The 288,358-nt window shown below is 40.0% G+C and overlaps 2 protein-coding genes and 1 pseudogene across 4 annotated transcripts; 1 reads left to right on the forward strand and 2 right to left on the reverse strand.

Annotated features, from left to right (window-relative positions):
* Positions 1 to 24,129: 24,129 nt before the first annotated feature.
* Positions 24,130 to 239,295, forward strand: Pdgfd (platelet derived growth factor D). Of its 2 annotated transcripts, none has more exons than XM_057768565.1 (8): positions 24,130 to 24,524; positions 144,890 to 145,094; positions 147,722 to 147,902; positions 205,383 to 205,445; positions 207,329 to 207,373; positions 209,939 to 210,137; positions 224,636 to 224,850; positions 237,125 to 239,295. In XM_057768565.1, the coding sequence occupies exons 1-8, from the start codon at positions 24,401 to 24,403 to the stop codon at positions 237,248 to 237,250; spliced, it is 1,158 nt and encodes a 385-aa protein (XP_057624548.1). In that variant the 5' UTR covers positions 24,130 to 24,400; the 3' UTR covers positions 237,251 to 239,295. The 2 variants fall into 2 exon arrangements, with proteins under 2 accessions (XP_057624548.1, XP_057624549.1); XM_057768566.1 differs by having other exon boundaries at positions 144,908 to 145,094.
* Positions 97,506 to 108,317, reverse strand: Ddi1 (DNA damage inducible 1 homolog 1). 2 transcript variants are annotated; one of them, XM_057768564.1, is made up of 4 exons: positions 107,175 to 108,317; positions 103,218 to 103,230; positions 102,828 to 102,850; positions 97,506 to 97,535 (listed from the first exon to the last, which is right to left on the reverse strand). In XM_057768564.1, exons 1-4 carry the CDS (start codon positions 108,315 to 108,317, stop codon positions 97,506 to 97,508), a joined length of 1,209 nt encoding a protein of 402 aa, XP_057624547.1. The 2 variants fall into 2 exon arrangements, with proteins under 2 accessions (XP_057624547.1, XP_057624546.1); XM_057768563.1 differs by lacking the exons at positions 97,506 to 97,535; positions 102,828 to 102,850; positions 103,218 to 103,230 and having other exon boundaries at positions 107,121 to 108,317.
* LOC130872591 (proteasome subunit alpha type-7-like) lies at positions 123,538 to 124,040 on the reverse strand (annotated as a pseudogene).
* Positions 239,296 to 288,358: the final 49,063 nt, after the last annotated feature.

The following is a 288,358-nucleotide window of genomic DNA, read 5'->3' on the forward strand; positions in this document are numbered from 1 at the left end:
CTGACATGTAGGAAGGCCATGGGCATCTTTCTTGGCCCATGTCTCTTTAAAGACCTGTAGACATAAGTCACAAAACAATCACACACCAGTTTGGAATTATAATTAATAAAAGGGTTATTTATTTAAGGGAAAAACTTACAGGTCACTGTCCTAGACAACAGCCCTCTGTGTGACCAAAAACAGAGTCTAGTAGCTGAAAGAGGAGCTGGAAGCAAGGGGGCGGGGAGCTACGTTGCTTTGTAAAGCAAAAGAGACCATACCCAAGTGGGCTGGTATCTTAAAGGCTATTGGCTGAAGGAACAGAAGGAGCTCCCACAGCAAAGATATTTGGTAAGATGGCTAAGTAGGTAAAAGTTTCTACAGTCTGTATCTAGCTCCCAGAAACAAAAGGTAAAGGGAAAAACCAACTATTCCAAGTTGTCTTTGGACCTCCACACTTATGACCACATTCATGCACAGACACATATATGCACACAAAATAAATAAATGAAATATAATAATTTGTAAAGGGCATTCGTCCTATTCTTAGCGATTCTATTCTCAAGGCCTATCACTTCTTCAAAGCTTGATTTCCTAAAATCATATTACATTAGAATTTACAATTCAATGTATCAATTCTGGGAAGACACAAATATTCACACCAGAAATCAGTTGTATTCTATCCAAATTATTCCATATATTTTCATTCAAATTGTTTTCTTTGTAGTGGTAATTATTCTTGGGATGTTTCTTTTTTGTTACTTATTTGAATATTTTATATTTCTCCTTTCAGTTCTTAGAAGATAAACTCTGTGAAGATATGACATCATTTGTTTTCTTCCAACATTCAGGATAATAGTCAAATTGTATGCAATGATGAATGCTTATTGGACGGATACAAGTTCCAGATATGTGATTAGGTGATAGAAAAATAAACACAGTAGGGGCAAGCATACCCAATCATACTTCTAGGATTTTATTGTGTTTTGCTTAGATATTATTTTTAACTATGTATATGAATGTGTGTCTGTACGGTGTGTGCATGCAAGTACAGGTGCCCATGGAAGTCAGACTAGGCCACCAGATCCTTAGGAGCTAAAGTTAAGTGCTGCCTAATGTGAATCCTGGGAACTGAGCACTCTTAATTGCTAAGCCATTACTCCAACCAAGCTAAAATATGTTTGGGACCAGTTGTAGATTTACAGCAAATCTAGGCAGAAAGCATAGATGAATCATTTTATATTCTCCACCATATGTATGGATAGCCTCACTCACTACTGACAACCTTCATGTATGCTCCAACCTGTAAGTATGATCTCCCAAAGACCACATCTTAAAATAGGCTTCTCCCAGGTAAATTCTATGTTTTGATATGTGCATATTGTTGTTATGTATTCACCATTATAGCAGTGTATGCAATGGCTCCACTGTCCTTTCTTCTGCTCTCTGTTAGCTATCATTCTGTGGACCACTGATGCCTATACCTTATCCAGAACAGTACCCAGGAGGAAATGGGTCCCTTGATGACTGGAGTACTCAGGTTACAAAGTTCTATGGGTGTGAAATGACCTGCCTCAGCTCAGACTTCATATCTTACTTTAACGTGTGGAATGGGTGGGTCGCTTTTCAATATGTGTTTATTTTAAGAAGTGATATACTGAAGTTTCATAGATACACAGTGACTGAGTTTGAATGCTTGTACATTTCTGAACTTCAGTGGTATCAGAGTTAGCTTACTCTACTTTGTGCAAATTTTTAACAAAAATCACATTCACCCAAAGGCATTTCTAAGCAGTGATTGGAAACACTGCAGCATATGAGTTGTGCAGCTTTAAGCAGGTCTATAAATCTTAATCACCGCATCTGTGGTGTAGGTATAATAGGCTTCTGTGGGGGTTCACTGAAATAAAATGTCTTAGTTCAGACCTGGGGCATAAAATTCACTCAAACATTACATTGCAAATTTCTACCATTGGTTGTGAAGTCAGACATGCCACAATTCTGCCACTTCCTATCCATCCAACCTGGGAGTGTTCCCAGCCTCTTAAGCATCATTTTCTTCATCAGTAAAGTAGAATCAGTAACATGCTGTGTTTACTCCTATGAGGACCAGGTGAGAATATGCGTGGATAACTAGTAACATGAGCTAGATCCACTTAAACTAGGACAATGACATCAATTTACCTCATTAGCAGCAGCCACATATAACAACAAATAGGGCCTTTGTGCTTTTCGTGTAACCTGTTAGCGGCAGCTGTCATTCCACACACATCAGCAAGTGCAGACTCCTGGGGAGGAAGGGTGTGTCTGCAATCAGAGCCGGCTCGGTAAGCTTGGGAAAAGGAGACTTCAATGACAGAACATTCATCTAGTTGATCAGGGACAGACACAGATATGGTAGTAGTCCCAGGTTCACTGTCTTCAATTTTCAGGAAGTAAATCAGATGAATGCAGTACATCAAAACAAACTCCAGAGCTGGAGGATAAAACAACAGAGAAATACAAAGCACAGACAAAAACAGCAGGTGAGCCGGGCGGTGGTGGCGCACGCCTTTAATCCCAGCACTCAGGAGGCAGAGGCAGGCAGATCTCTGGGAGTTCAAGGCCAACCTGGTCTACAAGAGCTAGTTCCAGGACAGGAACCAAAAGCTACGGAGAAACCCTGTCTCGGAAATCCAAAAAAACAAAAAACAAAAACAGCAGGTGAATGTTAAAGTTTGGAACTCAGAACTTTTCTAAAGAAACACAGAGAAGGGAAACAGAATAAAAGCTTAGCAAATAGAATTTGCTAAAAGTAACTTTCACAAAAAGGCTTATTCTCCCACCTGGCCTCATTCTCAGAGAAAATATAAATTATGTAATATATATATATATATATATATATATATATATATATACACACACTCAAAAGATTACTATGATTTATGCTTTTACTCTATTGTAACCTTTCCAACAAGTAAAGGAGAAACATCCAACACAGAATTTAACCACAAAATGTCTGTCGCCCATGTTAGCACCAGAGACCACACTGGATATCCAGGTCTGGACCCTAACCTATAGTCAGGAGGATGTCCAATGGTCATGCCTCTGTCAGGACCACACTGATTGAAGTGGCCTGCACTCTCACCTGGAGTCTTGGTATTATCAGGGCCAGAGCAGCTGCTGAGGGACATGTCTGGCTCCATGGCCCTACGGCAGCCAGGGTTTGAGTTGATATTCGTGGTACCACCAAGAGCTGTGAGAACGACCGGGTTCTGTTCAGTCACCTGAGAACATCTCAGTGTCTGAGGCCCATGCCATTGCTGACCTATACTGATCTGGGTAGCCTGTGCTGCCAACTACGGTCATGGAGACATCTGGGCCTGGAGCACTGTGTAGGGCCATGTCTGGGTCCATAGTCCTGCAGTGGCTATGATAAGGATGTCCATGGCCAGTGTGAACACAGGGGCTCATAGGAACCACACAAGCAGAAATTCAAAGATTGTCTTGAATCAGTCCTGCCCTTCAGTGATGCTGGGATAGCTGGCCTTGAGCCTCACTGGGCACTATAGCAGAAGCGTTGATCCTGACCCTCAAGGGAGAGCTACCTCTCCCAACCATCCCCAATCCAGATCTCCCCCACTTTTATCCCCCATCCCCCACTCTGGAAAAATGGCTCCACCCCTCACCATGGTTGTACAACTCACCTGGGCAGCACTCTAGAGCTTACCCTGTTGTTGCGTGTGCTGATGAGCCAGCCCTGAGAGCACGAGAGCAGGGGAGCTGGCCCTGCCTCCCCGTCCCTCATATGTCCCCTACAGTAATCAGGAGAGAGGGTCCTGTACCTCGACTAGGCAAAGCAGTAAACTGGCCCCAGGAGTGTGAGTGTGCCTGAGCCAGATCTGTGAACCTGAGAGCAGAACGGGCCCTGCTCCGTGCTGCTGCAGGCCGCCATTGGGTGAGCTAGCTGACGCAGTGTTGAAGAGCTCATCCGGTAGTGACAATGAGGGAAAGAAAGCTGGCAGGCTGACCAGCCCAGCTATCACCCAGGCCCAGAAACAGGGCGATGAGTTAACCCATTCCAACCTCATCTGTGAATTGTTGGAGCGTGTGAAGAAGACAAACCTATAAATCCAAAAGTTCAGGATCGCCACAACACCGGACAGCAACAGGATATCCAAGAGGATCCCTAGTGAAGATCCATTAATGACAATGCAACAGAAGCCAGAGGTCTTGAACCAGACCAATGGATCATACAACAAACACTTACTAGTGAAGATAAATGGTCTAAGGGGTACATTATATAACTCAATGGGCCACACTATAGCTTCCATCACAAGATTCTTCTTCCTTCTTAGTTTGTTTTCTTGGTTTGGTTTGGTTGGTTGGTTGGTTTTGTTTTTGGTTTAAATTAAAATTTGTTTTGTTTTATGGGTAGGTTGCATGGGCAGAGGGCAGATGAGAGTAGACAGGAAGATAAGCGGAATCAGGTTGCATGATGTGAAATCTACATAGAATCAATACAAGTTAAGTAAAATAAAATAAAAAGTTAATAAATGTTAAATTCAAAGAATTAATTAGAAAAATATTGAATTTCTGATCCAAAAGCCCCAATTCTAGTTGAGGAGCTACTGGCACTCAGTGGATTCTGAAGGAGGGGATGCTAATTTAGTTTGAAGATATGGCCGTTTGTAGGTTGATCGTGCCCCGGTGAATGGCCTCATACCTGTACACAATGGGCAATACTGATTGGAGTCAAGGGTAAATAATAATAACAATGATAATAATAAGTGGTAGGAGATAAATGGATTGGGATGTTTCAGGAGTTGGAAGGACATAATTGAGATGTATATGAAAGAAATATGATATTTTTCAAAGATAAAATATTTCTTAAAACATATTAAGTTCCTAGTATACTATAGGCAGGGTTTTTAATGGTGGAAAATAATACTGGAATACATAAGATATGGAAACTCCATTAAAGAAGCTCCCGTGAAGCAAATAAGAGGTATCTGCGTACATAATCTGTCACTGAAGTTTAAGGTACAAGAATAGAATGTGGTGACCAGACTACTTTTTTTTTTCATCTAGCAATTCATTGAAACTTCAGAGGTATCATGTCCTCATGGTTAATTTCCTTACTTCTTGTAAAGATAAAGATTCTTTACATGCACTTCCCCATGCTTGCTGTGTTAATCCTAAGAGATGTAACACTCTGCTTTGTAAGAGCAGGAACACAAAATTTCCAAGTGTAACACCAAAGTATAAAATAGACGGTACAATGAAAAATAAATCAAAGCAAAAACCAAAACACAAAAAATCACATGTCAACTCTCCACTGAAATAAAAATGAATTACAGGTTTTCCATTGATTTTCCTTGAGCAAGTAAGCATTGGCTTCTTTACAATAAGATGAGAGATAGAAGTCTGGAGAGACTGCTCAGAAAGTCAAGGCCTCAGCTGCCAACTTGAGTGGGAACATATGATGGGAAGTGGAAACATTTCCACAAATTTGTCCTTGGATCCACACACACATACCAAGGCACATGGTCCAACAGTCCCCCCCCCAGCATAATAATTAGATAGATAGATAGATAGATAGATAGATAGATAGATAGATAGATAGATATTTAAAGTGATGGGGACAAATACCTGACGATTAGAATTAAGTTAACATCATGAAACAACAAACTTCCAACATGGAGGACAATATTTGGAAGAAGAAGATAGAAAATGGACAATCAAGGTTTGCTGTAAATTTTTAGTGTCTAATGCATACACCATCTCCCCACCCCCACCCCCGCCACCGCCTTTATTTCTGCCATTCTTTCCAAACAGAAATCACTGAACTGGGACACACTTAATGTTTTTTCAAGTTTCCTAACCAAGTTTCACTTTTGTGGGCACTCACTGTTTGTAGACCAGCCCTGTACAATGAAGATCTGCTATGATGCTAAGGAGGAAGGAAAAGGCCTTGTCTGACAGGCAGACTGTTGGAGTGAATTTCCACTGGCGAGTGTGAAACCTTACATTTACAGCAATTGTTTGTATGTCAAAAATGTGAACGTGGAGCTGGAAAGACAGCTCAGTTGGTAAGCAGCTTGCCTTCAAGCATGAACCAAAGTGCTCTCCCTTCAGAAGAGGTGATAAAACAGAAAGTTGGATGCTGTTGTGTACACTTAGAATCCCAGTGAGGAAGCAGAAACAAAGGAATCCTCAGGTTTGTTGGCCAGCGAGGGACTCTGTCCCCAAAACTAACAAAGTGGATAGCACCTGAGAAATGTCACCCACAGTTGTGTACTGGCCTCCACGAGTGAACACACACACCTGAATGAACATTGCACACACATAAGTACTCACACTCACATACATACAAAAGTGTTTATGTGTGTGTGATGATTGCCAAAGAAAGCGATTTCTTCTGCAAAGCCGGATCCCTGAACCGATGCAGTAATGAACAGAGTAACGATGGTAACGCTGGCTCTACTGTGCTTGACAAAGTATGCTTCAGAGGCAGAGGTAAACCTACAGGAAGTCTTGCAAATTTCAGTTTTCAATTCCTTCCCCCACAGAGCATGCAAGTGAAATAGAAAATAAATGTTGTTAATTTGAGCTATTTAATAAATTTGGTAGAAAAGAATATTAAGTTCAAAAGTGAAGCAATCCGTTCCTCTGTAGGGTTATAATCGAATCTTGTTCTCTGTTGAAGATGCAAACCCTGTGTACACAAGCTAGCAGGTGCTGTTGCTAACTCTATCCACAGCTGCAGTGACTTATTTACGTGGAATGCTTGTCAACATGCTGGAGGATGGATACATTCCTTTCTTTTAGCTTGGAACAAAATGCTACTGATAGGTATATGAATCACCAGGGGAGTCTACCTAATCACAAGGTCTCACCTGGCATTAAAAGAAATTTACTTTGAGAATAGGTACTGTTATGAAAATCTCAGTAATTCTGCTGTGGGTGACCTTCACGAGGATATCTTGAGAAATGGCAGGACCCCAGTATTGATTTCTAAGGCCAAAGTTGTTCATATCATCTTTGCCTTAGACATTTTCCACTGAGACTCTATTTTCCTTGAAGTTTTAAAGGGGTAGTCTCTCTCTGACATCTCCTTCCTCTGCTTACATTATCTTTCCCATCCATGAAGCCTTGCATAAATCATCTCCATTTGGATAAACACATACTGGCCTGCTTTCTCTCTGCAATTGTATGACAGCCCAGGAAAGCCATTCCCCTCATGCCACTGTCTCCCACCTCTCAGTGCAATGTGGGCCGGACTCAGTCCTTGACTATGAAGCCCTCCCTTGTCCTTTCCTGACCTAAGTCAATCTCTGTGTCATCTTACTCATCTATGGGCTCAAATTGACATTGCCACAAGAAAGCTTAAAGAGCACCTCTGATTTTTATACCTCAACTGTAAGTCTGATATCCCCCAATCTAATTATCCTTCAGTCTCCTTCAATTTTCTGGTTAGTTATTTACAGCAAATTAGGTGCAATTCTAAGGATTAGAATCTTTTCATTTCCTGTCACATCTTTCACCAAATCGATTAACAAATTGGATTAGCTCTTCTTAACATGAGATTTGTAATCTAAATGTTGACAATATTATCATTTCCAAATCAGTCCCATGGGTCCAATTTCTCTCCTAGAAATCTGAAGCTTCCTCACTGATCTTCTTTCAGCTCATCATCCCTTCTGAGCTGGTCACACTGCAGTGAATGCATTAATCATACCACCCCTCAATGTACAGTGACATTTTTTACTCTTGGCCAAGACCAGATCTGTTCCATGGCCCCAAAGCCCTAAGGTTTCAAGGCCATCACCAAACTCTCTCCAAACCTTTCCTATTACTACCCCACTTATTCCTTCTGATGCAACTACACTAGTCCCAAACACAGACACATGCACTGTTCTGGAACATGCTGACACACTCCAAACACAGGCACTTTGCTAATGCTCTCACCTCTGCCTGGGATGCTGTTCTCTCAGATATATGCATGGTTTTCCTTAGATTTGTATCTATGGAAACATCAATGTCTGTAAGAACACTTTATTGGATAATTGATGTGGGAGTGTCATATCAATCTGCTGCTTTCATTTGGTTAATTAATAAGGAAACTGCTTGGCCTGATAGGTTAGAACATAGGTGGGTGGAGTAAACAGAACAGAATGCTGGGAGGAAGAGGAAGTGAGCTCAGACGCTATAGCTCTCCTCTCTGAGGCAGATGTGATGAAGCTCCGACTCAAGATGGACATAGGCTAGAATATCCCTGGTAAGTCACCACCTCGTGGTGCTATATACATTAATAGAAATGGGCCAAGCAGTGTTTATATGAATACAGTTTGTGTATTGTTATTCCGGGTATAATACTAGCTGTGTGAAGAGCCAGGCAGGACGAAAAGCAGGCCTGCCCACAGCTCCTTCTACAGATAATCTGCATAAAATCTTTACCTTCCCACACTTAGCTATAAGAAGTTCATATCCCCATGTCATTTACTTACTCTCCTCAGCTCTTATTCTACTTACACTGACTTTCTGGCCTCCTTACTATTTTAGTGCTTCCAGAAAGTCTTGTTCTACCTGCACTTCATTTTCTTCTGTATCTCTAGTACCCAACAGTACCTGACATATGGCAAGTATTTAACAAGTACAGGTTGAATGGTTCGGTCTGCAAATATTTCTCTCTGTAAACTCTGCAATCTACATAAGGATCCTCACATTTTTTTCCAGTTCTTGTTTTCACATTTGAAAAGATTATTTTTTACTTACAAGAATATATATATATATATACATTTTTATTTATTCTGAGAATTTTGTACATGCACAGCATGTATTTTGATCATATTTGTCCAACCACTTCCCCTTCAGCTCTTCCTGGATTTCTCCCATGATCCCTTCCCAACATCATGTCTTTTCTATTGTCTCTCTTTTGTTTTAAGAACCTGCTGAGGCTCTGTTCATATGCTCATATGCTAGGCTTCATTGAGCCTCCTTATTCCCCAGGGAAAGATGAATGCAGTGCACTATCCACCCATTCCCTCAGTCCCACAATTCAGGACAATCAGATGTGATAGGGAGTCGAGTCAAAGCAGGAACTCAGTTTATTTCTGTCAGTGTCTGCTTGTAAAGGTTATGTGACACCCTGTGATGTAAGGGTACCTCCAGCCAATGAGAGGCAGCAAAACCCTCCCCCTGGCTGGGGTGGGGGTGTATACCTAGATTTGCTGTCTCATCCTCACTTAAACTCAAGTCAGGCTTTTCTCTGTCCTACAGGCCTCGAAGTCTGGGCTCTGAACTCGAGCCAGGCTTTTTCCTGTCCTGTTGGCCCAACACACACACACGTGAGGTCATGTACTGGAGCATGGTCAACCTACCAGAGACCACACCCCTGAAGAAAGTTGACTCTTCCTGCCCTGGCAGCCACCAACTGTCAACAGCTTCTTTGCTAGGAGTGGAGATCAAGTGTTCATCTCCATGCTGAAATGTTGACTGCCTTTATCTTTGACAAATCTAATGCAGGAAATAACTCTTGGAGCCTCATGAGAGCAATGGTCCTATCAGATCCTGAAGATATTCTTTCTCCAAAGTCCTCTCTGATCTGGCTTCTACAATATCCCTCCCTCTCTTCTGAGATGTTTTCTAAACCTTTCAAGATAGAATATGGTATAGATAGTGGTCTCATTTGTGTCTGAGCACTCCACAGATATTTACTATCTGCCCTCTGTTCAGCAGAAAGTCTCTGTGTTAGCTGCCACCCACAGAGTAAAGAAGCATCTCTGATGACCTCAGAAAGCCACTTCTAATAGCAGGTATAAGAACACATATTTAGAAGGCAGTTGGCTACTATATCAATTCAAATTGATTTCAGTAGATTCTTTTGTAGTACCTAAAACTTTCTATTTACAGTACCAGGCATGGATTTCCTCTAGTGGAACACCCCTTAAATCTAATCACAAAGTGGTTTGTTACCTACATAACTGCTCTTCCTTCTGCTGTGGTGTTATTTAGTACAGTGTTATTTTCTGAAGAGAAAATAGTAGTTTTTGCTTTTGTGGTCCCTCCTTTGCAATAAGTCCTGGTGACATAAATCCCAAATTCAACACTACTCCCATGTTACATATGAGGAAAGTCTTTTTGAAGTGAGTTGCCTGACATCATTTTTGGCCACCATCATTGATCCTCTGGAGTCTGTTCTCAAAGTTGACCATTTTTCAAGCCTCACTCTTTCCTTCCAGCACCAAACCACATGGCTCTACATGCAACTGGCCCATGATAAATTTTCCCTGACCACAATGATACAGCACCAAGGATTTCTTTGTGAGGTCCACCTGTATTCTTTCATTTAATGGTACTATCTTAAAGTCCCATGTTTCCACTTCTCTGAAAGCCTTCCTGATAATGGGAGGAATTTAGGCACTGGCTGTGTCATTTTACTTAAAAAGATCTGCTATTTCAATCATGTTCTACTGATCTCAAGAGTTAAACAAAACTCAAATTACAACTTCATTCCTAAGATGCAGCAGAAGAGTGACTGTTAATAGTGATAGCCAAAGTCAGCAGAAAACTGGAAAGACCCTTTGCTTCAAAATGAAATTACAGGCTCGTTAATCTGGCATGGTTATCTGCACACAGAGATGCCATCATGTTTCAAGCTTTTTTCTGTAAATTCTATTTTATTGGAAAATATTCTAAAGACATGATTTTAAGGTGATTCCAAATTTGAAGGATACTGACATCTTAATCTTTATTATATCTTTGTTCCATTTTTAATCACAAAAGCTAAAGGTTAATGGGGAAATTAATTAACAGGGAAATGCTGTAAAAAGGAAAAACCCCTCTTGTTTTTATACTCTACAGATTACACATGCCATTCTTGCTGAGAGTACCTGAATTCAGACATTGCCCATGAAGGAATAGGACTGCCTAAATGGAAAGAGATCCGAATCAACAATTTTTGTGACTTTCAAATAAATGCCTCTGTCTATTTATAATTTGCAATGTATCTAACCTCACAACTCTGAGAAGCAGCCTGATCCTTTCGTGTTCTCTGAGCTTTTATTGGAGAAGGAAGAATAATAATAGATTGGCTTTATGAAGATACTTGTGTTAATTCATTGCTTTCCCTAGAGGTGATGATGGGTTTTAGAGGAATATTACACAGAAGCATAACTCCCTCAATATATCGTATGATTTTCATTCTTAATAACTTTTTGTAAAAAAGGTTAAAGATACTTACTTATAAAAAAGAAAATACATGTGATAAATTTAAAAAGAATGAATGGATAGTGGAAGTCATTATTTTCTACTAGTCTACTAGGCTATGTGTGACATAACCAAAAGTTAGTGGAAAAGCAGAAGATTAAGGTTGGTTATCTTTCAATATCACAAAGCTAAGAAGATAAGCAATCTTATCATAGTTTATAAAGGAAATTCACATATCTGATGTTCTTATATTTTTGGCAATGAGCCTTGCCATTAACAGATGAGTCATCTCTGCTGCCTGCATCTGATGTCCTAATGAGAATCTATCAGGTGATTTCAGCCACTAAGAATAGGGGTTCCTTAGCCTTCTTTTCAGTGTCATTGTAGTGGTGTTATGATCAGTACATGCCCATCACACACGACATGTACTGTTGAATAGTTCATAGTTTTGTATTTTTAAAAACGCATTTTTATTTATGTGTTTAGGCATGAATTTCTCTCTCTTTCTCGTGTATGTGTGTGTATGTGTGTGTGAGCATACGCATGTAGATATTCATGGTGTCCAGGAAAGAGGGTTGTATCTTCTGAAGCTGGAGTAATGGGTGATTGTGAGATTCATGGTCTGGCTGCTATCCACCATCTAGGGCTTCTGTAAAAGAGTAGCAATTGTAATTAAACACTGAGTCATCTCTTCTGCTCTGTTTTTCACTCTTGAAACTGAAGACATGTCAAATAGCCTTTACTCTGTTATCATCAGAAAGTTTAAGCTTCTTCAAAGAACTCTTACAACTTTATTCAATCATTGTTTTAAAATAATTTTCATGCCAAACAACCCAAAAGCTGAGGCTTGGTCCCCAGAGTGGTGATATTAGGAGACGATCGGAAGTTTAACAGGAAGGCCTAGTTTCAAAAGAATCATAGGCCATTGGAACCAACACTTGAAGAGGAGAGTGGGGTCTCTATTCTGCATTTTCCTCTTTCTTTGGTTTTGTAGACATAAGGCAAGTTATATAACTTTATTCCTTTTATGTTAATCATCTCAGGTATTTGTTAATAGTTATGGACTAACAAGATTGCCTTAAATATTAATGAAGTATCGTTTGATTAAAAATACAACACTCCAGAATCATTATTTTTGATTGAAAATAATTAAATTACACATTTTTCTATCTTCCAGTGTTACCTATACTTCAAAGATGCTGTGAAGGCAAGCATTCATTAAGAACGTTCCACTGTTAGAATAGAGGTAAGTATGCTGACTTCTTTTCTGGAAATCTTCATGCGTATGGTTTCTATATCTTACTTACTAATGGTGTCAAGTGACACCAACCAATACATGACTGTGACAGCCAACAGCATTTGAGAAGTGCAACCAATTATATGATTTATTCTTATTTCAGAGCTGTTTAAAATTACAGGAAATTGTGTCTTAGAATTGCTAACATGTGGCATTCCATTTTCCAAATATGCTTGGATGATTTTGTTTCTTCTATTCAAGAAAACAATTTCTGAACAATGAATTTATTCTCACACTTTTTTATTTTCTTTATTGTCCTGCATGCTGTTGCTTTGATATTTTTAGTTCCCTTATTCTTCTGGAAAATAAAGCTCAGTTCGTCAATGCCTTGTTCCAAATATTGATTATTGAATTCAAAATTGGGTTTCTTACTAGATTAGCACTTTTCAGGTAATTGTTTCGGGAAAAACTAGAGCAGATAAAATCAACGGGATTCATTAACATAACCATCTTCACATATAATATATGGATGCAAACTGTGTTGTACCAACAGTAGCAAATTACATAGCAATTCTAAACTATAGCTGATCACAGAAACTTTAAAAACAATTTAAAAGTTTTATTTTGAGGCACACTGTTTTGGAAGTTAAGGTTTTTTTCTTTTCTTTCTTTTTTGTGTTTTCTCTCTTTTGTATATAGTCCTATTGATTTCTGGAAGTCACTGGTTGATTGTACTTTTAATTTTAATAATAATTTATCTAATAGTATCCAAAAGTAAAATTTCCATACTGTAAACTCTAATATAATAGACTCTGATTTAAACACTTTATTTGTTGTCTATTTTACTCATAGTCACACATTTCTGTCACATGTATTTGTGTTTTGAGCTAATGTAAGTCAACACAGCCATAAGGCAAACACTATACTCTTGTTGTTATTAGATATTGGCAGTTCTGGCAGTGACTTGAGGTGGTTTCTAAATGTTCTTTATTCTGAAATTCAAAACCAGTTTCTATCTATCAATCTATGTATCTATGTATGTATTATCTATCTATCTATGTGTCTATCTACCCTTCTATCTATCATCTATCATTTATCTATCTAGTCATCTATCTATCTATCTATCTATCATCTATCAATCCATCTATCCATCTGTCTGTCTATCTATCTATCTATCTATCTATCTATCTATCTATCTATCTATCTATCTATTTCTTTATTTTGTTTTTTTGAGGAAGAGCACTGGCTGTCCTGGAACTCGTTCTGTAGACCAGAGTGGACTTACACTCATGGAGATCCTCCTGCCCCTGCCTCCAGAATACTAGAATTAAAAGAATACAGCACCACTACCTGGCAGCACCAGTTTTTGTAAGACATCACAAACATATATAAGCTACACAGAAATTTGACTAGTGGGCAATAAGAAATAGCCAGTTTTTTCTTTTAATATGTCCATTTTTCTGTATCTCTGTTTGTGTGTGTGCATGTGTATCTTTTGCACGTGTGCATGTTTATATCATGGCACGAGGTTGATGTCATGATAGCTCTTCCTTCTTATTCATTGGTGTGGGAAAGCTCATTCAGATTCGGAACTCTGTGCTAGCTCTTTCTGGTGATCTTTCTCTGATTTCCCAGGCTGGATACAGTCAGGTTATCACCACTCACAGTTAAGTGGGTCTATGGAGACCTTTGTCCTGGTTCTTGCCTGTGCACAGCTAACACTCTAACCAAGTGTTTGCAACACTTCTGGCACATCAGGCAATGTCTTCCGATTACATGTGTAGGACTGACACTAAACGTCAATGAGGCCCTTATCTATACTGTTTTGTGATGAAAGATATACATCAATCTTCTTTCCAAGTCAAATTGCTATATCTAATTTATTTAAGAACAGAGAGATTGGGGCTGGAGAGATGGCTCAGTTGTTAAGAACACATGATGCTCTTTCAGGAGACCTGGATTTGGCTGCCAAACCCATGTCTAGGAATTCACATATCCCTGTAATTCCAGTTCCAGAATGTCTGACATGTTCTTATGGCCTCCATTCGTACCTGTACACATGTGGTGCACAATGATTCAGTTGGGCTCACACATAAGTCTATAAAATAATAAAATAAATAAATATTTCTAATAAAAGATCAGAGGTATTATTCAATACTCCCTACTAAACATACGTTAATAACTTCCTTTCATTTCATATGTAGTATTGCCTATGAAACCAACAACATTCTCTTGTATATATTTTGATATAGCCATGTACAATGTTAAGAACACAATTTCTAGAGAGTTTGTCTCTGGCGAAGGTTCTTTCAACAAATCAAAACTTGTTTGTAGATGCATACATTTTTATCATATAGTTAGTTTGGAAACACTTTTCAAGTCAATTCATAGCTCAGAAGTCTAAAGCTTTGATGTATTAAAAGGTATATAACCAAAACTGGTAACAGTATTCTAACAACATATGTCAAGTGATGGACTAGTCAATGTCCACAACTCCAAAAGAGATATGCAATGTGTTTTAAAGTTTTATATAGTGCCAGGCAGCTAAGTTTAATATTTTCTTCTTTATATACATTAAAAATAATCTTTCTTTGACTCCCCCTAATTATCATCAACAATTCATCCCCGGTTTGCCTCACAGCTAACTGAATGAAGGCCTGCAAATTTTCTTTCTAGAAAAATCCTGACAAAATAAACATTGGTTGCTTAGAAACTGCTCCTCGCTTTTTTATTTCCTAGTTGTCCAATAGGTTATATCTAAAACTATGTTTAGAAAATTATACTAGTTAATTATTAACCTTAGTATTTACATGTATTCTGCATAATTCATCACATTTCCCATTACACATGAGTCTAACATCTTTTCAAGTTTGTTAAAGTTAAGAATGTCTATAACTACATAAGCTTTAATTCATTAGGAAAAAATAGATAATACTACTGTTAAAAATGTTTGCCAATAAGATGAAATGATCCCATATACTTTTCTATTATCAATATTTTATTTCTCTTGTATCTATCTTACGACCAAACAAAACATTCTGTAGATTTTATGTCAACTTAACACAAGCTATGGATGAAGGAATCTTGTTAGAGAAAATACCTTCATAGAATTTGGCAAGATTAGCTTGTAGGAAAGTCTGGACTGATGATTGATGTGAGAGGGCCCAGATGACTGTGGGTGGTGCCATCTTATGATTGGTGACCCAATATGATATAAGAAAACAGGTTGAGCAAGTCATGGACAAACAAGCAGGTAAGTTGTATTCCTCCATGGCCTCTGCTCAGTTCAGGCTCCCATACTTTCTACATTTAGTTCTTGTCCTGACCTTTGTGGATGAGGAACCCTAACCTGGAAGAGTGAGATGAAGAAACCCTTTCCTCTCCAAATTATTTTTAGTGGTGTTTTAACATGCCAATAAAATCCTAACTCAGAGAGAAGGAATCTATACTCTGTTACTTTTAGACAACTCTCTTAACAATTAAACATTTGAAAAACACTTCAAAAAGAACTCTTTACTTTCCCCTAGTTTTGCTATATGATAGGATCATCATCCAGTCTAAATAATATTAAGAAGATCTGATTAAGGAACTTCTAATCACAGAATTAGAATAAAGAAACATCTACAAATTTCTAAACTTTCCCTGAAAGAATTTGATTTTCAGAGTTATTGATATTTATACAATTACAGTTATCTAAAACTAAAACAAAAAATAGACAAATATATTCGGCTTTAAGATAAAAACTCCATGGTTTAATAGTTCAAGTTAGTTTTTTAAAGAATGCATTAATTGCAAAGTTCCTCTTAAGAAATGCTATCTACTATATATGTGTCAGAGGACTAACAGGTTCTGTGGGCTTCTTTGTAGCAGAGACTCTAATCTTCACATTTTTCATCGTTATTTTTACTGTTTCCCAACACCTGCCAATTACAGCCACATTTCCTTCCATTCACTTCTACTCACCTACTCAAGCCCAAATGTCATTATCTTGGTGGAGTGGGCTGCACACAGAAGCTTCACCGAGGTCATACATGGTCACTCACTCAAGCCCTACTGTCAAGACCCTGGTGGAGCAGTCTGCACACAGAAGCTCCACCGAGGTCACACATGGTCACTCACTCAAACCCAATTGTCTTTATCCTTGTGGAGTGGGCTGCACATACAAGCTCCACCGAGGTCACTCAAGCCCTACTGTCATGACCCTGGTGGAGCAGTCTGCACACAGAACCCCACTGAGGATTGATATGTTGCTTGGTTTTTGCACATTCTTCTTTTGAGGCAGTATCAAGGCAGATTGCAAGCATGAGCCTCTAAAGTAACTGAAAATTTTATTTTCTTTACTTGAAAGAAATGGCTTATTTCTTAATATTTCCAAAAACTTGGTTTTTGGTCCCACTCCCATTCTTTCCCACTTTGTTCAGACTATTCTTGAGATAATATCATTGATTATTCTGAATAAAGTCAATTAGCTTATTTTTTCAAGCTTATTTCCTGACATTTAGCATTGTAAATGGTTCCAAATGACCAGAGGTGACTCTTTATGGCTTTGAAAGTCACCTTTGCTAAATTAGAAAACACGTGATTATTAGGTATGTCAATACTTCCTTCTCTCCCACGATGCACCTAGGTCACTTTAAAAGACTTAGTACAAAGGCTGAAGAGATGACTCAGCCCATAAGAATGTGTGCTGCTCTTCCAGAGGACCTGGCTTTGAGTAAAAGCCTGGAGGTCAAGCAGTTCACAATGGTCTGTAACTCCAATTCCAGGCCATCAGACACCCTCTTCTGGACTCCTTGTGTTCATGCACACAGGGTACGTGTCTGCACACAAATATACACTCGCGCACGTGCACACACACATCATTGATTAAGTCAATAAGCAATGAATTAAATAAATTAAATAAATACATATATAGTGGATAAGATAAAAAATCGTGAGTAAATTAATAAATCTCTAAAGACCAAGTACAAAGACTTATAATCAACATTTTAGGAGACAAAAAGATAGAATCAACTTTAAACTCTTAAAGGTCATTCATTAATAGAGAAAAATTCACATCAGTAGAGTTAGCCAGAGAAGGAAAAGAATAGGTAATTAATAAAGGTTAAAAGCCACTGAAAATATAAATACCATATTACCAAAGGATTTAATCCCAGCTCAGCTGAAAGGAAAATGGACATGTATATATCAAAGGATGTAAACAAAAGAAAAAGATTCTCTTTACTGAATTAAAGTCCTCTCTTAAAGAAAGGAACATTTAAATACTTGAGTATTGATTTCTTGCTTTAAAAAACTGCAAGGTAAGACAGAAATTTAGATATAAAAGTAGCTGGATGTATGCCATTAAAAGGATAAAAGCACATCATTCTGAAGGGGTCTGGCAGATATCCCACACCAATTAAGGAAGAAATTTTGCAGAATGTGCAACATATCCATCTTTGAAATTCCAGATTTCAGTAATAGAGCTCAAGAATAGGTGAAGGAAAATGAAAAAGAACAAGAAGGCGAAGAGGAAAATGTTGACATTGGAATTCATTGGTGTGATGAGCTTACAGCTCAGTGACTCATTCCCTGAGGCTGATGTGCAGCACAGTAAAGAACCAGCGCTGAGGGAGCAGGACACTGGCTGGAAAGTAGGCTCTCAGACCTGCCAAGAGATCAAGGCTAGGCTCGCTGACCTGCCAATCAAGACTTCAAGGTAGCAGTGGAAATAGTTCCAAATGGTGTCATCTGGAGCATACATCCACTTTAGACCTTCTGAAATGTGTATGATGTTTGTTTATAAGCGTCTAGACAAAATGTACACTTGTGTCTACACTGTCAATAGTCCTGTGTAGAATGAATCAGACACCTGGTTTCTGACAGCACTGAGATGTCAGAACGGAGGAATAAATAGGTCTACAACTGAGCTCATAAGTTAGAAATTCTGCATCACTATCAAGTACTTTGTAAATTAAAAAAAAATTTATTTCTTGTGTTTGTGTTGGTGCATGAGTGTCTATATGTGTACCAAGTATCTGCATGTGTTTACAGAAGATCGGATGAGAGATTGCTTGGAGAAGATAACATTTTTAAGAACAGGTGGTTAAAGTATTCTATTCAATTTATTTTATTTTTAATAATAATGGTAATAAAGAAATGACTCTTCATATAGCAGAATAGTCAGTTAAAATATGGACAAATTTAACTCAAAGGTCAGTTAATGCTTTATTTTCCAGAGAAAATAATGAAATGAGTCAAAAGTGGTAGGCTATTTCCTGATCAGAAAATAAAATTTAATATTTCATTGGGCAAATATTGATATTTTCTACACATTTGAATAATTGATTTCTTTATTTTTTCAATGTTTTGACAATATATTTTCACAGTTGAAAGTGCTTAGAAATAGTTTTTTATTTATTTATTTTATTTGTTTATTTATTTAATTATTTGTTTATTATAGAGTTCTGCCTCCTCCCCGCTGCCACCTCCCATTTCCCTCCCCCTCCCCCAATCAACTTCTCCTCCCTCAGCAGCCCAAAGAACAGTCAGGGTTCCCTGTCTTGTGGGAAGTCCAAGCATCTCCCACCTCCTTCCAGGTCTAGGAAGGTGAGCATCCAGACAGCCTAGGCTCCCACAAAGCCAGTACGTGCAGTAGGATCAAAACCCAGTGCAATTGCTTTTGACTTCTCAGCAGCCCTCCTTGTCCGCTATGTTCAGCGAGTCCGGTTTTATCCCATGCTTTTTTTTAGACCCAGTTCAGCTGGCCTTGGTGAGTTCCTGATAGACCATCCCCATTTTCTCAGTGTGTGGGTGCACCCCTTGCAATCCTGAGTTCTTTGCTCGTGTTCTCTCTTTTTCTGCTCCTTATTTGGGCCTTGGGATTTCAGTCTCCAAAAACTCTACCAAAGAACTCCTACAGCTGATAAACACCTCTAGTAATGTGGCAGGATACAAGATCAACTCCAAAAAATCAGATGTCTTCCTATACACTAAGGAAAAGGAAGCTGAGAGGGAAATCAGAGAAGCATCACCTTTCACGATAGCCACAAATAGCATAAAATATCTTTGGGCAACTCTGACCAAGGAAGTGAAAGATCTATTTGACAAGAACTTTAAGTCTTTGAAGAAAGAAATTGAAGAGGACACCAGAAAATGGAAGGATCTCCCTTGCTCTTGGATTGGGAGGGTCAACATAGTAAAAATGGCAATTCTACCAAAAGCAATCTACTGATTCAATGCAATTCCCATCCAAATCCCATCAAAATTCTTCACAGACCTGGAGAAGACAATAATCAACTTTATATGGAAAAACAAAAAACCCAGGATAGCCAAAACAATCTTATACAATAAAGGATCGTCTGGGGGCATTACCATCCCTGACTTCAAACTCTATTACAGAGCTACAGTATTGAAAACAGCTTGGTATTGGCATAATAACAGAGAAGTAGATCAACGGAATCGAGTAGAAGACCCGGACTTTAACCCACAAACCTATGAACACCTGATTTTCAATAAAGGAGCTAAAAGTATACAATGGAAGAAAGAGAGCATCTTCAACAAATGGTGCTGGCAGAACTGGTTGTCAACCTGTAGAAGAATGAAAATAGATCCATATCTATTACCATGTACAAAACTCAAGTCCAAATGGATTAAAGACCTCAATATCAGTCTGAACACACTGTACCTGATAGAAGAGAAAGTGGGAAGTACTCTACAACATATGGGCACAGGAGACCACTTCCTATGTATAACCCAAGCAGCACAGACATTAAGGGCAACACTGAATAAATGGGACCTCCTGAAACTGAGAAGCTTCTGTAAAGCAAAGGACACTGTCACTAAGATAACTGATTTCTTTAAAAGGAGACAAATTTTGAAAGTAAAAATAACTGTCAAGACTGGTTGTAAAAATCCACATTTAGGCTGACACTTTATATTAATTATTAAAATTTCAAAACGTTGTTGATTATAATGTGCAGAAATATTTTATACATGTTAGTGTATGTGCTGGTTAGTTTTAACTGTCAGCTTGACACAATTTAGAATCAGATGAAAGAAAGTCACCATGGAGGAATTGCACATGTTAGACTGAGCTCTGGACATGGCCTTGGGTATTTTCTTGGTCTCCCAGCCCTTTGTGAGTGGCTTATGGACCACACAAGAGTAAAGCCTGCTTAATACTAAGTATACAACCCAGCAAGCAGCCAGGCAGCCTGGGGGCACTAACACCCACCACACCCCACTCCCCCAGCTCTTGACTGTCACATGCTGTGACAAGCTGTTTGATGGCCTGGCTTGGCTTCCCTGACCTGATGATTGCGGTGTGGCATTGTGAGGTAAAATAAATCCTTTATTCCTGACACTGTTGTTGATCTGAATATTTTTATCATACTAACAGAAATGAAGCTAAGGTAGAATACAACCAGACTTTGTGATGAAAATGATTCAAATATATGTGGTTTGAATGAGACTGCACATGTATCACAGACTTAAATCTATTTGTGAGGGCATGTTTTAAAAAAGGAAACTAGATGTTCGCACTCTGGAAGCAGTCTTCAGGGAGGTGTCATGGAAAGAACAGAGTAGAATCCAGGAGGCGATGTCTTGGATCCTTAGTTTTTTCTGAGAGCGACTGAGTGAAGGGTGCAGAGCGGAGGAGATCCTCTTCCAGCAAAGTGCTCATCCTAAAAACGGCAACAATTGTCAGGAGAATGGCCCTGCAGGAGTCACAATTTAAAGATTGGCAGAAGTTCAGTTTCATAAAAGTGGAACGGGGTGACCCACTTGTAGAGGTGAGAAGTCTTTCAAAAGGCCAGACCACATTTCATTCCTTTTCCACCGAGACTTTTACAAGCAGCAGAAGAAGCCAAGAATGTTTAAAAATAAAGCAGAAAACAGCATTCTTGGTTTCTATTATAAAGGAAAACGGCGCAGGATAAAAATAGGGTCACGTCCTAACTTCACCATATTACAGTCCCTTCTTAATACAATATTTGTTAGGGATAAACACCATTATGGCTAGACCTATTGTAAGAGGCTATTATTTCTTTCATTTTCTTAACAATACATGGAAATTTTAGCTATATGAATTTCACTGGGCAGTGGCTAAATATAGATTAGCTGATTTAAGTAGTTAATCATAATAATAATATTTATAAATGATTTCATTGTGTTGGCTCATTCTTTTTACTGGTTCACAGACATTTAAAAGCAGTGACTAATTCAGTGGGTATTTTTTTTAAGTTACTTTGAGACACATATAAAAGAAGAAATTGAAATAATCTTCCCTCTTATCTTTGTGCCAGAATTTTATCCATACCCAGAGTACTTTAAAATTTATGCTGTGCAAAATAATGCCTTAGTGGCCATAATTAACCTAATTTTGTAAAAGTTAGCTGTTAAGTATTGCTGAAGCAAGGTTCAAAATAGTTTGACTCAGGTGCCTGATTTCCTGGCTTATTCTAGCATTTAGCTATTTATTGCTATCAAAGATATGTTGACAGCTGATGCTTGTGAACACCCTCAGCCATATTATTTACTCCATTTATTAACTGTGACTTAAAAGGTTCAGTATCTTGGATAAAACTACTTTAAATAAATACTTTAAATGTAATGTTTTATATTGAGACAGATATTTTGACCACCTTGGTACCTATAATAATTACATAATCCACTGCACATTTTCTCCTTCCCCATGGTTGAACCTATGAATGCAATTAAATTTGCGTTTCTAGTTATGTCTAGAAAATGGGTTGGATAGCTCCCTGCACCGGCTCACCTGTCTCTGGCCCCTCTTTTCTTGTCAGTGCAGGTATATATCTATTTGCTATGGCCACTCTGCTCTACTAAACTGTACACCTCAGCAAACAATTGCTATCTCATTTTCAAGATATTTAGAAAAAAGAATGCAACAAAGAAAACCTAGTAATTGTCAAATAAATAAATGAGGAAATGCAAATCTATGGTTTTTTAAAATATCTGTGGTGTAGTACATATGTGAGTATGCACGGGCACGCAAGTTCATAAGTTGACACTGGATTTCCCTGTTGCTCCCCACCTTAGGTTTTAAGACAGTGTCTCTGGTTGAATCATGAGGTTGCCTAGATGGGATAACCAGTTAAAAGTCTGGGACCTGCCTGTCTCTGCCTTCCACAGCACTGGGGTTTCAGAAGTAAACCACGGTTCTCAGCTTTCACTGGAGCCTGAACCCAGGTCTCTATGCACTCTACTGACTACACCTCCTCCTGCAAACATACCTTTTATGTTTCTCTTAGCAACAGATTATATTTTGAAACAACAAAATCAGATTTTCCTCCCTCACGATTTTAAAGCTTTTTGATTGTAGCCCACAGAAATAATGTGTACGTTGCCATGCATGAGCCCCTACAATGATGATATTCATCAAGCAAGAGTGTGTTCAATGTACTCAACAGTGAACCTTCTTAGCTACCGTGTTTCCTTTTACTCAGTTAAATAGTGCTGGGATGGAGTGAGCCACATCATCATCCACTTAGTCTCAGCTGGTAGAGTAACAGAACAGCATGCCCGTCCTATATCCTAGACTTTCAGAACTGGAAGGTCTTAAAGAGCTGGGGACTTCTGATTCATAGATGTCACCGGTGAACAGTTGAGGAAATATGCCTGTTTCGATTTAGATTCAGCTACAAATTGCAATCACAGTCTAAAATCATTTCATCTAATCCTCCACACAGTCACATAAACTCAGAACTGCTACTTGCATGAGGTGTGTAATAAGAAAAGAGGGTTTGGGGTCTGGTACTTTCTTGCTTCCCTTGGTCCTGCTGGTTTTTGACCTTTACCCAAATACCTCCCCTTCATTTCCTGTATTGTATGTACATATTTGAAACAGAAAGCAAGCGATATTCTCAGGTTTTTGTTTTGTTTTATGTTAGGTAAGGTCTCCATTTAGCCCAGGCTGGTCTTGAAATGGAGTTCACTGTACAGTTTAGATGGCCTTTAACTCCTGATCCTCTTGCCCATGCACTGAGATCACAGGCATGCACTTGACTAATTTATTTATGCATTCATTTATTCTCTGTTGTTTGAGACAAAGTCCCACCATGTAGCCCTAGCTGACCAGTTGCTGGTAGTCCCTTCTGCCTCAGGGTCTGCAAACACCTGCTTCTTGCCCTGAATCTTACTATTTAAATTAACAGCATGGTGTTGGTTACTGCACTTACCGTAGGACAGATGACAAATACATCCAGGTGCCTAACAAAGCTGTCTGGCCTTGTTTATTATTCGAAATCCCCTGTGAATCAACTCAGGTCTTACTGACAGGGGCTCAAGGCAAGCTCAGCTTGTGATGGCATTTCCCATTGGGAAGTCTCTACACAGTAGACTGATTTGAGTTCTAGTACAATAAACCCTTCCATTCCAGCCCTACACCACAGACTCCACCATCACTAAGGCCCAGCACCTTAGCTGTCTGGCAGGAGGTCTTAACACTCACCTCTAGACAAGTTCTAACTACCCCAAACCACTCCTGACCTCCCAAAATAAAACAAAAACAAAAAACCCGGGAGATGGGAAGGGTCTGGCCGACCTTCAAACTGGGCATGCTCAGTGGCAGAACTGCTAAGTACTTCCAGCCAAGACTGGCATCCCTGCTCCCAGCTCCACTGCAGAGCAATTCCACAGCATCCGCGCCCTTGGAGAGCCAGAAGCAGCGCCTCCCGCCCCCTGCAGCCTGTGCTGCAGCGACCGGCCACCGGAGGGGGGCGAACCCACGTCAACCTGTTGTTTGTCCGGTCCCCATTGATCTAGCCAGCGCCACAAGGAAGTGCGGCACCCACACGCTCTTGGAAAGTTCAGCATGCAGGAAGTTTGGGAAGAGCGGGGCAAGTAGCTGGAGGGCACGGCAGCGCAGGGCAAAGCAGGCAGCGAAGGCGCGGAGCGGCACAGCAGAGGTCCACCGGCCCAACCCGGTGGGCTTTATTTATTTATATATTCATTTCTGGAGCGACGCTGTCCCTAGGTCGCTGATCCCAAATGCACCGACTCATTTTCATCTCCATTCTTGTGTGCGCGAACTTTTGTAGCTATCGGGACACTTTTGCGACTCCGCAGAGTGCATCCATCAAAACTTTACGCAATGCCAACCGGAGGAGAGAAGGTAAGAGACTCACTTTGCCTTCTTTATTGACAAGGTCACATTTGCTATTGTCCGGGTTCTTTGATCCATTCTCCCCACCCCCAACCCCTCCGTTTCTGAAAATTTCAAATGAACTCAGAGGGAAGGCATTGTTTAGGGGAGGGTGACTGCTGCTTCGCCCCCAGCTAAGGTAGCCCCTCCTTCCAGAACTGTACTAAAGAGTGTGAAGTGTGTTGGGGGCAATATGATGGGTCAAGTGGGCTTCACCCCTGCACCTTGGAAATCACATGGGTAGGTGTGTGTCCTGGAATAGTTGATACCAGGACGTGGGTGCCTCCTTCAGTGTTGAAAAGCTGCATGCTGTACCCACTTTGGGCTAGGCTAATCTGACAGTAGTAAAGACTGCATTGGTGGAGTCCAGTGGCCTTTACCGGATGACATAATTCTTATTTATTTATTTTAGGGATGAGAGTAGAAATGACACGTTTCAGCTTTGTGCTTATTTCTGCAGCAAACCGGCGATTTATTTGTCTTTTATTTTTAAGAGAAATCAGTGTTGCCCCTTCTGTCCCTCAAGTGACTTTCCCTTGAAGTTCAGAGAAACTGGGAAACTGGAATCTGGGAGGCATGGCTGCTGGAATTTCCTTGTACTGCAGGGGACCTGGCTTCTATTGTGGGTTTTTGTCCTGCTGAGGCTTTGCAAGTTCCTGAAATGGCTGTCTTAAGAAAGGTTCTAAGCAGACATTCTTATTTTTCTGCCTCTGCAAGACACATGGGTCACTAGGTCTCTGAGACTGCAAGTTGAGCTGTTGAAGCTGGGACTCACTTAGGTCCTCAGCTGAAGTTTTGGTCCCACTGGCATGTGGATGGAATGGCCCAAGGCTTTATTGCTTTTGTTTTCCTACATGAATCTCATTTTCTTTTACTTGCTTGAAGTTCCCCACAACCACCACTTTCTTCCATATCACCACCCGGCCTCCAAACACCAAAAACATCACCAAGATGTTCTTAGTGGCTACAGTGTTTGAACTGGCAACATGACCATCTTGGTAAATTCATAATAGACACCTTCATCACTTATGAATGTCTTACTTGATATGTTCTAAATTCAAACTTCCTTGAAAGACTCTGCGAATTTGAGGGGAAAATACATAATGCATTTCTATAGTTTTTGGTGACAGGTAGTCTTGGTGGCATCGTCTGTACCTTATCTGAAGTGTTAAGGTATATGGTCCCAGAACTCAAATTTCCCTACTAGACAGCAGTGTTTTGTGTAAACTATTTTAATAATTTATTGTGATGACCTTCAACTTACATTTTGCTCTCAACTGTAAAGCAAAGAAGCCCGAGTCTCAGTGCAGTTCCAGAGTTCATACTGCTAGGTGGTATCACCAGGATGGATAGATCTTCTTTGAGTTTTCAATTTTGCTAATACTTCTTTATTCACCTTATGGTCTTCTTAGAGTTAAGCATCATGTGGATGCATGACTTCATAGTCATAATTTTGTAATCCTCCAAAATATCAGTTTCAAGAAGTCAGAGACAGAAAATGAAAAGCATGCAACCACTGCTTATTAACCCAAGATTCTGACCCAAATCTATTCAGACAGCTCAGGGGATTTTTTTTACCCACTTCTTATGTTGAAGAACACACTGTCATGTTAATTTTCTTTATTAAAACTCTATATACATGAGAACTCTTGTCTGCATGGGACCTTCTCAAAATGCTAATGATTTCTCTAGATTCCTTTATAGTTTAGCTAAAGCTATTTCACAGTTACTCCAACACCACACACACACACACACACACACACACAAACACACACAAGATTGCTTAGTATTTTTCTCTTTAACAACCTTTTAAAATGGACTGGAAAGTGAGAAAAGTCCAGACACACTTAATGAAGAAAATACTAACATTCATACTGCATAGTGGGTTATTAATTTCTGGGAAACAATGGCTCAAAGAGATGAGATAGAATAGTAACTGTTGAAAGTTAAAAACTTAGGTATTACAGTAGTGTGTGTTCTTCCAAAGGCCCATTATCTATGGAACAGATGATTTAGCATATCTGCAATATTAAAATACTACAGGACAGGAGGGTGATCAGAAGGAAAAAGTCTAAAGATGTTCTTTGAAAGGATCTTGGTGATAATGGAAAACAAATGGTTGTGTGGCAGCCAGAAAGTTTGGTGGAGACAACCTTTGTACATTTTTTTTCAAGCCCTGACTGGCTCCCCTCTGTTGGGGTCAAGAAAGGAACCTTAAGGAGAGAGGCAGGTGTCACATACAAATGGTTTCCAGTGGTGTGTTGGAGTCTTCACAGACTGACTCAAAGGGTCTTTGGAGAAGTCTAAATATCACTGAAATTCCTAAGACAGATCGGGGAGAAATCCTTGCTCAGGGTCTGCACATCTTGAGCTTGCTTTTCTGCGTCTTCCCCCATGACTTGTTAAGGAAGAAGGTATCTTGGTGCTTTGACTCTCAGATGAAGAGAGCACAGACATCTGATGAGACATACATGAGAAATATGCTCAGGAGAAAGACAGAAAATAAAAACCAATGAGCACTAATATGCAGTTGAACACTAATATGCAGTCAACAGAAGATATGGTGTCAATAGCCACTGAAAATCCTAAATGGAGTGGGTAGGTATGTGGAAGCCATTATCTGGAGGTAAAACTACATTCATACTTGAATACCATGTTTTTGCTCTTTGAAATTGTTGGTTGCTGCCCAATTTTGGGGTTTAGAAAGGAACCACATGGGATGAAGGCAGAAGTTCCATGAAAAGCATGTGAGATGGGTATTTTGATTATTTCCAGCCTAACACAAAAAGCTTGGGATTAATCAACTGTGTCTCATAGCATATATTGAGGAAGTTATTGAAATGGTGTAGAGATATTAGTGTTGAAGATAATGGGCTCCATTTATTAGGCGACTGATCTTCTAGAATGTTCTATTGTAGAACAAGACTTCCAGATCATTTTGTTCAGAGTAGCTAAAGGTGGCCGTTGGAGGAAGGTGGCAGATTTGATCCAAATGAGATTTTATACCTAAGGAAGAATGCATTACAATTATTTTAAATACTTAATTCAGTGTTTATACTTCCTTATATCATAATATTAATCACTCTTGGTCAAGCTGATTTACTTTAATGCTATTTTTAAACATAGAAAAGTTTCTAATTTACGAGTCATACCTTATTTTAGTGTACATCGGTTGATGCTTTTGTGATAATGACTGTTCACACCACATGATGCTCTGACTGATACCATGAAAAAAATAGTCACAGTTAAATGACATTATTAATTATACTAACACCTACCTAGATACTACTTCCTGCCTAGAGACTTAAGAGTACAAATCCTTTTTCAAGTTTTGACCTTTTGTTATTTTCTGAAAGTACAAATGTTTCTGGTAAGCAAAAATTCTAGATTGCCCCAGTTGGCTATTGTACCAGCAATGGAGCTATCGCCAACTTTATTTATCACTTGCTAGGTTGAGGCCTATACAATCTGGATTGTGCTATTTTGGACTCAATAGCAGCAAGCGTGAGCCTTAAGCAATGTGACTTTCTAGAGGCACACAGATCTTGGTTAGAGATCAGAGATGAAAAGGGATGTCAACAAAACAAAAAATATATAAACTGTCTCATGTGGAAGTATCTGAAAGCTAAGGGCCACTGGAGTGTCTAAATTTTGCATTCATTTGTTTTTATATTTTCTGTTCAGTTCTAAGATTATTGAAGTTTCAAATCTCATAATGCATATCTGTGCCTACCTGTCTTAAATGCAGTTTATCTTTGCCTTTAACAACATGGGTAGATGTGACTAATTACTATTCCTTAAAAGGAGGATATGGAGCTGGGGAGATTTAGTGGGTGAAAAAACTCAAGTTGGAGTCCTCAGAATTTTCTTGGATATGCAGGTCTGCTCTCTTAGCACCTCTACAGGGAGATAGCAACAATATGAGAAGAATCTCCAGACATTTGTGGGGAGCAACCCTGCTACGTGCAAAAGGGACTGGGCTTTGTCTTTATATAAAAGTGGAAGGCAAGGGCCAAGGTTGTGTGATGGAAGAATCAAATATCAAGGTTGTACTATGACCTCCACAAGAGTGCCGTGGCATAGATGCCAAAAATTCATATGAATGAACACAAACAACATGCATATACACCACACATACATGCATATACAGACACACACACTAAGGTGTATGAACAGAAGTTCCTGGAAAAAAAGTCTCACCTCCAACTGAACCTTCCCCAAGGCTGGTTAACTGATTAGAACTCTGATGGTTGTGAAGTCGGAATGTTGCATGTCCAGAGCCATCATTAGCCTTGTTCATACTCATTTACTGCTTTGCTTTGGACCTGGCCTAAGTCTTTGTAAGCATTAGGCAAATCATTTAGAATTTACAGAGGCCTCCACCACAAATCAAAAGGCTGAGTGCCATCCAATTGCATCAATTGCATTGGAGTACTGTGGAAGAGGCACCTCTTCCACAGCCTTGATCCCCCACTTACCTTACACCAATGTGTTTTTAAAATGTCCTCATTCCTGATCTCCTTTATTCTGTTATTACGAAAACCCATGAAACTGCTTCCATGCTGGAGTGAGGAATTTGGGATGACATAAATACTGTTTCTTGGCCATAGTTATTTGGCTTCAGAATATATTCTTTCCTAGATCCTTTAAGCGAGAGTTATATTTTTAGGGGGTGGACTGGTGCCTGGCTGCTTTGCATTGTGGGGTCCTGAGATGTTTACAGGCTATGCATTGTAGGGGTCGCCCCAAGGTTCCTGCATGCTATGACTTGTAGGGTATCTTGGGGTGTCTGGTTGTTGTGCATTTTAAGGTGTCCTGGGGTGCCTACCTGCTATGCATTGTAGGGTATCCTGAGGTGCCTGCATGCCATACATTGTAGGGTGTCCTGAGGTGCCTGCATGCCATGCATTGTAGGATGTCCTGCATTGTAGGGTGTCCTGAGGTGCCTGCATGCCATGCATTGTAGGATGTCCTGGGGTGCCTGCCTGCTGTACAGCAGAGATTGGCCTGAGCTAGGTTGTGAGCTGAATTGACTGAAAGTGATTTTTATCTGAAGGAGTTTTTTCCTTTCAGTGACTAAAAATAAAACCAGATTGCTTCAGAATAGTTAGGCCAAACATGGAGCAGAATCTTCGGAGTCACTGCTCTCTTCCAGCCAGAAGCCTCAGCCTGTTGTCAGATAGGACTCCGAAAAGGTGTGCTCTCTGAACCCTGTCATTGTCATTCTGAAAGTCTGGAAGGATGTCAGAGCTTTGTGTATTTCTCCTTGAGAGGTGAGTCATATGCAAATGCTATTTCTTCTGAGACTTGAATTTTTCTTATTGAAACGGTCTGATTAGTACAGCAGAACAGTGTTTTGAAACCCTTCTCTTTGTTAAAATGGGAACACTTGTGAACGAGGTGTAGGATGTTTGTAACTCTTGGACACCTTAATATTCATTTCTTACAAGGATCTAGAAAGTTTTAGGTAGAAATGAGTTGTTGTAAGTTGGGACTCACTCAGTAACCTATTGATAAGCAATTCTTTACTTGAGCTCAACTGTCTTCTGAGGGTGAACGTGACACACCAACAGTTCTTATTGCAAATCCTTCACAGAGTTCCACTGTCACAGTCTTTATTTAATGACTGCTTTTCTTTCTTTCTTTCTTTCTTTCTTTCTTTCTTTCTTTCTTTCTTTCTTTCTTTCTTTCCTTCTTTCTTTCTTTCTTTTGTTGATTTTCGAGACAGGGTTTCTCCATAGCTTTTGGTTTCTGTCCTGGAACTAGCTCTTCCAGACCAGGCTGACCTCAAACTCACAGAGATCCTATGCTTTGCTTTCTTAATATCTATCATATCCTGTCCTGATGTTCAGTTCTCTAACAGGGTGTACTCTCTCCTTGAGCTTTTGATCCAATGGAGGATAGAAATGAATAGTTCCAGGCAACTTTCTCGTTCATATGGCAAAGTCAAGATTTGAGACTTGCTTTAAGGGTTGTGGGGCGTATAGTAAGACTGCTGGACACCCTCTGGGTGTTGTCAGCCAAATGAGCCAATATATATATCCCTGTTGTTCTGTTTTATATGGTGTTCGAGTGAAAGATTTTTTAATTGAGAGAAGTATATCTTACAGTTAAAGTGAAAAGTTAAAGCCTGAGAGGGGGAGGGCACAGATTGGTGTGCCAGGTGCTCTCATGGGAACTGTGTGATGAGTTCTAGAACATCACAAAGACTGAGAAAGGCTTTCTGTCTAGGAAAGATGGATAGGAGCTTAAAATGTGGCCAGTGTGAGGGAAGAGAGCGGAGTTCATCAGTGGAAAGGAAGCTCCTCTCAAGATTTATAATTATAAAAGCAATGCTAATACAATACAATAAAGGCTGGAAGATGACTCAGTGGATAAAGGTGCCAGCTGCACAAGCTTGGGTCCCTGATCTTGACCCCTGGAACCTATGTAGAGAGGGAAGGACAGGATAGACTTTCTGACCTGACATCCATAGAATGGCATGGGTGCCCCATCATGCACACTTACTTATGTTTACAAAGAAACAAAAAAATAACAGTAAAATAGAAGCAAAAATGCAGGAATGCACATGTCCACTAGTGGAGGACCTGGGAAGAAATGTGAGGGAGTTTGCCTGTAATTCTGAGGGTGAAGGGAAATCACCAGAAGACTTAACTGAGAAGGGGAATGTAGCTCAGTTGGCAGAGGGATTGATAACCCAGATGGCATGATGAGCTGGATTTGACCTTCACCACCATATCCAACTGAATATAGTTGGCTATAACTGTAACCCCGGCACTTAACAGGTAGAATCAGAAGGATCAGAATTCAAGGTCGTTCCTAGATACATAGGGAGTTCAAAGCTAGTTTCATGAGACACTGAAACCCCTCCAAAAATATAAATAAAGGAAAGAAGCAAAGAATGGAGGGAGAGGAAGAAGATTTTAATTGAGAGAGAATCATGGCTTCTCAGTTTTGAATGCAGAAAGAGTGTGTCCTAAGGAGTGAGCCAGGGCAAAGGTTTGGTGGCACCAAATTCCTTGTAAATCCATTGCCTGTATAACATCTACACAGTCTGTTAGTTAATTTTCAAGATGATAGAAGACATGAACAACTCCTACTTGTTGAAAATCTCCAGATACTAGTGCCCAAGGCTATCTGCTATTCTTATGTTCCCCTAACTCCAGAAGCTTTTCTGTCACTCAACATGGAAATATTGTATGCTTAACAGTGTCTTCCATCTCTGCAAAGGAATGTGGAGGGTCAGAAAAACTTGGACAGAGTTTTATAGCACTAAGTTATTGCAGATATCTGCTTTTCAGAATTAAATGCAATTTAAAAGCAGACACCATGACCAGGCCGTGGCGGCGCACATCTTTACACGGAGGTAGAGGCTGGCAGATCTCTGTGAGTTCGAGGCCAGTCTGGTCTACAGAGCTTTTAGTTCCAAATACTGTCTCAAAAACAAGTAAGCAAGCAAGCAAACAAGAACAAAAACACAAACCCGTTACAATAACTTTTGTGGGTAGTACAGTTTTAGCAGAAGCACAAAGGGAATCATATATAATAAAAAAACAAAACAAAACAGCATTCGAGACAGATGTAGTAGGAAGAAATGTTCTCTCTCCCTAGACAGTATTTCAGGACCAAGTAAATGTAAGTCATAAATAAAGGCACAGCTCACAATTCACATACAGGGAGCAGGATGTCCTTGTGTGGATTTTCTCTAGAACAAGAGTGAAGCATGCTTTCTTTTGTTTCTCTGCAAGCATTGATGATACACACCATAATATATTTCATTCCCAGCTTCACCCTGGTCTACTGACATCTATATACTATCTTTAATGTGTTCGCTCTTGCGATTCATGGGATCTATGGCTTGTTGATTTTCATATTGGCAACCGAGAACTTGATGGAGGCCCTATAGCTGAGCTTATGAGCTGTCTTTCATCACGGGGAGTGGCATTCTCTGAGATTTTATGGTTTTACCTCAGTACTTACTGTCTTGTAGAGTGGGTGCCTGAAGATAGTTTTGAACTCTTGTAGTGCTGTGCCAAATAGGATTTGAATTTTTTATGTTTTATTATAATTCTAATGTAAGTATAATAAAAAATTATAGTTTATATAATCTAAAAATTTTTATTAGCTTCTCCCCACCCCAAGACTGGGTTTCTTTGTCCTGAAACTTTCTTTGTAGACCAGGCTGGCCTTGAACTCAGAGATATACCTTCCTTTGCCTCCTGAGTGTTGGGATTAAAGGCGTATATCACCACTGCCCTAGCTATATATTTTTAATTGGCAGAAATTTATATATGTGTGTGCTACATGTTTTGAAAAATGTATTTATTTTGTAGTGCCTAAATAAAACACATTGGCATATATATCACTTCATACAATGTTTTGGTGGAAAGTACACTTAAAATCTTGACAGTTTTCAATCATGTAATATTTTGTCAGTAACTATAAATGTACATATCCTATATCATCACCTTGTGTACATTAAGATTCTTAGAGCTGTAAATGAGCTGTAGTATGGTTAAGCAAGGAGACAGTCACTGAGAGTGACTGAACAAAGTTGGACAACTCTTCACCTCATGTAAGAAGAGGCTCACAGTTCAGTATTTCACGGGAACATTTAATAAACAACGTAGCCATATCTCCATTTTAGGAAATGTTAATGAAGCACCCTTAATGGTGGGGAAAGCAACCAAATGAACCAATAAAGAGGCAACAAGTTTACTCAAAAGCTTAAATGACTGTCACAGTGTACATAAACAAGTCATTAAGGTTTGGGTAGATAATAAAGGGTCACCACTTGACTTTAATTACCATGCAGTTCTACCCTGGTTGCCTAGGTGATTTCCATCGGTTTATTTTCTAAATTTCTAACGATACCCCACTATATTTGCATTTCCCTACTAGAGTCTGAGTGGCAATGTGATAATTGTTTTATTAACCATATCATAAAATGTAGTGACAGCTCATTAAAGCACAAAGTATAATGATGTAAAAGTTACACCCACTTTCAAGCACATATAAAATGACAGCTACATTAAGTGATGGGAACAAGAAAGAGAAGGTCTAGAAGAGATGTTTGCGCATGTTAAAATTATTGGCATCTGGCAAGATCTCTCAGTGAGTAGAAAAGATGCCTGGTAGCAAGCTCACCATCTGAGTTCAATCCCCCGGATCCACAGAGTGGAAGTAGAGAAAGGACTCATCCCATTTGTCTTCTGACCTCCATATGTGTACTGTGGCACAACTGTAGGTACACACACACTCACATACACACGTACATACATACACACATGAACATATACATGTTCATACACTTGCTTATGCATACATCAAGTAAAAATAAAATTTAAAATGTAATTGTAAAAGAACTGGCATTTAGTGGTGCAAGACAGAAGAATGCCAAACATTCCAGTTGGGTTTTGGAGCTCAGGCACTTACCTGACATTGAATTCAACCTTTGCCAACTAGTGTTAATGAACTTCAAATCATTTAAGGGAAAAAAAAGATGAAATGTGGAAAATTCCTTTTAAAATATTTTATTTAAACCAATATTCATGCAAAAATTATTTTAGTGTGAAGTAAGTATTTTTTTTAATCATTAGGATTTTCTCTAGAATGATTTAGGTGATACCAAGTCTTCAGTCTACTGTGTAGTTTGTACTTAAAGCAATTTTAGACTCGCCACTGCTCTAATATCCAGTGCAGCAAGTTCTGGGTCATTACCAAGGTCAGCAAGGCTCTTAAGGTCATTTACTCAAACAAACATAGATTAGCCTAGCTTTATTTGCTACATAAAAAATAAAGCATGAAGCTGTGAATCTTTCTGTGGTGCATTGGATTAAAACCACCTGCAGAGAGTTATATTTTCAAGGGCAAAGATCTAAGTGCATAATTAAATAAACATAAAATATTAAATATGCATTTATAGAGATTAGTGGCAAAATCATTGAGATTGACAATTCAGCAAGCATATGTTTTCTATGGGTTATATTTTGTTTCAATCAGTCAATCATCAGCCTTAAAAGTAATAAGCAACAGTTATCCTTAAAAGTAATAAAGTCACAGTTATCCGGATGACAAAGTGGCATTCCAGATGCAAAAGTTAAGATATTTGAGATGGCTCTTATGAAGACACCAGTAATGACATTCATTTTCATTCCCAATGTAATTTGATGTAGGCAATGAGAATGCCTTCTCATTTGACTATTTTTAACAATTACTCTTTCTTGCTAACCAGTAACAGATGTTTGAAAAAGAAATCCTGCTGTCTGTCTGGGGGATTTAGCCATTATTTATTTACAGAGTTTTTTGTTTGTTTATTTTTTTTTTATTTTTTAACGAAGTAGTATATGTCTCCTCTGAATTAGAGGCTTTAGCAACATGCAATTGTAGCCGGTCATTTTTAGAAAAAAAAAATGCGATAAAACTGTTAAGACGTTTAACTAGTCAAATCCCCACTTACTACATGGCCCAAATTTTAAAGACAAAGATGCAACAGAAAATAACTCCTGTGTCTTTTCTAATTATTCTGTAAGTACCACCTTATGGCTGTGTTTATAATGGTATGGTCTTTAATGTAATTACACTTTCAATTTGTGCAAGCAGAAATAGTCTACCACATAAATTCCTTTAAATATTGTCTGATCTCTTGTTTCTCTTTAACTGAGTTCCACAGTATCTCTTTGGATTAGTTTTCCCAGAGAAGCTCATATGTATAACAATGTCCTAGGAAATTCACTTGGCTGTAGGATTCATTTAGTCTCTTTGTGAAGAACTCAAACAAATCACCCAGTTTGTAGCCTCATTGAATGAGGGAACACAGCATAAAACTGCAAGGTGAGATGGGAAAGTCCTTTTCTAAGCAAGAAATGCCTTCAGGAGCTCACCTTCTCTCCAACGGCCCGATGTGTGTCAGGACACAGCACGTTCCTGTGCTGCTGAGAACATTTCATTCCAAAGGCGCTTCCGTTTCTCAGCAGAGAAGTGAGTTTAGACACAGCCAGTTTTCAAATTTGCCTTGGTTTGGAGTATGCGCCATTCTCACTTCTTACCTGAAACCATTTCATTAATTTGTTTATGTTCTGCCATCCATTAAGAACATAAGTTCCATAATAACAAAGACATTGTATCTTTGTTTCCTGGCTGCTGGAGGATTGTGTGGGAAAAGGCGGCACTTAGTGAACATTTGCTGATTGACGGCATGCAATCCAGAAGAAGCTCAAGCCAGAACAAGGGAGAGAGGAATGTGGTGGGCAAAGACAGACCATCTTTGATACTAATATGTCTTAAACTTCAGGTCCTTTGATTGGCCTCTTACCTAAGGCCCTATGATATGATATAATTTTATAGTCCCAATTTGGTGTTCTTTTTTCTACAGAGACATCTCTGTTGTGTAAATCTTAGGCTTCACAAAATCCAGACCATTCCTTAGTCCTGGGTTAAAGTGTTCATCTTGTCAGTTGAGGTTTGGCTTGAAGTACTATGGAATGATAATTAAATGTGCTCTCACGGGTGAGCAAAGGTTTTGTTTCCCTAAAATTGAGATTTAAGTACATTATTATCTAACCTAAATTGGTCTCAGTGTCTGATGCCCTTAGCTATCACCGGACTTTCATGTGCTTTCCTGGTTCACACCTCTGTACTCTCAAAGACATGAAGACATGCTGCCTTTGTTTCCAAATGTATGTTACACAGATGTAGAACTTTGCTAAATATTTTCGTACACAGCAAAATATAAAGTAAGAGTTTTATCTGTATAAATATTTAATTCAATGTTTTATCTGATCCTGAGTGATGAATTGTTTAAGTAAAATTTACTGAGTCAGTAGAGCTGTCTATTTTGAGTGCCATAACAAAGCCCTACAGACTGATCAATTTCAACAGCAACCATTCATCCCTTGAGGCTGCCAAGGCCAAGGGAGAAGTCGGCAAATCTGGGTTTCTGGTGAGACACTTTTTCTGGCTAGCACAGGGTTATCTGCTTACTGTGTCCTTCACATAGCCTTTGTTTTTCACTCCTACAGAGAAAGGGGCCTTCTGATGTTCCTTTTTGTGAGGACACTCGCCCTACCTTCCGGATGAGAACCTTGCCCGAATGAACCCGCTTAACCGTAGTCACCTCTCCAGAGGTTCTGAGTTCAAGACTTCAGCAAAAGATCTGTGGGGTGTGTGACTCAGTTTATAATAGTTAGGTTTGAGCAGAAAAAATAATGGGAGAATTTATAGACAGAGAAAAGAAAGGAAAACAAAATAAATTATAAGACTGTAGGACGCCATTCAGACCTTGCTTCATCACTGTCTTCATAGTTTTTTTTTTTCATCTTTCAAGAGAGGGAGATTTAGAATGCATGGATAAGTTATGGATCTACCTTGTGTAATAATTATTGCAAAGCATTTATCACCATGAGATGTAATCAAAGAACTTTGTGCCTCGCCAGAACTCGGTAATAGGAATGCACACATATATTTTAAGCTGAAATAAATATGGCAAAAATCCCATTTCTACTTGTATTTTCAATAAACGAGCCTAATACTCTTTCAGTGGTGTTAAATAAGAGGGTTCAGGATTGCATTTGTGGGAGGAAAATGATGTATTAAAGAGATGCTTGTATTGTATGGTGTGGTGCCCAATTAATGAAATTCATTAACTTGAAAAGAAAACTTAACCTATGAAGACTGAACAGAGTACTGATTACAGGGTAAGAAAAGCTCGTCTCTGCCTCTCACTGGCAATAAATTCTTGCGAAGCTGCCCCTCTCCCATGTCAGGATGTATAGATGAAATACCATCAAGCTCAAACTTCAGTCTTGGGAAATGATTACTGTCAGTAAAATATCTAATACAATGAGAGGGAAACAACATACAATTATGATTTAATGAATACAGTTTCTGTGTGGTTATTTTGGGTGTATGCTAGCTGGGAGGCTGGGACCAACAAGCAGGCCCTCTCCTTACAACATGTGTGCGTGTGTGTGTCTGTCTGTCTGTGTGTGTACAAGCATGCAAGCACAAACACGTGTGTCAGTATTTACTTTTCACTCCATTTCTTTGTTAATCCCCCTTCCCTCCCTCTGGAATGTGTAGCAATAAGAAGAGCGAGAATTGGTCCTCCCTCTTCACTGCTGTGTCCTCAGGAGAGCACTGAGGACTTTATTTCATTTATGATATCAGCCCAGTATTTAAGGATCTTCTTTTGTTACTGACATTTTCAACAGATAAATTTAAAAATTCATATACTCTTTTAATACTGTTAAGGTCAATGCCACAATTATGATATTGTACTATTGCTTTGCAAGACATTACCACTGGGAACAACAGAACTTAGGCATATAAAAACTCTCTGGATTACTTTATATAACTACTTATAAATCTTAAATTTGAAATCTTAACTGTAAACATAATGCTATATTGTATGAGTTCTGTGATATGGGATTTCCTTCTGTATGCTGTGAATATGTAATTTTACTACCATTGGTTATTAAAGAAGCTACTTTGGCCTAGGGTAGGCTAGAATATAGATAGGTGAGAAAACTAAACTGAATGCAGGGAAAAGAAGGCTGTGTCAGGGAAACACCATGTAGCTGCCCAAGAAGCAAGAGGCAACAAACCACAAGCCTTGTTGTAGAATATAAAATAATAGAAATGGGTTAATTTAAGATGTAAGAGTTAGTTAATAAGGAGCTTGAGCTAATAGGCCAAAGAGTATATAACTAATATTAAGCCTGGGAGGGGTTATTTCATAAGCAGCTGCAGAAACTAGTGAGCAGAACCCTGTGGATGGAGAGAAACTGGTCCAGGGCACCATGGATGGAGAGTATTGGTAGCTACAGTGCTTTATTGGAGGACATACCAAAGCTGAAAAAATACTGGGTGAGTGGAACAATGAGTAAGAAGATTTAACCCAAGTTAAACTGTTGAGGAGTAAGTTGACTTCTAGCACATTCTGTACTATGGTAGTGTGTCTGTGTGTTTTTATAGTGAGACACTACTACTGACATTCTCAAGACCCTCTTCATTTCAAATTCTGTGAAAATGGATTGTAAAATATTATTTTCAGGATTTTTTATGGAGTTGACCCAAATGATTATTTCTTAATGAGGCATTGAGGAGCACTGTGACCATTTCGATTTTAGTAAAACATAAATGCAATGACTGGTTGGAGTGGGGGTGGGGAGAAACAGCTGGCAGAGCAAAGAGATGGAAACAGTATACCATGACCAGTTATTTATGCTGCTTGCTATTGGAAAGAGGATGTTTGTTAAACGTTCCATTTAAGCCGAATTTTATTCTCACTTCATGATGTCATTTATGAAGTATTTTTTCAGTTGTATATATATCTGAAAAAATATATATGCACATATATACATATATGCAAACACACACACACACATATCTCAACCATGACCCTTAGCCCTTCATAATTTAGAACATTGATCCGTATATTTCCTTCATAGACAGGAGTGTCGATTGTCAAAGACTGCATCTTTTTGCTTAATTGGCATTTGTTTTGTTCTTTTTTTTCTATATATGACAGTTCCTTTATTTTTTGAACTTAGACATTACACTCAGAGGTAATGACTTTTGGCTTTTGTGAGGAGAGGAAGGTAAACACTCATTGCATGAAGGATGCTTAAAAGAAATCCCACACTAGCTCAGACATGAGAATAATAGAGGGTTATTTATCTAGGAGTAGACTCACAAGTCACAGTCTTCTAATGGAACAGAGAACAGCAACCGAATCCTGTAGCCAGAAAAGAGGCCAGACGGGCACTTTACATTGGCATAAATAGTATAAGAGGTCATACCCAAGTAGGCAGGTAACTTAAAGGCTACTGGCAGTAGGAATTCCTACAGCACCTTCCCATTTTGTTTAAATAAGAGAGTTCTAAGCCTAATACAAAATTATATACAATAAGAACAAACATATCAAGCAAGAAACGAGATAAATATTTAATAATTATTCTATCCTAATGAGTTTAAATCTTGTATAATAAATACCTTGGCCAAGTCATGAGAGGAAAGTAAGTACAACTATCTGGTCTTCAACCCCATTGGATATCTGAGAAGGGAAATAATATTACTTGAGTAAGCAGGAAGTGCAATCAAGCATCTTCCAAAAATGTACAACAAATGACAGAGACAACTGGCTACCTGGGCAATCACTCAAAGTCTCATTTGCAACACTGAAGCAACCAACTTTTGCTAAGGCCTAGTGTAACTGACAGACCATTTTCAGAGGCAGAAAAGTCTTGACAGATTTTACAATCTTTTTCCTTGTGTTTTGCTTATCTATATTGGAATGTCATGTACCTTGTCAGTGGTTGAGGCATGGGAGGTTGCTTGCCCAAAGGCCAATGATACCAAGAAGAAAACAAGCTCCAAGTGGAATACCTTCAGTGCTCAACATTCTCTCAGGAATAGATCAGTGATGCCAGAGCAATTGTGTCTCACTTTAACAGAACCCTAAGTCACTTACATGCCGTTTTCTACAGCTCTTTGAAGTGGTTGAAGATTACCTATATACAAAGAATACAGTATCTATGTATCTAAAGAACCCGATTAGTTTAACTATAAGTGTGACAAACATAGATGACTATTTATCTATAATTCTTAATACCTATATAAATAAAAGACTAGGACCTCATATTAGAATATTATACAATAAACAACTGTGCAACAAATAAGGACAATGGCCTCAAAATGTAAATAATGTATAAATATCATGATAAAAGGTAGAAATTTACATTGCAATATGATATATATATATATATCCTAAAGAATGTTTTAAGCAGATGTAGAAGCATGCATGCATACAATATGATAAAATAACTTTGCCTAGATATACAAATATTATAGATGAAAATAGGAGCATATTCAGTATAATTTAAGTTTGTATCAATATACAAGAATCTATACCAATGTAGTAAGCTCACACTAATCTATTATCCCATTTAATTTCCCCCCTTTTTTCAAAGAGATTCCTGACGCTACATAATTTTTTCCCTAACCCCCAACCCTATACCAATTTTACTCAACCCCTAAATGATGTCCCTAACCCTAAGGACAAACTTTGTTGGGCAAGGGGACGTTGTCTTCTAGAATTATTTTCAGCTGTCATGGGGATGATGTTCATGGGATTCTGTGAAAGTAAAATGATGGTTAAATTCCAAGATTACTATCTGGTATAATTGCAAATAGTCTCTGAGTATTCAATAGGGTCTTTCTGAGGTTTCTATTTGGAGTTCTGGGTAGAACATTGTAAAAAGCAAAAGTGCACCATTTCAGCTGATCAAGTCACTGGGAGGTAACGACTTTTGGTTTTTGCGAGGAGAGGAAGGTAAACATTCATTGCATCTGCCACACATGGTGGAAAGCTGCAGATGTAATGTTAGAAATAAACTTCCATTGCCCTTCATAGTCTGCACAGGGAAGTAGCTAGATCATGAAGTCATAAGGCCTTAGTTGTCTTGTGTCCCTCCACCCCAGTCTCTGAGGATTGAATACCAAAGTAACTGCAAGGCCTATAATACCCACTTTCCAGATACCCAAGCTCAGATTTGTAGTCATATTGTGAGATCCCCATCTGAGAATGTCCTTCTGAGCTTCAGGCCTCATCTCACTTGCTTTTCTAGAGTCATTCTGCTTCTCCTTTCAGATTCCAAATCCAGTATTCTTTTCTCTGTGGATCCTTACCCTGAGCTCTGGAGAGCTAAGGACTCTGTTTCTCTGGTCTTGTAAGTTTGGGGATCAAATTTTTATTTTTCTTGATTCACCTAAATTCTCCATTTTGTGTTGACTCCCATCTTTTGATTTCAGGCCATTATATTTCATGTACCCTATATATAGATATCTCAGAACTCTCTTCAGGCACCTCACACCTGTTGAATACAGAACTAAGCTCACCCTCGCCTTTACTAAGTAGATGAATCTTCTGTGTGGTGAACGGCATTCTTATGAAATTCGTACTTTTTATGGTGATCCATTTACCTGGCCTGTGATGCCATCACCTATAGCAAGCAGCTGGGACATAGAGCAGACCACTCCTCCTGTTAAAAATTTTCAATTTCATCAAATCACCTTCTAGGTAAGTCCCAAGATCTGACACTTTCAAACTCCCCTTATGATATGTGGACCAGACTTTGCACAGATGTATGCTATGAGCTTTAGGTTTAGTTAGTGGTAAGGCATTTTTGGAAATCAGCATGCTCTGTCTCACTCTGGAGTTTCATATATTGTTTTCTTTTTGGACTACTCCCTTTTTCACGCTTCTACATGTCCTTAAACAGAACTATATGTCCCAGTACTGGCCAGTAGCTGGACTTCCTTATTAATTATGAATGTTTGGTCTTAGCTTACGTTGTTCCTACCTAGCTCTTAGAACTTAAATTAAACCATTTGTATTAATCTGCATTCTGTCACATGGTTCTTGTTCACTCCTCATTGCTGTATGTCTGACTTGCTCCATGTCTTACTAGCAACTTCTCCATGCCAGATTCTAACCCAGAGTTCTTATCTCTGCCCAGAAGTCCTGCCTTTCTTCTTCTACCTAGTTATTAGACATTCAGCACTTTATTAAACAAATCAGAATAAAAAAGTGACACATAGTCACACAGTGTGATCAAATATCCCTCAACACTGGCTGGTCCAGGATTTGTACTGAGTGTATAGCACCTACTGTTGTGTGGTGTTCTACCTTCTTGCAAATTAACCACCATTTATTAAGGTGTTTTTTTTTTTCTCCTGGTACTGTGCTGTTTTATAGATACCATGTCACCCAAATGTGATTGTCAACTTATTGACTAATTAAGCAAGCATGGTAGTTCATTTGTTTCCTTCATATCCACTGGTATTCTGCTGAGAGCATCTGAACCCATCTTCCATACATTGGCAAAGACAGACACTTCTTAGGTTAGATTGACCAATTTACCTTGAACAGATACTCATGTTTGGGCTCAGATTTGTTCTAAAAAGAAGGAAATACAAGTAGACCACTTCAGTTTAAAAGTTTACTGGAACAGGAAAATAATTCTAAGACTGGACTGTATTTCAGACCATAGCTGGTCTTCAAATGCAGATATTGTCATGTGATAAGATGCTCTTATAAAGGAAAATAATGTGGAGAATAGCACACAATTACCCAATTTCTGTCCTGTGCTCTTGGGGTTAACTAGAAATAATGTGGCAGTCTTTAGCCTGAGAGGTCAGCCTCTGTGACTAGCTGTGGCTTAGTTATAATAACATACTATTCGGCTTGATTACAGTGTATTGTGCATGAAGCCACTATGTGGATGTCCTTCTGTATATGTGTTGCTTTTATTGGATAATGAATAAAATTGTTTTGGAAAATGGCTTGGAAAAGTACAGTCAAGGAGGAAATCTGAACAGAAATATATAGAGAGAGTAGGCGGAGTCAGGGAGATGCCATGTAGCCATCAAAGGATGGAATATCGGAACTTTATGAACTTTACAAACCTTACCAGAGGCCACAGCCTCGTGGCAATATATACATTGAAAGAATTGGGTTAATTTAAGATGTAAGAACTAGCTAGGAATACACTAGAGTCATTGTCCAAGCAGTGTTAGAATTAATATAGTTTTTATGTGATTATTTTGGCTCTGGGTGGCCAGGAAATAAAGAAGCAGCCTCAGCCTACAAAGCTGTTTTTGTTAGTGATCCATAAAAACCCATTTTGACTCAACTCACAGTTCAGTTGCACAGATTATTCTGATTCAGATGGTTCTGCTATAGAAAGTCAGTGAAGAGATAAGTCAGGAGGAATCCTATTTTCTATTTGGATAGTAAATAGTGGTAGAAGGCAGTTGAGAAAAACAAAGAAAATGATATTTGTCAATCACGACATCTGAAAAGGTAAAATGTAGACTTCTGTTTTACAGTTTTATGATTGGACTTCAGACCCTCATGCAATCTGTCCCACAGAGCACATGTTCTGTTTCTTGCTAAGTGACTGAGTTTTGTTGCTTGAAAGTAAATAGTTCTTGATTATGGTGTTGGTTTTAATCGAAATACTGACTGTGAACTTACCAAGCACATGGAGAAGAGGCTCTCAGAGCATAGCACAGCCTGGTACACTGGAGTTTCCAAAGGATGGGTGACTGTGTGACTGTGTGAGTGGTTGAAGTAATCCAGCTTGTGGACTTGACACCTTCAGATACTTAAAACCAGTGTGACTGACTTCTAATCAGTGTTCCTGACATGCTGAACTAGTTGAGCTTTGGGAAAGTCGTATATTATAGTTTGGGATTACACTTTTTGTTTGTAAGAGTGTTTCTAATTCAACAAAATTCTTTATTTTAGAATGTTATTAGGAATTACCATGCTGATTTTTAGAGATGCTTAGTATCTGGAAAGAAATAAAGCTACAGGGCCATGCTCATGCTTTGCATGATAATGCATACGCTTTGCTGTAGTCACCTTGTGTGTAGCACCAGAGATGCTGTTGCTTGTGCTGAGTATACGTGTGTCTGTGTTTGGATGTGTACAGCACAGAAACATACACACAGCTGAGCTGATATCTACAAAAGCGTAAAGGAAATAAAACAGAACAATACAAAGTGGCTACACTTCCGCTTCTGATGTATTTCAGGAAGAATTGGTGTGGGTATCAGCTTCCTTAGATAGACAAAAAGTAGGCCGAGTGTGAACTACACAGATATCTGCTCTGACATGGATTCACGCCAGTCGCTAACATGTGACCACTAGGCATTTTCCATTTTGCCAGATCATGTCCCTAGAAAAGAAATTACATGGACCCTGGATGCAAGGCACATCACAAATTAGCGCTCTCCCTCACGATGGCATGTTATATAGGCCTGAGTTGCTTGTTCTTCTGATTTAAAAACTTTATAAAGATTTGAACTCATACCCCAGTATTTGTTCTAAGCATGCCTAACATGTAACACTTAGAAGTGTCACAATAACTTCTAATGCTTATAACAGCTGTTTAACTTTAGGAGTGATATTTAGTTGTGAATCAAAACATGACTGCGCATAGTGAAACATGCCAGTAGCATCCTAAATGGGAAACAGAGCACTGCTCACAAACATCATGTCACACCTGAGCACGTGGAATGTCACCGATAACATTAGGGTTCTCTTTGGGTATCTTTGCTGTCTTCCACAACATAGAAGCTGGAAATGTAATGAGAGTTTTGAAACTTTGCTCACCTCTATGACCTTCAAGCCATACCCATAAAATGTTAGGTGCAGTAGGTCCCCAGTCTTTAAGAACTGCAGTGACATATTAGCTTAGAAAATTGTGCTGAAATCTTAGTGAAATTTTTATAATTCCTGTTTCATTACCCATTTCATATGATTTTCCAGACTAAAGGTATTAATCAAAACTGGATTATGAAATTGTTAGCTTCCACCTTATTAGATGCTGACAGTCACATCATCTTCCTTCTAATGAGCATATACTTGAATGCTTACCATGGTGGCATGCATTATACTTGTCTCTTAATATATAGTTGTGACGAATGGAGTCACCTTTTTGTATGAAGAGAACTAATGAATGCTATTAAATGATAGGGATGATTTCTAGGAGTTAGAAGTGCTATGGAGAATTAAAACGTTAAATTGTGACCATGACCATAGTAGAGACAGGAATGACAAGTGAGAGAATATAGAAAACCTCAAAGTGATGTATGAAAGGAGGCCTAGGTGAAACTGAGAGGCTGAGTGAACACCAGAAAGGGCACGAAGGGAGCAAATACAAATACCTCAGGGCAGGATCAGCTCTCTGGAGCTAGGAGGGCACTGAATTGAGACATACTTTATGCAGACTGTGCAGTGCCTTATGAATTATATTTGTTTCATCTTTATAACAAACTCTAGAGAGTAGACAATAGTAGGAGAGAAAGTTGTGCATCTCAGGATAGGTAAAGAGTCACTATGCCCCTTCCATAGGTCTCTCATCCTAATGCAGTAGCCTGGAACATCCCCAGGTACACGAAGGTCACCAAGGAGCTTTAAATTACACCAAACCAAACAACACCCAGAGATAGGCAATTGCCAAGTCAGGGTTATTTTGTTATTTCAGCTTAGCCTATCTTATACTGATAAATCAATCAGCACTAGGCAGTCAGATTGCTCATCTATTAGTTCTCAGGATATCATGGAGAGGGAGATTTAGAATTGGGAAGGAAGCAGCTATCTGTGCTCTAAAAGAACTGTGGGAAATGGGCCACAGGGTAAAGGAGAAAGAAACCGATGTATGATAGCATCAATACAGTTTAAAGAAGTGAAATGGGGTCAGAGAGCGGCTCAGACAGAAACGCACAGCTGTCCACAAGCTGTGTCAGGAGACTCACGGCCACCTGTAACTCCTGTTTCAGGGTATCGAACACTCTTCTGGATGCCAGATGCAGCAGCATACTCACATGCACATGACACATAGAGATACACACATGTATACAAATAAGAATAAAATATGGGTGTGATAACACTTCTCTGTAACACTAGTTCAGATACCCCAGAAATGGGTGGGTCTCCAGAACTGGCTGTCTAGCTAGAGTAGCCAGCCGGTGAGCCTTGGATGGAGGGGGAGACCATATCTCAAAAGATAAGGGGCTGGAAAGGGTCGGGATGGAGAGAAAACACTTGGCATTTAAGAGCATCTTTTCTTCTTCCAGAGAAATGAATTTTGATTTCCAGCACCTATGCTGGGTGGCTCACAACTGCCAGCAACTCCAGCTTTGGGATCCAGTGCTCTTTCCTGCCCTTTATGGGCACACACATACATGGCATTCTTTCTCTTTCTCTTAACTCATATAGATGACTCTCTCTCTCTCTCTCTCTCTCTCTCTCTCTCACACACACACACACACACACACAATTTTTAAAATATTAGTTTTTTAAAAGATGGGACAAAAATTATTGAGGAAGTTTTAGTTGACCTCTAACACGTCCATACTTGTGTGCATACACACATACCAATATATACCAAGTGAAAAAATTAAATAAGGAAATACATTTTCTTTATTAGCACATCATGCCTCTCTCCTTGTGAATATTTTATCAGCTTGTTTTACTCGTGTTATATAGTATAACAGCAGATGATAACTGAGACTACAAAACTGCGCAGAGCGAGGAAGACACCACTGTAAATAGGGAACTTCAGAGAAAGGCTTGGGAATTGTGTGCCAAAGAGGCATCCTGGGGTAATGAGCAATGAGCAAAGTGGGCTAGTACACTGTTAGCATCCTGTCAGGGCTTACTGGCCTCCTGAAACACAGTAGTTATTCAAAAATATTTACTCAGGGAAGAAGATTTGTTCCCTCTCGGAGCTGGGCTTCTACCATGCAGACCAGAGACGATATCTGTGAAGGCAGTTGCTCTGTCAACTCCAGCACGTGGCTGTTCTGATTGACTGAGCCAGTAAGAAGAAATGCTTCCTACTATGCTTTTAGACTAAGATGTTGCCCCAGTGTTTCCCTTTAAATATCCTGGATACAATTAAACTATAACAGAATGGGGTGCTTGGTGTTCTGCTCTCAGCTGAGATAATTTCTTAGCTGAAATTCTCATTTGTAGAAGCTTGAGAGAGTGGAAATACCACTGTGGATGTAAGTGTCAAGAAATACAGTGAAAGAGAATCTTGAGATACTCTTGTCTGAGATTCATTCGGCACATGCATGACAACACTATGCTATTTGGGCAGAATTTTTTAAAAAATCCATGGATTTAATTGGCTTTTATTAGAATTTGTTGATCGGTTAAGTGCAGTTTATGAAAGGGGAACACAGAGAATGCTGAGGAAAAATGAACAACGGGCTGACTTAAGAGTGAGTGCCTTGCACTTCATACAGCTGGCTCAAAGGGAGCGCTACCTGAAGCAAACTGTACTGTGGACACTTTCTAATCTTTCGGCATGTTTCCATGCCACCTGATATTTATGTCTCTAGACCCTCTGAGCCTCACGAGGATAGCATTGCTTTTAAGTTGACGTCTCGGCACGGACATCTAATTATCCACTGTGGTACCTCTGACAGCTCTATCTCTGCTCTGCCAAGCTTCTGCAAATGAGAATTTTAGCCTAGGGGTTATCTCATCGCAGAGCAGATCACCAAGCATGTTAGGTTTTCACAGTTCACTGCCGTCTCGGATATTTAAAGGAGAACAACTAGACAATGTCTCTAGGGAGGTGAGATAGCATCCCTCCTTACTGAAGGAGCCACCCTTCAAGGCAGGATTGCTAGACCACAACAGCCACTTGTTGGAAGCTGACAGCAATTTTCTCTTACACTTATCACATCTTCCTTGTAGTCATAGCCTGCTTACTCATAGTTTGTCGACCAAATTAATTACTCTCACCCCCGCCTCTTTCCATCCCTCCCTTTCTTCCTCCTTCCCTCCTGCTCCCTCTCCTTTCCATGCTGGGAAGCAAGTTAAAAACCTTACACATGAAAACCTTACAAACACTACTAAACAGGCACTCTAACACTGATCTGTGTCTTGGCCCCAGCAAGTCACTTTGGAAGTAAATGAACAGGGAGAAGCTGAGCACATGATGCGGTGGAGATCTCTCAGAGTAAAAGGAAACACTGGGGTGAATGGTCCCTGCTCCCTCCATCACCATGTGACACCAAGACATTCTGCAGCCATTTCCATGATCTTTTCTTTCCATTGGTCCTCCTTGTGTAACCTGTATGAAGTTATACCTTACTTTCTAGAGTGGTGTCACTATCCCAATGAGTTTCTTCAAATAATCACCTTACATTTAAATGTGCAGAGAAAACATGCTGTTGCTTATAGTCTGAGCAAATTTATCCACCACCCATCTTCAGCATCTGGATCCCCCCCACACACACTCACTAGTTACATTTTAGGTAGATAATTTTTCTTTCTTTTTTTCAAATAAAATCCTAAGAATAACGTTAGCTCCATGAAGACAAATGTATAAACACTTGGGATATACAGCATGTAACTTGGTTTCAAAATTTTGCTAATAGTTACTCTACCAAGAGTCTATATGCAATGAATTTTAAGGAAGTACCTTGTGGTTTCATTTGAACCTCAGTCTGAATATATAATCACTGATTATCTTAAGAATAAACATGTTCCTGGCCATTTCTCTCTAACCACTGTGGAAATCTGCAAACTTCAGAGAAACCCTCACAAACTCTTTAAGGAATAATTTTTTGAGTGCAAAGTGTTGTCATAAAAACAAATGTCCAGTGCATGAGTGTCTTGTTGCTGTGTGAAGCTTTGTGTTAAACGAGGTCTCTTTGTTTCCTATGTCTTTTGATCTAAAAACAGAACTGGAGGAGGTATATATTTAATCCTATTGTAGGGAAAGATGTGCAGATTTAGAGAGGTTCAGTAGCTTGTTCAAGGTAAAATGCCAGGAAGCTGGAAATGCAGCCTCTGAAGTCTCTGCCCTTTCCCTGTAAGGCTGTGACAAGGTCCTTAACTAAACCAGCCTTAAGGATAATCGCTTACCATATTCCCTTCCTTCTTTCCTCCCTCCCCCCCTTCCTCCCTTTCTCCCTCATTTCCTTCCTTCCTTCTTTCCTTCCCTCTTTCTTTTTTTTCTGAGTTAGAATCTCACACTTTAAATACATAAGCCTTATTATGTAGTCTAACCTGACCTTGAACTCACTGAAATTCTCTTGCCTTATAGTCTCAAATACAAGGATTGCAAGTCTGCTGTGAGGGCCTGTTAGGTGTGGAGGCACACGCCTGGCTATGGTCCACTATTCTTTTTTACCTTATGTAAGACAAAAATCTATGACAGAGAAAACATTTGTTTCTGTGATGGAACTATTCTACTGCAAACAGCAAAAACAAAACTATTCATAGTGGTGGAGAAACAAGAAGAGCAGCCCGCTATTCCTTTGTCTACCTTGTCTTTCCTTTTATCAGCTGAAGTTTTGTCTATTCCTGAAGCTCACCATAAGTGTAAATGTAGAATGTTTTATAGGCAACAATAAGCTCACTGGTAAAGATGTATATTAGTGAAGGGTTTTTTTTTTTTTTTTTTTTTTTTTTTTTTTTGCCTAGAGATTTTAGCAATAAATTTGTCAAGTCTGAAAATTCGTATTTTTTCTTCTTTCAACCTTAAGAAATAATATGTAAATGATCATTTTTATTGCTCTTAACTTAAAATATATGCCATCTTCCTGGCTTGTCTGGACACTTTAAGGTCACTCATATAATTGCTGTAACTACTTATGTGAACACGCTCCTGGTAGCATGCAGCCTTAGCCAGGTCCCGCCTCTGCAAAGCCCTCAGTTCTGAAAATTGTTTATCAAGTTATTACATCTGCCTATTAAAGCTTTGTTATACCATAAACTCCTATAAATTTTTATAGTCACTTTAATAAGTAAAACCAACTTTATGACCTCTGAATGTGGGAAGCATGAACCCAGCTGCTTTTTTTTTTTTTTTTTTTTTGGTTTTTCGAGACAGGGTTTCTCTGTGGTTTTGGAGCCTGTCCTGGAACTAGCTCTTGTAGACCAGGCTGGTCTCGAACTCACAGAGATCCACCTGCCTCTGCCTCCCGAGTGCTGGGATTAAAGGCGTGCGCCACCACCACCCGGCCGAACCCAGCTGCTTTAATTCATGGAATCATTTTTGATGTTTACACTTAGCGAGGAAGAAGCTTTGAAGGATCTGAGGGTGCCCTACTTTCCTTAAATTCACTGTAGTAGATGCTGACACATGGCAGGGCTGTGTTATCTCTTCTACCTTCCACTAGTTGATGCCTCGGTTGCATGAAGGTCTTCTCATGCCTTACAAAAGTATCTACTGCTTGAAACTGTGCACAGGGTGCTCTGGCTTTTATTTTAACAACAGCATATGCAGAAGGAACCTTTCCTCCCTCCTCTCTGACATTCCTAAAATATGCTGGCATTTAGCTTGCTCTTTGCCCTTGATCTTTGTTATATTTGTGCTCAGGGAGACCAGCACAGCAGTTCTTTGCAGCTTTGACCTGGGAGGAAAGCGGGTGGGGAAGGGAAGACCTTGTTTGTCTTGAGTAAGTGAAACAAATACCAAGTAATCCCAACACCTGGGGCTTGGTGTAGTCTGGACGTTTCACAGGTATCATCAAGAGAAGGTAGACAGGGCTGCAAGGTGGCTGCTTTCAGGATTCTACTTAGCTTCTTCTCACTCAGCACACTTTGCAGGGGTGGTCCTAGAACTCAGTTCCTGCAATCCCATCTATATACTGATTCTTTCTTTTGCTAAACTTTAATCATCCACTGCTTTCAGGACAGCTGGACTTCCATAGTTTACAAATATTGTATAAGTTTTTCCATAACATATCAACTCAATATAAAAATAATATTTTCTCCAAGCCAAATAGAATTCTTTATGTGTCCCAAATCCTAATGAATCTAGATAGAATGACTGGGTCTTTCCTGAATAGAAACAATTTATCTTGTCAGTCATGCAGAGAGTACCCAATGGCTACAGTAGATCCAAAACAAAGATAAAAGTTCAATCACAGAAACACAAAATCCCATGAGAAACTCCTTTCAAAGAAGTACAGATATTATCTACGAAAAAAAAGGGTATTTGAAAGATCTTTAAGAGTCAGCATTAAAATTGTATGCCCTACTAGCAAATGATTTATTTTGCATTTGAATTCAGGAATAAAGACAAAAAAATGTCATTTTCAACATATTTAATTAATTGAACTCATGGCTTCAGGAAAATATTGACTCAGAGTTCACTGGGTTTAAAAATTAATAGAATGCTTATTAATAATAGATGCTCTACTCATTATTTACCATTCACTGGGCAGACACAGGTTTAGCCTCCAGAGAGTAATGAAAACTGCGATTTAAGACCATCAATTAGACATTGCAAGAACCTTTCCCTACGGGAGTCTGGATACCCTGGTGCACTATTCTCTTTCCATGCTTAGACAAAGGGGTAGATTGTAAAGTTGTTCCTTTTGTAAAGGGCAATTGTGACAGGTGACTTCCTTACTCAGAGGTCACTTGCCACACTGTTTCAAGGTTCTGTTTTGGATTTACTTTTTAAAACAAATAAATTACTTTACAATAAGATACAAGTTCTAATAAATATTTCCTACTATGAGTATTCCCAGGAACGGACAAAACTTCCTGTGGTAGTCTGAAAGAAAATGGTCCCCAAAGGGAGTGGTGTCAGAGGAAGTGTGTCCCTGTGGGGATGGGCTTTGGAATCTCTCTTTCTCAAGTTTCCCTCAGTATGACAGTCGGTTGACTTCTCGCTGCCTGCAAGATGTAGCAATCTCAGCTCTAGTCCCATGTCTGCCTGCATGCTGCCATGCTTCCCTTCATAATCGAAAGAGACTGAAACTTTGAAGCTGTGAGCAAACCACCCTCAATTAACTGTTTTCTTTGTAAGAGTTGGTCATGGTGTCTCCTCACTGAAGTAGTAAACTAAGGCACTCCCCATACCATCTAATTACCATTGATGTGGATGTGACAGAAAAAAAAAAAAAAAACAAAATGTCAACACAGGTCTGCAGGGTGGGAAGGAGATCCAGGCCATTGAATTTTCTCAGCATTTCCCTTCATATCATATCCAGATTTGAACCAGTATGGATAATCTCTTCTTGTATCTGTATTCTCTCTCTCTCTCTCCCGCATCTGTGTGTGTGTGTTTGTGTGTGTGTGTGTGTGTGTTTGTCTGTCTCTTTATGTTTGTCTGTCTCCACCCTCTCTTTCATTCTATCTTCTCTGTATACAAAATTATCAAAATCAAAGAAAGCTGAACAGCTTCCTAATTTATTTTTCCTTTCAATGTACTTTTGATTAAGTGAAGAAATAATTTTTATACAGCAATTCTGCTATTCTAAGAATTTCATAAGGCCAGAATAAATATTCTTATTCTAAGGTATATTACTGCATTGTCAGGGGTGTGATATTTTATGAGCTTATACTCTTAAACTTAAACTATAACATGGAAACACTATTTACTGAAAAAGGATTCTTTTAAGACTAGCGGAAGCAATGTATTTGAAAAGTCTAGAGCAATGCTTGGTACATAGAGATCAAGATAAATCAGGGAGTTTTAAGTTTCTCTCTGCTTAGAGGTAAAATAAGATGGTATCAGGACTGCTCCTGTGTGTTTTGTGACCGAGTAATGAACCATGAGCTAACCCTTCCATGATGAGTAGAGCAATGGAGAGTGTGAGTGAAATCATTTTAAGCATTTCGCCAGAATAATTTTACATCTGGTGACTTCAGTAAAAAAAAAAAAAAATAGGGCTCTATTTATATAGGATTTTACATTTACATTTTAATCACCTCAATTTATTATAATTCAGTATTACAAAAGTATTGGTCTATAGCAGATTGCAAATAACTGAAGTAAATAAGTAATAAATAAAAGCTTTTCGTGTTCCAAGGATAGTGTATTAGCTATGCTCTATCACTATGAAAATTCCATGACTAAGGAGACTTTGCTTGATCTGAGAGTTCCAGGGGGTTAGAGTCCATGATGGCCGGGGGAAGGCAAAGAAAGAGAAAGCTAGGTGCTCACATCTTGAGCCCCAAGCACAAAACAAAAGGGGGCAAACTAGAAACAGCATGAGTCTTGAAACTCTCAAAGTCTACCTGCAGTAGCACATGTCCTTCATTAAGACCTTTCCTCTTAAGCCTCATCACACAGCATCACTAACTGGCCACCAGGTATTCAAATGCCTTAGACTATGGGCGCATCTTATTGGGGCACCATAGACAGTTAGTAGTAGTGGACCAGAGGATTTCTAAGATATTCCCTCTAGCTTCAAATATTTTTAATTCTGGAGAAACTGAACAGTTTTCTTTTTAGAGCAATATGATATATACTCAAGCAGATACAGTGATTTTTAGTAATATTTCTTTCCTAGATTGAAATTCTGAGTATGTTCTCCTTGATATTTATTCATATGCACCTGGGTTGAAAAGGATGTTACAGGGGCCCGAGGAAAACTGTGTTTCATTGTTGACAATCAAGTCAAATTTCCATTTTGTTCTTGAAAATCTAATATACTGGGATTAAAAATCTATGTTAACAAAAAGCTCCAGGAGAATAAAAATAATGCTGAGATGTGCTGTTGCTTCCTATCTTTAGTCAGTCTGCTTGGAATGAAGGGGATGCGGTTCTCTTCTCTAAGACAGTGCTGTGTTGTTTATATTCAGTTGTTGTGGGTGAGCAAGTCAGCAAGTGCCATTTACCGTGGGCTGGTGAGCACCTGAGCTGTGCAGGCAGAAAGAGAATGCTGGTCCCTTCTTTTAGAAGACTTCTGATCTGTTTGGGAAGTAAGGCATGTGCACTCAGGAAGAATTGTGATGTGACTCCTTGTGAGACAACCGCAGTAAACGTCAAAGAAGATGGACTCAAACATGACATAAACCTTAGCTTTACTTCTTTAATTTATTATGCATGCTTCCAAGTTTTCCTCATCTCTTCTTTCATGGCCATATCATTCAGGTCTAAATAATTACATGTTATCTGGATGCTCTTGGTTTATTTATATATTCACTCAGTGAGAAACATCTTTGTTATTTCTTTGTCTTGGCAATTTTTCGTAAAAGTGCAGCTCTTTGTGGACGTGGGTTTTCAACCCTTTGGAGTAAACCTTAATGAAAAACACTGCTATGTTCTAGATTGCTGTGGGTAAAGCATATGCAGTTGTAGGAAAATTCTGTCTTCCAAAGGGCCTAAATCATTTTGTATTCCTGGCAACATCTGAAGAGCTCTCATTGCTCTGCAGTCTTGCCAACATTTGGTGTTAACTGTCTTCTCAACCTTGGACATTTTAGTAGATCTGCACTTGTCTCTCTGTATCTTAGTAATGTGTATTTCTCTGGTGACATGTAATAATGAGGGCCTTTTTGCATGCTTATTTGTCATCTGTAAATCCTTCTGGTGGGGAGGAGTTGTTATGGTATACATGTGAAATGTCTCCCGTGGATTGTTGGTACTATTTCAGGAAATTGTGGGACCTTTGAGACATGGAGTCTAGAACACAAGGATTGGGTCTTGCGGGGTTTACATACACCTGTGGTTCTGTCCTGTGTCGTTTGAATCCTGATCCTTACCACATGGATAATTTTACAGAGGTGTTAATTCTAGTTCCAGAGTGCCTTAAGCCTGGTGGCGGAGAGTTTTCTGGAGAGGCTATCACAGGCCTCACTCTCTCTGAATAGCAGTGAGCCCCACCTTTTTCATGAAATGCTGATTGATAACAGTTCATACACTGAGTTGCTCTTTCAGTTTATCAAGTTACCACACATTTAACAACTCAACTCAGCACGTGTTATTGTCTCAGTTTGAGAGGCTGCAGAACCCAAGCACACTACAGAGTGCTCCGCCTACACACAGATTCAGTGCTGGGGTTGCAGTCCCACTGAGGTTTGTGTCCTTCTGTTACATCAGTATTAGAATTCAGCACCCTGACAGTGGTAGATTCCTGTGAAATGTCCTCATAGGCAGTGTTTGGGAATGGGCGCCCTGCTGCTGGTGGTGTTTGGAAAGGTTGTAGAACCTCAGTAGGTAAAGCCTCACTGGAGGAAGTGGGTTATCAGAGGTGGGCCCCGAGTCTTTATGGTCCACCCCTACTTCCTTTCAGTCTCTGCTTCATGCCATGTTCTTTTCCACCATGATAGGCTGTGTCTATTCAAACTGTGTTCCAAAATAAGCCCTTTTCTCTTTAACTGCTTTCCAATCACGTATTTTTTGTCTTGTACCTATTGATAGCTAGTAGGCCCCTTTCCCTCCACCTTTCTTTTAATGAAAATAGATTTTTTCATGCAATATGGTTTCTAACCCCCGGTTCCTACAGATATTGCCTCTCTCTTCATCCATCCAGATCCAAACCCATTCTGTCTCTCATTAGAATAATAAGATAAAATAAAAACAAGCTGGAATAGGACAAAAAGAAACAGAAAAAAGAGCCAAAAAACACAAGAAACAGAGACACATATATTCACATACACAAGAATCCCATTAAAAACAGAAAACTGGGAGCTATAATATGTATACAAAGGGTCTATAAAATTAAAAAATACTCTGTCAAAACTATGAGATAAAGTATCTTCAAAGATGCTATTAAATTTGTTTTCTGTTGGCCATCTAACTACTAGTCCTGGGAGCTGCCTTGAAGAGTAGTTAGTACCCTCAGTGAGACTCCATCGCAGGAAAGTATCTTTTCATTGTGTGTGCTCATTAGTTGGAGACAGCTGCAGAATTAAGGATCGGACTTGTGTCTACTTCTCTCAGCCCTGGAATCCCATCTGCTGCAGACCCACGCAGCTCTGTGCACACTGCCACAGTCTCTGTGAGTTCATATGTCTAGTGGTCCTCTTGTGCCTAGAAGGCCCTGTTTTCTTGCTGCCTTCCATCCCCTTTGGATCTTAAAAATAGTTGCACTTCATCTTCTGCAAACTTCCCTAGACCCTGAAGTGAGGGGTTTCCTGGAGGCATACTAATTAGGACTGAGTGTCCCAAGATCTCTCACTCTTTGCACATTGTCTGGCTATGAGTATTTGTTCTCATCTGCTGCAAGAGGAAGCTTTTCCCTAACCCCAACCCTAACCCAGATGAATGAGCAAGGCATTGATCTATTTCATTTTTCCCAGGTCTCTGGCCTATCTAGTCTTAGATTCTTGGTCACGTGAGCAAAATTGGGTAGGGGTTTGATCTCATGGAGTGGCCTTAAATCCAATCAGATATTGGTTGGTTAGTCCCAGGCTTTGTCCCCCACTGCACTGTCACTTTGCGCAGGTGAGATACCATTCTAGCTCAAAGAGTTTGTATCTGCAGTGGTGTTGACCTTTCTCCTTTGGCGTGCAGAGAGCCTTCTAGTAACACAAGCACTAGTACACAGGTGAGAAGGGGCTGGGGAGGCAGCGGCTCAACCTCTCTATATTCAGTGAGTTGTGTAGGTGTCTTCAGCAGTGGGAGAATAGGTCCCAGGTTGTATCAGATTTTCTTTTGGGAGATGGTTCCCCTTGATGAATTTAACTAGCCAACTATCTAGTGTCCTTTGTTTGACTGCATTTTTTTAAAGCTTTGTCCCATTTTGTAACCTAATCATGAGCATAGTCTCCCTTCATCCTACCAGTCCTGCCCAAACACATGGACAGGGATTATATGAAGACATGGCTACCAGAGTTCATGAGAAAGACTTGCTTCCCTCTGCTTTTCAGTTGTCTCAAGCTCACATAAGACTAAAAACTGTTGTCCACCCCTGCCCCACCCCCACCCCACCACGCCCCACAGTACACAGCACCAAGCCTTGACCTTTCACCTAGGTACTCAGTATTTGCTGAATGGTTGAATGACTGTGGCCTTTTATGCCCCATGTGTCAATTTTAGCCTCTCATGCAGAGTTCACATTGGCATATGGTTGATATTAATATGAATTAGTGCCTATTTATAGAAAGAGAAACAGAGATCTGTGGAATCCCCACTAGAACAGGCTGCAGCAGAGCTGGAAATTGTATCTCTGTGGAAGGAGCAATAAAAACCATTTGTTAGAAGTTTGGCTGTACTTTTGATGATTACACACATTCTTCAGAGCTGAAAAATGTAAGCGTGTGCTATCAGTTAATGGGCTCATGAAGAACTTTGCAAATAAATAGTACCGAAGGCTAAAAACTTGGATTATCTCATCTTGTTTACAACTGGCTTGGCTGGAGACTGGAACTTACAAGGTTTATGGAGGCACAAGTCCAAAATACTTCCCACTGCTGCCAATGGTTTAGTCTGAAATGGGGCAGAATTCATATGTATGATTCAAGGTTCTTGTAGTGCTGCCTAATCTTTTAAGTATTTTCATAATGTTTCTGAAATAATTGATCTTGAACATCTCACATATTTTACCTCATTATAATTGTTTTTTAAGGAATAATAATAAAATAAAGCAAAAGCAAACAAATGAGATTTTAAAAATAAAATGCATAACAAAAATTTCTGACAACTGGATAAACCCTTTACACTTGTTTGTAGCTGTGTCTCAAGTTCAAGCTATTTTTTCTAGTTTATAGTACTAACTCCAGTGTAACCAACTTAGAAGCTTAATGTTCTCTGTAGAATTATGACATCTTTGCCAGCAAAACCCAAGATTTTCTAAGAATTTTGACATAGGGTAGTCTTTGTAGTTAATCTTCCTTCACTGTTTATCTCCTGTCTCTTCTAAAGATAGCACTTTCTTACTGTCATTGTGTAAATTATGGGCTTTCATTATGAATTCTGTGAGTTATCACCTTCATACAGAAATTCTCTGAGAAAACATAAAGAAAAAATGGCATGCAAACGCACATCAATGTTAGGAAACATGAATGCATTCACAACCAGACAGTAAGGATGGTTGAAAACAAGAACATTCTATTTCTATTATTCTTCTTTCACAGCTTTATGAAAGCTAGGCAGAGAACTGGCCAAACAGTTCCCTTTACACATGGAAACTTGGTTTATTTTATTTCTTCCCACTTTGTTCCCTGTTATGTCCCTTGGGTCTAATCACGGTTACTTTATCCATCAGGCAGTTTAAAAGGGCCCATGAATTACAGCTAGTTCATGTCATTTGAGATAGCTGCTAACAAACATGATATCAAGGACAGTCGACCACAATAAGCACTTACGTTTAAATACTCTGTTTTAGCTCAGTCCCTCTGTAGCTCTAACAATGGATGGAGAAGTATAGTCTTCCAATCAGAAACTTAGGTTCATATGAACTATAAGAGGCAAATCATCATTAAGAGAAACTTGAGAACTTCAAAATCCAGATGTCACCTACCACCCCAGATAGTACATAAAATTAAAATTTTTGCTTTGATCGTTTATTATATTTTTAAACATTATGTACATTTGGGGATAGATTTAGATATTTGGTTAGGATTGACACCCCTACTCTGGTAGATGGGGCCTTATGGACAAGACTGAATACCTGAGTTTGAGCCCCATAAATCACAGGACTTCCCTGAGACACATGTACTGGTTCTCTCTCTCTTCCTTCCCCCTATTTCTTACACACACACACACACACACACACACACACACGGAGATAGCATGCACACTTTTGGTGCGGGAGAATTGTCTGTATTCTGTCAATCATGTTTCAAATAAACGCTGATTGACCAGGCAGGAAATATAGGCGGGAAAATCAGACAGGAAATAGAAATGATGCAAGGAGAACAGAATTCTGGGAAAGAGGAAGCTGACTCCTCCCACTCCTGCCCAGACCACCAAAGCAGCAGGATGTGATCTGCCCCACTGAAAAAAAGTACTGAGCCACATGACTAACATAGATCAGAAAAATGGGTTAATCAAGATGTGAGAGTAAGCCAGTGAGAGGCTAGAGCTAATGGGCCAATCAGCTTATAATTTATGGAGACTTATGTGTGATTTTCTTTGGGGCTAAAAAGTTGTGGGGTACTGGGTGGGACAAAAACCCCAACAAACAAGCAGCCTGGCCCCCTCCATGTTACACACTTTTAAAAGGATAAAGACTCACAACCCTTTCCATTGCCGAGCCTGCATGTGTTGATTTCTAATTCTGTTTCAATACGTGAGCTCACTGATCTTCTTTTCTGAGCTCAGACATTCCAGCTGATTTCTGATTTGGGGCATTTCATAATTAAGTCACCATGTCTGCACGTTTAAAATGAAGAATGGCATTAATTCCCTCTAGAATGTGGAGATCTATAGAGATGGCTAAGTTCTGAACACAGGTGAAGGTCATATGACTGACTTTCAGATGTGGTCATTATTTATTTACTTACTTTTTTGATGACATTTTAACATAACTCATGCAGTTTTAGCATCCATGAAGTATTTGTGTCCTGGATGTTAATTGTTTTCTAAGTACATTGAAGTTGGAGATGGGATTATTTAAAAATCCATGATTTTCACAGTAAACCTGACTTGCTGATGGTGTTAACTCCTGTCAAAGGTAAGCTGTGAGGATACAGGAATGTCATACTGTTTCTAATTAACATGGAAATCATTTGTACACTGCTGCTTTACAAGAGCAGAGATCCCTGTATATGTGACAGGTATTTTCTTGAAATTGAAGCTACAGTTCTCCATTTGCTCTGATTGCTGCATTGATATATTAACACACCAATGAATGGCACAGTGCATGTGGAAGGTTGCTGAGGGGTAAGCCTTGATGAGTGCCATAAAACCACATAAACTTTTCCACTTAGCACTACACATGGAATCAACTCTGTTGGTGTGTGGCTTCTGTAAGGTCTGGAACAAGTCCATGACCTCGTTGACTATAGGAATGATGGATTGCAGGCTTCTGTAAGGCCTGGCCTGTTGAAAAACAAAAACCATCATCCAAAAAATCTGTGTTGTGATGAAAATACTGATCTCATATAAATCAATGTGTTTTTTCCTATGTGGAGTTTTCCTCTTTCAACCACCAGCTCCCAAATAACTGACACAGAGGCTTAATATTACTTATACACTCTTGGCCAATAGCTCAGACTTATTACTAACTAGCCCTTACACTTTAAGTTAATTCATATTCCTTATTTATGCTCTGCCACATGGTAGTACCTTTATTAGCAAAGCATCTCCTGCTCCCTGCACATCTGGCTGGCAACCCCTTACTTTGCTCTTCTCCTTCCTAGCATTCTTAGTTTGGATTTCCCTCCTAACCTTTTTCTGTTCAGCTATTCACTATTCAGCTTCTTTATTAAACCAATCAAAGTGACAAATCTTCACAGTGTACAAAGGGATTATTTTATAGCATTGTTTAGTCAAGTCTTACCCATGTGTTTCATCTCTGTTCACCAGCCTGTCGCTATTACTGTTCCTTAGCAAACTAGAGCTCTATAACCTTTGCAGAAGGGATCTGAGGCCACTGGATAAAATTGTGCCATTGTTACCTTCTCTCACAACTACCAGTTCCATATACAGTTTTGTGCTTGTTGATACTTTACATTAGTGTTTGATTATTTAATTTTGGTCATTCATGAATGAGGTAACTTCCTTCCCTGGGACGCCAGCTGTGGAATAGAGGGCACAACTTCCCCAGTCTGGTTCCCCAGAGCCTGTCTATCTCTGCAGAGGCTAGCCATGGAAGAGGAAGTACAGTTCCCCCATCTGACTTATAAGGGACGGTCCCATCTTGTAGAGGCCTGGCCTATCAAGAACCTCAAGCAAATATGGTCTTGCCATAGGGACTGCCTATGAATAAATGCATGTAGAGTTGAGTACATGAATGAATACAGGTTTGCTTGAGAAAGAAATGAAGGTTGGGGACTATGGGTAATGATAATTTGCTCATTACTTCTTCTACCCATCCTAAAATGAGACCAAGAAGCTGGACAGACAACTCAAGCTCCTTTAGAAGACCCAAACCCAATTCTCAGCACCTACCCTGCTTGTCTTACAGCCTCTCACAGTTGCAGGGGATTTGGCACCCTTTTAGGTACATGTGTGCACACATAAACATACACAGGTTGGGGAGAGGAAAAGAGAGTAATAAAAGCAATAAAATAACATGAAAAATTGTAATATATACACTCTATCAATTTCTTAGTTTTGTATTGACCTTTGACAATATAAATTACACAAGTAATAAAAAATTATTTGCCATTTTCCACCTGTTTCTGCCATATTGACCCATTTTCCATGATAGTTACAGGCAAGAGAGCTATTGTCTTTTTTCCCAACCCTGTAATAATGTTTTCTTTCAGGAAAAATAAAACGGATATTAGAAATTTAGATTTTTGAGCAATAAATTGCTTAGAGACAAGTCAAATTTGTAACTCATTTAATGAACTTCAATTGGTATATTTAGATGGAAATGACTATTTTTTCAAGCAACATAGCGCAGAAGACTTCACTATAATAACAGCAGAAGATTTAGAACTAAATACCAAGTGCCTAAGTCATCCCCCGGAGGGTGTGCTTAGGCACATCTGAGGATTCTATTAGTTCTTTCAAGCTGTTGGGGGAGTGTGGAATGAGTTACGGTTCCCACGTAGGATCTGTGGCGGGAACTGCACCAGAACTAATAGAACCAATTCACATTTTATCTCCTTGTGTATTATAGCATGGATTTCTTCTCTACTGTGAAATAGAAAGAGATAAAGATTATGCTGGAGTGTGTAGGAGGCACCCAGTAGAGATTGGAGCTGTCAGGCTTTTCCAAACACTAATGGTAATGAAGACTGTATGTGCAAGTGTTCATTACAATGATGACTGTCTTTCCTGGGATGTGTTTTATATAGCAATTTTTAAAGGAAAATGAAGGGGACATTTCTTACATATCAAATATTCTTTGACTGAAGAAATTACATTGTCACTTTCTTGTTTTCCTCTTCCTTCTCATTTTTATTTTTGTTCCCAAAGTATTCAGAGAGCATTTGGACAAAATCAGATGTAATAATGGAAATTTTAAGCATAAATGTTAGAACCTTAATGTGATAAAAAACAGAAACTCATAAATTACCCATGGAGCCCAGAGGACAGTTGGGACAATAACCTATTTTAGTAGTATGAGTGTTTTTCAGTCATCAACACCCATTTTTATTAGTTTACACATAAATTTGGGGGTGTACATTGGGTGCACTATGCCTATGGCTGAATATAAAATATTTAACAAATAAGGATTATTGCTAACATTTTATTATAAAACAGAAGGTCAAGGAGGGAACAAATTTAAAAACTTAACCAGTTTTGAAGAAGACACCAAGAATTCTTTTAAGGTCAAAGAAAGTGTCTGAAGGCATGTCATTCTAACCAGGATTGGAAACATCAGGAGAAGCGAACGAGGCCAAATTAGTGAGGTCTCAGCCCAGAATTGAGTGAGGCTAGCATGGGAGTGAGGATAGCACGGGAGTGAGGCTAGCCCAGAATTGAGTGAGGCTAGCACAGGAGTGAGACTAGCACAGAAGTGAGTGAGGCTAGCCCGGAAGTGAGTGAGGCTAGCACAGAAGTGAGATAGCATGGGGAGAAGCAGATTTCCAAATAGAAAAACCTGAAGTAACAAGAGTGATTTAACAGTGACACAGTCTAATGCACCTGGGCAACTAGGAGACCAGCCTGGTTGGCACAATTGTTGAAAGAAAAATGGAAAACATAACTCCCTCCCTCTCTCTCTCTCTCTCTCTCTCTCTCTCTCTCTCTCTCTCTCTCTCTCTCTCTCTGTGTGTGTGTGTGTGTGTGTGTGTGTGTGTGTGTGTGTGTGTGTGTTTGTGTCTGTGTGGGTGGGTAGGTGGCTTGGACACAGTGTGAATTGGCAAAGGAGTAGAAGAGGTAAGTTATAACAAAAGTCTCTAAGGTTAATCCTTTTGTTTTCAACATTAGTTAGTGTGAATGAGAACTGCCCCTCCCCCCATAGATTCATGCATTTGAGCACTTGGTCTCCAGTGGCTGCTGCTGTTTGGGGATGAGGTGGTTCTATTGCTGGGGTAGGTTTTGAGGGTTATAATCTTAGTCTACTTCCTGCTCATTCTCTCAGATTCTTGTATGTGCAGAAAATGTGCTCAGCAGTTTCCTGCTCCTGCTGCATGTTTCCATTCCTTCCCCACCCTGGAACCACAAGCTAAAGAAGATAAACCTTTGATTCCTAAGTTGCTTTTGATAGTAATATTTCTATCACAACATCAGAAAAGTGACTCATGCACGCAGCTTTGTTGGCAATTCTGGTTGCTGAAGAGAATAAGGTAAGTTTTTCAGGAGAAGATCAAGAGTTTAATTTTGTAAAACCTAAATTTGAAGTGTATGCCTCTCAAGTAGGTATTTTGGTATATACTTTTGTTACTTTCATGGAACATTTGGAATTTGGTGTGTGAATGACATACTGTTTCAACAAAAATAAGCCTAGGGTGATTATTTAGGGGTGAAGAACCAGCCAGAAATTGTCCTCAAAGAATCCTTAGAAATTAAAGAACTGCAAAATGATGCTACTGGAAAAGGGTAGGGGAAGCCAGGGAAACCTGAAGGCGAATCCTCACTCTTGTGCTGATGTATGCCAAGAAAGAGGTCCTAACCCACTAGCAGGGTGGATGATGTGTCGTGTGCTGGTGAGAAATCTGGGAATCAAGCAACCAGATCATATCCAGTGAGATTTACCACAGTGTTTATGATAAGCAGCGTTACTGTGTTCTGAGGAAAGAATGGATGTTCCCAAGTTGAGTAGGTAACAGAAGCTGGAGAGAGTGACATTAAGAGTTGTTTTTAAGATGGTTGACTCGAGACAAAAGGTAGGAGAAAGAAGCAGTCATTGTCTGGAAGAGAGGGCATGAGGACATTAGAGCCTTTGACATATTTGAAAGAAAATGGATCAAGAACACTAGGAAGATTCCGGTTGCTATATCTTGCTATTGATAACTATTGATAACTTCTCACAGGCCAATCTAAGAAGAGGAGTGAGGATGATGATGAAAGAGATGTGAGTTCTTCCCAGTTTTCTGTACATAACTGGGGTAGCTCCAGAAGATCACATTACACAGCAACACCCAGTTTAGAAATGCCTGATTAGGGGCTGTAGAGTTGGCTCTGTGGTCAAGACACTTGTTGATCTTGCAGAGGACCCGGGTTCTATTGCCAGCACCCACATGGTGGCTCACATGTATACTAAACTCCATGCCAGGGTATCCAGTGCCCTCTTCTAACATCCTCAAGCTCCAGGCACACATGTGCTGCATCTATATACATATAAGAAAAACATACATAGACATAAAATTATAAACAAAATTAAAGAAATACCTAAATAAGGAAATTGTGCCTGACTTCCCCACAGGGACTCAGATTTCTGAAGGTGTGACTGTGTCTGAGTATGCATTCATGCCAACTCCTCCAAGATTGACCTTAAACCTCCCCTTGCTCTTCCCCATCAATTCCCTCTAAAATTTTATCAACAGAGTGTATCATTTTTTTCTCTTCTGAGTATCCAGTATTCCCAGTGAAGTCAAATCCTTTTAGAAGGACTGTTTTTAAATTTTATAAGCATGTGAAGCTCACTGGCTGAAAGCAAGAGGAATGTCTGCCCCCGGACCCGGGGGAGCACAGGGCAGAAAAATGCCCATACTTGAAAGCATGTGGGAAAAGGCCCTCAGCAAACCCCATCTATTTTATAATTTTGTAACCTATTGAGTTTGGTATTTACTGAGCTTTTGTTTAATGTCACAGGAAAGTGCTAGACATGCTCCCAGCCCACCTGTAGAGAGATCCATTCTCCATCTCGGTCACTCATAAAAGTATCAGAGAGTAAGAGGACAGAGCAAAAACAATGATGTTCATTTTCCCACTTCTTGTACTAGTATAGTTTTCTCGTAACTCTGCACTAAGACTAAGAAGGTACCAAAGCCAACATTGTAAATGTTGTGAATTGACACCATGACCATGATAACTCTTAGAAAATAAAACATTTAATTTGTACTTGTCTACAGTTTTGCTATTTCCCCAGTCCATCATCATGACAGGACAGATAGTGCCAAGCAGTCAGGCATGGTGCTGGAGAAGTAGCCGAGAATTCTTCATCTGGGTCTGCAAGCAGCAGGAAGAGACATTAGGACTGGCTTGGGCTTCTCAAACCTCAAAGCCCACCTCCAGTGACTCACTTCCTCCAACAAGGCCACATGTCCTAATCTGTCCTGAACAGTGCTACTCACTGCTGACTAGTCACTCAGATATATGAGCCCCTGGGGAATAGTCCTCTTAGGCCAATGCAAGGAGTGAAAGCAATGGCTCTAACTGGGATCTGATTTGCAGTCTAGGCACTTGGGCATCGTGGAGGCTCAGTGAGAGGACTCGTGAAAATAGGGACATTTCCTTCCTCTTCCATAAAGATTCTCTCTGCAGAGGGCACTGATGAATGGAGAGGTATTGTAAAAATATTTGTAAAACACTGTTCATCCTGTCTTACACAAAGCTTGCAGGATGTGAAATGTCTTCTTGGCATGTCCTGGAGGTTGGGATCCTGAACATTCCACAGTAGTGACTTTCTGCACAAGTAAGAGATGAAATTAAGGGGGTCTAGTTGAGAGAAAGAAGGGTTTCAGTATGATGAGGGGGTAAGAGATTGATGGAAAGGGAATATGGTCATGGCACATATGAAACTGACAAAAATAAATGTAAAAAGATGACCCCTTTCATAGGCTGTTGTTTGGTAATCAGTAATTATAGGCAAGGTTAACATGGAGAAGTTATAGTACCAAGTGAGAGCCCACACATAGCCACTAAAGAAGAATTCACAGGTCTAGACTGTGGAAAAATTCTGTGATCTAAGGGTGTCATCTTGCTCTCTGAGCCTTGACTATATTTTTAGGACTGACTAAAGATGCACATCTTTTTTACGTTTCAATTTCTTTTTCATGTTGAGGTAAAAGTATTCATTTTTATTTTATAAGGCTGGTGTTCTTCTTACATAATGATTTCAGATACATAGAAAGCATGGGGAAAAGAATATGTAAGACTTGCTTGTATCGTACCATTATATCAATTTATTTATATTGTTAGAGACAATAATATCATACCAGCTTCTCTTTCGTTGTTACCCAGATTCATCTCCATCCCACAGATGGACTTGCAGTTTCAGCTAGCAGCTTACCTGGTCTCCACAGTCTGTGCACCTATAAGTCCCTGGATATAATGTCATCTTCGCAATATGGTGTTGATTTCAGAGTAAGTCAAGACCAAGATTGTGAAGTTATTGGTTATATAATGGACATCATAATTATTTATTGTCTAAGCAGTAGAGGTTCTGCTCTAAGTACTAGAGATAAGTCATAAGGAGTGAATCTTAGCTGCTGTTCCTGGAAGGGCATCATCAGTGAGCCTTTCAGCAAGCTGTGAAAACTGATTCATTAGAGGCAGCTTGTCAGTTTCCCTCCACAGCACAGTGAGAAGCTCAGTCCTTTGTTGTGCTGATGAAATGTCAGACAATTAAGCCTTCTTCCATGCTGTCAATACAGTTAGCCCAGCCACATTTTCTCAGGCATTTTCTTCAAAACTGGCCCTGTGTGGTCCATACAGAACTTCTCAGATATAAAATATGGACCTTATTGTTCCTAGCTCATAATATATAAAAAGTATTTATTTCATAGTTGAAGTTGCAGTGCAATATTTAATGAACAAAAATACATTCTTAATATCATTTTAATTTTTAAATATGTTCAACTGAAAAGATATTTGTAAAACAACGTCTGTCTTGGTGTTACACACACTGAAGCCTGAGTCCAAAGCTGTCAGGATTGTTGCCTTTCACAGTGCCTCTTTCCTTTCACACCTAAGGAATCGGCTGCCTTGAGGGGTGAATTTCAGTGTTTTCCAGCTTAGAGCCCCGGGGAATGCTTGAGGACCGCAATGCTGGGCCTGCAGCCTGTATGAGGAGTGTTGGAGAGAACAGTTGCCAGCCAAGTTCTCCGTCTGTTGCTCAAGCATAACAGAAAGTGCATCATCATGCATGCACTGCTCACCGCTGTATCCACGCACTCTGAGCATCTATGGCATCATTAATAGCATGGTGCAGGCAGAAAGGGGTGCAGCTCTTCCCGTAGGCCTTCCATAAACAGTTGTTGCTTCCCTTTAACTTCTTCCATGGTAGACAAATATTTGAGAGAGTGTGTTTCTTGTTTGTTTGGTTTTTTTATTCCAGAAATTTTGGGTTTCTTTCATTTTTTCAATCAGTAGCTTTTTTTTTTTTTTAAATGTGCTCTTCAATAGCTTATATTGAAAGAAAGCTCAGAAATGTTAAAGTGTTATTAGAAATTGTCCACAGGTTTCTAAACTTCAAGTTCGGTGTTGCAGGTCAGTTCCTGTGAGATCTATAGGGATTGCAACATGATTCCAGAGGAAAAGGAGCAGAACTTTGCTACTTCTTCCTGTTTCCCATTGTTGTCTTTCAAGGAAGAAACGGTGAAGGGGTCGGTGTTTCCTACACATTTCTTATATCTTTGAACACTGGGGACACATAGCTTTTCATTGCTGTCTTCACGAATTGGTGACATTTTTTAATGAACTCTCTGGATCTGAAATGGCTGAACTGAGAGTTGCCTGTGTCTGGCGAGAAGTGGCCAATTCTGTCAATGTGTTTCTTCGCTCCCTCTTTACATGTATGATACTAATTAGTTGGGTTATGTTTATTATGATAGGTTGGTGGTACTTATGTCTTCTAGGCTTTTATTTTGAATGGACTTTTGGAGGTGGAGAGATGGTGGAGTAGAAAAGAGAGCTTGTTTGCTCTTATAGAGGACAATGAGTTTGGTCCCTAACACCCATGTCAGGCAGCTCACAACCTGCCATGACTCCAGCTCCAGGGAACCAACGCTCACTTCTGGCAACCATGGTGACTACATGCATTAGTCCATACACACACAAACCCACATACACTCACATAAATAAAAATAAATTAAAAATATGTTTTCATCATTTTTCCCCAAACAGTAAGAAGATTGCATTTTCATATTAAAATAAAAATCTGAATAGTCACAAATATAAATACTCTCATGGTTTGGCCAAACTCAGACATGTCTCATAACTTTTCCTGGACCCATTTCTCCATCAGTGAAATGGCAAAGAGAACTGCCACAGTGGCTGTTAAGAGTCTTCCAATAGTCCTTGACATCTCTAAGTGGCTAACATGATTATCACTGACATTCTTTCTGTTAGTATTTCATCTTACAATTGCATTTTCTCTTTGTATACTCTAAGAATTTCTAACATCAAACCCACATTTAAAGAATGTGCTCCCCTGTGTTTAGAAATCTGAGGGCATTGTGGTTAAACTATTGTGTGTTGCTTAATTCAGTTGCTCCTACAGTGTGTCTTTGTCAATGCAACTGCATACGCGAGGGATCAGTCAGTCATCCTCAGTGGGGAGAAGATACACTCATATTCTTCTCTTGCCTCATTCCAAGTCTGGTTTAATTAATTCTCTAACTCCCAAAGAAATCCCAATAACTACCCTTAAACAAATTGCTCTCATATTTCAAAGACTCTTTATATTGAAGGTAGAGAGTTTCAAAACATGTCCTTAGGAAGCCTGAGTCTCTAAACCTTACTGGACATTTCTAGAGGAGAAGACAAGGACCTGTGGAAGGTACAAAATGCTCTGGGTAGATAGCTTGGTTTTTAGGTGCAGTGTGATTGTAATAAGACAATTTAGATATAAGTTTTGTTTTGTTAAGAACTCGTGTCAAATATATTGAAACTGTGAAGGAATAGAGATGCCAAGCGCCAAATAATTAATGGAGTGATGACCACTGCTTTGGACACCAAAAGCCAGCAATACTCCCTTTGTTTTTATACTTTATTCTTGGTTTCTTAGACACAATCTTTCCCATGATGTGAATGTGCTAGCGGATATTATTTGGCATACTTGTGGCACTGTGACTATGTATTGCTGAATCTGCTGAACATCTGATTATCTCTGACTCTAAACATGTGCCTTGGCTTTCACTTCAATTAAACAATCTTGTGTACATTTCATCCTTGAAAAGAACAGAACAAGACAAACAGCTAATGAAAAGTGAGTATTGTCAGTGTTTGCCTGTTCACCTGTTGTTAGTGTCTTTTAGTTGGAAGTGTACTATATTTACAAAATGTTAGATTCTATTCTATTCTAAAATATAAAAAATATAGAGAAAAAGTGGAATTGAGTATTTGCTGTAAATTTTACTACTGCTGTGTACATTTTTTCATACACCAAAACCCAGGTAGAAAACAGATAAATCAGTTGTATATTTTCTTTCTTCATTTACCACATTTATGTCCATCACTGAGAAAACAGACTCTATGTGCCAAAGCCATGCTGTCTTCATTGGGGCTCACTTACCCCCAAAAAACAGAACTTGTTCTGTTCCAAGGACAGCATCCTGAGCATAAACTGCTACCATTGTGCCCTGGCTCTATACCATTCTTCCCAACCCAACCCTAGACATTCACGTACCCATAGAATCCAGAGATGTTATAGTAGAAATATACGAATCAAATCAGGGATACTGACTTAAGACTCTAGATTTTCTTCCCTTTAAAGTAACAACCATTTGTTATCTAAGAACGCAGGGATTCTCTCGGGTCCTTGATAGCTCTGCATGTTGTTCTATAAGGCCACAACACATTGTATAATATTTCTAACACAAGTTTTAATTCTTCTCCCTCCTTTTTTCATCACTGTTCAGGCAAGTCCCTCAAAGGTCAAGTAACATGTGATATCTAAACACACTGAATCCACATGTGAGAATCCTAAAATTGTCTGTTAAGCCTAATATTAAATACATATGTAAACAAGAAAAGGAGCACCATTCTTTTCTCCAACTGCATTTCGTTCTTTTAAATGTGTGTGCACATACATATATTTACTTTAATTAATACATTTATATGTGCAATATAAGTATATATGATATACATTTATAAAAACAGTACCTGTAGACTTGAAGAGAGGGCCATTGGGTAAAATCCTCACTGTGCAAGCATGAGGATCTGAGTTTAGATCCCCAGAAGAGATATAAAAGACAGATGCAGTGGAAACCTCTATGGCCCTACTGTGTAGAACCCCTTAGTATTCTAACATGAACAACATTGACATCTATAACACAAAGATTTTTGAAATCTTTGGTACTATTATGGAGTATAAAGGTAGCAAAACTGCCCCAAAGCAGATGCGTAGGTGAGCAAACTGGTGCGTTCACACTTGCACACTATTTGGCAGTTAAAATGAACTGCTGGAAACCTGCCGCAGATTGTCAGATCTCAAGTGATTGATGGGTTTGAGAGTAGTAATTCATCTATGTGGGTTCTAGTTACTCTTGTGTTGTTATGATAAAATGATGTGACCAAAAGCAACCTATGGAAGAAAAAGTTTATTTCATTCACAGAGGACAGTTCATGATGGCGAGGAAGGCAGAACATAGAAGCTGGAACAGAAAGTTGGCCGATCACATTTGTCACACGTAAAGCCAAGAGACTAAGATAAGACTATCACCTCTTAAAGCCCACATCCAGTAACATATTTCTTCCTGCAAGACTACAGGTCCTAAAATGACTGCCCTCTCCAAACAGTGCCAGCAGCATGGGACAAAGTGTTGAAATGCATGATGGGTCCATAGGAACACTGCTTATTCAAACCATCACACATAGAACTCTCAACATGAGAAAACTGACAAAGGGTGAACAGGGAGCTCCTTTGTGGTGATATATCAGCCTTGTGATGTGTTTACCCATATTTATATGTGAGAGACAACTTCTACATCTACTTACTCAAAACAACAAAAACAAAACAAAAAAACTGACCACCAGAAAACAGTGAAATCTGAATAAGGGCTGTGTGAGAGTTAATAGTACCCTACCATTATCAGAGTCCCTGTTTAAAAATGTGATATAGCTATGTTAATAATTATAATTGTGAGAAGGGTACACTAAGTTATATAATACATATCTGGCTATATATTAAAATGGTATAGATGTCTTATAATTAGCTAATGGTTATATAATAAAATTCAGTTATGTGTAAATTTAAGAGGCCTGTAGAAGGTTCATTGATTAAAGTGCATGAGTTCAGATTCCTAGCACCCACACAAAAGTCAGGTGTGGGAACATAACCTTCCATCTAAGAAGGAGGCCACAGTTGAGTTTTGTGGCTTGCTGACAAGCCTATCTAGTGGAAATGATGAAGTCCAGTGTTAGTGACAGACAGTGTCTCAAAATATATGGTGGACAGAGATTGAGGGAGACACTAAGTGTTGATTTTTGATCTCCACACATGTATGAACAAATACTCTCACCAATACATATATGTGAATAAGCATGCATATACTTTCATACACTACAAATGCACAAACACAAAGAAAGAAAAAAATTGTGTGTGTGTGTGTGTGTGTGTGTGTGTGTGTGTGTGTGTGTAAATCAGGCTTTATAAGCTAATACAAAGAGTGAGCAGAATAGAAAGGATCCCTAAGTAGTAAACCTGACACCTACCTGGATTCCATCCACTGTTGAAATAGGAGCAACGGGCTGCTTCCCGCCACCTGGCTAGCTTTACCGGAAATAATTACACGGAAACTGTATTCTTTTAATCACTGCCTGGCCCATTAGTTTTAACCTCTTATTGGCTAGCTCTTACATATTGATCTAACCCATTTCTAATATTCTGTGTAGCACCATGAGCTGCTTACCAGGAAAGATCTTAACCTGCGTCTGTCTGGAGTGGGAGAATCATGGCGACCGCCTGACTCAGCCTTCTTTCTCCCAGAATTCTGTTCTGTCTACTCCGCCTACCTAATTTCTGCCCTATCAGGCCAAGCAGTTTTCTTCATTAATTAACCAATGAAAGCAACAGATAGAAAGATGACCATCCTCCATCAATCCACTTCTTAGTCTTCATTACATTTTACCATACTCTTTTTGTACCAAACTCCAAACCTTTGTTCCAACCTTTTCTTCCCCTAAAACTTGTGTCCCCATACCTCTTCCAGCTCTGATCTGTCCTATCGTTTAGTCTCAGTTTAAACAGATTTCTTTGGAGTTATCCATACTGTCTGAAGCAGTCACAAAGCCTTGTTCTGTGTTCTTCTGGTTCAGTTTGCACCATGACTCTTCCTTCAACAGCCTACACAGAAAAGATAGAGAATGTGAATTCTCTCTCTCTCTTTTTCTGTGGGACCGGCCTCAACAAAAATACCTATTGCCAGGGTAGGGATGTGGGGTTTTTAAAACACTACTAAAGAATATAAAGATGCATGAAAATAATAAGAACAGAAACCATAGAAAGTACTGGGAGGACATCCCAGTGAATACTAAAATTGCCCACATTTATTTTTTCATACTTTTTATGGCCAAATACAAACGACAGGTGTGGGGCGATGTAACAAGAGACTTTATTAACATGATACAAAGGACAACTCAAACATTTAATCACTTTAACACTTGAGATATCAATTCTGTTGTTTAGGCAGTAACCTTGCTCTAGACCATGTATCCTGAAGATAGTCACTCCCCAGGTGACCTCATAGTTACAAAAGAAGGAGCAGAAGTACATTGGCATATCCTGACCACCTGTCAGGATTGAATGGACCTACTCCTACAGGCTATTTTAATGTCAAAAGAATTAAGTAATCACATCCTGAGTTGGGATGCAACTATGCTAGTCAGCCACATTGAGTAACCTCTAACTCTGACCATCAGACAAGTTGGAAACAGGCTCACATTTTTGGGCCTTCACATTTTTCTGTTCTTTTTTTTTTTTCCAGTTTTTCAAAACAGTGTTTCTTCATACAATTTTGGAGCCTGTCCTGGAACTCTCCCTGTAGACCAGGTTGGCCTCGAACTCACAGAGATCTGCCTCTGCCTCCCAAGTGCTGGGATTAAAGGTGTGTGCCACTACTACCTGGTGAATTTTCTTATCCATACATGTTCTTCTTCAGTGTCAGCTCAAAGTCTGATCAGCCTTCTTCTCAGGAACTCTATGTCTAAAATACATAGTCAATTTGCAGGTGCATGGCTGAATTCATAATCTCATACTTTGTGGAATTCGAGCTGCTAAGCTTCTTCTGAACTCACAATGTACTTTCGTGTTGTTCATTCTCTGAAATTCAAATTGAACTGAATGTTCTGTGTTTTATCAGGAGAGATTTCCCCAAAGAGACGAAATTATCTTATACTATCCACTAATTCTTCTCAAGATAGGTGTGCAGACTCATGTGAGTGGCAGTGTACATGTGGACAGAAACCTGTTTTCTGTGGTTGTTTGCTTGCAAGGGTGCAGTTTCATACTAAGAAATTCCATTCTTAAATCTGTTGTGCTAAAGTTTTGATTTGGGATGTTCCCCCTTGACTCTGTTGATAGGGGAGAACGTTAAGGGAGGTGTAATGGGAGCCCTTACGTAAGTAACATTAGATTGTGCCTAATCGCAGGGACTAAAGGTATCAGTCCTTCTTGTCCCTTCAGCTAATACAACCAGAGCAGTTTGCTCCTAGGAGACACTGCCCTTCTACCGGACAACCAATCATGGACTAAAACCTCCAAAAATGGTTTCCCACTCTTAATATGTTTTGCTTTCTAGGTTTCTTAATCTCTAATATCTTGTTACAATACTATAACTCAATCTGTTTAAAGCTCTTATATGTACATACTAATAAAGTCCGTATTTTCCCTTTGGAATACTACCATATTTTGGTTTGTTGTTATTTGGAAACCTTGGGCTACAGCCATATTTTATTTGTATTAGAATGTGAAAACTCTGACGTGGGCTTTAGGATGTCTAGTGTTACCAGCGTGAGCAGTACAGTGAGTGCTGTCACAGCTTAGGAAAACACTAACAGATAAGGGACTCTGCCTTCTTTGGGCTGTGTCCCTCTTTAGTATGTCCTAGGAATCTCCACATCATGATTTTATACATGATTTTGTCTCTTAGAAGCCATATAGTTTGAGCTTGTTATAATTGTTTTTCTTGTGTAGCCCCTTTTTCCCATCTTTGGTTAGATTAAGTGTTTTGTTTGTAACCAGCCTCTATTTTTGTTTCTAATTCTTCTTGCAGTTGGTTAAAAATGACCAATCTAAGTTATTTTCAAATTTTTAAAATTAATCTGCTAAAATCTCCATAGTTTAAAATAAGATTGTGTTTAGCATGACATAAATATAAGATGACACTTACACAAGATGCAAATGATTTACCACATCCTAAAACATAGTGTAATAAATAACAAAGACCTAAATAAAGCTTTTTGTAATACGCCTGATATTATAAATTTTCCCCTTGGTAGTTAAAACCAAAGAGAAAACAGTCTTTACAAATCATGCCATTTTTATGAGCCATAATGATAAAAATGAAACCTAACATTACCCTTTATTCGTTTGTTTGTATTGGCCTTTAAGACAATGAAAAAAAATCTCACCATATAAATTTGGGGTAAAGGTCACTAGAAATTTTAGTACCTATAAGAAAAATGTCATAACTATAATGTACAGGGTGAAAAATATAAGCAAAGTTAGAAAGAGTTATTGTTAAATAAAATTCTAAGGCCAATCTTAGAATCACTTGTAAGTGAAGTTCATATAAGGGAAAGGACTTTTTGAAACCCAAGGACAGAGCTGAAACTATCCAGGTTTGACCCATCATAGTAGAAGTCCCCTGTAATGGTGAATCGTACTCTTAACTTCATGGGAGTTGGGATCATCTAGGCGACACTCCTTAGCTTGCCTTGTGAATATATTCTCCAATAAGTTTGCCTGAGTAGAAAGGTCCACCCTGAATGGTGGAGGTACCAGTCTATAGAATGGGCTCCTATACTGATATTAAGAAAATAGTGAGCCTAGCACCAGTTAACCCTCTCTGCTTCTTTTTGGTATATGCAATATGACCAGATGTCCCAGGTTCCTGCTACCATGCCCTTCCCCATTAAAGGAAGTGTTCTTAAACTGTGAGTGAAACAAGCCGTCCCTTCTTTAAGTTGGTTTCTGTCAGTCAGATATAACTAATTCGTCTGCCAGATCCAATACCATCAGAAAGGATATCTATCTACTGGCTGAGAGTTGGAGTTCTTGTTCATGTGTCTGTGTTGTGAGGTTAAAGTCAACACGTAATTTTCTGCATGCCCGCAACAGCAAAGATATCATATGAAGATTTCTTTTCCTTGTCTTTATAGCAAAATCACATTTGGAAACAACTCAAGGAAGGAAATTTTTATTTTGTTGTATGATTTCAGAGAGACTTCAATCCACTATGGCAAGGGTGTGATGAAATGCCTCCATATGTGAGCCCTACCAGGAAGCAGAACGCAAGCACAGGCTGCTACAGTCCAGAGGTTTAACCTGCAGGTACCCTCTCCTCACAGCCTGCTTTCACCAGCAAGACCCCACCTCACTAAAGGCACCTTGGGTTTCAGAATAGTGCTACAAGCTAGAAAAAGAATTCCCAACATCAACCTAAGGGGACATTTCAGTTTTGAACCGTAACAGACACTTTGAACCTTAATTTAGTCTGATTGCTAAGCAACAGGGAAAAAGGTCAACAGCCGACAACTATAGGGAAAGCAGAACTTTGAATGCGCAATGGTGGGCGTGCCTATTGTTCTAACACCTGGAAGGTGGGACAGGAAACTACCAGCTTGAGACGAGCCTGGGCTAACTAGGAAATATTGCTCCAAAAATAAACAAGTGGGGCTAGAGAGGTGGCTCAGCTGTCAAAAGTATGATATTCTCCCAGAGATGTGAATTCAGTGCCCAGCATCCATGTCAGGTGGCTTATAAAGACCTGGAACATCAGCTCCTGAGGGAACTGTTGCCCACTTTAGGCCTCTGGATATTTACATTCATGTGCACATTACATACATACACATATACACCTTAAAAATATAAAAACCAAACCTAACAAGTGAAAAAGAAAGAAAGAAAAGTAACCACAGTAATAGTAACAAAATAAATAGAAAAAGTTTGTGCATTAATACATTGCTACCATTAATGTGTATTTGCCTTGAAAAATTTGCTGTGGTACTATTATAATAGTATGTCTAGTTCATTTTTTTAATATGAAAATTTTATAAATTCTGCTATTTCAATTGCCATTAATTAAAAACAATTTTGGTAACTGTAAAATAAACTTAGGAGTAATTTTCTGAATGATAGTCAAATCTGGATATGAATTGTTTTCCTCTAGAAAGTAAAGTGCAGGAGATTGCCATGGAAAGCAAAGACCTGGGTAAACAACTGCTCTCACTGTCCTCATGAGCAGGGCTTAGTCTGCAGAATTTTTATAGCTGAATATTCTTGCCCTCTGCTGCAATTGCAAAATTGAACTGTTCTTCATTGTTTATGCCACCATAACTACAATGAAAGTGAAATTTTATAGTTTGAATGAAGAGGGACTTTATATTCTTTGTGGTTCTTAGTTCATTTGATATTTGATAGGAATTATAGGTTTCCTGATGAAAGAAAAATAACATTTGATGACTTATTTTTCCAAGACATTAAATAACAAGCTGAACATGCATTGCAAGGGGTTTTCAATCTGTCACATAAAATAGGCAACTGCGCCTCTCACCAAGAATATCAGCAATGAATTTTTCTATCAACAGCAGCCTAAAAGTACGGCTCCCTCAACATATTGCTAGGCTTATGCACAATGCTTTTTCAGGGTATTTCCTTGTCAGAGTTCATAAATAAATGAAAACCAATTTCTCTTCTGAATCTGCTAACATATTTACATACCGAACATAATGATCTGTTATTAACGTAACTGATTGAAGCAAAATCACAAGCCCTTTGGCAATTACCAAAAATAAGTAGAATAAAATTCATGTCCATGCAAAACTCTGGCAAGAATGGCTAGCAGATTTTTTCATATTTGACTAAGCATGCAAGCCACTGAGATGCCCTTCAATAGGTAAACAGAGAAATAAGTTGAGGTCCACAGCCACACTGTGCCTTTTAGTTGATGACCAGTATAAAATGAAAGAGATCTGCCAGTCCTGGAACTAAGTCCTCATGCACTTTACCGGGTCAGCTGTCTCCTCAGTGCCTGGGAAGAAATTTTAATCTAACATGTTATTAAAAAGGTAGCACTAATATGTTTTAATCCACTTCCAAAAAAAGTTTTAAAAACATCACTTTGACAACTAGAAAGCAAAGCTTCAGTATTTATTAGAGAAGGAGATTTAGGAAACATTTTCCTTTAGAAAATTTTGCTGACTAACTCTAAATATCTCAAGGTGAATCCATAGTCTTTATTATTTTTCAGTTTTGTTTCTGATTGACCAAGTTGTTTTACTCACCTGAAATGGCTCGTGTAAGCGTGTGTGTGTGTGTGTGTGTGTGTGTTTGTATGTGTGAGAGTGAGAGAGAGAAAGAAAGAGGTGAGTGTGTGAGAGAGAAATGTGTGTGTGTACGAATGCATGTATATATGGTTATTTCCATATTTCAAAAACCGGATTTTGTTGCTTTATTTCCCCAAATCTTTTCCATAGGATGTCCATCATTTCCTCTTCCTGAATCCTGTATGCGGGGGTGGGATCATGGTTGTGGGTGAATGGATAAGCTGTGGAAAGATGAGCCTGCTGATATGTTAGACATAATTGGAGAGTTGCTGAGTCTCTACAGCATCCAACCTTTCATCTTACCGCTTCTCCATCTGACAACATCACACACATAAAAGGGCGCAGTGAGGACTGGCTGAAGGATGCTGCACATGTGTTCTTAGCAAGTAACATACCAAGTTGCCTTGCTGCTGTACTGATGTAAAGTGAAAGGCAGGCTTTTCATGCCGACGTGTTTTCTGTATTCTCTCTGACAGAAGGAACAACTCACAAAATAAATGGCACAGCTCTGCAATTTGTCAGCCATCGAGCTGAGCTTAGAGTGTAATTTGTTTTAATACATTAAATATTTGCTACTTTGCTTCTTGGTTTCATATAATCCTTGGTGTTATTGCTTTTATTGACAGAAATATTAGTCATATTGGTATACTTATTATGAACAAAGAGCACAGTGATCACTCTTCCCATCATTTCTGTAGGGCTTTACAGCCCGCACCACCCATTGAACAATTAAATTGAATCCTGCCTTTGACAGGGCTTGGTTTCTCAATTAAACAATAAAATGATGTAGGACAAGGTTATTCTTTAGACTTCATGTGGTCCCAATCTAATATTATTTTTGCTTAATTTTATTGTGTGTGTTGTAATTGTGAAAGTGGTTTATTTCTCATATTATAAGCTTGTTTTTATTTTTATTTTGTGGCTACCTTCTCTCTCATCCCTCATCTCTTCCTCCTTCCTTTCCTTTCTGAGAATGAACAATTTATATTCATAATGCTCACTTTGTAGCAAAGAACTTTCATTAGTTTTGAAATGCATTAGTTTGTAAAAACAGGACTAATAAGCATTTGTCATATATGGAAAATACTGTGCTGTGCCCGTACTGTATTGCTAACATCCAATATAGTACTGAATAGAGTAGATGTTTGAATGTGATTGATCAAGGAATGAATGAGCAGGAACTTGTGTGGTAAATGGATTATTTATGTAGTATGAAAGTAGTTGTAGTTGTAGCTTCTGGTTCAAAGGAGATGGCGCCTATTAAGTCATTACTTAAGAGCTGCTAGTCACCTTTTGTGTGTGTGTGTGTGTGTGTGTGTGTATCATGTTATCTATACCTGTTATTATATAGTATGACACATACGTGTTTCTGAGTGTCAATCTTTAGGGTTAAGAGGAAAAACAAAACATGGAGCAAGTCAGTCTCTGGAAACTCTGCCTTGAGGACAGGCCAGTTCACTGTAGTTTCTTGAATGTTTTCTCTACAGACGGCACACTGTCACTGTCTTCTTTCCACTGTATTTACCCCATTTGACATAGATTATGAGTAAGACTAAAAACTCATCTGGAGTTTTGTGACTCATTTATATGTATCAGCAATAATAATGTCAACACCACTTATTTTTAATTCACAGATTGTGATATGTACTCAAGATCATGTACAAAACACATGAGCATATCAGAGGTGTATGGTCCTGCTAGAAATGTAAGGGTATAGTACGCATGAGTCCCAGGAAACCATATTTTCACCTTTGCCCTGAATTTATCTATGAATGTAGTAAATCCACATGTTGAAATTTACTTTTGAGAATTCAGGGATACATTTATGAATTACCAGGTATGAATAATAATTTGGGGATGGAAAGATGTCCCAGTAGTTAAGAGTGCCTTTTGCTCTTGCAAAGAGCTGGAGTTTGTTTCCTGGCACCAATGTCATGTGGCTCACAACTACCTATAACTCCAGTTCCAGAGGATCCACAACCCTCTGCTGGCCTTCACAGGTGTCCACATGCAAGTGGCACATACTCATATCCATATCCATAAATAAATAAGTACTATTTAAGAATGGACAGAGCTTCTGTAGAGGGGATCACTAGGAACAAATGTGGTCCTTAAACTAGAATTAGCATCGAAGTTCAGGAGTTCATATTATAATTTCTTAGATCATTTTTAGGATGAGGGTAGGGTGAGGAAGAATCTTGTCCCAATTGCACATGTATAACCTGAGTAAATATGATTTCCTAAACCTGGCTGAGATACCTGAGGTCCAATGGTAGCCTTTGTGCTTACCTGGACAGCGGAACCTGCGTCTCCCCCTTTTGTAAACTTCTTCCAGCTCTTTCAGGCTGCTCACAGCAGTGTCAGGACTGGAGGAGACCAAACTGTACTGTTCATTTGTAAGAAGACAGCAATTCAACAAAATATTTTAAAACAATATTCAGGGACTAGAAAGATGGCTCAGCATTTTTGAGGACTTGCTGCTCTTCTAGATGACTTTGGTTTAAAACCCAGCACCCACATTGAGCCACAACCACCTGTGACTGCAGCTCCAGGGTTTTGCATGCCCAGTGCCGGTCTCTTTGGGCTCCCGCACATGGTCATGTGCACTCTCTCATTCTCTCTCATCATGTTCACAGCAACAATAACAATTAAAAAGAAAACTCATAAATACATGCCCTCTGCTAGGAAAAGGAGGATCCGAAACTTGAGAAGCTGGAGCAGATGATCTCCTTAGGGCATAAGAGCAACAGGTATGCAGACCTTTCGGTGAGACCGGATCTGACTTCTCAGCGAGCAGCATGGCCCTGAAGAGTCTGAAACAACGATAGCAACGGCAAACCTATGTTGGAGGACAGAGAGGACCGGCACCATCACAGCACGTTCCTTGTGGCTAGCACCATGAATGGAGAGGAACTATGTCCACAGAGACCACTGAATGGCAGGATCTTTCCCCAGTCCACTCCCAGGCAGCCAGAGCTGAGCTTCATAGTCACCCAGATGCCATTGTGGAGGAGAGAAGAGATTGCACAAAAATTTAGAGAGTCTAAATTGTGAATTAATTCAGTACTTATCCATAAGACAATGAACAGAATAGATCTAGATGCCCCTGAAAACATGGAAATACATGTATTTACCACGATGCCTTTCCCTGCTGCTGCCTCTTGAATGGGTTCAGGAGGAGGTGCAGTGGGAAGAAGTCACAGTGCTCCATGCAGATACGTGCACTCACAGCACAGTTTCACCCCACCTACTGCTGGTTCTGACTTCTCTGGGTTTCTGCACTTGTGTGCCCCAAAAGCATAGCTCCATATCTGGTTACCTAACCTCTCCCCAACCCAAGTCCATTCCTGCTGTTCTTCTTTTCAGGTATAGTGATGGTGGCCGAGATGTCACATACCTAAGCCTGTATTGTTCTAACTGTATTTCCTTAAGTGCTCAATCTCTCTCTCTCTCTCTTTACAATTTGTCACATTTCTTGACTCTTTGCTAGAGAGCATTAGCACCCTACCTGGATCTCCCTGCCCTGGGAATTTCACCATCAAGGTTTCTGTGACTGCTTTCCAAGCGTAAACCTACCTTCCTCTTTCTCCATGCTTGGAAATCCTTCTCCAGCCACCCACTGCCTTGAGAATGCTTTCTATCTGATTTAAGCTGTGACAGCCAGTCATCCAGAGCAAGGGCATCTGATTATCTGGCTTTACACCCTTGGACTGATACTTTCTCTAAGCTCCCTTGTAGACCCTGTCAAAGCCAAAGTTACTAAAAACTGATATAGAAAATTCATACTGATTTCCAAAAGATGAATCTGAAGCAGACACAGTTCAGCCCCTCTCAAAAACTCTGATGTTCTCTGAGATATCCCGCCATAACAGAGCAGTGTCTCTTTGTGCCTTACAGGAAAACACTCAAACTTTCTTAAGCATGCAGTCAGGTTTTTTACCTGACCCTGAAATGTCCCCTTTCCCATTGTCTCTCTCAGTACACTCCCCTTCTGTCCCTCACAACTTGACCTTTAGAGTTCCCATCCTCAGTCATTCCCAGTCCACCATGAAGGTCCTCTTTATTTGCCCTTCCCAGGGAGATCCTTGTATCCCCCTCTCGGTCTTCTGTGTTACCTTAGCCTCTTTGGGGCTGTGGTTATTGTTTAAAGTTAATATCCACTTATGAGTGAGTATATATACCATGTTTGTCTTTCTTATTCTGGGTTACCTCACTCAGGTTGATTTTTCTCTAGTTCCATTTATTTGCCTTCCAATTTCCTGGTGTCCTTGTTTCCAACAGCTGAGTAATACTTCACTGTGTAAATGTACCACATTTTCTTTATTCATTCCTCGCTCAAGGAAATCCCCATGAGTTTACAAGGATGACCCCAGCTAATTCTCTAAGCAATAGAGGATACATAGCCTGAGCGGGTCATCTCCTGTAACCAGATTGGTACCTAGATCAATTGTCATCAGAGAAGCTTCATCTAGTGACTGATAGAAACAGATGCACACCCACAGCAAAACATTAGGCCTTGCTTGGGGAATGCTTCTGAAGAGGAGGAGAAGGATCGTAGGAGCCAAAGGAGTCAAGGACACCAGAAGAAAACTCACAGAATCAACTAACCTGGGCTCATAGAGGCTCACAGAGACTGAACAGACAACCAAGAAGACTGCATAGGGCTAGGGCTAACCTGGAACCTTTGCATATATATGACAATTGTATAGCTTGATTTTTTTTTTTTTTTTTTTGTGGGACTCCTAACACTGGGGACAGGTGCTGTCTCTGACTCTTACTGGGTTCTGGTACCCTAGTGCCCATACTGGGTCACCTTGTTGAGCCTCAATACATGAAGAGGTATTTATTCTTATTGCAACTTGATATGCCATGTTTTGTTGATACTTATGGGAGACCTGTCTTTCCTAAACACAAATGGAGAAGGAGTGGATTGAGGGCTGGGAACACAAGGAGGTGGGCAGAGTTACTGGGAAGAAAGAAGGAAGGAGAAACTGAGTTTTGGAGGTAAAATGAATAAATAAATTTTAAAAAAGTATAAAAAGTGTGATGCAGCCACCTTAAAAATTAATTATATTAGTGATTCCAGATAGCTCTGGAAAAACTTTTAATGGCAAGTGAGTAGAACACAGAGCTAATAAGAGGAAGTCTAGTCAGGAGGTCTTTACAATAATCCCGGTGTGATGTGTACCAGATTTGTAGTGTTATACACAGCTCAGAGAAAAAGGCCTAGTAATAGATCCTGGAGCCAGTGCGAAGTGTAAGAGGAAAGAGAGGCAGATAAAGGTGACACGGCAAGTGTGACAGCCATGTGTCAGAGAGGGACAAGTGGAGCACAGCTTTACTTCATGATAACCTCCAAACGTTTGAAAGTATGGAAGTCACTGTGCCATATAAACAGGATCTCATATTAGCTAGCTTCTGGGAAGAAAGAGGATAGATATATCCCTTAGAATTACAGATGGTTTCAAAGTTGAAGAATATAACTGTGAGAATTCAAAGAGACATTGTGTATTTTGCAAAAAAAAAAAAAAATCTGCTTATGTAGTTAAATACCACTCACTGTTCCTTAGGGCAAAGATGTTTGTAAACTTGTCAATAACATGTTTCACTTAATTATTTGTATGAGAGAGAAAATGGCTATGCCAATTCTTTGAGAAAGAAAGTCATAGACCTTTCTTGCACCTCATTACTGTCTTTGTAAATTTTTTTAAGTTCTGAGATGATAAAGGTATTTTTAACATTTCTCCCCTCTTTCCTCCCTCCAAATCTTCTCATAAATTCCTCCTTACCTTCTTTCAAAATCTTTCTTCATTGCTCTTGCACCAATACATGCCTATTACTGAACAGAACCTTCTAAGTCTATTTAATGTTTTTTGAATGTATGTTTTCAGGGCTGGCCATTTGTATTGGGCAACCAATAAGTGTTCTCTTCCATTTGGAAAACTGTTTCTTCTTCTCTTAATATTCCTTAGTTGCTTGTAGTTCTTTGTGTAAAGTTAAGGCCTCATGGGCTTTTCCCATCCAATTTGACATCGTGTCATTCAGCTCATGTTTGGGAAGTCATGCTGGTGTGACTGCATGGATATAGCTTATGACATTGCCAGGGTACACCATCTAACAGAAAACTCCCTGACTTTTTGGCTCTTACAATCTCCATGCCTACAGCCACTTCCCAGTTTTCACTGAGCCTGAGGTATGGGAAAATTTTATAGATATATCCACGTAGTGTAGGCTCCATAAGTTTGCATTTTGATTGGTTGTGGTTTTCTGTTATGGTCTCTGTCCATTGCAAAGCGAAATTTCCTTGATGAGGGTTGAAGACTACATATATCTGTGGGTTTATGGACAAATATTTAGGTGGTTGTTATGGGTTATTCTGGTTTCATAAAGTAGTGGTGGTAGATTCTCCCCCAATATTCATGACGTCAATAGTAGTAGCACTTCAATAATTATAGATCGATGCATCAGTTTCCCAGTTCCATTCTCTAATCAAGCCCCGAATATGCCACACTAAAGAAAGAATGAATGAATACAATTAGAATCTAGATTTTGATTTCTAAAGACTTTGTTCTAGAGAGGTCAGCAATGAAGGGGTCCCCACTGGCAAGATCTGGGATACTCAGGACATTAAAAATGTGAGGGCAGAGTATTAGACTTATGAATGTTAGGTTATGAACCCATAGTAGAAAAGTTTCTGCTTCAGGAAATAGTCAACCATTAAGTAAAACTGGGTTGATAGAATTAGAAAACCTCCATTTCTGAACCATAATTATCATAAAAATAATTTGTTCTGGCAAGTGACACCAGAGAATTTTAAAAGAAGTGAGTGTACATTTAAGCAAAAGAATAATTACACTATCTCAAAACGCCCTGTAGGAAGATGTGCATTAATTACAAGTGGTATTATAATAACTTTGTTAGGGGAAAAATGCCAAAAGCTGACTGAACAATAACACTATCAGCTAGTAACGAGTCTGAAATAGACTGTGTCCTCTGTCACTATCAGCTGATTCCGTCACTTCGTTCCAGCTGCACTTCCATGCTTTTCTTGCCCAACGTTATATAAACTGAATCAGATCTTGACCAACCAGAGTGCCAACCAAAATTGTCAGTTTTTCTATGAAATAATTAGCTTGTTCTCCTCAAAGATGTGTGATGAGAGAAAAGCAATGAGAAAGTGTCAGAGATGAGGTGTGTATGCAACACGACAAATGAATGTATGAGCCTAGAATTTTGTAAACCTAATGGGAAAGGAGGAATGTGTAGCATCTACACGTTTCATATTGCATCAATGCTAGTTTTCTGATTCAAATGATAACACCATGTTGTATAAGACTATTTCTTGCTGTTAGAAAATAAACATTTAAATAGCAAGGGGTGGATAGGATGTGATGGGCCTTGAGTATAGGACCCTCCCCTTCATATACTCACAAGAGTGTCATAGTTAGGGTCTCTATTGCTGTGATTAAACATTGTGGCTAAAACAACTCGGGGAGGAAAGGGTTATTTTGGGCTTATGGTTCTAGAGATAAAATTCCACCACCATTGAGACAGGAAAACATGGCAATAGCTACTAGGTACAGTGGCAGGGGTAGCAGAGAGCTCACCATCTCGGTCTAAAACCAGGAAACAGAAAGAGGAAACTTGGAATGGTATGAGTCTTCACGCTCAAAGTCTGCCCCTACTAACACACTTCCTCCAGCAAGGTCATACCACCTAAGACTCCCCAGAAAGCCACACTGGGATCAAGTCTCCAAATGCCTAGACTATGGGAGACATCTCATTCAATCCAGCACAGAAAGAGATAGGTGTAAAACAAACATTTTTTTTTATTACCTCTGAGTAGTACTCCGTTATATAAATGTACCACATTATCTTTTCCTTTATCTATTTTTTTGGTGAGGGCATCTGGGTTGTTTTCACATTCTGGCTATTACAAATAATGCTGCTGTGAACATAGATAAGATCTAAGAAAATTGGGAGCATGGGAGTGGGGGGAGAAGGGAGGGCAGAAGGGGAGGAGGAGAAGAGTAGGAAAGAGGGGAGGAGGACATGAAGGAACTGGATAGTCGAGATGGGGAAAGGAAAGAGAGGTAGAGCAAGGAAAGAGATATCTTGATTCAGGAAACCATTATGGGTCTAGCAAGAAACTGGGCACTAGAGAAATTCCCAGAAATCCACAAGGGTGACCTTAGTAAGACCCCAAGCAAAAGTGGAGAAGGTGCCTGACCTGGCCTTCCTCTATAATCAGATTAATGATTGATTAATTGTCATCATAGAACCTTCATTCAGCAGCTGATAGAAGCAGTTGGAGAGATCCACAGCAGAACACTGGGTAGCTGAAGAGAGAGAGGAGTGATAATTTGAGCAAAGGGGTTAAGACCATGATGGAGACACCCATTGGAACAGCTTAGACGAGCTAATGGAAACACACCCACTCTGGCCTGACAGTGGGGGAATCAGTATAGAACCAAACTAGGCCCTCCGAATGTCGGTGACAGTTGTATGGCTGGAACAGACTGTCGGAACCACTAGCAGTGAGACCAGGATTTATCCGTATTGCTTGAACTGGCTTTTTGGAACCCATTCTTTTTGGAAGGAGACCTTGCTCAGCCTAGATATAGTGGGGAAGGCCTTGGTTCTGCCTCGAAGCAATGTGCTAAGCTTTGGTCACTTCCCGTGGGAAGTCTTACCCTTTCTGAGGAGTGGATGGAGGATGGAGTGAGGGGGAAAGGTAGAGGGAGTAGGAACTGAGTTTGGTATGTAAAATAAGTAAAGATAGTATTTTTCAAAAAAAAATAAGAAGAGATAAGTCACACCCACCTCCATCGCCTAGTGGGGTGATTTCTTTTTGTCATATCTTTATACATTAAGTTCATGCTAGTGTTGAACAAAGTGTCCATACATTTCAGCAAAATTTTGCCCTAGCAAATTTATTAGGCCAACTATCCAGAAAATTTACCATTTTATGCTAGAAACACCCGATGAAGAAGGCAGAACAAAGAATTGCACAGACAGTAAAAATGACCTTTTCAGGTCTTATGAGATGTCTCGGAGAGTAAAGCTGACTGCTGCCAAAACTGATGTCCTGGCTTGGATTCCAGGACCCACATAGTCCTCAAGCCTTCATATAAACGACATGCCATGTGTACCCCAACACATGTATACACACATAATTTTTTTATTTTTTTATTATTTATTTATTTATTTAGGTTTTTCGAGACAGGGTTTCTCTGTGGCTTTGGAGCCTGTCCTGGACCTAGCTCTTGTAGACTAGGCTGGTCTTGAACTCACAGAGATTCACCTGCCTCTGCCTCCCAAGTGCTGGGATTAAAGACGTGCGCCACCACCGCCCGGCTACACATAATTTTTTAAATGTAATTTCAATTACCTCTTTGCAAAAGTTCTATTCTTACATTTATCCATCTATGAAATTTGACTAATGGGTTGGAAGGAGGTATTTCCTACTGTCAGTGAAGTTTTAGATGAATTTTTAAGAGCAATTACAGTCTGTGAAGCTTTATATGCTATTATTTTGTATTTCTTTACCAATTACTCAAATGCCAATTCAAGAAGTAGGTGTTTATTTATATAAATAATTCAAAATTTCACACTTCTAAATAAGAATTTTGAGGGCAATGCTGGATGAAAATGAACGAAAATTTAATATATATGTAAAAAATAAAAATATAAAAATTGTCAGATCAAAACTTTTAATAAGGTATGAGATTGACAATAATTTTTTAATTGGATAAGTCAAAACATACACATTTGGGTTTGGGATAAAAGTAGTTTTCATTAATTTTATCTTTCTGTTACTTTAGGTTTTACTAATTCGAAGCATGAACAATTATACATTACCTCAATTTGGAGTAAAAATCAGAAGCCACCATGTAAAAGGAGGCAGCATTTACAGGGTTAATTGTGAAAGCAGGCTGAGTGGGAACCTGACTGTGGTCCAGAGAAATGACTCCCTATAGAGCAGTTCCCAGGTGTTCTTCTTTCATTCCTCCATTTCATTTCTTTTCTCCCTCTTTTCCTTCAGTATTCTGAGTTCCTGATAGTTCAAAATGGTTCTTTAAAAATTAAATGCCAGTGTACAATGTGACTGTCACATCCAAGTCATAGGCTGACCCTCTGAACATCTTCACAGCATCTGTGTCCCTGCCGCCACGGTTATTAATGGATGTCCATATCTACCTTATAGGAACAATGGCTGTGTAGTTGTCCACATGTGCCCAGGTACATGTGCATCTGTCTGAGGAATTTCTCAGAGTACTGTCCATAGAAGTAGTCATTATCATTGCAGTTGGATCGCATTGGAAACACAGTGAATATGTTCACCAAATGGCAGTTGAAGGTATGACCTCAAACACAGTTGTAGGTGATCTCTTTGAAGTCAGTGGGGAAGGGACAGTGTACAAAGGTGTCACTCACTGTCTATCACATCTGCGAAATCAAGTGTCTACAGAATATTTGAGATGCTGTGAATGTCATTTTGATTATGTCAGTGAGTTCATGTGGAAGATTAAAATCAATGTCTATGTGGGGTAGCTTTAGTAGGTTCAGAGTGAAGATCTGAAATCAGGCCCATAGGGTTGTTTTACTATTGCTGGTCACTGCCATCTGTGAGTCCTCTAACCTCCCTTTTTTCTTTTTGAGCTATAGTGGAATTTGATGTGACTAAATTCAGCGATTTGGAAAATAATGCATTTAATTATAAAAAGGATAGTCTGTGGTCCATTGCTATTTCCAGTACCACTGTGTGTACATAACAGAGAGTTTAGTTCTCTTCCTCCTATTTATAAAAAGAAATTCAGTCTTAGTCTTCCCTTCATCTGTCTGTCTCTATCTTTCACACACACACACACACACACACACACACACACACGTGCACAGTCATGCACCCCTATGTACAACAGTATCATAGAGGGAAGAAGATGAAACGGGGGACTCTCATCAACTTTCTATTTTGTCTTCATGTAGGAGTGATGATGCCATGTTACCAGAATACGGGTGTTCATAGAAAGTCTTCTAAATCTTGTACGTGAGAGAAAATTACCTCCTCTGTGTGTTTTCATTGTGCCACACTGAAGCAGCGTACTTGAGTGCATTTCAGTTAACACTTTTCAAAACTTGGAATAAACGCTTCAGTTAACTGAGTTTCAGAAGAATTACTTAACAGTATGCGAATTACCTCAAAATATGCATGTTCAAAATTAGGAGGTTTTTCCATTAATGCTCAGAAGAAGCAGGTAGCCAGAAAGGTCAGTATGGAGATAAAACCAAAAGCAATGGCAGACTCCATGATTTAATCTCTAGATAAGGCCATAGATTTGGTTGTAAAGAAAGCATTAGCATATCTATTGTGGGCTAAAGTGATTAATCTTCTTAAAGGTGGTTTGTTTTTTACTTTCACAAAAACTTTCCAGCATCTTGTTGTCATCAGGACGTAGTTCTGGAAAACCCGTCTCTCCTTTCTGGAGTGTTTACAGGTGGTGCAGTAATCTGCTGTCTTGGAATGGCTTTGCTCAGATGGTGAGTGCTGCAATAAACGGAGGATACAGATATTAGATTAATATAAATGATCATTTCGGAGATATACTAGGGTAGTGAGCTGCCACTCAGATGTTTTTTCAATCCAACAAAGAAATAATTTAATCCCAAACATAAATGGGCTATTTTGTATGATTGGTTACTTGTTTATGTGGACCATGCTGCCCCTTTGGTCTAAAGGTGGGTGAGGCATAGTCCAGAAATGAGGAAGCAAGGGGTCATAGCATCTAGTCTGTGTATCAGATCTAAGTGGGCCCTCTGGGTTGCTGATATGGGTAAAACCCAAACCCAGCCCTGAGTACTTCACAACACAATGTGATTCATAGCAAAGTAAATCATGAGCTCTGTGAATCTCCTAAACCTTGTGTTTCTGACCCATATTAACTGGGCTTTTGGAATGACATAATATTGTCATGTTTGTTTATCATATGCAAACATCAAATTAAGACATAGTGTATTGTCCTTCATATACCATATCATTTTCATGTTTGTTTTTCTGTAAGCATTAACTTAAGATATAGTGTGTTATCCTTCATATACTATGTCCTCCTGAAATCTCTCCTAGAGCTATTATCCACGTAGGCTAGTCAGTTCCACACAGTCATATGGTAGCTGGTCTTCAAAGGATTTCTTTCCACAGCTAACTTGTATTAAGACCTTTGGAAAGGTGTGACTCTGCTACGGGCTAGGAAAATGTGCTGTGTATGCCAGAATATCTGATCTTACGTTAGGACGAGAGATAGATGGATGCAGTGCACTCTCTTGGAAAGGGGTGGCATTCTGCCAAGGCACAAATATGAGCACCCAGGGAGTCAAAGCTGCAGAGCTTCTGGGAAGGAGGGATGCCAGCTGTCTTGGAGGACTGGTAAAGCTCTTAGACATGTAGAGCTTCAGAGGAGGGGGAGAAGGTGGGCGAGTGAGCAGCGTGTGAGCAATGTGTTTCTAAGTTTTTACAGCCATCTGTGAAAGGACGATACACTGAATAACTGAACTTATAGTGACGGATCTTCTAAGAACTCATCATCAGTCTGGGGCTAGAAGGAGAGGAGGACTCGCACACACACACACAGATCCTTTGCGCTTTTCCTATTAAACAGTAAATGATAACTGTACACATTCAGCTGTTTGAGACTATACTAAAGATACTGTTGATGCATAGAAGGAAATTGTGTTCTCAAGATATATAAATATATAAATTTTGTGTGTTTAGGATTTCTCTAGAAATGCCCCATATCTTGAAGGACATTTATCTGTGCAAATGGATTATGGACAAGGTCCTATGGTTGGATCTCCTCACTTTACACAGGAAAATGGAGCTAAAGAAGGTCAACTACCATTTCATATTTTATAGCTACATGGAAGCTGCGCCAAACCCTCCTTTTTGATCATTTCTCTACAGACATATTAAGGTGTAATTTGTACATTACACAAGCACCATGCGTAGTCACGTCTTGATTAGTAGGAGCTTAGCAGTTGTGTAGCTGCAACCATAGCAAAGATACAGTGTCTTTCCAAGTGAAAACTTTCTAGGTTCCTGTTGAGAACTCTCAACCCCATCCCTGGGCCCTGACTGTATTTCTGTTTTATTTTATGGACAAGGAGTTTTTAATACTGGTTTCTTTTGGAAAGTCTGGGGGGGGGGGACCTATGTCATACCTGTCAAGCTTTCCACAGTCCTTGGCTTGTGGAAACCTTTCATGTTTACATACATTTTCATATGATATTCTTTCCTCTGTGACCCAAGTCATTGTCTCCTTTCTCTTTACAGACACAAAACTCTAAAGAGAATCTGATTTAGGACCCAGTTTAAATTTAGAGTTTATCTGTTTCTAAGACCTTTAACTTAAGTATATCTACAAAGTCCATGCTCACATAAAAACACAAAAGCATCAGCAATGAAGCCTTGGCCGTTTGTGTGTAATGTTTAGAGAATGGGTAATTGGAAATAACGACATTGGCTCCTAGTTAGATTTCCTGTCTGGTTCAGTAAGAAGGAGAAATGACTTGGACATGTGATATATTTGTTTCTGAACACAATCTGACACTCATGCAACTGTGCGCTCTCTCTCTCTCTCTCCTCTCTCCTCTCTCTCTCTCTCTCTCTCTCTCTCTCCTCTCTCTCTCTCTCTCTCTCTCTCTCTCTCTCTCTCTCCATTTAAAGTATCTTTAAAGTTTGGCAGGTTTTTTATAAGTGAAAGTAGTTATAGGTAATTAGAAGATTTCTAGCAATTTTAAGTCATATTATAGATTAATATTTTAACTCAGTTTGGGGTATATATTCTGGCTTTGCTGGTTAACATCTGTTTTTCTCCAGTTGACAAATTATTGTAAAATAGAAGAAATATTTAAATAGTAAATAAGAGAATATAAATTTTGCATATATTTGTGTGTATGTATATACATGGCATATGCATGTGTGTACATGTGCGTGCCTATTTTGTGTGCAGGTGTTTACATGTATTTGTATGTTTATATATTTGTTCATGTACCTACATGTTTGTTTATTTGTATGTATGTATATGTTTGTCTTTTAGTCCTTATTTGAAGAAAGCATATTCCATGAATAGTGAAGGACATCAAAATATCATTGCTATTGCAATGATTTTATTCTGTTTGTTCTTTTGATCATGATTTCCTACAGTGTGATGAATCACTGGAGTGAGCATCTGAAAAAGAAGCAACCTGGAGAACAACACATGGGTGTCTGTTATGTCACATTGTTATAAATCCTAGAAAAATTGTTCTAAGTAAACATATGCTTCAAATAGAGCTCAGATTTGAACAAGGAGGACATTATTACACATGTACATTTCTTACCGCTCTTCTGCCTGTTGTCTGTGTTTGCCTGTCATTACCCGAGCGATACTGTACACTGTGCAGATCCAGCTAAGCGGCAAGTTTAGCTGCATCACCATTCCATCTTTCTCTTTATTTCTTCTACTGCAGCTGAGGCCAGGCTATCATTAGTACCATAAAGAAATCAAAGCACAGGAACTTAAGAACATTTTTGCCTATTTCCCCATCATAAATATGTATTACTCCAGACACTATTCTATCAGGCATACAGCAGGGAACAAGGCTGAGTTAGCAACAAACTGGGCCAGAATTCAAGCTCTGTCTCTGAGACTCTGCACTTCTTGTTCCTTCCAATACACAGTCTGCTGACTCTCACCCTGGCTGTCAGACTCTCGGCTCCTTGTAAATGAGTCATTTGAAGTGAGCTTGTATTTTGCGGAACAGTGGAAAAACATACCCTAGTATCTGCCAGGACATAGGTTTTGTTTGCCTGCTTGCTCGCTCGCTCCTTCCTTCCTTCCTTCCTTCCTTCCTTCCTTCCTTCCTTCCTTCCTTCCTTCCTTCCTTCCTTCCTTCCTTCCTTCCCTCCCTCCCTCCCTCCCTCCCTCCCTCCCTCCTTCCTTCCTTCTTTCCTTTCTTCCCTCTTTCCTTCTTTTTTCTTCGTTCCTTCCCTCTCTTCCTCTCTCCTTCCCTCCCTTTCTCCTTCCATCCCTCCCTTCTTTTCTTTTTTTTCTTCTCCCCTCCCTTCCTCTCCCTTCTTCTTCCCTCCCCTGCTCTCGTATTCTTTTCCTTTTTTTGTTTTCTTTTTTCTTTTCTGTATTTTTCTTTGGTTCTGCAGATTGAACTCAGGGACTCACTCATGCCCAGCATAGCACCCTGTCTTGGGCTGCATTTTCTCACCCTGGGAACTTAGATTTCAACACTGTGACCCTAGTAAAATTCACCTAAGAAAGAGATCCTTCACACGTTGGAAAATGAATAAACATTTATATGCCACAGGCCATTGACTGAATTCTTTTTAAAATGACAAAGGGTGTTGTTCTTTGCTTAAAGTGAACAAATTAGGTTTAGAAACTGTGAAGTAGTGTCTCTGGCCATAGTCTCAGAGACACGGACGCATGTTATGTCTAAGATTGGCCTCGTCTCTTGTTTAAGACAGATTGCCCACTTGTTCTGGCTGCCGCAGCTATCCCGTCCCAGGATCGTTACTTTGTCCGTATCTCAATCCCTTGGTCTCTGCTTGCCCTACTGTATTTAGAAGCCTCTTTCTGACATTTGACATTTTGCACAAAAGTCTGTCATGTAACACATATCACCTTCTACCCCTCTAACCTCCTGCAGTTGATGCCCTGCCTCTCTCTTTCTGAGACAGCATAGGTTGAAAGAGTCCTCTGCATGTGGTCGTACCTCTCTCCCCACCTGTAAATATTGCACCACTTTCGTCTTATCTCTTTCCACTGACTGTTTCCTAAAGACTCTGCCAACCTGATGATGGAACAGACAATACTCGCACCATGTTGGTATTCTTTCTAATCCAGCTGGATGTCTCCACATTTTCACCCATTTCTATCTAATATGTTTGTTTTTATTGCTTGGCCAAATATGTAGCCAATTTATTTGTTGTCATTGCTTCCTTTCTTATAAATAGCCCCATGGCAATAGGTGAAAATAAGACTTTCGTCACTGAGTGTCAATGGGCAGGATGCAGCAATGCTTCCATTGTCTCCTCTAAAGGTCAGTAGTACGGTGTAGCTGAGAACACTGCAGCCAAATGATGGGGGCATGGCGTGATGGTGCAGGTCTCATTTTCCCAGCAATCCAAGCTCGCCTCCTCTGTGCAGCCCTTCCCAGCAGTCCCAATCAGTTATGAAGTGACATGTGCTGTGTTCGCCTCTGCAGCTCTTGGGGACAGAACATCGTGTCACTGCATTTTGCTTGCTGTGAACTGCCGGCAGCAATTTTATATTTTAGAATAAAATGCCATACCTCTTCTTTTGGCTTTTCTATAATTCCTGAAACTTGTACCTTCAAAATGTCCCTGTTTTGCCAAATTATAAATCTCTTTCATATCCATTATGTGGAAAAGTAGTATCATAATCAAGACTGTTCTAAATTTTGGAAATCTTAGGAGCTTGGGAAATTATTTCGTCCATTTTATAGACTCATCAGATTTTACAGCAAGCATGTGCTTTTTTGTGGTTTAGCATTGCATTTGATTGGTTCTCTCTAGATATGCATGTGGTTATGCATTTCTGCTCTGCTGAATTTGTGTGCTTTTTCGCTCTGTGATTTCTGTAACAGATACAATGAACAGTTTTCCCAACTCTTTGAGGGCTGGAGGGATGGCTTAGCACTTAAGAGCACGTGCTGTTCTCATATAGGACTTGTTTCAGTCCCTAGCACCCGTGTAGAGCAGCTTACATGAACCTGTGACTTCAGCTCCAAATGTGACGACCTCATCTGGCTTCTGTCAGCGCTAGCTGTCAGGTGGGGAATGCCCTCCCTCCACAACACACCTATACACATCATTAAAAATAAGTATTTGGGAAACTATTTGCAATAACTGGGTTTTTGCCCCAGAAATTTTCCTCCTATTGCTACAGATCACCCAGAGACCTGCCTGTCTGCCTATTGTATCACTATTCAGTCACCTACCTGGATATGTAGCTCCTGGGACCTGTACATTCACTGCAACTGAAGTGATTACTATGATGTTAGAAACTCTCACTTGGAGCAGTTCCGAGGGTAGAATTATCTTTGGAAATAATTTCATTGCTGATTCTCATCTTACATGTTAATGAAGGTGTCAGCTAGAAAGGTCCCTAGCAGCCATGCCTGCCGCATGCTACTGATCATTTGAATAGAACTTAATACTTTGCCTTGCTCTTGTCAGCTCATTCTCAGTTCATGTTGGAAGCCTATGGGCAATCTGGTTGAAATACATTTTTTCTCATTTTAAGTAGTGAAATGATCTCTGCCATACTGCAGACATATGAGAGCCAACCTCTCTCTGCTCCTGTTGGTGTGATTGCTACCACAACCTGGGTTTAACTATTAGGAACACTCATGACAACAGTTTCTATGATAATTCAGGGGTACTATTTTTTTCTTCTTCTGGATCACCGTCTGCTGGCTCTTTCTTTTCTTGGCTACCATCTATATACAATTTCACTGCTCATTAGTACCTCTAAGACCTGAAGAACCTGAAGGGGGGTAGGAGTCAACTGCTGCTCATTTTGTCTGGATAGCAGCCTGTTTTCAGTGTAGAATGCACTAAGAGAAGATGGAGGAGAGACAGTGGTAAACTAGTGGGTGCAGGGATTTTTCACCACCACAAAGTGTTCTCCTCTGACACAGAACTCATGAGGAGGCATTTGTCCTCATCATCTGGCTCTGTCTCGCTCAACAGGGATGGGTACTGCTGAAGATTCAGGAGGCATAATTATTTATCCCGCAGATTCCCCCATATACTAAAGAACATTGAACACCTCTGAACCCACAAAACTAAACCATAGTGCTGCTGAGAGAACTAGCTTCCTCTGCCTTTCTCTGTATCCCATGGTGTCAATCTGTGGCCATCTTATTTTATTTGATTGGCAAACTGAATTATAGTGAGGTTTGCTGAATTGAATAAAGACATGTGTAGACTGAGGTTTTTGTCCTGTCCTGTTCCCGCAGTCATTAAGTTCCAAAGAAATCACACAGGGTCTACATTAATAATAAACTGTTTGGCCTGGTATCTCAAGCTTCTTATTAACTCTTATAACTTAGACTAGCTCATAATTCTTGTCTGTGTTAGCCATATGGCTTGGTACCTTTTTCAGCAATGCAATCACATCTTGCTTGCTGTGTCTAGATTTCTCTGTGTCTGAGCAATGGTTGCAGACTGTATCTTTCCTCTTCCTACAACAAATGGTGTGCCAACGTGGGGCTGACCAAATCCACGTAAAAGCCTGAGAGAGCTTGGGCAGTTATTCTAGAAAGAAAAGAACAGAGTCAAGCACAGTTTCTTGATAGCAGCACTTTCTGGGGTGGGTTCTGATTGCTAGAGGCAAGCACTCTAATTTAAGAGAGGTTTCTTGACTCAGCTTTAGCTGCAAAACCTTGCAGCTTTCTTAAGAGGTCCTGCCATGAAACACTTAAATGGTGTTGATGAAAAGCTGACTGCATGGTTTTTGGTTGTGGCAGGGACCTTAAAACACCATGGAATTGTGGCAATAAACATGGCTCCAGCCAGTACCTCTGCCATGAGGCTAGACTTTCAGAAAAAAAAAAAACAAAGACAAAAACAAAAAAAAAAAAAAAAACTAAGGAATGGGCTGGATCCAGTCATCAAAGTCACGGCTTTAATTCTAGCCATATTGCTTAGCAAATTAAAGACTCATGTGGTCAGAAAAAGAGAGATATACAGTAAAGATAGACTCAAATACAAAGAAAACCTCTAAATGGTTTACTGTATGTTGAAAAATATATGTGATTTTGGGGAAAAAAAGATAAAGTCCTTAAAAGAAAAAAAGAGAGTAGTTGGATGTAGTGGCACACACCTTTAATCCCAGCACTTGTAAGGCAGAGGCAGGCACATCTCTGTGAGTTCAAGGACAACCTGGTCTACAGAGTGAGTTCCAGGACAGGAAAATATTAACACAGAAACCCTGTCTCAAAAAGCCAAATATTAAAAATAAAAATAAAAGAAATAGAGTTTAAAATAAAACCATGTAAAGATAAAATATACACAGGGTGCCTGGATATTGTATGTTACTCTGTTGTCTTTAAATTGTTTGATGGCTGAGGAAGGAGAAAAAGCTGCTAAAAGATTTATAAACGCTGCTGGATTAATGTGTGTGTGTGTGTGTGTGTGTATATATATATATATATATATATATAGATAGATAGATAGATAGAGAATGCTGTGGCTTTAAAATTTAGGTCAAAAGATATGATACTTTGGAGAAGAGGTTTTGCTTTTGTTTCCACAGGAAATGAGGGACTGGGTATTTATTCTGCATTAAGAAAAATCAGGTTTGATTAAGGAAGACCCCCCTGAGAAATCTCCAATGGGAGGAATGGCCCAGATGTCTGAGTTATACATCCAGAGCAGTTCAAAGACTGCTTCCTAGGATAATCAAACCTCACAGGATACTCCACACTTTATTTGATCGTAATTCTAAATTTTCTTTAGGTCCCCCTAAGATTATCAGTGCCCCCAGTAATCAAGAAGTAGCCTGGAAAACTATACCCACATTCCCTCAAAATGGGTTATGGATGTTTGCCTTTGTTTAGAATGTTGGTTACAAGTCATTATGGATAACGGTCAGTAGAAAAGCTAAATAAAGGGCATTTCAATTCAGAGTGCTTGTTTTAAAAAGGGGGATGCTGTGGGACAATGGTCTGTACTCTGTGACTTTTATTGTAAATAAATGCTGATTCTCTAGTAGCCAGGCAGGAAGTATAGGAGGAGCAACCAGACAGGAAGTAGAGGCAGGGCAATGAGAATTCTGGGAAGACGAAAGATGCAGTCTGCTGTCATTACCCAGACACAGAGCAAGCAAGATGTGACTGCATCTCCAAAAAAGGTACCAAGCCATATGAATAACACAGACAAGGACTATGAGCTAATATAAGTTATAAGAGATAATAAGAAGCCTGAGATACTGGGCCAATCGGTTTATTATTAATGTAGACCCCTGTGTGATTTCTTTGGGACTTTACAACTGCGGGAACCAGACAGGGCAGAACAGGTGAGGACAGAACACTCAGTCAACATACATGTTATCAATAACAAACACAATCCCCATCAGAACCATGTAACATCCCATTACTGTAGTTGGTTTCTATCCTTTGTATATTCAGGTAGAATTGGTCCCCCAATTAGCCTGAAATTCAGTTACTTTTTTCTCTCTGCTTCCTGTCTTGTCTAAATGACATGTCATATCTTCTCTTGAGCCTGTATTCAGCCCTCACTTCTCTCCATCACATATTTCCTTCACTAAGGAGCTGGGGGAGGTAGCAGTATCTTTCATATCAGCTGGCCTACCTTTGAACCCCAGAGTCCCTTTCAATCCCAGTTCCTCCATCAGGAACAAGGGCTGTGCCTCTTGAATTCTCCTCCTTGTCTCCTTCAGGTCCCTGTTCTCAGGTGATTATTGCCATTAAGTTGGAGCCATACTGGACTATCATCGTAGCTAAAGAAAGGTTCTCACCCCTTCCTTTGTTGCAGTATTTCTGCCTCCATTGAGCTTATTCCTGAATAAACTCTCCATGTTCATCCTATATCTCACTAGCTTCTCAATCCCTTCACACTCAGAGCCTCTTCACCCACCACCCCTGAAAACCCGCTTCCCTTTGGCTTCTGTGTGCAGCCCCATACTTATCTTCTCCCCAAGTCTGATACAGTGAGTGCCCACAAAGTCCTCATTTGGTGTCTTGGTAATTTTTAACCTCATCACGTTCCCTTCAGATCTAGTTTGTCTTCTGCACAACCAGAGGCTGTGAACTTTTCAAGACCCAACCTACAGATTTCTTACTTTTGACAAAACAGCCAGTAAAAGTACTTACAAAAAAAAGGAGAGTTGCCCCATTTTCTTAAAACCCATGTAACTTCACAGAACAGTTAAAAAGAAGGTAAGACTACTTTTGTTTTATAACTGTAAACCTTACAGAATCCATCCAGTCCCATCTAAGTTATTCCCTCTACCCACGCTTTTGTCTCCCTTGACACTCCTTATTTGATGGTACTCCAGCTCCTTCCCTCTGCAATGTTCTTGGCCAGACTACTGAATTCCTCCCTCTCATCATCCAGATTTCCCTCAGTTGTCTCTTCCTCAGGGAACCGTTCCCTGACTCTTGTCTAAATTTTATTCTCTGTTCCTTTGTCTTCTATTCGATGGTAGTCCTAACTCTGATCCAGTATATGTAGATTTACCTGGCACCTTCTCTGTTGAACTTAAGGGCTATCACTGAGAGGTGACATAATAAATAGAGTGAGCTCTGGTTGCCTGGTTCTTGAATATCATCTTGTAGTTTGTTGATCTGTGTCCACAGACAAGCCACTTCATTACTCCATTCATCAGTGACCCAATCTTTAAAATAAGGGTGTTACTTATTACTCAGATTGCTCTAGATTTAAGTTTTAAGAAAGGTGCCATGTTTAATAAATGATTTACTTGGTACGAGCTGAGTAACTGACAGTTGTTATTGCTGACTGATCTTTTGTTTTTATTTGAAGCTTTTGTTTGAAAATAAGCTTCAAGAGCAAATTGTAGTAGCTTTCCTGAGCACTATCATTTGGTAATATGCATGGTGTTGCTCTTGATATCTAGCTATGAGGTTATCAGGTGAGTGATGGAGAGGATTTGTGACGTGAGGTTCTCTCACACTGCATATATAACCTACAAACAGTTGATTGAGTCTATTAGTAATGAGAAATGACTTAGATCCCTTGTAAAGTACAGTACATGCTCTATCAGCCTGCTGCTTTCCTAAACTTTCCAATCAATTAATGTTTTCAGAACTTCCCCTGTGTAGGCACCATGGAGAAAATAAGTGGAAAACCACAGAATGTATGTAGTGAACTAGGAAACTGCAGAACAATGAACTCAGAGCACTGGTTTTGCTATTCACGGAAAAAGACAGCTGAAAGATGAATGAATGTCAGGTTTAATATTACGATCTTAATATTTACCTTTACATATTTGCTTTTAGAATCTTTTAAATATTCTTGGGAAATTTAAAATTTAAATTTATTTTAAAATTTAAAATTTAAATTTATATTTAGGGTTGAATTTTAATTGCTGCATACTTAAATTTGCCTGGATCAATGAATTACCCTTAAACTGAACATAGTCAGCTAAAAAAGGAGACCTTCAGAGCACCAGAGAAAACTGCTGTAGTATAACCAGACATTCAGAAAATTATCCTTTAAGAGAATCCTCACGGTTGATTCTCAATGAGATGTTACATATGAAGCTAAGGAATACCCCTGTCCAGATGTATACAGGAGTTCACCAGCATTTTTTTGTTTTGTTTTGTTTTGTTTTTTGTTTTTCGAGACAGGGTTTCACTAGCATTTTGACAGAGAAGTAATGTAGCACAAAGTTTTTGTCCTGCCTGGCCCCACTGCTATTCAGTCCCAAAGAAACACACTGATGTTTATATTAATTATAAACTTTAGGTCTATTAGCTCAGGCATATTTTTAACTAGCTCTTACAAGTTAAATTAACCATAATTCTTATCTATGTTTAACCATGTGTCTTGGTACCTTTTCTCAGTAAGGCATTCTCTTCTTGCTTCCTCTGTGTCTAGACTGCAACTAAATCTCCACCTTTCCCTTTCCCAGAACTCTCCTAGTCTGGTTTCCTGACTACTGGCCAATTAGCACCTTATTAAACTAATATGAGTGAAAAATCTCTATGTTGTATAAGAGCACTATCCCACAGCATTTCCTCTTTCTTCATTTCAAAACAAAAATTCTGAATCTAATCACCTTTTTTTAAGCCTTTTTTTCCCCTGACCATTATTTATAACAACTTATAACCAACACACTAAACAAAGACAAACATCCATAATCCATTTGGGGGGGGGGTAATGTAGGCATAGTTTTCTAAGATACTTTCTGCTGATTAGGACACTGATAATCTTATGGAGACCTAAAGAAAATTTAGGAATATGGTAATGTCCTGGTGAGAGTATTCTGAGAGGTTGAATCATCTCACTAGAAGCTGTTCTGGATGTAGAACTCGGAAGAAACTGCAACAGAGGTGCTCTAAAACACTGGATCATGTGGGTCAGCCGCTCTTATTGAATATTTTTCAGGGGTCTTCCTTGATTAAATATTATTTTTCTTAACCCGGAATGAATCCACATCCTCTAATTTCCTGTGGAAACAAGAACAAAACTTCTTCTTCAAAGCAACATATCTTTTGACTTAAATTTTGAAATCAAGACATTTTCAAAATACATAGGTTGGATTAATCCAGCAGCATTTATAGTCAAATGTCTTTCGGCAGCTGTTGCTCCTTCCTCAGCAGTCAAACAATTCAAAGACAACACAATAACATGCAGTATCTAGATTCTCTGTGTATTTTTCCATATTAATGTGACTTTTTTACTCTATTTTATTTTTATTATTTAATTTTTATTTCTTTTGAGATGGGTTTTCTCTCTGTATCTTTGTTTGCCCTGGAATTCACTCTGTAGACCAGGCTGATCTTGAACTCACAGAGATCCTTTTGTGTCTACCTCTCAACTGCTTGGATTAAAGGTGTACACTACCACATCCAGCTACTCTAATTTTTTAAGGACTTTCTTTACCCTTTTTCTTTTCTTTCCCAAGCTTGCATATATTTTCAAACCCTGCAAACCATTTAAAGGTTTTTGTTGTTGCTGCTGTTGTTGTTTTTGTCTGAATCTTTTTGTTGTATATCTTAACTTTTTCTGAGAACATGAGTATTTAATCTGCTAAGCGTCATGGCTTGAATTACAGCTGCTGCTTTGGTGACTGACTCCATCCCATTCCATAGTTTTCTGAGACTCTAGCTTCATGGCAGAGGTACTGGAGGGAACCATGCTTATTGGCACATCTCTGTGGAGTTTCTAGGTCTGTGCCACCACCAAGAAGCTGCTCATAAACATCATTTAAGTGTTTGATGGCAGAACCTCTTCAAAAAGCTGTGTGGTTTTTACTGCTAACACTGAGTCTGAGACAGGAAGCCTCTCTTAAAGGAGCAACAGCTTTGCTCACGGCCAGCAGAGTCTACCGGAGTAATGACAATTCCCAAGAGACTATGCTTGACTCTGCTCTTATCTGTCTAGAACATTTTTTTTAACCTTCCTCAGGCTTTATGAGAAAAGTCTTGCCAAGTGTTTGGGTGCCATTTGTTCACAGCAGAGTAGCCATGCTGTTTCCTCTCCACCTATCAGAGCTCTAGAAGATCTTCCTTAGACATGCATTTGTCAACCTTACATGGGTACGCTGCAATTATTCTGATCTGTCACATTGATCCAAAATCCAGAGTGTCTCCAGTGTCTTCACCAGTGGACACCAATCCCCCATCAATTATTGGAACTTGCTCTCAGACATCAAGTTGTCCCTTTTGTTGGTAGCCAAATTTTTATTTAGAATTTTAGAAAATAAAGAAAAGCTACACTGCAGTAGATTAAACTTGCCAGTGTGTGCTGATAGTCTTTCTTCATAACTAATATACGCCTGGAAATTTTCCATGGGAGAAAAATTATAAAGGATAGTATCAATATTTTGTTGTGGAACTTTTTTATTATTAATAAAAGCAATTTAAAGTGAATCAGCAAGACCAGATAGATGGTAGGGGAAATATTTGTGTTTTCATCAAATGTAAATTAGAAACTTGGTAGAAAGCTAGCCGTGTTTTTATTTCCTGTGCCAATGACATTTCTGTAGCAGTGCTGTGGGAGTCGTGATGTGGGGGATTCTGACAGCACCAGCCTTGCCATATGGGGACATAAACTCCTATGGCTATGGAATACCAATGGGATCATTCTCTGTCAATTTTTGTCCTGAAGCCCAAGTGATGGCATTTGGCAGTGTGTGAACAGAGACCATTTCATTTCTGTTTCACCCTAACTGCCCATCTGTTCCTTGAACTTTATGTGATTATTTCTGATAGGAATCTATACCACTGCTTCCTCAAATTCTTATAAAAATCCTTTCATGTCATCTAATTTTGAATTTTCAATGAGCTACATGAGAAACAAAGTTCTTAAACAATGACTTTCAAAGTAGATAACAAATGCATTTTCGGTAAATTCATCAATTCCATTGATGATCAATTTATTTGTGCACTCAGCTTCAATTCTGTGGAACTAAGCTCTTTCTGTGCTTCTGATTGAAAAGGAAAGTATTACTCTGCAATTGCACTTTCTCCACATTGCTTAGCACACCAAATGAAATGAGCGGACCTGCTTTTTCTCTGCTACCATGGCAACATGCTAGTCTGTGCACAGTTTTCCTTTACCTGCCAGAAACTGCATTCTGCAGAGCAGACACATGGGCTTTTTACTGCCCTCCATCAGTTATCAACCAGTCTGTATTTTGCATGCCAATTTCTGCCTGTAGGATCACCTCTCCTCCAAATCCTTTCTTTACCTCCCACTGTGCCCATTTATACCTGGTTTTCATATTACCCTCCACAGTCTCATCATGATTTAACATAAGTATGAAGGGGCCATCACTCTTTGTAATGCTTCAGAAATTTCTGCTCTTCTTAAGAAAATACTCTCTTCAAACTCCAAATTTAGAATATTTGAGACCAATTCACTCCATCCATATCAATAGGAAGGAAAAATGACATAATTTGATTGCTGTTTCTCAGAGTTTGTTATTCATTTAAATGTTGTATCTGTTTTTAGTGTCTTGTGCCTCCTTTTTCTCATATCCTTTTATACTCATTCTAGGGAGGTCTGAGCTGTATAAATTTAAGGATTTTGAAGATTCAGCTCTAGTATGATTTTGATTGAAACATTTTAGAGTACTTATAGTAAATTATCTTTATATTTATTTAATAATAATATTTTCAAAGAATTTTGAAATGATTAACTTTCTCCATCCCTGAAATATTTGACCTTTATCACAGACCTCACAAGTTCTTTCTGTTCAGAGGTCTACAGAATGGCTGCAAGCATACTTTTTAATGTCTACTTGTAATGTTTCTTCCAACTGGTCTGCCTTGCCCAGGTCTGAGGAGTTGATGAGGTTGAAGGAATAGAAGGAAAACTTTTAATTGACCACTATAATCACCTATTATAACAGCATATCGGAAGCACTTCACAACTCCACTTGGTTAAAAGTTCTTGAAGGGTGTGCTTTGTGGATTACTTGAACTTAATTTTTTATGCCGATATCAGCAATGTTGTTAACTTAGACAGATGTATTTCAGTTCTGTTAAGATAACCTTACCAATGAGTGAGTAGGTCACATTTGTCAAGTTCTAACCAAGTGGTAGATTTTCCAGTGAACTGGTTAGAGTTCATAGCACCTTCAGCACTAAACATCAGTTGCTTGAGGACACCTAAGTACACCTAAGGTTGTATTTGGCATACAGTAGATTATAACTATAGTTCTGTGGGGCAGATCTGTGCTGTGCTGTGTCTGTTTCATTGGTTAGCCTGCTCACCAATCAACATTAGAGTTTATATGTCCTTAGTATGTTACTTTGCACTTTCTAATTTCTGTCTTGAGGCTTTGATGTTTTCTAAGTGTTGTGATATCTTATATTTTCTTGTCTCTTTTGATGGCATAAGACAAGAACAAAATTCACACATCCTCAAATGTGAAACACTGATTTTTTTTAACTTAAAAAGTTATTGTATCCCTAGTTACAGCAGGAGCTTGAAGAGGAAAACATGTGAATTAATATACTCTTATCTATTCTCTTTGTGTTAAGGGGTTCTTTTTATAAATTTCTAGCATAGTAAAATTTCAAAATGGTGGTTGAGATATAGAGCAAGAATCTGATGGATCTGGGGTTCCATCCTATGGAGTATATTTATGTTGGTAACTGATAACCTTTTATTTGAATTCAACAGGAACATATCAATTGGCAGTAGAAAATATGTGTTCTGCTCACACCTAAAGCAGAGCACGTCACTCCCATTGACTTCAACACAGCAGAAAGTCTCCTCAGAATGCTAATAATGCTGTACATATATAAGCTCCATGATAACAAACTATGAGCTAGAGAGAGGGCTTAGAGGGTACCAATGCCCTACCTATCAGGTCTAGAGTTCAGACACTAGTGCCTACCTCAGGACACTCACAAATGACTGCAGTTTCATGTCCAAAGGATCTCATGCCCCTTCTAGCTTCTATGGCACTTAAACACACATGCACGCATACACACACACACACACACACACATACATGCAAATTAAGTACAAGTTTAAACAAACAAAACTTGTATTGCTAGTCTTCTAAAAGTAGAAAGCTAGAGGGCAGGCAGCCAGGGGAGGAGGAAGGAAGGAAGATGAGAAGGGCATTGATCAGTGTGAGCATACTATTACACAGTAAGTTGCAGCAGACTTACCCTATGAGCACTTATCTCATTAAGTGTGACTTGCGAAGAAAGAAAAGAATGTGCAGCAAGATTGGAGATGTAAAGATTGGATTGTAAACAATTCTTCATCTTAAAGATTATGTGAATTTTTGGAATGACTTTTGTAGACTAGATAGGTCATTTGATGTTGGAATAGATCTCATGTGACATTGTAATGCTAGCATATTTGGTACTGGCCCTGATTGTCTTTCATTTGTAATTACAGTTCATTTTGAGTGCTGATTAGTAGCACAGATCAAAAAGACATTGATCCACAGATCTTTTAACAGCTCTGTGGAGTGTAACACTTTACACGAACATAGGTAATGTTAGAGGAGTGGGTGTGGAAAACTGCAGGTGGACTTGTTTCAGAAAGACATGATCAGCATAACCAAGAATCAAGCCAAAGAAATAAAAATCTGGGTAACAGAGAGGATTATTCTTTCTTACAAGCTTTAGGAACTCTTCAAATGACTTAGTCCTTGCTTGGTAAACAAGATCACACTGTTGTACTGGCCACAGTAAAGCAGCCCTACATTGAAGTAATTCAAGGATGATGGGTAGAGGCCTGAAGTAGATGATTTGTCTATGTGACAGAGAGAAAAACCCAGGACTGGTACTTCTTGGCTTCTAGAGGATTGATATAATATCAGTATTTTTAACCTTTAAAAATATACTGTGTATGTATGTGTGTCTCTATGTGAGGGTATATGTGTTTGTGAGTGATACTCGCAGAGACCAGAAGAGGGCACTGGAACCCTCTGGAACTGGAGTCACAGTTAGTTGTGACATGAACCATCTTACATAGATTCTGGCAACTGACCTGGTCATCTGGAAGAGAAAACAGTGATCTTCACACAGAGCTATCTCTCTAGCCCTATAACATAAGACCTTTTAGTAAGTTATTGCCCCCAATCATTTCCCTGAATCTGATGGTCTCTGGATCTGACTTTTATTCTCAAATGTTTTAGGGAGATGTTAAGGCAAAGGGTTGTACTTTCCATGTTAGTCGTACTGAAAGTTGGCTTTCTTCATGGAGTCACAGAGTAGAAAGGCCTAAGGAGATGTTTTCAAGATAGCCTAACTGAACTGGACATTAGAGTCCTAGACCATGGCTTATGCTCACCTTCCAAGCCCAGCACCATACAGGCCAAGAAGTGCCAGAACTAAGACAAAACGTTCAACACATTTTTTTTCTTACAATTATTGCTTTTTCTTTAAGGACAAGGAGAGGACCATGCCTTGGGGATTTCAAACCTCTCCATTGAAACATATCAAAATTAAGTCTGGAGGTAGACTTCATAAGCTTGACCAGAGTGGAATCTGGAGATAGAGAAACCATAAAGCATCATAAAACTGGTGTGCATGTTTTCCCAAGTGGGCATTTAGAAGTGTTAGCTTAATAAGGGAGTCAAATCTGCACCATTTTTCAGAACTCTCCTAATGGAAACAAATGTAAAAACAGCCATATCTGTGAGTATGAAAATAATTCAGGCTAGGTTTGCTAACTTAGTTGATAAAATGTTGCCAGGCATGCACAAAGGCCTGCATCTGTTCCTCAGCACCACAAAAACTTGGTGTGATGGCACATGCTTGCACTGCCAGCACTCAGTAGGTGGAAGCAGGGGAGTCAGAAATATAAGATCATCTTTAGTCATACCTCAGGTCTGGAACCGGGTTGAGAAGGATAAGATACTGTCCTAAAAAGGTGTGTGGAAAGATGTTCTGGAGGTGCTGAAGATATTGCTCACTCAGTACAATGCCTGGTGCACAGACATGGACCTACGTTCCATTTCTAGCATTCACTAGAAAAAGATGGATAAAGTTGCTAGATAGCTACACTGTAGCAACACTGGGAAGGTTCCAGATTCAGTGAGAGAACTTGTTTCAAAAACTAAGGTGGAAAGCAATTGAGGAAGATATCAACTTTCTCAATCTCTGGCCTGCACTTGTGTGTGCACACCTTCACACACACATGCACGAAGGCATACACATGCACAGACAGCTGGGGTAATACAAAACTATTGTTAATGTTAATGTGAAATCATTTTGTTTACAGGTCTTTGTAATCTGAAAGAATGACTTTTTTCCCTAGGAGCTTATGCAAAATAAGCAGTCTTGGTTTGGACATGTCCTCCCTGTAATCTGACAGGGAGACTCATTTTCCCTCCGCTAGATTGTTGGGAAACCAACTTGAAGTTTCGGCCCCTCTCCTGGATGAGGTTCAGTGATGTGGAGTGGAAGAATGGACCCACACATACACTATGACTAACAGTAATAACTTACATAGTCACCCATCTAAGTACTCAGTCACAAGGCCAAATCTGGTTGCTAAGATGTTTTTAATGATGGCATTGCCAATGAGCTCATATCTTATACTTTCCTGGGACCTACGGCATGTTCCTTCGTGGCAGTGGCTTATATATAACCTGTCTCAATGCTTTTTTCGTGCTGGACCCTTGATTGGATGTTTGATATTGCTTGCTACTTCCTTGTCTGAAGAGTCTTCTTGTACAGTTCCACTCACAAGCCTTGCACACAAGGGCAATTCTCCTTCAGGAAGGAAGTGTGTCTGTGTGCCGGTGGTGCCAATCACCAGCACATTCTTCTTTAGGTCGATGGAACACTGATGTCTCCTGAGCATATCTAGCCCTAGAAGAATATCCATGGGCTGCTCCTCCAGTATGGAGAAAGAACACTGTAAGAAATCACCTTCAATCTGAATCTGAGCCAGATGAACTCGGCCCACAATCCTCTGTGTGCCCACTCCCTTAGCAACCCCAGCCCATCGCCGGTCCACCAGTCTCATAATGTTACATCTCTCAGCACAAGCTTGGCTCATGATAGTCATCTGGGCACCTGAGTCAACAAAAGCCTTTAAAGGATGCCCATTCACTTTGCAGTTAATATAGAGCATAGCCACCTGTCCAAAACTCTCTGGAGCCTCTTCCATAGCTATGTTCATATTTTCTTCTATGTTCTGCTGTCTGATTTCTTCTTCTATTCTAGCCTGAGCTTCCTGGTCAAATGGGTCAGCAGAATAAAGACGAAACATCTCTTGCTCTCTAAAGGCCCTTTCCCTCTGCTGCTCCATCAGGACCTGGGAAAATGTCTCAAGGTTTCCACTAAGCAGAGCTTCAGCCAAAGCAGGATTCCGTTCCTTCAACAGGGACAGATCATGGGGGTTGGAAAGCAGCATGCTGCGAATCAGAGCAGGACTGTTAAGATCCTGAGCATGGGCCATATTCTCTCCAGAGGCCAATCCATGGGTTTGTGTTGATGGTATCCGTTGCTGTTGGTGATGCTGGTGTCGGGAACTTGTTCCCGCCACAGCTGATCCAGTGAAATCTGCCCGAGGCTGATTTGGAGACCTTCCTGGAGCCTGAAGTCCCACATTGTCCTTCTGAAGTAGTACAACCATATCACCATCTTTGAGGCCATAAGTACCCAGCGAGCAGTGGTTATCTGTGAGGAGCTGCTCCATGTAGATGAACTGAATCTCCTCAGCAGGCACACCAGACTCAAGCTCACAGAGGACTCTGAAGTTGCAGAGCTCAAAGTCAGGGCTGACCTGGAGGGAAAAGGTTACCTCTGTGAGGTCCCGACGCACACAGTACACAGTTATCAGCATGGTAAACACTCACGAGAGCCACGTTGGCAGAAAACATCTGATGGATCACTGGCTGACTGGTGTTGGTTTGGGTGAATGACTGACTTGCCTCTCGCACCTTGGTACAAAACTCATCCAACCCTCAGAAAGGCCTAGCCAGTTTCCAGAATGGGGGCTGCCTCCCAGCCCCAGTGTCAGCTGATGGCCCCATGGAGTCTCAAGGTAACAAGTCCATGTGTGTATGCGCTGCTTGGAACTTAGAATGTCTGTTTCCATAGAAATAATTACTCAAAACTAGTGGGTTCCACGGCTGGATCTTCAAAACCTACTTAATACAGCCTATGTAGAACATCTCAATTTTCTTAAACATGCTACTATTCAGTCTGTTAGCTGTTGACCTTTATTCAAACACTTGTTCTTGTCTCTGAAGTGGTGAAAGAGTGAGGATGTGATGTGGACATGACAAGAAAATGCTGTGTTGTTAGCAGGCCACTTAGGTGCCTGCCACTGAGGATAGATGAGAAATCGTGACCCGAGGGAGGGGGCGTATCGTTAGCACTGACAACTGTACAGAGGCTGTATCCACTAAAGAGGTGACAAGCTGAATGCAGAAGGAGGAACAATTTTCTGGGTGAGAAAACCTCATTTCAGACAAATTGAGAGACAAAGAAGAAAGAGGAAGAACAGTTACCTATGATTGGAAGAAAATGGAAAGGAGTAAAAAAGATTTGAGACACATTGTGATTGCTGTTAGGTTTCATTTAATTGACATAGGACAGGGCTTCTTGCAGTGTGTGAAGGATATGGGGCAGCAAAGGATATGGAGCAGGAAGTTGAGAAGGAGATATTAGTAGAGCTTGAAAACTGAAGACTGAGTAATAGGGAAGAAGGAAATGGGGTTAGATGGTCCCATTTGATGTGGGTCCTGTCAAAGACGAAGTTTACATGCAAACAGAAATATAAATTAAAAGGCTGGGTAAAATTGGCCATTGCCTAGACCATAGACCACACGAGGGAAATGGACCTCTGAGGAAACCAGATTGACATTGACTCTATAGTAGAGAGTCAGAAGACAAGGGTGATTGTGTAGAACTCCTGTGTACACATTTTTCTCTATTGTCAACTGTTCTGTGCTGTAAAGAGTTCATGGGTCCATGGAGCCTCCCTCCCAGATGTCTACTTATGAACCCAAAAGCAGTCACGGTCCTGAGTCAGGACCTCATATGTATTTAGGTGTTTTTAGCTATGCCCCATTATTTAGAGGCTCTTCTATCTGCATGAGATTTTTTTTATTTCTGTTTCTCTTGTGTTTGTCTCAGATGAAAGACTATGCATCACTTCTTATTCTAATTGCATCAATGCTACCATACTCTTTTCTATATCTTAGAAATGTTTGCGGAATGCATATCAGGAAGCATTAGCTGGCCTATGAGGATACAGCTGTAAATGATATGAAATGCCTCTAAAAGAGGACACAGGCATACACACAAATTGGGGAGGTTGGATATGAGGAAGAAACCACAGTCCAGTTCTGAACAGTGTGAAGGAAATCATGTATCAGGAGAGCAGATGTGAAAGACGGTGAGATCTGTTGAGGAGTAAAAGATTCCTGAAAGATCCAGGTTCAGCAAGAAGAGGGGTTGGTTATGTGGGTGCCAGATGTTGGAAAAACAAATCAGAAGGAGGAGAAGGATGCCCCAGTTTAACAAACTCTTCAATATTTAGAAATATATAATTTTTTAAGAGAAAACATAACAAAATATTCTGGGAAGAATATTAATTATATAGAGCATTTTTTGCCATAGATGTTTAGATCTATTCAGGCATTCAGTTTTTTTTTCATTGCTGTATGTGTGTTCACATATGCATGGGAGCATAGGAACATGGTGGCCAGAACTTGCCAATTGGGTTTTGACTTGACCACTTTCCCCTTTACATATATGGCAGAGTTTGTCACTAGGACCTAAGCTTGCAGACTCAGGTAGTCTGATTGCCCCAGCAGAATCAATCCCTTGGCTCCATCTCTGGGTGCAGGGATCATAAGGTGTTAACCAAGCCTGTTTGGCATTTCTTTGGTGCTAGGATATGAAATCCTGGCCTCACTGCTGTGCTGCAGGTGATTTGCCCATAGAGTCATCTCCCTGGGTCATTTGATTTCTTCACTGTATCAGTAGTCCTATGCTTTCCCAAAGCCAGTAATGGCTTCTCAAATTTGAGAGCAGCTGTTTATTGGACATCTTGGACAAGCTATTCTGCTCTAGAAGATACTAGGAAAGCTGGTATGACTGGCATTCGGTGATTTCCCAAGTACCATGGGACAGATACTACCAGGGTTGTGTGTGTGTGTGTGTGTGTGTGTGTGTGTTTATAAGCAGCTGAAATTATTTTTGTAGGATAAAAGGTGTTTTTTCTGTTGCTATTTTTTCTTTTCTTTTGGTTTTGGTAAACAAGAGTTGAAGGTTTACATTAAAAGAATGTAACATCTTTTAAGTGTTATCATTGCCTAGATACTAAACAGAATTAGCTTTCAGGAAGCTTGTTACCTTGCTGTAATTATTTAGTTTTTGTGGTGCTTTTGCCTTGATGCAGACTTTCTGTTGTACCTTCAACCCATAAGGAAACAAAGAGCTTCATGATCTGGCCAGTTAATTCTTATCACCCCTGACTCACAAGAAGGCAGACTTGACAAGAATCATCTGATTCAACCACCTATCAGATGTCTAAAACTTTTCACAAAACAGTTGGAATCTCCAAAGCTAAACAGTCTCCTCAGGCTAGTTGGTATTCCTGGTTTGTATATTGCTTAATTCATTGACTTTTCTCAGCAGTATTGGTGATTCAAATACCAGATGTATAATTTTCTTAACTCAAATTCTTAATTAAAAACGTCATCTGATTATGGAGTAAACATGGCAATTATAGACACTCCCAAACACTAAAAGTGTCGTAAATCTGCAGTGAACAGGTGCTGTCGACTGATGGCTGTAAATCCGCACTGCACAGGTGCTGTGCACTGATGACTGTAAATCCGCAATGCACAGGTACTGTGCACTGATGACTGTAAATTCGCACTGCATAGACACTGTGGACTGATGACTGTAAGCCCACATTGCACAGATGCTGTGCACTGATGGCTGCAAATCCACACTGCACAGGCGCTGTGCACTGATGACTGTAAGTCCACACTGCACATGTGCTGTGCACTGATGACTATAAATTCGCACTGCATAGGCACTGTGGACTAATGGTTGTAAATCCACACTGCACATGCACTGTGCACTGATGACTGTAAATTCGCACTGCATAGGCACTGTGGACTAATGGCTGTAAATCCACACTGCACATGCACTGTGCACTGATGACTGTAAATTCGCACTGCATAGGCACTGTGGACTAATGGCTGTAAATCCACAGTGCACAGGCACTGTGCACTGATGACTGTAAATCCACACTGCACAGGCACTGTGCACTCTTGACTGTAAATCCACACTGCACATGCACTGTGCACTGATGACTGTAAATTCGCACTGCATAGGCACTGTGGACTAAAGACTGTAAATCCTCACTGAACAGGCACTGTGCACTGATGACTGTAAATCCACACTGCACAGGCACTGTGCACTCTTGACTGTAAATCCACACTGCACAGGCACTGTGCACTGATGACTGTAAATTAGCACTGCACATGCACTGTGGACTGATGACTGTAAATCTGCACTGCACAGGTGCTGTGCACTGATGACTGTAAATCCACACTGCATAAGCACTGTGCATTGATGACTGTAATCCGCACTGCACATGTGCTGTGCACTGATGACTGTAAATCCACACTGCACAGGCACTGTGCACCGATGACTGTAAATCCATACTGCACAGGTGCTGTGCATCGATGACTGTAAATCCACACTGCACAAGTGCTGTGCACTGAAGACTGTAAATCCACACTGCATAGGTGCTTGTGGGGGACTGATGGGTATTGTGAGCTAACCAGATGTGCACATGGACCTAACTGGAGGTTACTGCAACTTTTTCCCCAGGAGTACTTTAAATATTCCCTGAAATTTATTTCTTGGCAAATGTAGCATAGAACATAATTGAACTTTTCTTTGTTAAGTGAGACTCCTGCACAGTCTTGTGACTATCATTCAGAAAATTAGCTCTCACTGTATAGCCTAAATACTCGGAAAATGGGGAGAGAACACTGATTTCACACATATGTATTTACACATAGACATCACACCCACACACAGTTACGAACAAACACTAAAGAGAGAACAGGGTTCATCTCACCTGTCTTTGAAACAAACACCAAAAGACTGATGAGATCCATAAGCAGATATGTAACTGAAGAAAATCATGAGATATCTCATCAGGCTTCAAGGAACTCAACTTCAATCTGCTCTTTATCCAGTGGAAGTCTAAGACAGAAAGTACATGCTTGTGTACACATAGAAAGCGGTAGGGAAGGAGCCTGACAGGAAACACGAGTGAAAGTACACATTTGTAAATACATAGAAAGGACAACTGAAAGATTTCATTACTGTCCTGCAAGGAATATCTCCATGGTCACCTTGATTGCTGCTGTTTATAAACCATTATCAACCCCCCCAAGTCTGTCTCTTGCTGTCAATGTGTTAAGAACACTTGTGTTTCACATGCCCATGTTTTCTCATAATCTTTAAATTGTAGTAAAAATGTTATCTTGGTCTACGGGGCTCATGTCATGTTGTTAAGACATGGATATTGATTATAAATTCTGAAATAATCATTTACAGTTTCTATAAATTTATTGCAAGTTTAAAACCTTGGATTAAGGACGTTTGATAAATTGATATTTATTTATTTGAACATTTTCAGTATACTTAGGAGAATGTTCATCTGGACCTCTTCACCATATATGGAAAATACATACACAAAACTAATGAAGTCTTAATACATTGAGGTCATCTTTATTTAAGACAAGCATTCAATCTGGTTTTGGTTTACTTTATCTCACTGTCCTTTAATCTCCTCATTTATGAACTATAGTCTCTGACATTTCAGAATTCCCATTCAGCCTGATCAAAAGTTCTAACATGCGTAAAGCCATCGCAACTTGTGTTTCTTACTTTGATGGAAATATCTGAAAGTTTTCAACACTGTATTCACGTGCCCTCTTGTTCTCATGGGAAGAAAAACACTTATAACCTCTTGTGGTCTTAATACTCAGTCAAGAAAATAATGCTTTCCAGGCACATTTTGGGGGCCTCTCTCTTCAAACACAGGAGCAAGAGCTTGCATAAGCTTAGAGAAAGCATCACTCTGAGGAAAATGAGGTCTGAACGTCAGAACATTCATTACTTCTTCATTATAATATTACTTTTGAAATTTTAGCTCTGCTACATTAAAACTCTTGCTGAGTTATTTCCATCATTAAATTTTTCTGTGTCAGATTTCTTGCCTTGCTCAACCTTGAGTTCTGCAAAATTCCTAACATGTCTCTTGTTCATGATATATGACAAAAAATAGGACTAAATAACAAAATGAACATAGATCTACAAAAAAGAGAACAGTACACTTGACAAAACTGTTAGTAAAACCTTTCACCTACCTCCACGTACATTTCCCACTGACGTGAGACCCACAATAAGATATGAAGCTATTTTTATTTGCTGGCTTTCCTAATCCTTTATTATTCGGAGCTTTGTCTTACCCTTGTCCCTCTTCACTCTCCTAGCCAACAAGTGTGAGACAATGCCATTCACCGAAAGCCTTTTGACTTAGTTTCACAAACTGTCCAGAAGTGTGTGGACAAGAATGAGTGATGGATGTTTCAGATTTGAAACTTAGAAATGGTCTGACAAACACATTATTAATTTTTTGCGGTGACTATTTGACGACTAATTTCCTTGAGCGTGAAGTTAGCTGGGGACATGAGGGCAGATGGAAGAATGGGAGCCAATGTCATCCTTCAAACAAGTGTGTACTAATGGAGATAAAATCCATGCATGCTGAGGTGTGTTATAGAATAGAAATTAATGACAGATGTGTAAGAGGTGCCGGTTACATTTGCGGAGTGTCGCATGCTGATGGGAGTTATTGGAACTATCCAGAATCCTCCCCTAGAACTCAAGGACTCAATCACATCTGCATTTGCATTGCACCTACTTGGGTTCTAGTGAAAATGTGTATCTAGATGTATCACACAACTTTTTGAATTTTTGTTTGGTTTTGCTACATGTAAGTTGTTTTGTCCATGTTTTCCCTGTGCTTGATATAACTACCAATATGCACTAAGATGGCAGAATTGACAAGAAGCAGCTCATCACCCCCACAATAGTATTCATCACAGGTACAAGCATAGAAGAAGCCTATATTTCCATCTGATCGCTAAAGTCATCACCTCATAAACAAAGACCCTGAGTCAAAACCCACATGGGTCTCAGCTCATCCAGTGAGTGTCGCTGAAGAATCCTTCAGTCATTGCCTTTGTGCTGCCCATCCCTCTTCACTTCTGGTCTTCTCTAGCCAGCTGGGGTATTCTATTAGCAAAGAGGGAGAGGCTTCATTGGGACTCCCCCCGCCCCCTGCAAAGTCATAACAGATGCTTTACATTGGGATGCATGTGATTGATGAATATCCTTTAATTTTGAAGAGTAGTCTAAAATGGTGTGACATATTTAGCAATAATATTAAAGAGAAGTATCTTAAAGTGGCCAGCTTTGGTGGTACTTACAGGCCTTTACCTCTGAAACATAAGACTCCTAACCTTTCAGACAGAGCAAATAGCATGAAGTCTGCTCAGTCAGCAACTGGTCAGAACACTTCCAAAGTTATTGCTTGGCAAGTCCCTTCGTTTGTGTGACATGCCAGACTTTTGTAGAATAGTTATGTATACTGAAAGATCCCAAGTAAATAAGAAAAGGCTCATTGTCACCCCAGACATGGCTATTTGGGTACTTTACAAATTACATGCATGAGAAGTACTGCTTCTGTAGCTGTCTCGTAGAGGACAGAATCCCCTTAGTGTTGATTATGTGGCTGTCCTGCTCTCAACAGCACCTGGGCTAACAGACTGCTGTGGTAATTAGTATGACTGAAGCCCATCTGCCTGTAAAATTTCCGTGTATTCCAGCCATGAAAATCAGAAACAAAGCCTAATAAATAAATAAATAAATAAGAACTTCATTTTTTTAAAAAAAGAAAAACATGAGCCAACTCACTTCTTATCTGTTCTCCCCCAGTATGTTGAATTTAACAACCTGGACATGGCAGAGTTCTCAGAGCACTGGTATGATGACAGGCCTATGGAATTTCTTATTATTAGGATGGTTGAGTTGAACAATATTCATGCCTCAGTGGTCTATGTCTATTCTGGGAGACGGGGCATAGAGTTTCCTTAACCATCCACTTTTCCACTATTATTTCCATTCAATCACAAATATTCTGTTTGACGTACCTCTTAACATTGCTACCTATTGATATGTTCTTGTGTACTTGGTATAGGAAAATATCCCTATACTCTCAGAGTATCTCTTTGGAGTATTGGAACTAAGCAGAGTGACAATGTACCCTGACTTCAAAACCAGGAACCTTGTTTATGATACTGAGGAAAAAACCGATAAGAGCATTGACTTTCTTCACTAGAAACTATAAATGAAATAAAACAAAATGTCTCAGGCAAAGCTAACAAACTATTCCTGAGGTCTTCATTTTTCTGCATTAAAAGAAAGTATGAAACAATGTTAATTTTTATTTTGCATACCAACTGCAGTGTTTTTGGTCTAGATTAGAGAGCCGCAGTAGGCCTGGGGCTATGAGACACTGGACCCTATGTTCTAAGGCTAACCGCAAATTACTATTTATGAAATAAATGGAATATACTGACATTAGAATGACATCAAAAAGTGAAGTCTTATTACAGTTCAGATATCTGATACAGACATTAGGTTCTGAGGCCTCGCTGTGGAGAAGGTTGTATTTGAGACCATCAGCACTTGGAGCTGCAGCAAGGCAGCCAAACACAAAGATAATGATGGAATTGAAGAACTGTAACTTGAGTTTATAACAATGGATATGGAGCGAATGTCTTCAAAATTAGTGGCCAGGCTCTACCTTCCTTGATAGAATTATAGGGAAGATGAGCTTTTTATGGAAGGACTTTTTAAATCTACAATAAATAACAACACACTAGATGAAATATATCCAATATGGAAGAATAATATTTCATACTTTAATGTAACAGATATAAATATCACACCTTGCCACAAAATCCTTAATATCTGTTCTTTGAAAATATTGATTTAATCTAGTTCTTATATCCAAAATAAGTCTATAAAACACAAACTTTAAAAAATATTACCTCATGCAAAAAGGCATGGTACTATATCCCTTGAAATAATAATGTTCTGTACCGATTATAGTTGTGAAGAAAAGCTCCCAGTACATCTTGGCACAAACCCTGGAATTGGAGCAGGGATACAAACCAAAGACATACAAAGCCCTTACATCAGAAGAGTTGGCACTAAGTTCTTGGGTTCCTCCCGACTTACCTGCAGGCCCATAGACCCATCAATACCTCTTTGAGCTTTGTTATCCTGTCACGTAAAACAGTAATGATGGAAACAATCTCCTTTCCAAATGCTCGGGTCTGGACTCTGTGGTCTATGTAGCAGAGAGCTGTGAGAGTATAGGACAGCAGTCACTGCCCAGAGGAGGGTGTACACGCTGCTATGGCAGGAACCCAGTCAAGGGGGAAAGGCCACGGGGCTGAGCTCTGCAGGCCTTAGCCTCCCCAGAGCTTCTGAGAACCTCTGAACAGACTACGGGGTCCATTGGCAGTCAGAACGTGTAGACAGGTCTCCCAGGAATGAGAGAAATGGGGAGACAGACATAGACAACTCTTCTGCTCCTCGGTGGCTGGATGTTGTCTGTTCCTGAAAAAGGCAGTATCAGGGAGTGGAAATGCTGTGGCTTCATGATGTTTATGCTTTGGGAGCAGCACTGCTTTCTGCCTCGTACATTGCCCCAAATCTACATGAATCCCAGTTTCGGACATATTCCTATGTCTAGAATGTTTGTGTCTCGGTTTCTCTATCCTTTGAAGTTTCCCAAGGTGAAGCTGTTAGCCGTTATTCTGATCTTGGTTCTCCCAAAGAATGTTCTAGCCACATGTCCAAGATGAACAATACTTTTGAGGAGACACGTGCTATGACTGAATTTGGCATGGTAGGTAGAGTCACATATTTTATCCATTGTGTTGATTTTTCCTAAAATACGCTCTTCTAGCACTTCGAATTATTCATGTAAAAAATCAGTGGATTGGGATCTCACATCATCAATCAAAATATCCATGCTTAGACCAGGGTGTCATGGGTGTTTAGCTGTGTCCCTTGGATTCATAGCATGCATTCCATGGCCATGCTCTCCATGTTTCCTCTGGATTGACTGCTTCAGAGTCAAAAGTGCCCTAACAACAGGTCTGAGATTTGTGCATGTTTATTTAGTAATTCTCTTACACAACCAAAGGCATCAGGCAGTCTCTCTTAGTCTTTCCTAACCCACTAAGTCCGATTAGTGCTGCCTGTATCTGTTCAGGCATCCACTAGAACATGGAAAAAGTACCAGACACCACGCATTTATAAAAGAAGGATCCTCCTTCCCCCATTAGCTAACAACCGCCACTGGCTCCTCAATGAGGGAACAGGGGCTGCAAGAGCACGCCCTCAAGTGTGTAACTTTTGTATTTTAAAGAATGATAGTGTTCATATCTTGCTGATGATGGTCAAGAAACCCTGAGGGGCTCATGCCATTTATGATCCTGTGTTAATTTGACAGTGTAACTGAGTAAGAACATGTTTTGTATTCACACAGCATCTTAAAATCAGGTCTTCTGTGGAGACTGAACAGATTTGACATTTATGTGTGCAAATGGGTAATTTGTATGCACATTTTTGACAGAGGTCGCAGTGTTTACCTCATTGTTTTGACAATATTAGCAAACATTAGAGACACTTAGCTCAGCAGAAGTTATTTGCATGCAATTTGAATATCAACCCATTGTGGTTCTTTGTAGAAAATTCCTATTCTCTGACCATTTGTGCCACATTTGCAATGTCAGCAAGATCATGATAACTGGATTAGAATCTTTTAGTTTTCTTCATATCATGTAATGTTGAAATATATTATTGAAGCACACGTTCAAGGATATTAATGACCTATTTGATCCAATACCTCTACTAAAAGAGATAGAAACCTCATTTTTACACTAAATGTCAAACTGCATTTTTTTTGTTTGTTTTGTTTTGTTTTGCAAGACAGGGTTTCTCTGTAGCTTTGGGGCCTATCTTGGAATGAACTCTTGTAGACCAGGCTGGCCTTGAACTCAGAGATCTGCCTGCCTCTGCCTCCCGAGTGCTGGGATTAAAGGTGTGTGCCACCACTGCCCGGCCCAAACTGCATTTTTAAAGAGATAGTAATGCTGTGGATTGCAGAGAGGGCCCTTACCGTGGGAGTTTGAATAATGCTATACCTGCAACACACACGTTATACGTGTGACATGTATGTTAAAGGTTATAGGCGCTTGTCTAAAGCAAGGGTACTTTGAAGAGATGTTTATGGTCAACATTAGTCATTTCAAGTTTTATGCTATTTGCTCAAAATCAACACTTTCTTAATGCCTCCCAGTAGGAGAATTTGAAAATGGCACTGTGACTCTGTCTTTGGTAAATGAATGAACAGGAAAAAGCCCGAATTGCAAAAAAGATGCTGAAACTCTAAAGTCAAGAGACACAAGGAGCTGCAGGAAGCAAGAGCCATGAATCTCAGAGCACACACAAAGAGGCTGGGGTCACTGATGATGGGATTGCAGTGGTCCTGCTCACCTGCAGGTCAGATGGGATTGCAGTGCTGCAGCCCTCCTGCTCACCTGCAGGTCAGATGGGATTGCAGCGCTGCAGTGCTCCTGCTCACCCGCAGGTCAGATGGGATTGCAGTGGTCCTGCTCACCTGCAGGTCAGTGGGATTGCAGCGCTGCAGTGCTCCTGCTCACCCGCAGGTCAGATGGGATTGCAGCGCTCCTTCTCACCTGCAGGTCAGATGGGATTGCAGTGCTCTGCTCCTGCTCACCTGCAGGTCAGATGGGATTGCAGTGGTCGTGCTCACCTGCAGGTCAGGTGGGATTGTAGAGCTCCCTCTCACCTGCAGGTCAGGTGGGATTGCAGCTCTCTTGCTCATCATCTGCAGGTCTTACTTAACAAGAACTCTGGGTTACTTAACTATACCTTTTTTCCAGAAGACACTTGAGGTCATATCTGCATCATAATTTTAATTAAATACAAAGCTTCAAAAAAGTGGGGCATTCCACTCTAGGGAGCCCACACATACCCAAAATGACTATAACTTTTATTACGTTAGTTCCTGCAGAATTTGACTGTGGTTGCCAAGTCAAAGGTTTGTGTAAATATGTTCTATTTCTTTGGGCAAAAGTTGTCCCATATTTTATTATTTCTTGGCTATCTGAAAATATACACCAACAAGCCTTCAAGAAAATAAACTAAAAATCTTTACCCTTTATATAACCATTACCCAATGGAATCCAGGAAATTTTAATAGCACCCAAAGTAGACTACATGATCCAGTGTGTGTTTGTATTTATGCCTAAATATAAATATTTGTTAACATTAGACATATGTGCTAAATTTTGGCTTAACATAGATGTCACAGGAACTAAGGCAAAAAAAAATAACATCACATAATTTTGTAAGTTTCAAGGTCAGCTTGTTCCTTTCTTATCACATAGTTGGAACCACATGTTTTGGAAGCAGACATTAAAAAAAAATAGAGGGATAAAAATCTGTACCTTGTGAGCGGCATAAAAAATATAGGCTTTGGTAATGTGGTACTTCTAAACAATAATCATGAAAGCATTCTTTTAAAAGCCGTTCTGTTTTTCCAATTTATTCAGACGGCGTAAATTAATGTTGTAGTCTTCCAAAAGGAGTTTGGTCAACTACTAATCTTTAGCAATATCCTGAAGAAGCCCATTAAGTTAGATTTTAAAGCACACAAAAGTAGGTGATCAACTGAATCCACACTGCAGAAGGAAACTCTGTACTTGCCTTTGTGCAGCTATTTTAATGAAACAAGATGAATATACTCAATATATTTTAGTCTACATACATTCTGTATTATGTCACATTCCTACTGCGTAGTAAATAATTAAAGTCTTCTGTTATATCCCACTTTGAAACATTCTTCATTCATTAATAAAGCATGTCTTTGTGTGTTACTTTCTGATTTTGTTGCTTGCTAAACCAACCAGGGTAGACAGTCAAGAAGAGTAGTCATTTCTATATATTGGAGCGCTGAAGAGGGTTGTCAGCACCTGGGAAACTAGGAGGCCTTAATACTCGCTTGAATATGCCGTTCACAGGTCTCAGTCATCAGCTCTTCTAATGTGCCTGTGATCACAGTGTATATTTTTCTTCTAATAATATCCATCTCAATAGCCATGTCTGTCCTAAATTTTGAAATATATTGTTATTGTGTATCTTAGTTAGCTGTTAGCATATTGAGCTATATAACAACCATCTGAAAACTCAGCAGCTTTAACTAGAAATAATGTTTTCTTTTTCAAATCTGGTGTTAGTGTGTTTGATCAAGCTAGTATAGCTTGGATGGGGCTTGCTCCTCTCTTCAAGCTAAATATAGGCCTACCCTGTACATGTACTCTGACCCTGCTCAGTAGAATGTCCTGTCCATGACATTCATGAACGCTCAAGACATTTAAATGAGAACACTGGAGAACCCTAAAGCTTGGCTCAGACTTAGAACTTCCCCTGAATATTCTTACCACAATCAAGCCATGTTCTCAACACCAGCGTCAGCAGGACAGGAGACTGAAACAATGACCCTACATGGGACATCACAAAGACATAAAAGGATTTTTAAAATACAGAGAGATGAAATGGAACACAATGTAATTTACCACTGGATGTTCTCAGGAATTCATCCCCAGGCCCTAGTCTCCCAAAATAATACTGTTAAAGATATTTTAGTAACAGCTAGTGAGTCAGACTGAGAAGAATCACTTCATTGCTTGCATTCCTGAAGCAACCGCAGCCCAGATGTGTACATGGGTGGGTGCCATTGTCTGACCCTTTATTTTTAGTCTGAAGATAAGGAAAAAAACTTTACTCATGTCTAGATTAATTACAGCTCAAAATGCTTTCTTGGTGTGTTAAGATGTTTCTGTTGCAAGAAGTTGTTTAGGAAGTTCATCTTGATTTCAACTTGGCCGCATGTTCTTAATACAATGCAGATAAGCCCTCTAGCCCTAGAGTATTTGGGAAAACAGGGCTCAGAACCCAGGATTTCAATGTGTTCCCCACAACTGATAAATCATGCAAGAGCCCAGAATGAATTTAAGATATAATGAACTTGATATCTTTTTATTGACATCCCTGTGTTTTTAAAACTATTTCCTTAGTTTTAGGAGCTTATGGAGGGAATTTCATGGTGGTGGAAGAGGTATGATATGTGGCAGTTCTATAAAATACACAAAAGAAAATGCTGATTGTAACCATTTCCTCAGCCTAGTGTTCTTAGGATAAAGTCATTTTTGTAAATTTAAATTTTAGCATACATACCCCATTGCCTATTTCCACAGGTTCTTGAAACATTTGTGTTTCTTTAAGTGTGTAAGTATCTGTTCAAAGTGCAACAAGTTAAAATAGCTACTGTGATTAATACGATTAATACTTGTGCTTCTCTATGGATTTTCTCATTCTTGTTGGACTAAAACTTTTAAAATATGTCTCCTTTTGTTACATTCTTACCCACTAAGCCATTTTGGAAGCCAAAATATTTTCAATTTTCATTCAGAACCTACCAATAAAAATCATCTATAATACATTAGAAAATACTAAATGAAGAGAATTTGGTGACACTATATGGATTGTATATGTCCTTTAGACTGCCTCAGTCATCTTAAACTAGCCAGAATAAAGTTAATGAACTAGCTCTCCAGCCTACTATGTCTAGAAACAATGTCAGGAGAAGTTCACGCATTAGACTGTGGAGGTACATCTCTGCAGTCCACTGCATCTGCTCTTGTGCCTGCTGCAGCTTCTGCAGCCCACTGCCTCTGTGCTGCTTTGTATTTGGTGGAAAAACATGCAAATTTCCGGGGTGTTTATCACAGCTGTGTACAGAAGTTTATATTGTCACTACTTTGCAAATGAAAAAAAAATGGCACCTAGGTTACAGGATATATTTTATCAATGACAAATGCAGTGGAGCAAACTCCATTCAAACACATTTCTTACTCCAGCACTTCATGGATGAGGAGTGGGAGTGGACTAATTTATAGCTGTGGTTGTGGGCCTGGGTGGTAGCTGGGTTGGTCAGCCTACCAGTTTTCCCTAGTCTTCACCACCAGGGAGAGCTCTCCAGCATTGCCTGGGCTATTTCTCCCAGTTCAGCAGGCAGCGTGCGGGTGGGGAGGTTGCTCTCCTGCTCTAACATGCTTGGGCCTGGGCTCACCTGCACTCCACCACCAGGGCTAACTATACTGTTTTCATAGGCAAGGTACAGCTCCCTCCTCTCCTGATTGCTGCATCTGGTGCAAGACAGGGCCAACTTTTCAGGGCTCATGTCTCCAAGGCCAACTTTCCCACCTCCCACAATGAGCGGGTATACTGTGTGACTCACTGGGCTGCACTAAAGCTTCCACACTGAGATGTTTTGTTTGTTAGATATTTTGGTTATTCTTTTAAATTTGGAGATTTTGACGGTGGGGATTGCAAGGGCAGAGGACTGAGGACAAGGGGGGGGGGCGGGATTATGATGCATGATGTGAAATCATAATCAATACAAAGTTAGAAAAGAACACACACATTTCTTTACATAGATTATGTGCGTCCCTATTTTTTCTTCTCAAACAGTGCTAGCTAATATGACAAGTACCCAGACATTTATTTCTTCTCCATGCTCAGGGCAAACATTTTTACACAATGTTCTTTACCATACTATATCTGGATGAATGCCATAATTTTGGGCACTTTTTTTTAGCTAATAAGTGTAGATGTTTACTCTCAGATAAGTTGACATAGACCCACAACACAGAAGTTGAAACCTGATGTAGCCAATGCTCACTTGATCAAAATGCTCTCTTTTGTTTCTTTTTTAATTTTCTTCTTTATCTTCTTTGATTTCAGCAACATCTCTATTTCTTCAGGATTTAGACTCTTAAGAGATGATCCTACCTCATGACAACAAGTTAAATGTTTTGGCCCCTTGAGTGGTCCCCTTCAAGAAGTGCCTTGATTACTGCTTTGATGATCAGATCATCAGTGTAGTTCTTCTCTAGAAACTCATGCACTGACTTGGTGCCCAGACCAAGTCTTGGTGCCTAAATGATGGCATTGGCACCAAGGTACAGTGTGTGCACAGCGGGTTGGTCTATTAGAGTCTGGAGGTGCCATCCAAGTTAAAACCCACAAGCAGGGCAGAGAAGTCAGATGGCCTCTGTCCATTGCTTTGAGTATAGCACTGCTTTAGACTGGCAATGTGGCTGGCAATGTCTACAGTGACTGGTTCCTCTCCAGTCAGACAGTGACTCTGGCAATCTACCCAGGCCCTGTTGATGACTATCCTTGCATCAGCAGCGAGGCCTGCAGAGGCCATGCAGACATTATAGTCCTAAGCACAGATCTTCCATACCATTCTTTCATTTTGTAGCTTTATCATTGATTTTTTCCACATCAAGAAATAACAATGTCCCTTCACTGAACACTAGCGTGGTGGAGCCCTTTTTGACCAATCCTGTGCATAGTTTACATGGAGGAGCTGGCCTTGGGTGAGAAGACAGTGATGGCGAGGCTGTAACTCATCAATGCAGACCAACTTTTGACCTTTTTATTCAGGATTAAATATGCATGATTTTTTCCAGCTTTATATTTTGTGAGTATTTATGTCTTTCATAGCTCTTTCACTGTAATTATCAAACTTTTCAAAATTTAACTAAATCATTAATCCAGTTAAATTTAATAGTGTGATAAAATTTGATGACTATAAGGAAAAAAATGTAATCAGTATTGAATTGTTTATTGACCAGGTCATGTCATGCTGACCTTACCTGTGCCAGGCACCATGCTATTCACTCGAGACTCAAAGTCGAATCTATTTCAAGTCTGCATCAGATGCTGGGTGTGGAATCAAGTAAACATAATCTGACTACGTACAGATTCTTCTAGAAAAATCAGCTGAAAACTATGCCTTCCCCATACAGAATTCAAGTATAATATGTATTTAAGGAACAGAAAAGGTTACAATGAACATAAAAAATGATGCCCATCAAAGGGAAGGCGGGCAAACTGTTGAGAGTTGGAGAGCGTGCAATTGATGGTCCTGATGCAGGGAAGAGCATGGATGGTGCAGAGCTTTGTGGTAGAAGAACAGGCAAATGGAGGAGTCCTTCCTGGCCTTTGGAGAAAAAAATGCCACCTAGCAGAGAAAAAACACTAACTAGTCAGCATCGTTAACCCTGTGCAGTAAACAAGGAGGAGTAAAAGCCAGGTGGTAGTGGTGCATGCCTTTAATCCCAGCACGGGTGAGGCATATGTAAGGAGAGCTTAGTGAGTTCGAGGTCAGCCTTGTCTACAAAGTGATTTCCAGGACAGCCAGGAATACACAGAGAAACCATGTCATGAAAAACAAACAAGCCAAAAATTATATAGGAGTACTGGGATAATTTGATGAACTGAGACAAAGACACGGTAAGATGCACAAAACCGGAAGAAGTGTTATCACAGCAGACCACACTAGAGTTATCAGGGCAGACCACTCTAGAGTTATCACAGCAGACCACACTAGAGTTATCACAGCAGACCACACTAGAGTTATCATGGCAGACCACACTAGAGTTATCAGGGCAGACCACACTAGAGTTATCATGGCAGACCACACTAGAATTATCATGGCAGACCACACTAGAGTTATCAGAGCAGATCACACTAGAGTTATCACAGTAGACCACACTAGAGTTATCACAACAGACCACGCTAGAGTTATCACAGCAGACCACACTAGAATTATCACAGCAGACCACACTAGAGTTATCACAGCAGACCACACTAGAGTTATCACAGCAGACCACACTCATGGCAGACCACACTAGAGTTATCACGGCAGACCACGCTAGAGTTATCACAGCAGACCACACTAGAGTTATCAGGGCAGACCACACTAGAGTTATCACAGCAGACCACACTAGAGTTATCACAGCAGACCACACTAGAGTTATCACAGCAGACCACACTAGAGTTATCAGGGCAGATCACACTAGAGTTATCAGGGCAGACCACACTAGAGTTATCACGGCAGACCACACTAGAGTTATCATGGCAAATCACACTAGAGTTATCAGGGCAGACCACACTAGAGTTATCACAGCAGACCACACTAGAGTTATCACAGCAGACCACACTAGAATTATCATGGCAGACCACACTAGAGTTATCACAGCAGACCACACTAGAGTTATCATGGCAGACCACACTAGAGTTATCACAGCAGACCACACTAGAGTTATCACAGCAGACCACACTAGAATTATCATGGCAGACCACACTAGAGTTATCAGGGCAGACCACACTAGAGTTATCACAGTAGACCACACTAGAATTATCATGGCAGACCACACTAGAGTTATCACAGCAGACCACACTAGAGTTATCACAGCAGACCACACTAGAGTTATCATGGCAGACCACACTAGAATTATCATGGTAGACCACACTAGAGTTATCACAGCAGACCACACTAGAGTTATCATGGCAGACCACACTAGAGTTATCAGGGCAGACCACACTAGAGTTATCACAGCAGACCACACTAGAGTTATCACAGCAGACCACACTAGAGTTATCACAGCAGACCACACTAGAATTATCACGGTAGACCACACTAGAGTTATCAGGGCAGACCACACTAGAGTTATCATGGCAGACCATACTAGAATTATCATGGCATACCACGCTAGAATTATCATGGCATACCACGCTAGAGTTATCATGGCAGACCACGCTAGAGTTATCAGGGCAGACCACACTAGAGTTATCATGGCAGACCACACTAGAGTTATCAGGGCAGACCACACTAGAGTTATCAGGGCAGACCACACTAGAGTTATTATGGCAGACCACACTAGAGTTATCAGGGCAGACCACACTAGAGTTATCAGGGCAGACCACACTAGAGTTATCATGGCAGACCACACTAGAGTTATCACGGCAGGCCACACTAGAATTATCACAGCAGACCACACTAGAGTTATCACAGCAGACCACACTAGAGTTATCACGGCAGGCCACACTAGAGTTATCACAGCAGACCACACTAGAGTTATCACGGCAGGCCACACTAGAGTTATCACAGCAGACCACACTAGAGGCATGAGAAATAAGTAGAGAAGAACATTTGTCCAATTCTCACTTCTGTGGTTGTCATAAAATATCCTAACAAAAAGCAACATGAGGCAGGAAGAAGTATTTGGGCTCCAAATCAAGCTTGGCAGAGACTGAAACTCAAAAAGACAGCCTTATCACATCCACAGTCAAAAGTGAAGAGAAATGAATGCATACATGCAATCTGCTTGCTTGCTTGCTTAGCCAGGTCTCTTCACTCATTCACTCATGGTCTAGCCTAGTGAATGGTCCAGTCCACAGCAGGCTAGATCAATTAACATTTGAGACAACTCCACAGTTGTGCACAAAGTCCAACATGATTAAGACCCTTCCTCGGTGATTCTCATAATGGAATGTTAACGTTTACAGCTAATCACCACCACATACTATGGCAGATGGAATGAGTAAAGGCTAGGAAAACAGACATGAGTGGTGTGGCCATGGTTGACTGAAACTTAACCTGAATGTCAGGGTGGCAGAACAGCCCGGTACTGTTCACAACAAGCAGGATTGTGCAAGCTGGGCAGTACTCTCAGAAGCATCAGTGTGCAGAGATTTGCCAACAAGATTACCCTACATGAATTTAACTGAGGTATATAAATCAAGCTTCAAAACAGCAATGACCTTGTTCAGCTAAGGGACTCATGACTAGCCTATTTTCTTCAGTACAGTGTGTGTGTGTGTGTGTGTGTGAGAGAGAGAGAGAGAGAGAGAGAGAGAGAGAGAGAGAGAGAGAGAGAGAGCGAGCTTTGGTGTTGTGTATTCACATATCCATGCCTTGCCTCCAGGATATTCTGAGTTTCATTTGTTTATTTTTATTGAAAGGACCTATCATTTCCCATCAAGCATCAAGTCACAAGGAACAAAACAGCCTTTATTTGCCAAAGGTTTCAGTCTGAGAAGTGAGGGAAAAGGGAGAGAATTAGTGTTTCAGAAGGAGTCAATATATGATGGCCCATGATAAATTTTCCATCAGAATACCTAAGAAATTTGTTTATCCTATCTTCATTCAAACCTTACGAAATAAATGTTAATCTTAATTTCTTACATCTAAACATCTGCCTATGAAATAAACAAGAAAAAAACCCACTTCTCATAATTATTCACCAGTAATAACAGCAATAACCATTGTAACACTTTTCTCTCTACACAGCAAAATGTTGCCATTATACCTTACAAAACAGCATCTTCAGCAGTAGCCATGAGCTGGTCTGTAGTATAACAGTGGACACCGACATTCTGTCAGTCTCTAATAGGTATTTTGAGGTCCAGCTCTTATAAAGGTTATCACCTTGGTATATGTATTGAAATTCCTTTTTCTTTTGTTTCACTTTGCTTTCGTTTGGTTTGCAGTGCTAGAGACAGGCTCAGAGTCCTGTGCATGCTTTGCTCATGTCTATTACTGAACCACATCGCAATCCCTTGTAATAATACAAGACATGAGCAACATCCCTGAGTCTTTCCAAGGCATGCCACACACTAACAATTCCCCTAGTAGAGGAAAAGATCAATATTTTTGCATTTTAATTATTGTTTATGGAACATTTCCATATGTGAGTGTGTGGGGTTCATGTAGTTTATTAATTAAAAGGACTTTTGGTGATGTGTTTTGAGGTCATTTGAAAAAATGGTCACTAAAGGCATGGCAGTATTAGGCGGTGTGGCCTTGTTGGAGGAAGTGTGTCACTGTGGATGTGGGTTTTGATGTCTCATATATGCTCAAGCCACACCCAGTGTCTCAGACCACTTCTTGTTGCCTGCAAGTCAAGATGTAGGAAATTGGGTTACTGAATGTCACCATGTCCCACCATGTCTGCCTGCGTGTCACATCACCATGTCCCACCATGATGATTGTGGACTGAAGTTCTGAAAATGTAAGCCAGTTCCAATGAAATTATGTTTTCTTTATAAGAGTTGTTGTGGTCATGGTGTCTTTCATCGCAGTAGAGACCCTAACTAAGATAGAAGTTGGTACCAGGGACAGGGGTATTGCTGTGGTAGGTCTGGCTGTGCTGTTGTCTGAAGGAATGAAGACTTTAGGAGTTTGGGTTACAAAAGCAGCGGAATACTTTCAAGTGCTGCTTACTAGGCTATACTAGTAGGAACATGGAAAGCAGTGGTGCTAAGATTGATTTAAACTGTGAGTGACTTAAAGAGATTTCAAAGGAGAAGAATTTTACTATGTTGCCTAGAGGCCATTCTTATGCTATTTTGGTGAAGAAAGTGGCTACTTTTTGTCCTTGTCAGAAAAGTTTTTCTGGGGCTAAAGTGAAGAGTTTTGGATTAATTCCCTTGGCAGAGGAAATCTCAAAACAGCCTGGTATAGACTCTGTTGTGTGGTTACTCCTGTTAACTCTAATGAAGCAAACCGAGAAAGGAAATTTGAGGAGAAAATGAGCACCAGAAAGTGAAGTGGAGTTAAATCCTGTGTTTAAGAAGATGAACAAAGTAAGAAATGGAACAGAGGGAGTGCTGACCTCAGGGCAAGATCCCACCCAGCTAAGTTTCCAGATTGTGAAAGGAATTAAAGAAAAGCTTAAGGCCAGATATGGTGGTGCACACCTTCCATGCCAGCACTCAGAAGACAGAGGCTGGCAGATCTCTGAGTCTGAGGTCAGCCTGGTCTAGAGATCCAGTTTCAGGACTGCCAAGTGTAGTCAATGAAGAAATCCACCAAAACCATAAAATTGGTGAAGATGTAATTGAACAAGGGGACCATGTTTCAGGTCCAACAAGTAGCAGAAGTTAGCGCTTAGGCCACATAGTTCCGGAGTTAATGATAGAAGAAATGAGTGATAGGATTTGCCTCCATGCCTGAGGAAAGCCACTGAGGCCAGTCATGTGTCAGGGGTGTCCCTGAATGGAGGCCCAGAGAGGTCATTGTGTGAAGCTGTGAAGGTGAAACCTAGTTTGTCGTGGGCACCCCAAAGTGTTGGGAATGCCAAAGTCATGAGATACCTGCCAAGGACAGCTGCTAACTGTGTAACCAGACCCAGAGAAAGAAGTGTTTGTAGTCAGCAAAGCTGAGGGGAGTCAGGGGTTTGAAGAGACTTTTGACATCTGGTATGGAGATGCAGAGTTTGGAGTTTGCCCAGCTTGTTTTTGGTCTTGCTTTGGTCCAGTATTTCCTCACCATGTTCCCTTCCCAAAATTTTGGAATGGTAATGAATATCCTGTGTCACTATATGTTGGGAGTATGATCTTTATTTTCCAGGGGATTACAGCTAAGATACTACATGAATCTCAGAAGGGACTTTGAACTTTAGATTTTTAAATAAGTTTGAGACTGTTATAGACTTGGGGGACTTTTGAAGTTGCACTGAATGCATTTTTGGATTATAATAAAGCTACAAGCTTTTGGAGGTCAGGGAATAGATGTGGTCCATTTGAGAGAAAATGACCCCCAAAGGGAGTGGCATTCTTAGGAGGAATGACTTTTGTTGATGTGGATGTGGCCTTGGAGGAAGTTTGTCATTGTGGAGGCAGGCTTTGAGGTCTCATATGCTCAATCCACACCATGTCTGCCTGTATGCCACCATGTACCACTGTGATGACAATGGACTAAACTTGTGAAAATGTAAACCACTCCAATTAAATGTTTTTTCTTTATAAGAGTTGTTGTGGTCATGGTGTGTCTTCACAGCAATAGAAACCCTAAGACAGGTTGGTTAGAACTAGAGAAGGTAAGAGAAGATTGACATTCCAGTGCGCTAAGACTCCACTTACAAAAATAACTAATTTCTAGTATTTATTTCTATAAACTGAATGATGAAATACACAGGAGAAAGATCCAAGTTATAATTAAGCGGTGTGCACTTTAGTTGTTTGTATGGCTATAACAAAATAACAAGACAGCTTATGAAAAAAACAGACATTTCTTTTATTTCCTCATAGTTTTGGAAACCTAGAAGTCTAAGATCAGGGTACCAGCAGGTCTGATATCTGGTGAGGGCCATTTCCTGAGTTACTGATGGCACCTTGTCATCATGCCCTAAGTTGGTAGAAAATTCTAAGGGTACCTCTAGGTATTCCTTCATAGAGTCACTAATTTGTCCATGAAGATTCCACTCTTTTGACCTAAGTATCTCTCAGATGACTGTGCTCCCTTGTAAGATCAGCACGCAGCTTATGATTTCAAAATACAGCATTAAAGGGAACAAAAATATCTCACTCTTGCACAGAGATTTTGGAGTATTGAAAAAAAAATGAGTAAAGACTTCTTCATAGAACTTCAGTGAACTAAGATTCCTTTGTAGTTGTGACATGCTGTGATGGTTAGCACTGTTGGTTTCAAGGGATCTACACTGTCTAGAAGACAAACCTTTGGCATGGTCTCTGGAGGACTGTATAGGGTAACTTCACTGAGGTGGGAAGATCCACAGTATGTGGCCCATGTCATTCTCTGGACTGGGATCTTGATCTGAACAAAAAGGATAAAGATAACTGAACGTGGGGTTGATCACACCCCTTTCCAGTCTGTAAATGTAATGTGGCCAGCCAGCCATCCTCTTGCTCTGGCTACGGCCATATCATTTTTACCCAGATGGAAAATATTTCCTTGAGCCAGGAGAAAACTTTCTTCTTTCAATTGTTTCTTATCAGGTTGTGTCTTTTGTGACAGCAGAAGAAAACCTGCTAATAATGCTCTCAAAGCGGGTTTTCCTATTAACACCAAATAGACTACCCCAGGAGGGAACAACAGACATGCCAAATGACTCACAGCTGCTTCAGAGAGCTCTGCATTCACCCAAATTAAAGGCACCTCTTACTTCGTATGTGATAAACTCATCACCCTTATACTGTCACTGTCTCTGTCACTATTATCTTTGTCCTCAGTCCTTGCCAGCTTGGATTAAGGAACAAGAGTATTAGGTACTTGAATATATGTTCTGTTTCAATAGAAGAGAAGCTCTCTCCTGTGGTCATGTTTGCTATGGTCTGGAGAGTGAACCACAATAGCCATGCTTTCATTTTCAAATAGGAATTTGAAAGTATATAGCAAACCAAAGTAAAGAGCAGATAGAGACAGAGCAGACAGCAAGACGCCATCAACTCCGGAGGTTGTACAACATCACACAGAGGTGGCTGGGTGCCTTGTCTCAGAAAGTAAACAAGAGTAGCATTATCAAATCTGGAATTCCCAAACATCCAGAAGAAATTGACTGGCAGACTTGAAGCAGTCAGCTTGAGAGCCTGGCTGAGCCTTCCCTTCATGGCTGAACCTCCAGTTTCTCTTTCCCACATTTTGATTTTTTATTGCATTCCCAATAATAAACTCTGTTGCAGCTGTTCCCAAGGACACATTTTAACTCTTGGGTTTTTTTGCTGTTCCTCGTCACAGAGTTAGAGTGTCCATCCCACCCTTGTGCAGAGTCTTAGGACAGACCAGAGAAGGCCTTTTTGCTCACACAGTCCTTTTTCATATACGTCAAAACAGCACTTGACAGTTTGTCAAAATGATAAATATTGTAGTGCCATACAACAAAAGTATATGCTCAACTATGTTCATAGCAGCATTGTTTGTAATAGCCAGAACCTGGAAACAACCTAGAGGCCCTTCAATGGAAGAATGGATGAAGAAAGTATGGAATATATACATATTAGAGTATTACTCAGCAGTAAAAAACAATGACTTCCTGAATTTTGCAGGCAAATGGACGGAAATAGAAAACACTATCCTGAGTGAGGTGAGCCAGACCCAAAAAAAGGAACATGGGATGTACTCACTCATATTTGGTTTCTAGCCATGAATAGGAGACGTTGAGCCTATTATGCATGATCCTAGAGAAGCTAATTAAGAAGGTGAACCCAAAGAAAAACATTTAGGTGATGAAAGGAGACAGAGACAAAGACCCACATTGGAGCACCGGACTGAAATCTCAAGGTCCAAATCAAGAGCAGGAGACAGAGCACAAACAAGGAACTCAGGACCGCGAGGGGTGCACCCACACACTGAGACAATGGAGATGTTCTATCAGGAACTCACCAAGGCCAGCTGGCCTGGGTCTGAAAAAGCATGGGATAAAACCGGACTTGCTGAACATAATAGACAATGAGGTCTACTGAGAACTCAAGAACAATGGCAATGGGTTTTTGATCCTATTGCACGTATTGGCTTTGTGGGAGCCTAGGCAGTTTGGATGCTCACCTTACCAGACCTGGATGGAGGTGGGTGGTCCTTGGACTTCCCACAGGGCAGGGAACCCGGATTACTCTTAGGGATGATGAGGGAGGGGGACTTGATGGGGAAGGGGGAGGGAAATGGGAGGTGGTGGCGGGGAGAAGGCAGAAATCTTTAATAAATAAATAAATAAATAAAAATAAATAAATAAATAAAAAGACATACATGCTAAAAAGCATGCTTTGCAATGTAATGTTTTATTTAAGGAGAACATTAAATCCTTGTATTTCTCATGAGCGCAGGTGTTCTCGGTTGCTTGCCTATCTCCAGTGCATAGGCACTGTGCTGCCTTCCCCTGCTAAGACCTCAGTGGTTACCTGTAGCCCTTCAGTTTTCAGGTTGCTCTTTTTCCTACTTCAATCTCAGCTACGTTCATATGTGAGGCTCTAAGAATGAACAGAGGTTTCCTGCCAATCTAAGAAGAAAAAGAGAACCTTGTTGCATTTTCTGGCTTTTCATAGCCTGGGTTCTGTGGCAATCTCAGAGGATCATTTATTGATAAGTCTAAGCTGTATAATATACTAGTAAAATAATAACTGGATACATTCATTTGTAACAATGTGAGTCCAAATGCAAGTCCTCACATGGAGACTTCAAGGTCTTTGAAGCCATCTACACCCTCCAGTACTGATTCAGAAGTATGGGTCCCCTCATTAATGAGTTGTCTTGATTTCTTTCATGAACATTTTAGGACTTGATGTTATTTTAAAAGCTAACACCTATTGCTTGAGAATTTGTCCACATTTCCTGTTCATTACTTTATCATCCTTGGCTGCTAGATACGACTAAGTATTTATTCTCCTTAAAATCCACCAGCTTTTGACAAGCAGATTCTAAGCATTGTCACATGTGAGATTTACTTTAGTCTCTCGGAAGTTTGAGAATTTTGTGACAAATTTAGGCATTTTCTGATTTCTGCTGGCTTTGGTTTTATTTTCTTCTGTGGGCAGTGAATGTAGGGCATGAGTAACAAATCAAAATAAAGTTACTGTGTGCATCATCCTAGCTTTGTGATCCCATAGGCTACTTGATTCTTTACCAGCAAACATGGACACAATCTTTGGGTATATCTGCATCTTAAGTTTTATTACATTTTTATGATTTTTCTGTATCTCACCATGTTCCATTATTCATAGAGATATTACAAATGGTAGTCAAATATCCAAGTATGTTATATGCATGCATACTTTGCAACATTAAAATGATATTTGAGATTGAAATCAAATTAGCAACTGTCTTCTTACCATGACTAAATTGACACATACCAAGATGTAGCGGATATCATGGGTGTGCTGTTCACGCAGGTTCAGGAAATGAAGACTCAGAGACACCTTGAAAATGAATTTAGTTTTAGCAGCTGCAGGCGTCCCCAGGCTTGGTAGACTGAGGCACTTTCCTTTAGCTGTTCAGCTTTTTTATTTTTCCTGATATTTACACATTAATCTGTAGATTTCCATATCTCAAAATGACCTGAATGAAGCCCCAAAAATACAGTGCCAAAGACAAATACCTGATTCAGGAGGTACTGCATGGTTTTTCAGGTTTTCCCCTAACCAAGTTCTACATAGGCTTTGTATCCATGGGAAACTCTCAGACAAGATTCATATAGGGCAGCAAAAGGTATTGGTAACACAAGGATGGACTAGGGCTGGGTGCTGACTCTGGAGCTAGGTCAGGTATGGTATATACATAAATATTCATTCGAGTAATCATGAACATCTTTTCTGACTGGCCAATCCCACACCAGAGTTTGCTATGTTTCTGTAAACTGTTCTCCCCAGAATCATATATTTAATCCCTGTTCCTAGCTGGTGGCGTTGCATTATAATATTCTGGAACTTAAGTGGTGGACAGTATGTCACTGGGCCGCAGGCCTTCTGAGGATATCTGGTCTCTGGGCCCTTCCTGTCTTCCTCTCTGTGCTTTTTGCCTACTGGGAGATGAACATTTCTCTACTGTCACAATATCATGTCCCCATATTCTTGCTCAGGGTCATGTGGCCAAGAGCTATATCCTCTGAAACTTTAAGCTGTGATCATTCTTTATTTCCTCATACTGTATTGCTCACAGTAATAAGAAATGTTACTAATACATCTTTATTCAACATTTGGTTCCACCTAAAACATACCCTTGTAAAATGAATTCAGAAAAAAAAATCTGTTCTATACTCTGGCTTGCAGAACTATGAGCTTGTATGTGCATATGTGTTTCTGTGTGCATATGTGTGTTCATGTGTGCCTATGTGTGCATGTGCATAGATTTGCATGTGTGTAATGTCTGTGTGCATGTGTATGTATTCAATCCTTCCAAAATCATCATAAACAGAAAATTTTAATTAGTATTACTTAATGGACAGAGACAGGCAGAGATGAAGACTGATTGAAGGAAGTGTTGATCCTGCAGCAATTTTTAATTAATCCATTACAGTGGGGATAGTAATGTGGATTCTCACTGTGCACACATGCAAGGTGCTAACCAACGTTCCTTCATGAACATTACCCCACTTGTAGTCAGTGGCAGTGGCGGGAGGAATTTATTTCATTGATTGCAAGCTTTAGTGAGTAAACAAACATTAAAGAGCAAAAGCATTGAATATGTTCCTTGCTGTTTCTAACTCATATTGTTAAACTTCAATTATCCTCTTTCTCAGAGACTCCAACCGTGTACTTTTTAGGTTAGAAATTAATTGGTAGGTAATTATTTCCTGACGTTTAATTTCACCAACCCTGTGTTTTAGGCTCTGTTCTATAATTTACCTCTTCATCTTTAAATAAAGGACCCCTTACCTTCCTTTATTTTATACTCCCCATTTCCTGTTTCTTTTATACTTTTATGTCTGCATCAATACTCTACACCAGGTCTTAACAGGCACCACCTTTCATGGTAGGACATTTTTTATACTGTGTTTGTATTTGTTGAACAAGACTGTGGACCTCTTTGTAAGTGGTTGAGTAATAACACTGAAGTAATGTTCTTGTAAAGCACAAAGCTGAGGTTTTATTGGCCTGAGCTTAGAGCTCAAATAGTTTCTGGCACAGAGTGAGAGTCTGTGGAGAGTCAGTCCATCACCTTACTTCTGGTATCACATAGTAATAGAAAGAAATCAAGAACCTGACGAGTTACCTCGAGCACACACTTTTTTACTTTACCAGGCTCTTGTCTGCCACTTCTATTCATGCCATGACTTTCCAAGTGTACTGGGCACTAGTTATCATTCAACTAGTTATAAATGAACCTGCAAGTAGTCTTCAACAGGAAGTACCCATTTCAGAATTAATATTAAAGCTGTGAGAGCAAATCCAGTTCTTTCCATGGCACACTCTCAAGACTAATCTGCTAGCATTTATAGTAAATATGTGCACACAAATGCCAGCCCTCCGGGGTTACAATGGAATTGAATTCCTTACAAAGAAAGTATTTAGTCTGCTTTATGTTCTTTTGATTAAATTGTATTTTATTTTTTACTTTATCATCTGTTATCTGCCCCTCATTATCTCCAGCAACCATCCATCCACATACCATTAAACTGATTTGTTCCGAGTGGCTCCATATGCCCTGACTGGCAAGACACAGAAGTTATGTGGTTGAATAAGACAAGAAATTTAAAATCTGCAATATGATTTTCTTAACTCTCCCATGAAGCTTTCAAGAAAAGTATAAAGTGCCTTTGAGTATTTTAGTTTTTATCTTAGGTAGTCAGTTGACTTGGAGGGGAGTCTTTACATAGCTTTAAAATCATCAAAAGATACACTACATTGCTTTTAAATTCAAAGATTAATTTTAATCTCTTTATGACATGTTCAACACAAATAGAAATGCATTATTTTGTGTTACCAGACACTTTTCTAAGCTTCTAAGAAATAATTTTTCTAAATAATGTATTTTACCAGTTTGTTTAAACCATCAGTTTCTGACATTACTGGAAACGACAACAATCAACACTTAATGTCACTTTCAAGGGAGCTGGAGACATGACTCAGTGAGTTAAGTGTTGCTGTGTAAGTGGGAAGGCCTGGGTTCCAATCTGTCCAAGTCATGTAAAGTAGGCATTGTAGTGAGTATCTGTAATCCCAACATGCCTACCTTGAGATGGGAGTGGGCACCAGAGAGCCACATAAGCTCCTGTGTGTACCTATAAATGACAAGGGGGCTTTTATAAGTCAAAATAGAAGACAAGGAACAACACCCAAGGTGGGTCTCACACACATGCTGCAGAGTCACACTCACACATATGAACAAGTACACACGTAGACACACAAAAAGTAAATTAATGAATTTTTGTTTGGCTTTTTAAGACAAGGTTTCTCTGTGTTATAGTCCTGGCTGTCCTGCAACTAGCGCTTGTAGACCAGGCTGCCTCAAACTCACAGAGATCATCCTGCCTCTGCCTCCCAAGTGCTGGGATTAAAGGTGTGTGACACCACCTCCCAGCAATGAATGTTTAAAAGTACTGGTTTTAGGGGTAAAAAGTATCTCATTATTAATATCACATGCTGGATTTATTCCCAGAATTCCACAGTTACTTCAATGTTCTATAAGCTATGCTCAAATTATTAGTAATTTTGATCCCTGAAACAAAACTGTTACCTGAGCAAGACTCTTAAATCCTCTGTCATCCAGCCATGTATATGTTGTTAGCTTAGAAAGCCTTCACATACCATGTGACCAGTGAGTCAGCCAGGTGAGCTGAAGGGAAGTGGACACAGGAGAAAAAGTGAGCTCAAAGGAGGTGGACGCAGGGATGGGGTGAGGTAAAGGGAGATGGAAGCCCATGGACAGCTCTAGCGATTCTCTGTCAAGTGTTCATTCTTTCACCCAATCATTTTAGCTCTCCTTGCTGAGTTTACTCCCTGTTAAAATGCTACAAAAATTAATTGCTTAAAATTTGAATAAATCATGATAATCAAGCATGGTGGTACACACCTGTATTCCCAGAACTTGTAAGATAAAGGCAAGAAAATAGGGAGTTCAAGGTCATCCTGAGTTACATAGTGAGTTTAAGGTCAGTCTGAGCAACAAGAGATCCTGCCCCCTCCTTCAAATCAAAACAAGTGATAATAATGCAAGTAAAATAGTGGAGTCAGTGGCAATGTTTCTCACTTTTGTAAATGTGTGATAGGCTTCCACAATGGATGTGTAGAACCCTCATTTCATCCCTGCGGTTGCTTAGAAACAGAACTGAGACTGTATATTTATAAATCTTTTGGATACTTTCTGGATAGTGTGGCAATGACATGGTATAAGATCATAAAACAGTCTTTGCAAAAATGGAACTTAATATGAAACATGATCAATAAAAACTCAGAGACAGAAATTAGGGTTCATCCTGAAGGTCAGAAAAACAAAACAGCCAACCACTGGCTGCTCTTACCTCTACCTCAGTCTGAAATGGCCACCCTGCCTCCAGGAATCTCAGAATGAGACTATGGCTGAGAGCTGTCTCCTCCCATCTTATATTCCTCCCCAGTGCTGTGATTAAAGGTACTCACCACTGGGATAAAATGCCCAGTTTCTATGACAAACTAATATAGTTTCTGGGATTAAAAGTGTGTGTCACCATTGCCTGGTCTGTAAGGCTGACCAATGGGGTTGTTTCACTCTCTGATATTCAGGCAAGCTTTATTTATTAAAATACAAATGAATTGGGTTGATTAGCCTTTTACGGTCTAGTTTCTTGAGTTCTTTATATATTTTGGAGATCAGACCTTTGTCAGTTGCAGGGTTGGTGAAGATCTTCTCCCAGTCAGTGGGTTCCCTTTTTGTCTTAGTGACAGTGTCCTTTCTTTACAGAAGCTTCTCAGTCTCAGGAGGTCCTATTTATTCAATGATGCCCTTAATGTCTGTGCTGCTGGGGTGAAATCTCAAGGTCCAAATCAGGAGCAGAAGGAGAGAGAGCACGAGCAAGGAACTCAGGACCACGAGGGGGGCACCCACACACTGAGACAATGGGGATGTTCTATCGGGATCTCACCAAGGCCAGCTGGCCTGGGTCAGAAAAAGTATGGGATAAAACCAGACTTGCTGAACATAGCGGACAATGAGGACTACTGAGAACTCAAGAACAATGGCAATGGGTTTTTGATCCTACTGTACGTACTGGCTTTGTGGGAGCCTAGGCAGTTTGGACACTCCTCTTACTAGACCAGGATGGAGGTGGATGGTCTTTGGACTTCCCACAGGGCAGGGAACCCTGATTGCTCTTAGGGCTGATGAGGGAGGGGGACTTGATTGGGGGAGGGAAATGGGAGGTGGTGGTGGGGAGGAGGCAGAATTCTTTAAGAAATAAATAAATAAATAATAAAAAAATAAAATGCAAATGAAATGCCACTACAGTAACAATCCTTTGTGAGCTAAAAATTTCCTGACTGTGTGACTGTGTTTGACTTTGGAAGGGATGCTGAAGAATATAGGTTTGTGACTTCAGCTTCTGACTCTCATCTCTCTTATGGGGATCATGATTCTGACTGCTGCACTGAACATTTATGAGATGGCAGAACTGCAGACTGCATAAGTATTTGTTTCTATAGAATTAATGATCATTGACTATTTTGTTACTTCAATAACTCAATATTCTCTCTTTGCATTTAATGTCAAAAATAATATTATAGTATAGAAGTTGCGATTAAAAATATTACCAATACTCATGGATCCATTTCTTCAGCATTATTGTATATTGTAATGGATTGCCAAATGTACCTCATGGAACCAATGCTGATTTTTTTCAGCTAAGATAAAAAGTAAGATCCTAGAACATAGAGGTAAATATTTTGCCTTAGGTTACTCGGTATCAGTAGTGCTATCTTGGAGGAGATTCCAAGGTCAAAGACAGGAAAATGAGTTCAAGGTAGGTCTCAAGTCAAGAAAATGAAATGAAAAGCCAAATGTGGCATGCAGAAGAAAGCAAGGCGACAGGAAGCCCAGTGCAGGTCACAAGACAGTAGGAAGCTTCTCAGTCTCGGTGTGTGTCAGAATTACGTGGAAACCTGGCTGGGCAGAGGAGGCTGCGGTCGAGAATGCGCTGGTGCTTTGGTCAGCCATATGGCAGTGGCTGTCGCCTAGGCAGTGACAGTGCTCCAGTGACTCTTCAGGACCTTCAGGACTTGGTGGGGGACTGTGCTTTCTTAAAGGGATATGGACATAATAGAGGCAGATGACATTATTTTAACTGGAGTTTTAAAAGTTAAATCCATAGTTTCAATTTTATGAATCTACAAATAAGATCCTCCTTCTGTTTGAAGATACAAAATAAGGCTCTATACTCCTGCTATGTACATACACATAGGAATTACTATTACTATGTATTACTATTATGTGTGTTACTATGGATAGCTTATGTTTTTGCTTTAACAGCTCATGCTTGGCTCTGGTTAAGATTGCTCTGTAACGTCAGCTGCCAGAGTCTGTTATTGTTCTGGAGTGACTTTGTACCTTGAGTCATAGATTTCTTGAACTCCAGAATTTCCTTTATAAAGTGCTAATATTACTTACTGCAGAGGGTTACCATAGGGATTAAATGCAGAAGTGAATTCAAAGTCACTTATCAGAGTGCCTGGCAGATAATAATTGGTCCATAAACGTTAGCCATTATTGGAACACCAAAGTAAATGCTTTTGTTTAGGAATGCGACTGTGCACAGTGTTTGTAGTTATCTGGTGTTTAACTGATATGTAGTTCTCTGTTCCTATAATTCATTGCTACTCTCCTCCAAAGAGTAACCCTGAGATAGCATGAAATGATAAATTATATGTAAACAATATGATTTAAAAGTTAAAGTGTACTGCAAATAGGCAAGAATCAAAACCACCTCTGACAAACTTTACACTTAAAAGAGAACACTTTCTCCTATCCATTGATGTTTATTTATTTATTTTATTGGAAGGAGAGTCATTTCAGGACTACTTTGTCATGGTTCACAAGTTGTGGTCTGAGGACAAACTCTGATGTCCATTATCGGCTTTTGTCTGGTGTGAGATAGTCTCTAGTACTCATTGCTCTATACACAAGGATAGTTGACCTGTGAGTCTCAGGGATTCTCCTGTCTCCAGCTCCCATCTGCCCCTGGAGTATTGGAAATATGGATGTGTCTAGCTGTTTTTGGTTTTACATGGGTGCTGCAAATCTAAACTCAGGTGCTCATGTTTACACAGAAAGCATTTTCCACAGACTCTTCCAAGTCTCCCCACCATTATAAACATCAACTGTGGGACAGATTGCCTGGGGTTGTGTTTTTAATGCACCAGAAACCTCATGTGTCAAATAATGACAGTGCTGTTTTATAATCATGCCTATTACAGATAAAACACACATATGCACATCGACTTGACTCTGGAAATTAAATGAGAAGAGCTGAAAATAATGTCTGGCACAAAATAAACACCAGTATAATCTTCTGTTACTCACACTGAGTTTATATTAATGTAGACTTTGGAAGGCACTTTTTTGTAAGAAAAACGTGTTTAGAAAACTGGTTGTTTCCTTAGTATTTCAATACAATGCCGTTTGTAAATTCACCAGCCTGTAATCGAGTGTTATGTAAAATGATAACCTCCTCCACAGTCTCCCTTCAGATGTGGTTGTTGTTTCTCTTATAACCACAGTTCGTATCTTTAAGATAATCTAGCCTGTAATGATGTACTCAGACAGATGTATTTTAGAAAGCTCTTTTCACACAATCTCTCAGTATGGCCTTTAATGGTGGCTCTTGACCTCACTGTTGCCAAGTGCTATGGTGTTTCCTCAGTTTGGCCCTGGACTTTGACAGTAAGAGTGTCTCTTTGCAGGGAATCTTAGCTCAAATGTGGTTTCCGTCCTATGGACACTTCTGCTTTCCCCAAGCAAGCCTGTTGTCACCTGACACCCAAGCAGATCACTAACACCAAGCTTGACCTCCTCTTGGGCTCTTCAGGATGGATGGCACCACACTTGGGCTCTGGGGGCTCAGTCTATCTCACACTCTTTCCTCTGGAAGCTCTAGGCCTCACATCTACTCTGTTCACTCCCCTCAGGCTCAGCCACCTATCCTGAAACCAACCGACATTTGTAATTGAATTCATCACTACATCACGTTGAACTTGCATGTCGCCAAACTTTCCTTGCATGTCCTTGGGGTCACACACCCTGTGTGATGATTAGGATTAATTTTCAATGTGACACTGAGGATACAGGACTCTAGGCATGCCTACAAGGAGATGTCTAGTTCAAAGTTAATGACAGGGAGTGTCTGTGATGGATTGTTCCTTGCTCTTGGTTGTCGATATTATATGAACACCTGCTTGAAGTTCCTATCATTTTGGGTTTCCAGCAATGATGAACTACAACCTGGAACTGTAAGCAAAATAGCCCTTTTCTCCCCTAGTGACTTTTGTCAGGACATTTTATCACAGCAGCAAGTAAAGAATGCAAAACACCCTGCGAGGCCTGTGACTCACATCTGCTCTTACCAAGCCTCTGGTCCATACTTTTGTTATCTGACTTTTACAATATGTCCCTTTTGATGCTGGGACTTATAGCCACCTGCCCTGCTGTGTGAGAACCTCTGTCATGTCTCCCAGAAGATGGCTCCTCAGCAGTACTCTTTGTGTGATTCGTTTTACCCACCGCCAGTGGATTGATCTTCCCTTTGCCAAGCCACTCATTCATCCCAAAGCTTTCCATTTCCACTCACATCAAGTGCAGATGCTTCAGTGTGTCTCTTCAGTGTTTCCAAACCCATCTTTAAAGACTGTAGGCTGAGAGTCAAGGTGAACGGTGGCGGACAGGCCTCTGCTGTTATCTAAGCACATATCTTATATTCACTTCCCCTAGTTCTCGCGACCTCAGGACAACCAATGTCCTTAGAGTTTACCCCTGCCTCTTAACGTTCTTTTGAGACTTGTTTACATGGTGCGACAAGCATCCACATAATGCTTGCAACCACTGGATGTTACCCCAAAAAGGACCAAAGAAACTTGCCCTAAACTCTTTAATACATGAATGAGAAATCTAGGTATTTTAGAATTTAGTTGCCTTTTGAGATGTATACTTCCTTCTATATATGATATCATTATGTGTGTGCATTTCTTGTTCCAGATGTTATGCTAGATTTGGATATAATTGAGAGGTACTTAAAGAATACATCCTGTCTTCCTACAGGCCAATCAGTGTGGATGCTTGTCACACCATGCCTGTGTTCTCTAAGACTTCCTCAGGACAAAACGAGAGAGCCAGGTTCTTCAGTATAAGGGCAAGGGGGAAAAGAGAGAAGAATATCATCTGACAGAAGTTTCTAGTTCTTTGAAACAACATTTCTCCAGTCTTAGAGGATGTCTGTTACAGAGCCAGTGCTGTCATCCAGGCCCAGGGAGGCAACCTCAGCTTTTTCAAATGCCACACTGCTCATGTCTGGAACAACTCCCTCTTCTTCAGTCTGACTAAGCTAGCTGCAATGCATTAGCCATCCAGGGAGTTCCAAAGAAAGCTTCCATTTGTACCTCCTCATAGGAGTGCCTGTTGATCACCCTCTCTCTTATTTTAGAAGTTGTAACAGCTGGCTTCAGCAGCCTCACCTTTTAGGCCTTCCCCCAGTCAGGCTCACTTGAATTATAGGCCACAAAGACTTTTTTTTTCCTGTGGGAGGATACAAATAGACAGTGGTTAGAAGTCTGCTTATTATGGAATGCAAAAACCCTAAAAATGCCAAGAACTCTAAATACTGAAATGTATCAAATGATATCCACCATGCAGCATTGTAATTCTGATAGCCACCCTAGTCATTTCACAGATTAAATGTACAGCCCCCAAAATTGACCTCATTTTAGACACTTGGAAAAATCTCAAGTCAGCTGCAGTGCTACACAGTTGGCTATTCACTCACGATTCCCTGTGCATTGTCCTTCGGTAACTCAGGAAAACATTATACTTCAGGTTTGATACTAAGACACCAAAATTAGGAGTGTGAAATAGTAAGACTCGGAGGATAAGTCCTGGAAGGTTCCACAAGTTCCTGGGTCAGCTCTTAGTGAAGCATGGGTTACAAGCAGGAAGCCTTCAAGAGTGATCAGAGATTCTACTGTGATCTCATTATACAGGCATGATTTACTGAAGCAGTGGCAAAGTGAAGTGGATATCCAGCTCAACTGCCATCCTTAGATGTTGACAAGTCTAGTCTGATTTCTCATAGCTAAATACCTCTTTAACCACATAGCTTTTCTGGTGTGTCTCGTGGCCATCCTGAAACTGTCTAAGAACCCCACAGAAACTTCTCTATGAGCATAAACTTAGTTGTAGTCCCAGGTGTCCCATCATGAAAACAAAGATACTCCTAGCATCCGAATGGCTCGAGGAGAACAGGTCTGGAGCCTGTTCCCAGGAACCTAAGACAGAAAGCAAATAAATTATCCATTATAAAGCTTTCAGAAAATAAACAAAGATTGGATCTGTTTATGTCCCAGAAAGCCAAATGAGAGATTTCTGGAGTTTATCAGAGAAAAACTCACCTAAACTTTTTATTTGGACAAATTATAAGTTGCCCTGGATATGATTAGAGTCTCTTCATTTATCTTTTCTCACTAATTCATTCAACCTTGTTTATTTAATCCTGCAGCCACTAGAAATACTACCAAACTGAAGTTAATCATTTTATATAATAAAATAAAGACAAGAGATGAACTGTTTGGTGATATGCTCTTTTTTGATTTCAATCTTGTCTGAGATGATTGAATTTGTTTGCTTCTTAAGGGTAATGAAGAGGAAAGCCCCAAGGTTACAAAGCATTGGGCATTAGGAACTGTAAGGCGTTTGGGAAAGCTGGCAAAATAGAAACATGGATGTTTTTTGTTGACCCAAGTTTACCACTTGGTCTTCTATCTTTAAACAAAATCAAGAAGTGCTTTGAAATGCCATGTTATAAATTTTTTTTGTTGTTGTTGTTTTGACTTTTCTGTAAGTGGAGCAGCATACTAATTTTTACAAGTTGTGACTACTAACAGAGGGCAATCACCTCACAGACTTGTACCGAAGAGATGAGAACATCCAGGTGACAGGCCATGGCCACGTGCAGAGTCCTCGCTTCCCTGGCAGCTACCCCCGGAACCTGCTCCTCACATGGCGCCTCCATTCCCAGGAGAAAACACGGATACAACTGGCCTTTGACCATCAGTTTGGATTAGAGGAAGCAGAAAATGACATCTGTAGGTAAGAGAAAATGATGCTTTTCGGTGTTCTAGTCAAAGTGGGAGGAACTGAATGAAAAACATCACATTGAACATTCTTCTTAAGCTGTTTGGAATTACCCAAACATTTCTTATTAGTTCCTTTCCCCTTCCCTATATAAAACGCTCACAATCTGAAGATCTCACTTCAGCTTAGTGGCTGGTCAAAGTTGTATCTACAAAGAAAAGAGGGGCAAATGTTATATTACCAATAAAATGGTCTTTTTTCTAAAAAAAAATAAGTGCTGTGTTGGCAGTGTAGAAGGCCCACAGAAACAGACACTACCATCAATCACAATTACATATTTCCCTGAGGATAGACTGGGGATCTATGACTTTCCAAGGCCTAGAGAAGCCTTTGTGATAAATTAGATGCATCTAATCCAGGTCCCCTGAGCTGCAAACTGTAACCCAGGCCAAAGTCCGCCACAGGCACAAAGTGTCAAGACCCTGCTTGTTCCAGAGGTTAAGCCACTGTAACCATGACAGGCAATGGTGATAGATACTTAGGCCAGGACCTCTCTAGACATGGGAAGGAAGCCGAGCAACCCTAGGGTCCTTGTGTTCTTCTTCCCTGAGCAGGGAAGAAGATGAGAGTCCGCTAATGACCCTCCCTCGTTAACATGCTTATCAGAGAAATTTCAGGCTTCAGCATCTTACCCCTCAATTATCCTCTGTGAGACCTCTGGGGGATTTTCTTTTTCTTCTTTGTACTTTACTGGCTGTATTTATTCTGCATTGCCAACGAACTCCTGAACTACTAAATCTTTTCCACAGTTTAGTTTCCTCTGAATAATAAAAAGAGGTGCATCCAACTTGGTTGTCCTTTGTTTCATTTTTATTATGCTGACAGCTTTTATTATGCTGCTGTTTTCCCCCAGAAAATAACAGTATGGACTATTATTTTTCTAGGAGCACACAGGGTAATGTATACCAGAAAGCAGAGTCAGATACACACATGGAGAACTAATTAACATTTGCTAAGAAAATAAACTAAAGCTGATCTGTCTTTCAGCCTGTGTGTGTGTGTGTTGACAAAAAATGTGAGAGGGACAAAATTTAAATAAAATGCAATTAAAAGGATTGGAGGAGAGAACATGGTAGTAGATCCGTCTCCACCGAGGACGTCAGCACCATCTCAGCTTCCTTTGCAGTTACTGTGCTAAAATAGCCTGACAATAGGAACTAGTGGCTGAAAAGTCCTTTTTTGCTTGCAGCTCAAAGGTGGCAGGGAATTCAAGCAGCTGGTCGCATGGCAATGTCAGTTGTGAAATGGGGAGGAATAGCCTTGATAGTCTACGATCCAGGGCCCAGGCCTGGGAGCGGTTCCTGTACAGTGGATGTGTCTTCTCACCTCACTAACCAATGGAGACAATTCTCCACACATGTGCCCCAAGGTCTGCATCCCTAATGATTCTAAACCTCATCAAATTAACAACTGTGGTCTATGTTCACAGAAAAAATATGTGAGCTTGGGAGATTTGTTTTCTCCACCCTGAACAATTCTCTAACACCTGCCAGGGGTTCTATAGTTAGTTCATTTTATTTCTGGCACGGCCACTCAGGTTTGGCATCCAATGCCACAGAGTTCAATGCCTTAAGTGTCCCTGTTGTTAAATGTCAAATGCAGGTCCCTGACCTTCCGTCTTCTGCTCCATGCAATGAACCAGAGCTTCACAGCCCTGCCTTGGCTTTTCTGAGTTGCTATCAGAGTTAGGAACTCACAGATGACCTTGGTGTCACCAACAGTCCCATCATTAGCATAAACTGCAGTATAACTCCAGAAGCTTTCCTCACTCTCCTGCTTGGAAGCCCCAGAGTCTTAGGTGAGCCAGAACGAGGGCCTGATACCTGCTTCCCTATAACAGAAAGCAAGCCACAGATGAATTGGGACTTTGGCCCAGACAATATCCGAGCGAGTCTTATGCTGGCTCACTTTCCGGGCCTTTCATCCATTGAAGCTGCTTCTCAGATTTTCCAGGATGGAGTAGAATGGTACAGGACGACAGACGTACACAGAATGGGTCTGCGCTATTCTTTATAGACTAACACTGAGAGTGATTCTGTGTTAATGTAGACTCATTCGCCCGCTGTTGTGAGAACCAGCATTACTGATTAGCAGGCATAGCCATTTAGCATCATATGCTTTCCTTTCTAAAAAATGTCAAAGAAATGAGGCCCTTTGATCTATGAAGATGTCAATCATGTGCTTCTCAAGGAAGTGTTGAGTGGGCAAACTGTTTCACAATGAGAAGTGGTTTGCAATCTTCACATGGTGAATATTAGGACATGTAGCTCAACTTACCTCTAAAATATGTTATATATTACAGCTACTTATTTTTTCCAGAAAACATTCTAGGCTTCATGTTCTGAAAGTTGCTCTTAATTACATAGGACATTGAAACTCTCATAGTGGAGGAAATGAGGGTTCTCTCTGTGTAGACCGATTGAATTTCAAGTTTGCCAAACTTTTCCCCACACAAGCTTTCGGATTTGCATTTCATTGCTGCAGGTTATTGTTTTCAGTTAGTTGGTTGTAAGAAATGATGTGTGAGTTTTTTCCTCAAATCAACTTTAGTAAAAACGTTAATGGAATCCCATTGTTTCTAGGTATGATTTTGTGGAAGTGGAGGATATCTCTGAAACCAGCACTGTAGTTAGAGGAAGGTGGTGTGGTCACAAGGAAACCCCTCCAAGGATAACGTCAAGAACAAACCAGATTAAAATTACATTCAAATCCGATGATTACTTTGTGGCAAAACCTGGATTCAGAATTTATTATTCATTTGTGGTGAGTAGCTAAACTGCTCCGTGATTTAAGAAGACACTGAATTCATAGAGCATGAAGATCATTTTCTGAGATTAAATATAGTACTATGAGGGGTAATATAGTCAATTCCCTATTTCATGTTTTATTCCTTCCCTATGGACAAAATCTTAAAGCCTTCATTTGTAGGAAGACCATTTTGGATCTAGTCTGTTAAACTCAGGGCCATGGATCTTGAGGAGAAATAGAAAATAGAAATAGAAAAGGGTCTGTAGAAAGTATGGTCAATTCAACTAAAGCACGGTAAATATATCTTTCTAAATGGGTGGGGAGTGTGTGTATGTATGTATTAAACATGTTTTAAGAGTTAAAATAGAAAACAAAATATTTCCTCCTTTGATTTGGAAAAGTTGTTCATAAATTCTATCACAGAATTAAAATCCTGCTGATTTTAGCTTAAATAATACCCCAGTGTTGAGAAGGGACCATGTTGTTGACTAAGAGTTTGAGAGTTAGCAAGCATCTTCAAGAACATAAAGTCCTACTCTGGGCTGAAGAATCTGAATCCTGTTTGATACACTCATGCTTATTTATAACCTGCCTTCTACCTAGGCCTCTTGCAGTCATTTCCAGCATGAAATGGTTATGAGTGGAAATATTCAACCTCATAGTAAGCTGGAATCCACATTAGAGTTATTCTAGCTGTTAATTCATGTGGTCATGAATCTTCATTCCCCTTCCATTCGTCTAGCATAAAGTACGGGTGCCAAGTAGGGTGTAGTATTCTAAGCTTGTTTGATCCCTTTTGTCTTTTCTGTTTGAATTGAGCTTAGAATAGAAAAACATCTTGTTGTTTTTATCATCCAATGTTTTCTTGCATTGTTCTGAATTATTAAACACTAAGTGATTTCTATACCAGAACAGAGTCAGTGAAAAGCTAACAGGAGTTTACCCTGGTTCCAGTTTTAATTTAGAAGAAAACATCCATTGTGGTTTAGATTATTGCAGACTTAAGCGATACTGCTAACCATGGAAATTAAGTGTGAATGTTTAGTTTCTCCATTTCATTCCTCTTTAAGCTATTGTTCCCAGGCAAAGTGGACTTGGCACATTTGGTGGGTGATGGGAAGGATGGCTCAGCAAAAGAGCTTTTCTCCTTGAAAGGTCAAGGACTGCTGGTCAAGTACATATGCGTTCTGCAGTGCCTTGGATGTGGTTAAGTAACACACTTTATAACCAGAGATAACTTATTTCTCTTTTTATTTTACTTGTTATTCATTGTATGCATGTGTGGACATGTGTGTGGGTCTGTTTGTTCATTTAGTATTTGTGGAGATTTATATTCATTTCTATACCCTACTTTTTAAAACTTTATTTATTCTTTGATAATTTCATGCATAAATACAGTGTAATTAAATCATATAGATCTCTATTTTCCCCTCCAACTACTTGTGAATAACCCCCAAGACATGCTCTCTCTCTCTCTCTCTCTCTCTCTCTCTCTCTCTCTCTCTCTTTCTCTCTCTCCATGCCTTCCTTCTTCCCTCCCTCCAATATTTCACTGAGCTGAATTCCTGCTGCCCATAAGTTCATGGGTGTGAGACACCACCCTGGGTGACCTGCTCTGAACTATACCACTGAAAAAACCAATTGTCTCCCTCCCTAGTAACCACCAACTACTAAGAGCTCCTCATTCAAGGCTGGAGCCTTATGACCTCCTTGCCTCTCCAATCTGGAATTCTGGCTGGTTTTGCTCTTATATGAGTGCAGTGGCTAGCATGTTCAGAAGACATTGATTTGCAGCAGTCATCCACAAACTCTGGCTTTTAAAATCTGTCTACCACTTTTTTCCACGGTGTTCCCCAAGCCTAGGGATTAGGGATGTGGTTATCTGTCCCATTTAGGGATAAGAATCCCACAGCCTCATATTATCTGTGCGTTAACCAATCTTGAGTCTTTGCTTTAAGTCATCCTGACTGAAAAAGTAGCTCCTTCGAGAAGTAGCGTGCTGCACTATGGATATGAAGTATTTAGAAGACAGTTGATACTATGTCTCTCTAGCAAAATAATAGTAATAAGTTCTCTCCAGGGTCTATGACCACCCAGCCACCAGTTCTTGACCAGGCATACAGTACTATGCATGAGTTTCCACAGTTGATGAAAGCCTTAAATACAACTAGAAATCTGCTGCTTACCTTCATAGCATCCAGTCACTATTTTGTCAATAGACAGCTCTTGCCAGACCAGTCATTGCTGTAGTTTGTACAGTTCACAGTTGGGTCAGACTGCTGATGGCTATACTTTTCTCCAGTATAGCCTGCAAAATACCTTGTGGCACCATGAAAGCAGGAGAGACAGCTTCCCGGTGAGTGTCAGTTGGATTTCTCCATGCCTTGTAAGCAAAGTGTGTGATGTCTTCCACAATAAGATCTTGCTACCTAGTTCTAATGGATAACCAGGACCAAAGTGCACATTATTTGGGTCGATCTCTGGGGATACACACCACCCATCCAAAAACTTGACAGGGTATAATGTAAATAAACTTTCTTTGGACTGTTAGCTCTTAAATGATGACACAGATACTTCTTATTAAGTATGAAAGCATGGTCTTAGCTTAGACTTGTTTTCAAATAACTCTTAAAACTTAAATTAACCTATTTATATTAATTGTTAATCTACATTCTGCCACATAGTTCATTAAGCATCCTCCATGCTGTATGTCCAACATCCTCCAAGTCCCTCTGACAAGTCTTTGCCTCTCAGATTCTTCCCCCAGGTTCCTATCTCTCCCTAGAAATCTAGCCTATCCTTTCCTGCTTAGCTGTTGGTGGCTCAGCTCTTTACTAAACTAATCAGAAGGTGTCTTAGGCAGATAAAGTAAAACATAGATGAATCTTCACAGTGTACAAAAAGATTATTCCATATTCCCCCTTTTTGAGTAATAAAAAAAAGGAAAGGTCTTAACTCAAGCACAGTAAGACTACGTACAATAAGAATGATTATCTAGTAAGACTTATGTTCACGATCCAGTTCATTTGTATTTGGCAAATTGGGTGAAAGTACTCTATCTATCCTATCTTGGGGAGTTCAAAGTTTGGTACCTAAATCACTTCCTTTCATAACTTTGTGGAGATCACCCCTTATGTTCTCATGGTTTTTACCCTTGCCCTTAGTCTTATGCCCTCACACCCTCACCTTTTTTAGCCCTTTTTACCCTTATGCCTCATCCCTTATGTCTGATGCTTTGTCCTTATGTCTTATGCCCTTGTGCTCATCTTCCCCTAAGGAATAAAGAAACCTTTATGAAAATGGTGCCTAAATCAGTCAGATCTCATTCCCAAGCTGTGTTCTCTTGTTGTAGAAGTGCTGCCCTGAACCTTGAGAGAGTGCTGAGGCTGGTACTCGGTAGCTCCTGACACCTGGTATCAGACTTCAGAAGTGTCAACCAGCACTAAATCAGGCTGTACTGAGTTTTCCTTTCTTCCTCTCTTCGTTTGTTTCCTCTGATGCTTGAAGGGACCCCCACAGTTGTCTAACATACCATTTAACATTGGTTAGAGAATGATCAAAAAGTCTTTGTAGTAGGGAGCTGCGGGCCTGCTTTTCGTCCTGCCCGGCTCCTGCATGGCTAGCTTTAAACCCAAAATAATGACACACAAACTGTATTCTTTTAAACACTGCTTGGCCCATTTCTGTTCATGTGTGTAGCACTCCAAGGTGCGCTTAGCGGGAAGATTCTAGCCTATGTCTATCCTGGGTCGGAGCTTCATCGCATCTGCTCTGGAGAGGAGAGCATGGCGTCTGTCTCTCAGAGGAGCTGCTCTGCATCTGAGCTCACTTCCTCTTCCTCCCAGCATTCTGTTCTGTTTACTCCACCCACCTATGTTTTAACCTATGAGGGCCAAGCAGTTTCTTTATTATTTAACCAATGAAATCAACAGATTGATATGACACTCCCACATCACTTCCCCTTTTTCTGTTTAAACAAAAAAAGGAAGGCTTTAACTTTAACATAGCACAATTACATATAACAAAACAGTTATATCTATTTTATCTTTTATCATAACAAAGGAAAACTATAACTATCTATCTATTCTTCAACTCCATCAAAGACGCCAGAAAATACAATATTACCTAAGCAAACAAAAAGTAAGCATTTTTCAAAACTCTAGAAATGACAGAGACATCTCGCTGCCTGGACAGTCACCCAAAATTTCTCTGTACCATTGGGGCATCCATCTTCTGCCTACAGGCCCATAGTATCCAGAGACTTTTCCATGAAGCAGGAAATTTCAAAGATAGTTCAGTCACTATCTGCTAGGTCCTGCAGAATGTCTCGTGATGGAGGAAGGTCATTGGCTAATAAAGAAACTGCCTTGGCCCATCTGATAGGGCAGAATTTAGATAGGTGGAGTAAACAGAATAGAATGCTGGGAGGAAGAGGAAGTGAGCTCAGACTCGACAGCTCTGCTCTCTGGAGCAGACGCCATGCTCCCCTCTCCCTGACAGACCCAGGATGGACGTAGGCTAGAATCTTCCCGGTAAGCGCACCTTGGGGTGCTACATACATGAACAGAAATGGGCCAAGCAGTGTTTAAAAGAATACAGTTTGTGTGTCATTATTTTGGGGCATAAGCTAGCCAGGCAGCCATGAGCCGGGCTGTGGGAAGAGGCCCACAGCCCCTACTACAGATGGCGCCCACGTGGATAACTGCATCCACAGAAAGCCTGAGAAAGCTTGGGAAAGAATAGAGTAAAGCGTGTTTTCTTGGTAGCAGCAATTTCTTGGGTCTGCTCTGCTTGCTAGAGGCAAGCAAGTGCTCTCATCTAAGAGAGGCTTCCTGACTCAGCTTCAGCTGTGAAACCTTGCAGCTCATTTAAGAGGTCCTGCCACGAAATACTTAAAACGGTGTTGGTGAAAAGCTGAAGGCATGCTTTTCGGTTTTCAGCCGTAGCAGGAAAAAAGTTGTGCTGTTTTAAAATGCCGGCTTTCTGGGCCATCCTGCCAGGGCAAACTCTTGACTGAGGCAGGAGGGCTGACTACAGAGAGAGGACTTGATTGTTGTCTGTGGATGTAATGCTGCAGTTTGCTTGTTGGCAAAGACCTTGAAACGCCACAGAGTTGTGATAAACATGGCTACAGCTGGTATCTCCGCCATGAGGCTGGAAAGCTAAGGAATGGCACGACTTTCGTCCTACTGATATTGCTTGGTAAATTAAAGACTCATGTGGTCAGAAAAAGAGAGATATACAGTAAAGAGAGATTCAAAGACAAAAGAAAACTTTAAATGATTTACAGTGTGTTTAAAAATATATGCAGGCTGAAAGTTAAAGTTCTTAAAAGTAAAATAAGGAAGAAAGAGAGTAGTTGGGTGTGGTAGTACACACCTTTAATCCCCAACACTTGGAAGGCAGAGGGAGATTGACCTCTGAGACTTCAAGGTGTGGTAGCACACGCCTTTAATCCCACTGCCTGGGAGGCAGAGACAGACAGATCTCTGAATTCAAGGACAGCCTTGTCTAAAGAGTTATTCCAGGACGAAGATATACAGAAAATATAAAGTAAAAGTAAAAGTAAACAAAATAGAGTTAAAATAAAGCTGCACAAAGATGGAAATTACACAGAGAATCTTGATACTGTATGCTATTATGCTCTCTTTGAATTGGTTTAATGCTGAGGAAGGAGCAACAGCTACTAAAAGATATTTGTTTATAAATGCTGCTGAACTAATCCAAGATAGATATTTTCAAAATACCTTGACTTCAGAATTTGGATCTAAGGATATGATACTTTGGAAAAGAGTTTCTTCTTTTGTTTTCACAGAGGATGAGACTCTTTGGATTGCTTCTTCGATCCCAATATGGTATGATAGACCACGTCCTCCTGAAGGGTTGCTGTGAACACCTTCAAAAAATTACTTTGCTCAACTGCCAACTGAGAGGAACCTAGCACACAGGTTATACCATGAAAGACTTGATTAACAGCGCCCCCATTCAGCAGGAAGCAGTTTGGAGAGAAAAAACTGCGCCCATGTTCCCATATATTGTTTATAAATGTTCTTTTACATTTAAAGGGGGAGATGATATAGATGTGAATAATTTGCATTGATATGAATCTTGGTTTGCTGATATTAATTTAAGGTCAATTTTATTATATGTGTATGTATTTCTGATATTGATTAAGGTATTGTGATTGTATAGTTCATTTAAAAATGTAATGTATATAGGTTGCTAATGGATAATCATCAATAATAGTAAAGCTTATAGTTATGTTAGTTAGATTTTCTAGATATATAGAGATATATTTCAATTAGATAGGCATTCTTCATATCTTTCAAAGACTACAGAATATGGCATTTTAAATGTTTTAATAATTTAGGGCTTTTCATGATAATGAGACACGTCTGCTCCTGGCAGCACCAATCTACTTCAAGAGGAAGATGGGCACCGAAGAGGCTCCTTATGGAGTTTGATAGCCATTTGGGCAAGAAACTGCTCTTGCCTGGACTGTTGCATAAACTGGACACAGAGAACCCTCAGAGAGAGGACTACTGAACTTGCCTAAAGGTGAGATGGTCTTTCGGGGTTCCTGACTCATAAAATAGTCTGCAAGACATTCTGCAGGACACAGCAAAAAGTGACTGAACTGTCTTTGGAATTTCCTGCTTGATGAAAATGTCTGCTGGATACTATGGGCCTGAAGGCTGAAGATGGATGCCCCAACAGTACAAAAGAACTTTGGGTGACTGTCCAGGCAGTGAGATGTCTCTGTCATTTCTAGAGTTTTGGATTTCTTGTTTACTTAGGTAATATTATATCCTTCTGGAGTCTTTGATGGAATTGAAGAATGGATAGATAGTTATAGTTTTCCTTAGTTATGATAAAAGATAAAATGGATATAAATATTGTAACTGTAATCCTTGCTTGATAACTGTTTTGCTATATGTAATCTTACTATGTTAAAATGAGAGCCTTTCCTTTTTGTTTAAACAGAAAAAGGGGAAATGATGGAGGAAGGTCATTGGCTAATAAAGAAACTGCCTTGGCCCATCTGATAGGGCAGAATTTAGATAGGTGGAGTAAACAGAATAGAATGCTGGGAGGAAGAGGAAGTGAGCTCAGACTCGACAGCTCTGCTCTCTGGAGCAGACGCCATGCTCCCCTCTCCCTGACAGACCCAGGATGGACGTAGGCTAGAATCTTCCCGGTAAGCGCACCTTGGGGTGCTACATACATGAACAGAAATGGGCCAAGCAGTGTTTAAAAGAATACAGTTTGTGTGTCATTATTTTGGGGCATAAGCTAGCCAGGCAGCCATGAGCCGGGCTGTGGGAAGAGGCCCACAGCCCCTACTACAGTCTCGCAGGCTCTTTCATAAATCAGGAACCCCAAAAGATCATCTCACCTTTAGGCAAGTTCAGTAGTCCTCTCTCTGCGGGTTCTCTGTGTCTAGTTTATACAATAGTCCAGGCAAGAGCAGTTTCTTGCCCAAATAGCTATCAAACTCCATAAGGTGCCTCTTCGATGCCCATCTTCTGCTTGAAATAGATTGGTGCTGCCAGGAGCAGAGTGTCTCATTGTCATGAAAAACCCTAAGTTATTAAAACATTTAAAATGCCATATTCTATAATCTTTGAAAGATATGAAGAATGCCTATCAAAAATATATCTATGTACATCTAGAAAATCTAACATGACTACAAGCTTGACTATTATTAATAATTATCCATTAACAACCTACATACATTACATTTTTAAATGAACTACACAATCACAATACCTTAATCAAGATCAGAAATACATATACATATAACAAAATTGACCTTAAATCTAAATCACTAAAGCAAAATCCATATCAATGCAAATTATTCATACCTATATCATAACCCCCTTTAAATGTAAAAGAACATTTATAAACAATATTTGGGAATATGGGCGCAGTTATTTCTCTCCAAACTGCTTCCTGCTGAATGGGGGCACTGTTAATCAGGTCTTTCATGGTATAACCTGTGTGCTAGGTTCCTCTCAGTCGGCAGTTGAGCAAAGTAATTTTTTGAAGGTGTTCACAGCAACCCTTCAGGAGGACGTGGTCTATCATACCATATTGAAATAGAAGCAATCCAAAGAGTCTCATCCTCTGTGAAAACAAAAGAAGAAACTCTTTTCCAAAGTATCATATCCTTAGATCCAAATTCTGAAGTCAAGGTATTTTGAAAATATCTATCTTGGATTAGTTCAGCAACATTTATAAACAAATATCTTTTAGCATCTGTTGCTCCTTCCTCAGCATTAAACCAATTCAAAGAGAGCATAATAGCATACAGTATCAAGATTCTGTGTGTGTTTTCCATCTTTGTGCAGCTTTATTTTAACTCTATTTTGTTTACTTTTACTTTTATTTTTTCTGTATATCTTTGTCCTGGAATAACTCTTTAGACCAGGCTGTCCTTGAACTCTCAGAGATCCATCTGTCTCTGCCTCCCAGGCATTGGGATTAAAGGCGTGTGCTACCACACCTTAAAGTCACAGAGGTCAATCTCCCTCTGTCTCCTAAGTGTTGGGATTAAAGGTGTGTACTACCACACCCAACTACTTTCTTCCTTTCTGTCTTTTAGCCTGCATATATTTTTTACACACTGTAAATCATTTAGAAATTTTCTTTTGTTTTGTTTTTGAGTCTCTCTTTACTGCATATCTCTCTTTTTTTTTTATCTGACCACATGAGCCTTCAAATTACTGAGCAATATATGGGTAGGATTAAAGCCGTGGCTTTGCCACGTAGATCCAACCCATTCCTTAGCTTTACAGCCTCATGGCAGAGGTACCGGCTATAGCCATGTTTATCACCACAACTCTGTGGCGTTTCAAGGTCTTTGCCAACAAGCAAACTGCAGCAGTACGTCCACAGACAACAATCAAGTCCTCTCTCTGTAGTCGGCCCTCCTGCCTCAAACAGTCAGAGTTTGCCCTGGCAGGACGGCCCAGAAAGCCAGCATTTTAAATAAAACAGTACAACTTTTTTCCTGCTACGGCTGAAAACTGAAAAGCATGCATTCAGCTTTTCATCAACACCGTTTAAGTGTTTCGTAGCAGGACCTCTTAAAAGAGCAGCAAGGTTTGCAGCTAAAGCTGAGTCAGGAAGCGTCTCTTAGACGTCTCTTAGAGCGCTTGCTTGCCTCTAGCAGGCAGAGTAGAACCGAGAAATTGCTGCCCCACGTTGGGCGCCATCTGTAGTAGGGAGCTGCGGGCCTGCTTTTCGTCCTGCACGGCTCCTGCATGGCTAGCTTTATACCCGAAATAATGACACACAAACTGTATTCTTTTAAACACTGCTTGGCCCATTTCTGTTCATGTGTGTAGCACTCCAAGGTGCGCTTAGGGGGAAGATTCTAGCCTATGTCCATCCTATGTCGGAGCTTCATCGCATCTGCTCTGGAGAGGAGAGCATGGTGTCTGTCTCTCAGAGGAGCTGCCCTGCATCTGAGCTCACTTTCTCTTCCTCCCAGCATTCTGTTCTGTTTACTCCACCCACCTATGTTTTAACCTATGAGGGCCAAGCAGTTTCTTTATTATTTAACCAATGAAATCAACAGATTGATATGACACTCCCACATCAAGTCTTCACTGTGACACCTAACTAATTGTAGTCATGATTCTGCAAGATCGCATTTGTGCTGAAATTGTTCTACCTTATCAACACTGATATTAGGAGATATCTTTTGGTCTGGGGAGATGGCTCTGTGACTAAATTGCTTGCTTTGCAATGACGAGGACCTGAATTCAGATCCCCAGCATCTACATACAAGCCAACTACGCTGATGAATACCTATAACCACAGTGATAGCGGACAGAGGCAGGAAGATGTTGAGGGCCTGCTTACCAGCAAAAATAGTCAAAGCAGATAGCTCCAGTTTCAGTGAAAGAAAAAAAAAAACCTAGTGCCAAATGTGAGATATACAGTTGTGGGGTATTTGATCTCACTGTGTAAAGACGTGTATCTGTCCTTCCTTGCCTGTCTAAGACACTGTCTGATTGGCTTAATAAAGAGCTGAATGGCCAATGACTCAGCAGAAGAGGATATCTTCTGGGTGGAGATAGGAACTCTGGGAAGGTGTGTGAAGTGAGAGAATCACTGGCAAGAGGAGAGCTATTGATTCACATTGCAGAATGTAGATTAATTTTAATGGGTTAATTTAAGTTATAAGAGCAAGTTGGGAATAAGCAGAAGCAAAGGTCAAGGCTTTCATAATAATAATAAATCTCTGTGTCATTATTTGGGAGCTGGTGGTCCAAAAGAAGTCTGACTATATTTGTAGTCTAATCCTGAGAAAACCCAAAACGTTATGGACATATTTCCTAGCAACCCCAGTCCCTCAGGTACTCCCAGGGATTGTGTATTAAGACACAGATCCTTTAAGAGATCTTGCTGTTCAGCCTAGCACTTGAACAGCTGGATATAAGTCTGCCTCAGTGCAATGTGGTTGAGCACAACTGTTTTGTGTCCCCTTATTTAAGTAATAATAGGCATTCGGATATTTGAGGCATAGGAATTATTTTGAAGGAGTCATCATGCCCCTGGAAAATGGAAAATAGCTGTTAGAAAAAGCTGTGGTACCTTTCTTAGCCTCCTTATATCAAGTGTGTCTATCTTCCTACCTCAGTGACTGTTCAGGTACATGAGTCAACCTTTAGAAGCTGTATGCAATAGGTTCTTGGGGATATAAAGACTCAATATACTAGAATTAAATCTACATGGCCAATTTTCAAATGTTTTTTTTTCTTTTTTTTAATTAATTTATTTATTTAATTATTAAAGATTTCTGCCTCCTCCCCACCACCGCCTCCCATTTCTCTCCCCCTCCCCCAATCAAGTCCCCCTCCCTCATCAGCCCAAAGAGCAGTCAGGGTTCCCTGCCCTGCGGGAAGTCCAAGGACCTCCCACCTCCTTCCAGATCTAGTAAGGTGAGCATCCAAGCTGCCTAGGCTCCCACAAAGCCAGTAAGTGCAGTAGGATAAAAACCCAGTGCCATTGTTCTTGACTTCTCAGCAGTCCTCATTGTCCGTTATGTTCAGCGAGTCCAGTTTTATTCCATGCTTTTTGAAAAGTCCAATTCATATTTTAATAATATTTTATTATATGATATTGTGGATGGTTAATGATACTGAAGTATTGTGGTTTGGGTTAGGGTTGAATCTTATATTTAAGCATTGTTTAATGTGCTGGGAATTCATTCTTCTGCCTTTCCTCCCAGCAGTGTCATAGTCCCCTCCAGAGCAGACAGGGGAAAGAGAGCTGTACAAAGAGGCATGCTTCGTATTGGAGGCATGTTTCACTGGCTGCTGATAGTGTGATGTTAAACAAGATGTTCACTCTGCTTTTCAGCCAGTAACTCTGAGGTATCAGATTTTAGAAAGACAGGAAGAATGCTTTTCTCAATGCCTGCATAGTGCTCAGTAATGAGTACTATCCTATCCTCCCCATCGCTAACTATGTATTGGTCTCCTGAAGATAAATGGCAGTTAGCTTTTTGAGGATAAGAAGAGTACGAGCATTTACCCTGTATGTATTTTACACAATCCCATGTTCTAAACGGTTTGTAGAAATGACTCTTCTCTGAGAAACTGTGACCCATAAAAGAATTCCATGGTTCTACTTCCTTGGTATGTCTTTCTGCACATTTCATTCCATTCCATTGAGGAGACATAATTAAGTGGAAGAAATAATGCAATCAATCACTTGCTTAATGTAACTATCTAAATAAATGATCACCCATCTCTTACTCAGTTTGTGGGGGAATGAAAAACTGGTGCACGATTAGGAAAAGCATTCTAATGTCCACTAAGCATATCACTGCACACAGTGTTCATGGACAGAGAAGGCTTATACAGTACTGTGAATTTTAGCTCTGCTATTTACGGTTTCAGTTTCTTCAGCTCCACAATGAAGATGATGTTCTTACTTTGGTTGTGATAATTCACTTAGTTAATTTTCAAAAGCCATTCTGCATGGACTATATTAATCACTCAGATATTCTTTATTCTAGTCACCATCAATGGTATTACTACCTTATCAGGAGGCATGTTGTCGTAATTGGAATGTAATTGGCCCCTATGAGCTCATAGAGAGTGGCACTATTAGGAGGTGTGGCTTTGTTAGGGTAGGTATGTTTTCTTGGAGGAAGTATGTCACTGTGAAGGCAGACTTAGGGTCTCATATATTCTCAAAATACTGCCCAGTGTCTCAGTTTACTTTCTGTTGCCTATACAAGATGTAGAATTCTCTGCCAGCTCTCCAGCACCATATCTGCCTGCACACTGCAATTTCCCACCATCATGATAATGTAAGCTACCCAATTAAATATTTTCCTTTATAAGAGTTGCTGTGGTCATGGTGTCTCTTCACAGCACTAGAAACCCTAATTAAGACATAGGGGATCACAGTTAAGAGATTACATGGATCACAATAGAGACTTTGAACTTTGGACTTTTAAACATTGTTGAGACTGTGATAGACTATGGGGCCTTTTGAAGTTGTACTAAATGCATTTTGCATTATGATATTGTTACAAGCTTCTGGGTGCCAGGGAGTAGAATGTGGTAGTTTGAATGTAGACCCCCCATAAGCTCATAGGGAGTGGCAATATCAGAAGAAGTGGCTTTGTTGGAGGTATGGCCTTCTTGGAGGAAGTATGTCACTGCAGGATGGGATTTGAGGTATCATATATGCCCAAGACACACCTGGAGTTTCAGACTACTTCCTGATGCCTATAGGGTCAAGATATAGCTCCTTCTCCTCTCTCAGATCCTTCTCCAGCACCATGTCCATGTCCTCCTGGATGCTGCCATATCCCACCACGATGATAATGGACTAAACCTCTGAAACTGTAAGCCACCCCACTGAATGTTTTCCTTTATAAGAGTTGCCATGGTCATGGTGTCTCTTCACAGCAATGGAAACTATAACTATGACCCCTGTGAACTCTTAAGTCCTTGCTAGTGCATACACATATGAGCATGTATGTGTACAGTGGAGACTGTTTGTGCATGTGTGAATTTGTGCAAATGTGGAATATGTGTGCACATGTAAGTGTATATTGCACACCTGTGTACTGTGAACATATTTCACTTTCTTCATTCAAGGAAGTATTTTTATTGTCTGTGACTATAAACATGAGAAATATAATTTTTTATTTTTAAAACAATCTTATTTTACACACCAATCCCTGTCCCCTCTCCCTTCCATTCTCCTACTCCACCCACCTAAGAACTTTAAATCCTATCACTATAGTATTTTTCATGTTTTTGTTTAATAGTAAGAAATTATTTTAATTAAAAATGAATGTTCATTGGAAAGTGACTCAAAACCTTTTGTTCTTCTAATAAAGTTTAGTATATGTCACATATTAAAAGTACTAAAGATCACCGTTAATACTTTTGAAAATTGTTTAAGATAGCAATTTTATCAGAATAGTCACTCAACAGCTTTGTCCTCTACTGAATTAACTTTAAGTGGCCCCATTAAGTTTCCCATTGAGATGAAAGTTCAAATGAACCAAAGAATTGCATGCAAGTAATGGCTGAATATACAAGGGGAAAGGAGGAGATGAGAAAGAGGAAGCACTCTGGAAGGAAGAGGGAAATCTCGGTTAAACAATACATGTAATATGTTATAACTTGTAAATGCTAATATTACTTTTTGATAATTTCCAGATTATAAAAAAAAAACAGTAAAATGTTAACAATAGAAAGATAGATACACAATTCTCATTATAAACTGAATTATTTTAATGTAATATTTTTATTTATTCTTGTATTTTGTGCATTGTATTTGGATCCTTTTTAACACTCCACTGAGCTGAATTTTTTTTTTGCCTGTGCTGACTTATCATTTATTCAAAGTCTCATTGGAAGCAATTACAGACATTTTAGAATAGGCAGTCAAAATAACAAGTCATTTAGAACAGTAATTATGCATTATATGCAGTTGTCCTTTCTATTAGAAGATGACACTACCTCCCCATCTTGGAAAAAAATGTGGCTGAAAGATTGAAGTGTGACTGTCAGATTCTTCCCCTTGGATCACACATGCTACTTGTCATTTTGCTGTGAACTCAAGTGGCAGTTTGCAGGCGTCCTGGCTTTTCTTTTTCACCTCTTAGTCTCATGGTCAGGGCCTAATTAGGCAACACGAGCAGGCAAAGAATGTATTTACAAAGTCAGCTCTCTGTGGGTCCTACATGTCCAGTTCATACAGCATAACATCAAGCAGTTACTTGCCCAGATGGCTAACAAGCTCCATTAGGAGCCTTTTCCATGCCCATCATCCTCTTGAAGTAGATTGGTGGTGCCAGGAGCAGTTGTGTCTCAGTGTTATAAAAAGTCCTAAATTCTTAAAATATTTTAAGTGCCATATTCTGAAAGTCTTTGAAAGATTTGAAGAATTCCTATACATCTGAAATATATCTCTTTATATCTAGAAAGCCTAACTAACATGACTATAACCTTGACTATTACAAATGATTACCTACTAACCTGCATTTTTAACTATACGTTACATTTTTAGATGAGCTGCACAAACACAATACCTTAATAAGAGCACAAGTATATGTATAACAAAATTGACCTCAAATTTGTATCAGTAAACCAAGATCCATACCAATGCAAATCTCTATAGCATATCCCCCTTTAAATATGAACAAACATTTATAAACAATCATTTAGGGTATTTGGGCATAGTTCTCTCCAAACTGCTTTTTGCTTTTTGTTGGGTGAAGTAATTTTGGGGGATATTTATGGCAACCTTTTGGAAACAAAAACATTTAAAATAGAAATAAGAAAGCATATTCATCAAATTGTATTGGTATAACTGGATATCAGCATATAGAAGAATGAAAATAGATTTATATCTATCGCCATGCACAAAACTCAAGTCCAAATGAATCAAAGACCTTAACATAGAATCAACCACATTGAACTTCATACGACAGAAAGTGGGAAGTGCACTTGAATTCATTGACACAGGAGACCACTTCCTAAATATAACCTCAGTAGCACAGACATTGAGAGAAACAATTAATAAACGGGACCTCCTGAAACTGAGAAACTTCTGTGAAGCAAATTACATGATCAACAAGACAAAACGACAGCCTACAGAATGGATAAAGATCTTCATCAATCCCACATTGAACAGAGGGTTGATCTCCAAAATATACAAAGAACTCAAGAAACTGGTCATCAAAAGAACAAATAATTCAATTTTAAAAAATTGGTACAGCCCTAAACAGATAACTCTGTATAAACTACATTTCTCATCATATGAGCAGATGACTCTCTTGTGTGCTGAACAAAGTCATCTCCAGCTTGGAAGGAGATGCTGTTTGATGACATTGGAAAGGCCAGCATCCTGTTTACCTCACATTTAATTATACTGATGTGCAACCACTGGGCTCACACCCCTTAAAAGCCAGAAAGCTGTAGTGTTTTTTAGATGGCGGTGCTTTTTTGTGTATATTACCTTCTCTCTACAACTGTGATTTCTGATGTATTCACACTTTAGTACATAAAGGCAAGGAGGAAAATAAAGATAATAAGAGATAGTCAGCCAAAATAGAAAATGGCTTGCATTTTTTTTAAATATTTATTTATTTATTATGTATACAATATTCTGTCTGTGTGTACGCCTGCAGGCCAGAAGAGGACACCAGACTCCATTACAGATGGTTGTGAGCCACTATGTGGTTGTTGGGAACCAAACTCAGGACCTTTGGAAGAGCAGGCAATGCTCTTAACCTCTGAGCCATCTCTCCAGCCCAATGGCTTGCATTTTTAAGATGTGCCTAAAACAGATCACCATATCAGATTTAGAGTGATGAAAGGGGTCAGACATATGATCCAGTGAGTAAAGGCTCTTGCTACCAAGACTGAGTTCAACTACTTTTACCCACTTGACTGCAGGCGCAAAGTTGCCCTCTGACCTCCACATATACACTGTGGTATGTGTGTGAACACGCACATCACACATACACACAAATAAACACACACACTAAATAAATGTAATAAAAAAAATTTTATGAAGCCAGGCATGAGGGAGTGTGATGTATGTAATCTCAGCTCTGAGAAGCTTAAAGCAGAACTCGTCTTAATTTAAATCCCACCCGGGCTATGTAGTGATTTCTTGGTCAGCTAAGGCTACATAGTGAGGTCTGGTCTCAAGCAAGGGTGATGAAGTGAACCCCCTTCTAATGTTGCACACTTCTCAATTGTTTCTGAAGATTTACTCTGAATAAGAAGAAATCTGAAGACCTGTGGGAGAGAAACACAAATCATCTTGAAAGCTGTGATAAAGGCTCTCAGAGTTCAGGAAGATGAGTCTCTTTATCCTAAGGGGGTGTTTGGGTCCATCAGGTGAAGGAGAGCATTCCAGAAAGACAGTGGTGGTTAAGGGTGGCAGAATGGTCAGAAAACTCAAAGTGTTTCAGAATGATGAGGACACTCAGCCTTGCAACTTGAGAATCTATTGCACTCACCATTTCATTATTCACCTCAGTAGAAGTGATACAAGAAGCTAAAAGGATAGCAGGATATTGTCATCACAAGGTGCCATGACTCACGACTTCCTAGTACAGCTAGAACTGAGCACTTTTTTGGGGACAAAATTCCAAAGTGGGGAGGTTCTAATTGATTTACAGTCAGACACAAAGATTCTTAGGAAAACTCTGAGGTCACTAAAACCTGTGGGTCTATTTATCCCTTCATCTCCGGAGCATAGGTTTGGTTAAAAATGGTCACAAATAGGAAGGAAAACAGGCAAGGTGGGAAGACATTGAGTCCTGAGGTGCTGAGCAGATGAGCTCTGGGGGTAGAAGAGAGCCAAGAGATACTCAGTGCTGGTTTGGACCTAACAATACAGAGAATAATGGGGCAGAGGTTGTGGACAGGGAAGAAAAGCAAACTATGATGGAAAAATGAAGGATTTAAAGAAAGATCAAAAATATTTGCTCATACCTCTACATCAGTTCTATGGAAGCAAGTGCTTCCCCTAGCTTGAATGGCTGACGGTGTACCCTGAACTGATTCATAAGTAGGTGTTAAGAGTCTTATCTGGGAATTGATTCTACTTACTCTGGTTCTAAGCAATCTGGTGCTGTAGGAACCGTTTTCTCATTCTGACCACAACCCCTCTTTTCCTTGAACATAGGAGAGGAGAGCTGAGGGACGCAGAAAATAAGAAGCGTGATCATTAATGCTCACCACTTAGAAAAACTAAACCAAACTTTTGTGCCATGGATCCCTCAGTGTAAAGATTATGGGAGAGTCTTAACTGCTCAGGCTCCCTTTCTTGTTGCGAACATCCTCTCTTTTAATGCTGCTATGCTGTTTTAAAAACCAAAACACTCTCCTCTAAACAAAGGTACACAATTGGACATTGTTTTCGTTTTTTATTTGCAAAGACCACTGCTTGAATGAGTTTTTAAATATTTTTTAAAAGTATTTAATTGATCATATAATTCAGTAAAATTATACACCACACACATGCACACACACACACTGGCATGACAGCTTACTGTGAATGCCTCAAGACCTGACTTTGGATCCCCAGAACTCACATAAATTCAGATGTGTTGGAACAAATCTATAATCCCAATAAGATGAGAGTAGAGACTGTAGAAACCCAGAAGCTGATAGACCATCCAGTGTGACATGTACAGTGGCAAATAACATGAGACTCTTTCTCAGACAATGTGGGATGATGGAGACAGAACCTGAGGTTGTGCTCTGACTGCCACATATGTTTTGTGGCACGTTCACTCCTGTACTTAAACTACTCTCACATGTGACCATGGCCCCCAACATTACATATATATACACACACACTACTCAAACACAACTGTCACATGTGTGATGGCACATTTATTTCTAGCACTCTTAAGCCATAAAAACCCATAAGCATATCTTACTGTGACAGTTGGAGGCCTCTCATGGTGGGGACTGGCTAGAACTTTTCCACAGGACATTGCTCTAAGAAGGCCTGTGATGTTTAATTAGCTAGGCTAATGAGAATTCTTCCATTACCTAAGATACAACTGGGAATTAGGAAAAAAATGTGACACAAAGCAATTTTCAATGATGTAGGAAGTAAAAACACTTGTGTAAACCATGGCCTGAGAGTCTTTAAGTCTGCAATCCTACGGCTTTGCCAAGGGCTCTTAGCTGCCTTGCTTAGGGCCTCTTTGGACACTGAAGAAGCTGGAAATGAGAGTTGACTTGGGGATAATGATGGAGGGCAGGCAGCCACGGGGCACCAGATGTTAGCATAAGTGCAGGCTACAGAGCGGCCAGATCTTTCATTAGTTTGTGTAATTAGTGTCCAAGCAGGCAGAATTCAGTCCTGGGTTCTTCCTCATGCACAGCACAGAAGCCTTGAAATGTTCAGGAGTCTTAAATACTCATGTCTCTGACAGTTCAAAAGTTTCATCGCAGAGGGGGCTTTGAGAGGATCTCAAGAGCTTTGCAAAACTTTAAGAAACTCCGTGACCACCTATTTGAGTGTGTGTGTGTGTGTGTGTGTTAGTGTGGTTTGTTTATTGGCTTTTATAGAAAAAGAATTCATATAGTATATATTGATTGTGTTCTTGCTCCTCTCTCAGAGTAGAGAATAAACAAGTCAAAGACCCTCAGAATTGTGTGGTATCCATGAGGTCAAGGACCTTTCATTTCAATAACTCAAATCACTGCTTCTTCATCTGTAATCCAGGAAAGATCCACTTGGATCATGAGACATGAGGACTGGTTTGTAAATAACAGAAACCAGGGTCTAATTGTTCTGGCGGCTGGCAACATTAGAAATGTTAAATCTGGGCCTGAACATGGTTCTGATGAAGATCTTCTGTAAAGCGTTATTATCACATAAGGAGAACAATAGAGACAGCTCTCTGAGATGACTTTAAGAAGGGTATAAATTCCCCTTAGTGAAAGCTGCACCCTATGACCACAATGAGGATTGGGATTTACATCTATGGATTTTGAGGATGCGCGCTAACCAAGGCTCCTCAGTGAAACAGACCCAAACAAACCCTCACAACACTGTATTAAGAAGCAGTTATACAGTGTGAAGACTGTATTAAGAAGTAGTTATACAGTGTGAATCCAGCTACCAATTGGGAGCTTCCATCTCTTAAACAGTGAAGGAAGGACCAGAGTCCCAGAGCTCTGATGTTACTCAGCTCTGCGTGTCTATTGTTTCTCCTCGAGTCACTTTTGAACTGGTAATGATAATTCTGAAATATAACTTTAATAAAAAAATTCTAATATTCATAATAAGTTTAGAATAGAAAAGGTTCTTGATGTCACAGCTGTGGAAAAGTGTGCATTGCTAATATAAATCTTTAAAATACTGAACAAACTTATATAAACAACTTAATATACTTTTGGCTCAAAAGTAAGCCAGCTCTCTGAAGGAAAAAGACCCAAAGCCACAGTGCTCCTGTGATCCTCTGGCTTTTCCCCAGGTCTCCGGAGGAAACAGACACAGAGCCGCAGTGCTGCTCTGACCCTCCAGCAGTCTATCTTCCCTGAAAGACTAAACTAGGTATTATTGTCAGGGGGAGAACTACCTAGACAGCCCAGTATTTAAGTCTCTGCACTAAACAGCTCTATATCAAATAAAAATAGCAATCATTAATACACAACTGTTCCATTCAGCCCTAGTTGGGGAAAAGTCTTTTTTAACTGTAAAAAATTAAAACTATGAATACAAAATGAATACAAAAAATCATTGCTGAAGGGAACTCAAAATAGAAAGACAGAGCTTTAACTTAAATTTTCCATCAAATACCTATTTCTGATATAATGCTGTAATTAGCATGAACAACTGTCTTCATTCAGCTTTCTTCTGAGTCTTTCGTAAGAGTGTATGTTATAAGACAGATGCGGTAGCATATACTGTGTAATGCCAGCACTTGGGAGATGGAGACAGGATGACCAAAGTTCAAGACCAGCCTGGGCTGCATTAGACCTTGTCTCAGAGAGCAAGGAAGGGGTTACAGAGATGGTTCAGTAACACTGGCTGCTCCTCAGAAGAGTGGGACTCATTTCCCAGCACCCACATCAGGCACCACAAGGTGGTTTGAAAATAGTTCCAGGAGATCCAACATCCTCCTCTGACCACTACTAGTGCCTACACAGAGGTAGCACACACACACACACACACTCGTATGAATGTACACACAAACACACAAAATAAAAATAAATTTTAAGTAAAAAGAAAACAAAAAGGTGTTTGTTATGCAAAACTTATACAAACACACATATTTATGTATCTTTGTGGGTATTGTGGGATGCATCACTATGAAAATAAAATGGTTATTTGGAGGTGTTAAATTTTTAGTTTCTGGCAGAGTGACTGAACAGATCTTATTGGTGTGCAGTTTCCTCCTTGAATCACTGCAGACCTGCCATTCACACACATGTCTTCTGCTCAGCAAAATACTCACTATTTCTGTCCTTAGAAATCAAAATTACTAATTGATCTTGAACATGCAGTGGAATGTAAATTAATTCTTGAATAATTCATTATCTTATTCTACAAGCCTTTTTCTGGAGTCTAATTCTCCAATGCCAGGATTCAACATAGGCTTTGGGGATGCAGATAAGACCTGGAGCCTGCCTTGTACTCAGTGAGGTGGGAGCCATCAAACAAACCTCAGTCAAATATCAATGGAGAATATGGGAGAAGGGAAGAACCCAGGGAAAATGAACCTGCCAATGAAAGAGAAAAGGAATAACTGCAAATTATTCCATCCCAGCAGAAATAAGGAAATTTGTATGGCTGCTCACAGTTGATAGCCTTACCAATCCAGAGGATTTACATATAAAAGCAAAAAAGTCTGAGGCTAAAGAGGAGAAAGTGATCCAGGGCAGTGCAGCCTCCAGCTGCAGAGGACCAGTGAGACTGCGGAAAGTGTCCCAAGTCCAGGAAGGAGATTCATAAACAAGTGTTCCTATTAAAAGCATCTGAGAAAAAAAATAAAAAAAAATAAAAGCATCTGAGGACCTTTTATAACACAGATACCCAGACCATAAACCTGTATGAGATTCTCTTAGGACACAGAACCTGCCAACTGTATTTTTAAGGTGGTTTTGATGTACCAACAACAGAGCAGCAGAGTTAATCTTGTGCTCTCATATACCATCCCCAAGATCATGCTGCTGCTCATTGCATACCATTGAGCTCACAGGCCCCATGATGGCTCCTACATGCTGTCACTAGACTAGGAGCTTCAGAGAAAATGGCATCACTTAGGACAGAGATGGCAGGTACTCAGTGGACCTTATTACTAATTCATGTGTTGGTTAAAAAAACTTTGGAAAATCACTGAACATTTCTAAAATTACTATGTACCAAGCACAGAGTAGGATCTCATGAATGAGATATGGCATGTGTCTGTAACATATAAATGCCCCATATAGTTTTGAAGGAATTTATAATACAAATTATGGGTCATGTTTAATTCTATTGAAATGCTCAGTAGACTGGCACATTCATTAGATTTTCATACCTCTATGAACATATGTAAGTGCTATGAGGAGAAATTTTTAAAGTTGTCCTCTTAATTTCATATCTTAAAGTCAAAAAACATTCTAGTTTGTGTGTTCCATTGCCTGTGTAGAGTCAGGAGAGTCTGTGTAGAGTCAGAGAGTCTCATCGCCTGTGAGAGAGAATATCTGTGTTATGTTCATCCCAAAGAAAGAGAAAGAAAGAGGTAAAAGAAGGGAGACAGTGAGACAAAGACAGAGTAAAGGAAAAAGAAAGAGGAGGAGAAGAGGAAAGGAGTAAAGGAGAGAGCAAGAGATGGGGGAGAGAGGGATGGGGAAGGACAGAGAGAAAGGAGGATGCAAAGGAAGGAATATGAAAGAAGGAAAGGAGGGAGGGGAGAGAGGGAGGGAGAGAGGGAGAAAGAAAGGAAGGAAAGACAGAAGGGGAATGGAGGAAAGGAAGGAAGGAAGAACACAGGAAAGGAGGAAGGGAAGAAAAACACAATAAAAGAAAGAAAACGAAGTAACACTTTCCTTTATACTATTCTCATAAGTTTTCCACCCCACCCCATCTTAGCATCTAAGGCAACTGAATGTTGTTATTTATGACAACACTGTTTATACTGGTTGGTTTTCACAACTTAACACAAATTAGAGATGTTTCAGAATAATGGACTTAATTGAGAGTGTGCCTCTATTAGACTAATGGGTAGCCAGTCTAGGAAGCATTTTTTTTTTAAACCACTCTGGAAGAGGGAGGAGCTGGCCCACTGTGGACAGCGTTGTTCTTGGACAGGAGGTCCTGGGTTAGCCAATAAGCAGCATTCTTCCATAGCCTCTACTTCAGATCCTACCTACATGTTCCCGTTCTACTTAATACCTTAGAAACACCTTATTAGAATTAAATCAGTCATGTCTGTCTGTCTGGTATGTGTATGCACTGGCATGTTGTAAGTGTGGAGTTTAAGAAGATAAGCTTGGGTGTTGATCCTAACTCTGCACCTTGCTTGGGATCAAGTCTCTTTTGTTGGCCACTGCTGCTTGAGCCAAACTCCCTTTTCTGAGAGCTTCTAGAGAGTCTTCTGCCTCAGCACCCATCTCACAACAGGAGCACTGGTATCACACATTCATTCTGTGTGGGTTTTATCTAGATTCTGGAGACTCGAGCATTTTATCTACTGGGCCACTGCCTTAGCCCTTAAATCAGTCTTACAAATGAAAAGGGATATTTTCATTTATATAAAGATAATGCCTTAGGATTCTGTTTTTTAGGCATTGATTGAAATTTACAATGCATTCCTACTTAGCTGAATATTTTAGTTCATGAAATATATCTGTATACACTAATCATTTCCAGCATAAGCCTATAATAGCTTAAGTGGCTATTTTCAAAGTGTAGCCTCAAATATGTCTTTGCTGTATGATCATTACTTTTAATCCATTTCTCATAAATTGCCATTGAAGAGAAAGTTCAGCTAATAAATGCCCATAAGCAACAGAATTGTTTTCAATAAAATACAAAGACATTATGTGTTTATGAGTGGTTAAAAAAGATTTTTTTAAGACAGAAGTTATAGTACTAAATGAAACATGAAAATTTCTCTAATTACTCTCTTATCTACATTCAAGGCTACTTAACTGAAGGTTTGGCATATACATTTCAAGATAAATGGTAAAATAAATACCAATTGTTTGTCATGTCTCCTCCCCAAAGCAGTCATTATAAGAGATCTCAGGATACTAACTAGAAATATGATTTTTGTATTTTAGACAAAAATAACAATTTATAATCTAAGGGATTTTTGGAAAAAATGAAAAAAAGGAATAGAGATTATGAACACAAAATCAAAGCTGTGACCTGAATATACTCACAGTAGAAGAAAGGTATTTGATTACAGCATGTAAGGCTCCTAGAGGCAGAAATACGAGCTCTAGTGGGCTGTCCCTTCTGCTCTTTACCATAGAAGCCATGTAGATTTCTTTCCACAAGTATGTCTTTGAACATTTTGTCCACTCTTGTGTGCAATGACTTACAGAATGGCTTCCACTACTTTCACTGTGAGACCATTCCACAGTGTAATGAATATCACTGTTGAAAAAACTCTGTAGATATCCTCATATTCAATTTCATGCCCTATCTTCTAGCTAGGTCCTCAAGGAGCACCGTGAACATGCATTTTTTAATTTTCTGAAATTTGTATTGTACCTCAGAAGTCTCGATCTGAAAAATTGTACTTAAACCCATGCATCAAGGACTTAATTTTTAGTCAGTTAACAATATATTTGGGTTTATACTCTTGTCTCATAAGTCATGTTCACAATCTGCTAATCACTAAGCTCTTTGCTGATTTTGTGACCATATAGCTTGAGCATGCTTGTGAATTCTCCTTCCTGTCTTACCAAGGCAGCACACAGTTTGGCAGTAGGTGCCCAGCTTTGACCACAGTGCTTTGTTGCTGCTCTCTGCACCTTTGAGAATTTCAGTGCTTTCCTCATAGCTTTCTGTCCAAGCTATCTCTTTTCAGCTAAAGCACTTTGCAGCTGTAGGTTTAATGATGACCAACAAATCAAAACAACTTTGCCTTAAATCACATATACTCCTTACTGCAGTATACCTCTTATACTGTATTAGATGTTATCATACAATATATTTAGATATTTGGAGTCCATTTCATTAATATTTGTGCCCTATCAAGTTATCTGTACCTACTGAAATCTCAACCCTCCCTTTAAATCTACCCTCCCAAGAATGTACACACTACCTGTGACTGAGCTTACTGCACAGCCTCTGTCAGAGGAGGATCTTGCCCTGTTAAAACTCACCAGACCCCTAGCTGGTCTGCGTCTTTCATGCTGATTATTCATGACCACCTTGTCTTTCAGATCCCTGCTCATTTAGCTGGAAGATGATTGTTTTCTGTCTTCTAACATGTTCTTTCATCGTCACAACACCCAAGCATGTTTTCCATGCTCACAATTAGTGATCGTAACAGCATCATAATTTTTTTCTGCCTGTTTCTCCTAGAAGATGTATTTATTTTCATCTTCAACTAAATGTAAGTTTTGAATAAATCTTAAAAGTATTGACCTTGTTAGCAGTGTTGAGCCTTCAGAATCATTACCTTAAATTTCAACACCAAAGTCTCTGAAGGAATAGTTTTGGTGTATGGAAGGACAAAAATTTATAAGAAATTTTTTTTTCACACAGGCTTAAACTAGTTGAATTCATCACCTTCTAAGTGACCTTTTTAGCATTAATGTCAGGGTGATACCGTAACAGTTCCCCAAGAATAAAAATACTTTCAAGTTAAAACTAAGTGTTCACTGTGGTTCCCCAGACAAAAAAGTGGCTCTGCAGGACTTCGGTTGCTCAGTTGCTCCACATGTCTAAGTTGTAAAACCTAGAAAGAAGATTAACTCTTGAGCCAAACTTTAACAAACTGGGAATGTGATTTTTAAAGTTGATAATTAAATTTCCAGCTGATAAATAGTGGGTTTCTTTTGAGAATCAGACAGCATCAACTGAGAGTTTGATAACATCAGTGCCACAATCTTAGAGCCCATTCATTCTTTTAGTTCTTATTGAGATCCTATTGCCTCTTAGGAATTATATTGGTTGCTATAGAGCCTGGAAGAAATTGAAATTGAAGAAAAGTCTCTCAACTATAAACACAGAGGTGGCAGCAGCTACCCAGACCAGCCATGCTGCCCCTCCCTATGAACAGTTTCTGGGAACTTTCCTACCATGTTTTGATCACAGACACTTTTCCTGCCCCAACTCTTCCCATATCCCATTAAGGCCACTTGCTCTGTCTAAATACTCTTGGATATTTTGCTTTCCACTTGAGCATGGTCAACCCATTTTAAAGAAAACTGACCGTTCTTCTCCAAGCAGCCAATAATTCCTGAGAAAGGGGTTTCACCGTGTGCTCAGCTCCCCTCTCCATGCTGAGACTTTTGTCTGGTTTAAGCTTGCACAGGCCTTGTGCATGCTGTCCCATGGTGGGGTCATATGTCCAGCAGCCCTGCTCTATGCAGAAGATACTCTTCCTGTAGTTATCAACTATCTCTTGCTCTTTTACCATGTTCACCCCCTCTCCTGAAATGATCCGTGAATCTTCAGAAAAGGAGGTGTGGTATAAATGACCCATTCAGGGCTGGGTGTTCTGAAGTCTCTTATTCTTTGTGCCTTGACTGGTGGTACATGGTTGATCTGTATTGATTAGTGTATACTTCAAAGAGATGCTTCTCCAATGAGAGATGGCTAATCTATGCAGTTGATGATAGCTTATTAGGAGTTAGATTAATATTAAATCTACCTAGTAAAACACTAGTGGTAATTTTTCCCCTGAGTTCTCTCATCTGTCTGATCATTTGTTTTTGGCCCAATAATGATGACAAGTGTGGGTTTCATATTGTGCAGTGGCCCTTAAAGTCAATCAGAAAGTTGTTGGTAACTCCTACAGTGTTCATGAGACTATTTCACTCAGGTAGCTCCCAAGGTTTACACTCTGGTAAAACTGATGATAAATTGTCTTCTCTGTTATCTGGCACCATGTTTCACTATGAAAGCTAGCCAGCAGAGCAAGGCTGCCAGTTCAGCACCAGCTTGATTTCTCCATTTTCTATGAGTTAAGTATGTCTTGTCTTCAGCAATAGGATCTTGTGGTCAAGTTCTGGATGACAACCAAGAGAATGGAAATAGTTTTTAATGTTTGTGAAGTCTCTGAGACTTCATTGGCCAACAACTTCAAACGGAACAACTTATTTCTGGGACTAAGACTTTTATTTCCTAGACTCTGCTGTTTAGTAGGGGTCTGATCATACTTCTTAAAGGAATGAGATAGACTTCCCTGAATGGGAAAAAGTTAGAAGAACTTTCAATACAAAACAATAACTTATGCAAATTTAAGGGCTGATAAAGAGTGAAATACTCCTGAAAGCCTGGGCCTGTGTAAATAGTCAGAGATGATGCTGGAGAAGAAGATAGGGGCCAGTTCAGAAAGGTTAATGTGCTTATCAGTGGATGAAAGCTCCACAGACCTCTGAGAGATCTGAACACGGAGGCTGAATGCACAGCTTATCACTCTCTGTTTGGATTTTGGTTTTGAAGACCAATTTGGCAAACTGCGGAAAAGGAATTTCAAGTGGTTAAGAACAGAGAAAGACTGTTTAGAAGAGAAGCAATAAACTCAAGGAATGGCTTTGAAAATACAATTCTGAAGGAGTAAGAAAATATGGGAAGGTTTATGTGATGAGTTTGGGAACATTTGTGCATAACTTTTGGCTGTACGAGACATAATCAGATGTAAGTCATGGTATTTTTTTTTCTGGAAAGGGAATGCAAGGCAGTGAACAAGTTTTGTAGATAAATCGTTACGTGACATTTTGATCATGTGGACTTTGAAGTACTTATGCAACATACAATAAGAAGAGGCCAGAGGGACAGTTCTCAGGACAAAGTTCCTGATCTGAAATCTGGAGGCAAATGTCACTGCTGCTGCGTAAACAGATAAACAAGCTAGGGACTCAGCACACTGCTCAGGTGCTAAATATTGAGTTTCAAAATCCCAGGAAGTATTGCCATTTGATAAGACAAGAAAAGTGACTACAGAGAAGGAATGGCTTAAAAGGTGCATCAAAATAATATCATAAAAACTAAAGGAGAAATGCATCAAGGAGAGAACCATCAAGAAATCAAGTGTGAGAAAGAGGTCGTGTACTTCTATAGCTAAAAAGGGTAACTGGATTTGACAAATCTTGGAGGATTTTAATGATGTGTGTAACTGCAGAAATGACTGTACTTTCTGAAAGACATCTGAATCCTTTTACATTTATGTATGTGTCGAGGGTTAGGTAGGGAGTTGACCCACATCAAAGCACATCTTTCCAGGTCAGAGGACAACTTGGAGAAGTCAATTATCTTCTTCCACATAAATCCCAAGTATCATACTCAGGTCTTCAGACTTAACACACTGATCCATTTTCCCAGCTCCAATACATATGATTTTAAAGATTGAGCATATATGTGTGTGTGTGTGTGTGTATTGAAATGCTCACTTTTGCATATTCATAGTTAGACATATGAATAAAAGAAAAACAGAGAAATAGAGAGAGAGAGCAATGGAAAGATGAAAATGTAAAGAAGAAAGAAAGGAAGGGAGGGGAGAAGAATGAATGGAGAAACAGAAAGAGTGGAGAGAAGGGGAGGCTTTGCCAATTCAAAATTATTACAAATATTAATGAACTGTCTTGTTAAACTACAAACCACACTACTGTGGGATAAATAAAGAATTCAGATTGAAGCCAACTAGATTAAAGAGTTTTGAGAAGTTTGCATTTAAAAGGAAATCAATATAGAATAGTGATAAAATACTTAGAAAGAATTAAGGAAATATTTTTCAAGATGCTAGGGACATTCATCTTTCCCTAAATCATAGACAATGAACAGGCAAAATTAAAAAGTAAAAACTTGAGAGAAAGGAAAGCCACACATTGTGCTGCAGTTTCAACTTCTCTGCATCAGAAATCCAGATGACTGAGTCCAGATGTTGTTGGTGAGGCAGCTACGGGACTTCTGCAGAGTGAACATCGTGATCTACTCAATGTCAAGGGATTTTGATAAGAGAGGGTCAAGTTTTTAGTAGAAAACACAGAGAGAACAGGTGTCTGAAAGGCTCAGTAGAAATGAAAAGAAGAAATTGATAGAGGAGAATCAAGGATCATGAAAAACCATGGAGGTGAACCTGTAGGATGCAATGCACCTGACATCTGAGCACTACTGTAGAAAGATGCAGTGGAAGAGTAAGGAAGTGCCAAGGAATCCACCCTCTGGGGTACTTTATAGGTGCTGGCATCATCCAGAACATTCTTAACAGTGAAGGCCCTTCATGAAAAGCAGAACATCACCAGGACTTCAGTAGATGCAAGGACACAGTGGTCAAACCCTCACCAAACAAGATGAGTAGCTTGAGTTTGGGGGAAGAAATGATAATATGTGGGTTTATCTGTGTATTTATTACTTTTCCATTTCTATAATAAAATGCCATGGTCAAAAAAAATAATAATAGAAGGGTTTGTTTGGGGTTTATGATTCTAGAGGGGTAGAGTCCGTGATGACAGGGAAAGCATGGCATGGCAGGAACAAAAGAAGAGTTATGGACAAGGCTATAAACCCTCATAACCCATCTCCAGTAATGTATTTTCTCCAACAAGGCTCCAACTCCTGAATCTGCCCTAACAATGCCACCAACTGGGGACCAAATGTTAAATATTTTCACCTACAATGGACATTTCACATTCAAGCCACCATAATCTGCAACAACCATAGTGGTTGAATATAGAAGCAATCGATGGTGTTGGTTACTTCTGAGTCACAGTCTCTTTCTAACTTTTATATTCCTTCCTACAACTGTTGGTTGCTAGAAATCTCAAAAGTTTCTAAGGACTTGAGCAAGGACACTCAACCTGCACATTGCATTTGAAGCAGAATGAAGTCTTATTTTCCAATGAGAGTAAAACTTTTTACAGCAGAGAAGGTGAGCAGCCACTGAAGGCTGAGAGATCCCGAGTTATATCCACAATGATTTGGGAGTTCACAAGGCATTAAGGAGCAAAATGTATCCTCTCTGAAATAACACTGGGATCATGGTAGCTGTTTAAATGTTAGTATTCTTAATAGATTTAAGACTGCAATCACTCCAGCACAGAAATCCAATATCATGCTTGCTGTTCATTTTAAGAGAATATGGAGTGTAGGATAAAACATCTCCCAAAAGCAATATTCTTTACGATTTATAGTAAATCCTCAGCTTCTGATTCTATCACTAAACTAAGATAACGGCAGAAGATAATGTGGTGTTCTCTTGTGGCAGAGCCGCCAGTTGCCTTTTCTTCTTATCTCCTGAAAAGTTTAAGTCCTTCTGGTATTGGCGTTGCTCTTAAAAATATCCTGTCTCCCATGCTCCACACCACACATGGTTATAGGGATGTCTTTATTTTGTTTATCCTGACATGTGTGTGTGTGTGTGTGTGTGTGTGCAACTATTACACAGCCATATAGATATATGTGGTGAATATAACTGTAGGGCTTAGCTAGAGATATTTGAGGGAGAGGTAGCAGAGGTGGATGGGGCTACAGCAAATCCCATCCATCTCCAGCATCCCTGATTTAGTATCTGTTAACACTGTGTTACAGTAGTTTGTTCTGAGCTGTCTTCTCCCTTACTATTCTGTCTGCCCTTCTGATTTCCGTAATACGGAGGAGTGTCTTAAGAGACCTCACGATAAAATGATTCTAATTAGATAGATTTATCCTGAGCTGAACAGATTGAGGCTTTCCTATATTAAATGTGGTTTTCACTGTTTTCTCTCAGCTTCATGAAGAGATGTGAAAAAGATCACCTATTTTTTCTGGTGGCTCTGGAAACAAGTACATGCTAAAACAGGGGCAGTTGGTACTGTCAACCTAACAAGTCAAGGTCTAGGAAGACCAGCTCCCTGTGATACTGCAGATCCCTCTGCAGCTGGTTCTCTTGCCTGGACCTTGCTGGTGAGACCTTGTTGGCATGCAGGGCTTTTCTCTTCACACAGTGCAGGTGTTCCTGTTACTGAGGAAGCCTCTTCTGTGCCTTCTGGTCACACTGTCAGGAGTTCACCAAAGACCTCTCAGGGGCATGGATTTCACATTTAAGAGTCGATACCATGCAATAGACTAGTGTGATCTGGACCATTATCACTTTCTAACCTGTTGCCTCCAGCTAGGTCTCTTGGTGAGAGTCTCTCCGTATGTTTGTGTATATAAGCTTTGTATTAAGGTAGAGTTCCTTAGAATATTGGAAAACTTGGCATCCAGTTAGACTCCAAATAGAATCAAACACAGATTTTATGTGCTTCTTACACAGAGCCTCCATAACTGGAAATGAGGGTGCATACCTCATCTACCACTTCTGATGGTAATGAAGAATTGCTTCACCTTGTAGGGTTTTGAATCAGATGAGTCTTAACATCCTCTTTGAATTACTGTGTTGTGGAAGGGAATATATCAAATGGTGATACCTTTCACACTTATTGTAATCTGACTACAGCTACACTTGCATGGGCATGAAAATTCCTGGGACTCCTCTGATAGTAGATGCGCAGAGAGAATGGGAGTGTACTTCCACTATCAGTATGTCAAGATGACTTAGTTTTGCTGTTGCTATGACAAAATACCCTGAGAAAGGTAACTGAAGGCACGAAGAAAGGAAAGGGAAGGAGGAAAGGAGGAAGGTGGGCTTATTTTTGCTCACAATTCAGGATGCACTGTCTGTCATGCAAGGCAAACGTGAGGCAGTAGCTGGGCACATTACCTCTTCAGTCAGGAAGAAAGAGAGGAAAATGGTTGTACTCAGCTCTCTTTCTCCTTTTTATATAGTCTAGTATCATACTGCAGCCCAGGGGATGGTGCCTCCCACAGTGGAATCTCTTCCCACCTCAGTTAACCTAGTCAGAATTACCCCCTACAAGTCTGCCCTGAAGCCTCTAATTCTGTGTCTCATCAGGTTGACAATCAAGATTAGGCATCAAGTAAGGCCTATGCTACCATTTTAAAGTAAACCAGAAGTTCCATTTCTGGGGATTTATTTTAAATGCCAGCTGTGATTCCATGAGGGAATTTACAGAAACAGAGGAAGAATTTGGGTTTTTCAGAATCTCTAGTATGTGATTATTCTCTGAATACTCCACCATCTTGTTAACTCTTTCTACCTTTTAAAGAGGGAATGAGGATGGCTCCATGGTTAAGTGTTGACACTCAAGTATGAGTTTCAGTGCCCAGATCCCAAGTAAGTCAGTCATCAGTAGGCACAATGAGAAGAAAAAGATAGTAACTAAATGAAGGACACTGTTTTCTTAAAATATGTGCTAGAGTGGAAAATATGTGGACTGCAGCAGTGGGGTAGATTTGAATTTGGGTGCTCATGAATTAGCTACATCCTTGCTGGAGAAGCATGGCTGATCATGGCTGATCATGTGTTCATGTTACAATCAGTCCCCAGTTACCCACAGCTGTGCTCCGTCTGTCTTCTTCATTTAGGAATGCAGCATGAAGGATCACCCCTCTCTAGGAAAGGCTATTGCTGTAGCAGAGAAAAGAACAATGGAAAGAACATGCAATGTTTTCAAAGCTTTGGTCAGTGATGGCATTGATGAGCACTTACAGTGCAATCAGAGCAAGTTGCAAGATGCCTGCAAACCTGGAACACTCTTCACAGGGAGGTCACAAGTGGAAGTGTGAGAAAGGTGGAGCCATGACAGAGAGCAATGGAATACCTGTGCATTGAAAGTTCTCTAAATGATTTGTAGACTTTTTCCCCAACTCTAAAATTACATTTTATCTCTGTGTTAAAAATAGTAATACCATATTCCAATAAGGAATATTTTATCCAGAACCATGAGGTGAGATAAAGGGTTATCCACTCCAAGAAGAGGTTGAACTCTCATGTAAATTAGTATATTGCCATGGAGGGGCTCTTCTTATTTTTACATTCCTTCACCAAATTGTAAAATGATTATTTCTCCTCATTCTTAAAAGTTTTTGTTTTGAAGGTTGCATAAAAATATCATTTTTATGCATATGGTTATTTACAGCTAATAACTCTAGTCAGCCAACTGTACACATCTAGTCTATTTGCCAGACATTCTTCTTGTCTGGAGAAGAACCTAGCAGGAAGGGGATGGAGATTACATGTACAGATCACACTGGAGGAAATAGTTACTACTTCCTTTTCACCTGTGAAAAAGCCCATGGAGAGATCGTAACCACTCCTGTCTAGTGCTGCAGAAATGAGCTGTGAGAAAATCTGAACATCTCTGAAAAGAGCTGAGCTAATGTGTCTAACATATCTGTGGTGATACATCCAAATTTTACATGAGGGAGACAAATGGAACAGCTGAGAGTCTTGGAAGCTTCCAAAAAATCTCAATTCTTATATTATGTGACAATAAGGCTATTATAGAGCTGGATAAAGTAACCAATGGGCTTTTTTTTTTAAACAAGAAAAGAAATGTAAAAATGCATTCAGGTTACACCTACACCAGGAGCTTTTCTACCACTTCACACGTAGGAACCTACTTAGCAATCCCCAAAATTCTTCTCAGTAGAACGGTCTTCATTTCTAAGCAAGACTATGGAAGAACTGAGAAACTCTGTTATTGGAGTAGTAGTCTGTCTCCTCAGTGGTCAGTCATTTATAGCAGGTGATTCCAGGTGATTCAGAGGAGGGCATAGAAACACAAACACTGCACTTGTTTTTGGAAAGATTGCAATGAGCTTAAACCACTTTAATCCTCACATTAACTCTGTAGTGACAGAAAGTCTTGCAGTGTTCCAGGTTTGAAACAGTTTGAAAATGTCTGTACCCAGTTGACATTTTCCAAACACTGCTTTAGCAGGCTGATTATTCAATCACTTCTTCCAGCTGAAACCATTCCCATAGTCCTTAGTCAGCAAGATGAATCACACAGAAGTTTCTGGACTAGTCTGCTCTTCTGAAGGCAAGGGTTCTGCTTTTATTTTGTGTGTCCTCAAACATCCGCTGAAGTAAACAACCAATGGCCATTTATATTCAAGCATCATTATGATCTCTGCTGGCTCTGTGATAGCGTATGGTAGCTGCATCAATTCCTGCCGTCTGACTTGAGTAGCTGCTGCGAGGCACTTAGGGAACCTTCCTCTCCAGCATCCTCTGATCAGGCAAGCATGTTAACTTGTCTTTGGGAGAAGAAGGTACTTCTGTGCCCTGCTGAGAGGTGAGATAGAACTAAATTGTATTTCAGTGAGAAAACATATCTTAAGGGTTTGATTAGCAAAATAAAGAGTGACTCCTAATTTTGTGATTGCCTGGGGAGATTGTGGACATGTCAGAAAGTTTCCCAAACTCACAGCATGGAATTTCTGGCTTTGATATTTTTTTCTTCTATAATCATTCAAAGTAACTGTGGTTTATTATTTCTTTTCTAGAAAGTTCAATATTTTGTTTAAGTTTACTAAATACAAGAAGATAGATAAAATGTGCCTCTCCAGTACAGACACACCAGACGGAAAGGGGCCCATAGGAACAAGGCAACAGACTTGGCTTTATTAAATCTCATCTCCTTACGTGGTAGTACAGTGCTGTGTAGTATATCAAATAACCAAAGCTTCAGATATTATATCTCCCTGCAGTGATGTTGCTGAGCCCTTTAGTGGTTTCATTCCATGCATGTAGGTAAATGATGGTTATGAGGAAATCTCCATGACAACCCTGACCTGGGTGCCTTTATCAAGACACATATTTTGGTCTTTCTCATCACAGTTAATGGGGTTTGTGAAGTGGTTCCGTGATAAGAGTGCCTACTATGCAAGGATGAGGACTTGATTTCAAATTCTCAGCACCTGCATAGAGTTCTGAGTATGGCTGGATATGAATGCAGTATAGTCCCAGAGTGCTATGGGTTACAGAAGCAATCAGTGGGGCCTGCTGGATGCTAGCCTAGCTTCTGGTTCAGTGAGAGACTCTGTCTCAAAGGAATAAGGAGTTGACTGTTATGGCAGGGACATTTACATCCTCCTCTGACTGTGCATGGTCATAAGAACTACATGTAAATGCATATGTGCATATAGCATACACATGTGCATGCAATATGTTTGTGCTCTCTCTCTCTCTCTCTCTCACACACACACACACACACACACAAAGTTGTAGTCAAATAACGGGTGTGGAATTTATGAGATCTGTGGGCTCCCTTCCACCTGGTATGCTGTGCTGATAAATATAAAGGAATTGTTCTGAGGTTTGAGTATGAGATATGAGGCCTGCAAAAACAAAATATCTGTATGATACCCAAGGAGCAACAATATTATATATACAGCTCTGAATTTTCCATATCTAGGAGGGAGAAGAAACAGGTTACCCTATCCTTGATGTGTTGGTGACTATGTTTCTCAATGCCTTTGGAATCTTTTTTTGTTTTTAACCACAAAATTACATTTGTAAGTGTATTTGACTTAGGTGATGGTGTGACTGGGAATAATATGGACCCCAAAGAAAGTGGGTTATTAGGAGGTGTAGTCTTGCTGGAGTAGGTATGACCTCTTTGGAGGAAGTATGCCACTATGGAGGTGGGCTTTAAATCAAGCCATGCCCAGTGAGACAGTCTACTTCCTGTTGCCTGTGAGTCAGGATGTAAGAACTCTCTGCTTCTTCCCCGACTATCGCAGCATTTCTCAGGATGACCAGCCAACAACCTGGTGGCAGGTTAACTACATTAGACCACTTCCTCCATGGAAAGGACAGTGCTTTGTCCTTTAGTGGAGTAGATACTTATTCTAGTTTTAGATTTGCCTTTCTTACACATAATTTTTCTGCCAAAATTACTAGCTGTGAGCTTACAGAATGCCATATCCACGAACATGGTTTCCACACAGCATTGCTTCTGACCAGGGAATTCACCTCACACCCAGAAAACTGTGACAGTGGGCCTGTAATCATGGAAACCACTAGTCTTTCCATATTCCCCATCGTACCGAAGCAGCCAACTTGATAGATAGATGGAATGGCCTTTGAATAAACACAGTTACAGAGCTAATTAAGTGGTAGCAGCCTGGAGTCTGGGGCAAGGTTCTCCAGTAGGCGATACGTGCTTTGAATCTGTGTCCAGTATATGGTGCTGTTTCTTCCATAGCCAGGATCCATGGGTCCAGGAATAAAGGGGTGGAAAGGGGAATGGTTCCACTTGCTGTGAGCACTAGTGACCCACCAGGGAAGTTCTGCTTCCTGTTTCTGCAACCCTAAGTTCTGCTGGCCTGGAAGTTTTGATTCTAAAGAGTGCCCTTTTCAGGAGGAACAACAAACATTTCATTGAACTGGAAGTTCAGACTTCCCCTTGGTCACTTTGGGCTCCTAATGCTTTTAAACCAACAAGTTGAGAAAGAAATAACAGAGTTAGAGGGGTGATTGATCCAGATTACCATGAATAATGGAAGTCCCAACGACATCAGACAATAATGGGTGCATTCAGGTCAGTTTTGCTGTAACAGGCATGACCATGGTTTTGCTCAGAGAAATTTGGGCTTTAGGAATTTGAGTTAGGATAGCAGTGGAATATTTTAAATGCTGTTTAATGGGCCGTACCAGGAGGATCATGGAAGACAGCAATGTTAAGAGTGATTTAACTATGGCAGGATAGCTCAGGAGGTTTCAGAAAAGAATTTTAGTATGTTCCTTAGAAATCATTCTTATAATATTTTGGTGAAAAAAGTATGGCTGTTTTTTTCCCTTCTCTGAAAAAGTTTGCCTGAGGCCAAAGTTTTGAATTCCTTCCCTCAGCAGAAGAAATCTCAAAACAGTCTGGTAATGGACTCTGTTGTGTTGTTACTCCTGTTAACTCTAATAAAAATACATAATGAAAAGAAGCAAGCTGAGCATAGAAAAATATTTGAGGAGAAAGGGAGCACCAGAAAGTGGAATGGAGCTAAGTCCTGTATTCATGTAAGTAAACAGATTAAGAAATGGAATAAAGGGAGTAGAATGTGGTGGTTTGAAGGAAAATGGCCCCCAAAGAGATTGCCGTTATTAGGATATGTGGTCTTGTTGGAGGAGGTGTGGCCTTTTTTGAATGAAATATTTACACTGTGGAGATGGGCTTTGGGGTCACATATATGCTCAAGCCACACCCAGTGTCTCAGACCACTTCCTGTTGCCTGTGGGTCAAGTATAAGAACTCTCAGCTGCTTCTCTAGCACCATGTCTGCCTTCATGCTGACTTGCTTCCCACCATCATAATAATGGACTAAACCTCTGAACAGTAAGCAAGCCACAACATTTAAATGTTTTCCTCTCTAAGAGTTGCGGTGGTCATGGTGTCTCTTCACAACAACCTAACTTTAGTTAGAAACCCTAACTAAGCCGGGCGGTGGTGGCACACGCCTTTAATCCCAGCACTCGGGAGGCAGAGGCAGGCGGATCTCTGTGAGTTCGAGGCCAGCCTGGTCTACAAGAGCTAGTTCCAGGACAGGAACCAAAAGCTACGGAGAAACCCTGTCTCGAAAAGAAACCCTAACTAAGACATAAATATATAACAGTGTATTTATATTCTCTAAGTTCACAGCACATGGTGATGTACAAATAGTATAGCACAAAGCAAATGATAACTGATCTGGGGTAAAAACTTTGTCATGTACAACCTAATGTTCTACCTAACAAACTGTCACTATGTGGTTCTGCTAATAACAATACACTACTGGAAACTCACATCGACTCAAGACAAAATGAATTCTAGGACCCTTTGCATGTGGGTTCACTCACCAAAGCACCATCTGTCCTGTGCAGTGAGGAGACTCTCAACCAGAAAAAAACTGCACTGCACTGTCCAGTTATGAAATTATATGAATTACATAGTTCTCAGAAGCTCTCTTACAGCTTGGTAGCAGCACTGGATTTCCTCTGTGCAAAGATCAGAATGAGACACATGACTGTGTGCTTGGCCTTTGCCTCCAACAGGCTTAATTTGGGACCCAACCTGGGAGACTATTTCTGAAATCAGAAACTGAAAAAAAAAAATCTACTTTGATGAGTCCTTAGCTGAATGGAAAGTGGAAAAAGGAACTAAGAGTCAAGAATGTGCAAGTCTGACCTCTTGGGGGGTGTTGATTTGCAAGGGTGTAAAGCCACACTTTTGTTTCAAACTTTATATTAACAACTGTTCTAGTATATCACAAAAATGAGATGGAGAACCTATTTTAAAAAAGGCCTATGTCGGGGCTGGAGAGATGGCTCAGCGGTTAAGAGCACTGCCTGCTCTTCCAAAGGTCCTGAGTTCAATTCCCAGCAACCACATGGTGGCTCACAGCCATCTGTAATGAGGACTGGCGCCCTCTTCTGGCCTTCAGGCATACACACAACAGAATATTGTATACATAATAAATAAATAAATATTTATGACAAAATATTGAGAAGAAAAAAAAAAGGCCTATGTCCAAAAAAAAAAGATATAGTTTTAATTAACTATTAATTTACCTACATAGTTCTGTAATATCATGCAGCTATCAAATATTTTATATTTGGTATGACTTTTGTTGACTAAAACCTACTAGGACTAGCAGCTTCATTGATGGATGCAAGATGATTTAATATAAGGATTGAGATAGCGTCTAGAAAGAAGACGCCACACAGCAGAGACTCAGTCACTTCTGTCCTGGGTTAGTTCTGGTCAACTTGGCACAAGGTAGAGTTTTCTTGGAAGAATGGCCTCACTTGAGAGCATGCCTCCATCAGATTGGCTCATCACCATTTTTCTGAACTGAAGTGGGAAGTCAGTGCTGTCCCTGGGAAGGTGGTCCTGGGCTGGATGGAGAAGCAGGCTGAGCAAGCTAGAGAGAACAAGGCAGCAAGCAGAGCTCCTCTGTGGTCAATGCTTCAGTTCCTGCCTCCAGTTCCTGCCTTGACTTCCAGGCATGATGGACTTCAACCTTAAACTGAAATAAGCACCCTTTTCCCCAAGTTGTTTTTGGTTTAGGGTTTTATCTCAACAAAGGAGAGCAAACTAAAATACATCCCTAAGCAATATACCGACTTTAAAAATATCACCCATGTCTTGAATGCTGCATGGTTTTGTTTCTCTGACTCTTACAAGATTTTCCCTTTGATTTCTTCACCATAAATCTTGCCAAATAACATGTAGAGAGAGCTTCACTCCCTGGCTTCGTGTGTGTATATGCCATTTTCATTATGTGCAATGCTTAATTATATTGCCAGCTTGATAAGGTTTTGCCATAGAAGCAAGTCTCTGGGTATGTTCATGAGGGCGTTTCTAGGTTTCATTATTGAAGTGGAAAGACCCACCATAAAGGTTTCCACGGTCAAGTTACTAGATTTAATAAAAAGGAGAACACTAGCTGAGCCCATGTGTTTGTTCCTCTCTTTAGTTGTTGAGTTCTTGAATGTAGACAAAACATGAAAAGGAGTTCCTATTTCTGTGGCTGCCCTCTGGACTGTGAAACAAAACCAGCTCTTCCTTGAACTGCTTTTGTCTGACATTCTGTCCCAGCTATGAGACAAGTAACTAATAAACATACTGCGGGTTTCTCTCTTCAACTTCAGACACAGTCTTCTCTCTGAAGTCAGACCCTGCATGCTTTAATTACCAATGAAATGATTTGAGTTTGCAGAGCTAGTTATTTTAATCGTTGGATTTTGGTGACATGGCCTTAATCTTCATACCGATTATAATTCTCATCTTCTCTAATAATAGCTTTAACAATGCTGCTAGCTTTGGGTTAGGACAAAGGTCATCTGTTTATAGAATGGCAGTCAAATACAAATAAATTAAGTAATTCTTGCTAAATTTAGCAAAGTCATCAAAAGGGTTTTTTTTTTTAATTTTGATCATAAAATGAGACTTTCTGAGGTTGGAAGTATCTATCAGGGGTAGACATCTTGCTTAGCATACAGAAAACCTAATGCTGCTTTTCCCTATCAAAGAAACAGGATTTCTTTACTTGGACACGGTTACAAAAGTCAAGCAAGCCAATGAACAGAATACTTCCTTTGTTGCTGCCTTCTCAGGCTTTGAGTAATGTACAAGAAATTAAAATATAAGTATCCCAGGCCTGTGTTACTCCTCTCAGTTTTAAAATGAATTATTTCCTAAGGCCATAGAATAATTCCCTCAGCCTTCCCCTTTAACTTGGCCATATAAACAGTATTTGAGATTAGCGGCGTGATATCAAACATACAATCTCTAATCATTTTCAGGCTCCTGTAACTACACTACATCTTCTCTTCTGTTGAAACACATTTAGGAATTTATGGAAGCTGGTACTTTGCACAAACCAAGACGGTTTATTTGTCTTATATAAGAAGAGCCCTTGCAAATGAAAAGGTCAGCAGAGATCAGAGCTGGGAGTTGGCCTCAGGTTCAGATATCTCAAGATCTTCTCAGTAACCAGGCATCATCCTCAACTGTGACAGCATCCTGTCTCCCTGGTTCCCTGTCTCCTAAAGATACTGGGACATGATGAAGAAACATTGTAGGGATAGTTTTCTGTTACAGAACGATTATCCAGACTCCTTTGGCTCATTTTAAAGGAAAAGAGACTCCTTTCTCATACATATATCCTGATTACAGTCTCCCCTCCCTCTACTTCTCCCAGTTCCTCCTCGCCTCCTCTATCATCTGTATACGCTCCATTTCTGTCTCTCATTGGAAAAGAACAGGCTTCTAAGAGATAACAACAAAACATACAAAACATAATATAAGATAAAACAAAAACCATTACATTGAAGTTCTACAAGCTAAAACAACAGAAAGATCAAGAAGCCCCGAGAGAAGGCACAAGAATCAGAGACCTACTTATTTACACATTCAAGAGTGTAGTTAGTTTTTTCTTTGGGCTGCCAACCAGCTTCCAAATAAAACCCAGAGACTTATTATTATGAAAGTTCTGTCTTAGCTTAGGCTTATTCTACTAGCTCTTTTAATTTAGTTTAACCTGTTTCTGTTCATCTACATTTTGCCTCGAGGACTTTTACCTGTCTTTTATTCTGTATGCCCTACTTTCCTGCTTCCTCTGTGTCTGTCTCACTGGCCCCAGGTGTCTCTTTTTCTTTCTTCCCTTGAGCTTAAATTCTTCTTCCTATTTACTCTCTCTACCTGGAAGTTCTGCCTATACCTCCTCCCTCACTATTGGCCATTCAGCTTTTTATTAGACCATTGGGTGAATTAAGCAGGGAGGTAAAACAGCAACAAATCTTTATGTAATTAAACAAATATTCTGCAACATAGACAAATGCAACACATCTTTCCATAGTTAAGTGAATGCAACTAATCTTTACATAGTTAAAAAACAGACTGCAACAAAGGAGTCCCATGAAAGTACTAAACCGATAGCTATGATTTAAACGCAGAGGACCTCATGCAGATTTGTGCAGGCCCTGTTCATGCTGCTTCCATCTCTGTGAGTTTTGCTCAGCTTATTTAGAAGGCTTTGTTTTCCTGGTGTACTCCATCCCCTCTGGCTTTTATACTCTTTCTTTTTCCTATTCCATGGGCTTCCTTAAGCTTTGACAGGAGAAATTTGATGGAGCTTTGTGTTCCAAGGTCACACACTCTCTCTCTATGAATGAGTGGCTGTGGGTCTCTATTTTTCCCATATGCTGCAGGAGGAACCTTCTCTGATAATGGCTAAATAAGACATGGATCTATGAGATAGCAGAATATCGTTAGGAGTCATTATCACAACTTTTTGTTAAGAGCAGTAACATTTAGTTTTCCCTGGGTCTCTGGGGCTATACAGTCTCTAGTTCTTGGTAATGTCTGGCATTGTCTGGCATATACCAAGCAATATCTGGCATGGTATCTATTTACTGTAGTGGATCTTAAATCAAATCAGATGCCATTTGGTTGCTTCTATAAGCTTTGCACCAACATTTCCCTAGCTATTTTGCAGGCAAGACAGCATTGTAGATTGAAGGGTTTGTGGCTGGGTTGGTGTTTATGTTTTACTTTTTTTAGCCTGCAGAGAGCACTTTCTGTACCAAAAGCACAAGAACAAGTGGGTGAAGGTTCCCTGTAGGCACCAGCCTGACCTTTCCTGTTCAATGAGTTGTGTGGGTGTTGTCTTCAAAAATGGGGCCTTGTTGTCAGTATGGAGAACAACCTATATTCTTGGCAAGAGCATGGGTTGTTTTCCATGGGACCCCTTTGGCCAACAGCTCAAAAGGATGTAATCCAGTCATGGCACTGTAAGCTGTTTGATGACAAAAGATGGCCAGATGGGACTCTTTCTCCCCCATTTATTTGAAAACTTCCTTATAATTGCCTTCATATATTTTAGGAAGTTTCCACTGTACTAGGTTTCCATACCACCCATCAAATGTCCCTCAATTCTAGCTGTCTTTTCTTGCATTCCCTTCCTCAATACCTCCCATCACCTCCCCTCCTGATACTCCCTTTCCTGTCCCCATTCCACCCTAAGTCGACCCATAAGATCTATTCTATTTCTTTATCCCAGTGAGATCCAAATGTACCCCTACTCCCTTCTTCTATAGCTAACCTCTCTGGATCTGCAGAATGTAACGTGGTTATCATTTACTTAACAGCTATATCCATTTATGAGTGAATACATACCATATGTGTCTTTCTGGGTCTGGCTATTTCACTCAAGATGATTTTTTTTCTAGTTCCACCCATTTGCCTACACATTTCTTTTAATTTTTAACACTTTAGTAATACCTCACTGTGTAAACATACCACATTTTTCTTTATCCACTCTTCTGTTGAATGACACTGAAGTTAATCCTAATTCCTGACTTTTGTGAATATAGCAACAATGAACACATTTGAACAAATGTCCTTGTGGTAGAGTGAAGGGTCTTTTGGATATGTGCCCAAGAGTGGTATAGATGTATCTTGAGGTAGATCAATTCCCATCTTTCCGAAGAACTGCCACACTGAATTACACAGTGGCTGTACAAGTTTGTACTCCCACCAGCAATGAATGAGCATTCCCCTTATTCCACTTCCTTGCCAGAATGAGTTGTCAGTTATGTTATTGATCTTAGCCATACAGACGGGAGGAAGATGGAATCTCAAAGTAGTTTTGATTTGTATTTCCCTAATGGCTAAGGACTTTGAACATTTCATTAAGAGTTTCTCAACCATTTGAGATTTCGCTATTGAGAATTCTCTGTTTAGATTTGCACTCCCGTTTCTGATTGGATTTTTTGTTTGTATAGCTCGTTTCTTGAGATCGTTATATATTTTGGATATTAGTCCTCTGTCAGATGTGGAATTGGTAGAAATCTTTTCTCATTATATAGGTAGCCATTTTGTACCATTGGACTTATGGAAGCTTTTCAGTTTCATGAGGTCCCATTTATCAATTGTTGATCTTAGTGCCTGCACTATCTGTATTCTGTTCAAAAAGTCTTCTGTGTCAGGCTATTCCCCACTTTCTCTTCCATTAGGTTCAGTATATCTGTATTTCTGTTGAGGTCTTTGATTCATTGGAAGTTGAGTTTAGTGAGGGAGATAAATATGGATCTATTTGCATTTTTCTACATTCAGACATCCATTTTGACCAACAACATTTGTTGGAGATTCTGTCTTTTTTCCACTGTGTATTTCTGACTTTTTCAAAAATCAGGTATCCATAGGTTTGTGGATTTATGTCTTGGCCTTTATTTCAATTCTATTGATAAACATCTCTGTGTATATATCAATATCATGTTGTTTTTATTACTACAACTCCATAATACAACTTAAAATTGGTGATGGTGACTCCTCCAGCAGTTCCTTTATTAGTCATAATTATTTTAGCTTTCTGTTCTTGTTTTTGCTGCATGTGTGCATGCATGTATGTGTGCGTGTATGTATGTGTGCATGTATGTGTGCATGCATGTATGTATGTGTGTGTATATGTATGTGTGCATGTATGTATGTGTTTCCATATGAAGCTGAGAATTGTCCTCTCAAGATCTCTGAAGAATTGTGTTGGAATTTTTATGAGGATTGCATTGAATCTGTAGATTTCTTTGGTAGGACTGTTATTTTTCATATGTTAATCATACTGATCCATGAACATGGGAGATCTTTCTATCTTTTAATATTTTCTTTAATTTTTTTCCTCAACAACTTGAAAATTTTAACATACAATTCTTTCAGTTGCCTGATTACAATTACCCAAAGTTATTTTTTTTATTTTTATTTCATGTGTATAAGTTTTTTTTCCTGCATGTATGTCTGTGTAACACTTGCATACCTGGTGCCCATAGAAGCCAGTCAAGAGTGTCAGATCCCTGCAAAATGAGTTACAGACAGTTGTGAACTGCCATGATGGTACTAGGAATCCAACCTAGATCCTCTAGAAGAACAACCAGTGTTCTTAAGAACTGCACCATTTTTGTGGCTTTCCAGTGGTTTATCTTAATAGAAAAGAATTGTTCACAAATTTTCATCTTCACTAGCTTCTCAGCAACACATCATAGAGACATCTCTAATAGAATTTGCTTGGTGTGAACTAAATTTTCTCTGGTCATCTGTTTGAGGGAGAAAAGAAAAAAGACATGCCAGAAACAATTACCAAAGTCGTATTTTTATGTTTTGCACTTTTCTGCATAACCCCTTTAAATTTCTGTCATTTCAAAAGTTCATGCATTAGTGAACTTTTCTGACAGTCTACTGGAGCATGATTAATAAGAGCCTACAGACAGAAATTGGGGGTCAACCTGAAGGTCAGAAAAGCAAAGCAGCCAGCCACTGGCTCTTATCTCTACCTCAATCTGAAATGGTGATCCTGCCTCCAGGAATCTCAGAATGAGACTGTCTGTCAGCTTTCTCTTCCCAGTTTATATTCCTCTCTAGAACTAGAGTTAAAGGCATGCACTGCCTGATTTCTATGGTATATTAGTGTGCTATTGGGATTAAAGGTGTATGTTGTCACTGCCTGGCTTGAAGACTGACCAGTGTGGCTGTTTTACTCTCTGATCTTCAGACAAGCTATATTTGTTACAGTACAAATAAAATATCCCTATAGTCTACCTCTTCTATTCCAGTATCATTATGTTTTCAGCTCATGGTGCAAAATGAGTAACTGCACATTTGTTTGTTTGTTTGTTTGTTTTTGATTTGGGTAAATAATTTACCTTGTCTCTGCAAGCTCACCTGGATATCTCAGATCTCATGTATTGTCTCATAGCTTGCTCCAACTTACTGACTACACATTTCTTAGAACTCTTAAGTATCATGTTTTATTAAATTCCAGAGGTAAAATAAGATTTTCTTCCTTTAAACGACAGTCTTTAATTTTTATTAATATTTATTGTCAACTTTTGGTATGCTCTATACTAAATGTCTTTGACTCAGGGATGGAAAGATGAGTCAACAGTTTAGAGTGGTTGGTACTCTTGCAGAGGACCTGAGTTTAGTTCCCACACCCCCGTCAGGTGACTTACAACCATCTGTAACTTCAGCTCCAGGTCATCAGAGAGCCTCTTCTGGTCTCTGAGGGTACTTGTCCACATGGTCACAAACACACTAAGACACAGATACATAAATGAAAATAAACAGATCTTTAAAAAAAATATTTGCCAGTAACAACTGCCCTTCCTTCTCATATTATTTTTAGAAGTGATTCATTGATGATTAGTCAAAGTATGCTCCAACAAAGGATGCTTGTTGAATGAAAGCTTGTTGTTTCTGTGAGCTTAGCATTTGTTTTATCCACGCCGCAGACGCTGCTGTATTATCAGTTCTGCATGTAGAATTCTGGCTTCCTGACAGAAACTCGAGTGCTGTAGAATCAAAAGGCTTTGTTATAAAAAAATCTCCCCTGTGGAGTGATCTTTTTCCTCTGCCTTCCAGGTTTAAAAATATTTGACATTCCTGCAGTAGGTCATGAGAAGAGCACACAGTGCTGTGAGTGGGCAGGGAATTCATTGGAGGGATAATGTTGATAGTCTATTTGTTAGTTGTTATCTCATGGATTCCAACAATCATTTAGTGTATCTTTCTAATTGCAGAGGAAATACTTCAAAGCAATAACTCAATCAAGAAGCAAAACTTTGATGAGCAAAGATATTTATTTTCTTCCTCTGCAGGGTGAGCATAAAAGAGCAAACGAAAGAAAAGTATTCAAGATGATGAAAAATATTCTATGAAATGTCCTCTGAAACTTTCCTAGTGGATGTTTTCCTTGCTAAGTTAAAGGTTGTTTTAGTTACAAGTTTTGAGAAAATATAAGTAACTGCATATGTTGTGTGGCGGTAGTGAATGTATTTGTCTAGCAATGTGTAGTCAATGGATCATGTGCTCAGACCCAACTTAGGATGAAAATGGCCAGCTATTCTGAGTGAGATGGGACCAGCTGAACACTCCAGATTTGGAATATAGGCATGGCAAAAGCTGTCTTCAAAACACAAGTCCCCAGCTCTGCTCTAAAGGGGTAGGAGAAGAATCCATTTTGGACATTCCTTGAAGGTGCTCAGTAGCATGAGTTCTAATGAGTCAGGTACTGGGGAAAACGCTCGGAGATCAGAGTGATGAAGGAGCAAAACCACAGCCAACTTCCCTGCCTTAGCACGTCTTCTCTCTGCCCAGCCATATCACTTCCTGTCTGTCTGCACAGACCTCCAGACTTCTATGGTTAGCTAGTGGCTAGCTCCACCCCTTGATCTTCAGGTGAGCTTTATTTGTACAAAGAAGATATCAACACAGTACTCTGTAATTGAATGTGTGACAAGCTCATTCTGCTGAGTGAGTGGAGCATTTATTCACTTAAAAGCCTTCTGCTCTCTTTCCCAGATGAACGCAAAGGAACAAATATCAAAGGCTAAGTTATCTCAAGAACCCCCTTCCATAAATGGAAAACCCCATTGTGCCTTTTTCTTTAGTAGCAAAGATAGCTCTTGAAAACTTGTGTTATCACTTGCTTGATTTGCTTTAAATCTGCAGGTAAATTGTTTTCAGAGCCTAACTAGTCAATAGCTGTCTAGCCCTAATTTAATGGCTAATTCCATGTTTTATGACTGTTCTTTACTTTTTTTTTCAATTCATAATTTTCCCTATTGAAGTTATTTATGTTTTATGACAATTTTAATATTTTATGGAGTTGAATGTGTCAGTCTTTTTATTATTTTGGTTTTAGATTGTGCTTACAAAGGCTTTTTTTAATTATTTATTTCTTTATTTATTTATTAAAGATTTCTGCCTTCTCCCTGCCACCACCTCCCATTTCCCTCCCCCTCCCCATCAAGTTCCCCTCCCTCATCATCCCTAAGAGTAATCCGGGTTCCCTGCCCTGTGGGAAGTCCAAGGACCACCCACCTCCATCCAGGTCTAGTAAGGTGAGCATCCAAACTGCCTAGGCTCCCACAAAGCCAGTACGTGCAGTAGGATCAAAAACCCTTTGCCATTGTTCTTCAGTTCTCAGTAGTCCTCATTGTCAATTATGTTCAGCAAGTCCGGTTTTATCCCATGCTTTTTCAGACCCAGGCCAGCTGGCCTTGGTGAGTTCCTGATAGAACATCCCCATTGTCTCAGTGTGTGGGTGCACCCCTCGCGGTCCTGACTTCCTTGCTCGTGCTCTGTCTCCTGCTCTTGATTTGGACCTTGAGATTTCAGTCCGGTGCTCCAATGTGGGTCTTTGTCTCTGTCTCCTTTCATCGCCTAAATGTTTTTCTTAGGGTTCACCTTCTTAATTAGCTTCTCTAGGATCACGCATAATAGGCTCAACGTCCCCTATTCATGGCTAGAAACCAAATATGAGTGAGTACATCCCATGTTTCTCTTTTTGGGTCTGGCTCACCTCACTCAGTATAGTGTTTTCTATTTCCGTCCATTTGCCTGCAAAATTCAGGAAGTCATCGTTTTTTACTGCTGAGTAATACTCTAATATGTATATATTCCACACTTTCTTCATCCATTCTTCCATTGAAGGGCATCTAGGTTGTTTCCAGGTTCTGGCTATTACAAACAATGCTGCTATGAACATAGTTGAGCATATACTTTTGTTGTATGATAGGTGTTCTTTACTTTTTTCCTCTGTGTAAAGGGGAGGGGTGCTCACGAGTGTGTGTGCATACACCTGGAGAGGCACTAAATTGAGGATAAAGTATAGCTGATTCTCAAGGCATCGTTTGTCTTGCATTAGAGGTCATTGTGGTGCATCCTAGAACTCTTCCTTGCATAATATCCTGTACCAGGCTTTCTCTTTCCTGCCACCTCCCAAATCATAACATGGAGATTTATTAGTTTTGAATGTTCAACCTAGCTTAGGCTCGTTTCTGACTATCTCTCTTAGTTTGAATTAACTTTTTTCTTTTTACCTAATTTTTAACCTCGGACCTTTTTCTCTCTTTCTTTCTTTCTTTATTTATTTATTTATTTATTTATTTATTTATTTATTGTTAATTTTCTTTTCTTCTATATATTCTTGTATCTCCTGGCTGACAGCTGGCTGACTGACCGAGGGTGTCTCCCTCATTCTCTTCTCTCTTCTTCTTCTCTCATTCTTCCTAGCCTAGATTTCTCCTCCTATTTATTCTCCCTCCCTCACTGCTCCACCTATCCTTTTCCTGCCTAGCTATTGGCTGTTCCACTCTTTGTTGTAATAAGAGCGGCAGGGCTGCGTCTCCGGCACCCGGCCGCCCACATGGCTAGCTTATGCCCCGAAATAATTACATGGAAACTGTATTCTTTTGAACACTGCCTGGCCCATTAGTTCCAGCCTCTTATTGGCTAGCTCTTACATATTGATCTAACCCATTTCTAATATTCTGTGTAGCACCATGAGCTGGCTTACCAGGGAAGATCTTAACCTGCGTCTGTTTGGAATGGGAGAATCATGGCGACTCACTGACTCTGTTCCTTTCTCCCAGCATTCTATCTGTTTACTCCACCCACCTAAGGGCTGGCCTATAAATGGGCCAAGGCAGTTTCTTTATTAAATGAAAGTAACTCCTCCATCATTTCACCTTTTTTTGTTTAAACAAAAAAGAAAGGCTTTAACTTTAACATAGTAAAATTACATATAACAAAATGGTTATCAAGCAAGAATTACAGTTATAATATTTATATCTATTTTATCTCTTATCATAACTAAGGAAAACTATAACTATCTATCCATTCTTCAACTCCATCAAAGACTCCAGAAGGATATAATATTACCTAAGTAAACAAGAAATCCAAAACTCTAGAAATGACAGAGACATCTTGCTGCCTGGACAGTCACCCAAAGTTCTTTTGTACTGTTGGGGCATCCATCTTCAGCCTTCAGGCCCATAGTATCCAGCAGACATTTTCATCAAGCAGGAAATTCCAAAGACAGTTCAGTCACTTTTTGCTGTGTCCTGCAGAATGTCTCGCAGACTCTCTTATGAGTCAGGAACCCCGAAAGACCATCTCACCTTTAGGCAAGTTCAGCAGTCCTCTTTCTGCGGGTTCTCTGTGTCCAGTTTATGCAACAGTCCAGGCAAGAGCAGTTTCTTGCCCAAATGGCTATCAAACTCCTTAAGGAGCCTCTTCGGTGCCCATCTTCCTCTTGAAGTAGATTGGTGCTGCCAGGAGCAGACGTGTCTCATTATCATGAAAAGCCCTAAATTATTAAAACAGTTATATTAGATCAATCAGACTCCTTAGGCAGGTAAGGTGAAACAAATGCAACACATCTTTATAATTAACCACACAGTCTTACATCGTTAAACAAATACAACATAAAAAACATAACATACCTCTACACAGTTAAAGTAATATTCCACAGCATAAACAAATGTAACACATCTTTGCCTAATTAAAACAATACTCCACAACAATACTCTATTTAGTAATTTACTAAAAGGTTATTATCTTCCAACAGGGAATCCGGGAATGAAAACGTGAAGGATATAATTTAATAGCAGATAAGACTTAAAGGATGAATGATCAGAGGCATCTTCTAATCAATATTTTTCTCTTATATTGCTATATTAAAGTTTTATCATTTTGACAAGACCACTCTGACCTACAAAACTAGTTCCAGGACAGCCAGTGCTACACACACACACACACACACACAAACTTTGTCTGAAAAAAATATCATTTTGTTATTAAAATCAGATGTTTGTGATGAAATGTTATGAAATTTTGTGACATAAGAACAAAAAGAAGAAAGCAGACCATCTACCATTCATGGTTAACTAATATCAGTGCCATTGTAAATATGTATTTTAGGTCTGCTCAGTCAGACACCTGTACATTTTCTATCAAAAGTACATGGTATCAAAACTGACCATCTATTGTCTTTGCATCTATGATTTCATTTTAATTTTATAGATATTAATCATTTGTACTTATCCATTTACCCTTATGCTTGTAATTTTGTTTTGATATCTTTTGGATTTACAGATCTTCTACAGATACAGTGTATATGTTTTATGTTTTTCAAGTTTGACTTTTGTGGTTGGAAATTTTGCTTCTAGGACTGGTTGAGAAGATGCCTTTTACTAAGTCTGATAACCTGACTTCCCTCCCTGGGGTCTATGGTGAAAGGAGGGCACTGGCTCTGACCTCCACACATAGATGAGGGCATATGCACCTACACACACATGTATAGACACACAAACACACACACACATGCATGCACAAATATGCACACACATGCACAAATATACATACACACAAAGAAAGCAATAAATATAAGTAAAATTTCAAATGAAATATTGCTTCTTTAGTGCACTGATATAAAATACTTATCTGTATTTAAGATTTCAGTTCTATGTATCTCCACAATTCTTTCCTCATATAAATCAAACTGTATTTACTGTGCTATTTAAAACTGAGTATTAGAGTATCATGTTTGCTTTTTAAATTAACCCAAGGAGTGAAAGGCAGGGGATGAGGGAATATGCCAACAATGTGCTTTATTAACAAAATATAACAATAAACTTTTAAATATGAGGGAATGTGCTAAGAAAAATACTATATTAAATGAAATGAATTATTCTTATTATATGAAAGCAATGTAGATTGCAAGGCCTGTGATTGTAGAATGATTTATAGAATAGTTTGAGCTGAAAAGAGCAGATGACTACAGATACACTGTAGTTCCTTGGGGTCTAACTCTAACACTTGATGGGGAGGTATGATGTGTGTCACATTCAGCTCTCTGAGCTCAAGTTTTTCATCTCGAGAAAAGTCATTTTCTCCCTACACTAAGGTTCCCATCACACCCGTGTGGCAATCCCCTGAACAGATTGGGGGAACAAAGCGACCAAGCCATGGGCTTCCCCCATTCTGTGATGACTACTGCAGCTCAGAACAGAAGATAAGGAAACAGATCTCAATACACACCAGATCCCAGGAGTTAGGAAGTGGTTATCTCTGCCCGGGATACGACATGGCTGTTAAAGTGTTTAGATGAGTGTGTTTTAACAAAGAGCAGAAATGTATTTTTTTTTAGACACTAGGGTGTTTTGATACATTTCAAATGCTTGCTCAGGGTTTGTTCTATTTCAGTATCACTTCAGGTGACACCGAGGGCACTGCTCTGGTAAGAACACTCATAAAAAGCAGTGTGTTTTATCTAAATTATCATGATGTTGTTTGAATCATAGAATCCGTGCTCTTACCTGTCAGAGAGCAAGCTGCCTGTTTTCTGCTGCTCATCTAGAAGCCAGGAAAATAGGAGTTCAATCTGAAAACATACCAAAGCCCTTGAGGTTGAGTATAAAAGAAAAGACTATGGTCTCTCCATTCTAGTTAATAAAGTCATCAGCAAAGGAATAAGAGATTAATCATTCCAGACATTCCTTACAACCTCAACAAAATTAAATGGGTTGACAGGGCAGAGCACGAGTGACCTGGATTGAAGATGTGTTTAAGGAGACCAAGGGTATTCTCTAAAGTCTGATATTTCGGCAGACAGCTAACTGCTGAGGAGCCAGCACCAGCAACATTTGAGGGAGGTGCTGCCAGGCAGAGAAAACAGCATCCAATTACGGAGAAAAAAGCTCAACCTCAAGGCTCTCTAAAGGACCTTAAAAAGCCATTGTTGACATAATGGAGTCTTTGAGAAAAGCCAAACACCAAGTCAGAGAGGACAAAGCAATGACATCATACAGGCAGAAGGCACAGGTACTTCCTGCAAAAGCAGGCAAGCCGCACTGAATATCTTGAGTGGAAGACTGCAAGGATTTGATGCAATTACAGCATCCTGCTGGCTGACACCGGAACATGAATATTCAAGTAGGAGTGTCAGGCAGTCCAGAGGCTTGCCTAGTATTTTGACTTGATAGGGTGGTTTAGTGGAGGAGATGAGCAATGATCACACAGGATGTATTGAGAAGTTATGTCTCCCCCTTAGGCCAAGATTCATCTTTCAGGTCTAAAACTTCAGAGGCTTGGTATCTTGATCTCATAAAGGATGCTGTTCCCTTTTATAAACTCATTTTCAACATCTCACTTATAAATGATGGCAACTTAACACAGAAACTAGCTTTTCTTAAATGTATCTTATTTGTGTGACTAACAAAAGATGCAGCTTATCTGTAATGAATTCTTTTATCAATTGTTCCTTCTCCAGTCTCTGACTGGAATTCTGTAGCTCACACAGTGAACAACCTGGGAATTCTTCACATCACGTCACGTTTGTCTGGGAGCTTATGCATGAAAGCCCTTTTATACTTTGAAAAGACCTCATACATATTCTCTCTCCCGTGTGTGTGTGTGTGTGTGTGTGTGTGTGTGTGTGTGTGTGTGTGCCCATGGTTCCCATGTGTGAGTTTGTGGAAATCTGAGGACAGCCTCAGTTGCCAGTTTTCACACTCTGTGGTGGAGACAGTTTCTTAGTGATGAATGCCAGGGATTCTCCAGCCTCCTCCTCCCTTCTCTCCATAGGAGCTCTGGGATTAGAAATGCACATCTCTAGGCTTGATAAGGAGAGGGCCAGGGGAGCCAGACAAGGGCCAAGACAGTCTCTGCTAGTAGCCCTCACCAGCCAGAGCTGAACAAAAGGTCTCAGGGGAAACCACAACTCAGAGGCAGCCAATCAACAGGTGCCCCCTTAGCCTTCTGCTAGCCCAGCAGTTGACCACTGTCTCCTGAAAGTCAAAGATAACTTTCCCTACCCTGACAATGGAAAGTCCCTAACCAAGAGAGCCACCCACCAGTCAGCACCAGACTAATCTCTCCTCCCTGGAATTCCCCTAACCTGTCTTAAAAGGGGGTCTGCAAGCCTCTTGGGGTCACCATTTAGCACCCCAACTTGTTGGCAGCTGTTTATTGATAAAACACTCATACTGACTGCATAAGTGACTGGGGTTTTTTATGGGATTTCTCGCGAACCCTAACAGTCTTATGTCAATTCTAACAATTCAAACCCAGATCCCCGTGTATGTATGACAGGTAGACAATTTATCCCTAACCAACAAAATGCATAAGTATCCATATAAGAAAACAAATTGGAATCATGGAATTCATTAAGTCCTGCCATCCTCTGGAAGAAGACTTCAGAGATGCACACTCCTCACTCCTCTTTCTGTTCTTGTGTCCATCTTTCTACCCTACCCTGTTCTCTGGCTTCACTCAAAGGCAGCTACATCCCAGAGCCTGTCACATGTCTCCCCAAGTTATATATGACCCACTTATTTTTTTTGTAAATTTTTAACAATGAGGAAATTGGGCTAATAAATCCTGAAACTATTTCTAGTTCTGAAATTTTAAAAAGCCATTCTGGATTTCACACTGTTCCTCTAACTCATCACTTAATTATTATCTTCTTTGAGGAGAAAGTTCCCAAATCCATCTCAAGTTTCAGTCTCTGGTGAGATGGATCACCTAAAGGAAGCTTCCTCTGACTGCTCTCACCTGTACGTTGTGTACAGATCTCAGATACCAAGTTCAACTTCTTGGCCTTCTCTGGGAACTAACCTACTTACCATGCAAGATTCCAGGTCTTTTGACAAGGAAATTTTTTCATCCTACCTTCTTCTCTTTATGTTATGTACAGAAACATTTTTTTTTAATTTTTATTGAGCCCTGCTTCCCTTTCTTCCTTTTCCCTCCCTTTCAAACCCCTCCCAAGGTCCCCATGCTCCCATGCTCCCAATTTACTCATGAGATCTTGTCTTTTTCTATTTCCCATGTAGATTAGATCTATATATGTCAAGGGGCATTTAGGTTGTTTTCAGGTTCTGGCTATGACAAACAATGTTGCTATGAACATAGTTGAGCACATGTCCTTGTGGGACAATTGAGCATCCTTTGGATATATACCCTTACTGGGCCTTAAGGAAGGTTGTTTCCTAATTTTCTGAGAAATCACCACACTGACATCCAAAGGGGCTGTACCAGCTTTCATTCCCATCAGCAATGCAGGAGTGTTCCCTTTACCCCACAACCTCTCCAGCATAAGTTGTCATCAGTGTTTTTGATCTTGGTCATTCTTACAGGTGTAAGATGAAGTCTCAGAGTTGTTTTGATTTGCATTTCTCTGATGACTATGAAAGAATCATATGTTACAACAACAAGAAACCGAGGTTCTGTAACTGCTTTGAGTAAAAGATTTAACTCAATGATAAAAAGAAAACGGGGGGAATGAAAGACCCTACAGACCTCCTTCTCAGAACCCGCAGCTAGCAGGCTCCTGGGAGAACATCCTGTTTGCTTGAAAAGATTCTCAGGATCAGCAGCTAGCCTGCTCTAGTGAGAGGAAAACAGGATATCTATAAGATAGGACATCTACAAAGCAGGATGACTGTAAAGTAGGATATCTATAAGATAAGAACAGGATGTCTGCTGCCAGACATCCATGCTGGGAGAGGAAAAACCATTCATGCCCCCCGCCTCATTCCGATAACCACGCTTCTGCTTCTGTAAAACTTGCTTTTGCTGCCCTCTTTCCTATAAAAAGACCTCCTCCCAGTCTGCAGGTGCGCAAGTCCTCCCTCTGAAAGACTTTGCCGCCCGCAGGTACCTGTGTCTACCTAATAAACCTCTTGCAATTTGCATCCGTGGGATCTCAGCCTGTTCCTTGGCTTCGGGGAGATCTCCTCCCGAGGGAAGGTCTTCTTCGAGGGTCTTTCAACTAAGGATGTTGAACATTTCCTTAAGTGTCTTTCAGCCATTTTAGATTCATCTGTTGAAAGTTCTCTGTTTAGGTTTGTACTCCATTTTTTAGATCGGATTATGTGTTCTTTTGATGACCAATTTCTTGAGTTCTTTGTATATTTAGAGATCAGACCTCTGTCTGATGTGGGGTTAGTGAAGATCTTTTCCCACTCTGTAGGCTGCTGTTTTGTCTTGTTGATTGTGTCCTTTGCTTTACAGAAGCTTTTTAGTTTTAGGAGGTCCCATTTATTAATTGTTACTCTCAGTGTCTGTACTTCTGGTGTTATATTTAGGAAGTGGTCTCCTGTGACAATGCGTTCTAGTGTACTTCCCACTTTCTCTTCTATAAGGTTCAGTGTGGCTAGCTTTATGTAGAGGTCTTTGATCCCTTTGGACTTGAGTTTTGTGTATGGTGATAGATACGGATCTATTTTTATTCTTCTACATGTTGATATCCAGTTATGCCAGCACAATTTGTTAAATATGCTTTCTTTTTACCATTAGATATGTTTTGCTTCTTTGTCAAAAATCAAGTGCTTGAAGATGTATGGATTAATATTCGGGTCTTCAGTTTGGTTCCATTGGTCCTCCTGTCTGTTTTTATGCCAATATCAGGCTGTTTTCAGTACTGTAGCTGTAATGGCTTAATTAAAAATGCTGCAGATTCCCAGATCCCCCGTGGCTGCAGTGGCAGAAACTCTGTAGGTCCCCGAGTGGAGCAGGCAGCTGGCCACAGAGCAGCCTGTCCCAAGCAGGGACAGTGCAGGAGACCATGCCGCCATGCCTTAGGTCTCTGAAGGTGGCTGGTCCCAGGCAGCAGGTGAGAGACAGACAGATAGGCACGCAGTGCAGAGTGAGGCTGGATATTTATTTACTGGATTATGGAAGGGAAAAGGAGAAGTAGAAGAACAGAAAGAGGGACAGAGAGAGAGAGAGAGAGAGAGAGAGAGAGAGAGAGGAAGAGACAGAAGGGGGAAAGGGAGAAGTAGAGAGAGGCAGAAGCTGCCTCTCAGAGAGGAAAAGGAAGAGACTCATGCTGCAAGCTGCAAGCAGGAAGGAATATCAGCCTGCCTCAGCAGATGGGGAGGGAGTTGGCATGGCTTGTCTCTTAAAGAGACAGAACTGATAATTACAGTAGCTCTGTAGTAGAGTTTGAAGTCAGGGATGGTGATGCTTCCAGAAGTTCTTTTATTGTACAGGATTGTTTTGGCTATCCTGGGATTTTTGCTTTTCCATATGAAGTTGCGTGTTGTTCTTTTGAGGTTTGTGAAGAATTTTGATATCACCCCAACTTCTTTCCAGGTACAATTGTCTGCCACCTTCAATGTTATATGAGCAGAGATTTATCAGAGAACTCAAATGAGTTTAGTGATTTCAAAGTCCTTAAGGGAAGAAATGGTGTTTTCTTTTGAGTCAGCCTCACTTTAGAGGCTACACTCCAATGAAACAGGGAATTCGTAGATGTTACTCACACAAGTGAAGGAAAACTGCTCATGAGGTCACGTGTTGGGCAGTTTGTTTTCTGGGTGACAGTGTGTAGTCTGACCTTTGACAGTTGGGGCCTAATGTGAGTTTCTCATGCCACCTAGGGTTAACTGATATAGTTCTCCAGCCTCTGCACTTCCTGTGTCAAGGTGTGATTTCTCCTTCTCACACAGGCTGTCACTGTCTTGTCACCTGCCCTTAGGCCCTTGCCAGAAGCCTAATAAACAGGGCTGCCCAGTTTGAGACTTTTAGGACTTCCAAAACTTTGAACTAAATAACTCTTGTTTTACTGTTAAGGACTCAGATTAGAATATGTGGTTATAATAACAAAAACCATGCTTACAGACCTGGCAGTGTATTCTTCCACAACACCCCTCGCCTTTCACCCAGTGCTCTCTGCTTATCTGCTTCTAAGAGGTTCCTGTAAGCCCCACTCTGCCTTTGTTTGGATACATCATTCCACTATAGGTCTTTCTAATCCCTATATTCACATCTCACACTTTTTGCTGTTTCTTTTTTTTTATTCACTGAGGTTGGATTAAAGGATAATCAAGAGCCCACCTCATATGTGATCCAGTTCTCTCTAGGTGAGCAGCAGACGTTTCCTTCAATGCCAACTTTTTTTATTTATTTATTATGTATACAATATTCTGTCTATGTGTATGCCTGCAGGCCAGAAGAGGGCACCAGACCCCATTACAGGTGGTTGTGAGCCACCATGTGGTTGTTGGGAATTAAACTCAAGACCTTTGGAAGAGCAGGCAATGCTCTTAACCTCTGAGCCATCACTCCAGCCCCAAATGCCAACTTTTATAACAAAAATTAATTTCATTATGACCCATCAAAAGATACACTTTCATGTCTCCAAGATGCAAATGAAATTTAGACCTGATTCTCAGCTCTCATTCAATAAGCACACTTAAGCAAATAAGGTTTCAGCTTAAGTCACTGAATATGTCTTAGGATCATCACAAAATGCCTCAGACTCAACTCAGTCCTCAGTCTGGAAAATTACCAGGATGACTTATTTTCGCTGAAACAAGAAGCTTCCTGTGACATGTAGAAATGGTAGGCTCTACTCTCCTTCCCAGTGTGTGTGTGTGTGTGTGTGTGTGTGTGTGTGGTGTGTGTGCTAGTGCTGGAGGAATTAATGTGAAAACAGCATGCAAATGGAAGCTAAGTTTGTCTCTGTGGAGAATTCTTTCTGTGGATGCAGTAGCTATCACAAATCCTCTTAGGCTTGTCGGAGATAACTTCCTTAGGCTGGCTCTGTTTTCTGCCTGTTGTCAGAACCCCAGCAGCCATCTGCCCCCTGCCATTCTTCCTGACATTTGTTAATGGAGTCCCAGACAGCCTCTAAGGTTAATCTTTGAAAAGATCATTGCTGCTGAGGACTGGCTTAGCAGGCAGAACTGAACTTGATTTAGAGCCTAGTTTAAACCAAACGCACATCCAGAATGACAATAATTATTCTTTCTCTGTATTAAGCTCTTATTAAATGCCAATTATAATTGCATAATTACTACAGTCAATTCCTGAAACAGTTCTGCAATTTAAACACCCCAGCAAATTACAGATGAAGAAGAGAAGAATTAGAGGCTGAGAAGGTCACTCGAGGTCACACACCTACCGATGGCCACGTTGAATTGGAACTTCTGTCTGTGCATTTCCTGTTTCTCCCATATTTTCATGACAGTGTTGGCACAGTGTTTGGAATGGAAGGGGCTCTTGGGGGCAGACGCTTCATAGAAATGGTGATCCGCTTGTTAATAATGTAGCCCTGGTCTTGTTTCCACTTCATTGGAACAAGATTCAGAAGCTGAGATGTTGCAGCCTTGGGTAGGGAATTGAGCGGAGGGATGACGGATGTGTCTTTACCTTCCAGGAAGATTTCCAACCTGAAGCAGCCTCAGAGACCAACTGGGAATCAGTCACAGGCCCTATCTCTGTGAGTAATTTATGATTCTGTTGCCAGTGAAAGAACTGTTAGATGAGCTCAGATAAGCCTCAGAGGAACCACAGCTGCATTAAGAACTCTGGCTTGACTGCAGTCCAAATCCCAGGCAGTTTGAGCACCTCTGTTTCTTTCAGGCACAGCCCCATTGGCTCCTTTTTAACATTTGCATTTTCAAGAGTCTTTTCGGGCTGGGAAGCTCTCAGTGTTTATAGTAAGATGACTTAAGTGAAAATCAGCCATGCACAATTCTCTGACTGGGACATAACACATCTTACCCTGCAGCTGTAAAACAGTTCATGGCTCATTCTATTGCTGCAAATTTAGTCATCTCTCAGGATGCTGGCCCCCTTAGATAATTTGCTTTGCATGGGAAGAACAGATCTTACCTTCACCAATCCTGCCTGTAGAACTTATGCCATATTAAAATATGAGATAATAAAGCCAAGCCCCTCTCAGCCAGGTCTAAGCATGGTAGGCGAGTGCCTGTAGTTCTAACACAGTACCATCTGGCTGAGTCAGTGATCCTTGAAGAAGAGGAAGTAAAAAGATTGTAAGAGCCAGAGGTAGAAAAACAGTATTTTTCAGATATGATAAGAAGGTTACAAACAGTTGTAACTGAATCAACAGTAGCTGGGATTGCATGCACAAGGCCTGCACACGGTCAATCCACACAAAATCTCTCCTCAGCTGAGGAGCAGTTGGTGGCTTCTGGAGATCAGGGAATCAGTTTTCTTAAGGCACCTGCATGGCTTCTCATAGAGTGGGTTGTGCTACACCTGAGAATATACAGGCAGCACTAAGTGGACTTGGTAGGTATTTCGTTTTTGTTTGTTTTGGTAAGAGCCCATGAAATTGGGAGGGAAAGTGCTGAAGAAATAGTGAAGGAATTTGAAAAGAAGGGATGGGGAAGGAATAAAAATTAAAGTAAATTTAATTCAATTAACATTGTAATTTATCCTCATAAATAAAGAAGAGAATCTCAGTGAGACCACATCCTATACATGTATGATATTATCAAAAAGTTAAAACCAATAGTGCATTAGGGGACTAGATAGGAAAAGAGTACTGAGGATCTGATGTTGGTGTTCTGCATCTCACATGCTCTGTGCTTAGCTCAGTTGAGGCAACTCTGTCAGGTGGAGAACATCAGAACTAGGAGGGCATCATGGAGACATCCCTCAGGCTAAGTAGAAAAGCAAGGCACCTATCAGCCTGTGCCTAATGACAGGGACTCCACACAAGAGGGGCCTTGGAAGCCAGATCCGAGGCTGCAGGACACACAGGCTTCTTTTCCATCTCACTCATAGCTACTCAGGGTGGTCTGATTCTTCCTGCTCTCAGTGCAGAGCCAAACCGTTTACATGGCCTTTACCTAATTAAGCATAATCCAGGCTTTAAACAGAGGGGAGACTGGCTTATCCCTTCGGAAGATTTGGCAAAGTTCATTCCTGGTCAATATTTACTGGAAACTTCTGGTTTGAGTTCTGGGACTTTAATCCTATTGGAAGAGCATGAGAACCGAAAGTGTTCTGTTTGTTGTTTCAATTAATTTTCCTTAGTATACAGCGAGAATGAGTTTCCGGGCTACGTATTATACACACATTGTGTATTTTGCTCTCATCCTCTCCCACCACTCTCTTTTATCCTTCCCCTTTGTTGTCCCCTGCCTCTGTGAAAATGTTGTTTTTTACATCTATTTAGAACAGTATGATGGATTACTAGAACAACTATCAATTTTTATGTCAACTATATTTTGTTTTGTTAAAACTAGTTCAGAGGTTATTTTTTATGCAACAGGCATGCTTTTGTGGTAATTTTAATTTAATTAACATTTTAATTTAACATTCTTATTTATCTTTATAAATTTATAACAGAAGCTCAATGAAACCAAATGCATGGTGCCGTTGAAGGAGATACATGTAAGTGGCTCTCTCAAAATTTTTAAAAATGTTCACTTCAGAAACAAACAAAATCTTGTAGATTCATTAGCTCACTTAATGTGTTCTTAATTATTATTCTGTGTTTCCCAAGTCCCTACATAGAATGTGGAAAACAGCCAAGAATCTCATTCAGAGGACCAAGTGTCAATTTTACCTGTGGTTTGAATTTTTCCTCCAGCTCAGTGTTAGAGGAGATATTGTTGTCTCCATTTACCCCAATTCCATTCCAGGACTGAGAGTCCCTTGAGAGCTCATTCTCTGAGAAAGGTCTGGGTACACAGCATCACTCCAGGCATTGTTGGAGTCGTCTGAGAATGTTTATTGCATCCACTTTTCCCAGAACTAGAAAAAGAAGCTTTTACTTATATGTAAATGGTTTGATTGACATTCCTACTTTTATTTCAAAGCTTTAAGTGCTACAAATCTCATAACTTTGGCCAACTCATTTTGATTTGTAGGATATTAGACCCACATTGTGATATAAGGCTAATTTTGTGGTGAGTATGAGCCACTGGGGATGGAGCAAATGAGTATCCATACAGTGGAAATGGAGATTTGAAATTATAGTCTGATTTGTAAGTGTCATATACCCATAGCATGTGAATAGCAAGAGAGTTGTAGAAGACAAAATCAAGTGTCTCTATCAGAGTTAAGCTCATGTCACACACACACACACACACACACACACACACACACTTAATTTAAAGAACTACATTGTCAACAACTGAAGGAACAGGAGTTAGGTTGTTGCTTCCACCTTTAAGAGCAACTGTTGTTCTTGCAGAGGACCCAGGTTCAGTTCTCTGTAACCTCTGTGGTGGTTTATGACCGATTATAGCTCCAGGTCCAAGGACTCTACACCATTTTCTGACCTTTGTGGTCACCAGGCATGTATGTGGGACATATTAATACACTCATGCTTTGTAAAAACTCATCTCATATTCTTAAAATAAATAAATATAAAGTATTAAAAAAGAACTGAAGAAATCAATATGTCTGCAACTGGATGAAGGTGTATTATCATCAGCAAGATGAATATAGAGTGTGTCTTTATCAAACTGTTAACATATCCCTCTTATGTTGTACATGACAAATACCAAGTGACCAGATAACCAATTGCTTGTATATACCTGTGTGGCCCTGTAAGCAGGTGACGAAAGCACAGTGGTGGGGAAAGGACGAGAGTATCTCCTTATTTTGATGGGGCTTACTAAAAGTGGACATATTCATCAACCTATCTCCTGCCCCGCTGCACTTCCCAATTCCCACATTCTCCCTAATCCTCCTACAAAGCACAAAAGGAAACTGCTCCTAAGTCACACCAGTGATAGATGATTTCATTGGACTTCCTAATTTCACCAACGAGAGTGCAGTACTCTGAAAGTGGGGGATCATGGAGTCTTATGAAAAGACATATGAAGTGTAGGTGGCTGAATAGGGATGAATCAAAGGAACATGGGAGCATCCATGTGTAGCTGGAGGCTATTTCTATTTCTTACAGCTCCATTCTAAGAAGGCAAGTTTTCACTAATTTCGCTTTCCTTTAATGATAGGAAATATTTATATTTACCCATTGGGAGATCTGAGTTCCTTGGTAGTTTCTTTAAAGATGTTTAGATGATCATTTGAAGCTGTGTTATTTCTATTTCTCTATTAATGGGTCATGAATTTTCACAGAGATGTTCAACTCATGGCTCATTTACCTCAAGATTGTACAAGAGTTAGTGGTGTTTACAAACAAAGTAAGAATGTTTTATTTCTGGCAAAATACATAATCCTTTTCTCTTCTTTCTAAGATATTGTATTCACCATTTAAATAATATTCTGAGGCTCTTTAAATGACAACTGGGGTCATCGTTAAGCTATAGCAGGCCTTTCACATTTTTTTCTTTCGATATGCTTCCCATGTGAACCTTGCTCTCTTCAGAGAGTCAGTTTCAGGGCTAATTATGTTGTTGATGGTAAATAAGTTGGCTAAAGTGCCAGATTTTATTAGGATATCTCCAGAGTGTGATCAAATTCATCTCAGACCACATCTGCAATGGGAAATATTGTGGAAGTGGGGCACAGAAGCTCAGCATGAAAGAACAGATCATACCATCGAAAATTGCTTTAAAGGAACTTAGAGTTTATTATTATTATTAGCTAATTATTATGAATGATCTGGACTAGGAACCAAGAAATCAGATGTCAAATTTTATATTCTACTTATCCTGTATCTTTTGAAATGATCACAGCTCAGACGAGTAGAAAGTTTTATGACAATTACGTGTCATATTGCCATGTTATGATATTTTAATGATATATTGCGCTGCAGAAAGCAACTCTGTTCCTTAAGTATAGTTGTATGTCTTGGAACCCACAAGACTATACAGTAAATGTACAGCTGATAGACCAATAGGCAGATTCACAGGAAGTGTAGGCATTCTATTCTGAGCCCTGAGGGGGTACTGAGGCTGGCACTCTAGGCCCCCGATGTGTGTGATTGTTGTATTTCTTGCAATGGTCCCTTTCAAAGTACACTAAGCTGTGTGTCACTCTTAGGGGGTGTCCTATCACTCTTCATCAGTAACGGACCCAACGCTCACTGCTGATGCTCTGGACAAAACCATTGCAGAATTTGATACCGTAGAAGATCTGCTTAAGCATTTCAATCCAGAGTCTTGGCAAGATGATCTAGAAAATTTGTATCTGGACACCCCTCATTATAGAGGCAGATCATACCATGACCGGAAGTCCAAAGGTAAGACTCAGAGTCTTGGATGCTCTTCACTGGTAAGAGTGTTCCGAATAATAAGAAGAATCTGTGGTGTTGTCTGTTTAATTCTTTCCACTCTGCGAGTACTGTCAGTCCACTGTCACAGCTATCTGTCACAGCACTTTCAAATTAAGTGTGTGTTTTTCCAAACTATTGTTTGTATATGACTAAAAAAAAATCAACCACAACTTGAAGACCTTATCAAAAGTATCTGTGGCCTAGACAAATGGTTCAGGAGGTGAAAAGCTTGCTTCACAAACATCAGGACCCAAGTTTGGATCATCTGCACCCTGATAAAAAGTACATACCTGCAATCCCAGTCCTGGGGAAGCAGAGACAGCAGATCTCTGGGTTCACCAGTCAGCAGATATAGCCCCCAAATAGTGAGAAACTCTGCCTCAAAAAGTTAAAATCATACTTTAAAAAACGAGTCAGAAAGTGATTGAGAAAGACCCCTGGCATCAAACTCTGACCTCCACATGCACGTTCATATATGTCGACATACAAGATGCACACACACAAAAGTACACATGCATATAAATGACACACAACAGACATGAGATATCTCGGCTAGCTTCCTATATCTTAGCAGGTAAAACCTGATTTTACAGTGGAAGAGGCCAAAGTCAGAAAATGTGTGGGGGATCACGTGCTGGAAGCTGCGCGGTTAGATGACAATGGAGAAGAAATGAGCTTCCTGGCCTCTGGCTTATACCAGAATTGTCCATGTGATCAACTGCTGCGCTCTCTTGACAGCTGTCATTGTTGGCCTGGTGTGGGATTGCCAATGTTGGGGCCAGAGGACTTCTGTGAACAGCTAGGTCTCACTCTGTGGACCAGTTATCCATTCAACATTGGTTTGCTTAAACATACATTGCGTGCATGTTGGCCATACCCTCCTACCTCATCCTCCCCTTCCCATACCTCCCCCGCCTATTGACCCTCTAGTCCTCTGGCAGTTGCTTCTACAGTCAAGTTTTCTGTTTATAGAAGCTTGCATAACTATATGACGTCTAGAAACCAACAATGAAAAGAAAATGTGCATCTCTTTCTGAGATTTAACAATTAAGTTAACGCAATTATCTGTAGTCACATGCATTTTTCTGTGGCTGATAATGTTCACTTTTATCCATATCTACTAAGTACTAGGCACCTGTGTGACTTGTAGGCTGATAAGAAAAGGGTCCCAAAAGAGAATAAGAATTTACGGGATTATTTGAAAGCATATCTGAGCACATTTTATTGTAAGTTTGATGGGAAAAATAATGAGAAAGAAAGAGAAAGGAATGTTTATACAGAAAATTTGAGGACAAATAATAATTCTAACACTTTCAAAATCAGTTATATTTATCACACAGAAGACTGACATAATTAGAAAGAATGTGTGTTTAGGTGTGTAACTCTAGGAATCAGAGAACAACATGGCTACCTCTAGTCAAATTCCTGCAATGTACTTGCTTTATTTGTAAGATTTGTTTAAGTTTTGCTAACAAGTATCATAGGGTTTATGTCACATATATCTGAAGGTGTTCAGCCAAGACATGGCCTGTTTCCCATACTGTGTAATGTCAAGGATGTTTCCAGACTCTGAGTCCCGGCTGCTCCCACACAACCTATGAGAATGCTGAGCCCCAATGACTAAACTTCCGTCATGGTTTTCTGCTCCTGGCTTAGATCATAAATCTTACATACAAAGCATACACAGTTGAGGAAGGAAGAAAGAGGAGCAGGCACCCTGCTGTTATAGACACAAACATCCTCAGGGCTCAGACTGGACTCATTTCACAGATGACATTGGTTTATTTAAGGTGTTACTGTATTTGGTGGGTCTCCACTAGTCAACACTTAAGGAAGTACAATAGACCTAGGACTTGAAAAGCCCAGCAGAAAACATTTTGAAAACATGGTCTCAGACACAGAATCAGTAGTGTTGGACCCTGCCTTCAGGCTTCTCGGGGCCTCTTCCCTGCAAACAGTAAAATCCTTTCATCCCAGCCAGTCAGATGTCTGTGATGAGGCCAGTCTGGCCCTCAGAGTGAGTTCCAGGACAGCGGGGCTACACAAAGAAACACTATCTCTGGGCTGGGGGAAGGGTAGGGGCTGAAGGGGGAGAAGGGGTGTTAGATATCACTAATCCTGAGCTTTTTTTCCCCTGAAGATTATGTTGTATGGGAGACAGGAGACCTGGATTCAAATCCTAAATTTATATGGTTTTTCTTTTTCTTCTTTTTTTCTTAAATCACTGATCTTCTGTCTCTGGTTCCTATTGGTACCTATCAGCTGCTTGTGAGGAGGGCTATTCAGGGAACCCTAAAGAGCCCCAACAATTTGACACTTAGCTAGCTGTACTAACTTTCCGTTCTGAAATATGTGTGCATCACTTCCTTGGTGAACCTATGTTGTCCCTTACCCCGTCCCTGCTGTATCCAAAGTTGTGAGTACTTGAGAAACATAACAACAAACACAAAGAAAGCTTGTGGTTTCTTTTTTGGAATAAGCAATCCCAGGACCTTGTAGAATCTTTACTTTGCACAAATCAATAATTTTATGGGGTGTATTATAAAATACAGCTGTCTAGCCCCAATTCAGACGTGTTGCCTCAGAATCTTTGAGGGCAGAGATGGGACACTGATGACTTTGAGGTGTCCTGAAAGCCACCATGAAGAGAGTGTCCAGTCCGCGTCTCTAATGTGCATTTCATATATGATTGGATAACTGATGAATTTTTAAAGTCCTGAGGATTGTACTCGAGGCCTTGTACACATCTAACAAGTGTTCTGCCCCTAGCTCTCCCCTGCCATTCAGCCCAGTGTGTTTCTAAAATCTGTAGAAATCCACCCATAGACAGACTGTCACTTTGCTAAGAATGCCTTTGCTTACAGAAATAGCTGACCTTCCCAGAGCAGTCAAGGCAGTGTTCTACTTGACGTTTGTGGCAAAGTAAACAGCATTTGTCTCCCCTGTTGGTTTAGGTTCCATTCCCTAGCCTCCCGTATAAAACAGCCCAATGGCGGACTCACTCATAACTTTCATGTAACCTTACCAAGTCAGCACTGGCCTGCACTGAATGAACATGCTGATCTAATTGTGTGTCTGCAGACCACAGAGGAAGGGGAAGGCGGGTTTAGTATTTCAGCATGTGTTTTCTGCCTCTAGAACCTAAAATACAATCCCAGGGCTCATGTCGTGATGGCCAAGGGCGGATCAGTGACTAAGACATGAACACAGAAAAGCAGCCATGGGGTGCTGAGCCCCTCCTTTGAGATAAAACCAATAAATCCCCCACTGTCACAGGAAATGTGTTTATGATATTGTACAGGAAAAGAACTAGAATTTCTTTTTGTCTCAAGGGGTGGGTGCTCTATCTGGGCCTTGTGAATGCTAGGCAAGCACACTTCCTGAGTTATGTTGTTCAACCCCCCTTTTATTTCTTATGTTGAGATAGGAGCTCACAGAATTCCTCAGGCTAGCCTTAACGTCATTCTGTAACCCAGGAACACCTCAAAATTAAAACCTCCTGACTCAGCACCTCCCATAGCTGGGACTATAGGATGGTGCAATCGGTCTCAGTACTTTTCATGGTTGACTCATCAAGAACCTTTTCTTTTCGTCCTGTTGTCACAGGAATCAAGAGTGGCATTTCCCATGGTTCTAAGGAGCAAGAGTCATTCAAACTAGAATGTAAACAGGGAAAGAACACAATGTAAAAGAATATGACAGGGAAGCATCTGAAGCTAAGAACTCACATAGTAGTGAATCAGAACTCTGTGTGTGTGTCTGTGTATGAAAATACGGTGTCACTCTGTTGCCCAGGCCACCCTAAAACTGACAATATTCTTCCTGCTTCAGCTTCCCCAATTTTGGGATCATAGTTGAGGGCCACCACACCTGGCAAAAAAACAGTTAATATTTTGAAATCCAATGTTACAATATACTTCTACTTTCCCTGGTGGTGGGGGCAGTAGGTGAACATGAAGGAGAGGAAATCTAGGGTCGGTAGTAACTCTGTTCAAGCCAGGAGTGCCATAGAGATTCACCCTCCAATTCCCGGGGGGATAAGCTCAAACTCTGGCTAGACAAGGTTGCAGCGAATATAAGAAGTTAATATTCTCAACCTTCAGTTTTCCAGGGTAGTAATGGAGGGATAGTACGTCTAATTGAAATCTATAGATGACGAAGGCTCCAAAGCCCAACTTTTGGTCTATAATATCTGTCTTATACTTCCAACATCACAGATGCCCAGAGATTAAAGAGAAAAAAAAAAGTCTTCTCTAATTCAAGTTTCATTTACTTTTTCTAATAGTTATGCAAATGAGTGTAGCAAAATTAGGTAAATTATGTGGATGTTCTTGCAAGCAGCTGCTTAATACTATCTAGCTCACTGTGTGACCACTGTAGTCTAACTGAAGCTCAACTATGATTCATTTAAATGGTGTAGCTGTGAAGTTATGTGCAGTGTGTATTCCTTTAAGCTCATAGAATGAAGAGAGACGTTTCTAAATTAGAAGTAATCAGTCCTAGGTTATACTGAATTTAGATGCTGAGTACAAGGATACTTGTAGAGGTTAGCAATACGAATGAGAGCTAGCTCCTTGCTTCTTTCAGAATGATAACACAATGTCATTGCAATGTCCAAAACACAGTGGCAAAAGGAAAGCCTGCCCACAAATTTAAATGCTGTAATAAAATAATAAACAACAGCTGTGGTAAACACACTTGCCTAGAATGTGCAAGGACCTGATCAGTCTCTAGCAACACAAACGCGCTTGCACGCACACGCACACTGAATGGGGGAGTATAAAATATTAGCAAATGTGTTGGACTGCTCCAGACTAGCAGCTATGAATTGCTAAAAAAAAGTCTGTTCCTCTCCAGAGGATTGGCCAGCTGTGCATGTGCACACCACCAAGGCTCCTCCCTTTCAGTACTTTAACGTTGAGTGCAGCAGACGCTTGGCATTCAGTTCATTACAAACAACACAGTGTGAAATATATGACTTCTAAAGACCCTAACTGGCTAGTTATGGTAACCTTGGAGTGGTTCCTCACAGTTTCTGAGGATCTAATATCAATTCTGTTCATTTTTCATAACATTGTGCTCAAATCTCAGAAACACCTGACTCTAATTTTTAAAGTAAGGTAAATAATAGACACAAGAAGCTGAAAATCAGATGTAATGAATGTGTCACATCATGAAGTTTCCAAATGTACTGAGGTTGTGAATGTTTGAGAAACCAAGTGCTTACAGCTTTCTCTAGATGCTTAGATCCCTGGGTGAAACACTGGGCCAGCCAGGCTTGAGATGGTCGTTTCTGCAGCCTTCTGTGTAAATTGGGCATTCAAAGTCACTGGAGACCAAAGACCTCAATATATTTTCTGTTCTAACAAGTCACTTCCTGAAACACGGTAAACACCAACCAGATAAAAGTTGTCACAGTATAAAAAGGGTTTGCCCTCAAATCTCAAATATAGGGGGGAAAAAGAAGAATGCTGTGGATGAAAATAAAAAGAGACTTTGGAGCCACGTGAATCTGTGATACAATTCAAATTCAAATCTTAAAACAGTACCTTTGGAGAAATCCTACTGATTCTCTGTTTCCTCCACTGTAAAAAAGCTATGACGGTATCTACACTTTACAAAGTTGTGTAAGGACGCAATAGTGGCAGGATACCCACCTAGCCACAGGTCCTCAAATGGTAATCACTGGCAAAGGTCTGTGCAGATCTAATTTTTTCTCTGAGCTCTGTACAATCCCCTGGAAGGATCTGAGGTCATGCAGTAATCTGGAGAGTGTCACGCACAGTCTCTAAACACTGTCAGGTTTTAATGGCTGTATAATCGACACGCGCATTAAAAGTTTACAGAAGAATTTCCAAGTACTAAACTTGCTAGGATACTCCCTACCCATAAACTTTTTAGAACTGTTTTGATCATTTCATTTCCTCTCTTAAACTTTGCTTCTTTTTCTTAAGCTCTCAAACATAGCATCCTTTTGCTCTCTAGATCACCAAGATTTAGGAGACATGACCCTGCATACATGCATATATGTTACAGGAATTGCTGGTGCAGGGAGACTGTGGACTCATTGGTTGTCTTTACTTGAGAGAAGAGTGTAAGTCACATAAAATCAAACTAAACACACCTGGCCAGCAGCCCTCTGATATTTAGGTGGAAGTGGCCATGACCCTTCTTTCCTCAGCTACTTCTGCCAGAAGGTGATTTTGTTTTCAGTCTGACCTCATTTGTCTGCCTTACTAATGTGGGTCATACCTACCGAGAGCAGGGATTTGGACCTGGACTTCTAACATTGGAAATTCATTCAAGATAAATAAATGCATGGCATGAGAGTATCATTATTCCTGTTTTTGTGGAAAGAGAAACAAATTCAAAAAGGTTCACTGACATTGTCTAAATAAAGAGCCATGTCATGAACCTGCCTTTGCTGGCTACAAAGCTGTGGAAATTCATTGGTGTTTAAAGCTTAGAATCATGGGCTTAAGGTAGAGAGGGTGTAGAGGAAATGTGAATAGAGTAACCCCACACTAGTTCAGAATCGAGTCTACTAAAGGGTCCTTTATTTAGGGGGGCAGACTCACAGATCACAGTCCTCCGCACAAGCGGGGAAGAAGAACCAAATTCACCAGCCAGAAAGAGCGAGAGAGCAAGCACACACGTTTTTTGGCACCCAAGGCCATGTCCAACCTGGTCCAGCATCTCAAAGGCCATTGGCTAAGGAGTTTTACCAGCACCTCCCCCTTTAGTCTAAATAAGAGTTCCAAACCCAATATAAAACTATATACAATAAGAACAGATATCAAGTATAAAAATTAGAATTACAACCAGCATAAACAATATTAAGGAAGAAACATATACTAAATGTTTCAATAATTATTCTACCCTTTATAAATAGCTTGGCTAAGTCATGAGAGGAAGGTAACTACGACTATCTAGTCTTTAACCCCATTGAAGACCTGAGAAGGGATTCATATTACTTGAATAGATAGGAAGGGCAACAAATGACCGAGGCAACTGGCTACTTGGCCAGTCATTCAAAGTCTCATTTGCAACTTTGGAGCAACCAACTTTGGCTAAGGCCTAGTGTAACTGACAGACCATCTTCAGAGGCAGGAAAATTTTCAAAACCATCTTACCCTGTCTTGGCAAGGCTCGTCAGTCTTTTTTCTTGTATGCTGCTTGCCCTGTCTGACACCATGCATTTTGTCAGTGGTCAAGGCATGAGCAGTTCTTTCCTCAAAGGCCACTTTTGCCAAGAAGAGAACAAGCTCGAAGTAGAGTGTCTTCAGAACCCAACATTCTCTCAGGAATAGATTGCTGCTGCCAGAGCAATCGCGTCTCACTTCAACAGAACCCTAAGTTATTTACATGCCATATTCTACAGCTCTTTGAAGTGGTTGAAAATTACCTATCTATGCACAATACAATCTCTCTGTATCTAAAGAACCTAAAGAACCTGATTAGTCTAACTATAACTATGACAAACATGAATGACTATTGATCTGTAATATTTAATACTTTTCCAGCATAAAGAGTAGGATTTCATTTTAGAATATTGAACAATCTTAAAACAACTTGCAGCAAATGAGGACAATGACCTTAAAATGTAACAATGTATAAATATCTTAATCAGAGGTAGAAATGTATACTGCAATATAATAAATATATCCTAAAATTGTATCAATATACAAAATATCTTAAGCAGACAGAAATGTGCATGCATACAATATGACAAAATAACTTTGCATAAGTGTACAAATATTATAAACAGAGATAGGAGAATATTCAATATAAGAAATATAATTTGAATTTGTATCAATATACAAGCATCTATATCAATGTATAAATTGTTTATAAATAATGGCTATTATTATTAGTGTAAGCTCATACTAATCTACCTATTATCCCATCCAATTTCCCTTTTTATTTTTAAAGAAGATCCCTGAGCCTACATAATTTTTACCCCAACTCCCAACCCTATGCCAGTTACAAACAACCCCTAATTGATGTCCTAAACCCTGAGGACAAACTTTGTTGAGAGAGGGGACATCATCTTCTAAAATTACTTCCAGCTGCCATGGGAGTATTATTCTTTCTATGGGATCCTATGAAAGTAAAATGATGGTTAAGTTTCAAGACTACTATCTGATCTCATTGTAAATAGTCTCTGAATAGTCGATAGGATTTTTCTGAAGTTCTCATTTGACGTTCTGGCCAGAATGTTGTAAGAAGGAGCACCACTTCAACTAACCAAATTGAAACCATGTTGAGCAGCAAGTGCCCAAAACCAATCTTAAAGTAAAGTTCCTTTAGCAGTATCAGCATCATGACATCATATGAACCAGGTGGAGTCGTTGTTGTGGGGCCCCATCTTCTTCCTGGAAACTTCAAAGATTACTTCAGAAACATTTATTGTTCAATGTGGAAAACTTAAATATTATTAATATAGGCATATATTCAATGAAAAGTATGATAGAGAAAACAATTTTCTAAATTCTTTCTTCTTTCTGTCTCATACCAAATGGCTTCTGACATAAGACAGAAACTCTGACTTTTTCTCTTAACAACATGGTTGGATTCAGAGAAGGACAGAGCTGTTGTCCAACTCCAAAGCCAGCTTTGATTTTTAAGTGAGTCACGACTGTTAATATACTAGAGATATGTGTTCAGGTAATGAAATTTGACCCTGTAGATGACCTGTTCTCATAAGTCAGATTACTCTTTATTTGGTGATTCTTTCTGGGTAGTTATCTTTTTTCTTTAGGTATTTAATTGCCCAAGGTCTCTTGACATTTTAAAGATGAGTATTTTCCTGCAAAGACAAGAACAGAAAACCCTGCCCCAGCCATTGTGAGGTTTTCTTATGAATGTCACCTCTGTGGATGAGCTGACATTTCTCTGTCTCAAGATGTTTCTCCTTTTCAAACCAAATCTTTATTTATTTTGATGGTATCCATAGCTTTTCTTCTCCTGTGGAAACAAGAGTGAAACCCCTTCCCCAGCATAGCAAATCTCCTGGTTTCCATTCTGAAGTCAACACATCTTTGAAATACACCAGCTGATTTAATTCAGAAGTTTTTTCTATTATCCAATGTCTCTCTGCTACCATCACTCTTTTCTCATTAGCATTAAGAAAATTCAAGGTTAATAAATAGTTATGCAATCTATTTCTGGAGGTATTTTCCATCCTTTCCTGCTTAACATATAATTTATAGGCAAGGGATTGCAGTGCCTGGGCTGGCAAGAAATGCATGCCCCCTGGTGCCTAAGCATCCCTTCACCTATTTTCTTAGTTTTCATAGATGTGCTGCATACATATGCCCATGTAGCGTTCCCAGGGGTCAGAGACCTGTCTGATAATGGTTTCAATATTCTTCAAGTCTAATTCAATGTCTTTCAGACATTCTGATATCTAGAGTTATTTCCTACAACATCTTGGATGAGTATTTACTAGTTCTTGACATCTGAAAGATGGAGATAGTAATATCCAAAGTAAAGGCTTGTCTTGAAACCAATGCAAGTATATGCAAGAAACCAATGTAAGTGTGGGCTCAATAACTTCCCATATCACACTGCTTCATGATATTTTTGAACCTTAGCAATCAGAGAGAATTATTGTGTTGTAGGTTAATTTTTATAGCCACAATGGTAAATGTTTCTGTTCTTTAGGATATTCAGTAGACAAAGGGAATTATGAAATTTAGAACATTTCATGGTTTTAAATTTAAATTATCCTAATTTCTTCTAAAAATTATGAAATAATTGTGAGGTTCTTTCCCAATTTTGATTGATTTACAGAAATAGTTTGTACAATTAGGGCATTATTTATAGAAGAGAGCACCTGAAAAATCCCAGTGAGATTGTAAATCCCACAAAGTAGATAGAATTCTCCTGGGGAAGTTATGGACCTTAAAACAGTTGAGAGCATCTGGTGGCTTGTTACAATAGTACAATTACTCACTTATTCTCTCACCTCAGGGCTAGAAATCTACGTTGAAGCATCAGTGTCCCCTCAACAGCTCTTCCTACCAGGTTGATGTTGTGGTGCACATTAAGCAAGGTTCAGGTAGACATCTGAGAGGCAGCCTCCTTGAAGCCAGGCTCTAGATGCCATGGGTCTTCTTGCAGTTGTCTCCAGGGAACAGCTGGTTCTACAGCTCTGATTTCCCAGCTCTTATTGATCACCTTTCAGACCACTTTCTTGGTTAGGTTAGGAAGAAGAACATCCCAGCATCTGAGACAATAATCTGGTTCAAATTACTTCTCCTTCTTTGTGTGATTGGAAAGATTATGCCTAAAAGAATATGAATAATTTCTTCAATTCATTCATGGAGTTGTTAGTTATTGAATGTCAATTCTTAGGAAACGAGAAATCACTAAAAATCATTAAAAGAGGAACCAGAGATGCTTGAGTTTTGTTTTTTTCTCTCTTGATTTTTCAAAGATTCTCTTTTCTCTGCCATGGAAATAAACTCAAGCTTGTTCATATGGATGCTTTGTGTGGTCATACATGAGAACATGGTACAGTTTCTCACACTACTAGTCTAATAGACAGGGACAAGACAGGCTGGCTTTGCCCCAGCCTGAGCCCTCATCTATTAGACATGAGAAAGAGGTTTCCATTCATATCCTCATTCTAGAATACAGAGGGAATGCATACCACAGCACACTTGGGCTGCACTACAGGGTTGAGGTTGTAGCAAGGAGGTACTTCCTAACTCTGACCCACAGGACAGCATTCTACCCCAGATCACTATGTTCAGAAGGAGGTTTGCATCTTGGAACCTTTTTACCATTTCTAGATAGAACGTGATCAGTGCAGAGTACCCGGTCATTAATTGATGCCAAAGAGATACTAAAAAATATCTGGTGAAATAAAGAAAACTAGATGAAAGTGATGAACATTTAAATTAAGTTTGGAATATCCTCGCTGCTCTTTTGCTGTTCAGCCACAGAGACGGAAATAGCAAAGGAAGGGCAGCCCCTTCTCCTCAGTCCCCAGGGAAACTCACACTGCAGTTCTCCTTCCAGCTGGAAAACCCGAAGCCTTGAGTTCTCACTCATCTCTGTACTGACCGGAAACTCAATACATGGTGCAGAATGTCTGCGACTGGGCTGTCACTTTATCTGCAGCCAGTCAGAAGAACCTGTGTGCTGTTGTTCTAAGCTAAGCGCCTCTGCAGCCTCCATTCCCTGGGGCTACAGCTGTCACAGTGACTTGATGCGTTAACTGGCAGCCGTGTAAGTCTCTTCCAGAGAGAAGTGGCTATAAGAAACATCTCTGCAGCACGGGGGAAGGGGGCGTCTTTCCAAGGGGGCCTAGACTTGTGTATTTTACCTGGATTGCTGAAGGAACCTCATGGAGAAGGCATGCAACAAGTTGGCTCAGCTACCCTGCATGCGAGGGTGTGTGGCCACTCACTATCGCACCTTCAGCTCTGCGTCCGTTAGAAAAGCCTGATACAGGTCCAGTGGTGTTGGTCTTCTTTCTTCCACCAGTGGCCTCTGCTTGTTAGGCTATGGACTAAAAAAAAAAAGCAAGGGCATTAACTGCAGCTTTACCATTTTCCCTTCACTTTCATTTTTCTCCCAAAAAAGATGGGGGGGGGGGGCAAAGCAATGTAGTCATGTGTTCCTAGCACAAGGCTGCAGTGAGGAAACAGCTCACTGTGGGTATGCCCTGGTTTTGCCTTTGTGGTCGTCATGAACCCACCCACCCCCATGTTAATTTCATCTCTTTTCTCTCCTGTTGGACAAACGCATTGTCATTATCGCTGGCAGCAGATTTGGCCCTCTATCTCAGCCTGGTCTAGCAGCCCAATAATGCACAGGCCAGCATGAGTATTTATCTCAAGGTGACACTTGTAATGGCTGACTGCTGCACTTCTTAATCCGTTTATGCAATCCTTCCTCTTTTGCTTGCAGTTGTTGGCAGGGATTTAGCAGCAATAAAAATGGTTCCTTTCCCAAGACAGAGTTCATTCAATTTAAAGCTGGATTGATTATAGCTAAACTTATGACATGTCTTTACAAAGGAAGAAAAAACAGCAGTAAATTATGCGCAGTGATTATTTAGCATTTATGGAGTTCCCACAGTGTCCTGGGCTCAGCACATAACAGCTAGAAATAAACTGCTGCCCTTGAGAATCAAAGCACAGCTGTCTATCTGAGAGGGCATCTAGGGCAGCCCATCAATCCAGGTGCCATTTAACTTCTGTTCAAGGGTCACCTGGCCATATGGCCACTCAGTCTTACTCTCAGTGACGTTTTCTGACGGTATGGAGTTAATAAACTCTTGGCCCATATCTGTGCATTCTCTTGTCTTTCTCTCAGAACCATTTTGCTATCATCCTTGGCTTTTGGTCTATACTCCAGAGATCACTCCTTCCTGCTCTTCAACAGTTTTATGTAAAGACTAAGGCATTTGCAGAGGCTAGCATGCTGAGGGTGGCATTGTCTGCCCAGTACCTGACATTTATCCTGTGGTAGTCTGGCCAGTGCACAGGTTAAGGTGCTAAGAGCAGGTGGCAAAATTTTCTTCTAACTGTAGTTGTGCAATATGTTACTTGTATGTTCATCAATCAGAGAATTCAGATGCAGATTTTGAGAACATCTTATAAAATGCAACTCATGCAACAATTACACAGGTGCATATTTATGGTCGTGGTTGCTGTTCTGTTGCTGTAATAAATACCCCACCACCAAGCAACTTGGGAAAGTTGACTTTGCTTTGGCTCACAGTGTGACATTATGCTCCATCACTGTGGGGAGTCACAGCAGCAGGAGCTTGAGGAGGCTGCTCTTCACACTGCATCCATAGACAAGAGTCAGCAGCAACAAATGCTAAGACTCACATCATCTTTCATTTAGGCATTGCAGGATCCCTGATCAAGCAATGTTTCCTCCCATGTTTAAGATGGATCTTACCTTATCAATTAACCCTGTCAGCTGACAGCACTAAATATCACAATAACTTAGATTTGGAAGTTTAGTGTAAGATTCTGAATTCATTGTAATCCCCATTCAACATACTACTTAATAATTACTTAGAAAGAGAGAAAGAGAGAAGAAAACCTAGCATTTTCTTTCCTTATTTTAACCATTAATTTTTTATTGATTTTTATTGAACTCTACATTTTTCTCTGCTCCCCTCCCTGTCTCTCCCCTCCCCCCTTCAGCCCTCCCCCCTTCAGCCCTCCCCCAAGGTCCCCATGCTCCCAATTTACTCAGGAGATCTTGTCTTAACCATTGACTTTTAAAGGGATAAAAATAAAAGTGGAGAGAATCAAGTGAATTAAGATAAAGAATATTAACCAGTGTTCATCATATAACAGATCCACTCCACTCAACCTTTTAAATATTTAAATGTTTTAGAGGAGGAAACAGAGGCTACAAGCTGTTAAACAACTTTCCACTGAAAGAAGACATATGGTAAATTCACATCCTCACTGAAGAGCAAGACATTACTGCCACCTATGATTCGATGCACACACATGCACATTGTTGGCCCCACTTAAGAGGATTCGGTGCATGCATGCACATTGTTTGCTCCACCTAGGATTCCATGCACACACACATATCTTGTTTACCCCATCTAGGATTCCATGCACACACATGCATGTTGTCTACCCCACCAAAATTCCATGTACACACATGCATCTTGCTTCCCCCACCTAGGAGTCCATGCACACACATGCATGTTGTCTACCCCACCTAGGACTCCATGCACACACATGCATGTTGTCTACCCCACCAAAAATTCCATGTACACACATGAATCATGTTTGTCCTACAGTACCATTCTCACTAATACTTTGATCGGCTTTGGAATTAAAAATAAAACTTTTTTGTATTGTTTATTGGTAAATACTTCGATATCAGAAATTATTAGACAACATTAGAGCAAATATCCTAATGTTGCCCCTATAAATTCAGATTATATTTAAATAATGGCAGGGATTTGGGGTGTGTTTATTTGGTTTTTAAGATAAAGATAAAATTAATTTGAATTGCCAAATGTTTCATTTTCTTACATCTGAGCCCTTTTTTGTTTCTTTCTTTTTTTTTCTTTTTGCATCATTTTTTAAGTACCAAGGCAAGGCCTTGGGGAACATGCCTGTAATCCCAGTACTCTGGAAGTGAGTGAATCAGGACTTCAGTCATTTTCAGCTACATCGCAATTCAGGGCAAGCCTGGGTACATGAAACCTGTCTCAAAAATGTTAGCCATGCACAGATTATAGGAAATTTGAGCCAGGATTCAAATTTCAGCTAATGATTTTTTTGTTATTTGGAATGTCACGTAGGATCAAAAGAGAAATTGGCTTTTTCCAACCATAGTAAGATCTCAAGGACAAATTTAACACCTGCATTAGTGATCTCGGATTAGATTAATTGATCTAATATCAGAATCTTTGCTTATGCTCAAGTCTGCTCATACACTTGCTGCCTGTGTATCTTTCCCCACAGTGGACCTGGACAGGCTCAACGATGAGGTCAAGCGTTACAGTTGCACTCCCAGGAATCACTCGGTCAATCTCAGGGAGGAGCTAAAGTTGACCAATGTAGTCTTCTTCCCGAGATGCCTCCTCGTGCAGCGCTGTGGGGGCAACTGTGGCTGCGGAACTGTCAACTGGAAGTCCTGCACCTGCAGCTCAGGAAAGACGGTGAAAAAGTATCATGAGGTCTGTCATCTCCAGTGTCATGCATTGTTGTATGCAGCTATTCTGTCTGCATCGTCTTGAGTTTGTGGTGTCCTGGGAGATGGTGCCATTTAACATGGTTGGTCAAGGGGCTGAACAGAAGGCTCAATAGTTAAAAACATTTGCTGGCCTTACAAAGGATCCTGGCTAGTCTGCATTTTATACTAGTTCCAGAGGATCCAATGTCTTCTTTTGGCCTCCACAGGTACCTACATACATAATGCACGTACACACATGCAAACAAAATGCTCATATACATAAAATGAAAATAATGAAATCTGTACAAACAAATCCTGTTTGTCAATTGTTCACCCAGTCAAGGGTGTGGTTGGGAGCTAAAATTCTACACAACTTAAGTACCTGGCTCAAGGGTTAATTCTATCCTGAAGAAGGGAGTCTTGATTACAGCCTTCACAATAAGCTATGTGGGTAGACAACAGTGTGAGAGAGACTTTACAGAGCCTCTTCATTCAACTTGTAAACAAATCTGGTATTTACTTACAAGCTGTAGCTGTTAAATCTAGGTGACTGCAAGAAAATACTAAGGGCCAAATTTTCATTCAGTGGAATCATACTTGTAAAAAAAAAAAAAAAAACCAAAGAATAAAAATAAATGTAAAATTTTGAAGTAGTTTGCATTTGCTTTCCTGGAAATGCTTATCTTTCCTAAATAGTATCCACTGCTACCTGGAGATTTAACTCTTGGATCACTAAAGAAATAAGCAAAAGTAAACACAAAGATCAAGATCAGGGGACACAAATTAAAAGAGCAATATGTGTAACAGAAGACAGCTGCCCAAGCCCTGGGGCAGCCAGCGCTGAAAGAATACATTAGCTCACTGAGCAGCTTGCCAGTCATGCTGGGCAGGGAAGCTCTCTTTCTGTGGTGCTCATGGAGAGTGATCTGAGGACAAAAGCTCAGGCAGAGGTGAGGCATCCATAGAAATGCATCCTAAAATACTAACATGAGAAGCTGATGTTGCCATTGGACAGTTTCAGATGCAAAGGAGGTGTTTTATGGGCAGCAGTGCTTGGTGGCTGTGGTACTTTAAATGTAATTGGCCCCCACAGCTCATACGGAGTGACACTATTAGGAGGTGTGGCTTTGTAGAAGTAGGAACGGACCTGTTGGAGGAAATGTGTCACTTTGGAGGCAGGCTTTAAAGTCTCATATATGCACAAGTATTTTAGACCACTTCCTATTGCCTGTACGTCAAGATGTAACCAGTACCACATCTGCCTGCACACTGCCATGCTCCCAGTCACCACGCTCCTCGCCGTAATGATAATGAACTAACCCTGTGAAAATGTAAGTCGTCCCAATTAAATGGTTTTTTTCTTCTTTATGAGAGTTGCCATGGTCGTGGTGCCTCTTTACAGCAATAGAAACCCTAACTAAGTGGCTAACCATGTGGACCTGAGTCAAAAGCCCAGCAGAGCAAAGGAATACATAGAGAGCCTCTCAAAATAAGACTTGCAGATTTGGAATTGCAGGTTGGGAGCTGGACATAGGAGGTGAAGATTTTAACCTTAGCATTTGGGAGGCAGAGGCAGGAGAATTTCTGCAAGTTGGAGGTCAGTTTAGTCTGTATAATAAGTTCCAGACCATGATCAAAACAAACAAATAAAAGATACAACGCTAGCTGTAGGCAGGTACTTTTGGAGTTGCTTTTAAGGGTGTTTGTTTCTTTTTACTTAGTTCAAGGTGATGAAAGCAAATTTTTTTTAGTCATATGGAAATACAGTTATAACTTCATGAACATTAATCAATAATATGCAAACAATTTGACAAATAACACGTGATACTAAGTATAAATTGGGGTTGGTGGTGGTTTTCTGTCCTGAAAACAATGAAACACTAAATTTTAGGTAACTTCTGGAAAAAAACAGCTGAGCACATAAACACTGATGTCTTCATCCTAGGAAAGACAGGTCCCAGAGAAGTGGTTAGGCTCGACTTAGAGCAGCAGAACTTACCATTTTACACCCACCCAGAAAGTGTTTTCTTAGCTTTAAGAGTAGCTGGGTCTGCCTCACTGCTTTCTCATACCAACAGAGAGCTGTCACCCCACTCTTTATGTTCTATGTATGAGCTGATGAACCCTAACGGGAGGTTGCCCTTCAGGCTCAGAATGTCAGTTTTGTGGTGTTTAAAAAAAAAAAGAATAAATGTGGGGTCCAATAATTGGTGGGAGCTAAAATAATCTAGGAGTGGCAAGATCTCCTATGCAGTGACTGAGCACCAGCCTGCAAGCCCGGCTCTGATATATTTGTGGACTGCTTTCCTTTTGGCTTGACTCTGCGTGAAGAGGTTTCAGCTCAACTCTTTTTCTTTTCTTCACATTCTGTATTTGAGAAACTCCCAAACTGAGCACTGCGTGGCAGACAGGTGGGTCTGTGCAATCTGAAGCGCCCAGTACCGTTCTTCCACTCGGTTCTCTATTGTCTCTGTATACTGTAACAGCCTTGAGCTGCTATTTACAATTAATAGAGTCTGAGGAAACTCTATTAATGGAAACTCTATTAAGCCCTTGTTTGATTGTGAGGTATAAAACATTGATGTTCATTTGAAAGTTCAGTCAGTGGATAATATCTCATTGAAACACATGGTATAATATTTTTACCGCTAGGGCTCTGCAGAGTCCTATATGAAATGACCCCGCCAAGCACAGGACAAAAGCCCCCAGCAGCATCAATCACTCCGTCACTGACTGCACACCTGAAACAAACACTCCTGTCAGCTTCCCCTCCAACTGCTGAAATACCCTGAAATGCGTCCTGATGGTCACTGTCATGTGCTCTGTGGAGAACGGCAGAGAGCTGCTTCCATTTCCAGAAATAGGAATGGTTTGAACTTCATCTCATTAGGAGAACCTGTAAGCCCTTTATTCTGTTAGTTCTGTGCCTGTGCTCCCACGTCTGCTGCGTTAAAGGCAGTTTCCCAGTCTGTGCTTGCAGCTGCTGAGATGTGAAATGAGTTTCTATGAGAGATGATGGCCTTAAGGGATTAAGAACTTGTGTAGTGAGCCTGTATGCTTCCCCACAAGTATTTCAGTGCTTAACAGTCAGAGATAGGATATGAGCAATTAGAAAGCTCTGGGTGAAGCTAGCATTGTCACTGTTTGCACAGCCATGGTACTCCCCTTGTAGCAGGGTGAGCAGTCTTCAGTGTAAGACAAAGTTATTTCTGCTTTCAAACCTCAGGATAAATGAACTATGTGTATTATTTGCTGTGTAAAACTGAGGACCTGAGTTCAAATCCTTGGCACCCACATAAAACCTGGGTGTGCCCATCACTGTGACAGATAGAGATGGGGCTTGCTGGCTGCCGGTCTAGCTCCATGCCCACTGAGAGACCACTGCTCCACATAATAGAGCAGAGATCAATAGAACAGAACATCAGAAGTCCTCCTCTACCTACATGCAGATGTCCACAGCTATACATAGGAAACACGTAGACACATACACACACATATATAAACACACACATACATAATCACATACACACACAATAAGTAATTTGTCAAGTTTTGTAGGTTTCCTGATTCATAACATTCTTTCATAGCATTCTTCTTATTCATTTTGAATGCATAGTATAAAATTAAAACAATATAATTTTCTCTACTCTTTCTATGTTGATTGAGGTTTTCCTGTCCTGCTTGGTTCCCGCAATCGTTAAGTCCCAAAGAAATCACACAGAGGTCCACATTAGTTATAAACTGATTGGTCCATTAGCTCAGGCTTCTTATTAACTCTTAAAACTTATATTAGCCCATTGTTCTTATCTGTGATAGCCATGTGACTAGGTACCTTTTTCAGCAAGGCAGTCACATCTTGTTTCTTCTGTGTCTGGGCTAGGACTGCAGAGAGATGGGCTTCCTCCTTTCCAAAATTCTCCTGTTCTCCTTGACCCACCTCTACTTCCTGTCTGGTTTTCCCACCTATACTTCCTGCCTGGCTACTGACCTATCAGCATTTATTTAAAATATAATTGACAGAAAACAGATAATTGTCCCACACCATTTCCGAGTTTGTGACTGAGGCCACCCTAATAAGAGAGATAATAACAGAGACACATATAGATCTAAAACATTTCACATGACCCAGGAGCCATCATAAGGAAACAAAGACCCTAGGAGCAGACTGGCCAGAGTGGGTTCTATGGAGCAGGTCTGATAAAGTGCGCCAGGCGGTGAGTCTAAGCTGATGACACAGCCTCTGGCCACTACCGTCACTCTTCTCTTCTGTCCCTTTGTACAAAAGATGACAAAGGGCTCACGGCTCACAGAAGGCTCTCTTCCTCAGTCAGGACACAGGGCTCACATAGGTTTGCGCATCCTGCTTCATGGGGTTGATGACCTATTTCACAGCTGAGAGAGTCTGTAAAATGACTTCTGCCCTTCAAAAAAAAAATACTTTGGGTTTAAAAAAGCAATGCTCAGCTCATTCAGCAACTGATGGAAACAGATGCAGACCCACAACCAAATATTAGGTGGAGCTCAGGGATTTCTGTAGAAGGGAGGGAGGAAGGATTGTGAGACCAAGAGGGGTCAAGAACATCACAAGCAAACCCACAGAATCAACTAATGTGCGCTCATAGGAGCTCACAGAGACTGAGCCGACAATCAGGGAGCCTGCATGGGACTTACCAAGGGCCTCTCTCTATATGTTATAGTTATGTAGCTTGAGATTCTTGTAGGACTACAGGAGGAACAGGGGCTGTCTCTGACACTTTTTCTAGCTTTGGGGAGCCTACTCCTCAAACTGGGTCACCTTTCCCAGTCTTAGCACATGGGGAGGTGTTTGTTCTTACTACAGCTTGACATGCCATGTTTTGTTGATACTCGTGCTAGGTCTGCTCTTTCCTGAACAGAAATGGAGGAGAAGTGGACTGAGGGATGGGAACAGACATAGGGTGGGGAGCAAGACTATGAGGAGAGAAATTGCAGCCAGGATGGAAAATGAAGAAAGAGCTAAAGAAATAAATGCAAGGTTCAGGGCTGGGTCTATAACTCAGTGCCAGAGTTCTTGTCTGGCATAGTCAGGTGCTAGGTTCAATTCCACTACTGCCAATAAATAGCAATAATAATTCAAAGATATTATTTCATTTCCTTCCTACTGATTTGTGACTGTTTGTCATAATTTGTCCTCAATGGCTCTTGAAAGGAAGAGACCACTTTTTGGTTCCTGGCCGCTTAGCAGGCAATAATCACACAAAAAGTGTATTAATTAAATCACCGCTTGGCCCATTAGCTCTAGCTTCTTATTGGCTAACTCTTACATCTTAATTTAACCCATCTCCATTAATCCGTGCATCACCACGAGGTCGTGGCCTACCAGCAAAGATTCAGCATATCTGTCACCAGTGGCTTCTGTCACCATGGCTTCTCTCTGACTCTGCCTTCCTTCTCCCATGCTATAGGCCAAGCCAGTTTTTTCTTCATTAACCAATAAAAGCAACATATAGACAGAAGAGCCTCCCACACCAAATGGCCACAGCCATTGAGTCAACAGTCAAAATCATAGAAGACAGCAATTTTATGTCTTTTATTTGTTTATTTTCTCTGTCTTTCCGCTATTGATACTATCATGATGTCGTGCATTAATCAGAGTTCTTTAGCAGAACAAGAGTGATGGAAGTGATGTGTGTGAGAGATGGAGAGAGAGAGAGAGAAATAGAATGTGAGAATTTATTAAATTGGTGTATGTTTGGATGCCTCAGCCATCCCAGTCTGGCACCAAACACCTGGACGGTTCCTGCAGGGCAGCTGTTCCTTAGTCAAACCAGGAGGTGGAAATGTTGCTCTGATCTCCACAGAGAATCACAACAGTGTAGGGACACCTAGGGAGATGCCCTGCCGTATTTAGGGTACATCACCACAAGTCGGCTAAGGCACTCAAGTCAGCTCCTCGGTTTAGAGTCCCAATGCACTGATTTTAAGGTATGTTAAGCTGAGATTAAAGCCTAACATTGCACGTTAGCTTTGCTGCCTGAACTGTCCAGCAGAACCTGCTGCGATTATAGCGTGAACTCTGCATGTCAGCGCAGCCCGAAGCAGAGGGAGAAGAGAGTTCCTAGCCAGCTGTGACTGCCAAATATCTGACATGTGCATAATTCAGACAGGAAGTGAATTTTTTAATTTAATTCCATCTTAAGTAATTGCCTCACAGGTCAGTGGATTCCGTGTTGTATAGAGCTGAGATCTCTCTGTTGCCAGTGTTGTGACCCTTTAATACAATTCCTCATGTTGTGGTGACCCACCACAAAATTATTTCTATTGCTACTTCATAGCTATAATTTGGCTACTGTTATGAATCTTTATGTAAATATGTACTCCAATGGTTTTGGGTGACCCTTGTGAAAGAGTTGTTTGCCCACAAAAATATGACCCACAGGTTGAGAATTACTTATTTATGGCATCTAGAATCATCCTTTCCTCTTTGTTTATTAATATAGAATTTTAATTTAATTCTATATTAAAATAAGATTACAGTGTGAAGGCTAGAAGATGTAAGCAGTCATTTATCCCTGAAATACAAGCTTCATAAGAATAAAGTAATGTCCCTAGTCTATTCTGGAAAATTGAACAGCTAGTTTTAGGACATAATGACAAAGAAGAAAGGCTCCAAGGAAGAGTGAGTCCATGGTACAATGATAAGATGTTAAATACCTACTGAATATTTTAAATTAATTCTGTTGTGTTTCCCATATTGGAAACTTGTTACTAAAATAGACACTTAACAAAACAAAATGAGAACTAAAAGACCAAGAGCTCAGTTGTTCTACCCTCTGCAAAAGGAGTGGTGAAGTTGAGGTCATGATGTCACTAACCACAATGAAAGTCAGAGAATCTTTGGTATTAGTTTCTTGGAAGTAGCATTCATGGAGCAGACAGAGAACTTTTCTCAACCTTTGGATGGACCATGAGTCACACCCATTTTCTTGCTGTGTGAGAGAGAACCAGGACAGGAAGCAGAAACACATTAAGTTCAAGCTCTGCTAACCAGGCAGCAGATAAATGCTAGCCAAGGAAATCCCTCAGTCCAAAAGAAGCCTACAACTCGAAGGCTTTAAGAAGCCTTCCAATAGCCTGATACCCATCAACTGTTCTACTTTTCACTATCTCTTACTGAAATTGTATAAGCAATATAAAGGAATTGGTGCTTAAAGGACCATGTGATTGCAAAAGAAGAAAGCTATGGTATGGGATGTTGCATGTATAAACAGCTTGTATAAAAAGGGAGTTTAGTCATTTTCAGAATGACAATCATAACACTTATGCTTCTTACCGTGTGGGAATGAGAGGTGACTGACAGCATCCAGAGACTGAAAACCACAAGGCAAATGTGAACAGACCTCCGAGAGCCAATGGCCCGACAGTCTCTATACTGATGCTTCCCAGCCCTGCTCACTCACTTGCCACACCAGGCCCTCTTGACCAACCTTAGCAAACATGCAAGGGATACAACACTCTCAGGACCAACAAGTCCCTCCTGTGTTATGACAGCCACATGAGTTGTTCTAGAACTCCATGCAAGACAGCTCCTATGTTTTTCTGCAGCAGAGAGGCTAAATATGTATAAAGGGTTCCTCTAAATTGCTATTAAAATTGTTTTACCATTTAATTCTACAAAGATCCTCATGGTAATTCTGGCATATTCATGTACAGTTTTTATTTGAAACAAATATCCACAGATGTCAAGATTGCCTTTTCAGAAGTCACAAGCATTTCCTAAACCCTCACTGTAACCCAGGTCTCTGTCACCTTCAATCTTTTTCTGTGTATCATTTAAGCTGTTCTTCGACACTGTCTTTCTTTGGAAGTACTGTCCCTTAGACACAGTTCAGTGGTTCACACGCACTGCCCAGGCTCTGCTGAGTCATTACCCAGAGAAAAAAAACATAATTCCTCTTCCAAATAGCTTTCTTTAGACACTTTAGTTTCAGAGTAATTCACTTCCATCCCTAAGACTGTGTGAATCTCTATATTCATATGAAATTTTTACACATGAGAAAAGGCAATAGAGAAGCAAAATTAGGAGTTTATTTGTTTCTTAAGGAACTAAATCTCTATGTTGAATACTGCTTGTTTTCAAAGTTAGGTAAAATATTAAATAAACTCTTAATGATTCAGGTTTATATAAAACATTTGCCCTGAAATATGTACTTGTATTTCTATGCCAGCCATTAATTTGGGAACTGTTACAAGGTTTTAACAACTTTTTTTATATTCCCAATAAACAAGAGCTCAAGTCAGCAAATAGCTTTTTCTGCCTGGTATTATTTTATTAGTGTAATAGCCTTATAGCAATGACTCATTCACTGGTTTATTGGCAACAAGGCACAGGATAGTAGTCAAACATCTTGTGGGATTATGACACTGGTAATTAATAAAACTGGGCGTAAAAGTCATTGACTGGGTCTGTCACTTTCCATTTGGTGGATGCCAATTTTCTTGGTTTCACGTGGTTTTTTCAGACAATGAAAAGGAGTAAAGATTTCCAATTTTGCCTGTAGGTGCTTGAACTATGGCTGGCTGCACCTCGGTGGATTTTCATTTCTGCTGTATGTGCGCAGCTGTGAAAGATAGCTTGGAAAATAGGAAAGCATTTTATGATTGTACCATTACCAAGTTTCTTCGGCTGCTGTCATTAATTCAACGGTCACTTCTCTTTAAAGGTGGCCAGGTAACCCATAACCTACCAGTTTGCTCTTGCTGATAAGAGTTTTTCATTTTTCTTTTAACTTTCCATGCTTCCTCCAATCAGCCTTGCTTTCTTCATTTTTTTAATACTGCGTACCTGACTTAAAACTATTACATGGTCTGAAAGCTTTGAACATCAGTGCTGGGATCAGCCGTTAAAGCAGTTCAATTTCCACTTTGTTCAAATAGTGCTTTTCTGTCTTATCTGGAGAAAGTGTCTGTCAATTCATTTTTTTTTCTTAGCAGCAAAACACATATATATTGTGCTCTTGTAGCTTATTATAAAACACAAGGGGGAAATCCCTGAAGAATCAGAAGTCCAACTAGAAAACCTGTCCAAACTCTTATAACAAATATTCACTTTGTTTGCCATCAAATGGGAAGCAATCAACAGAAGACTGCTGTTCCAGGTGCCTGTCACTGGAAATTATCAGAGCTTAATAATGGTCTACTGTAAACAAATACTTAGGAAGCTCCTCTTCTTAGGAATCATGTCACTCCCCAGTAACCCCTCATCCTGGTTACATGCATATGGTCTGGGACAAGACTTAAAAAAATATACTGGAGAAATTTTTGGTGATGCTACAGGGGTCCTACCCAGTCCTGTCCAGAGCCTTCTTACCGAAAATGGCAGAGTTTTCCTATTTGTTGTCAGTCGGACTAGTTGATACCCCAAAGTACATGTATTACATGGATTTTCATGGAAGAATAAGAGCTTTTTCTTTTTGTATTGAATTGACCTTATTGCTTCCATGTTGCCTCCTGTGTTTGTTGGAGGCTAGATCACAGGGAAGACGTGAAAGAAAGAAAATTATCCATATATTTCCACACATCACCTTCACCAAGATACATGTTTCAGGATCTACTTTGTGGCCAACATGCATGCTGCTTAGAAGTACAAACCAAATCTTCTGTGATTAAGGACCTTCCTCAGGCTGCCTGGAACTGATTACGTTCTGGTTCTCTCACTGACAAGCTCCGTGATTTCAAGCAAGTAACTTAATCCCTCTTAATACATGACTTATTATTCATCTAGTGGAGCCCTAATAATTTCATACCTGCAAAGCCAGTTACAATAGGGTTTGGTATCTGGGATAACTCAATGTTGGAGATAATATTTACCATCTTTATTTTTATAATCCATTTATTAGAGAGGACATAAAAATGTGTGACACAGATTATGCATGTGTAGTTGTAGCAGAGTCATGGGAGAAAATTATACAATCTATGATATTGACATTTGAACTTACGGGAGCATGGTCCTTTATTTTTGTTGTTGTTGTTGTTGTTGTTGTTTTTGAAACCATTTTTTTGAATCAAACTCCAGGTCCCTTGCCAGAATGAACATAAAAAGAATGGTTGTACTCTGCCTTGCTGGAGAGCCAAACAAACAGCTTTGCTAAAGGCTAAAGAAACAAAGACTGTGGACTGGGAGGATCGGTCCTGAGGAATCTTGACAGAGTTGTTCTTAATACATGCTTTGGGTTTGGTTAGGACTTTCAGCACTCACTGTAAGAGTAAAAACACAATTCATAGTGTAGAACTGTAGAGATGCCATAGAAAGTTATGCAGGCATTAAAGTAAATCCTCCACCCCGCCCCATGTAATCTTCAGTGAGATCCAAAGTATACCAAACAAAGCATAAGGAGCTCCCACTGAACTTCACCCTCGGCTTCAGGCAAAGCTTCAGATACAGAAGGAAGTGGTAGGTATAACAGAGAGAGACATGTTGTCAGCATTCAGAAAACTAGGAGGTAATATTCTGGTCCACAGCGTACATCCCCAGAAGACTGTAGAAGAAGGACTTCCATAACTTATAACCTTTCCTGTCTGATCAATAAATCATGCATGGCCATACATCTCCACCATGTAACAAACAATGACCAGAAATGGGGAAAACCTGCGCAGACTTTTGGAAAACTGCAAGATGCTGCACAGTTGTTTGCCAGTATCATGGTGAGGAAAGAGACAACTAAAACACACAGGCTGGTAGAAACCTGTCTACATACAGAAGATAAGGGATGAGCTGGCTAAGATGAGTTTGCGATGTTACCAAGTGTATGTCCCTGGGACAATGTTTGACTCAGTGAAGCATGCAGCACACAAGAAGGCATAGAGTCTCTTTAAACTAAAGATATGCAAAATTATTTTAGGAGCCAGAGAGATGGCTTGGCAGATATAAATACTTTCTGTGCAACCCTGCCAACAGGATTCAATCCCCGCAACACCCACAGTAGGAGAGAATTAACTTGTCCTCTGACCTCTGCTGACTCTCTCTCTCTCTCTCACACACACACACACACACACACACACACACACGCCAAATACACTCTTTCACACACACATACACACACCATGCAAACAGCAGTAGTAATAAATAATTTTGAAGGAAGAAAAATTATTTTATACTTACTTATTTTAAAAAGTTATTATATATACTTATTGAGTATAGTAACACAATGATTATATACAAATATTAGTGTGCAAGTATTGTGTTGTAGCTCAGTCTTTTGAATTGCAGAAAGCATTATATAGTCACATTAAATAGTCACTAATGGCCCTCAGGGGGAGTGAAGGAGGGATTTGCTTTAATCTAGCATTTATTCATATTGGCATTCTGTTCAAACCTTATCATTCTGTCCTTGGTGTTAATATATTTAGTATTATATTTGTTTACAACACATACTTTGCTAAGAGCAATGATATATTTCTACAGTACTTAACTCAGCTTAGGTCTTTAGGAGGCTATCAATAATACTGTCCACTAAGACACCTGAAGACATCTTCCTACTGGCAGAAAGGCAGGGATATTATTCTGGGAGGAGTTATGGGGTCAATGATTATTTGTAGAAATATCTAATGTGTTTATTTCTACATCAAGTTTATCTCATTCACTGGACTTTTCAAAGGCTTGTGTACTGTCTTCGTTAGGATTTCTATTGCTTTGAAGAGACACCATAACCAAGTAACCAAGGCAACTCTTTTTTTTAACTGATTTTTATTGAGCTCTACATTTTTGTCTGCTCCCCTTCCTGCCTCTCCCCTCCCCTCTTCAACCCTATCCAAAGGTCCCCATGCTCCCAATTTACTCAAGAGATCTTGTATTTTTCTACTTCTCATGTAGATTAGATCTATGTAAGTCTCTCTTAGTGTCTTCGTTGTTGTGGAAAATATTTAATTTGGGGTTGGCTTGCAGTTTCAGAGGTTTAGTTCATTGATACCATGGAATGACATCGTGACATGCAGGCAGACACAGTGATGGAGAAGGAGCTAAAAGTTTTACATCTTGGTCTGCAGGCAACAGGAAGTGAACTGTGTGCCACACTGGGCATAGCTTGACCATATAAGACGTCAAAGCCTGTCTTCACAGTGACACACTTCCCTCAATAAGGCCACACCTACTCCAATAATCCACACTTCTTAATAGTGCCACTCCCAATTTTCCTTCAAACCACCACACATACTAATCATCAGAAGGGGAATGGGTGGGTGGCATCTGGTTGAATTAAACCCCATGGGTTTTCTAATAGGAAATATGCTTCTTATTCTAGGTATTAAAGTTTGAGCCTGGCCATTTCAAGAGAAGGGGCAAAGCTAAGAACATGGCTCTCATAGATATCCAGTTGGATCACCATGAGCGGTGTGACTGTGTCTGCAGCTCAAGACCACCACGATAAGACACCGTGCACATCTATACATGAAGCATAAAAAGCCCTTTAGGTCCAGACATGGTAAGGGACTCGTCCCACCCTAAGCAATCAAAATTGTTTCTCAGCTGCAGTGCAGTGAACACAGGTGGAAACCTCGCTTTGTTGGTGCCATGGCAAGGAACAGATACCATTAACTTCTATATCCATAAATATAGGGATTCATTTATTAGTAGTATGTGAAGATATGTATGTATCCTGAGATACATGTCTATCTCCATGTGTGTATATAGATGAAATATTTTATTCAGTATATTTACTGAGGTCCTCCAGAGACAAATGATTAGATAGTTACTCAATAATTTTGCTGTATTAAGGAATGTGTCAAACATGTAAAACATCTCTTTTAAAAATTCAAAATATAAATTTTTTGAAATGTTTCACAAAACATCAGATCTTACTCTCTTAAAGAAGGCTTTTGTCCATTAAACAAAAGATGAGAGATTCTTATGTATATCTTAATTCCATGGCAAAAATAAAGTTTCCAGGGGCAAAAGCAAATATTTAAATATTTTCTGCATGAGATGCACTGCACACGTACAAATGAGGACAGTAATTATCTTTCTTTCCCCGAAAGAACACCAAATAATACATGGTTGTTAAGGATCAAATAAAGTCCTTTTTATGTATTTTGTCAAGGCAAGTTCGCTCACTGAGCATGCTTCTCAATGAATTGCTCAGGAAGTGTTGTGATAGTCCTTCATGAGGCAATCAATAGGTTTCAGCAGAATTTTTTATTCTTTTCTGCAGAAAAGCAAGTATTTTCAGAAATAGCATGCCATTATGCCTAAGCCTTTCAACATGGCGTTCACAGGAAGATGTGAGTGATAGAAAGTCGGAAATAAGCAAATATTGACATAACTTGGAATTGAATGGGCTATTAGATACAGTCTGCATTTAAAAATTGATCTACATTCTCCAAACTGTGCCAGTCTTTCTCTGTTTTGTTTTTGCTTCTGTGTTTTCAATACATATGCATGGGTTTATCATGTTATATCAGACAGGCCATCATGAAATATAGCCTAAAAGCTTTTATGTGTTAACAAAATGACTTTTATTTATATAAATTCCTAATTCTATAGTTAAGATTCTGAATACATATTCTGAATCAGTGGAAATTACATGTGAGGTTTCCTGTCCTTTGCAATCTTCAGACTCTGTTCTGTAGAACCTGCTAGAGGCTGTGGAGGTTCACGCTTACCCTGCTTTCCCCGGGAAAGCTTTCTGCGTTGGTTATTAGGAATGAGAGTCAGTTTCCCTCAGTAGCTCCCTTGTGTCTACACCAACGTGACTGGGTCCAGAAACGGGAAGTCATTCATCTCTCTCTCTCCAAAGCAAGAAATTTAGGAGGGAACACTGAAGTCAGGTTCACCTGGGCTGGTCTCTGGGAACTACATTCTTCTTCCTGCCTTGAAAGTAGAAAAGAGAAGTAATTTCTTCTGTGAACCCAGTGCTGCCCTGAGCACAGACACATCTGGTCTATGATCTGTGTCCAGTAGACCTGTGCTAATTGTCACATGTCTTCCGAAGGTTTGTGCGTTTCTACTCAATGAACATTAGGATTAAATACTGTGTTGTTTGGCTGTCCAGCATGAGAAGTGCCCCAGGTCACTTTTCCTCCATGGCCACTTACAGGTTTTCTGTGAATCAACGATTTCCTGTACCAAAACTAAACTGTAGTTTACCTCACTCACTGTCTACACCATAGATGTAAACACAACATTAGAGTGCTCTACACAATTCTCAATAAACCTTCCAGGCCGCGATAACCAGGAAAAGCCTTACTGTCCTTTATTTACTAGCTGCAGGATGAGCAGGCATATTCACCGAGGCCTCCTTCCCTTTCTTGAATGTCTTACTGAACACTCTCTCTTGGTTTTCTGTTATCTATTCCACATCCAACATGTAGCAAATAAATTTGCTTTGTTGCCATCAAAGGACTGAGAATGAAAAACAAACCATTGTACAAATTGCATTTCAAAATAAACTAATTAATATACAGTATGCATAACTCACTCACCTGGAATAATGCCATTCACTCGATGTGTTCTTATAGGGCAGAAAACTCTCATAAGAGTGGGGGGAGTTATGGTTTTTGGTTTGGTTTGGTTTTGGGTTGGTTTCTTCTCTCTTTTTTTTTTTTTGTCATATCAGTAACATGCAGCTTTTCCTCTTACAGTGTTTTCTTTTTTATTTTATTTTTAAAACTGAAAACAAACTATTTTTCATTTTACATATCAATCCCAGTTCCCACTCCCTCCCCTATTTTATTTTTAAAACTGAAAACAAACTATTTTTCATTTTACATATCAATCCCAGTTCCCACTCCCTCCCCTTTTCACGGCGTTCTCTATAGAAACGTATTATGTTTCTTATCTTCATAAAAAATAAATACAGCTTTTGAACAAAATGGCTCAATTATTTAGAACTGGATTGAAACTTTAAAAGGTGTACAACCTTACCAAGGTATGTTTACAAATGTTTCTAACAGGAATGGCAAGATGCGCAGTTGTTAAGAGGACCAGCTCCTACCCACAGGCCTCCATGCTCACTGCCTCACAGTTGAGGCAGTGCTTTTTCCTTCCCCTCTCTTTGCTGGTGATCTTGGCTTCTTCTGTGTTTCTTTCTCCAGGCAGCGTTCCATGAATTCTCCTCTAATATTGCCCACCTAAGAGAGCTCCCGTCCTTTCGCTTCCTTGGGGCCTTAAATTAAGACCATCACATCCTTAGCTTCCTTTGTCCTGCCCTTCCATCTGTCTCGTCACTGCTGCCCACTCGGGGAACCAGTTGAGGTCTCCCCCTGTAAAGAAGCATAGACTATGACCACAAAGAGGGGTCTCTTATAGTCAAGAACACTTGCTTCCAGATTGATCTTTATGGAATTTTGTCAGAAACAGAATAGAAACTGCAAAGAGCTAAGGGAACCCTTGTTTCTAGCTTGATGGCTGTAGACGCATAGAGAATAAATAAGTACAGAAATGTGTGTTATATGAAAAAAATTAATGTTTTCAGCAGAAATATGAACCACTGTGTTAACCAAAGGGTAGGAATGGAAAAAAGAATAAACAATATTGTGTGTGATAGTAAATTCAGATAGCTTAAAGAAAGCATCATGAAAACTATATGCAAAGCATTTAATGTAAGTGCATTAAAAAATTCACTTCATCTCCTAAAGTTTACATGTATACAGTTTTCCTCCACTGCTAACTCAAAATATATCCAAATGACTCATATTCTCACAGGCTCTTCTGGTTCAGCACAAAGTTAAAATTCTCAGATCCGTATTCATTCCTGAATTCCTAGAATATACATTTTTGTTTATTGGCGGCCCTATCATATGTTTTGGAAAATAGAATATTTATAGTGCATTGGTTTTATCAACATTAACTCAAATTCCATTGTTTTAAAAGATCAACTTGAACACTGATATCTACAAACATAAAAGAACCCGCTGAGATGTGTCAAATAAAATAGACATTGGGTAAGCTATGAGAAGTTAGATTATTGCTGTTGAAGTTATATTTTCTTTTTATCCTTCTATTGAAAATAAATTTTTTATACAATATGTTCTGGGTACAGTTTCCCTTCCTCAACTGTTCCCTGTCCCTCGCCACCCTCCAGCTCCACACTTTTTCTGTCTCTCCATAGAGAAAAAACAGGCATCTAAGGGAAAATAATAAAATTAAGTAAAATACAGTAAGATAAAACAAAATAAATCAGACTATAACAAAACAAATAAAAAGAAAGAAAAGAGTCAAAGAAAAAACACAAGAAACACGTGTGGACACAGAGACACACAGACTTACCCACGCAGGTATTCCATAGAAACACAAAACTGGAAGCAATAATGTGTACACAAAGGATCTACGCCTTTTTTTTAAAAAAAGGCCTTGACTCAACATTATGAGACAAAGAATCTTCAGAGATACCTTTGAGTTTATTTTGTATTGACTGTCTACTGCTAGGCATGGCCTACACTTAAGAGTAGTTCATTTCCCCTATGAGACTCCCTTGGGGGAAACTACCTTTTCATTTGCAAGTGGTTATCAACTAGAGATAGCCTCTGGATTAGGGATGGGATGGGGACATGTGTCCATTTTTCCTCTCAACACAGGGACTCCATCTGGTACAGGCCCTGTGCATGCTGCCTCACAGTCTCCGTGAGTTTTTATGTGTATCAGTCATGTTTAGAAGGCCTTGTTTCCTTGGTGTCTACATCCCCTCTATCTCTCGAACTCTGACCACCACATTTTCTGCAGAGTTCCCCATACTGAGAAATAAAATATTTGATGGGGACATCCCATTTAGAGCTAAGTGTGACAAGGTCTCTGTATTTGTTCCCATTTGCTGCTAGAGAAAGCATCTATGATTCTGGCTGAGCAAGACACTGACCTTGAGTAAAGCAGACTATTACTAGGAGCCATTTCATTGATATGTTCCTTTAGCAGACAGTAGTATCTGGATTTATCCTAGGTCTCTGGGCTAGCTTCTCTCGGATTCTTGGCCATCCAAGTAGTATAGGGTGTGCGTTCCATCTCACAGACCATAAATCCAATCAGATATTGATTGATTAATCCCACAAGTCTTGTGCCACTATTGCACTAATGCATCTTGCATTTGAATCACCATTGTAGATTCAAATCATCAATGGTTGTGGCTGGATGGATGCTTACTTTTCTCCTTTGATGACATGCACAGTACCTTCTGATACCATGAACACTAGAACACTAGGCGATATGGGTGAAGGAACCAGACGTCTTGGTAAAGACACTTGACCTCTCTCTCTACATTCGATGTGTAACTGTATTCTTCAGCAGTAGGACCTTACAATAAGCACTAGCAGTCATTTAGATAGTTTGTGGTTTCCCATGGGAACTCTTTGTCTAACAACTTGATCCTGTGTAACCCATTCCTTGTACAAGAATCTTCATTTGTTAAAGAGAGATGTCCAATTATGGCACTGTCTCCCCCACTACTTAGAGATTTTCTTTAGAACACCTTCATAAATGTATGGTTTAGGAAGATTCTAGTATAGTAGGTTTTCATTACAACTCCTCTAAATGGCCCTTAGTTTTAGCTGCCCCATTCCCATCACTCTCTTTCCTCCTCATCACTGTTTTATCCTTCTATTCCAGATGCTCCCCCTCCCACAAGTCAATCCATCCATAGTTATCTATTCTATTTCCCTTCCTAAGAACATCCATTATTCCTGCCAGTCCCTTACTCTCTACCTAACCTTTGTGGTGATACAGATTATAACTTATTATCAATGACTTAACAGCTAGCATCCACATATAATTGAATACATGGTATGTTTGTCTTTCTGTGGTCTTGGTTACCTTCCTCTGGATATTATTTCTAGTTCTATTAATTTACCTGTGAGTTTCAAGAGTTTATTTTTAATTAGTTGCTGAGTAATACTCCAATATGTAAAGGTACCACATTTGCTTTATCTATTCATCTGTTGATGGACTTCTAGGTTGTGGCCAGTTTTTGGTTATTATGAATAGAGCATCAATAAACATGGTTGAGCAAGAATTTCTGAAGTAGGGTGAACAGTTTTTTGGGTACAAACCCAAGAGCAGTATAGCAGGATCTTGAGGCAGATCAATTACCAGAATCCCGAGGAACCAAAACTTAATGGCTATACTGGTTTGCTCTCTGACCATCAGCAGATAAGTGTTCCCTTTTTCCGCATCCGCACCAGCATGGATTTTTTTTTTTTATCCAGTCTTGCCATTCTGACAGGTGTAAGATAAAATCTCTCAAAGTAATTTGAATATACATTTCCCTGATAGCTAACGATAATGAACATCTATTTAAGTGTTTTTCAGTCATCTAAGTTTTCATTTTTAAGAATTATCTGTTTATATCTGTACCCCATTTTTATTGAATTATTTGTTTTCCTGAAACCCAGTTATTTGAGTTCTTTATAGATTTTATAAATCAGCCTTTTACTGTATATGTAGTTAGTGGTCAAAATCTTTTCCCATTCTTCAATTTATTTCCAAATGATGGTGTCCTTTGCTATGCAAAAAAACTTTTAGTTTCAAGAGATCCCATTTATTAAGTATTGTTTTCAATGCCTGTACAAATGATGTTTGTTCAGAATGTCTTTTCCTGTGCCAATGAGTTCCAGTCTATTCTCTATTTTGTTTTTTAGCAGCTTCATTGTTTCTGGTTTTATATTGGGGTAATAGATCCATTTAAAATTGAATTTTGTTCAGGGTGATAGGTATGAGTATATTGCATTCCTCTAAATGTAGCCATTCAGTTTGATCAGCAGCATTTGTTGAAGATGCTAACTTTTTTTTTCAGATTGTATTTCTGGCTTCATCAAAAATCCGATGTACTCAGTTGTGTGGATTTATGTCTGTGTCTTTAATTCAACTCCATTGATCAAAGTGTCTGAGTTTATGCCAATACCTGCTATTTTTATTGTTATATTAAGATAGGTTATGCTGATACATGTAGGAGTTCTTTTATTATACAGGAATGTTTTAGCAATCCTGGGTTTTGTATGTTCCAATATTAAGCTGAAAATAGGATTTGTCCTTCCACACTGGGGAAGAAGTAGTGAATTTCTAAGTTTTCAGGGCTCCTAATAGTCATTGAGAGCCAGTCAGACGTTAGAATGATTGCCAGTGTCTAGGATTGCATTTCTTCTTTTAAAACTTGGATACATAAAATGTGTCAGTCCTAGAAAAACAGTTCGGTGTCCTTGCTTTTTGGAAAATAACAGTCTATGGGAAGAATCAGATAGAAATGTAAGGTACAGTGTCTGGGAGCTCTAGGAGAGAGACTTCTGAGCCAGGAAGGAATGTGTGTGTTCATGCTCCTCAAATCTACAGGGAATTCTGCTCCTAGTAATTTGAGGACCAGGAAGGCTAACAAGAAAATCCAGAGGTTTTGGGAACAAGCTGGAAAAGGCAGAAGAAGAGGCTTTGAGATGCCCTGGATGGAGTCATGTGAATTAGACACCAAGAGCATTCTCCTAGGAGAGCCAGGAAGCAAATGAGATGCCAATTTTGAAGGCACATTATTTAGGAGAGGAGCCAAGACATGCTGCCGTCCTTATAGAGGCCACAGGAAGAATGCAATGATACTTGAAGAACAATGACAACCAATGAGCTCATAAACCCATAACTCTGTGTTCCAAGATCACAGTAAATACTCAGTGAGGGTTAGTTAAATGCCTAGCCCTGTGCTAGACACAACAGATATACAAAACATGTGTCCCTTGCTTTATTGATCCAGAGCAGGGACAACGGATTAAACAAATTATTACATAATTGATCAGAGGACAGGGAATGATTACTTGAGAAAATTATGTTAGAATATGAGCAGAAAAATTAATAGGTAGCAGAGAAATGTGAAAGAAAGGATTATGTTAGAAATTAAAAGAAAAATGGCTAAAGAAATTCTTGGACTAATTAATTTAAGCAGAGTTGGTAATGGATTTGAGTGAGGCCAAGGAAGATCATGGATTGTTTGAAGATCACTGACTGAGCATATAGAAGCACCATATGACAAGATGAGGCCAGGGAAGAGGTGCAACAGGCTAGATAAGGCACACACTCTGAGATATTAAGGTAAGTAACCTTTGATATGTCCAGGTGGGGATATTAGGTGGGTATTTCCGTGGTGAATCTAAAACTTAGGAGTCCAGGAATGAGAGGTTAAGTTTAGAAGTGGTCAAAATAAGACCAGGCTGAAGAATGGGGGTGGAAAGCACAGAACAACTGGAAGAAAAGAAATCATTTCAAGGGGACCCAGTCAATTTAACCAATGAATATAGAGATGACAGGATGTCTGACTCTTGCCTGTAAAGACTTCTCTAGGCCCCACTTCACTCGGACCTTGAAAAGCACTTCTCCTATAATAGCATGGTAAACAGAGCTACTAATGATGATATCTGTTAAAGACATTTTAAAATGTGACTAGTGTGGCTGACAAAGGTTTCATTTCCTTTTTTATGGCATTGCAGTTAGATGCTAATAGTTGCATGGTGCAGGTAGTGGCTACTATATCAGCTAAAGCAGCTATAGGCCCTAGTTGTCACCCACAGGGTTATATTCACAGCAGTAAAGAGAAAGGGAGCATTACAGCCAGATCTCCAGCAAAGGAGCACCCAAACCAAGCTTTCTCCAGATGACAGACCCAAGAAAAATTTAGTCTGTCCTTTGGAGAGGTGGAATCTGAAAACCAATGATTACCGGGACCCATATGGCAGTATTGGGAACCAAACAACCATAGAAAGGCAAACAACAAAAAGAAATAAAAGGGAGGGGTGACAGTAGCACCTTGCAGTGGCGACTGGTCTGAGGGATCTCGTTGTTCCCACTGGTCACACTGTCTGGGCATGTCCCTTCGTTGGCCTCTAAGAATCTCAAATGATAGATCACGAATCCAGTGAGATCCCATGGAGGGGGGCGGATTGTGATAGACTTTCAGAACTGCGACTGAAACCACTTTCTGCAGCAGGTGACTCATACCTGGAAGGAAAGAAGTTAGTCAGTTCTCATTGTTTGGGACAATGATGCTGCATAAAGTCACCCTGATCACTGAATTAGCAACTACTCTGCTGTAACTCCTAGAAGTACAGAGCCACGGAAACATCTTCATGTACACTAAAGATTTGCCACTCAAATTGGTAACCAGGCAGGAAGAAAAGGAAGGGTGACCAAACTAAGGATAATAGGAAGAAGGAGGAGGCGTCAGAGGAGATGCCAGCAAGATTCTGGGAAAAGAAGACATAGAAGTGAGACAAGAAACCACTTATATTTTATAAGCTAACTCTTATATCTAAAGATAAGAGTTAGCTTATAAACCTGAGATATCGGCCAAACATTTATAAGTAATATTAAGCCTCTGAGTGATTATTTGAGAGCGGCTGCAGGACACAGGAAAACTTCCATTCACAGTTCAGTCACTGGTCATGACATACTCACTGACTGATCAGTGGGTAATGTGATTTTATGTGAATTTCTGGCTAAGGACACATTATTGACTAAATATTGATGATGGATTAATATTGAATTCATAGCTAATTGCACTGTACTCTTGCCTCAGCAAAGCTTCCTAGCATGTGTATTTTTACTGTAAAACATGTCACAGTCACAGTACTCTCAAGAAAAGAAACTACCTAGTGTTTTCCGATTTAAACCCTGTAAGAACACTAAATACAGTTTGGTTATCACATAAACAGAGCTGAAGGTTTGTGTGATAATTTACTTTCCCCGTATACACAAATGGCTCGATGAAGATGCTTAAGTTTAACATAAGGCTCTGACGAGAAGTGTTAAACCAATTAGTTTTGCTGAGACACACAACTTTCACTCTGCCGTCCTAAACAAATCAGTGAAACAGTAAATAAGTATTTTGGTCAACTATTTACCCAGAAATAGAGTTTAAAAAAAACAGACTAAAAATAAGTTCCTGAATTCCAATACCTCAAACTCACCACATTTGGCTCTTCAGGAAGTAAAGTCATTTTCTTTTTCACCCACAAGAAGAAACATTTCTCCGAGAGACACTTCAGCCAACTGTATAAGCCTTCACATAAGTCTCAGGCTCATGCCTTCTTTCTCATCATAGAAATTGAAAACAGAATAAAAACCACAGAACTGTGAATATTACAGGCCTAAATTGAATCTTAAAACAGAAAAGGAAATGAGACAAAGCTAAATCATCAGCACAGAGCTGTGTCTAGAATAGGTTTAGTTTTTTAATAGGACATTTTTTCAAAAATGCACTCAGCAATTATTTTTGAGAATTGACCATGTTTCAGGCCCTGCACTGTACTGGGTGCTCAGAATACAATAATGACTATCACCGTCTTGACTTTCTCTGGTTACAGGAGGATACCAACATATATGTTCTGCCCTCTCTTAGAATACAGTTCCTCCAGCTGGGGTAAGGAGTCTGTGGAGAATAGCATTTACTATGCAAAAAAGAGGACCCAAGTTCAAATCCCCAGTACCCACATAAATAGCCAGGCATGACTCTGCAGTGTGGAAAGTCTTTCTATCTATGTGTTGTTTTTATTGGTTAATGGATAAATCTGTTTTGACCAGTGGCTTAGCAGAATAGGGCAAGGTGGAAGTTCCAAACAGATAGAGGAGGAGAGAGAGTAGGCTGACTGAGGGAGAAGCCATGTGGTCTCTGCTAGAGACAGATGTGCTAGAACTTTACCCAGTAAGTCACAGCCGTGTAGCAATTCACAGGTTAATAGAAATGGGCTAGTTTAGGATATAAGAGCTAGCTATCAATATTCTTAAGCTATTGAACAAACTGTTTTAATCAATACAGTTTTGTGTAATTATTTGGGGTCTGGGCAGCTGGAAATGAACAAGCAGCCTCCCACTACAACCCTAGGCACACAAAATCCCAACTTTGGGAGTCAGAGATAGGTGGATCCTAGAAGTTTGTCTAACTGGAGAGCCATAGAACCAATGAGAGGCCCTGTCTCAAAAGATTAATATGCAAGAAGGTATCTGACATCTTTTTCTGGCCTCCATAATGAATAATTTATGCACACTCCTCATATTCATGGGCACACACATCATACATTCATTTGCATGCCACACAACACACATGCACACAGCATCACCGCTCACATATACCACAAAGAACACAGGTTCTAAAGCACAGAGCTACTGGCATTTTGGAGCATTCTTTGATGGAGGTGGCTGCCCTCTCTTTAACAGTACCCCTGCACCTCCACACACCCATTCCTCCATTAGTGACAATATATATGTCCATCAGCAAAAAAATGAATTTTAAAAATGTGGACATATGCATATTCAAGTTGTATATTCATAAAGAAGAATGAGAGTATGTAATTTTCAGAAAAATAGATGCAACTGGAGATCACTGTGACAATTGAGATAAGTCAATGTTTTCTGATGTGGAGCCTCTATTTTGTAGATAACTAAATAATAACATATATAACATGAATGTAGAAACAAACCTAGGAAAAGGAAGGGAACTCCTGTGGGGGGAAGGGAAGATTGAGCATAATGTCAGAGTACATGATACATTTGAGTGAAAGTGTCTATAAAACCCATCAGTATGTACAATGACTATATGATACTTTTAAAAGAGAGACCTAGATTTGATTATTTACTACTTGGGAATGGTAAGTATTTGAGAATGTACATGTTTCGCTTAATTTACACATTATAGAGTATATCCATATAATGAAACATTTCACAATACCTCATAAATATGTATGATTTTTGCAAGTGTTAAATTTAAATTAAGGAAGTGGAAAATGTTAAAGAAAAATTAAATCTAAAATAATCATCATATAAACACTACAGCATTTTAAGGAAAACTAAGAGCTACTGTTTAATGACCACTCTTTGAAGAACATCCTGTCAAATGTCAAAGAGTTAATATTTAATTCATAGAGATACTAGTGGTGGTGAAAAATTTCTCTTTGAGGATCCAGTGTTCAGAGACCCACAGTAGGGAACATCAATAAGTATTGAGCTATCACGTGTTCAGATGTACTATCTGAAAAGGGTACTTATTTCTCATTTTTTTAAAAGCATGCATTTAAACACCTTTTTTTAAAGGTGGCTTTATAAAAGCCTTAAAAGATATTTAAGGAAGAGCTAGCAAGATGGCTTAACAAGTAAAGCTGCTGGCCACCAAGCCTGACACTCTTCATTCTATCCCTAAGACCCACATGGTAGAAGGGGACAACCAGCATTTACAATTGTCTTCTGACCTCCACAATCATGCCATGATATGAACATCAGCAGATATGCAAAAATTTAAGAAAAATGTAGTTCCTTTTATTGCAAATAATAACATGAAATAAACATTGTTAGAATTGCATAATTTGGGTCAAGTAAAATCTGAGCCACTGTTGGATAAAATAATGAAAAGAATATCGAAACCAAAGTAGAAAGCTTTCCAACTAGAGCAAAGGAAATGAGGAACTCAGTTATAATCTCTGTGTCCAGACAGAAGGTAATCAAAATGTTCACTTTGCTTTATATTGAATATGTTCACATGGTAAAGCTCTAGTTCCCTGTGTGATAGTGTTGAACCTTAGGGAAGCAATTAGGTTGTGAAGATGGGGCCCTTGTCAATAGAATCTATGGCCTTCTATGTTACTAGGTTACTGGAATAACACTATGAACAATGTGGCTTAAACCACAGTTACTCATTTTCCACAATGTTGGCGTCTAAGAAGTAGAAAATCAATGTGTCAGTTCAGCTCCTGGTAAAGAATTTGTCCTGGCTTAGGGATGGACATCTCTCTCTGTAGATGGAGCTGTGGGCAAGCCTGCTTTTCATCCCGCCCGGCTCCTGGCTGCCTGGCTAGCTTGTGCCCTAAAATAATTACACAGAAACTGTATTCTTTTTTTTTTTTTTTTTTTTTTTTTTTTACTTGTTTATTTATTTTTATTCTTTTTTAATTAAAATTTCCACCTGCTCCCCATTTCCCATTTCCCTCCCCTCCTCCCAAATATTGCCCTCCCCCCACTTCCCTCCCCCTATCCCCACTCCTCTTCTCCTCCCCCCACTCCATTCCCCCTCCCTCTCGTTACTGAAGAGCAGTCCAAATTCCCTGCCCTGCGGGAAGACCAAGGTCCTTCTATCTACATCCAGAAAGGTGAGCGTCCAAACAGGCTAAGCTCCCACAAAGCCAGTTCATGTATTAGGATCGAAACCTAGTGCCATTGTCCTTGGCTTCTCATCAGTCTTCATTGACCGCCATGCTCAGAGAGTCCGGAATCAACCCATGCTTATTCAGTCCCAGACCAGCTGGCCTTGGTGGGCTCCCAATAAATCAGTTCCACTGTCACAGTGGGTGGGTGCATCCTTCGTGGTCCTGATTTTTTGCTCATGTTCTCCCTCCTTCTGCTCCTCATTTGGACCTTAAGAGCTCAGACCGTTGCTCCAAATTGAGACTCTGTCTCTACCTCGATCCATCGCCAGATGAAGGTTCTAAGGTGATATGCAAGATATTCATCAGTATAGGATAGGGTCATTTCAGGTTCCCTCTCCTTAGTTGCCCAAGGTACCAGCTGGGGACATATTCCTGGACACCTGCGAACCCCTCAAGAGTCAAGTCTCTTGTCAACCCTAAGATGGCTCCCTTAGATAGGATATATACTTCGCTGCTCCCGTATCCATCCTTCCTATATCCCAACCATCCCAATCCTCCGAGCTCCTCCCATCCTCCCCTTCTCATATTTCTCATCCCATTTCCCCTTTGCCCCATGCCACCTCACCCGCAAGTTCCCAGTTTTTGCCCTGGAATCTTGTCTACTTCCCCCTCTCCATGCGGATGACTATATGATTTTCTTTGGGTTCACTTTCTTATTTAGCTTCTATAGGATCACACATTATATGCTTAATGTCTTTTATTTTATGGCTAGAAACCGATTATGAGTGAGTACATCCCATGTTCCTCTTTTTGAGTCTGGGATACCTCACTCAGGATAGTGTTTTCTATTTCCATCCATTTGCACGCAAAATTCGAGAAGTCATTGTTTTTTACTGCTGAGTAGTACTCTAATATGTATATATTCCACACTTTCTTCATCCATTCCTCCATTGAAGGGCATCTAGGTTGTTTCCAGGTTTTGGCTATTACAAACAATGCTGCTATGAACATAGTTGAACAGATACTTTTGTCATTTGATGTGGCATCTCTTGGGTATATTCCCAATAGTGGTATTACTGGATCTTGGGGTAGGTTGATCCCAAATTTCCTGAGAAATCGCCACACTGATTTCCAAAGTGGTTGCACAAGTTTGCATTCCCACCAGCAATGAATGAGTGTGCCTCTTTCTCCACAACCTCTCCAGCAAAGGCTATCATTGGTGTTCTTGATTTTAGCCATTCTGACAGGTGTAAGATGGTATCTCAAAGTTGTTTTAATTTGCATTTCCCTTATCGCTAAGGAGGTTGAGCATGACCTTAGGTGTCTTTTGGCCATTTGAATTTCTTCTGTTGAGAATTCTCTGTTCAGATCAGTGCCCCATTTTTTTATTGGGTTCATTAGCATTTTAAAGTTTAGTTTCTTGAGTTCTTTATATATTTTGGTGATCAGACCTTTGTCTGTTGCAGGGTTGGTGAAGATCTTCTCCCAGTCAGTGGGTTGCCTTTTTGTCTTAGTGACAGTGTCCTTTGCTTTACAAAAGCTACTCAGTTTCAGGAGGTCCCATTTATTCAATGTTGCCCTTAATGTCTGTGCTGCTGGGGATAAACGTAGGAAGTGATCTCCTGTACCCATATGTTGTAGAGTACTTCCAACTTTTTCTTCTATCAGGTTCAGTGTGTTCAGACTAATATTGAGGTCTTTAATCCATTTGGACTTGAGTTTTGTGCATGGTGATAGATATGGATCTATTTTCATTCTTCTACACGTTGACAACCAGTTCTGCCAGCACCATTTGTTGAAGATGCTCTCTTTTTTCCATTGAATACTTTTAGCTCCTTTATCAAAAATTAGGTGTTCATAAGTTTGTGGGTTAAAATCAGGGTCTTCTACTCGGTTCCATTGGTCGACTTCTCTGTTTTTATGCCAATACCAAACTGTTTTCAATACTGAGGCTCTGTAATAGAGTTTGAGGTCAGGGATGGTAATGCCTCCAGACGATCCTTTATTATATAAGATTGTTTTGGCTATCCTGGGTTTTTTGTTTCTCCATATAAAGTTGATTATTGTCCTCTCAAGATCTGTGAAGAATTTTGATGGGATTTTAATGGGGATTGCATTGAATCTATAAATTGCCCTTGGTAGAATTGCCATTTTTACTATGTTGATCCTCCCTATCCAAGAGCAAGGGAGATCCTTCCATTTTCTGGTATCCTCCTCAATTTCTTTCTTCATTGACTTAAAGTTCTTGTCAAATAGATCCTTTACTTCCTTGGTTAGGGTTACCCCAAGATATTTTATGCTATTTGTGGCTATCGTGAAGGGTGATGCTTCTCTGATTTCCATCTCTGCTTCCTTATCCTTTGTGTATAGGAGGGCAACTGATTTTTTGGAATTGATCTTGTATCCTGCAACGCTACTAAAGGTGTTTATCAGCTGAAGGAGTTCTTTGCTGGAGTTTTTGGGGTCGCTTATGTACACTATCATATCGTCTGCAAATAATGAAAGTTTAACTTCTTCCTTTCCGATTTGAATCCCTTTGATCCCCTTATGTTGTCTTATTGCTATTGCTAGAATTTCAAGCACTATATTAAAGAGGAATGGAGAGAGTGGACAACCTTGTCGTGTTCCTGATTTTAGTGGAATAGCTTTGAGTTTCTCTCCATTTAATTTGATGTTAGCTGACGGCTTGCTATAAATAGCTTTTATTATAGTTAGGAACGACCCTTGTATTCCTAATCTCTCTAAGACCTTTATCATAAAGGGATGTTGAATTTTGTCAAATGCTTTTTCAGCATCTAATGAAATGATCATATGGTTTTTTTCTTTCAGTTTATTTATATGATGGATTACATTGATAGATTTTCGTATGTTGAACCAGCCCTGCATCTCTGGGGTGAAGCCTACTTGATCATAATGGATAATTTTTCTGATGTGTTCTTGGATTCGGTTTGCCAGTATTTTATTGAGTATTTTTGCGTCGATGTTCATGAGTGAGATTGGCCTGTAGTTCTCTTTCTTGGTTGTGTCTTTGTGTGGTTTTGGTATCAGAGTAACTTCAGCTTCATAAAAGGAATTTGGCAATGACTTCTCTGTTTCAATATTGTGAAATACATTAAGGAGTATAGGTATTAGGTCTTCTTGGAAGTTCTGGTAGAATTCTGCATTGAAGCCATCTGGACCTGGGCTTTTTTTGGTGGGGAGGTTTTTTATAACAACTTCTAATTCTTCGCGACTAACAGGTCTATTTAGATTGTTCACCTGGTCCTGGTTTAACTTTGGTATATGGTACTTATCTAAAAAAGTGTCCATTTCTTTAACATTTTCCAATTTTGTGGCATACAGATTTTTGTAGTAAGATCTAATGATTCTCTGAATTTCCTCTGAGTCTGTGGTTATGTCTCCCTTTTCGTTTCTGATTTTGTTAATTTGCGTATTCTCTCTCCGCCGTTTGATTAGTTTGGATAGGGGTTTATCAATCTTATTGATTTTCTCCATGAACCAGCTTTTTGTTTCATTGATTCTTTGGATTGTTTTCTGTGTTTCTATTTTGTTGATTTCAGCCCTCAATTTGATTATTTCCAGTCTTCTACTTCTCCTAGGTGAGTCTGCTTCTTTTTTTTCTAAAGCTTTCAGGTGGGCTATTAAGTCTCCAATGTGTGCTTTCTCCGTTTTCTTTAAGTGGGCACTTAATGCTATGAATTTTCCTCTTAGCACTGCTTTCATAGTGTCCCATAGGTTTGAGTATGTTGAGTCTTCGTTTTCATTGAATTCAAGAAAGACTTTAATTTCTTTCTTTATTTCTTCCTTGATCCAGGTGAGGTTCAGTAGTTGACTGTCCAGTTTCCATGAGTTCATAGGCTTTCTGGGGATAGCATTGTTGTTGAATTCTAACTTTAATCCATGGTGATCTGATAAGACACAGGTGGTTACCGATATTTTTTTGTAACTGTGTAAGTTTGCTTTGTTACCGAGTATGTGGTCTATTTTCGAGAAGGTTCCATGAGCTGCAGAGAAGAAGGTATATTCTTTCCTATTTGGGTGGAATGTTCTATAGATGTCTGTTAAGTCCATTTGATTCATTACCTCCCTTAATCCTCTTATTTCTCTGTTAGGTTTCTGTTTGATTGACCTGTCCATTGGTGAGAGAGGAGTGTTGAAATCTCCTACTATTAGTGTGTGTGGTTTGATGACTGCCTTGAGTTTTAGTAACGTTTCTTTTACATAAGTGGGTGCTTTTATATTAGGGGCATATATATTCAGGATTGAGATTTCATCCTGGTGAATTGTTCCTGTTATGAGTAAAAAATGTCCATCTCCATCTCTTTTGATTGATTTTATTTTGAAGTCAACTTTCTTAGAAATTAGTATGGCCACACCTGCTTGTTTCTTAGGTCCGTTTGCTTGATAAACCTTTTCCCAGCCCTTTACTCTGAGTAGATGTCTGTCTTTGTGGTTGAGGTGTGTTTCTTGTAAGCAGCAGAATGTTGGATCCTGTTTTCGTATCCAATCTCTTAGCCTGTGCCTCTTTATAGGTGAGTTGAGTCCATTGATATTAAGTGATATTAATGACCAGTGGTTGTTAACTCCGGTCATTTTTCCTTTCTTTCTTTCTTTCCTTTGGTAGTAGAGTTTGTGTGTTTCCCTTCTTCAAGTTGTGCTGGTGAAGGGTCTTTAGATGTCTGAGTTATTGTGGGCATTGTTGGACTCCTTGGTTTGTGATTTTCCTTCTATTACTTTCTGAAGGGCTGGATTTGTGGCTACGTATTGTTTAAATTTGTTTTTATCCTGGAAAACTTTGTTTTCTCCATTTATAGTGAACGAAAGCTTGGCTGGGTATAGTAGTCTGGGCTTGCATCCATGGTCTCGTAGTTTCTGCAGTATATCTATCCAGGACCTTCTGGCTTTCATGGTTTCCATAGAGAAATCAGGTGTAAGTCTGATAGGTTTACCTTTATAGGTAACTTGACCTTTTTCCTTTGCAGCTCTTAATATTCTTTCTTTATTCTGTATGTTTTGTGTTTTGATTATTATATGACGAGGAGATGTTTTTTTTTGATCCAGTCGATTTGGTGTTCTGTATGCTTCTTGGACCTTCAAAGGAATATCTTTCTTAAGGTTGGGAAAGTTTTCTTCTATAATTTTATTAAATATATTTTCTGGACCATTGAGCTGTACTTCTTCTCCTTCTTCTATCCCTATTATTCTTAGGTTTGGTCTTTTTATTGTGTCCCAGATTTCCTGAATGTTTTGTGATGAGAATTTGTTGGTTATGCTGTTTTCTTTGATGAGAGTGTTTATTTTCTCTATGGTATCTTCAGTGTCTGAGATTCTTTCTTCTATCTCTTGTAATCTGTTGGTGGTACTTGTCTCTGTAGTTCCTGTTCGTTTATTCAAATTTTCCATCTCCATCCTTCCCTCGGTTTGTGTTTTCTTTATTACTTCCACTTCGTTCTTCAAGTCTTGAACCGTTTCCCTTACCTGTTTGATTACTTTTTCTTGTTTCTCTTGTTTTTCTTGGGTATCTTTGAGATATTTATTCATTTCCTCTACCTTTTTGTTTGTAATCTCTAATTGGTTGTGGCAGTTTTTCACCTCCTGTTTAAGGTCCTCTATTATTTTCATAAAATTCACTTTTGAGTCGAATTCTTCTAATTCTTCTGTATTAGGGTTTAGACTTCTCATTTCGGGATTCCTGGATCCTGGTGATGTCACGTTGCCTTTCAAGTTGTTGGGGGAATTCTTGCATTGGCGCCTGCCCATCTTTTCCTTCAAATGGAGCCAGGAGAGGCCTGATGTCTTGGACCAGTCTTTGCTGTGACTAACTCTCTAGGTGTATCTCCTCAGTGTAGGGGCAGGAACCGTTCCCTTCCAGGTGAACTCCCGTCCCGATGAAACTTCTTGGCACCTACACAGGAACTCCTGGATGCCCCAATGAGCCAGGGACTAATGGAAGTAGGGCGCAGGCAGAGCAGGTCCAGCAGATCACAGCAGAGACTGCAGCCCCAGCAGCAGGGGCCCGCTTTCCCTGGCGGGGACCCTGAGGCCTGCCCTCTAGTCAAGAACTCACTGCTCTGGGTTGGTAGCCTTAGTGAAATGGCAGGAAACTGTTCCACAGCTAAGGACCTTGCAGACAAGGCAGGTTTGGGGGTGGGTGTGGGGGCGGGTGTGTAGGAGAACAAGCCCTGCAGCAGGAGCTGGGGGAGGGGTTTTTGTGCTCTCTACCGGGACAGTCTGCCCCAGGATAGCACACACTCACCCGTCCTGATGAAACTTCTCGGCACCTACACAGGAACTCCTGGATGCCCCAATGAGCCAGGGACTAAGGGAAGTAGGGCGCAGGCAGAGCAGGTCCAGCAGATCACAGCAGAGACTGCAGCCCCAGCAGCAGGGGCCCGCTTTCCCTGGCGGGGACCTTGAGGCCTGCCCTCTAGTCAAGAACTCACTGCTCTGGGTTGGTAGCCTTAGTGAAATGGCAGGAAACTGTTCCACAGCTAAGGACCTTGCAGACAAGGCAGGTTTTGGGGTGGGGGTGGGGGCGGGTGTGTAGGAGAGCAAGCCCTGCAGCAGGAGCTGGGGGAGGGGTGTTTGTGCTCTCTACCGGGACAGTCTGCCCCAGGATAGCACACACTCACCGGTCCCGATGAAACTTCTTGGCACCTACACAGGAACTCCTGGATGCCCCAATGAACCAGGGACTAAGGGAAGTAGGGCACAGGCAGAGCAGGTCCAGCAGATCACAGCAGAGACTGCAGCCCCAGCAGCAGGGGCCCGCTTTCCCTGGCGGGCACCTTGAGGCCTGCCCTCTGGTCAGGGACTCACTGCTCTGGGTTGGTAGCCTTAGTGAAATGGCAGGAAACTGTTCCACAGCTAAGGACCTTGCAGACATGGCAGGTTTGGGGGTGGGGGTGGGGGCGGGTGTGTAGGAGAGCAAGCCCTGCAGCAGGAGCTGGGGGAGGGGTGTTTGTGCTCTCTACCGGGACAGTCTGCCCCAGGATAGCACACACTCACCCGTCCTGATGAAACTTCTCGGCACCTACACAGGAACTCCTGGATGCCCCAATGAGCCAGGGACTAAGGGAAGTAGGGCGCAGGCAGAGCAGGTCCAGCAGATCACAGCAGAGACTGCAGCCCCAGCAGCAGGGGCCCGCTTTCCCTGGCGGGGACCTTGAGGCCTGCCCTCTAGTCAAGAACTCACTGCTCTGGGTTGGTAGCCTTAGTGAAATGGCAGGAAACTGTTCCACAGCTAAGGACCTTGCAGACAAGGCAGGTTTGGGGGTGGGTGTGGGGGCGGGTGTGTAGGAGAACAAGCCCTGCAGCAGGAGCTGGGGGAGGGGTGTTTGTGCTCTCTACCGGGACAGTCTGCCCCAGGATAGCACACACTCACCCGTCCTGATGAAACTTCTTGGTACCTACACAGGAACTCCTGGATGCCCCAATGAGCCAGGGACTAAGGGAAGTAGGGCGCAGGCAGAGCAGGTCCAGCAGATCACAGCAGAGACTGCAGCCCCAGCAGCAGGGGCCCGCTTTCCCTGGCGGGGACCTTGAGGCCTGCCCTCTAGTCAAGAACTCACTGCTCTGGGTTGGTAGCCTTAGTGAAATGGCAGGAAACTGTTCCACAGCTAAGGACCTTGCAGACAAGGCAGGTTTTGGGGTGGGGGTGGGGGCGGGTGTGTAGGAGAGCAAGCCCTGCAGCAGGAGCTGGGGGAGGGGTGTTTGTGCTCTCTACCGGGACAGTCTGCCCCAGGATAGCACACACTCACCGGTCCCGATGAAACTTCTTGGCACCTACACAGGAACTCCTGGATGCCCCAATGAGCCAGGGACTAAGGGAAGTAGGGCGCAGGCAGAGCAGGTCCAGCAGATCACAGCAGAGACTGCAGCCCCAGCAGCAGGGGCCCGCTTTCCCTGGCGGGCACCTTGAGGCCTGCCCTCTGGTCAGGGACTCACTGCTCTGGGTTGGTAGCCTTAGTGAAATGGCAGGAAACTGTTCCACAGCTAAGGACCTTGCAGACAAGGCAGGTTTTCCAGAAACTGTATTCTTTTAAACACTGCCTGGCCTGTTAGTTCTAGCCTCTTCTTGGCTATTTCTCATATCTTGCTTTAACCCATATCTAGTAATTGTGTAGCACCACGAGGTGGTGGCTTACCGGGAAGATTCTAGCCTATGTCCATCTTGGGTCAGAACTTCTTTGCAACTTGTCCTAAAGAGGAGAGGCATAGCGTCTGCCTTGCTTCCCTTCTTCCCAGCATTCTGATCTGTCTACTCCACTCACTTAAGGGCTGGCCTATCAAATGGGCTAAGGCAGTTTCTTTATTAACCAATGAGAGTAACACATAGACAGATCATCATTTCCTCTATCATCTCTCCTGTGATCTTACACAGTGGAGTTATTTCTCTTCTATCTGTCCTCATAGGGACATTACATATGTTCACCAGGTACTACTATCATGACCTAATCACCTCCCAGATATCTAACTTCCAAACTCCATTGTAATGAGTATAAGGCTTCTGTCTAAGAATGATGGGGGAAACAAATGTGAATTCATAATACTTTGTACGGAGCTCCAAGAAACAGATGTTTCTGTCTTTGGCATGTAAAAATACAAAAAGAAGGCAACCATTACAAGCAAAATAAGTCAACTGCCTCCTGAACTTGGACTTCATAGTGTCCAGTTATTATACTGTGTGGCAGAATCTACATCTGTGCTGAGATGTGACACAAACTGGGCTTTGGATAGTGGCCAAGAGTCAGCGAGTTTTTGTCTTAAAGACTAAGGAGGAACCCAGGTTCTGCCAACTTAAGAGAAAGCATATTATATTCTGCAGACCAGGAATATAAAAGATGTGATAAGGATAGCATAGATCAACCACTAAAACCAAGCAAACACTTATTCCGGAAAATTTGGGAAAGGGATAAAGAAGCAGGGAACCACAGAATCTACATAACTCTAGAGAACATAAGACCAGCATTGGGAGTTGTTGGCAGGAGCCCCTTCCTGCCTACAAATCTCAGTGGTGTTGGAAAAACATCACTTAGGCAAACTTGAAATGTGAAAAAAAAAAAAAAACCCACAACCACCAACAGCAATTCCCTCTCCACATGGCAGCACAGTCTTCAAGCCAAAATTGAATTGCTCTTGTTTCTTCCACAGAGGAAAATGGCCCACGATCTTCATGAGAAAGTCTTAAGGCTTCTGGGAGATGTCCTATGGCACATGCCCACTGTGAACAGAAGTTCAAAGCATTTAACACTAACATGTCTCACCAAGATCCAGTCATTAGGAGCTAGCATGGATTAAGAGTGTACTAAGAGCTTTTCTAAGTACTTAATATAGTTAATATGTCTAATGACAAAACCCTACTTTTTAAAAAATTCATTAGTATAAATTTATTGTACAAAGTGATACATTTCATAATGACATTTTATTCAAGTTTATTGTGTACTCTGATTATTTCGATTTCCCATCATCCTCATTCTTATACAAAGCCTACTTTAAAAAGTAAAAGATGGGGGCTGGTGAGATGGCTCAGCAGGTAAAAAGGGACCCAGATTCAGTTCCGAGCACCCACTTGGTAGCTCACAGCCATCTGTAACTCTAGATCCAGAGGATCAACATTTAAAAAAAGAAAAGAAAAACAAAAGAATAGAAAATGGGGGATGGTACTGTGCTACACTAGGTCAAATACCTTTGGGGAAAAGTCGTTGTTACGTGTCAGATCTGCAAATTTCTCCCAAAACTTATGCTTTGACATAAGGTTCAGAATTTTCAGAAGTCAAGCTTTGGAAAAGTGATTGTATCACGACGGTTCTGACCTAATCAATCAGATGATGCTTTAATTGTTTTATAACTGAGTGAACTGAGAAATTGAGAGGCGGAATCTGGGGATAAGTCAGTAACTGGGGCATGCCCTGTGTCTTAATTAGGTTTTAATGGCTATGAAGAGACACCATGACCACAGCATCTCTTATAAGAGAAAACATTTAACTGAAGTGCTCACTTACAGTTTCAGAGGTTCTGTCCATTATCATTGTCGGGGGGAGCATAGAGGCATGCAGGAGGACCATGGTACTGGAGAAGTAGCTGAGAGTTATAAGTCTTGCAGGCAACATGAAGTTGACCATCCCTGGGTGGTATAGGACACCTCAAAGTCTACAACCAGTGACAGACTTCCTCCAACAAGACCACAATAGTGCCACTGCTAATGGTACATATGAGATTACAGGTGCCAATTACTTTCTAACCAACACACCCTGGAAAGTCATATTTTGTTCCTCTGACCTTGTTTCCCAGAAATTATAAAATGAACACCTTCCTCTGCAACAACCTTATTCTATCTACAAAGTACTGCTTTACTAAAATTCTAAACACAACTGAACTACTTGACTGTGGATGATGCATCTGTCATCATGAGTCAAAACACATATTTCCGCCCTTTGAGTTGTTTTTCTCCAGTGCTTTATCCCAATGGCAGACAGCTAACAGACAATGGCCTTCCTTGGGCCTCTAGTTCTCCCCTGGAAAATGTGCACATCTTCATGTGAGAGAGCAAAATGCACACACAAAGGGAGCACTAGAGAGACACTACAAGAACGTGAAATTTGTTCCTGGTTTTCTTCTCTGAAATGCAGTTCACATGCCCTACGCCACTGCACACTAGTCAAAGCCCAGTCAAGGGACACTGCCTTGCAAGGTCTTTGTCTCCCTTCCCACCTGCTAGATTGTCTTTCACGCTTGCTGTCACAGTATTTTCTGTTTTCTTCCTGTGGCATTCATAGTATTTTATCCCACATACACTTCTGCCCATGCAGTTCTCTGTCCTGGGCCTTCTAGAGTAAAGAACCCATCTTTCTTGTATTTAATTTCTAATGCCTAACACTGTATGTAGCAAATGATAGGCATCAAATCAACATTAAGGGAGTCAATTATCCTCTCAGCACTTGAGTAACTAAAGTTGCATTTCATTAACTGAAGACTCTTTTATAATAATAATAATAAGAGTAAACACAGATTTAGAGAAAAAAACACTCACCTCATTTTATTTTTATTTTTTATTTTATTTATTTATTATTATTTTTGGATTTTTTGAGACAGGGTTTCTCCGTAGCTTTTGGTTCCTGTCCTGGAACTAGCTCTTGTAGACCAGGCTGGCCAATTTTATACAAGAAAAATGTCTTCATGGTTTATTCTTTTTACAATGTTAGTTACTATACAAAGAAACGTGTATCATGTTTCCATACATATGCATGAGTATACTTTGTTCTTATTCAACCCTGATTGATTTCAATTACAAGTAGCAATAAAGTGCATTTGCTATCAAGGCGTGAGCTCTATGAAGGCAAAACACAGTTTTTGACCCCTACTTGCCTATTGCTGTAGCTTCAGGCCTGGTTCAATGACTCCAATGTGTTAGCTCATGGCTACTGCCTCTGATGTGTAGGATGGACACTGCACCAGGAGTAAATCTAGATTGAGGCTTGGCTCTATGCAGTGCCAGATTTTCAGAAAGGTTTTGAAAGCTTTACCCATTCTGGTCTCATATCTCTTACCTTTAAGACAATAATCAAAATTATTTTTTAGAGTATATATTTTATTTTTATAAGTAATGTTGATGCTACATGTTCTTAAAGTTTTGTAGTCATGAGTGAAACAGGTGGCAGGGGCAAAATTTCTATCCAACCTGGTCCTAATGACTGTAGTTTCACTCCAACTCTATTTAGAGTTTAATACCAACAAGATCACTTGATGGAAGCCAGAGCAGGAAGCAGCAGTGTGTTAGTGGTAAGAGATAATAGTAATCAGTTTATGTAAATATTGTAAGTCAGAAGGTCTTCAATGCCTTTTCCAGTTATTAATGTCCTTAAATTTATAACATATGCATCTAAAATGATAAATAAACACACATTGGAGGCATTGGGAAATAGCTCAGTTGATAAGTGCTTGCCTGTGCCTTGTATTCATGAATACCTGAGTCCAATTCTCAGAGCTCATGAGAAAATGCCAGATGTAATGTGCCTACGTTTGGTTTTATGTTACCCAAAGACAACTTTGAAAGCTTATTTGGCTTACAATTCCTGATCATAGTTCATCACTGATAAAGTCAGAGCAGGAACTTAAAACAAGAATCTGGAAGCAAGAACTTAAGTCAAGACCATGGAGGAGTACTGCTTACTGGTTTACGCTCCATGGCTTGTCCACCTGTCCCTTTTATACAACCTAGGACCACCTGATTATCATATAGTTAAGATGGCACTGCCTACAGTGTACTTGGTTCTCCCATTGGTACAGTCAATCAAGAAAATATCCATAGGTTCACCTAAAAGCCAGTCTGATGGAGATACTTTTTTTCATTTGAGGCAGGTCTCTGTGAGTTCAAGGACAGCTTGGTCTATAGAGTGAGTTCCAGGACAGTCAAAGGTACACAGAGAAATCCTGTCTCAAGAAGCCAAAAATTAAAAATAAAAATAAAAGAAAGATATTAAAATAAAGCCATGTAAAGATGAAAAATACACAGAGAGTCTGGATACTGTATGATATTGTGTTGTCTTTAAATTGGTTGATGGCTGAGGAAGGAGCAAAAGCTGCTAAAAGATATTTGCTTATAAATGCTGCTGGATTAATCCAAATATATATTTTGAAAATGCCTTGACTTCAAAATTTAAGTCAAAAGGTATGTTACTTTGGAGAGGAGGTTTTGATTTTGTTTCCACAGGAAATGAAAGGCTGTGGATTCATTCTACGCTAAGAAAAATCAGGTTTGATCAAGGAAGACCCCCTGAGAAATCTCCAATAGGAGCAGATGGTCCAGATGATTCAACATTTCAGAGGACCTCTGTTGGACTTTCCTCTGAGTCCTGAATCCAGAACAGTTTCAAGACTACTGGCTGAGATAATCAAGCCTCACAGAATTTTCCAGTCAGGATTTGACCATAATCTTAAATTTTCTTTAAGTCCCCATAAGATTATCAGTAAAAGGTAGCCTGGAACTATGCCCGCATTCCCAAAAAATGGATTATGGGTGTTTGCCTTTCTTTAGAACATTGGATACAAGTTTTTATGGCTAATGGTCAGGAGAAAAGCTAACCAAAGGAGATTCGTTTCAGAGTTGTTGGTGTTTTTTTTGGGGGGGGAGGGGAGTGTAGTGGGGACAATAGTTTTGTTTTGTTTTGTTTTTCCAAACAGAACTCTCCATGTCATACATTTATCACTCAAATATATTCCATACATCTGCATTATGGGAACAATACGTCTTTATATTTAAAATATCCGAATAGCTCTATAATACAATATGCTTTGAATAACAGTACAAACCAAAGGAAATAAATCAACCAAGGCTGCATAGGTGAAATCATTTCACAAAGCAATCATGTACAATAATATACCAGGTACTCTAGAAAGTGAGCATTCGTACAGAAAAGGACTCCCAGAGGCCACACAATGTTTGCTTTTAAGAGACACAAATTCTTTCCTGGACTTCACTGTACACCAGAAAACTACACATGATTCACTCACGTTATGATCTTAACATTAAAAAAGCTGGGGGCTGAGATTTATGCAGCTTCAGGAGGAAGACACACCTCCAAGTCACTCAGCAGCGTCCGCAAGTCTACCACTGATTATTACGGTTGTAGTCGCCTCTGTGTTGAATGATTAAATGCAGAGGCTCTTTCTGCAATGAAGAAATGGCACAGGAAAGAGAAAAAATGAGACCTAAGTTCTTTGACACCATTGAGTCCTACTCTGACTGGAGGAACTAAGGCTTCTAAATGAGCCCTGTTTTAGAGTGCTGAACCAAGATGATGATCAGAGGTGCAGTAGTAATACTGTGATGGTCTGATGTCTTGATAAACTTTGCTTTGTACTACCTGTGTTCTGCGAAAGTGATGAATCACAAACTAAGATCTCCACTCTGCACCTCTGTTGAATGACTTATCATCTTACCACAGGATTCGTGGAGAAACAAGTAGCCTGTGATCAATCTGCTGAATAAGTGGACTTGTGAAACCTTGGGGCAGAATAAGATTAAGTGCCAGCTTTGTACAGGTCTTTTCTATTATTTTTGTTGTTGTTTATTTTGTTATTTGCAAATTTGTACAAACACCTTAAAATGGTTCTAATTTCCAGATAAATGACTTTTGATGTTATTGTTAGGACTTGATCATTTTTGGAATAGATATTGAACTGTAATGTTTTCTTAAAACTAGAGTCTACTTTGTTACATTGTCTGCTTATAAATTTGTGAAATCAAAGGTATTTGGGGGCAGCATTCATAATTTTCACTTTGTATTTCTAACTGGATTAGTACTAATTTTATACATGCTTCACTGGTTTGTACACTTTGGGATGCTACTTGATGATGTTTCTGACTAATCCTAAATCATTGTAATTAGTACTTGCATACGCAATGTTTCTGGCCCTGTTTGAGCAGGAAAGTGATGTATATTTACAGATACTTTGTGTTTTGTATGTAGAAGAATTTAATATGTTTTTAATGTGTGTATTTTAAAGAACTTTTACCTGCTCCTATTACCCAGGGACAATGGTCTTTTATCCTGTCACTTGTATTACTTTTAATAAAATGCTGTTTGGCCGGTAGCCAGGCAGGAAGCAGAGGCAGAGCTACAAGAGCAGGAGTATTCTGGGAAGAGGAAAGATTCAGTCTGCAGTCGTCACCCAGACACAGAGGATGCAAGATATGAATATCTCACTGATAAAGGTACCAAGCCACACGGCTAACACAGACAAAAATAATGGGTTAATGTAAAATGTAAGAATTAATAAGAAGCCTGAGCTACTAGGGCAACCAGTTTATGATTAATGTTGATTTCTGTGTGTTTATTTGGGATTAAACAGCTGTGGGACCTGGTGAGACAGAAACCTCTGTCAACACACACACAGACACACACATACACCCCAAGAGGGTAGATAGCATCTGAGGATGACATCCAAGATTGCCCTCTGACTTTTATGTAGACACACACACACACAAACAATGTGGGTTTTCCCTCTGAATGCTGTGAATATGTGTAATTATGATTAGGTAGTAAAGAAGCTGTTTGGGGCCTATAACAGGGAAGAATAAAGCCAGGCTGGAATAATCTAGAAAGAAAGTAGGTAAAATCAGGGAGATACCATGTAGCTGCCACAGAAGACAGATGCCTTGGAACCTTACCAGTAAACTATGAGCCTAATGGTAAAATACAAAATAATAGAAATGCGTTGATTTAATATGTAAGAGCAAGCTAGAAATACACTTAAGTTATTGGCCAAACAATATTGTAATTAATATAGTTTCTGTATGATTATTTTAGGTCTGGGCAGTGGGAATGAACAAGCAGCCTCCATCTAATACACACACACACACTCCCCTCAAGAGGGCATTCTGAGCCGGGTGATGGTGGCGCACGCCTTTAATCCCAGCACTCGGGAGGCAGAGGCAGGCGGATCTCTGTGAGTTCGAGACCAGCCTGGTCTACAGAGCTAGTTCCAGGACAGGCTCCAAAGCCACAGAGAAACCCTGTCTCGAAAAACCAAAAAAAAAAAAAAAAAAAAAAAAAAAAAAAAAAAAAAAAAAAAAAAGAGGGCATTCTGGGGGATGATACCCAAGATTATCCTCTGCTTTTCCCATGGACACACACACACAAGCACACATTTAGAAAATTTCGGAAACTAGAATCATATACATGAGAATAACTTTGAAAGGTAACAAAGAAGCATACTGTCACTTCATCCAGACCTGCACTCTCTCATTTAAAGACAAATTAAATTAAGACAGAGAGACAAGGTCCTGCTTTTCTTCTTTGCACATCATAGATTCAATTTATATAAAACTGGAGAGACATATGGTTTCCTCTGTCTTTTCTTTACTTAAAATGGCAAGCTCAGAAGAGCCGAAGCTGGAAAAGCATCTGGGCTGCCATGCAAATGAGAATAGCAAGCTTCATATTTGGTGGCATTATGTCCCTGTGAAGTGGAATCTTTTCCTTTAAAAGCAGCATTGAAGATTGCAAGAGATATAAGAGTTTAGTCAGCAATTTGTGTTCCATACATGTTTTCTCAAAGACAGGGACTTAAAACCTCATAACATTGAATCACCACAGTCAAAATTTTCACAGCTTCCCTTGCAGCTGCTCTGAACTGCAGCTGATATGAAATCTCAGAGCATGGCAGCAGCCATTGACTTCCCTCTGCAGGGCTTTGGAGATGTAACAGCTGCAACGTTCTCCCTCCTCTCATGCTCTCTAAAGGGCAAACAAGCCAGAGAAAAGTGGCAAAGCAGAACGCACTATTGAACACTAACACACAGCTGCAGATTCTGCAGCCTACAGAACAGCTCAGCATCCTTCATAAACATATTGTTGTTTGTGTTAAGTGAGCAGGATTATCTAGGCATTGTTGACAGAAATTCAGGTAAAACACTAGGGACCATCCTGCTTTAAGTAAAGCAGGATGTATGCATGGCATAAAGTGTAGACTAAAATACTGTCTTGCAAAAAAAGAGGCTGATGTGGTGATAGAGAAGCATAGTTTTAACTTTGGGTACAACTGAATTTAATTTGCATATTTATTCTGAAAGGCCTTGAGATGCCTGCCAGTGTTCTGGGACTGGCACTGGAACGCACATGTTTTCTGCAACCCATAGGAGGGCAGGTAGAAAGAAGCAAGGAGCTTGTCTGTATTTGACTGCAACAGTTGAAGAGGAAAGAACTCTCTACTGCCTCACTGGGGTGCAACATGCTAAGGGGACATACAAAGTAGATGAGATCGTATGACACAATGCATGGCGGTTTCCAAAGAGATCAGAGTGAATTAGAAGATTTTCATGGGTATTAGAATTCTCCCAGATAACTGTTGACTGTGCCTTTCAAGAGTTAGATAGCAGACTGACAATAAATGGGTCTCACTGCTAAAGGAGCAGATGTTAAAATTGTGAGTATTGAAGATTATTCCAAGCTGTTGTATGGTTAAATGTTGCTGACAGAATGTAGAATCATCAAGAAACGCCCCTCTCAGGCATATCAGGATGTTTTCAAGAAGGCTTAACTGAGGAGCAGATGGCCACCGCAAGCGTGGACAGCGCTACTGCATGGGTTTTAACTGAGGAGCAGATAGCCACAGCAAACATGGGCAGCACCACTGCATGGTTGGGACCCTGAGCTCAATGAGAAGTGCAACAAAGTATTCTGGGCACCAGCACTCAGCCTTTTCTGCCTGACTGGAGATGCGATGTGACCAGTCAGCTCTCACTCCTGATACCATGCCCACCTGGCTACAGTGGACCAAAATCCAATCCAGAAGAACCTTGCTTCCTTAAGTTGCCTCTGCCTTTATTAGGCATTCCACCACACCAGTGAGAAATGTAACGAATACAGGGTGTCAACGAGAGTGACCTGGAGATACCCAAAAGGGAAAATTCAAAATGTTAAGGAGTGTCCTGGAGAAAACGTGTATTTCAAAGATACCCAGACCCCATCTGCTGGAGGAATTTCCAGAAAGAGTCCAAGGCTTAACAGAGCTCACACTTAAGTGTAAGTGCTCCTCAGTTCTTGATCATGAACACTCTTGGAAAGAACAGCAATTGCACTCTCAGAAAACAAGATGGGGCAGAAGATAATTATGACTGTGAGAACTTGAGATAGAATAAACAACTTGAGTAATAATGATAACGAAACGTTCTTGGAGGAAAGGATGTGGAGATTAAAAGTCATAGTACTGTGGATGGAGATAAGAATCCCTTTTAATATGCTACTGATAAAGATAGTTCAACAGGCATCAGAAGGCAGTTGAATACTGTTGTGTGAAGACGCTGGGAACAATGTCTAAAAATGTTACTTGCTTCTCTTGACTTGTGAAAACTGATAACTAGGGGCACTGATCCTTTTCAAGGGATTCCTAGCCAAGATTTCATGCCAGCTTGAACCACAAAGCAACCCATTTGGACCAGAAGGATATAACAACCAAATATACCAAGTGGTTAAGATATAATGTCCTCTTTACTTGACAAAAACAAAACATCTATTTTAATGCCTAATTAGGGTAGAGGTGTGACTCGGCTGGAAGAGTCCTTACCTAGCACGGACAAAGAGCTGAGTTCAATATCTAGTACTGAATGAAGTGCAAGGCAGTGATACTTGTGGTGCTAGTACGGGCTCATATTTGAAAGTTTGGTCCATAATTTATACACTGTTTTGAGATGTATTAGGAAGTGTGGATTTATTGAAGAAGGTGTGTTATTGGGGATAGTTTTTGAGGTTTTAAAAATCCACACCAGGTCCAGTCTTTCTTTATCTGCCTGCAACTTACAAATAAGATGTACTCCCTCAGCTACTGCCTTGGCATCGTACCTGCCTGCCTCTGCCATGATCCCTATCATTATGACCAAAGACTCAAGATCTGAACTGTAAGCAAGCTCACATTTAAAAGCTTTCTTCTGTAAGTTGCCTTGGTAATGGTGTCTCTTCAGAGCAGCAGAACATGATTAAGACCCATGCATCTCAGAACTTGGGAGATGGAAGTAGAAGGACTTGAAGTATCAGGGCTACATGGTGAGTTTGAGACCCCCTTGGGGCAGAGATCTCCTGTTTATCAACAACAGCAGCACCTAATTAATGGGGCTGTTCTTGATGGTGATCCTTATCATTTTATTGACATGAATCAATGCCCAGCATGCAGTTCTCTTTTAAGTGCATTTCTTGTGAAGTCACCCACTAGAGTCTCCTCTGTTCTCTGCCACCAGAGGAATTTCTCTCCATGTCAAAGCTTCTCATTAAAAACCTTTAATAGCTTCCCACGGTGTAATAAAGTGAATTTGCATGCTAATGGCATGGAAGAACCTTATAAATTTACCCCATGTATCTTTATAGTTCTGTACTTTACCAAATTTCGTGGAACTATGGAATTCAACTTTGCATATCTACTTTTCTCCCCTAAAGCTTAGCTCAACAATCACCTAACATTGTTACTCAATTTTGTTTGACTCTGTCTATCCATGCCCTCACCATCTGAGGCTCTATTTTAATATCACTTGCCCCCCAAATGAGCAAGTTTAAAGGCTGCCTCCTCTCTGGTCTCTCAGAGATGCTCACTTATAATCCTTAGTATATTTTATTCAAATATCATACAGCAGAAGGCACATGAAATGGCCAGCACATCGCTGTCATTTTTGTGAGACACTGTGGAAAAACAGACTTTCCATATCCATCTGTTTCTGTATGAGGCTATGTTCTGCACTCCAGTGAGTGAAGTGGAAGCAGAACTCAGTAACTGATCCTGAGAATACTCTTTATGAAACTCCTGGTTTTTGTCTTCCCTTACAGAGCACCCTGAGAGCAACTGTAGACTTCTTAAGTTTAGAAACTGGGCTTTAGTAATCTTTGCATCCCCAAAACTGTCTAATGTCTAATCCATGCAGCTTATGCTTGTGAGCATTTATTAGTTGGTGCCAATGTATGGTCAAACACAAAGAGCAACTCTAAACAACGCTGAAAGCAGATTATGATTGGAGAGGCAGACACAGGCCAATGCATAGGGAATGCAGTGGACCAAAAAATAGAAAGCTCTATCTGAAAGGCCAGTGCCTCCTTTGGGAGCATAGCAAACTTGCTGTGGACATCAACATGGCATTCGAGCATGGAATTTGAAAGGCTACAGAGTGGTTTTGCAATACGGTGTTTATAAACATTGCCATTTTTTATGCTTGCTATTTTTAAGAATACATTCTTACAGCTGGGAGGTAGAGGCACACACCTTTAATCCCAACACCCAGGAGGCAGAGACAGGCAGATATCTGTGTGAGTTTGAGGCCAGCTCTACAAGAGCTAGTTCCAGGACAGTTAGGGCTGTTACACAGAGAAACCTTGTCTCGGAACCAAATAAACAAACAAAAACAAAACAAAAAAGAAAAGGAAAAAGAAAGAAAGAATTCATTCTTACCTACTATCTAACTGAACCAGAAGACAACAGAGAAACAGCTGGAAGAGATACAGCAGATTCTATTAATAAAGTTCATATTAGAAGGAATAAACATTCAGTCCACGTCACACTCTGAGCACTTGTAGAATTAAAGTCTAGTTTTCCTAATGAGAAGCTCAAGGCCCTTCATTGGGACAGGAGTCTGCCTTGTTAAAAGCCCACTTCTATCATCTGTGTACCACAGGACTTCTCAGACATCAAGATGAAAGCTGAGGAAGAGGGTGGCTTACCAGAACCAACTCCAGGTATACCAATCAGACATCCTTCCAGGCTCTTGCTATTATTGAAAGAATCCCTGAAGATATCCACACTTAACATGCTAAACATACAATATAGCATAGAAGACAGAGAACAGGATAGTTTCAAAATGCCCTGTCAGGGAGCAATCGGCAATACAGTATTTGTTTATAGAAGAGATCATTGAGCCTGTCAGACAAAAAAAGAAAGCAGAAAATACCATGAAGTTAGGTTGACCCTGTAGAAGACAGACCTGGACAGTGTTTACTGCAGACAGATGTAAGAGATGAGATTATGTAAAAAGAAACAAGATTATAGGCTCAGGATCTTCATCTCACAGATGGTATTAGTAATGGGCTTCTTGAGGAAGAAGAAGTACTCTCATTATACTCTTGACCTTTGACCAGTTGCTTTTACTTGATGAAGCTACACCTTGTTATATGGGTGTAGTAGGAACTTAGTTGGTGATTTCCGGTTTCCCTGGCATCCAGTTGGAATACTAGTTCAACTATCTCTTACCAAAACAGCTCTATCACTCTAGACAGGTCTGTGGTACTACACTCTTCTGTCTGAAGAACTGGAGATTGTTGCAGGCAATGTTTTTCCCAGGATTCTGAGAAATTAAAAATGTTTGTATCCGGTACCAGAAGATCCATTGGAGGGAACCTTCATCTGGCGATGGATGGAGATAGAGACAGAGACCCACATTAGAGCACTGGACTCTAAGGAGCTCCCAAGGTCCAAATGAGAAGCAGAAGGAGGGAGAACATGAGCAAGGAAGTCAGGACCACGAGGGGTGCGCCCACCTACTGGGACGGTGGGGCTGATCTAATGGGAGCTCACCAAGGCCAGCTGAACTGGGACTGATGGAGCATGTGATCAAACTGGACTCTCTGAACATGGCTGACAAGGAGGGCTGACTGAGAAGCCAAGGACAATGGCACTGGGTTTTGATCCTACTGTATGTACTGGCTTTGTGGGAACCTAGTCTTTTTGGATGCTTACCTTCCTAGACCTAGATGGAGCGGGGAGGACCTTGGACTTCCCACAAGGCAGGGAACCCTGACTGCTCTTTGGACTGGAGAAGGAGGGGGAGGAGTGGGGGAGGGGGAGGGAAATGGGAAGAGGGGAGGAGGTGGAAATTTTTAATAATAATAATAAAGCTAATAAAAAAGAAACAGTATCTATTTTAGCTCAACTTTAAATCAGGAATTAGCAATTTTCTTGTCTGCTGTAAATAAAGTTTTGCAGAAATGTAAAAACAAAAAGTTTGTATCCTAGCACCAACACAAGACCAGGTCAGACAAGGGACATAGGTTTCTGCCAGTATTATCAATTTTCCTACCAGAGTTACCTTTTGTTCACATAGAAATAAATTGGAAATACAGCTATCTTTCTACTGGAGAAAAGAATTGACCATTAAAGGCACACTTCTCCTCTTCATGTCCCAGTTAGACTGCTGGACCTCGAGATCAAAGTCAGTAGGGTTGTCTTCCCCAAGCAGAGCCTAACACCTTGCATTCCAAGCAATTCTGTTTTTTCCATATTCCCCTTCAGGCCTTCCTGCATTTTGTCTTAGTGCTTGATGTATTACTAGATGTGAAGAAATACTATCTTTCATAAATACTGCCTAGGTTTTCACATTTTTCTATAATTTAGTAGGCAAGCACCATCATAGTAATAACATTAGTTACAAAGCATTAACTGTTCCTAGTTCTAACTAAACTATATTTATAAGTATGTGCAAGGTAGACATTATCTCTACAGGACACAATGAAGAACATAAGCACCAAATGTGTGTTCAAGTTCTCCCACAGAGAAAGGGAACATTTCAAATATTTCAAAATATCTCTATTTTTTTCAGAAGAGTGATAAAAACTATGGAATGATCAGAAGAATGGAAGAGTAGCTCGGACTGTGATTGTAAACACCGGAAACATTTCATTTACATTCTACTGCATTTTCTCTATATGCTTCCGCTCACCCCTGTGATGCGTTTGGAGCCCATTCTATGCTCTATAGAACCTTTTGCTTATTTGTGTCTATATCTGTCTGTACACGACAGTTTGGGGACCGAAGGAGGACCTCCATTTTAGTCACTTTTCACTGAACTTGGAGCTACTTTTCAGTCATTCTAGCTCTTTGCTCTCACTCCTTTGGATTCTGGGCACGAGAGGGTCCAAATTCTGATCCAATTTTCTTTTTTTTTTTTTTCAATTTTTAAAATAAAATTTATTTATTCTATGTGTTTTTCACATCATGTATCTTGATCCCCATTCATTCCCTGTCCCTTTGCATCTGCCCTCTGCCACAACATCACCATCCCCAAATAAAACAAAATTCAAGAGAAAAAAAAATGAAGAAAATAAAATGAGAAAAATAAAAAAAGGGAATAATTTAAAAATCTCATGGAAGCTGCAGTGTGACCCAACAAGCTAACAATATACCCCTTTGTCTTAATCACTACTTGCAACTGCTCATTGCAAAGAATCACTGGTATGGTTCTAGGCCCCTGATTTCCACTACGCATTCAATTCCAGGCCCCCATTAAGACTCTCCATGGACATCCTGCTGGCGCCCTGTGTTGTGGAGGTCATGCGGTTTTGGGTCTGCGAGTCAGGTCCCTTCACACGGTCCAGCAGATCATAGATGGGGTGAATGTCAGGACAGGCCAAAGTCATAACCTCGGGTCTGGGCCTGGGCAACTGTAGGGTTGGTCTGCCAGATGGGAAATGGGGACAGCTCTCCCATGGTCACAATTTTGGGGCTGGCTCACCTATACCTGTGCTAACTATGTTGGCTCTGCTGTGCTGTCCTGGTAAGGTGCAGGGCCTTAAAACAAGTATCCTTACCCACTGAGCCCTCTCCAATGCCCCTCCTTTAAAATTGGAGAGAGCGTCTACTCAATCTCCACAATTACTCTCTGGAACTCCTGGTCCAGAAGCAGATGAACATCAAAATCATTGACCCAAACCAAGGTTAGTCTTGGTTCTGCCCCTGGCTTAGGGTTTTTATTTCTCCAATGCATACACACTGCATATTTTAAAGGGCTTTGTGGCACATTCTGAGACTTACACACTGCATATTTTAAAGGGCTTTGTGGCACATTCTGAGACTTAAACAGACATGGGTTTTTATAAGGAAATAGTTCCAATTCAACAAAACCAGGGCAACTTACAAGGAAATATATGAGACTTTCGCACTCATCAATTTGAGATAGCTTTAATAGGTAGGGTGAATATATATTTATTTTTGCCCTAATGAAAATTTTAAGAAGGGGATCATAGGGCGAATATTTCTCGGAACTGGGAAGTTGAGAGATTCCGGGGCATTTATCACTCACCTGGGGATAATGAGCTTTATCTAGAACCTACAACATAGTGGCTTTATTAAAGCTCTTCATCGCTGCAGTGTTTTCCTGAACTGTGCTCCCTGTGGCAGGCGCTTTCCTCTAGTCCTAATTGGACAAGCTTTCAGTCTTTGAATGAGAAAGAGTGTGAGTGTCGCTAGCACTCCAGGCTTCTCAGGCAGTACTGCCTAGCTTGAAAGGTTGATCTACCACCATGCTGTGGATGCAGTGGCCTATGAGGTCTCAGCAGCACCCCGGTGCCTGATCAAGCAAGGTGGAGAAAGAAAGACAGGCCGCTGTTTCTCTCAACTTGCAAGACTGAAACGGAGGAATCAAATGGCTCACATGTATTGAGCACCTGCTACATGAAGCCCATTATGTATTGAAAAAAAAATATCAGCAGGTCTGTGCAGCAAGCAAGTGGAACATGTTTGCCTTTCCTAATGGTGAGTTGGCACCCGAAAATGAAGATAAATCTGCTCTCAAAAAGTCAGCATCATTTCTCACATGACTTTCACAATGTAGGAATTTGGGGGGGGGGGCAGAATGGTGCCTGGTTATTTAAAGTTCTTTTGCTTTTTAATGATATGTATTCCAAAATCAAACAACCATTTCATCTGCTTTTCAACTAACAAACAAAACAGGACAAACTTTCTGAATAATTTATATCAGACCAACACCAGGTAAGGAATATTCTATTGTTTTCATCCTAAACACTGTTTTCAAAACCAGGCTCATGTGTAGAATGTGCTCTTCGTGTCCTACACACTGTTCCAAGGTCAGACTCCTGTAGAATGTGTGTTCTCTCCAAGTTTTCAGGGTTAAATTCAGGAACCGGATCTCCATCCAGACATTTCCTGATGGGGTGTTTGAGAAGAACAGAAAATATCTTGTCACTTTTTGCTGCCGTGTGCTTTTGTTGCAACGTCATGTTTCTCTAGAATTAATGGCTTTTTCCTTTGTCACACACTTGCAAGCAACTGCTATAAAACATTCTGCTTAAAATATCAGAGATTCAGACTTCTGCGTTTGAAGGCAATTTGGCCTCTGAAGTAAGAAAGGGTTAGGACAAGAATGGATATACAAACACACTGGTTTGGAGCAGCAAGGCTTGTGGTGAAAAGCAAGTCAAAAGATTTTGGCAAAGCATGACTGAATAAATTTAGAGAATCAGTTTTAGGTCTTTAGGATTGAGCCTGTGAAAATAGCAAAATGGGTGATGTGTATGTGGGGGACTCTGAGAGGAACAAAACCAAAGGAGTGGAGTTCATTCAAGAGGCAAGTTTCTGTGAACTGTGAACCAGGGACAACAGAAAGCACAGGCAGACATAAGATTCACAAACATCAAAGAAGGTTTAGGCTTGCATCTTGACATTTAAACCAGGTAATCTGAAACAAAGAGCAAAACCATGAGAACCTTAGTTCAGATTTCTCAGGAGTCTCCCAGAGGTAAAGAAGATAGCACAAGTCTGTGGTCATGTGCAGTCTTTCTCCAGGTTCTAAGACCAGACTGTGTGAGTACTCAGTCAGAAAGCTATCTGCAAACCAGAGGATGCTCTCTTACCAGACAGCTTTGCAGCCTTCACTACATGGGAAGAATAATTTATATTTCTTTGTTGTTCTTCTCTCATACGGCACATCCCAAATGCAGTTTCTCCTCCCTCCACACCCACAACGTCCCCTTTGCCCCAGATCCACTCCTCTATTCTCTTTCAGAAAGGAGCAGGCCTCCTAGGGATATCAACCAAACACAGCATAACAAGACACAATAATATTAGGCACCGACACTCTTATCAAAGTTGAATTTTTAAACATATCCAGTATGTGGCATGTTGTAGAAGCCTAATTAGGCTATACCACAGATGCTGGTGCAAGGTTCTGATGGCAGAGAATTTCTTATTCCTGTTCATCATCATGATTGGATATGGAATCAACTGAACGGCAAACCATTGCCACTCGTGGGAGAGATTTACTTGTAGGATTAATTAAAGTGAGAAGACCCACTCAAATGCCAGGGGCAATCCAGTTAAAAAGAGATGGAAAAGGGAAACTTTGCTTTTGCCTGCTTGCCTTGACTCTTGAACACAAGTTCATGTGTTCCATTGCTGCCTTGCAGTGTTACTTCACAGATGTGGTGGTTTGAATGAGAATAACCCTCCTCCCCTGCCCAGTCACATATAATTCAATGGTTCGTCCCCAGGTGGTGGAAGTATTTGGGAAGGATTAGGAGGGGTGGCCTTATTGGAGAAAATGATCCACAGATCATGCTTATAAATTAGATGTAAGCTCTCAGCTGCTCCTCCATTATCATACCTGCCTGTCTGCTACCATGCACCCTGCATTGGTGGACATGGACTAAACTTCTGAAACTATGTCCCAATAAACTCTTTCTTCATAAGTTGCCTTGGTCATGGTTTCTCTACACAGCAATAAAAAAGAAACTAAGGCACATGGTACTGGAACTAGCTTCTTAAGGCTTCTATTGGAGACTAGAGTCCTCCAGGTCTTTAGTACTAGACTGTGACTGCTGGACACCCATCCTCGTGGACTCACAAACTACTAGATCTCAGCCTCTTTAAAGTGAAACAGCCATTGCTGGGCTATGGGTACAATATCCTATAAGCCAATCTAGTAAATTCCCTTTTAACAGCTGATCATCCCACATAGTCTAGAGAACTCTGACTAATACAGGTGGGTAATGAGATGGAAAAGGAAAGTAAAGAACAGCAAATGCTTCCTTGGAGAAAATCAGTAGTTTAATCAGTTAGGAGGGATGGGAACAAGTGAAATCCATCATCTGTAGAACTTTGTTCAACCTGCAAAGATAGCTCATGACCTTGAGTGTTCTACGTATTTCATCTTGGTGGGCCTGGGAAACTTCCTCATCTACATGGACATGGAAACCTTTTCCCTAGAGTGTGGAAAGAAACTCCTGGCAAATAGTAGATCTGAGGTGTGGAGATTTTGTGTGAACTGGAGGGAAAAGCATCGAAGTAAGAATTTAAGCTAGGTGTTTCAACAATCCAGCTGCATTTCTGTATTATTTTACAAGGAATAATGAAAAATAGGGATATATGGGGTACATGTTCTGAAGAAGAAGTACAGAAATTGTCAGTCGATTGCCATGCATGATAGAACTGCAGGGTTGGGGCTCCTTTGGCTGTATATGCTGAGGTGGAATGCTGTAGTCTTGTCAGAAATCCATGTGTGCAAGGAAGCTGAGATGTGTCGAATTTGCCTTTAGACTGAAACAATGGCAGATCTGTGAGAAATTTGAAATTGCATAATTTTCCATTTTTCTAACTTCGGTTTGACATACAGTTTTTGAAAATATCAGACCTTCTGTTTGACTTCCCCACTGCCAATGATAGGGACTCCATTATTCCTTCTTCCAAACTGGCCAGGAGAACTGAGGCAGAACCCAGAGATATGCCTTTTATACTCCTGGAAGAAAGCAACTGCAATTGTTGAATGTGACCTTTGGAAACAGTTGCTCTGCCTTCTAAGGATCATGATTGATTTCCCACATCAGCATAGGTGGGAGCCAATTGCCCAAGAGCTGAGATTGATGGGCTATCATAATGCAACTGCTTTTCTGAAGAGAGCCTGCAGCTGAGCATCACAGGTGCTGATAAAGTGGCTGCTTATTCCATGCCCCTAAGGTGACAGTGCAAATGTGTTTCCCTTGTGCACACTGTAAAGTGATAATGAGTCTCAGTGGTGTGGTAGCTTTCTGTCAAAGTTCAGAACAATTCTTAGCAATGTCCACTTGTTCTGTAATTCTATGTTTGCTATCATAATATACACCTTCCCTAGAAAAATATTATCTCTCTCTTCTGAGAAATAAAGTAAGGGACATATCCAAAGGTTTTGCAGAGTAGCAATAAGTAAGGTTTAACATCAAGGAAGAGCTGACCAGCGATTTTTGGTTCATTTATGTGCAGTCTGAAATTATTGTGACAACACACTTTGGAAAATGTTCTGAAGTTAATGAATTGCACTTTGTACATACTCAGAGGAACATTTTGGTCCTGAGATCTTACTACAGATGGTCCCTGGGGTCCTAACTAGGAGAGCTGGACATAGAAGGAGCAATCTTGAGATGGAAAGCAGAATGCTATTATACCAGCAAATGACACTCTGCTAAAAACAAATGTTCCACCTATAGAAGTCTGGATGCAAGCTCTGTGCAAGATCTGCAATGTTTGCAGATCTGAGGCATCCTTGGAATGCCTAGCCAGTTTCAGAGTGAGATATAAGAACGAGTGTGATCGAGCCAACCTCACGGACCTCCTGCGTGTGCCATCACACTTGTCTCTATGGGTTATGTGAGTCAAGCTCCAGTCCTTGTGCTTCCAAGGCAGGCGCTTGGCCGACCAAACTGCCTTCTCTGCTCCAAGTTTTGAATTTGCTTAAGAAATCTGTTAAATTTTTATGTGCATTTCTATGTTGAGTCAACTTAAAATATAAATTTTCATCTCTTTGAACTTCTATTGTCCTTTATTATTCATGTAAAATCACATTCTCTTTGAACTTAGAAGGCTCTCCACAATGGCCTTGCAAGGGAAAGAGCTGGTAAAAGTTTGGGCTTGTGCTAGGAATTAATTATTTTGGAATGGAAATAAGAATTCAAAATGATAACATCTTAAAAATCAACATATATGGTTAACCAGACCCAAATTGCTATTAAATAATTCTAAAATGGTGTTACTCCAAGCAAACCCCCGGCTCAAAGAGAGGCCAATTGCAGCATGCAGATCCTGATGATGTCCTTGGCTTAGATCAAGACCCAGGCTGTGGTGGAGTTGAGAACACAGTCTTGAATAACGGGAAGTATCTCAGGTCGCAGCTGTAGTCTCTGAGAAATTGGAGTGTCCACCCGCAAACCTGTGCCTGAGCAGTGTAGAGCAACCATGATGAAGATGAGGGGATCTCTAAGACATGACCTAAAAACCTACATTGTGGGTTTAACCTAGGATGCTGTTCACAAGAACAACCTTGAGGCTTTGCCTTTGTATTTAGATGAGATTGGCTCTAAAAATCATGCAGAGATGGATACATTTGTCATGACTTGTGCAAAATGATTGATATCTATATGATTCACGATTTGCACCAAAGTTTGAAGCACATTCTTCACAGGGATTCAGAAAACCCTGGTGATTTTATGTGGGCTGGTAGAAAACCACCATGAGGAAGTGTTTATATCAAGAGCCAAGGCATCCTGGAAACCAGTTCATTGTATAAAAGGAGAACTACAACAATAAATTGTGCCTTTTATCAAGATTTAGAAGTGGTTGCCTAGGAAGACAGTAGGAGAACCACATGCACTATGCCCTGTCACTTATGTCTAAAGGGACGGGTTCTGAGTAAGAACACCAATGACAGGTATTTCTGTGTACTATCCCAGCAAATGAAACCATTGCCCTGGAATGTCATGATAAATAACATCTAAGTAAAGAGACAGGTGACCCCTATACCGGAACTGTTTATGTCTTTAGGGAACCCCTCTGTTCCGTGCACTCCAAGGACTATGGTCGATAAATGGTTAGGGTCTGGTTATCAGTGTAGCCTAGTGACTATGGCTCCCCTATATTCACTCACACTCTGGTGGTAGAGTCCTTTCTCAAGTAGTACTACTCCGTGTATGGTCACCGAAACACCTGCATTGGACCTCAGCTAGTGTCTATCTGGTGGGAAGACCCAAGTAAACACCCTGAGAATTGTCAGTTTCATCAGCTACTGAGACATTTTTAATCACAATCGAGCATGAGGGCCACTGCCACACTCATGTTTAGACTAATCGGGGTTCGATCATCTCACTGGCGTCTAGTTGACTCACAAACAGGGGTGTCAATGGCGTTTATAGCACCCTTTTCCTAGCGGGTGGGAATGAACGCTCAGCTGTGCTGAGACATCCCCTCTTTCTAGTGGATTTGTTGCTCCTGGTGAGACTTTGTTTTATTTTACTTTGGATTTTATTAGAAAGTGAACTCCTACTTTGTGTCTATTCTTTTCCCCCATTTGTTTGTTTATGTATTTGTTTATTTATTTATATATTTATTCTTCTTCATGTGTTACGGTCCAATTGTAATTTCCGCTACCCCAATCCTTACATCCCCCAACTTCCTTTACCCCAGATTCACCCTCTCACCTCTCCTCAGAAAACAGCAGGAATCCTAGGGATATTGATCAAATACAGAATAACAAACTATAATAAGACCAGCCATATATTTCCACATCAAAACTAGCCGAGGCAACACAGTAGGAGAAAAAAGAGCCCCAAAGGCAGGCAAAACAGTCAGAGACAGCTCCCACTCCCACTCTTAGGAATCCCATGAGAACACCAAACTGCACAACCATAGCATATATACAAACGTCTGTCTGTTCTTGAAGGCTAAATTTCATTTATTCCAAGTTTTTACAAACCACTTCAAGTAAGATTGGGTACTATTCTTCTCGGCTGCTAAGCTACATTTTATTTGACAATTTGATCAGAGTCAAGCATGAGGGGTTGCTGGCATCCAACTGTCGTGAAAGTTCATGTTGTAAGATCAACACTTAAAATCAGCTGGCTTTACTCCGGCGGGCTCCTCTCTTCCATGTGAGTGGGGTTATGAATGTGCCGCAGGAACCTTAGAGCAGAGACTGGAGCTTCTGAGAGAAAGAATTTTGCCCTATAAAAACTCTCTGCATTTTCAATTTGCTGCATGGCCCCACACATTTCAGACTTTCCAAAACATGTGTTCACTTGTCCACTTTCTATCTCAATCCACATGTCTGTATGTGTACCTGTGTCCTCTCTTACCTGGAGGGAGAGTTCAAATGTGCCCATGGCTTCAGTGCACTGGCTTTCAAAGTTCCATAGAAAAGTGTCTGTTGAATGAGGCGACGCTCACCTGTACACTGCTGCTCTTTCTCATAAACACAGCCTGAAGGGTTGAACTTCTTTTTGATTGCAGACTCACAGTGGTGACTTGCTGTTTAACCTTTGATTCGCTTTGGAATGAAAGGTTTGTACTTCCCAAGTGGCATTTTAATAAGATGTGACGGTGAAATGAATATGTGGCTGAGAGTCCTCCAACTCTCAATGCACAGGAACACCTATTTGGTGTTCCATAGACTCTCACAGTATACCCCAAGCTAGGCTGAAATTCACCATGTATCTCAGACTGGCCTCTAACTCAGAAGTCCCTAACCTGATTGGAGTACAGGCATGCATTGCCATCTCCAGCTCCACAGGGGATCTTGCACTGTATGGAATTTTATATTGTATTTATACAATAATACAGAGACTTCATGTATGGAAATAATGTACATGGAGTATTCAATCAATATTACCTTTTTTAAAAACATAAAAACAAACCTAGAAGGTTAACATCAGATGCAAAGGTAGCTCAGAGGGGTTAAAGGAGATGTTTATGATCACAAAGTAGATAATTCAAGGATGTGTGTGTGTGTGTGTGTATGTGTGCATGTGCATGCATAATAGCTACTACTTATTATCAGGAAGCTGCCCTGTCCCAGGCACCCACCCAGAGCTTGATTACATAATTTTAAATTTTTACAACAAAGCCATGAAGTAAGCTCTGAAATTACTCCCATATTACATCTGTGGAAATTACTGCTTGAAGAAGGTAACTCCATCAATGTTTTCCAGCTAAGATGGATCAAGATTTTAATCTAAGTTCCATCTATTTCAGAGTCCATGCACATGACTGCTGCCCCCTACTTCTCCATATGCACAGACATGTGCACATGTGTTTGGATATCTGTCTATGTATGCTATATATTCCAACAAGCAATAAACGGTTCATGTAGCTGGTAAGAGACACAGCTAGAGACAAGTGAAGCTCTTATACTCTTCCTTATTTTATGGCTGCCTGCCCAAGTGCTTAACGCTGCAATTTTAACTAACAGACTCCTTCCACTAATGCCATTATGCTCCAGTGGTAGGGGTCAGAGAAAGCACAGGTCACTAAATGCAATTCTGGAATATGTTTATGCAACATCTTTTTAAAAATTTCCTCCTAAAGCTGTTTAATATAACCCTGGAGATATAACTGGGTGGTTCTATTTCCTTTCCCTGTCCTCCCTAGAACAGAGGTTTAAGTCAACTCTCAAGCAACCAATGCTTGACCACAGGAGGAAAGGTTGAAGGAGAGTGCCGTAGGAAAAGGACCCTGGTGACATGTGCCAGACTTGATAACTGGGGCATTAGGGATGGAGTTAAGCATGCCTAGCATGTGTGAGGCTCTGGGTTTCATCTCCAGCACTGAAATAACCATGAGGATTTACCAGTTTCATTACATAAGTTAAAAGAAAACTAGTAGCAAGATAGAGGTGGTGAAAAGGATCATGGCAGGCGTGGATGAAACTGGAGTTTGATTTGCACTAAGACTATGGGTCAATCTGCAAAGTGCTTGTTTTGTACACCCAAGGACCTGAATCCAACCTTTAGAACTCACAATATTAAAAAAAAAAAAAAAAGGTGGGCGTGGTGCTGTATTTGAATCCATGTGTTGAAGGGACAGAGACAGGCAGAACTATGGACTTACTTGCCAGTTTACCTTCTGTATGTATTGATTTCTAAGCCAATAAGATAGTCTACCTGGAAAAAGAAAAAAATACAGAAAGGAAAGAGAAAAAAAGAAAAAAAAATAGAGGGCATTCAAAATATGGCAATGTTGTCCTTTTCTCTTCCACATATATACACATGCAAAAATAACTGTAACACACATGTATCTGCAAATACATGAACACACCCATTCATGTTCACAGATACACAAGATTGCTCCAGTGAGCTGAAGCAGGGCTGTGTGCTTTGACCATAGGGAAAGTATGTTTGCTGACTGAGTGATCAAATATTAATTTTCTTAGACTAGTCATTTTTATATATGAACACTTCCTAGAGCCTCTATTGGGAAGTTGAAAAATAGAAACTGCTGGGGAAAAAGTCAGCACTGTTGGCCAGGTCAGTACCTAATTCTCTGCTATGATTACTACCAATCTCTTTGTTCCATGTGGCCTTGGGATGAAAGAGAACCTTCCTTCCAAGGGAAGGCATCTGAGCCCACACTCTGCAGTTTACAGGGAACGACATGTGATCTCACAGATAGGCAGAACCATCTACACAGCTACAGGAGATGGTAGAGCCTAGAGTCATAGTGCACGTGGTACTGCTCCACTGCTCACTCCAGACCCCCAGGCATCTCTTAGTTATGTGAGTCCAAGTGAGCCTCTAGTAGATTATTTTGGGGATTTAAGATGGCCAAATACTTCTAGATTGCAATCAAGAATTCCAAGTGATACAGTGTGGGGACCTGCCATTTGGAAGGAAGGGGAGGTTATATTAAGTTCTCACTGGCAGGAGAGCCAGGACATCCACATGCAGACCTGAGCCCCAAAGGTTGTTGTTGTGTTTTGTTCATCTGTCACAGCAGGTTTGCCTGACACAGTCTACTGAATAAACAGCACTAGAATCACTATGCAGTTGCCTCCCACAGTGGTAGCAGGGGTTCATCTTGGGAGTCCAACAGCCTGGCTTTCATTGCTTGGAAAACTATATTGCTTATTAAGTCTGAAATTGGAAAATGCTTATTTGCAATTGAAATTAGAACACAATTTCACAGAAAAGGCTTCCCAGACTCTAAGATGACCTCACACACACCATTCCTTTAAGGCTTAATGAGTGATTTGAGTTAGAGCAAGCTCAAGCGAAGATTTTGTGCTGGCAAATACCCCCATCTGTCCATTGGGACCTACTTAAATGGGCAACCAGTATTAGAATAATCCCTCTTGTTAAATTGATAACACTTCCACAGGCCACCAGGGAGCCAGGTAATTGTGACAGTATTTCTGGGCTAAATTCCAATCATTGCCACTGCAAATCAGAAGCAATGGAAAAGATGTCTTCAAGTTTTTTATAATTGTATTATCTGTGCTACAGAACAGGGGAATGGAAAAAAGGAAAAATTAAGATCACAATGAAATTAGCAATACCAGATTTATTCCCAATATCATTTAGTGAAATTGCATCAGTATTTTAAAAACTAATTTCTTCCATCTGCCTCTTTACTAACCTCCACTTTAGGGTGTTTTTATCATCAAACTCGGAAAACTATAGCAGTCAAAGTACATGCTTTTGTATAAGGCACACTAGATAAGATAGAGTGGGGAAAAAAAAGCAAAGAAACATAAAGGGTCAAGTTTACCACTCACTAATTGCTCCTCAGGCCCAAATCTGCCAATTATTCCTTGCTTATGCAGTAATGATATTAAAGCCTTTAGTAGGATTTCCTAGAGCATGAAATCTGTGTGTGGATTATGCACATGTGCCTGTATGTGTGCTTATGTGCATGTGTGTGAAGTGACCTCCTCTCTCACTCTCCATCTTATGTGTGAACAAGGTCTCTCTCTGAACCTTAAGATCACCAATTGGTTAGCTTGACTGGACATTCAAGTGTTGTAATCCACTGTCTCTGTGTCCTTACCATTGTGGTGTGTGTGCCACTATGCCTGTTTTTTACTAGAGAACTAGCAATCCAAACTCAGGTGCTCACACTTGTACAGTGAGCACTTTACCTACAAAGACCATGAAGCAAACTCCCATGCTGCTGGGCAGTGTGGAGGGAGACACTCTGCACCAGAGCACTGCTGTTGAATTCTTTGTTGCTTCTACCACATACCTGTCCCAAACACTGGTGAGAGACTATAGTAGCCTCACCCACTGTTGAAGGGCACACAGGACAAAATGTAACAGCAGCTGTGACCCTAACCAGGTAGTCACTTTATGATGGCTCTGGTTCCCTGTAATACAGACCTTTGCCTTAGAATGCTTGCCTGGTACCAATGCAACCTGGTAAGTTGACTGCAGGAGACTTCCAGAGATGTTTAAATCTTAGCTCAGCAAGGAGAACCTCCTCCAAGCCTGTTTCTCTTTCAGATACTTGAATGCATTTCTAAGATGTTCTTCAATGTTCTTTTTAAATATTTGTAGATTCTCATGGCTCAACCCCTGTTATACTGAATGATGTTTTATATTAAAATTTTCCTGGGTGGTTTGTCTTTTTACTGGAAACTAGGTGATAAGTAATTGGTAGTACGAGTTATTCTGCCCCCAAAGACAGATTAGAAGATTGATTTGATCACACCCTTGAACTAAAGCTTGAGCTTCTCAACAAAGTGAAATTGAATAGTAGTAACCCACAGCACAGGACAACATTATAATTTATCAAACAATGATCTGCTGTTGATTGTGATGTGGAGACGCTGAATCGGGGCCTTGAGGGCTGAACAATTAATGTGCTTTCCCAGTAGTGCCCATCACTCCAAGGCCTATGACCTGGGACTGATATTTGTAATATCCTTGTACTTAGAAACTTGGCCATTTAACTTTTGGCCTACATCAAGAGATTTAGGATATTGATTAGGAAATAATAGAACTCTGAAACTTTTGGGGACATTTATTTGAACCCACATAGTCAAACTTTCAAATTTCTATGTCATGCTGAGCTTTTTTGATTGCTTTCTAGCATTTGAAAAGTTACTTAAAATCTTTGGGTATTTTCATCTTTGAAAGAAACCTTAAAAACACATGCTTATTTCCCAAATACAGACACACACATATACACAAGCACACATACACACACTGACACATACACACTGTACTCTGCTGCACGTGATCCATGTTTAAAGTCATGTCTCACCATTCTCCAAGGCCCAGGACACACAGTATAATGTGAGAGAGAAGAATGTATACTCCAAAGCATGTAAAGGTTTGCACAAGGCTTGTACAAGCTATTGCATAAGAGCCAAAAGTCAAGAAGTATGTCTAGGGCTGATGTCTATGTAAGACAAGTAATACCACTTAGCCAGAAAGGTGTGAATGTTTATCACACAGAGCAGCAGGGATATACTGGTAATCAAAATTATTTGTCTCATACATTTACCAGTTGGTTAATTGATCATGATGTTCTCCAAGGTTAAATAGACTAGTAACTTACTCAAGTGTTTTTAAACAGATGTAATAAACTCTAGGTCTGGGGTCAAAAGCCTGACTTGAGTCACTACAGTGAAGACACTTAATAGGTCCAGACATCATATTAGACTCTACCCCAAACTCTTCACTGAAGGAAAAGTCAAGTAACCTTGAAAAGTGACCTCTACCCAAGGTTGCAAGGATATACAATGAGAAGAATCCCAAGACCGTTTTTGACTGTGTTGGGACCACAGCAAATATTCAAACTTGTAAAAATTTTTACACGATAGTCCTGAATTGATAACTTTGGAAACCTAAAATACTGTGGCTAGCAGTACTATAATCAGATAAAAGATGGACTTGCTTGAAATACAACTCACAGTAGATTTTATTTGTTTTCATGCTGACTCTAGAAGTAGACTGTGAGAGTCATTATGGAAGGAAAAACTCAACACAAGCCCCTGGATCATACCTTCATTACCGGGACCATCAACAGAGGCAATAGTTGGGTCTTGGGAATGGGAGGAGATTAAGACTTCCATCAAAGATTTTAAAAAATGATCATTAGGGCTACTGGTCGTATTCCCACACAACTCATCCCAGTGAGCACAACTTAAAATGCATTTGTTTGACCACTTTGTCTCAGAAAATTAGGGCCAATGGGAACACATTGGAGTGAGTAACATCTATAGAAGAAATTTCATAATGACCTGGATTGTGACAATGCTTGCATTTATGTGCATCTATTGAAGTGAAGACTCTTAAAAGTAGTTTGTGCATAGGTATCATGCTCTCATGACATGAACCTCTCTCCAACCATATTAGCGTTTGCTAAGTAGACCAGTAAACAAAATGACCATAGTAGCAAGAAAAGGAGGACTCAGCAATATCTATTTCCCTTACCAAAGATGATCTGGATAACACAGCTGCCTAGCTTGCCAAAGTCAAAGACGAAACATGAGCGAAATGCACTCCCTGTGGGTGGCTAGTAAATTGTCTTGAAAAGAACAAAGATTCTTCTTTCCTGCAAGAAACCTATCTTTCTCGACTTGCTGTGCTGTTGAGCTTATGTCAGCATCAGCATCACTCATAGCCGGCAGGGATGCTTTAACCTCTATGGTGGTTTAAGTAGGAATAGTACCCCTAAGCCTCATATGTTTGAACACTTGGCCAATAGAAAGTGGCACTGTTAAGAAGTATGACATTGTTGAAGGAAGTGTGTGTCACAGTGGGGTAGGCTTTGAGGTCTTATATACTCAACTATACCCATTGTGGCATACAGTCCCCTTCCCCTGCCTGCAGATATAGAGGCATAACTCTCAGTTACCACTCCAGTACCATGTCTGCCTGCATGCTGCCAAGATGCCAATCATAATGATAATGCATTAAACCTTTTCATTAAACTAAAACTAAGCTTTTTGTATTATATATTTCCATTATAAGAGTTGCTGTTGTCATGGTGTCTCTTCACAGCAATAGAAATCCTAACTAAGGCAGATTCCTGCCATGAATTTCTGTACAACAGTGCTTCTGATGAAAAACTGATTTTCTTGCAAAGTAAATGCAGCTAGGGGCTTATGTCTGTGCCAGTAACTGGTCTCACAACAGGTGACATCACCTAGAGCCAGGTAGGCTTAATGGGATGAAGAATTGCTTATGGAAAACTCAATTATTACACCAGTTGGAAGCATCCTAAAAATGATGTTATTATGTTTGCAGGATAAAACCTTGTGCTTTAAATCACAGACCAGAATATAGCACTATCTCCCCACAACTAGATTATGTTACCTCAGGAAACAATGTGTAAGGAGCCTTCTTTTCATCACTACCCTAATAACTCCCACTCCGGATTTTTCCACTGTACTTTGATTTCTTTCTACATAAAGAGAGAATGTTCCATTAGGGACACAACAAGTCCACTGAATTGGAAATGTCCACCTGAACTCTGGAGTGTCTTTAAGGACCTCCACAAACAATATAAAAACTTAAATGACAACATAAAAACTGCAGGTTAATTAATAACTCAGACCTCTGGAGATTAACATTCAAGTCATGCTTCCAAGTAAATAACCTCAACTAGCTAAAGTCTTAGCTGCAAATGTGAAAGAAATACAAAACTTGTGGTGGGAAAAAAGAAATAATTAAATACTGGTTAGAGTCATTTGAACAGTTACAGGAATACAACTGTTGTAGGAAACTGCTTGTTTGTTCCTGGCTGCTCAGCCCCAAAATAACCATACAGAAACTGTATTAATTAAATCACTGCTTGGCCTATTAGCTCTAGCTTCATATTGGCTAACTCTTACATCTTAATTTAACCCATTTATATTCATCTGTGTACCACCACGTAGCTGTGGCTGTGGCTGTGGCTTACTGGCAAGGTTCCATCTGGCGTCTGTCCCTGACAGGGCTACATTGCTTCTCCCCAACTCTGCCTTCTTCCTCCCCGCAGTCAGTTTAGTTTCCCCCACCTAACTCTACTCTACCCCATCACGGAGCCAAGAGATTTCTTTGTTAACTAACGGTATTCACAGCATACAAAGGGAAATCCTACCTCAAACAACTTTATTATTTCTGCATATTTCCTATTTGCTTATTGCATGTACTTGTTTATATGCGAACCATTTTCTTTTCTAACAATTTTAAAATTTTGAGTACAAACTACTGTGGATTAAATTTAAAATATACTTTAAAGATAACAGAATCATCAGTGAAAAGTGAAATAGGTTGCAGGAGTTATTACATCCAGTGATGGTTAAAATCTCTGTTAGAAAGGAGCATCTCACATTTAGGAATGGTGAGAATTCTTCATTTGCAAAAATAGTTATATCTTATTTGAACAGAAATGGAAGTTCAAACATTTACAAAAAGGTGATATAGTAGTTACTTTTCTCTTTTTTGTGACAAACACTTCAC

The sequence above is a fragment of the Chionomys nivalis genome, chromosome 4 (assembly GCF_950005125.1).
Source record: "Chionomys nivalis chromosome 4, mChiNiv1.1, whole genome shotgun sequence".
Taxonomy (NCBI): domain Eukaryota; kingdom Metazoa; phylum Chordata; class Mammalia; order Rodentia; family Cricetidae; genus Chionomys; species Chionomys nivalis.

Bases quoted from the DNA above. Each gene is read 5' to 3' on its own strand.
- Ddi1 (XM_057768564.1), bottom strand. From the start codon at position 108,317: ATGCTGATAACTGTGTACTGTGTGCGTCGGGACCTCACAGAGGTAACC. The intron at 97,536-102,827 runs GTGATGGCCCCT...CATGTCATTTAG, and splicing joins TTTCTGAAGCATTACAAAGA to ACAAGACAGGAAGCAGAGAG.
- Pdgfd (XM_057768565.1), top strand. From the start codon at position 24,401: ATGCACCGACTCATTTTCATCTCCATTCTTGTGTGCGCGAACTTTTGT. The intron at 24,525-144,889 runs GTAAGAGACTCA...GACTACTAACAG, and splicing joins TGCCAACCGGAGGAGAGAAG to AGGGCAATCACCTCACAGAC. The intron at 207,374-209,938 runs GTAAGTGGCTCT...TGTCACTCTTAG, and splicing joins TGCCGTTGAAGGAGATACAT to GGGGTGTCCTATCACTCTTC.